This window comes from Gossypium hirsutum, chromosome A05 (assembly GCF_007990345.1).
Source record: "Gossypium hirsutum isolate 1008001.06 chromosome A05, Gossypium_hirsutum_v2.1, whole genome shotgun sequence".
In the NCBI taxonomy this organism is placed as follows: domain Eukaryota; kingdom Viridiplantae; phylum Streptophyta; class Magnoliopsida; order Malvales; family Malvaceae; genus Gossypium; species Gossypium hirsutum.
In genome coordinates this window covers 6,905,916-7,190,133 of record NC_053428.1, presented here as the reverse complement: position 1 = coordinate 7,190,133, position 284,218 = coordinate 6,905,916, and the positions used below count along the sequence as shown (strand labels likewise).

Genomic DNA, 284,218 nt, shown 5'->3' with positions numbered 1-284,218 from the left:
TATGCAGTTCAGGAAACCTTAGCCAGAAATTGATTAATCAGTTAAAATATTTTCATCTCTAATTGTGCAATGGTAACATGAAACAGACTGATGGTAAGACGAGGGGTGGAATTTGATTGACTTTGTTGTAAACCTTTTTACTGTTAGTCTTCACCTGAATGGTATACTTGTTTACCATGGGAATCCTAGAAATGTATTGGCTTTCAATGGTGGAAAAACCAAAATAATTGAGAAAAATGGCTATGTATTTTGGGAAAGAGATGTAAGTTGATTGAATTTACAGTGAGGGCCAAGAACAGCATGGTATCAAATTATTGAATTGACCTATATGTTGATGTTAATCTTTTACCTGTGTGATGATGTTACTTTCCACTCCTTCTTTCCTTTAAAAGCATTGAAGAAAACTACCCTAAGTTAGAAAAAAATTAGTTATTCTCATGCTCTCTGTTTTCTCTTAGGTTTTTTTGTTGATGTTAATTTGTTCAAAGCAAACAAGGAACGAGCTGCTGGAATTGCAAAAAGCAACAATGATATAGTAGGACATGTAAATAATGGAAGTAGCACATCCACAATAGATGGTTTAGCCAATGAAGATGCAAATCTAATGATTAAACTGAAGTTTCTTACATATAAGGTATACTTTATGAATCTCTTCATTAGATGAGCTTCCCTTTAATTATTAAAGGGATAGGGGGTTATGATTTGGCCTTCTGCAATGATCCTTTAGCCTTTTAAGCATTATGAAGTGTTCCTCTGTTCTAATTCTGTTTTTTTTTTTTTTTGCTCGCAACATAGTAATACTATGTAATGGTTATCAGAGCAAGGTGTTTCTGCTGTATTATTTGTATGAGAGATGAATTGCCAGGGGATGAACATTTGTTTCAAGAAAGTTCCATTTATTACTTGGTTTTAATTTTACAGTTCTCCCAATTAGTAATTTTCATGTGATATTCCTTGAGAGTCTGATTTTCATCCTGCTTTGCCCTTACCAGTTGAGAACATTTCTGATCCGCAATGGGTTGTCGATTCTTTTCAAGGATGGTCCAGCTGCTTACAGGGCTTACTATCTTAGGTAAGGTTTGAAAGGAAAGTTAAATAGTGTGATGCTATACTATTTACTGAAAGTAAGTGGCAAAAAATTGGGGGGGGGTGTGTTGTATAATGATACGTAGGAGGCATTGGTTCTTGGTTTTAGATGGTAATCATGCTCAGATGTTGAGGCATCTCTCTCTCACAGTCTCATTCTCCCATGTTAAGCATTAACTTTCTGGCCTCCTCTCTAATTTCTAACATGTTATGAACTGTTCGTTCTTTCTGGTGATATACATACACATATAAGCTACAAAGTTTTTCCTCTCATGATGTTTTCATTTTTGAATCCTCAAGTAAATCCATAAAATCTGTGTAGTGGACTTCAGTTAAGCTCATTTATGGAAAACTTATCCCTTTCTGGGATTTAGGCAAATGGAGATTTGGGGCACTTCAGCAGGAAAGCAGAGAGAACTCAGCAAGATGCTTGATGAATGGTAATGTGAAAGTATAATTTTGTGTTCTTGGATGTGATTTCATTTTTCATTCTCTAGTACGCCCCTTTGGCTTTTGTTTACATTTCCAGCCTTAATTCCAGGGCTGTGTACATTCGAAGGAAATGTGGAAACAGACAATTATCATCAGCAATATACCTTTCTGAAGCCGAGCCATTTCTTGAACAGTATGCAAAACGTAGTCCAGAGAATCAGGTTCTAATTGGATCTGCTGGGAACTTGGTAAAGACTGAAGATTTCTTGGCAGTTGTTGAAGGAGGCATGGATGAAGAGGGTGATCTTGCGACAGAACGGGAGGAAGCAGCAGCAAGTCTTAGCCCCTCAGTCAAGGACACTATTCAGAAAAAGGAGGGTTTGATTGTATTTTTCCCAGGTAATATGAATTTTCCAATTGGCTGTAGCCCCACTTCTCTTTCTTGTTGATAATTCTTCTACTGTTATTGATGCAGTTTGCATCCATCGAAGCTCACTAATTTGGTGCCTTAATATCTGAGTTTTATGATATTTCTCTTTTTGTTGCTAAAAGTTGGGACTTTATGTTGTTGAAGGCAAAAGGTTTCTTTTAGAATAGATCATAGGATCCTGGAATTCCTTAACACTCGTCAAAAAGGGCATTCTTAGACTCAACTTAGTGGCTCATGCTGTCCAGACGAACTTTTTAGAAAATAAACTATGATTGTCTTTTGTACCTTCCAGAGTCCTTTTGGTTTACTCAAGACTCTTTATTTTTTGGCGAACTTTTCTTTTTCCCCTGCTATAGACTGTGTGTGTGATCAATGATTTATTATAATTGTTTATTCAAAATAACATGCTAGTAAGAAAACTTATATAACATACAAACTTTTGTCCCTTTGTTACCAGAATTCAAGTTTAAAATGTAGAACATTCAATATATATTTTCTTGCATTTGTGTTGTAAAATAGGTTGAATATTTTCAAATTTTCCATTAATTACCAAGTTCGAAGAATGTGAGATTGAAAATTGTAAAAGGATTGAAAATGCTTGATACAAATGTATAAGGAACTGTTCTGACCAGTTTCCTATGTACATGGTTGAGTAGTTATTATTGATAGGTAATAGGTCGCTAAATATGTGGATTATTTAGTTCATGCGTGCAATAGTGTGATTTAGTTGCTATAGAGGAGGAAAAAACTCAAATTTTATCTGAGCTGCCACAAAGCAAGAAACTGCTTAGAAGCTCTCTTCAGTGTCCATAGGCATTTTAATTGACATAATATGTTATTTGAATAGAAGTCCTAAGAAGTTTTATTGAAGATTTATTGATTTTGTCATATGTGATTCAAGATTTCATATTTTATTCTTTTGACTATTTTCAATTTTTGTCTGTGCATTGATCTTAATATGATTACCATTGTCAGGAATACCCGGTTGTGCAAAGTCTGCATTTTGCAAAGAACTATTAAATACCCCAGGAGGACTTGGAGATGATCGACCAGTTCAGAGTTTGATGGGTGACCTTATCAAAGGTATATAATAAATGTGAAATTGACCCATAATGCTTTCTGTATTTGTAACCTTTGGTGGTTCGAAAACATTCCTCTTTAGTTAACATGAGTTTCTTACTTGAACATTTTATGCCTATGTCTATCTAGGACCTTTCTCTCTGTTCTTTCTTCTCTGATAATGCAGAAGTGGTTGGGGTGTTGGCAGCATTAACTTTTGTATGTCAATGGTTGTTCGGGATCAGTATATCAATTATTGGTTAAAGTAATAAGCAATTTGTTTTGTAGAGTCTATCAAAATGTTTCTTGAAAAAATTAGCTAAATTGTTAGAATTTTTTTTTTTCACATTGTTGATATATGCAAGGTATCTTGTTGGAATTTTTTTTGTCACATTTTACATTAGTGCTTCAAAAGGAAGGGAAGCTTTATTTGGGGGTTTGATCAAAGTAATGTGTGTTATTGATTTGCTAAGAATTACTTGACGTAATTGAGGTTATGCTTTTTTGTATTAACAGGAAAATATTGGCCCAAAATAGCTGATGAGCGCCGGAAAAAGCCATATTCTATAATTCTTGCAGATAAGAATGCACCAAATGAAGAAGTTTGGAAACAGGTAATTCTCATCTTTTGTGACATGTTCCGTGCACTGTTTCGATGAAGTTTACAAAAGATAAATAAGAAGAGGGTTTAGACTGACAGTAGCTGTATTGGTACACCAAATTGTCAACTTTTGGGAGCTGCACTCAAAAGTACTAAGTCGTCTACTTTTACTGAATATTCATACCCTATATGCAAGTGATGGTATATCTTGATTCTTATTTTAATGATCAAAAGGGTCATATGGATGAAGTTGACACATCGTTTGAAAGATTAAACCCCCCCCCCAAAAAAAAATATATATATACATATATGTTCTGTACATATGGCGAAAGTGATTACATGTTGATATGTCTTTTATTTGACAAAAGAACTATTAGTCATAAATGGATATATTGTAGATGGTATCCATGCCTTTTAATGGAAAAGATAGCCATTCAAATTATTTTAGACGGGATTTTGTACTTGTATAATGAGATGATAGATTTACATAGGGAAAAGGGGAATGAGAACTCGTGCATATAAGAGGAACGCCTTTAATAGTAAAGTAAGCCAATTCGACAGTTATGGTTGATTTTGCTTTCTTGCTTACTACTAGACGAATGTAAGGTTGGAACAGTATGATTACCTCTTAAGTAACTTAAGGTTAAATTGATTTGATCTGAGTCCAACTAGAAGTTCATGTCTGAAACCTCCTCTAGTAGTGAAATGAGAAAATGATCAAGTTTTTAGATTCTCAAAACCTAATTGGCTGCATGAATGTTATGGTTTGATTACAAAGTGTTTCATAGGAATTGTGTACTAGGTTGTGGATCTGACTACATATTTAAGCTAGTTCAGAAGTTCATTTAGTTTGGCACGAGGTATATTTTATAACAGTAGCGGACACAAATGTCCAATTCTTTTTGGGTTGTCATAGTCTGTATGCTTGACTCTGGAGATAGTAAGGATTTTCTTATTACTAGTATTGTATCACTCCCAAAAAGAGCAGGGATGTAAAGACCCGAAATGCCTGGAATTTGAAAAGTGTGAGCTTATTGGATATTTTGTTTTTTGATTTTGCTATAATTTCCCAGTGTTAGGTTTTTAGGATTCTACAAAAATTATTTTCATGGTCCTTTTTGTATGTGCAGATTGAGAACATGTGCCATAGCACCAGAGCTTCAGCTGTTCCAGTCATACCTGATTCTGAAGGTTATATATCTTTTGCCAATAATCCCCCCCCCCCTAATTTGTTGTGAAAGTTAAACCCTCCGGGTGCATTTCATCTTTTGGTTGCTAGTTTATTTTGTCTGCATATGGTTGTCTTAAAATTGTCCTTGTTTCTTTTGTTGGGGCCTAAAGGAAAACAAATGTGTTAGAGTTGGTCATTTTATCACTCAAGTTGTTTTGCATGGGTTGGGTCTTGGGTCATTCAACATATAAGCTAGTTTCCCCATCCTAGGAAAAGAACAAAGCTTCATTTTATGTTGTCTCTAAGTTTTTAGATTTGAGTCGTTTCTGTCACTTTTGAGCCATGTTGTTACATCTCGGTTGAATCCCCTTAAGAAAAATGCATGTAGAGGTCTGACTTAATATACTTGTACTAATGTATATTACTGATTGCGGTGCCCAAGATACTTGGCATATAAGATTAAGTAAACTAAAGGGTTTATGTAGGACAAGTAAATTAAAGTTCTAGAAGATTATTATATTCACTAGACTGACTATTTGGATTAGTTATAAGACGCCAAACCATTTTTGTTTTCCTTTTCAGTATCTGCATCTAAGTTGTTATAATTTTTGTCTAAATATTTGACACCTTTTGGAAAGTAAGTCATTTTTAAGTCTCACTCTATTTTTAGTTCTAAATTTGACTAATTTTTATGCCAAGATTCATTAGAGTTTTGACTTATAAGATTTCAACTTTTTTTTGCAATATTTGAAAGAATAAGCTTGAAAGGCATCCGTATCTCTCTTTTGTCCATTGGTATTTAGCTAAGGCTTAAGAATACTTGACAGCTTTCAAAAAGTAAGTCATTTTAAGTCTCATTCTAGTTTTAGTTCTAAATTCGGCTATTTTTGGTGCCAACTGGCATTTAGCTAAAGCTTAAGTAGAAGAAAAACAAAACCAAGTTATTGAAGTGAAGCAAATCCAAGATTGAACCAACATTGTGTTCGCAAGGTAGCTATTGCCTGTTTGATGATGTTGTAGAGGTTTCAGATATGCATTGCACACTGACAGCAAAAGATAACTCTGTATTTACTGTCCTTAGAAAAGTTGGGAGCCCAAGCAACTTATGTTTATTCATCAATTATCTCAGCCTTAGTTGAGTTTCTCTATCAACTTGCAGGGACCGACTCAAATCCATTTGCTCTTGATGCATTAGCTGTTTTCATGTTTCGTGTGCTTCAACGAGTCAATCATCCGGTACTCAATGGCCTTTCTTTAAACATCACATTCCCAATTGTTACCCTCTATCTTACACTAGCTCAATTCATTAAATTCTAGGGTAATCTTGACAAGTCATCTCCAAATGTTGGCTATGTGATGCTAATGTTTTATCACCTTTATGATGGAAAGGTACTTTATACTGTTCAAAATATGGTCTTGGTTCTCTTTCGCATAAAGCTTTTCTAACAACTGCTCAAATACTTAGAGTCGCAATTATTTTGAGGATGAATTGGTTGAACGTTTTGGCTCTCTTGTCAAGATACCATTGTTGAAACCTGACAGGTGAGAATATTGGCCCCTATACTAGTTGTCTATTTTAATAATTCGATGTATTTTATTCTAATAAATGAAGCTACCATTAAAAAGATTGAGGGAGATAGAAATAAAATGAATATTAATAACAAGGACATATATTTAAAGTTTAAGAGAAACTGATAAAAAGTCATCTAAAAAACAAAAAATAAGGCAATGGCAAAGTAAAGGTGGTGGCAACCAGCCTCTTTAACAATAAAAAGGGAAAAGAATAAAGTGTCCAGAAGACTCAAAGAAAGTGAACAGACACTTGAGGCTTGGTTGTGAGATTGTAACCTCATTCCATTCCACCTTGGACGGACCTATTGTAATTATCCAGCTATTTTTGAACTGTATGATTGTACTATTCTCTAGTATTGACTTTACAGTATTTTTTTTGTGATCCCTCCCTTCACCAAATATATGATAAAATTCTCTCATCTTATGAAATGAAACTGAATGACATTTATTTCTCACTTTCTTTATTTTACTAATGTTTTGTATATTCTTCCAACTGCAGGGGTCCCCTACCTGCTTCTTTGATATCAGTTCTGGAAGAGGGAATAAATCTATACAATCTTCACACTAAGAGACATGGAAGGTTGGTAAAAATGTCTATACAACTATACGGTTGCTCAAAATAGTTATGATTTTTTTAAAAACTTTAGGACGTATCGTCTCCTCCGACTAGTAGTCTTTTTCAACATGCCTGTGAATAAAACTAGTGGATCAAAAAAGACAAGATAAATGTAGGTTGCAAAAATTGTGCTTCCCGATAAGTGGGCCCTGAACCGATCATAGTAATGTCGATTTCTATTATAGGCTTTTTATTGGTGGCACTATTATTACTTGTTAGTGATGCATATATTTACATCCCCTTTTTTCTTCTTGTTTCCTTAGATTGGAGTCGAATAAGGGTTCATATGTACAGGAGTGGGCTAAATGGGAGAAGAAATTAAGGGACACTTTGTCTGCCAATGCTGAATATCTTAATTCTATTCAGGTCAAGATCATTATCATCATCTCTTCTTCTACTAGCATTCAGAAACAAAAAATAAGAAAGTAGGAGGCTTTCGCCACTTCTATTTTCTTAAAAGATTCTTAGTTTATGGCTCACCTCACAGCAATTTCTTGTCAGGTTCCATTCGAGTTTGCAGTTCAGCAAGTGTCGGAACAGCTGAGAAAGATAGCAAAGGGTGACTACACTATACCAAGTACTGAGAAGAGGAAGCTTGGAACTGTTGTTTTTGCTGCTGTCGACTTGCCTGCTGCAGAAATCCAGGGGCTTCTTAACAAGGTGATCAATTCTTTTCTTTTTCGTCCACAAAACTTCCCAGAGTTTCTTCAACAGAAATCTGAGTGACATAATTCCTTTAAATGGAACAGTTGTCTGGTATGAACTCCAATGCTGAAGCATTCCTCGAGGACAAACCTATGGACAACTTCCTCAGGAAGGCTCATGTGACTCTGGCTCACAAGAAAAGTCATGGTTTCTCAGCTGTGGCTGGTTATGGCCTCTACCTCCACCGTCAGGTTCCTGTGGAACTGAACGCTCTTCTGTTCACTGATAAAATGGCCGCACTTCAGGCCCAACTTGGTTCCATTGACGACGAAAAGATAGTGTCGAAAAATGAATGGCCCCATGTTACCATATGGACTGGGGAAGGAGTGGCGCCCAAGGAGGCCAACACATTACCTCAATTGCTCTCAGAAGGGAAGGCAACTGTTGTTGAAATCAACCCGCCACTCACCGTATCAGGTACGGTGGAATTTTACTGAGAACGCTGTATATGACCCTTTCTTCATTAGCTCATGAGAGTTGCTCATGAATCGGGTTGGAATTGGATCAAATTGGTATACAAAAAAGGAAATAGAATTGCCTACTCTTGAGTTTCCATTTCATGAGATTTTGCGGATATACAATAAAGGGGAATGGGCATAGTGCAGTGCCACATTTTTGTTCAATGAATTTTGGCTTCTAATAAACATATGTTCATAACACGAGAGTGTTTATGTTCATAACACGAGAGTGTTTATGTTCATAACAAGTAAATTCATGTACAAATTTGGCATAGGAAAAAAATGTTATGTTATCCTCACAAATATATATATTTTTATAAATTTTAATACGATAAATACTACTTACTTTAGATAAATATATGTTAATAATTTTTATTATATAGGTTGAGACGATCGTGTTTTCAAATGATGTTCGTGTTTAACTTTCTCGTGATCAATAAACATGCAATTATATTCTCGAATGATATTGCCATATGATGCCTATCGACGTTCACTTTCTGTTATTGACGGTAGATGGTTTCATCGTGGAAAATATTGGCTTGAAAATGATTGATTTACATACATACACGCATATATACCTACCTACATAATTTTATTGAAAAAGCTGTCCCAGTTACTTGATAGGCTTTAATTGACTCATTATTTATAAATGACAGGACATGTATGAAAATGGAAATTTATCATTGTCGTAGTTTTTAGTCATGGGAAGGAGGGAGGACCGTGGGAATATTTTTTTAAAATGTCGTTAATATATATATTTAAAGTTTATTTAAGGGTTTTATTGAGTTGATATCATAAATTAATTGGATTTCAATTTAATTGAGTAATTGTTGAATTTTTTTTTATATAATACTAAACATAAGTTTTGGGAATATTTGTCATTTAAATTCAATACATGTTATTGATTTATTTTATCTATATTTACATTATATTTTGAGGGGTTATTGTGTTGATATCACTTTTTACCTGAGTTTTAATTCAATTGAGCAATTATCAAATATTTTTTCTTTTATAAAAAATGAATATTATTGTAGGGATATTTTTATCATTTAAAATAATGCGAAACTTTAAAAAAAATGCTTTATAGGATTTGAACTAACAACATTATAATTTTTAATATTTTCATCATTTTTTTTTGGTCATAAAGAAGCTTTTCATTTCATCATAACAAGAAGATACAAAATATTCAAAGTGGGAAACATAAAACAAGAAGCCATCGTAGTGGCAAAAAGCTACACAGAGCATCCTTGAAATTAAAAAAATGATTGATTGTCCTTCGAAATTGGGAGAGGAATAATCACCATACAACAAGGTTTCAGTCATTTATCCGATTGCGACGAATAAATGGGTGTGATCTCACAAGGGTTTTCTAATTCATTGACCAGTTTAATCTAAGCCCAAAAATGAAAACATTAAGCCCCAATAGGATCAGATATACAATAACGCTCAAAAAAGGACAAAACAGTAAGCCCAAGGCTTAAATAAAATTATATGAAATATATTTATTATATAATTTTTCACTTAAATCGTGTGTACCTTATAATTTTGTGTATGTTAATGCATCTGGTTTTTGTGTATTATTCATCTCATTTTACATTGTATTTTTCTAAGTTGTTTTCATATAATATTTCAATTTATTTCATATTACGATTTTTCATGGTTTATAAACATAATTCAATTGGAAATGATTTTGTTTTTTGGTGTAAATTTTTTGTTGTATCTTTATAATGTCATATTTGCATATTTGTTAGAATACTTCAATTTACATAAAAATGATATAGGTTGACTTGTTATTGTTTGTGCTATATATTTTGTGTTCACAGGGCTATAAATTTATACAATTATTTATATGTTAGTAATCTATTTCATATAAATTTTTATATATTAATATATTCATGTCATGTTCATATTAATTTTTATCTCATATTCTGTCTCAATTATTTTTTTATATCGTGAATTCATCTTATATTTTACATGATTTGTATAGCAATAGAATTCTTTCAATTCTATAATAAGAATTAAAAAATTGTCACGCGTTTATTAATAAATTTTTGTTGGCTTTTCCTTTTAAAACTTATTGTATTTGTGATTCTCTTATAGAGAAATACAGAGAATTGGGGTTGGTAACTCGTATCACTGCATAGCATTGGAATAAGCAATTGAGTAAAATTGCAAAGGTGATTTTGTGGGTTTGATGTTTCGGATCTTTTGTAGCTCAACATTAATGGTGATAGGAGAGCATGTATGAAGCCAATGGTAACATACAAGAACCCTTTTCTTAGCTTATTGCCCTTATTTTTATGAACATTACTTTATCAACTTGTCACTTATGTTCTCTTTTAGAATTGATTAAAAGTAAAGTGTCGAATATAAATATATGTTCAAAACAATAATACATAATCTTTTTTATTTTTATTTTTTGTATTTACTTGAACAATTATATCTTTATATGTTCATTTTTAAATATGTATCATACATTAGGAATTAAAATAACATATTTTCATAGATATTAGACATAACAACAAAGACAAACAGCTAAGTACCAACTCTACAATTGATATACAAATATGTGTTCAAAATAAAAATGTATAGTCATTTTTTTCTCTAAATTTTTGCACATATTTGAACTGTCATATCTTTGTATGTTAATTTTTAAATATGTGTGATACATTTAGAATTATAATAACATTCAGTGAAAAAATTGTTAAAATATATCATATCTCTGTAATTAAAGTCACTTAATGTTAATCTATAAATATATATATATATTTTTTTTGAAATTGTTAAAATTTATTAAATCCACTGAGAATCGATTTATAAAAATTTAAAGGCAAACCGATCTAATGAATCAATGGCGGGCATAATTCATCGTCAATCAATTTTATTGGTAATGGATGCAAATGAGTGCAGGATTGGGTTTCTTCTTCGAGATGCCTACCAATATAAAAATAGGATAGTTTCATTAATGGTAGATTTATAACCAGAATCTAGGTTTCTTTTAAAAAAGTTGTTAGTATTTATTTTACATGAATTCTTGTTATTTATTTTCAAATATTCATGCCTATGTGAATAATATATATATAAGTATTTTAAAATAAAAACACATTCATGGATAATAACAATTTGTAAGCCATTGTTAAAAATATGGCTTCAGACTCCCTCGGGGAATATCTTAAATCGATTTTCCCAATCGTATGCCTTTTTTTTTCAAAAAAAAAAATTAAAATTATTTTCAAGTTATTTTACAACTTAAAACCAGCTTGAAAATGTATGATAAATAAGTTTTTGCTTGAACATAATATAAATACGACATGACAATGTAAATGAGAAGCACATCAACTTGATATGCACGTGGATTATCTCCAAATTTCTGGCATTCTGAAATGACCCATGAGCGACAATGCACGATTGAATTTTTGTGGCAGACATTGTTGATGAGTAGTAAAACACCACATTCATTTGTCAAACACCATATGGCCAAAGAGCCCACTTTTTAGCTTTCAATAATCATATATTAATTCGACTACACCAAATACTTGATATATAGTTTCAGGATTCAATAACACTAAAAGCAAGCACTGATCTTCATACCCCTCATTACAGTGGGAGAGGAATCTGGCTGCCCCACCGAGGACGACTTTGATGCTTCCATTATCACTGCTGCTTCTTCCAAACAGCTTTGAGTCTCATCACTACCCATTCCTATGGTCATCTTCTCCACTTCTTCTCCTGTGTATATGTGGATCTTGGATACCACATCACAAAATTCACTGCAAACAGCAAGTCAAACTCATCATAGGTAACATATTTTTCACACAGCACAAGCCCAGTAATAATTTCTATGTGCATTTGAAACTTTGTAAACATGATAAACGCTATCATGCAACAAACTTCATAGTTGATAGCAGGGAGGGAGAGTGAGACTTACTGCCACGGGTCGTCTCCAACTACCATTACATCATTGTCCCTGTCAGTGTACAAAACCCGCCACCCTTTATCAGGAGCACTTAAAAGACCTTCCATACCGAAAAGATGTTCTAGTTCAGTTATCAAGTCTTTATATCCATAGAGTCTTGAGAGATCAATGGCTCTTCCAACCAAGCTGCCTTGCTTGTGAACCTGTAGTCAGTCATGTTACAGTATCAGTAGGACAGAAGTAGGAAATGCAGTTACAATTCAACTTCGGCTGTAACATACTTACCTTTGTACAACTCCGCTTACCAGAATTTTGTGAGTTCAGAGTAGGTGATTCCGCAGTCAAGGAGAATCCAAAGAGTTTACATCCAGACACATTTCCTTTGTAGCACTCATCCTGTTGATTCCTCAATTTTTTTCCAAAACCGGGGCTAGGGATATTCTCCATTGGCTTATGGTCATTCGGAGGGTTTGGTTTCCTGATGTCGTCCACACTAACCCCCGGCTTAATTGAGGAAGCATTGAACAAAACATTGCCCCTTGGAAGTGTAGATGCATAAGAACACATTTTAGGTTCCTGGCCAGCTCTGTAAAACTCATTATAAGGAAAATACATATTTCGAAGTCCTTCTGGATAGAAGTTGGTGTTGGGTGCTTGATTCATGTTGAAAGAATTGCAACCATGATTGGTTTTTGCCCAAACACCAAGGTTGAGATCAGCCTTGTGTGTGAGGGACCTCAATGAGCAAATTTCTTGACCTTGCAAGACCTTCGGAAACCTATTTGTTTCCGCAAAGCCTGTGTGAGAAGAGGAGTGAGCCCTCATAAAATCACTAATGTTACTCTTTCCAAGTCCTGTCGATGCAAGACTTTGATGTGCCATAGATTGCATCTCGAAATGGAGGGGATGGTTCACTGTACCACATCCATATACAGGTGATATGAAACCTACATTTTCTTGACCTTGCAAGACCTTAGAGGATCTTGTCGATTCCTCAAAGTCCAAATATCCAACCCCTCCTGAAGAAAAGAACATTTGATGGACACGTGCATTTATCAAGTTTTGTTTTAAAAATAAACAATAATACGATTCTAACGGAAAGATTTATACCAGTGACAGGGGTGTCAAGTGCAGCAGTCTGCAGACCTGTCCGCAGTTTCTTTAACTTGAATGGAGATGGAATAATTAAGGGTGGGGGAAAAACAGAAGGATCAATTTCCCAAGGTGAAACTCTCTCTTGGTGATCACTTGCGATATCATCATCCCACCTAACCTGTTATATGTCATACTCAAGCGTGTGATACAAGATCCTCTCAGTAATATTTTTGCACATGTATAAATATTAAAAGTAAAGGCTTCAATGTCTGATGATATAGATATCCTGAAATGAACTCAAGTAAGAGAAGTTGGATATTAAAAAGAGGTTTTTGCTATGACAGGTAAAGGAACTCTCAGCATGAAGCTACTGAGTTATATTTTATTGAACAATTAGTTGACTCAGGGCACCTTCCTAGTTGTTTTGTTTCATCAACCATTTTTCATTTCATTCGGAAAAATAGTTTATCAACATTCATCATGTGAAGCACAAAAGTTTATGCACATATGTGAAGTACCTTGATGAAAATAACATGCATATTAACTTGCCTAGTTGTGAAACCTATGTCACTAGGACTCAGCTGTGTTTAACACAGGGTAAACATGGGTATGTTGAATTTTTTTCCAAGATTTCCATGTATTTGGAAAGCCCTTGGATGAATATCTCTATTCCCATGTTTGGATATGTGTCGGAGCAATATGTGACTACACGAGTTAAACTATAAAAGCAATAGTTACATGAGCCCAATATTAGGGGCTCACCATTAAGCATCTCCACTTTGAGTTAGGCCATTTATAAGGATCTGAGTCCCCTGTTCCTGTCACTACACCGTTGCACCTATAAAAGAGTAGCACTATATTATATTCTCAAAATTAAACCATTAAAAGGGAAAAGAAACAAAGAAAGCAATTGATCTTTGTCATGATCTGCGGTTTGATTAAACAAGACCTTCTCTCTGGCAAATCATCCATTTCAAACTTCATTCTGAATCTTGCCCCAGTGCATATTGGATTTGTGATGCTTTTAATATACTTTTGGAAGGGTATGACGAACTCGGCATGACTGGCCCTGCATTACAGCAATTTGAACAAACATACCATTTCATTTCACATCAAATGCATAACACTCGGAATTTTAAATAGACTAACAAGCTCTGCAACACAACAACTTAATTACATTCCAACATTCAGAATGCTCCTTGAATGCAACTTGCAAGAGCTACTTATAATCTAAAATCTAACATTAAAAGATGCTTTGCAATCAGTTTGAAAATGACCTTCATATGTTCAAATGAAACATTTACTTACTGTAAAGACCATTTGCATTAACATTTATAACCTAATAAAAAATACTATTAATTCTAGATTTTGTTAGGTGAATTTTACTTTTTTTTGTGGTTTACATCACTTACCAGCTTATTTCTTTTCTTTATTTTTTTTGGCTAAATACCAGCCGATACGTACCTTGGACAGTAGCAGACTTGAAACACGCTTTTGGTGGATAATGCATTAGCCACTGCAGAAAGAACCTTTGGATATGAATTATGTTGCGCAATAATTGAATCTGGAAGACCAGTTCTTGGTCGAACAGCTCTTCTAATTCCCAACCTCAGCTCCCCATCTTCGCCCCTACAATGTGGAGATAAATGAATAACTAGGCAATGGGAAGACATAGGTGCACTATTATGATTCTCAAGTAGGATAGAATATTCCAGTTTATGATCAATTTCTAATTACAAATATGAAGTTGTGCTCTCCAAAACTTTGTATATTGGTAAAAGCTATACACACCTCAGAAAGAGCACTGCATCCCCAGCAATAAGATTCTTTTGACTCACAAAAACACTCCAGCCGGTAGTAAGGAGATGTCGCCTTGGTTGACCTACACATAATAAAGATTAAGCTCTTATCACTGGTTCTTTCTAAACACTATCAGAAATGCCATACTCTCTACTAAGGTTACCCCTATATATATGGCGAAACCTCCACTCAACTCCATGGAGGTCTTTAGCAACAAGCTCCTGTGAGGGCCTTGTCTGTTTATAATCCTGAAATCAAGGCAAACACCATTATGTCTACAAGAGCGAGGTTCATGGTGAATATTACATCGAGGATTTATAAGTATAAATTTGCACCAGCCGAGGAAAACAGTCTTCAGCAGCTCTACGAGGAGCAGAGAACCCTCCATGGATGCTAGTGTCAGAAGCTGTTAGTGTCTTGCAAAACATGTGAGAGGTTGGTTTCGAAGGCGACCCATCGGCATGCTCATCCGCCTCTACCTCATCCAGCTGCTTGCTCCCCAAATTATGCCCTCTCAACTGATAACATTTTCAAAATATTTATAATCTTAGTTATAAGTGAAAAGTTATAGGTAATCCAAAAGTTAAGTCAATTAATTATTATTGAAGTCTTATGTCACTATTCATACTCATGAGTTATCTCTCTTGTTTCCGAAAAGTTATATCACTTAACAAAAGAGTCTTAATTATTCATTTATTTGATACACCAAAACTTTTTCAAACTTCTGTTGTTTTTAAATTTTTCTATAAAAAATTATTGTAGAAACAACATTGATCTTGTAAATTTATTTTTTATACCATGCAAAAATAGAAAATCCCAAACTGGAAATCACCAAAACCATAAATTTGAAGTGCCTCGTAATAGGAAAACTAGTGTATGGAGACAGGAATTCATTCATTCATTCATTAAAGTCACTAAATTCTAAACATTTGCACTGTGAAACTCCCATTTCCTCATCAAAATAATACCAAAGAAATCACAGATTTTTATACTAGTATATTCTAAACCAATGTAAAGGACTCAATCAGGTATGGTTTAAGTTAAGAATTATAATAATACCTCCGGTTGAGGAAGTAAAGTAACTTGCGTATAGACCTCATCATTCTCCTTATTGGCCTTAACGACAGAAAACAAAAGGAGACTTCAAATGAATCAATCTTTCTTTAGGAGAAAGCTAACTTATAGTACAAGTCAAATTAAAAAAGAAAAATTGAATTAGTTACCAGAAGCTGGACATTCATCACTTTGCAAAAGATTTGGGAAGGAAGATCAAAGGTGTCCAAGGGAGAGAAAGGAAAAGCAAGGGCAAGTTGTTCCAAGTGACCTTGAGGGAAGTATACAACCACATTTCCCTTCTTTGGAAGTGATGTGAGAGGACCAGCACAAGCATGCCAAAGCTCCAAGTCAATGGAAGATGAACAAGGAGGTGAACCTGAGTTTGAAGTACATGAAGTAGAAGAAGAAGAAGATGATGATGACGATGATGATGACGACGACGACGACAAACAGTAAACGCAAGCACTAGCTTTTTCACAGCTGCCATTGCAAAGTACAGTCTTCTCCACCTCGTTTAATGCATGGTTCAGATCAATTTCCATGAACACCCCCCAAGTTTTACTTTATTTTTTCTTCTCCACAGTGCAAGTTCAACCGAATTACCAACTACCTCCACCAAAGGAATAATAACAGGAAAATTTACGAAAAAAAAGAAAACTAGAATGAGAGTAAAAGGTACCCAAGAAAGCTGAATAACTAGAGGAAAAAAAACTAGGAAATGAAGTCAAAATCATTGGGAAGAAAATTCTGATATTCCTTTTAAGGGGTACCCGCAAAGCTATAAGATGAAGAATAGGAAAAGAACAAGACAGTCATGTTTTTGAAAATGGAGGGACAGAGAAGAAAGAAGAAAAGGCTATTTGAAATAAGAAGAAGAAGAAGGAATTCAAAGCATAATTCCTCCCTCCCATTAGCAGGTAGTGATAAGGGGGAGCAGCACAGCAAACATAGACAATTGCTTATAGTAGTAAGCACAGCAAAGAAAAGGCAAGAAAAAGGCAATATGGGGTAGTGGCTTTTGGCTTTCGGACTTAACAAGATATCCAATGAAAAGAGAAGGGAAAACTGTGTTTAGTGGAGGGGTTAACAAATAAAATATCTATCTATATTCCTCCAATGAAATATCTGTTTAGGTGGGCAGAGGGGTTCAATATTAATAATTACTGATGATTATTAATAACCTGTCTAGTAGTTATCATTCCTTCTTCTACATTTAACCCTTCTTTTTTAATTCTATATTTTCAATCAGAATAATAACTTTTTAAATAAATTTAGACAATTCACACCTTTAAATATAATAATATTCCAATATAAAATTTACTATCACTAATTCTAAATCTCCTTTCAAAATATCAACACATTATTACTAACTTGTATTCATATACATTGAGATACAATATTTTTACGTTTTTATTTTTTATTTTGTTTAAAAATAATTTTACATTATAAATTTACGTATAATTAATTTATATGTATGTGATGTTGAAACTAGGTTAACAAAATACACATAAGAATACATATAGAAAATCTGAAATATTGATAAATCCAAGACAATGTATTAGAATGTAGCATATGAATACTAAAGTAAAATCAATAGAGCGATTGATTTTGTTAATAAAAAGAAACTGTAAACTTCAAATTTTCAACTTGTTTTAAAAAAATATAAGTTCGTAGATTTTAGGGTGTGACGAGAATGAAATCATTACATATTTTTAGACTTAATTTAATATTATTTTTTAAAAGTATTTTTTTATTGAGTAAAAGTTCAAAAACTTTATTTCTTACTTTTATAAAATTCAAAAACATATTATTTAATAATACTTTTATTTAAAATATTTTTTAAAATAATACTAAATTGACTACAACTTATTAGTATCACCTTAATATAAAAGTATCTCTCTACACCGTTTAAGGTGTAGATGATAGTGTGAAAGCTAAAGTTACATTTTAAATATCTAAATCCAATTTATTTATTATATATTTTTATTTGTGAATCATATTTTTTTAGTGTTTGGGTTTGATTTTTTTATTTAAAAAAAAGTGTGAGACTAAAAATAATTAAATATGTAAAGTAGATATTAAAGTTGATTCTCATATAAACTAGAATTGAGGGGGAAAAAAGAAATATTATTAAAAATATACGAAATCCACAGTGACGAAGGCGATTCAAATAGGTTGAAGCTAAGCCCGAATAATTGTAAAATGGGTAATAAATAAGTAAAAATAAATAGAAAGAAAGGAGTAGCTGGAAGAGGAAAGAAACATGGGACCAAAGAAGGTGCTTTTGGCAGCAACTATCGTGGGCGTGTTGTTAGTTGTTAGGGCTCAGTGAGTCAGTCAGACAGACTGCAACTGCTGCTCCTTCACTTTTTTTTTGTTTTTGGGATTAATCTCTAGTCTTATCATCTATCTTTTTTTTTTGCCTCAATCCTGTCTTCTTATTTTCCCCACTACATTCTTCAGCGCGTGACCTTATTTTCTCGGTAAAGGTTAAGATTTAGCATGAGCAAATATCATTTTTTTTTGTATGTTATGATGTATTTTATTTTAATTTAATTTTTAAACTGTTATAATTTTGATTCATCAAATTGTAAATTATTTTGAAAATTTTATTTTTTTTAAATGGATTACATAAATCCTAACGACCATGTGAAGGTATATTAATGAAAGCGAATTCTGGCATAAAAGAATCTTATAGGTTTTTTTTTTCTCTGAAATAATTCCCATAATAATAAAATTGAGTGGAAAAGAAGAAGAAAAAGTAAAATGCACGCGAGAAGGGATGGAGGAAGTGAGAGTGATGGCATCACATAGCCTGCGCCTTTGGCGCTGCTTCATGGCCCCCACCACTGTCCACTCGCTCGCCTCAATTTTTCCTACCCAATCCATCCTTCTATTCCCACTTTATTTACCAATTTAAGCCATTCATATTATCTCATGTTTTTTAATCAATTATAATCCGCTCTTTCTCTATAAAAAATCATATGCTATATTAATATTTTGTTATAACAAAAAAAAATTAATCGACTTTTTATATTTTATTTAATATTTTATATTAAATTTTCACTTATAATTTATAATAATAACGATAATTATGAAGTATATTCTTTTTAAATCCTTATAATAACATATTGACTTGTATCTGAATATGTTAAATATAGATATTATTTTAGTTTTTATTTTAATATTTACATTTCTCTATGGGTTAATACAATAATATCTATAATTATTGAAAAAATTATAACTGTATCTAACATATTTAAAAAAATTAAAATATATGTCACTATATTATTTCTATTAATTTTTACACTTTAATATCTATATATAAAATATTATGTGTTACTATATGTGTAAGTTTGTCTTTCTTTTTTTATTGATCTTGTTCTATAACAATAATATTTGTATAAAAGTTTATAATGTTTTATTTTGTTAGAGTTTAATGTTGTATAAATGTTTGTCTTTAATTTTTAAAAATTAAGTGTAGCTTTTAATCTTATGTTGTTAGTTTAAAAAGTAGCTAATCTCACATTATCTAAGAACAAGCTACAAATGAATTATGAGTCTATATATACTCATATTTCACATTCCTAAAAATAAAAAAAAATGAGATTTGGGGTCTATATAAAGACATGTTTTGTAAATTTTATTTTCACAAGAAGTGGCACTAGAAAAAATTTAAAAAAATATATTGTGCAGAAAATAGGGCATTTTACAAGGAAAATCCCTTTTTTTCTAAAATTATGGAAATAGGCCGACTTTTTAATTATTTACCGGACTAGGCCCTTTTCCCCGAAATCGCGTCCACGTCAGCGCTACTTTATTGTCCACATCAGCAAAACGCTCTCCCAGGGAAGCATTTTGTCCATGTCAACAGAAATCGTGTCCTTCAGGGCGCGCTTTGCTGACGTGGACAAAACGCTTCCCTGGGGAGCATTTTTGCCCGTTCAACGGTCAGATAAAAAAAAACTATAAAATGGCCCTCCTAATTCATTTTTTCACACAAATCACTTTCAAATTCTCTAATTCTCTCAAATTTTCAATCCTCTCCTTTATTTTTCACACAATTCTTTGTTTAATCTCGATTTTCTTTCAATATTCCCTTAAAAAATATATCAATTTTTAGTGAAAATTTCTTAAAATTCCATCAAAATTTTACCAAATTTCTCTGTTTAAATTTTTTTGAATTTAATTTTTTTAAATTAAAAAAATACCATCGTGCTAGCAATGGCCAAAGAGCTAATCCGTATTGATAATAAGTACATCTCCGTTGAGCAAATGAAAATGGTGAGTGATACTTTAATTTATTTATTCAAATTTAATTTTCATTTATGCAAATTTAATTTTCAGTTATGATGTTTGCATTAATTAATTTATGCAATTTTAATTAATTTTTGTTTTATAATTTTTTACAATAGTCTGTAGATCGGGTGTTAGAATGTTACATTCGTAATATGCCTAATCCTCCATCGCTCTTGATCTAGAATTACTTGCCTGAAGCGAGATTCTGGCATGTGGCCACGATAGGCCGGGGGTGCAAGTTGGACCCGAAACTAATCAGTACGTTGATAGAGAGGTGGAGACCCGAGACGCATACTTTTCATCTTCCATGCGGAGAATGTACTATCACTCTGCAAGACGTGCATTTGCAATTGGGATTGCCGGTGGATGGGTACGCAGTCACCGGATCCGCATCATCTAGCGATTGGAGCGCCGTATGCTACGAGCTTTTGGGTGCTATACCGGATTATATTAACGGAGGTCGGATCCAGATGGGCTGGTTACGAGACACATTCCTGGAGCCGGATAATGATTCGACAGAACTCGAAAGAATACAATATGCTCGGGCATACATTGTAATACCCCATACCCGTACCTAAGATCGGGATAGGATACGAGGCATTATCGAGATTTTCAGAATAATTTCAATTAATTTATATTATTTAGTATTCATTTTCATGTTTCATGTAACATCCTTTTCATATATTCAATTCAAAATATCATATAAAATACGATACAATACTTACATTGTCATATTTATATGCTCATTCAGGATATACGAACCTACCTGACTAAATTGCAGAAATACCAAGATTTAAGGGCATATTGGTAATTTACCATTTTCCCAAATTTTACCCAATCTTAAATTGATAATTTCATTCAATTTATTAATTTAGATAATAAAACAATTCATTCCCTTCAATTTAGTCATTTTTGACATTTTTACAAAATTGTCTCCTAAAGTTTTACTTTTATTCAATTTAGTCCATGAGCTTAACACATGCAAATTAGCCATGCTAACTGAATATTTATATATATATTTCCTCCTCCTCCTATCCATTCCACATCCTTAATGTATATAACTCACTTGTAGGTAACATTATCTATAATTTTTATTATTTAATTTTATGGATATTTAAGCTGTTTATCTGTGTCATAGTCACTAAATTATTTATATCTGGAGTTATAAAACTCCAAATTAAGATCCACTAATTTTCCATAAAACTAGACTCATATATCTTCTTACTATAAAATTTTCAGAATTTTTGGTTTAGCCAATAAGTACAGTTTATTCTTTAAAGTTATCCCTGTTCTGCTGTCTGACAGTTTCAACCCTTCTTCACTAAAAATTAATTATCTTACAGTACAAAACTCGGATAATGTTTCCATTGATTTCTCCTGAAAATAGACTCATTATGGATTCTAAACATATAACTTTAAGCCTCTAATTATTTTTATCCAATTTTTGGTGATTTTTAAAATTCAGAATAGGGGAACCCGAATTCGTTCTGACCTTGTCTCACAAAATTCATTATATCTCATAATTTACAATTCAATTGCTTATACTGTTTCTTCTATAAGAAACTAGACTCAATAAGCTTTAATTCAATATTTTATTCATCCTATAATTCAATTTATAAAATATTTTGTGATTTTTCAAACTTAGACTACTGCTGCTGTCCAAAATAGTCTTAGTGCAAAATGTTGATTTTCTACTTTTAATTTCAATTTAATCCTAACTAAATTCACTTACATTTTTTATCTTAATTCATACTTTACTTCTACTCAATTTTTAACCAAACTTAGACATAATTATCTATTTTTCATCATAAAACCATAATTTCAAAATTCTTTCAATTTTGTCCTTAAAGCATAAAACTTATGAATCACTTTACAATTCAATCCTTATATCATTTCTAACTTGAATTTCTATCAATTTAGCCCTTAACTCATCATTTTATTTATCATGGATAATATCTAGAAATCTAATAACTTTCAAAATATCAACTTAATTTCATCAAAACTTTGTTCTGAAACTTCGAAAACATCAAAATTAAGTAAAAATGGCTTGATTGACTTACCTATTAAAGCTTAAAGCTTCAAACCTCAAATTTTCCCTTTTCTCCCTTTCTTTCTTTTCTTTCTTTCTTTTTCTCCCCTGCTCTCTGTTTCGTTTCATTCTGTTTATTTTCTATCTTCTTTTTTTTTCTTTTATTCCATTTGTTTTATATATATAATATAATAACAATAAAAATCTACTAAATAACTAAAATTTATTTAATATTTGTATCCACTTATATCCTTATATTTATATTTCTTTAATCTATTTATTATATAAATATCTTTTACTTAATACTAATATATAATTTAATAATATACTTATATGATAAGTAAATATACATATATTTTACAATTGTATATATATTAATATTACTCATGTCACCATATTCATATGCACCATACATTTGTCTTTTCTTAATTTATTTCAAAATATAATAATATAATTAATTTAATTTGTAATATAATAAAATAATAACCTTAATAATATATTTATAACTTAAACAACATAAAAAATCAAAGATTTTTATGTTTTGCCGCCTCATTCTTTAGAATAGGCTTAATTGCCTATTTAGTCTCCCTTATCTTCTTTAATTCTGTAATTAAACTTTTACACTTCATTCAACTTAATCCTTTTTCCTAATCACTCTTAATTAAGCTAAATTCACTTAATTAAACTCTAATTAACCACTCATTTTACTTCGTAAATATTTTTAATAAATATTTAGTAATCCATTTTTCATAAACAGAGATTCGAAATTACACTTTTTCAGTATCGGTAAAATTCGGGTCATTACATACATTCTTGAGATTATTGGGGGTTATCTGATGCCGGACTTGTCACAAAACCTTGTACATCTGAGATGGCTGTTGAAACTCGTAGATTTTAGAGCAGCCGGCAAATTGAGTTGGGGGTCTACCGTGTTGGCAAAGTTGTACAAGGAAATGTGCGGTGCGACGCTACCGAACAAAGCCAAAATAAGAGGTTGTCTATCACTACTGCAATCATGGGCACGGTTTCACTTTCCATTTTTACGTCCTCAAGTGGACCATCCATATACATTTCCACTAATAACGAGGTAAATTTTGTATTATATTTTACAATTATTACATAGATTTAGTATATAATTGTTGTATGCTAAAAAATTATTTAATTAGGTGGAACCGTTAGGCGAGTTATGTCGGAATACCCAACTCTCTCGAAGATATACGACTTCTATTAGATCAACGATCGGATACACAAGTAAGTATTAAATAAATTATATATAATTAATAAAATAGTCGTTTCATATTTAGTATTTAGTATTATGTATATAAGTAATATTTGTATCATGTTCATATAGTTTGAATGGACACCATACGACGATCCAACAATTCGGGCAGTAATTCCGGATGAATACGTTTAAAATTCGGACGCTTGGCATGTGAAGGTCCCATTGGTGAACTATGCTACGGTCGAGATCCACCAATCAGACAGAGTATTGCGACAATTTGGATTTTGACAACCGATTCCCGTGGCACCCGAGGTGTTTGATGAAGAGCATAAAGTCGACTTACGGCTATTGAATATGGATTGGCCAAGATACTGGTCAGCCTATATCGAAATGTGGGAAAATCGGTATGATTATATACCTACTAGGGAACTGATTATCGTTCCAAAGTTAGCATGCGTACCAGAATACATGCCATGGTTTAGGAGCCATGGCAAGCCAAATTTATTGTCGAAAGAGGAGAGGCGACGACAAATTCGTGTTCAAATGGAACGACGGGGCCCTTTAAATCCAAGAAGAATGGACGACGACGCAGGCCTATCAACAGCGCCCACACAATCAGAAGGCCCATCAACAGCGCCCATACAATCAGCAAGCTCATCAACAGCGCCGCTACAATCACCGGGCCCAACAGTTCAACAGACGACACCCATATCACAACCTTTTCCTAGTCCTATGCCAGGTACGTATCCTATCCCTTATATGTATCCTAACCCTTTTATGTTTCCTTTTCTTAATCCTATGGCAGGTTAGAATCCATGGCCCGGTTCATCTCCGGTCCCGATTAGTCCGAGTCAACTGCCAATCTATAGGCCGTCGTCGCATGAGGGATCGCAGGAGACGCCATCGGGGGGCTCTTCTTTCTACCAATCCCCATCACCTTACGGGGTTCAAACACCTCCTCCATGGGTGATGCAAACACCACCGCAGTCATTATTATATCAAGGTGGGTCAAGCTCTCAACACCCACAACCAGATCCCTTGCTGGATGAACCACAACTGCCATCGGAAGCCGAACCAAGGAGGAATCTAGCACGGACCCGTCAACGACCCCCGTGTGGTACTGATTCTAACCGCCACGGACATTGAATTTTTTTAATATATGTGTACAAACTTTTTATATTGTTTAATTTGAATAAAATAAAATTTCTTTTGAATAAGGCAATTGTAAATTATATGTCTTAAAAACCCAATTGTACAAACTTTTTATATTGTTTAATTTTTATTTTTATTTTTATTTTCTTTATTTGATTATATATGTCTTAAAAAACTATTTCTATATTTACCTCATTTGACCTCTCTCGTCAACCCTACATTAACCCTATTTTTTTATCTCAATAAAATCAAACAAAAATACTCGATTGAATGATAAACATCATATTTGTGAAGAAAAGAAGGATGATAAATTTTTTTTATCATTCATAAATGCTAACCTTGAAGGTTTACATATTTATCAATTTGATGAATTCCGTCATTCTTATAGATAATTAAAATATATATATAATTATACAAAATTAATAAAATTAATAAAAATATTTTTTTTTCAAAATTTTAAAAAAATCATAAATATTATAAAATATTCATAAAAAAATTCTAAATATATAACTAATAACTATAATCCATCAATACATGTATTCTAACAAAAATTGAGGGTAATCTTTGAGCTAATTAATTACGTCTCAGTCATGTCTCGATGTCTTACTTGTATTTGATCGACATAGTTATCACGTAAAATAAAATAAATTACTATATTTTTATTAAAATAGAAGGTATTGTTTCGTTTGATAGAATAAAAGTTTGATATATTCCAATAAAAGACTAAATTGAATAAAAGTAAAACTTTAGGGGCAATCCTGTAAAATAAAAGTAAAAGTTTGATACATTTCATTTAATAAAATATAAATAATACAACATAATTTTTTATGACAACTATCAACTATTTCGATTAGGACATGATCTACTAGTATGTCCTGGGTTCCTACAGTATCCGCATAATTTCTGTTGATCGGTTGTTTCTCGGATATCCATATCGGTACGTATTCTAGTCGAGCAAGGTCGACCCTTTGGTTTGCGACGTAATTCTCTATCTGGTAACAGCTTAAACGGAGCAAGCGATACAGGTGGCCACTTACGTTCATCCGGGACAGGTGGGAATACATGTCTCCACACGTTGTACATGGTTTGTATTCTGTACACTTCGTCGACGTATCTCATAGGATCTATACTCAGATTCTGACAAGCTGCAATTACATGACTGCATGGATAATGAAGTGCGTCAAACCTCCCACAGTCGCAAGTTCTATTTCTCAAGTGTACACGATATTGCCCGCCAATAATACCTTCCTGCGGTCTGTCAAACTCCGTCACACGAAACTATAGATTGTCTCGATCGTGACACACTATGTGCATGGTGTTCGCCCGTTCCTTCGCCTTGTTAATTTCTTACAATACCTTTGCTCACCATACATGTCCTCCTTCAATTTGGCCTGTATAACTTGCTACTCGTTTCGGGAATAGTGCCGCTAAACGAAAATATGTATCTCGAACAACTAATGTTATTGGTAAATGGCGTGTTCCTTTCAGAATAGAATTTATACATTCGGCCAGGTTTGAGGCCATATGACCATATCGTAGGCCGCCGTCGTATGCTTGTGTCCACTATTCGAAAGGTATATTACATAGGTAGTTTGCTCCTTCTTCGTTATCCGAACGCAGAATCGCCAACATTTCATGGAAATGATCCTTACTTATCTCATACCCTACCAATATAAGTTGATAGCGAAAATTACATACCACATTTCCAGTTAAAATAAATTCAGTATTACAAACGAAATTATATTAATAGATATTACATACCTATGTTGGTTACTTGTCATTTTTCAGTTGTAGAATGAAACCGTGGTAGTTGGACGCAACGTACCTTAGGCAATACCGATGGCGTGTGTGATGCCACATGCTTCCCTGTCGCGCAATTGCGGCTAGTATTTCGGTGCCTCGATCTGATATGACACAGATATTAGGTTGGGGGCAAACATGCCTCCTTAGCCTAGAAAGAAAGAAATCTCAGTCATCAGCTGACTCCCCTGGTGTTATTACAAACGCAATTGGAAGGATTCTTCCACTGCCATCCTGTGCCACAGATATTAGGTTGGGGGCAAACATGCCTCCTTAGCCTAGAAAGAAAGAAATCTCAGTCATCAGCTGACTCCCCTGGTGTTATTACAAACGCAATTGGAAGGATTCTTCCACTGCCATCCTGTGCTAGCAATAGCTGATGGGTATATCTACCGTACATAAAGGTACCGTCAATTTGTACCAACGGCTTACAATATGGAAATGCATCTCGGCATTGTTTAAAGCTCCAAAATAAACGCTTAAATACTTGGCATCCACAGAGCAATCGGTCGTTGTAATACGCAAGTTCGGTTTGAAGGTCTGTTATGCAACCTAGGACATATCTCTCCAGCACATGACACTACTGCTAGAGTTCGTTATATGAAGCGTCCCACCCACCATATATCTTTTCTAACGCCTTCTGCTTAGCTACCCAAGCCTTGCGGTAAGAGGGTGTGTACCTCAACTGGCTACGAATATTGGAAATTATGACAGGCACTGTAGTTCTAGGATCCGCTTTCACTGTCAGTAGTATTAAGGTAGCTATCATTTCTAAATTCATCTTGGGATGATCTCCCGAAACACCTGTCAACGAAGTAGGTTAAAAATATCAACAGTACACAATAATTGTAATGACCCGAATTTTAAGGTTATCGAAAAATGTATTTTCGGGTCTCTATTTTTAAAAAAAATTGATTAGTAAATATAAAATATATATATGAAGTTAGTAGAGTGGTTAATTAGAGTTTAATTAAGTGAATTTAGCTTAATTAAGAGTAATTAGGAAAATGACTAAATTGAATAAAGGATAAAAGTTGAATCGTAGATTAAAAGAAAATAAAAAGGACCAAAATGGAAAATAGACCATTTAGTATAGTTGAGGCGGCAAACAATGAAAAATCTAAAGATTTTTCTAGAATATTGTTGAATTATAAATTATAAATTATTATTAACTATTATTATTAAATAAATTTAAAAAAAGAAAAGAAAAGTGACAAATGTATGATTTTAAATAGATACACATGTATTAATAATATACACATGTATAAATAATAAATAAGTATTACTTATTATTTAAGTATAAATAATATTATATATATGTATATAAAACAAAAGAAAAAAAAGAGAAGAAGGGAAGAAACAGAATAGTAGAAACGAAACAGAGAGGGAAGGAAGGAAAGAAAGAAAAGAAATAAAAAAAGGGAAAATTTAAGGTTTGAAGCTTGAAGTTTAATTTGGTAAGTCAATTAAGTCATTTCCTCTTAAATTTGATGTTTTAGAAGCTTTAAAACAAGGTTTTATTAAAATTAAGTTGATATTTTGAGAGTTTATAGATTTTCAAGTATAGTTCATGTTGAATAAAATAGTGAATTAAGGGTTTAATTGAGTGAATTTCAAGCTAGAATTGATAATAGGATCAAATTGTAAAGTAAGTTATAAGTTTTATGTTATAGGGACTAAATTGATGAAATTTTGAAATTAGGAAAATATGCTGGAAATTTAATATTTAAATGAGAGTATGGATGAAAATTGAATAGAAATAGAATGTGAATTGAATTAGAAATGTAAGTGAAAATTAGTTAAGATTAAATTGAAATTAAAGTAGAAAATTGAATAGAAAATTCAATTAATTAGATATAAATTAGTAGTGAATTAATGAATATGAATTGTTTTAATTTCCGTAGCTAACGTTGTCTCGAGAAGTTTCGGCTAAGTAAGGAAATAGCAAAGTCGACGAGGAAAAGCTTCGAAAAGCTCGAAAAATACGGTTTGTATTTCTATGATCCGAACTCAGTCATTATTTGTTATATTTATATACATATGACAATTGTTAGTGTTAGAATTATGATGTTTTACAATTGAAATGGATTGATTTTGGTATGTGATGAATTTATCAAATTTATATTGATTGAAATCATTTTGATTGAATTTATATTGATTGAAATTATAATATATATATATGATCTATGTAAAAATTTGAATATTGAATGAATGTTATATTAAAAAATTATATTGATTGGAAATATGAGGGAATTGATATGAATATATGAGATTTGTGATAATTGAATGTTTGATATTGAAAAGTGAATTGAGTTGTATTGGATTATGAATTAATGTGAATAATTGAAATATATTTGTTGAATTGAATGAAAATGTATGAAATTGTGAAAATGTGTGAATATATGTGATTATTAGAATGGTATATTGATGAAAGATTTATTAAATTGAGAAAGTGAACCAAATATCCTATTAACAGTATCGGACCAGATTGGATACAAATGGCATGCCATTGGGTTTGTGATATGATGAGGAGATTTGTAGTTCGGCCGAGAAAATGTTTCTGTTATTATATACTTCGGTTTATCCGAAGAGGCATTTAATGCCTTATTGGTGTGTTTGGGAGGATATGACATACTGGTGTGTTATGGAGGATTTATAATATTCCGGGTGTGTTTGGGTTGGATATTCTGGTGTGTTTGGGAGGAATCCGCGTATCTATCAGAGTCCGAGTCTTGTTAATAGGGGTAAATAAGTGAAAAGATAAATCGAGTGAATTTGATTGACTGAGCTATTGGAATGAAATGAGAAATTGAATTGAGAATTGAAATTGAGATATGAGATTGAAAACATGAACCAAAAGGTTCATGAAATGAGTGAAGTTCAAATGGATGATAATTGATGTTAGAATGAATTAAATGGTATATTGTTAAGAAGTAAAGTGTGAATACAAATGAATTGTGAATATATTGTATAGAAATTATACGGTAAGTAAATGAAAAGAATTGAACAGATATGTTATTGTGTTTGTTATATGACTTGTATAGAATTTTTATGGTAAGTAAATGAAATTTATCTATAAAATAAATAAATAAATACTTATAATTGTTATTGTGATTTTAAGTTTAATTGTTATATTATTAAGTGTTCGGATTATGGAAATACCACTGAGTATTCCATACTCAGCGTACGGTTTGTTTCCGTGCGCAGGTTAAGTAAAGATAGAACGTTGAATCAGCATCCCAGGCTGATCTCAAATTCAATGAGGTAAAGTGTGTTAATTATGGGTAATGGCATGTACTTAGGATGTCTTATGTGCGTGTCATTTTGAAATTGTAAATGTAAGAATGAAATAAATAAATTTAGGGTTTGGTTATGGTATAAAATAGGATTTGAATAATTTGGTATGAATTTGAATTTTTATGAGACAATATCAGATTGATTTCGGAATTCCCTATTCTGAATTGGGAAAATCATTAAAAATTGTATAAAAATAATTATGGGCTATAATTTATATTCTTAGAATCCTTAATGAGTCTATTTTCAAGATAAATAAACAGGAACATCACCCGAGTCCTGTGCTATGAGATAATTAAATTTTAGTAAAAAAAGGTCGAAGCTGTCAAATAACAGACTAGGGGTAACTTTGAGGAATAAACTGTACTAATTGGCTAAACCAAAAATTCTGAAAATTTTATGGTAGAAAGGTATATGAGTCTAGTTTCAAGGAAAATTAACAGAACTTAATTTGGAGCTTCGTAGCTCCAGATATAAATAATTTAGTGACTATTGCTCAAGAAGACAACTTTGACATGAACATAAGAAAATAATGGAATTGTGTGTAATTATTTTGTAAACTCCGGTAATGCTCCATAACTCTCTTCCGGATATGGTTTAGGGTTAGGGAGTGTTACAATAATAGTACTATTAAAAAACCTTAAACAGTTAGTGGTACTATACTGGCAGTATATGTATGTGGACCTTTGTACTTTTTTATCTCCCACAAGCCTGTCCTTTTCCTCAATGAAGCCATGATTTTCCATGAACATTTACCATCTTGCACTGCACACTTAGCCTCAAACTTATCGGGTTTAGACTTGATCACATTGTAGTTAACCTCGTTCATAATGCTATGTTGTTTTAATGTACCAAGAAAACTATCTTTATTTGAAAACTCTTTACCAACTTCTAATTTACTCGAATCCAATGAGGAACTTGTACAATCACGCATTCTATGTGGCAGATCTGGAAACTCCAACGCATCATCTTGAGATAAATCGACATTATGCATGTGGACTGGAGGCGAGTACGCCTTGAATCGCACATCTTCTTCTTCATCATCTGAACCCCCTTCGACATCTTCAGGTATGGTTGGAACAGTCTCTGGTTCAGAAAATAATGCAATTTCTGCACCATCGGGGCCAGCCTCTCGAGGTGGATCCGCATCAGACTCATCATCTGACCGATCATCATGTGCAACGTACGAGGTCCCCTCACCGGTAGACGTCGTGGGGAGTAAATCATCCCTCCTTGTGGACGTTTCACAATGTCTCCAATCAGATGTGGATTGCCAACCACTTGAAGTTGACGTCATTCCCGAGTACGTATTTCCAGCATCAAACATCGACCCACTGAGGTGCATGTCCCATCCACTAACGGAATGTCGTGCAGGGGTCGGGTGTTATACTGCTACCAAATACAGGCACTTCCGTGTTTTGCCACCCACTAACGGAGTGCCGGGCAGGGGTCATGTATTCCTCTCCACCAGTAGTAAATGTTGAAGTTCCAAATTCATCATTTGGCGATGAAAATTGTACATATAACTCAAGATAGGGTGATCCACTATCGAGATGAGTCTGCACCATTGCCTCCAAGCTCCGAGCACCTTTGATGTCGAATGAGTCATGTGTCACCGGATCAACAGAAGCACAAAATCGATACTTAATACACAAAACTTTTATTGGCGTCGTTCCAAAGATTTTACGCTTAATTCTTTTACGAAGTTTTGTCAAATCTATGTTCTGGTTAAAAACCAGTCTCGCTGTGTTCTCCGATAAAAAACAACACCGTTCTCGGTGTTACAGACCTCACCATCATAGTAAATAACAACACTAATACGTTCACTCATCTTAGATTTCTATTCTTTTTTGTTTCTCAATTTTTTTTTGCTGTAAGTTATGCAACTTGAGAATAAAATTTGGCTCATTTATAGCCTCAGTTTTTCTACGAACTACTGTAGCAAAAGCGCGTCCATGTGGGAGCTTTTTTCTGAAATTTTGCTGACAGTGCATCCTGCTTAAAGCGTTTTTGACACTATTTGTTCAGAAACGTCTACTCAGAATTATTTTTCTACGAACTACTGTAGCAAAAGCGCGTTCACGTGGGAGCTTTTTTCCGAAATTTTGCTGATAGTGCATCCTGCTTGAAGCGTTTTTGACACTATTTGTTCAGAAACGTCTACTCAGAATTATTTTTCTACGAACTATTGTAGCAAAAGCGCGTCCACGTGGGAGCTTTTTTCCAAAATTTTGCTGACAGTGCATCCTGCTTGAAGCGTTTTTGACACTATTTGTTCAGAAACGTCTACTCAATTAACCTAAATTAACCCTAAATTAATCAATTAACGTTCATTTAATCAAATGATTAATCGAAACGCTAAAGTAATCGAATTATTTTTCTAATATTAAAATAGTATGTGTAAACCATTATGTATCAATTAACCCTAAATTAATCAATTGACGCTCATTTAATCGAATAACCCTAATTTAATTAACTAACCATAAACCCTAAACTCTAATTTAGCATTTAGTATTTAAAATTAATAGTTAATTTTATGAATTAACCCTAAAATCCTAAACCACTAACTATAAATCCTAAACCACTAACCGTAAACCCTAAAATAACTAATTGAAAAAACAGGCAAAAACGCTCCCTCGGGGAAGCATTTTGCTGACGTGGATAATAAAATCGCGCTGACGTGGACGTGATTTCGGGGAAAACGGCCTAGTCCGGTAAATAATTAAAAAGTCGGCCTATTTCTGTAATTTTAGAAAAAAAAGGAATTTCCCTTGTAAAATGCCCGTAGAAAATATTTCCAATTGTAAAATCGGCTAGTCCCGTCATTTTTCAAAAAAAAGCCTAATGCGGTGATTTTTTTTAAATGACATTTTTATAGTAATTTATTCCTTTGGTTTCTTAAGTATATAAAAAAAATTGAATAAATTCTTCATGAGGGTGGTCTTGAATTTTTTTTTTTTGAGATTTTATATTTATGTTTCCTAAAAAGTGAAGTTTATCATGTGAAAGAGATTATATAAGAAAAAAAGAGGAGGAACGAAATTTGTTGAATAAATTTTATGAGTTTTTTGGGTTGAATATGATGAGTAGACAATGGAGTAATTAATTTTTATTAAAGCTTCAATTAAACGAGACCATTGAAGGTTTTTTGGGAGTTAAAAAATAAATGTGGATTATTTAATCACAAGTCCTTAGTATATTTTGAAATTAAAATTTTTTTAAGTGCCTAATAGGTTAAAAACTAACAAAATAAGTATAAGAATAATTTTACCATTAAAGCAGTAATAATTTATTAAAACTGGCAGAAATATAAAGTAATTCAAATATAACATGAATAAGAATATGAATATGAATATGAATGCATTAATCAGAAATATAAATTTAAAACTAACAGAAGTGAAAATCATGATTTTTGATTTCATCACTCCTAGTATTACCATATGTCAATTTCACACTCAGAACCCAATGAGTTGCCTACAATGACTTTACAAATCCCATGCACTATTGTTTGTCGCACGTAATTGCTTCCACATACGCCAACTTTGTGTGTCGAAACTAGATGCCTTTTATTTACCCTTCGCTTTCAATTCGAAAATGGTGCACCTTTTTTTCCCTTCGTCTCATTTTACATGCAAACCCCATCAACTTTAAGTAAGATTCCTTTTTTTTTTTTTATATATTTCATAAATTTTTTATAACTGACATTTTTCATGACAAAAATTACGATAGGAAGAGAGCAAGATTCATTAAAATCGGGAAGGCCTAATCACTACCCCAGAAGAAAGAAGAAGAAAAATCTCAGATTCACAAGAAACGACAATAAGAGGGAAACTCTTTGTCAAAGTTGGAGGCCTAAAACATGTAAATATTTCGCAACATTTGATCTATATACAATAATATTATATTTTATGTTTATATATAATGGATCGTCTTATTTTATTTTATTTTTTATAAAATGTGTCAAAAAACACTTTAAAAAGGTAAAAGAGTGGAAATATGGCCAAAATATCTAAAATGTGTCGTTTAGTTCAATTATTAATGGGTTGAAATAATAATTGGGCCGAAGTGGGCACCAATATTTTCTCTCTGCCCCCCAAATCCTTTTCTTGTAAACCACCCCAAGCCCAATTGGATGGACCCACATGTTTTCCATTATTTAATCAAACCTAATTTTCATTTTGTTTTAATTTTTTTATATCATAAAATAAATATTTTATTTCTATTAATGAGAATTTTTAAAAATATATTACATATAATTTTTCAAATTAATTTTTTTTAAAAAATAACTGAGGAAACAAGCTGATATGATCCAAGCCAATGGATTTCAGTTCAGGCCGGTATTTTTTTTCTTTCTTTCTTTTATGAACCAAGCCAAATGGGCCTCTACTTCGTTTTTTCTTTTTCTGTTTCTGTCTCTGTCTCTGTCTCTGTCTCAACATGTCATGCTTACAGTTACTGTATGGATTAAATGGTTCTTACAATGTTAAATCTTTGTCATTCTAAATTGATAATCCATCTTAGCCCTACAAATGGATTCAATTGGCGAATGGAGCCACCCTAGCTCTTGATTGTGATTTTTCATGGATTAATAGATGGGGTAGGTAGGTAACTAGGTGGCATCAAACATGTTTTATGTTTCGATACCACATGTTGTAATAGAAATTCAATCATAGTTGCACGTCCCAACATTTGCTTTATTCGTACATAATTACTGCGATAGTTAAATTTAGCATGTTTTCATATCATTAAAGTAGTATCAAATTTTCATTTACCTCACAATCACTATCATAATTACAGTCACAAATCATAGTCTGTATCATATAAAAATGGTTTATTTTATATATTCTACAATTATTAATCTACAATTATTAAATAAATAATGTTTGAAATATGAGGTAAAAATTATATTTATTAAAAAAATTATAAAGAACTAAATGAAGCATGGGTTAAAATGGTAAAATGGAAAGTCTAAAAGTTAGTGTACTTCAAGTTCATGTTAATTTTTTATGATTTTATATAAAAAAAATATAGGTTAAAATATGCTATTAGTCCTTGTATCTTTGTGCAATTGTTATTGTCCTTAGTAATTTCTATCAAAATTTGTTAACTTAACATGTTTATTTTTTGTTAGTCATGTCTTCAACGTGCTAAATTGATAAATTTTGACGGGATATACTAAGAATTAATGATTGGATAGAGATTTTTAATTAGAAAAGTAAGAGGAATTAATTTTTAACTTTTTATATACAAGGATCAAATCTTAAATTTTATCAAAGTAGAGGGACTAATATCACAGTTTAACCAAAAACATAATAGACAAAAAAACCCTCAAATAATATAATTTAAAACACATGTTTATCAAACAAATTTATATTCAGTAATTACTTTTTTTTAAAGGTAAATTCATTAATCCATTCAATGAATAAAATTATATAATTCAAGAAATAATAATAATGAACACTTGTTGTAGATGAGGAAGGACAAGCTCCATCAACATAGCAAAGGCTTTAGCCTTAGCATCAGCATCAATAGAATATTCTAACATGTTGACAATTGACTTTGTTCTAACTCAAGCACAACATATCTGGAGTGATTGCAAGCACTTAAGATAATAAGAAAATCAACCCCGAATGGTTCAAAGCGGCGAGCAAAAATCGACAAAAGAATCGAGCATTCACCAAACTATGGAGAACGACAATAAAACCATCTCTAAAATCAATTGTAAAACTAATATTACATGCATAAACAAGACTAAAAACCATGCTACAAGAACAGACAAAAAAAAATTCTAAAACTGAAGACTTATTATCTATAACTAAAGACTTATTGAACAATGGAAAAACAAACAAAAAATATATAAAACTTAGACAACATGAGTCCAAATCGACTCATGAATTCATTTATTATTCTGAAATATTCTCAAAATAAAAATAAATTAAGAAACTGACGAAAAGTCACTCACTTTCCAAAAAAACTACTCGTGGCCAATGGAGTTTTTGCAAACAAAAAGCATCATCATCTATCCATCATAACTTGTAAAGACAAGAAAGTTACCTACAAAATAGATCTGCAAACTGAAAAAGAGAAAAGACATGTGGAGTGAATGAGAAAAAGAAAGAAAGAGAGAATTGATGGGAAGGGAAAAAAAAGCAGGTGATAGCTAGCCCGAAGGCTGGTACCGCCACTGAACAAAACAAAAGATAAGAAACAAATGGCTTAGAGAAAAAAACAGAAAAGTTTATTAGGGGTAGAGGTAAAATTGCTAGGGGTTAAACTCAAGTTATCATGTTATAACACAAATATTGTTATCCTGATTTTTCATTCTCAATATTATAATGATAAAAATAAATTATAAAAATCTATAAAGGAAATAATAAACTTAAATAAAAAAATTTCAATGCTCAGTCACCATGTCAAATTTTAACCTTGAACAAAAGTTAATAGAACCACCTAAATGTTATTTCCCTATTTTCTGATATGAACAAGTAGCTGGTATCTTAATTGAATCATGTTGCAAAGGATTATCTACTAATAATTCCTATACAGATTAAATAAACAAAAAAATAATAAAGAAGGCTTCGTAATTGGTCAGATAACCCGGTAACCTCTCTCTAATTTCTTCTCCATGGAAGCCATTTGTATTTCCACTGCCACGGAAGTAGGCATAGCAGGGCCAGCTTCTTGTATCTCCAGAGCGCTACCGATTTCGAAAGAAGCTAGTGTTGGAGGCTGATGAGACGATGAATCCACCGTGGAAATGGTGGTGCTGTTTTCCGGAAAATCATCGGCAGCAGCCTGCGAAGATAGGCGTTGTTTTTTCCGTTTCAGCTTCACACCGGCGTGCCATTGTTTTATTGCATTGGTTGTTTGCTCTTCCAACACAGCTTTCTTGAAATTTGATCCCATCTATGAATATATGAAAAAAATGAAATTAATCCACAGCTGATTTTGCTTTTATCATGATTATATCTGATTATAGGTAATATGAAGAATATGCATAAACCTTACTTGTGTCACAAGAGCATAGAGGGGAAGAGTAACGTAACTGCATATGACCTGAACCGTCACACTGTAAAATGACATATTTCAAATATTTAAACTCGTATGATTTTTATATCTGGATATTCAAAGAGTTTAGCTATTTATATTTTTTGGAATAAGGATAATTATTAGATACGATTATATTTTATTACAAAAAAAGAACCATTATATTTAATATTTAAATATGCTTAAGATACAAATGAAAAGTTTGAATAATATTTGTCTCTATTTAATTAACTTTTTTTATAATAAAAAATTTAAAAAAAAAATGAAAAGAACAAGGAATTGGAGCTTACGCTAACACCACCCTAATGGCGATTATTTCTCTGTTTTCATGGTAGCAGGACTTTATTCCATATTGTGTCTGCAAAGTAAGATAAATGTACATATACAGATGTAAACGTGGAGATTATTTCTTGAAAAAAAAAATGAAAGAGGTTAATAACAAATATTAAGTACCGTGACCCAGACGAAAAAGGCAACCTCAAATGCATTCTGAGAATTGGAAGTAATGGGAAAATCAGGTGTTAAATTCAATCAACAAATAGTATAATAAACAACAAATTTCAGATAAACTTGTACCATAAAGAGAGTGTAATGCAGAAGGGTCAAAACAAACTTGGGGTTATTAAACCAGAAGAAGTTGTCGTTGGGTTGCACCAAAGGGGCTCCTTGGATTACACTGTTCTGATCTTCCACTCTGTGTGCCATTTTTGCCAATATTACTTGCAGTTTGGTTCCCATAATCAGCACTATCTGAACCCATGTTGAGAAAATTGTCAAAATTGAGAATTGTTTAAGAACACTAAAAATCTTTTAATTAATGCTTTGCTTACTGTCAATGGCAGAAATGAAACCCATAGATACACATTCCAACCTGTTCAAATTCAAACATCGTTTGAAACAACACATTACTTAAAATAGAGATTAAGAAAATCAAGTCTGTCAGTCCTACACAGTAGAATCGGATATTTTTGCCAAACCCATGAATATTTAAACTCTAAATTGAAGTAAATAGGAAAACCTACTCACCGTGTACGTCGACCAGTAGGAAGATAACAACCAAGAACCACATAAAAGGGCTGCATTGCTCCATGAAATTAAACCACAAAATATTAATGGAATTAACATTCATTTATTTTTATATTAAACAATTTCAGTACCTGATGCCAACTATAATTTTGAAATCATCTTCCAGTGATCGTTGTATGTATTTTTGGAAATTGAAAGAACTACCTACTGATAAATGAGTCTGCAAATTGTATACAAACGTATTTATATGAACCCAATAATTTAACTAATAAATGTAATTAATGATACCAAATCCAGTGCAGTTTAGATGGGAGAAAGGATAGTACTAACAGCGACGAAACCATGGCGTAGAGTAAGGTAATCAACTTTCGCCACCGAATTAAAGAACTGTTGAAAGAAGCATTTCTGCACCAATATAACTTTTTATCACCATTATATATATATATATATCCCCAAATTGATGCATTTAAAAAGAAAATGAAACTTACAGTCCACAAAAGGATTGATGCGTCTGTACATTGATTTATATGGCGTTGTGCAAAAGTCGTTTGTCTTGTGATTCGAAAACGATTAGGATCTAATACATTTATGTTTGGTTATTAATGTAATAATATGGGAAAAAAATTATTTAACATAAAATAAAGAATATTAATACAAATCTAAACATGTAATTAAAAAGATGAGAATTTATGTTGGAAATTGAAGACAATGTCTCAATTATTTTGTTTACAGAAATATGCTGTAATTTTGTAACATAGAGGAAGATTTTAAATGTTGAAAATTAATTATTATTTTTTGGATATAATATCCATAATCCATCCTTTTAAAATAATTTTGTGCTTCTAAGTAGATATAAGACAACAACATGATCACTATTGAAATTAGGAAATTATTTAATTTTTAAAAATATATATTATATTGGAATTTTTAGCCCCGTGATTCTCAATGCTCGGTTCATTCCTTTTAATTATGAATCAAAATTTGACCCACAAGTTTTTTTCAATTTGAATATAAAATTGCTTTCCAAAAATAAATAATAATAATTTAATTCCGACAATAGGGAAAGGTGGTGTTAAAATGATTTTTATGGAAAAAATACACAAAAAATATATATAAATACTTATCTGGATAGCTAAAGCTAAATTATTTAGGTAATGAGGAAAATTTATAAAAATTTGAAAAATTGAAATATATTTTGTTAAAGAAATTAAGTATAAAGAGGAGTTGAAATTAAAATCATCAAATGCTTCGCCCAAAATACATCTACATTTATATAGCGTATATTATAAATTCTCAAATTTTATTATAGGCTATAAAAAAATTTCAGAATAAAAGCGTGTTAAATAATTTTCTATTGATAGAAATAAAACAGGAGAGAATTAATTTTTGATTTTGACTGCCCACTACAATATTACTACTTAAGGGAGCCACATAATTAAAAATCTTTTTTTTAATTAGGAAAAGAAAATATAAGCTTATACAATTCAATCATATAGATTCTACCTTCTTTTCCTTTTCTCGTAATTAATAGCTTCTAGTTTAAAATTAATTAATTTTGATATTTTTCTTATAATTTTATAGAATTTAGCAATATAATCAGTATACAAAAATTTAATCATAACAATTAAGAATATAATATCATAATTACGGGATAAAGGTGGGAAATAGTTTACCGTTGGCAGCTTGATATTCCACCGTTCGCGTCTCCTTCTCCCAGGTTTTCCAACGCCTCATCTAACATTAATTAACGAAAAATATTTAATTAATTAGGATAAGTTTAGAAGTAGGATTAATTAATTAAATATAATTTTGAAATAATGACCAACCTTAGCCCTTCCCAAAGCCATAGTGAGCACCGTATACACAATTTGCATTGCCGCTAACACAAAGATGAAGATGCTCAGCTGGTTCGCCCCCTCCTCTGATATTAGAGACGTCTTTCCCTGCCAATTCCATTTAATCTATTAAAACATCTAAATCAGTCAGAAAAATAACTATCTAATTTCAATATTAAAGAAGGAACCTTGGAATCACAGTACTCTGGAGAAACATTTTCATCATCATCCAATTTTCTTTCATGCAATCCATGGACGCTCCATATTTGGTCGTATCCCAAGTCTTGGGTAGTTCTAATAGAATCAAGGGTTTTCCGGCATGGAAGCATAGAATTTGCAACTTTATTGGGTATACAAATTTTGGAGATGAAGCTCCGACTCACTGTTAATATAAGTGACATGAAACCCAGCACCATGAGCACTGCAACCACAAACCAAGCCCACAAATATATATATATAAATATGAATCCAAGATGATCAATTTATCAAAATATATTTGTGTGGTTTTAGTTTACCGGATTTAAGCTTCTCGACGGCATCAAAGAGTGCAATTTTCCTACGTCGCTTGAGCCACTGCGAAACATGGTTTAAACAAGTGTATAATTACTATATATGTGGTACGGAGGAGGGTTTTGTTTTTTGATGTAGATGAAGAAGTTAATTTGCCTACATTTGAGATGCGATGAATCAAGTATTCGATGATAATGGAAAGGGAGATGAAGACGAAGCAAACGGTAGCGACGGCCCAAGTGGGAGTCTCTTGGAGAGAGCGAGAAGTGGAGGCTTCTTCCCCGGCAGCCATGGTACTCGTTGGTTTTTCACATCAACGATTCGATGAGCATCGAGGATAGTAGTAATAGAGAACAGATAGCACCATTAATTAACGCATTAGAAATAAGGGCACTATCTGTCAAGAGAAATAAATGACGACAACACCCATAATTAATTTCAAAGTAATTAAGTGGACCAGGACAATCGAAGAAGGAGAAAAAAAAATGTGCCATAAGTCCCTCTACTCTTAAAAATTAGGAATCTAGTCTTTTTATTTTTTAGATTTCAAATTCAGATCTAATTATTAAAATTATTTTGTTAAATTTTAAATTCATTGCAACCTTATCTTTTTACTTACATGGCTATTGAGAAAGTAATTTTTTTTTCAAAATGTCACGCTAACAAAATTAACGTAATAATTTTAGTAGTGTTAACGATTTGATCTAAAATTTGAAATCTAAATAGTTAGAGACTAGATTACTGAAAATAAAAATACAAAGATTGAATTCCAAATTTTGAACAAAAACAGGGACTGATGGCAGATTTTAACCCAAAAAGAATCAAGTATTCACTTTTCAACGCTACAAAGCTGGAGGAAACTGGCGGGTTTTGGGAGCAACCAAGTCAACGTTAGTTGTAGGTTGTGTTGTCCATATATATGCCTGGACTGGGCCAACTCCAATATTTAAACTTCTTTTATCAATTTAATTTATTTTAAAAATAATAAAAATTCTATATTACTTATATTTTATAATCAAATTTAGTATTAAAATAATAATCTAGATTTAATTTCGGACTGTAAAAATTCATCATCTTGAGTTGAAATTATCAAAAGCAAATATCTAAGTTCATCACTTCCAAGTCTTATTATATACTACTCCATATCTCAAGTATGTTATGTTGCATTTTGTCAAGATTGCCTATTCTATATTTTTTTGGTTTAATTTTCATTAATTAAGATATTTAAAATGTTGACTTGACCTAATTTGCATGTTTCCCTCTTTTAATTTAAAACCCATTTCATATTTCTATACAAACCTTCACCAGATAAACTCGTCCATTATGTTAGAGTTTTCAATTTTGAAGGGTATTCTAATATATATTAACAATAATCTAGAATAACGAGACGTGTAATTTTATTGAATAACAAATCATGCAAGTTCTGAATTAGTGTTATTGGTGGTTTTATATATTTTGCAGCAGCAGTCACCACCTCTGACCCATAATAAACAATAATTGCACCTTACTTAGATTTGTTCACACCTTGGAACATTAGGTAAAGTTAAATTTGATTTCAACTGCATTTCAAAAATCATTTTTATTTAAATTAATTATGAAATCATGTATATTAGATTATAATATATACTGAAAAATATTATATAATAAATTTATTCAAAAATGATACTGAATCTAAATACAACTTTGATTGAAAATGATACAGTTGAGAGGAGAGACAATAAAAAATATGATGTTTGAGGTTCAAAGTTTATGTATTTTTGTAGATTAAAAAAAATGCTTAAAATAATATGAGAAAAGTAATCTCAATTATGTATTTGTTTAAGCCATCAGTGTTTATATATAAACTATATTCAACTATAATTAGGTGCAATCAATTGTGAATCAGTAGATTCAACTGATATTGTTTTTGGTAAAGTAAAACAACCAAAGCAAACTAACTACATAATAACTCTTTGAGCAAGACTATCATTGGCTTGAGCACTAGGAGAAAGTGCGAACACCTCCCTTGGAATCTCCTAAAAAATCTTTAGTCCTTGGTTTGTATCAAAAGTCATTTTGGTTAAGCAGTTAGTAGTTTTATTGCAGTCCCTAGGAAAATGTTGAATGATCCAAAGTCCTAATTTTGCCAACAAGTGATAAATGTGTCTAATGGGGGTAGAGTTTGAGCTTGATAGCGAGGAGTTTTGAAAGGCCTTGATCACCTCCAAGCTATCTGTTTGCACCATCACACCATCAAAATTCTTGATTTGGATGAGAGCCAAACCATCGAAGGCTACCCTATAATTCAGCATTAAATATTGAGCATTTGTCCAAATATCTGTTATATTCTATGATCCACTGTCCATTTCCATTCCTTATGACACCCACCGCTGCAGCATTTCTAATGACAATTTGAACTGCTCCATCAGAACAGAGACTGATCCAGCTTTCCAGTACATCAGTTATTGAAATTTGTTCCTCCCCTCTAGTTATGTGCTCCCTGTAAAAAAGAAGAAATTGTTTTGCCCATATATATATATATATGAAATCTTAACCATCTTGTATTCCAGAAGACACCCTGAAAAAGAAATGTTATGATTTTTTCAAATTCACCAGGTTAGTGAGCAGCCTCTATTTTAAAACAAGTCATAAGAAGAATCTGACTCGTTGGTGTCCCTGAAACTTCCATGGTATACTCCACTACGTATCTTTTGGTTGCCACGACCTTTCCTGAATATATCAATAAGCACTTTTGAGAGAAAAGATACCATTTGAATAAATATGTAAAATGTTAGAATTTAATAATGTTATAAATTATTTGTAATCAATTTTGCATTAATTGTTTCAAAATTTCTTTATTTTAGCTGCGTTCTCTTGTCAACATTTCCAAAAGCAATTTAAAAAAAAAGTTAATTGTAAACTGTTACCGTCATTCTAAATTTGACTTTTAAATAATTCTAATTACATCATTAAACTGTCGAAGGTATGTTAATTAGCTCTTCTCATTATTAAAATTGTTAATTTAATTGTTAATTATTAAATGATACATTATATCTTATGTGGCATAAATTAAAATAAATATTATAAAAAAATATTTTAAAAATATTAATTTTAAGGTTTTTGAAGCTTTTAAAAAATTTTATCGTTCACTCTATTTTTTATTTTTAGTTTTTACTTTTAAATGTTATGCGACAATGTTCTATTTATTTAATTTTTTTCATTTTAAATTTAGCTATAAGATTTAGCATATCTTTTAACATTTTTAATAATAAAAAAACTTAATTGATATAATATAATTTAAAAAAATTTAAAGTTGAATAAAAGATAAAGTTTGAGATTTCTCACTTAAAAAAGGGAAGTCTCTTGGTTTATAGAAAAAGGAACACTCAACGAATGACCCAGACACAAAGCCGACCAAGGAAAAGGAGCAGCCCGAATATCAGTTAGACTGGTGATCCAGATTCCAATATCTCTGGGTCTGTGTGCTATGATCCGCTCATTTTTATATGCCGTTTACTTGCCAAATTTTAATTCTTTTGTTAATGAAAGAATATTTGATAAATCCATAGAATATGAAGGATACGTGAGGGATGGAATGGAGCATAAATAATCTTTCCAACTCCCTTCATTTATCATCTTCTTACTCCAATTTATTGCTTCTCCTTTTTCTCTTGCTTTGGTGTAATTATTATTTAAGCCCCTTTCATCTTTATTTTTTTTTATAATTAATTTTGTTTTATACTTTAAATGAAATTTTAATTATTGTTTAATATAACATATAATATATGTTTTGAGAAAAGTGCTCTTTTATCTCTAGACAAGTAAACATTGAAGTGTCTTGAGATACCTAAACATCGAGATTAGATGTCCGAAATAAGGGAGCTAAGTTTCAAGACCTATAACAAGATATTAAAGGTCAAGTCTCAAGACATCTGAATTTCAAAAAAAAAAAATACAAAAATAAGGGAAATATTTCTCAAGACATAGTCTTTCATGTCTCGAGGTACATTTCTAAATTTAGATTTAAATCTTAACTCAATACTTGACCTTTGTTTGAATCCAAAACACTTTAAATGAGATTGCTTAACATTGATTAATTATGTTTTATGCTTATATTCGAAAGAGTAGTGATTGATTGACAATTACTTGGTGAAATAATTTGAAGGGTTTGAGTTGCTCCGATAACATAATGTAATGTCATACACTTGGATCTCGCAACATTATTTTAACAGTTTATATATGTATTATTTAATTTAATTGATTTTCACTAACACAAGTAAAGTTTTAATTTAATATATTTGATGATCATATTTTTTTTATCACTTCAACATTATCGGTCAAATCATATATTTCACCATTAATTTTAATCTCACCACTATATTATCCAATCACACTACTACAATAAATAATTTTAGTCTGAAGAAACTAACCTTTCCAACTCATTCAAATATAAATGGTAGAGGAAAACAACACAATGCATTAATTAGAATGAAAGTTAGAATTTTCAACATCAAACCTTATAACGGTCTATTCATAGTATTGATCATATGCTAAGATGACCAAATATTTTAAATCTTGTTTCTCTTAATTTATAATTCAATGGAAGGGATAGATGTCTAAACTCACCTTCACTAGTTAACTGCTCATCTTCAACTTATTAAACCAGGACAGCGACCGAGCAAGAATAAGAAAATATAATTATGGATTAGACTTGTTCAGGGTTAAAATCCAGCTTACATTTCATATTAAATATGAAAGGAATACCTGTCCATTTCTTTTTATAACAATTGCACTTCTATTCTTTCTATTTTTAATTATTATATAAGAGTCGCTAATTTTTAATTTTCATCCTTATAATTTTTTTTAAATTTAATATTTAACTTGTATAATTTAATTTTGATATAATTTAGACATTTGTCCATTTTTTTCTTTTCTTTTAAATAATGACTAAATTACAGTTCTAATTCCTCTACTTTTTAAAGATTTTATAATAATAATTAAATATCAATTTTGATCCTATATTTCACTCAAAGATTTAATTTCTATACTTTAATTATGACATAATTTAGACATCTGGAGAGAGTATAACTGAAATTTAACCATTATTTTCTTGTGTTAAAAGAAAAGGAAAAATAAAATGGACAAGTGTCTAAATTATGTCAAAATTAAAACTTAATATAACATTTGGTACATGAACTTGACACTTTTTTCTTAATTTGATGCCCAAACTTTTTTGGGCCCAATTTAGTACCTGAACTTGGCATTTTTTCCTAACTTGGTAGTTAAGCTTTTTTTAGGTTCAAATTGGTACATAAAATTATTAAACGTTTTACAAATTATGCAAAACACTAGCAATGTTAATTTTTTTTGTTATGCTACAAATCTATTGCCAGTATTAGAGGAAATTCAAGTTAAAAAATAAGTATTGAGCTATGTTTAATGAATTAATATTAAATAAAAAAAAGATTTTTTAAAACCCCAAATTATAAGAAATTCATTATTTTTAATTAATTAATTAATTAATTAATTAGTTAATTAAATTGAACATATAAAATACAAAAAATATCATATCATTTATCACATGTCGATTATACATTGATTATTTTTGCTGCCTCATAAAAAAATAACATTGTTAATATATTGGAGTAATTTGTAAAACGTTTGACAAGTACCAAATCAAACAAAAAAAAGATTAGGTACCAAATTGGACAAAAAAAAGTTTAGGTACCAAATTAGGAAAAAAGTGTCAAGTTTGGATACCAAATTGGACAAAAAAAGTTTAGGTACCAAATTAGGAAAAAGTGTCAAGTTCAAGTATCAAATGTTATATTAAGCTCAAAATTAAAGTATAGAAATTAAATATCAAATTTGAACAAAATATAAGGATAGAAATTAAAATTTAACCATGTAACAGCTTAATTTTTAGTGGTATCGGGAATAGAGATTTGAGATCACCAAATCCGACGGGTGAGTTAAAAATTTAATAAATTAATACCTATGAGTCAAATGTGAATATAAAAGCATTTTTGAATTTGTAGAAGCCCAAATTGCCCGGACCCGATTATATCAAAACCCAACCAAACCTCTAAACCCACTAAAACCCTTAACCCATGACCCATTTACATCTACCCAAACCCATTACAAAACCCAAATATTAAACCCAATTCAAAAGCCCATTAAGCCCTCCCAAAAAAAACCTAACCCAAAAGAAAAAAGAAAAAAACCTAACCCAAAAAAAAAAAACCTAACCCCCCCAAAAAAAGAAAAACCTAACCCTCCAAAAAAATCAAGAAACCTTAGCCACCGAGCCACTTTCCCACTTACCCTATTTTTCCTCCCATTTTTGATATTCATTATCTACCACCACCACCTACAAAATAGAAAAAGAAATAATAGAAAATCATGTAAAAGATGGCTATAAAAAGCCATTCAAAAATCATGTAAGGGAGGGGGGATTTTTACAAAGATTGAAAAATGAGACAAACACAAAAATCTCTTCAAATTTTGAATACAAAAGAAACATCAATAAAAAGGTTGCATCTTTTTCTTTTTTCCTCTTCTTTCGAATCTTTTTTTCTTTTTTTTTTGTGCTGCTTTTTCTTTCTTTATATATACATATATTGTTAAAAAAAATTTACCTTTTCCACGGTGGCCGGCGACGGGCGGCGACCGACGATCGACCAGTGACCGGCCCCCCCTTGGCCGGATTTCCTTTCCCCCCTCCCTTCTCTCTTCTTTCCCCCTTATTTTTTTTAGGTATTTTATATATATTATGTATATATTTTTTTAATGCCATTAGTTATATATTTCTTATGTATATATTCTTAAATACTATTATATATACATATATATATTTTTAATACCATATTGTGTATATATTATTATTACAAATTATTACTATTGCTAGTATTATTATAACTATTATTATATTAGTGTATATTTTATGTACATATGTATATATATATTTTTGTACATATCATTATTTTATATTATTGTTGTAAATTTTTTATGTATATATTTTTTATGTACGTTTCCTAATATTTTCTTTTATTGTAGATATTATTATTATTGCATACTTTTATTATATGCATATATATATGTATTTTTATGTACATATTTTTATTTTATATTATTATTACCAAATATATCATTTTTCCTATTTTATTATTAGTACATGATTTGTTTTTATTTTGTAAATATCATTATTATTGTTATTCTAATATTCTAGTATTCCATGCTAATATTTTTCATTAATGATATCATTTTTTGCGTCATTTATCTATTTTTAATTTCTCACTTTAGGAATATTTTTTCTCATGTTTTAATTAATTTAAAAAATAAGGCAATGTACCGATTTAATATTAAGCTATCGATTTCATCGCTATGTTGGGTGAAATTCGTCGGCTTGTGTTAAAAAACGGGACACCCTTTCTAAAAAAATCGAAAACTAAAAATTCTCATTTTTCAATCGGATCACTATTAAATATTATATTGAACTCGTATTTTTGGAAAATCAAGCCAACACATGTTTATGAGATACCAATTTTAGGCGTCGCGAGGGTGCTAATACCTTCCTCGCGCGTAACTGACTCCCGAACCCCAATTTTTCTCTGGACTTTGACGTAGACCTAAATTCGGCCTTTATTTTTGTGCAAGAATAAGTTTTCTTTTCTAAAAAAGGATGATTTATTAGGTGTCCGGTCACACCTAAAAAAAAAGATCGGTGGCGACTCCCTTTTTAATAAAATCGAAAGTCAATTTTTAAATTTTCAAATAATCGCCTCAATTAGCGACCGAAAGAGAAATTTTTACGTCGCTACAGAATTAGTGAATTTGGTGATTTAAAAGAATTAATTAGGTAAATTGGGTTGCGAATGAGGTATCAAGACCTCGACTTCATAAATCGAGCCATAAATATTTTTAGAAATATTTATGGAAAAATTTAGTCAGAAAATTTTGACGTTTGGGTGGTTAATTAAATAAAAAGGACTAAATTGAAAAGGGTGTAAAAGTTGCTAAAAAGATTAAATAGCTCAATTGTCAAATGAGGAAGGACCTAAAGTGCAAATAAGCCTAAAGGAGATATTTTGGGCGGCAATAGCTGGGAAAAAACAGGAAATGGGTGAAATAAGGACAAAATTGGAAAATTGCCAAAATTGGCTAAATAAAAATGAGACTAAATTGGAATATCTAAAATTCTCTTCATTTCTCTTCATTCATCAGCTGAAAAACAACCATGGAGGAGGGTTCAAGCTGGTTTTCATACTCTAGCTTCATGTAAGTTTAATTCTTGCTTTCTCCTTGAAAATTTTATGTTTTTGGACTTTTACAATTGGGTCCAACTTACTATTTCATTAGTTTTTGATTCCATGTCTAATTTTTGAAGTTGTTATGGATGAGTGCTGAAAGTATATGATGATTTAGCATGGAATTAGAGCTTTAAATTGTTTATATTCTGATTTTATTGAAAGAATTGAATAGAAGGTGAATGTTTGAGACCTAATTGTAAAAGAGTTTGAAGTTAGAGTTTCATGTGGAAATTCTGAATATCAATAGTTATGAAATGACTTATAATGTCTAGAAAAAGTATTAATTGAGAAAATTATCTTAATTGAGGGGTTAATTGAGCAAGGACTGAATTGTATGAATTGTGAAATTTGGGAAAATAGTAAATTACCAATATGCCCCTAAATCTTGGTATTTCTGCAATTTAGTCAGGTAGGTTCGTATATCTTGAATGAGCATGTAAATATGACAATTTAAATATTGTATCGTATTTTATATGATGTTTGAATTGAATATTTGAAAAGAATGTTACATGAAACATGAAAATGAATACTAAATAATATAAATTAATTGAAATTATTCTGAAAATCTTAGTAATGCCTCGTATCATATTCCGGTCTCAGGTACGAGTATGGGGTATTACATTTAATGGTATCAGAGCTACGGTTTAGTCGGTTCTCGGACCAAAGGTAGTATATGTGAAGTCTAAAAACACATGTCGTTAAAATATGTGATAGTGTGATATCTCTCGACTCTAATTAAATTTGTTTTACTTATAGAAAGATATGTTTTTTTCAACCAAGCTAATTCTGAAAATGCTAAAAGCGAAACTCAAGTATACGAGTACAAAGTTGATTATGATGAATCGGTACCCAAAAAAAAAGTATGAATAAATGTTTTATAATACATGTCAATGATGAATATTATGTTATATGTATTATTAAAAGCAAATTATATTACTACATGAAATATTGTGTTGATGACTAAATTACAAAATATATAAAAGTAATATATAAAGTACATGATAAGGATTATTAGAGAATTATGAATGAATAGTGAATTTTGAAATATATTACATGTATTGAAGATACAGAAGATATAAGTATATGAATTATTGGTACAAGGATTAAAGTGTAAAGCATGTAAAAATATTATGCGAAAGGTGTAAAAGTGACATGCATGTATGAAATAATTTGCCCAAGTAGACAAGATTAGAACTACTAGGATGTTAAGGGACCTCAGCGTTCTCTCTAATTATTAGCACGCCAATGCTCTCTGAATATTAGCACGCCAGTGCTCTCTGAATATTAGCAAGCCAATGCTCTCTGATTATTAGCATGCCAATGCTCTCTGACTAGCACATTTGTGCTCTCTCTATAGCACTTCAGTGCTCTCTGTTCATTAGTGCATAATAATGCACCTCTGTATAAGTCCTGTATAGCCGAAGTGTTCTATCTAGTCTACTGAGCCTCTGTTAAGTAAAAAGTAAACAATTTTCGTTACAAGGTAAATGATTATCCCTGAGTAAAAATGTTAGTTATGATGAAGCAGAACTCGTAAAAGTACGAATAAATGTTTTATAGTACTTGAGAATGATAAATGTTATATGAGTAAATATATGAAAATTAAATTATGAGACTTAGCGATCTATACCCTTTTACTAGTACAGTTATATACAATGAAATTCATGAGATTTATATTGATTAAATTCAGAAGTGGAAAGTGAAAAGTTCAATGGTTGAACATGTAATGACCTGAAATTCACGGGCACCTGAAAAGTGAGTTATAGGGCCTCCGTCTTAGTGAAATAGGTTCGAAAATAATTATAAAAAAATATTTATGAGTCTAGTGGTGTGTCTAATTAGAATCTAATTAAGTGAATTTAGCTTAATTTAGAGTAAGTAATAAAAATGATTAAATTGAATAAAGGGTAAAAGTTTAATTATAAAGCAATAGAAAATAAAAAGGATTAAAATGGCAATTAAGCCATTGACTACAAATGAGGTGGCATATTGTTGAAATAAAATCAAAGATTTTTTTTAGGTTTTATATATTATAATGATTATTATTATGGTTTTATATTAAATTGCTATGATTATTTAATTGATAATATATTATAAATAAATTAAATAGAAGACAATTGTATGGTAATAAAATATACATGTGTAAGAATTGTATGGGTACATTTGTAATTTAAATATTTAAATACTTATAATTTAAGTATAAAAATATTTTATAATTATTAATTGTATTAATTAAATTATGATATTTTTATTTAATAAGCAAATTAGATAATGACATTTGTAATAATATAAATATGTACACTTGTTATATAATTATTAATTTACTTAATATTAAAGTAAAAGATATTTTAATATATTATATTAATATTATATTATGTTAATAAAATAATAAAGTATAAAAGAATTAAAGAAATAAAGAAACAAAAGGAAATAGAAACAGACTTGAAAACGGGAAGCAGGGGAGAAAAAGAGAAAGAAAAAGGGAAAGAAAAATAAAAGAGAAAACTAAGGATTTGAAGCTTGGAGTTAATTTGGTAAGTCAATTAAGTCATTTTTAGTTAATTTTGATGTTTTAGGAGCTTTGAAACAAGATTTTGATGAAATTAAGTTAATAGTTCAAGAGTTCATATGTTTCCAAGTAGGGTTCATGTTGGAAAAATTATGGAATTAGGGATTTAATTGAATGAATTCTAAGTTAGAATTTATTAAGGGATTAAATTGTAAACTAGGCTATAAGTTTTATGTTGTAGGGACTAAATTGAAGAAATTTCGAAATTAGGGAAATATGCTGGAAATTTTATAGTTAAATATAAGTTTAGACAAAATTTGAATAGAAAAAGAGAGTGAATTGGATTAAGAAAATAATTAAGTTTAGTTAGGATTAAATTGGGAATAAGGTAGGAGTTGTTTAGAAATTTAATTATTTATTATAATTAATGCTGTAAATAATAATGTAAATTACTATTATTTTCGTAGCCAACAAAGAACCGGAAGCATCAGCATCGAAAGGAAAGGAGAAAGTCATCGAGGACTAAAACGGGAGAATTGCGGTGTGTATTACTATAATTCAAATTTTAATTATTATTGATTGCTGAAATTTTAATTGTTATGTATGGTAAATAAGACTTGAGGTAAGTATGTGAAATCGATATGAATATTGAGTGAAAATGAAAGTGGTATAAATTGAATCAAATTGAATTGAATAAGTGAATTATGGAATATGTGATTATTTGAAAAGTGTATTGATTGAAAATAAATAAATTGTGACAAATGTATGGTGTTGATGGTATACACTTGTGTGAAAATTAATTTGTATATGAATTAAGATAATAGATATTTGAATTGAATGAGTATTGAATAATTTTTGTGTAAATTAAATTGAAATTAGAAAAAAAAATAATACCCTATTAACTTGTCGGACTAGATTCGATACAAATGGCATGCCATTGGATTTGTGATGTGATGAAGAGATTGTAGTTTGGCCGAGAGGATGTTTCTGTTATTATATACTTCGGTTTATCCGAATAGGCATTTAATGCCTTATTGGTGTGTTTGGGAGGATATATTATACCGGTGTGTTATGGAGGATTTACAATATTCCGGGTGTGTTTGGGTTGGACATTCTGGTGTGTTTGGATGGAATCCGCGTATCTGTCATAGTCCGAGCTTTGTTAATAGGGTAAATAATTGAAATGAAATTCTGAAAATGAGATTATTTGTTTTAGCACTATTGAAAAGTACGATAAAGAATGTATGAACTAAATTATGAATTGAGTTAGTATGAGAAAAATAAATTATGAATTTAAGATTTATGAAGTAAAATAATTTTATATAAAAGTAGTTTAAATAATTATAAAATTTATGGTTGATGTTTGTAATTTATTAATGTTAAATAGTCTTGATTTATAGTAATACCACTGAGTATATCCATACTCAGCGTACGGTTGTTTCCATGCGCAGGTTAGTAGAAGTCAAGTGTCCCGGCTCAGCATCCAGAACAATCCCGACTCCAACACAAACTTGGTGATGTATATTTTTCTTTTGGGTAAAGGTGGCATGTACATAGGTGTTATTTAGTCACTTGAATATGTATATTACTTTGGGTAGTGAAGGATGAATTATAAAATTTAGATGGTTAAATGAAATGGAAAGGAAAGTACATGATATTTTGATACATGAACATTAAGTTGTTAAATGAATGAAGTTTTTAATCAATTTTGAATGATGCTATGATAGTTATTAAATTAAAATTTTGTTAATAATATAAATATTAGTATATGAATGTGAAATATTGGTGTTGGTTGTTTTGGTTTGAATTTGCAGGAGGTTTAGGTAAAGATAAGCAGAAATGCTGCCGAAATTTTTATAAAAAAAAAATTGGAATACTCGAACAAGTCCCGTTCTACTTTTAATACGTGTTTGAACTTCGAGAGTTCAAGATAGGGACTTAATTATTATATTATACTATGAAAGTTATATTAATTGTAAATTATTCGTAAGTTGTCTGATATGTCCGGTAATGCCTCATAACCTCGTTCCGGTAACGGTTTGGGGTTAGGGGGTGTTACAGAACAATTAATAATACAGTCGGAACTGAGAGTGAGTTAATAGGTAAAAATGAGTTCTGAATAGAAACATCAAATTTTTTTTAAAACTAGCTGGGATATACAGTACCACTGTTAAATAAAGAAGTTATTTATAGGAAAATCGATTTGTACAAATATGGTTTTTACAGAATGGTTAACTAAAAATTCCTTCTGAATTAGTTTCTTGAGTGAACTGAATGATGTGAAATTATTGATGACTATACTAGTCAATAGATTGGTGAATAAATTGCAAAAATATTTGAATATAATAGTTATAATTGGGTATATTATAGTAAATTTTTGGGATATTATGTGGGTATCTTATATGTACTGATATTTTCAGAGGCATATGCAATTGTTAATGTTTGGATGCTATAATCAATATATGAAAAGGTTAGATAAATATGCTAATAGATAGAAATTATCGCAAGTCTGATTGATTCACAAGTGGTACTACTCTATCTTTCTTTGGTTTTCCAAGCTAATATATGTGATAAAAAACTTGATAATAAGATTCACATGATATTATCTTCTATTCCTGTTGGTAAAAACTCTGAGAGACAAATGTGAAATATTGAATTGAAAATAAAATATGAAATGAAAGGATAGAAAATGGATATAAATGATAAACTAGGTAAATATGTGCAGAAAGAAACTATAGAATTATAGAAATAATGAAATTCATGATCAAAATAAAATAGTGTAAAGTGTTTAGAGATACATGCCATATAAATCTGTGATAGAGTGATGTGTATAATCCGATCAAATTTTTATTTTACTTATAGACAGAAATACTTTTTAATCGAGTTATTTCAGAAAGTGTTGAAAGTGACACTAATGTGTCTGAGTAAGAATGTGTTTATGATGAGTTGAAACTTGGAAATGTATGAAAAGAGTTCATGATATGGATGTGATGATGTATGAAATGAAATAAAAGTTAATCTTGTGATGAACGCGCCTATGTTGTTTGGTATTTATATGATGTTATATTGTTGATAAATGATATGTTAGATGTGTGTATATATATAAGAGCTAAAAGTCGAGGCTTTACAATCTTCACCCTTATCATTATGGTATTATATAATAAAGTTTATGAAATTTATATTGAATAAGTTCACAAGTGTGAAACAAAAGAGTTCAAAAAGTGGAATAATTAATAATGTGGTTAGAGATAAGAATGGTTTAGCAAGTAAAAAACGGTTCTGGAAGAGATGATAGACTGTTTTGAAAATCATTCAAATTAAGTGATGCCACAGTTAAAGAAGAGGACAATCAACTTATCCAGGTATGATATCTAAAGAATGTGTTATCAGGAATTCTTCGAGTTTTCTTAAGAAGATTGGCATCGACAAAGTGTGGATTGTGACTATTCAAGCTAAAATTTTATATTGATTTTCTTTTATTAGGTAATATTGATTAAGGTCAATGACATAAATCGAGATGTGGTGTTTTGTTTGAACTAATGCCGTTAGTAAAGCTTTTTGAATAGCATGTTACGGAAATTGTGAAAGATTATGTGATTGAGTTGTTCTAACAACTTGAGAGGAAATTGTTTGAAAGGTTATTATTGTTTGACAGTTAAGATGGAATAAAATGTTTTAATCAGAACAAGTTATTCAGTTGGAAGGTAAATTGAGATATATGCATGTAAATCGATCCTCGAGTTTGGAAATGAATTTTATGTATTCATGAGTAAATAGATGGATAGTCTGGAAAAAAAAAATTGCTACATACTCCCTGATTCCAAGAGTTTAAAGTGTCGAATATTACAGAAAATTTTGAATTTAAGACAATAATGATGAATTGAGCTATTGAAAGATTGTGAGTAGCTATCGATTAACCTTTGAGAGGAGTAAAAGTAGATATGTATGCTCTGAGTAATGAAGTTTTGTTTACTTTGCGAGTGATGATTACTTAATTGATATTGTATAGTGACATTCAGAAAATTAAAAGTAATCGAGTACAGTGTAAGGTTCTTAGGCAACATTACAGGATGAAGGAATTATGCTGAAACCTTAACCTCTTTTCTGGTAAGATTTTCGGGGACGAAAATCCCTAAAGGGGGGAAGAGTTGTAACAGCCTAATTTTCAATGGTATCGGGAATAGAGATTTGAGATCACCAAATTCGACGGGTGAGTTAAAAATTTAATAAATTAATACCTATGAGTCAAATGTGAATATAAAAGCATTTTTGAGTTAGTGAATTTGCTGATTTAAAAGAAGTAATTAGGTAAATTGGGTTGCGAATGAGGTATCGAGACCTCGACTTTATAAATCGAGCCATAAATATTTTTAGAAATATTTATGGAGTGTTGGTGAGGTAGTAATAAAATTTAGTCAGAAAATTTTGACGTTTGGGTGGTTAATTAAATAAAAAGAACTAAATTGAAAAGGGTGTAAAAGTTGCTAAAAGGATTAAATAGCTCAATTGTCAAATGAGGAAGGACCTAAAATGAAAATAAGCCCAAAGGAGATATTTTGGGCAGCAATAGCTGAGAAAAAGTAGGAAATGGGTGAAATAAGGGCAAAATTGGAAAATTGCCAAAATTGGCTAAATAAAAATGGGACTAAATTGGAATATCTAGAATTCTCTTCATTTCTCTTCATATTCATCAACTGAAAAACAGCCATGGAGGAGGGTTCAAGCTGGTTTTCATACTCTAGCTTCATGTAAGTTTAATTCTTGCTTTCTCCTTGAAATTTTTATGTTTTTGAACTTTTACAATTGGGTCCAACTTACTATTTCATTAGTTTTTGATTCCATGTCTAATTTTTGAAGTTGTTATGGATGAGTGCTGGAAGTATATGATGATTTAGCATGGAATTAGAGCTTTAAATTGTTTATATTCTGATTTTATTGAAAGAATTGAATAGAAAGTGAATGTTTTGGACCTAATTGTAAAAGAGTTTGAAGTTAGAGTTTCATGTGGAAATTATGAATTTCAATAGTTATGAAATGACTTATAATGTCTAGAAAAAATATTAATTGAGAAAATTATCTTAATTGAGGGATTAATTGAGGAAGGACTGAATTGTATGAATTGTGAAATTTGGGGTAAAATAGAAGTCAACATTTTGCACTAAAACTGTTTTGGGTAGCAGCAGTAGTTAGCAGCAGTAGTTTAACTTTGAAAAATCACCAAAAATTGTATAAATCTAATTAGAGGATGAATAAAATATGAAATTAAAGCTTATTGAGTCTAGTTTCTTATAAAAGAAATTATGTAAGCAATGGAATTGTAAATCATGAGATACAATAACTTTTGTGAGACAAGGTCAGAATGATTTCGGGTTCCCCTGTTCTGACTTTGGAAAATAATTAAAAATTGGATAAAAATAATTAAGGGCTTAAATTTATATGTTTAGAATCCTTAATGAGTTTATTTTCAATAGAAATAAACAGGAACATCATTCAAATTCTGTACGAGGAGATAATTAATTTTTAGTGAAGAAGGGTCAGAACTGTTAGACAACAGATCAGAGGAAAATTTAAAGAATAAACTGTACTTATTGGGTAAACCAAAAAACTGTACTTATTGGGTAAACCAAAAATTCTGAAAATTTTATGGTAAGAATATATATGAGCCTAGTTTCAGGGAAAATTATCGGATCTTAATTTGGAGTTCCATAGCTCCAGATATAAATAATTTAGTGACTATGACACAGATGGATAGCTTTAAATATACATATAATTCAATAGTGAAATTATTGATAACGTTACTTGTAAGCATGATATGTACATTAAGGATGTGGAATGGAGAGGAGGAGGAGGAAAATATATATGAATATTCAATTAGCATGTTTTAAGCTTATGGACTAAATTGAATAAAAGTAAAACTTTAGGGGGCAATTTTGTAAAAATGTCAAAGATGACTAAATTGAAGGGAATGAATTGTTTTATTATCTAAATTAATAAATTGAATGAAATTATCAATTTAAGATTGGGTGAAATTTGGGAAAATAGTAAATTACCAATATGCCCCTAAATCTTGGTATTTCTGCAGTTTGGTCAGGTAGGTTCGTATATCTTGAATGAGCATGTAAGTATGACAATTTAAATATTGTATTGTATTTTATATGATGTTTGAATTGAATATTTGAAAAGGATGTTACATGAAACATGAAAATGAATACTAAATAATATAAATTAATTGAAATTATTCTAAAAATCTTGGTAATGCCTCGTATCCTATCCTAGTCTCAGGTACGGGTATGGGGTATTACAAACCATTCTTATATAATCATTAAAAAATAAATAGATTAGAATTAAATTTAACCATTATTTTTCCTTCTTAAAAAAAAATAGACATCTGTCTTTTAAGGAAAGCATAGGGACTTCCTTTTATATAATGGACTTCTAGAATAGATATAAGCATGGTTAAATTTCATTTTGATATTTATATTCCGTTTAAATTTGAGATTTAATTTATATATTTTAATTTTGATATAATTTGTACTTTAACTTAATTAGTTTAAATATTTTATTTTGATTAAAATGTTGAGGTGAATTTTTAAAATTCGTTAACATCGTTAAATTTTTTTATTGATTTCAAATCCATTATAATGTCATTTTTTATTACATTAATATCACGGGAGTGTTTTTTTTTTAATTTCAAAATGTTATATCAATAAATTTAACATAAAAATTTTAACGGTGTTAACGAATGAACTTAAATTTTAAAATTCTCAAAATAAAAAGATTAAATCCTTAAAAATAAAAAAAATAAATTCTAGATATATAAAGAATATAGAATTTATAAACATATTGTAATATTTAATTTTTTAATCTATAATTTAATCAAAACATAAAACCAGTTGTATATATAATGATTGTGGAGGGATGGATTTCATGAGTTGATTCCTCATTATTACTAATATTAGTAATATTAAAATCATCAATAGAACTAGTCCTAACAACATCTTTTTAACCTTTTATTAATGTTCCCATAAATATGGATGTGTCCTTCAAACAACTTCACACATTTAACATATATTTTTAGCCACCGAATGTTGGACACTATTCTCTTCCACGTTTTGAGATCAACATATTTAAATTAAAAGCAGGAAAAACTCTGCTCTTTTTGGTTTGTTTTAGAAAAGATCAGGTCTTGTCTCCACATTATTGATTCTATTTTTTGTCTTGTTTAGTTTACTTTATATTTTTTAAGATTTACGTTGTACTACACTTTAGACATCCTACTAAGTGGTTTCTGTCACAACTGTTTCAAGTGTTCAGTTCTGTTTGAAACCTGACTAAACTAATACCTCGGAGCTACCAAAAGTTCATCACATAATAATGAAAGTAAGGTAGGTTTCAGAAATAGAAAGCAAAATCTTAGTTTAATCCAATTTAATTTATACATCCATCAAAACGCAAACGTGATTAATTATGTAATCGAAAATTTAATCTTTGTTAATATTATTTATCTCTTTAAAAAACATTTATAGTAAAGAGATTAATTATTATTATCAATAAATTTCCTAATATTCCATTCCATCCCTGAGATTTTCTGTGGATTTAGCAAATATTCTTTTATTAATGAATTATATATGCAGCTTGCTTGAGCATCCTTCCAATATTTCATGGTTGACTAAGTTTTCTACCTAACTGAATTTTTTTCCCCATAAACTGGCAGTATATATATTATCCATAGCCTTCGGTTTTCACTTGCCGGTCTTTCCATACTCTTCAATTTTGTTTTCTTAGAGGGAACTTAATTTCCATTTACGCTGTGAATATGAGATTTAAGGTAAATTCAAATATTTTAATAATTTATCAAGTAATTAATATAAGTACAGAAAACCTATAATTACTAACCAACTTGCCAACATTTATGTATCCATGCAGCATATAGGTGTGATGATTAAAAGGAAAAAAAGGCTTTCTTAAAAAAATCTGGAAATGATCATGAGTTATGACCATGTCGCAGATAACATAGCAAATAAAATTTCATAATTGATCCATTCAAATAACAATCATGTTTGTATTAACAATAAATAATTGGTTATAATACCAAATTATCAATCATATTACATAATCGTCCGTTGAAATTGAAAATCAATACCCTGCCGGGGCATGCAAATGATCAGAAGGTCTAACTTTTGTTCAGGGAATATTTTTAACCTATTAAAATATTAGTTTTTGAATGTTTCGGTATTGTTTGGGCATCCAAACTTTTTTTTTTTGAAAGGTACAAATAAAGCTCTACCTCCCACGAAAGTTACACTGGTTGATTATGAATGTTCAGCTAATGGAGGCATTGCATTTACCACCACATGCAGCACCAAAACTCTGCTAGCACCCTACTAACTTCCCCTAGAGTTAAAGAACTGATACAATATGACAATTACCCTCAGAAGCAGCTTTTTCCAGAGAAGAGGCTTTTCAGTTTGTCGATCGGACATAAACCACTTATCTTTGAGTTCATGGTCCATAACAGGTGACAGGATATTAAAATCATGAATCATATTCTCCACCTGTCGGACCACGTTGATCTCGTCCAATTCAATGATCACTTTATTAGAATTAAACCACCTTGATGCCTTAAAAATGGTTAGAACCCTCTAACTGCATAAAAAAACCACCATTGCAGACTCCAGAGTCCCCAAGGTGTTAGGGAAATAAAGCAAAATCTGCCCTTTTGTGTCGAACATGACTCCTCCTATACCCCCACAACCCCGTCAATATTGAAATTGACGAAACCATTTGGAGGAGGTCGCCATTGAACCATCCCATGGCGTTAGGAGGAAAAAAAAATTGCAGGTGATAATGTATATTCCACTTTGCGCACCACCACCAAGCGATTCTACAATAAATGGGGCATCAAAACTTCAGATTGAGTTTTTCAGTGATAACTGATATTTGATCAAACTCTACCTGACCTATAGAAAACCTTTAGCTCCTTTGATTTAAAATAAATTGGTAGGAAAGATATAGGTACAAATAAATAAGACTTATTAAGTTAATTTTAAGGGCTAATATTAAAAAAAGAGAGAAATACTTCAGGTAGTATTTAGTTTTAGAAAATATAGGCTATTTTTGTTTTCATATTTTTGAAAAATAAAATATCCTAAAAAATCATGTTTAGGTTAATTCTTTTTAGATACTTAATTTTTAGAAATAAAAAGAATAAGTACAAATTCGTAAAAAAAATGCATTTTTATTATTTTACCAATATTGATTTGGAAGAAATGAAAAAAAAATTTAAGGATTAGTTTTTTTTTTGGGGTATTTTAACTCTAATTCAAGTAAATACATGCTAAGAAAACTTTCTGTGTTTAGATATGAAAAAAAAATGGAATATTAGTGTAGTAATTGCATAATTTTATAATTACAATGAATTCCAGTTCTCTAAACTTGTTTTGCTGTAATTACATCTTAAATGTCTTATTTAATTATAAAAATTATAATTAAACAATTATATAATTAAAAAATAAATTAAGATTTAAAAAAATTAAGTTCATCATGGTTATTTACTACATGCAAGTAATTAAGCGTTGTAATTGTACTCAATTCAATAAAATTTATTAATTAAAATGATTTTCTAAACATAACACACGTATAATTACAAATAATTATATTTAAATTTAATTATTGAATGATAGGTAACCTAAAAACTATATTTTACTTTAATTATTTAAAATTTAATTTTTATTTCTCGGTTGTTGAAGAAGTGGAAAAAATAAAAGTGAAAATAGATTTTTATGTTGATTTTCATTTACGAAGCGTAATTTTGTTTTACTTTTTTAGGAAAAATAAATGTAAATTTTTAAACCTGAGGGAAATATTGACTCGAGTGATAATGATATTTAAATGTGATTAAAATAATAAAGCTTTAATTTATTTTTAATTTAGTCCACGAAAACTGTTAGCTTAAATGCATGTATTCAATTGGATGAAGTCATAATCAATTATATATTTATCATGTTTTTTTTTGACTTTTTTCTATTTTGATCATGTTTCTTCTTTCCTCTCCTTCGCTTATAATTATGTTTACGCCGGCTGGATGTCAAAGTCATCAAGTACTTATCCCTTGTATTCTTCTTTCCTCTGCAACTTTCTTTGATTTCTTCTTCTCTTCTTTTTTATTCTCTTAACATTAAACAAATAAAATGACGGTCAATTTCATTTAAAACCTTGCATTTTATTCAAAGGTTACACCCGATTTAGTATTGACATTATATTATATATATTAGCTTCTTCAACATTGTTTCCAAAACTATATATATTTTCCTTGAGAAACAATTCATTCAATCAAGGTGACATATGAAGAACATTTGAGCTGGTTTTCAGAAAAAGAAGAAAAAGCAAAAACATGTCCGGAGAAGGTGAAGCTAGTAGTACAAGATCATTGGAAGAAACACCAACATGGGCTGTTGCCGTTGTTTGTTTTGGTTTGGTTTTGATTTCAATAATCATCGAACATATAATCCATATGATTGGAAAGGTATCAACCCTATATATATAAATTGCTTTTAAAGCTGATTTTCAGCTGGTTTTTTAATTAATCATTTGTTTGCTTTGGCAGTGGTTAAAGAAGAAACATAAACGAGCACTTTATGAAGCTCTGGAAAAGATTAAGTCAGGTAAAACTAGCATCCGTTTTTAGACACTAGTTTAAAGCTTAAGTTAAAGATGATCAAAAACTAATCATTTCATGGGTTTGGGTGATAGAGCTTATGTTGCTGGGATTTATATCATTACTCCTAACGGTAGGAGAAGGTTCAATAACAAGCATATGCGTATCTGAGAAAGTTGGATCTACTTGGCATCCATGCCATAATGATCGACAAGAGATCGCAGATGAACCACCTTCGGAAGAAGATACATCAGATAACAACGAACATCGCCGGAGACTTCTTATGATATCGGATTCTGTTCGAGTTTTCCGGCGTTCTTTGGCCGGAAAGTCAGAGGACAAATGCGCGGATAAGGTATACATGCATATCCATCCCAAATCTTTCTTCTTTAATTACGTCCCCATGACTATGAAGAGTTTGTTTCCCCCCCCCAAAAAAAAAGGGGGAAAAATCCACGTTATGGTATTGAATTTATACGTTATTTATTATTCATATACATCTATACATTATATTATTCAATCAAGTGATAACATAATCCGATTGAGTAATTAATGTATACAATAAAAAATCATAATATCGCCTGATTTGATAGTTAATTACATTTCTTGGTGCACAAGATGGGAAGTTCTCTGAATTTTCATGTTGAGATTCCCCTTTTTTTTTTTTCCCGAAAGTATCTAAGAATTATCAGAGGTTGGTAAACTACTTTAAGGGGTTTGAAATTTATGCAATAATATCAATCTTACGTTCTAACTCTTGATACAAAAGCGATGTGAATATTCTAGTTAATATCATACTAAAACTATCTTTAATTGATAAAAAGGAAAATAAGAAATAAAAGTTGTATGAAAAAGTAAATAAAAGTCATGTGTTAATATGTGTTAATTTGTATATATTGCAGGGAAAAGTACAATTCATTTCATATGAAGCTCTGGATCAACTCCATTATTTCATTTTTGTGCTGGCCGTTTTTCATGTCATTTACTGTATTCTTACGCTTTTGTTGGGCAGAGCTAAGGTATACTCAATTTATAATTTAATTGATTTCTGATAATAATTGAATCAAATATTTACTATATAAATTAATAATTTTTCCAAAATTTAAACATTGTAGCGTGAATATATATAGGATAGCAAATTTAAATTCTAAACTTAGGGATGAATTCTTTGTATATAAATTTTCTTTTTTGATACAGATGAGAAAGTGGAAGAGATGGGAAAGGGAAACTAGAACAATTGAATACCAGTACTCACATGGTTAGTATAAATTCTAATCCAGTGAAGTCTAAATTTTAATTAAGTATATTCTACTAGAACCTCATCCATCCATGCATTTCTGCATATACAGGAATTTGGTACAATGTGCATGACTTTATTGTTATTATCTGAAGAGATAAATTACGTAACCAGTATTTTTAAATTAAGTGGTTAGTTAGAGAGATAAATACCTTAAATTCGATAATAATAATAATATATATGTAAGAAATCAATAAGTAATATTTATTTAGAGTTTTCTTTTCATAAATAAGATGATAATCTAAAATGGATTATTATTTTGTTCATTCAAATTACTTTGTAATACCAATTAATTAGTGATGGTTTATTGAACAGATCCAGAGCGGTTCAGATTTGCAAGGGAAACACGTTTGGAAGAAGACATTTGAGTTTTTGGACCAAAAATCCCATTCTACTGTGGATTGTAAGCAACTTTTTTTTAATAAAAAAAATCTTATGTTATTTCATTTTTTTAAAAAAATCCGAATAAATTATTATTCTTTGAGTTGAATCTAAAAAAAAAAAATCAAATACAAGATTAACTAATAATTTACTGATAAGTTAAAGTTAACAACTTATTTAAATAAAAATAAGAAATGGATAAATTAAAAGTATAAAACATTATTTGAGAAAAATGTAAAAATATAATTAAAACATTTCCTATATATCGGAAACTAAGTTTGAATTATTAAACTGCCCAATTATGGTCAATAAAATTTCTGGAATTTCCTCCTCTCTGAATTCAATATTTGCTGCATCTGTTACAGCCACATACTGTGGATGGAATTTTTTATTGAAATAAAATTGTTTTAAAATAAAAAAATGACAGTTTTGAAAAATCATTTCATATTGATAAAATTTATTTTCGTTATTTCCAACTCATATTCTAACAGTAATTTATTACTTTCCTTTTTCAGGTTTGTTTCTTTAGACAATTTATTAGGTCAGTCCCTAAAGTTGATTACTTGACCCTCCGACATGGATTTATCATGGTATTTAATTCCTTCATTTCTTATATATAAATTATTTCCACTATTCAAAGTATTCCACACTAAAAAGCAATCTTCAAATTTATTTATGTTTTCACAGGCACACTTGGCACCCCAAAGCCAAAACCATTTTAATTTTCAAAAATACATCAATAGATCACTGGAAGAAGATTTCAGTGTTGTTGTTGGCATCAGGTAATTAATTTTATCCATATACTCCAATTGTTTTCTCTATTTTTACTTACTTAAATTGACTCCAATTTTTCAATCAATTGTCCAGTCCTCCAATATGGTTTTTAGCTGTACTCTTCCTACTCTTCAACACTCATGGTAAGTCTTATATATTTATATAAAAGAATATAATAAAGAAAAAGGGATTTCGGATTCTTTATTTTGATTGATTTATTCTATTTGTGGTACAGGATGGTATTCCTATCTGTGGCTTCCATTTCTCCCTTTGATCGTAAGCACCCATTAGTTAATTACTTATGTGTTATGATCAACATTTAAAGAGTGAGAGAGATGGATGAAGGGTTGTGACTTGGTGATAACCGTGCAGGTGGTCCTGTTAGTGGGGACAAAGCTGCAAGTGATAATAACAAAAATGGGGCTAAGAATTCAAGAGAGAGGAGAGGTGGTGAAAGGAGTGCCAGTGGTTGAATTGGGCGACCATCTTTTCTGGTTCAACCGCCCCAGCCTCATCCTCTTTCTCATCAACTTCGTTCTTTTTCAGGTATTATTTCTTTTTTAACACCAACCTATAATACTAGGATAATACAATACAATAATTTAAAAAAAAAATTAAAATGCTATGTAAATAGTGATATATCAAACATATATATATATATTAAATAGTGAGGTTATTATACCACTTTTCTTTCTTATGTAATTATTGAATAATTCTTTTAACTCCCACATTAATTTTCTGTTTACTGTTTTACAGAATGCCTTTCAACTTGCATTCTTTGTATATACCTGGGTACGTAATAATGTATTTTACTGTTTACTATATGAATGAGGATTGATTTTTCATATATATTATTATTTTTGTAATGAAATTTATTGTCTTAATTGCTGAATTTTACAGTATGAATTTGGGATACACTCTTGCTTTCACGAGCACGTGGAAGATTTAGTCATCTCAATTTCAATGGGGTAAAAAACAATATTATAAAAAATTTCTCATTCATTATTTAAAATTATTGGAATTAAAGCTCTAATGTATTTCTAACTTTTTTTTTCTTAAATAGGGTCATCGTTCAAATTCTTTGCAGCTATGTCACTCTTCCTCTTTATGCCCTTGTTACACAGGTAATAAACATATATTTACCATTACATACAAACATTATTTTCAACATTCCAAGTAATTTTTTTTTTTGGCTATGATCAGATGGGTTCGAACATGAAACCCACCATATTCAATGAAAGAGTAGCGACAGCTCTTAGAAATTGGCACCACACAGCTAGGAAACACGTTAGAAACAAGGGTTCGGTTATAGCGACCCCATTCTCTAGCATACCCAACACCCCATCGCACCACACGTCCCCAATTCACCTCTTGAAACACTACCGGGGCGAAATGGACAGCGTCCATACATCTCCAAGGAGGTCGAGTTTTGATATCGAGTCATCAGAAACGGATTCTCCATACACCTCCCACCACCCTTATTACGATGATGGTTCAACGTCTCACAACCCTAACATGGCGGAGCCAGTACAAGGAGGCACTGATAGAGATATAAATGAGGCGAGTTCAAGTGAAGAACATGAACCTGAACACCATGCCATCAACATTTTGCCCAAAGAATTCTCTTTTGATAGAAGAACCAATATATGACAATATCTACATTTTGAATCTTCATGTGTAGCATTTAATTTTATTTTAATTTTTTCAAGACTTTTTAACAAAATCTTCTTTTGTATAATTTGTTTTCTTGTGTATGAAGAGGCTTAGAGATTTAAATAATTTTAAATTTATTATGTTTAATAATAACATTATTATTAAATTTATTTGAATAATAACTTGAAATATGGATTATGCTTAAATTCACTCCTACTTATAAATGTTCAACCTAATTCTATTTAGATTTACTTAGTTATATTATTTTTTTATAATTTATTTTTAAATAAAAATTTAAATATAGATAAAGTAACATACTTTTTTTATTACTTACATCATATTATCACTAATTTATTTTTCATACAAAATAAACTACACAATATATTAAAAAATATATTATTAAATAAGAAAATAATCCGAATTGAGTAAGAGGTGAATTTAGGTGACTGGAAGGGCCCGACCCCCTTAAAATGGAAAATTGCTATTTAGGTCCTTTAGAATTTTTTAAAATTTTAAATTAGTAAAGGTAAAATTACACTTTACCCCCTAAAATTATAAACATTTGATTTAATCATTTAAAAATTATAAAGATATAGACTATTAAAAATTAAAATTTCATTTCGGCCCTCCTAATTTTTATTTTTTATTTTTGGCTTTGTCCCTGAATTGAGTCAAATTAAACCTTCAATGTTGAAACTTAAATTTAAATTTTTTAAATAAAATATAATTATTAAAAGTAACCATCAACAATAAGAATATAAAGACATGACATGTATTATAAACTATAAAAACACTATATAAATTAATGCACAGATACCATGCAGCAAAATAAATATCTCATCAAAAGAAAAGATAGATAAATTGACAATACTATTAGAAGAATTTAAAAACAAATAAAAGATGTATCGCTTTGATCAAATCATTTAAAATTGCATCCAAGTTCCACCATAATTAAACTATCATGACGATTAACTCCGATTAACTAAGGAATCACTTCCAAGAGATTGACCGCATCATTGATGCACAAAAGGTCAAGTCTCAAATGGCCTATCATTTTCATTATCATCTCAGATTCCAATTTTTCGAACACCATCCTTATGCTCTATCATGATAAGACCCTCAAAAAATAGTTCTCTATAAATCTAGTAATAGCCATAACTTGATAGATCTCATATATATGTCAGAACACGACTAAAAATCATGAACTAAAACTAAAGTTGAAACTAAACCAACTATTGCTTTCAGAAAAACAAAGTGAATAAAACAAGAATCATAAAAACATGAACAAAAATTACGATAATATAGACTGAAATTAAATATATATATATATATATATATAGTAGTGAAGAGGCCACGACTAGCAGTTATTGCCCGTGAGGTGCAATTACTGCTACCAACCTCACTGCACTGCTATTTGATAAAACATGAAAGTCCAGTGAGAATGCATTTCAACCACACTGGAAGGCTGAAAATTAGCTGGAGATTTCAACTCCAATGAAAAAAAGTAACCCCAATCAACATAGTTTTTTACAATTTTAACCTTTCATTTAATATATATTTGTATTGCTGATTTTTTTAAATAGTAGTTATATATATTACCATTATAAAATTAATATTGATGAATTAAAAATAAACATTTTAATAAACATATTTTATTAAATAAATTTATAAATTTACCTATTTTTTAATAATTTTGTAAAAGTAAAATAATTTAAAAAAAATTCTATTATATATCATTTCTAATTTAATATCCTTATTAGTCATTTTATATTTTCACATCACCGCTACAGCTGCGTTTAAATCTAAACAGACACTCCACCATTGTTTCTAATCTCACTGCTACAATATCCAATCTCACCGCTACAATAACTAATCTCACAGCCACCGCTGTTTTTAACCTCACCGGAAGTAAACACACCGCTCATCCAAACTAAGCCTATAATTTGGTTAGCAATTTTTTTAAGTTACAAGTACAAGTATAACTATAAATAATACATATTTGAATTACCTGTAATAAGCGAAATATATATCTAAAGCTAAACTAGAATATATTTGAAAAAGGACTTACATAATACGTGAATTAAATCAAAACAATCTAGAGATAATCTATCATTGTTTTTAAAATTGGACTAATGATTGAAATAGCCAGATTTAATTTACTTATTAGAATAAATAAATTAAAAAATTATTAAAAAAATTAAAAAATTAAAAATACATAATTCAAGTGTTGATTTCTTTGAACCTTATTGATTCGCGATTAAATTAATCTAATACAATTTTTTGAACTGATAATCCAATCAAGTCATCCAATCCCATTCAAATACTGTAATCGATACGTAACTTAAATTAAAGTTGAACTATGGTTCAAATTTATTTATTTTAAACCTATAAGAGCAAATTTCTATAAAAAGGCTGCAGGATGAGACTAAAATGCATAAATGTGCTAAAACCAGGCCCAGGTGCAGTCGGTTTTTAAAGTCTGGTAGCGCTTTAACAGTGAACATATTTTATCAGGGTGCCAGTAAACGACAATCCTCGCCTTAATAATTATCATCCCTCCCTCCCACAGTTTTACAACACTATATCCAATATCCAGCGGCTGATATACCCCATGTTTTCTTTAATTTTCCCTCTCTTACAAAACCAGCTATTCTTACTTGTGTATATTAGTATACATATATGCAGGGTAGAAAACATTTGCTGATATATTAATCAGAATCATTTGCTGCGCCATGGAGAAGATGGGGGAGAGATGGATCGGAAAGCTGGGTCGGCAGTGTTACGCGGTGTTGTGTTTGAGTGTCATAATTGTTTCCGTCACAATTGCTCACTTTGTTTATCCGCAGCCAGAGGATGCTCGTGAATGCACCAAGCGTCGCCTCCGCCCCTTGCATGGACGTCCTTTCTCTTAATTACTCTAAAGCTTTGTGTTTCTTGTTAATAACAACTACTTGTACATGCTTGCACTGTTTCTCGTGTTCTGTTTCTTTATGCTAGCTTTCACAGGTAGTAATTAACTACTACTTGCCTGACTTGGAAATACCAAAAATGAACATGCTAATTCACAAACTCACCAAGTACCCAGATGCATCATTTCCATTCCCAGGTGCACTGATGCCACGAGGAGCAAAAGAAGAAAAAATGTCGAGTTGGTTATCTTCAAATGAAGCAGCCATTGGATTAGGTGAATCAAACTGTAGTTCATTTGTCAATAACACGGACAACAGTTTAGGAACGATGCAAGCCAATAGACAAACAAGGCGGCCACGCTGTGTTTGTATACAAATTCAAACCTTAAACAGGGGTTTGCAAAGTTTGCTTCAACGGGTTTATAAAAATTTTTATAATTTATCATCATATTTATGGGCAAATTCACCAACAGTCCCTAAATTTTCTCAAAGTTTATCGTTTTCCCTTAGCTGGAAAAAAAATCAAGCTCAGAGTACCTTAATTCCTATGGTTCCAGCTACGAATCATCATGGTATGTATTCTGCTCTTGTTTCGTGTTTAAAAGGGAGACTGAGGAGACTTGCTCAGAATAGACAACAATGCAACTAATTTCACATTCTAAATGAAACAGCAGCAGCTTCATGCTTTTGTCAATGCTACAAACTTACATAACAAGGTCAAGGTTTCAAATTAAAAATAGTCTTTAATGTCGTTCTTGCACATATATATCTATAAAATTAAACCATTAATGTGCAGTATAGGATGATTAGTAGTATCATGCGAGAACAACGCAAGGTCAAGGTTCAAACTAAAATATACTCTTATATATTGGTTTCCAGTAGCAAGAGCAAAATGCCAACCGAAGCAGCTCTCCAAAGTTCAAATACCTATACACAACAAAATTAATAATAGAAACAACTACAATTAAGGCACCAACCTTTGACTTCTCCTTCCACATCTTCTCAAATCTTCATTTTCAGACTCTCTTCTGCAGCAAATATTTCAGCTCTCAATATCCATGACAGAGAGTTATTACAATTTAGTAATGAAAAGCATGAAAAACAAAAACGCGACTTACCTGTTCTTGCTTATTAAATATTAATTAGGGCTGAAAAATAAATAACCGGAACATAAAGCAGGGGGACAGAAATTAGATTGCTTGGAAAAACAAGGAAAATAAAGGAGAAATGGATGAGTTCGATGATGATGCCTTTGCATTGCTTAAACTTGGTATGTAATCTCTGGGCAAAATACCATTGGTTTGGGCTGCTACTGGGTAACTTAAGAAACAAGTTTACACATGTCCGGTTGTTCGTAAAGTTGGGCCATCAATGTTATCCTTTTCTACAATATTAATATCAACCCTCACCAAATTTGATCATCTTTCTTACATGGAAAACCCACTGTCATCACTAACCACCAATATATTGTTATTGAATCAAATTATGGCCCCCATTGTAGAATGCAAGGTCCCACCAATGTTGAGTTGTAGAGAAAGAAAATCCGAAAAATCTTAATCGTTGAAATATCTCTTTTAATCGTTTTTGTTGGTTTTTGAAGTGGACAAAAATATCAGACATAATCTTCGACAATTCACTTGGGTTCACATTGTTGCTAATCCTTAGTTGTCCTCGGACTTGAGTAAAAATATCGACAGATATTTATAACCCTTTGCATCGCATTGTATGCTTTGAGTATTAATCCATCGATTGCAATAAACGAAACAAGAGTAGCGCAGCCACCAACAAAACAACCCACAAGAAATTGTAATAAAGTAGGTAGTTAAATCAATCTTATATATAAATTAGCTCCATGATCAATTTATTGATATTAAAATTAATTAAATATCCTCTTTTTCTTCCCACTTTCCATTTTGGACTTTTTTCCTCTCCATTATTATTTTATACCAAACTTTACTTTTAAAAAAGAACATACATGCATTTTTTTTTCCTCTCCAAATTTGTTTCTTCGACAGTTGGAGCATTAACGTGGGAGATTCCAACAAGCATATTTGAATTAATTTTATCTTTTAGGTGTTGGATCCATCTTTCATAGTACCAAACTTGATCACTACTACATGCATAATATTTACCAACTTGCCACTGCTAATTATTTGATTCAAATATAATAGACACTTGCCAATATGAGTCAACTCAGTTGATTTAACACTATAACAAGAGTTGGAGTTTTTCATAATCCCATTTTACTTATATAGCAGCATACATACAAAGATGGATAATAAGTCAAAAAAATTATATCTTGATAATAAATAAAATGTTTTAGCTTCATCTTTATGTAACTAGAAAATTATATCCAATGAGCATCAGAAATGGCAACTTTCTCAGGCTGTTGACATTGGAGATGGAGTTGGGAATTTGATAACATAGTGGATGTACCAATTAGCATATATATATATATAAAAGTAAAAAGAATATTTAAGCAGTGGAGATGCACCGCCCCAAAAAGTCATTGGCAAGGATGGACCAAAAACCTAACCAAAAAGCAGTAGTAGCCAGCCAATGGTGGCCACCCTAGCACAGCAGGACCAGGCTGAAGGCAGAGGTCAACGACATTATACCGAGAATTTTGTCCAGCGTTCACATGGCGTGTTATAATTCATCCTTTCTCTCTCATCACCTCCTTTCAACACCTGCAAAACAAATATTTGAAAACCTGCGCTAGTTTTAGCTCTACTTATTTCTATGGTGTTGATTTGTCATTATATGACTGACTATCGCAAAAATAAAACTACTGTTTTTACTCTTTCTTTTTTTTCCCAATAACTATTGTTTTGTCTTCAACTTTTGACACTTGAGCTAACTACCATGTTGGTTATTAGTGATTTGGATTTTATTTATACGTATTGATTAACAATGGTTTAATTATTAATTATTAATTATTTTAAAAATAATAATATTTTTAATAAATTTAAGAAAATAATTTACTAGTTTATTACCAAAAAAAATCTTTTGCCCCTTTACTTTCTGTGCCTCATTTAGAATATTTCGATGTGTATCTTCTTTACATTTATATGTATATTCTGAAGAAATTCAGCAACCTAACACCAAATAAGAATTGTGTTTACGTGTGGTTAGCATCTTTAACTCTCCTATTAAGGTTTTAGGATATCTAGCATTAGCCAAAACTGTTTCATTATCATGTTCCTGGACCATGCTAGCATTACATTGCTTTGTTTTTGCTAATGTACTCTCCAAAAAAAACTCAATTTGTCACCTAGGTACCCTAAATTCTAATTGCTTTACCAAAGTCCAAAATGACTAATGCATTAAAATAATAATAAATGCAATTATAAATATTATCATAATTAAATCATTATAAAGTATGATTAATAAAATAAAATATATCCAAACAACAGAATAAATCCGAATAATAGTTGCACATAATAAAAAAAATGAAATTGGAATTTTATAAAATGTTGTAAATTAAGATGTAAAACCCGGGTTACTTTTTTCTTCATCTTGTGTACACGTGTTCATTTTATGGATGAAGATTTTTCTTCTCTCTAATATTTTTCCTATTGATCTTCATTCCATCTCTAGATTTTTACATTTCTAGGACGTAGGATTGAGAATGATATATATTTATGGATTTGGGAATCCAAGATACGTGCACGTAAAAATAATATGTAGTAATGTATATTAAAAATCTTACATTTAGGGTTTATGAATTTCATTAAAATTGTAGTGCATGTAATAAGTAATAGCAACTTCAAAAGCGAAAGAAAAAGACATTTGGAAAGGGATAATGGAGAAATCCATACTCTATATAGTGTTATCCCTTTGAAGTGTACGTTACTTAATTAATTCCATTTTCATTTATTAATATATATATATTATCTTAAACCATACTTATTTCTTTCTTAATATATTTTATCCTAACTCATAACTTTTCAATAGGTTGTAATGTAAATTTGACTAAACGGTAAATTCATAGTTAATATTGAAATATATACAATTAATGCAAACTTAAATTAATTATATAAATACAAGTGGATTTATATTCTAGTAATATAAAATTAATTTAGTTTTATGTAAGTGTGTAAAAATTGTCGTATACTACCCAAAAAAAATTATCAAATAATTTATTTGATGGCTATTATATACTAAAAAAAAATTTATTAGCAAATTAATAAAGATTTTGATGTTTATATTTTTATTATAAAATTAGTCATCGTCGTGAAGCTATATGTTTATTTCTTAATTTTTCTTTTTTACAAATAATCTAACAATTCTCGTATATTTTTCTCATTAAAAAATTCTTGCATATTTTCGTATCTCGTTTTTTTTTTCATAGTAACTAGTAAATTAAAGGCACAAATCAAGGGTTTGGTAATTGCATCAAAATTCTAAACAAAATATATTATTTTAATATAGTGTTTTCTTTTTACATATAAATATATAGTGTTAAATACATGTACTGAATTTATTATATTAATTTTATGTATATATAATTTTATATTAGAGTTGATTCTAACCACAATTCACGTGAAGTTCCCACAAAAGACGATGTTGAACCTAATTTGGAGTTTTTGCCTAATCCACAATAATCATATGAACCCCTTTGGTATCACGCCATGGTTATGGAAGAACAAAACAAAATGATTAGGCCTCCATAATTAATTAATTGAAATTAAGAATGAAATTTATACAAAGTCCAAAGTGGTCCTTTGCTTGCCCCGAGGGCACCGCCAACCCTGACCTCTGTCGTTCAAATTTTACTGAAATCGATATTACTTGAACGTAAATTCGATCATTTACGTAATAGTCAAATTTTATGTTTCTTATTATACTGCATAGTATATAGATAATCATAATGAATTTAAAAAATGACTGACTAATTATAATATTAAAATGTTATACGCGCAAGTTTCCAGTCCACATTTGCTTGCTAATTATAAATAAGTACTATTTTCTTCAAACTGCAAATTTATGTCAATTTTAGGTCGATGTAGAATTTTTTTCCCCCTTTAACTAATTTTATGATATTTTCCACTAACTCGGTTAGAATTACAATTTTTTTTATTAATTTTAATATATAGAACTCAAAATTAAAATTTAAACTCAAATGATTCTATATTTTATTTAAGGTGATTTAAAATTAAATTATTTTGACTTTAAAACTTAAGAATTTAGATTCAAAAAATTTAAATCCCAAGTCATATATAATAATCTAGATTTTATCGAATTTAAATTCAAAACAAATTTAAACCTAACAATCAAATTAAGACATGGAATGCAACAATATGTGGGAATACTACGTGATTAGGACCGCTGCGTGGTATTATCAATTATGAGTTAAATACTCACCCACCCATTACCTTACCAATTTAATGTCAAGAAACCTTCACCCAGTTTACTTTCGAGACGTCTTAGTCATAAATGATTGTATAAAATTATAATTTTAAGTTATTTTTTTTATCTTTTTTCAATAAAATAATAATAAATCAATTTTTTTTATTTTTAATTTTTTTCTTTTAAAAAAATAAAAATAACACGGAATTACAATTTTATACAATCTCTTCTCTATCTTAAGTTACATTAACTTCTTTTTAAAGAAGATAATTTTATTTTTAACATTATTATTCTATTTAATTGATGGTAATATGTCGATGCATAGCTAATTTTTATACATAATTATTAGAGGGCCTGTCTTTTTAATTAATTTTTTATTTGAAGACGTAATTACTAAAAAGAAATAATTTAGCTCACGTAAATTTTAATTACCAGTAAAAAAAAAAGTTTAATTTCCTTATGGAATACATGCATGAAGATGAAGCGGTGAACAATTTGAGGAGGAATCTTTGATTACGTAGGTAACCCTCAATCTCAAACTGTTGTGCTAACTTTGATTTTGTTCTCTTATAAAAAGAAAATAAACCTTTGATTTTGTACATATACGTGTCGGTATAAGAGTTCCAGTACGTGGTTCGAAGAGAAATGCAGGTGCATTATCCTTGCCATATGATGAAGCAGCACTTGATAATATCTTTCTCCAGTACTTCATTCACTTCTTCTTCACTGCCCGTAGCTACTGGCTGGCTTTTACTACTATTACTGCTCCCCACTGCAGCAAAAGGCTTATAAAAACGCCATTATTGTCATTTAAAAAACAAAACAACAAAAAAAGAGAGTATATTATTAATAATTAAACAACAACCAGAAGATGATGATGATAAAATGGTGAAATAGCAGTGACGTGCACTGCGGTTCTCTGGTAGCTTAAAGTGTTGATTTTGTTACACAAAGCGGCCAAGCAACAAATATTATCAGAAGAAAGGGAAGAAAAGTGGAAAAAGGCATCAACCCAAAGGCAAAAGCAATAGAATTGTTACAATCAAGAAGCTACATTTTTCTTTTGATAAAGAGAAAAAAAAGGGAGGAACTTTACGTGTGTGGCTCTGTTTTTGTAAGTTACCAGAAATGAGGAGAAGAACAGAGATTCTGGTGTTGCTTATTTGTTTGGTAATAGTAACGACGTCGTTTGCATCCACCGTCACGTACGATCACCGAGCGATTGTCATCGACGGGAAACGCCGCGTCTTGATCTCTGGCTCCATTCATTACCCTCGCAGCACCCCTGAAGTAAGCTTCAATTTTTTGTCATTTCTTTTTTCCCTTTCATTTCTCCTCCCCTGTTTTTAGGACAACTCTGTATAATTTATGGCTCATGTTTTTAATGTTGTCAGATGTGGCCAGACCTTATACAAAAATCCAAAGACGGAGGGTTAGATGTGATTGAAACTTACGTTTTCTGGAACTTGCACGAACCAGTCCGAAACCAGGTTCTGTCCCTCTCTTTTTTTCCTACTAAAATCTCATCTGAAGATTCTGAACTAAAAAAAAAACAAAAAAGAAAAGTAAAAATGAATCCCATTGATTTATTATTTTGGGTTTTGATTTTTGATATTTACAGTATAATTTCGAAGGAAGAAACGATTTGGTTAAATTTGTAAAGCTAGTTGCGGAAGCTGGTCTTTATGTTCATCTACGCATCGGTCCATACGTTTGCGCTGAATGGAATTATGGGTAAATTTTAATTAATTTATTCTTCTTTCTTTTTTGGGCATGTTTAATTTTTTTTATAATTTGTTGATAAAATATTTGCAGTGGATTTCCTCTTTGGTTACATTTTATACCCGGAATCAAGTTTCGAACTGATAATGAACCATTTAAGGTAATATCTAATAAGATAATAATGTAATTAATTAATCTAATAATTTTTAATTTCCTTTTCTTCTGTTGCTTAAAGTTCACTGAAATTGTTGGAAGGACTGTTAGCTGAAATGATTAAAAGTGACTATAATATTGTCGGTTTTTTCAGGCAGAAATGCAGAGGTTCACGGCTAAGATTGTGGAAATGATGAAGCAAGAGAAGTTGTATGCATCACAAGGAGGACCCATTATTTTGTCACAGGTCTACCATTTTTCCCCCGCTTTCTTATAAACAATCCTGTCCATTGTCGGTGCTATAATTTATTTATATTTTCTAATGGTTTTCCGGGGTTATTTTAGAAGACAAATTTATTATGTTTTTATTTTTTAAAATATCAGATTGAAAATGAGTATGGAAACATTGATTCAGCATATGGGGCTGCCGCAAAACCCTATATTAAATGGGCAGCTGGTATGGCTATTTCATTGGATACAGGAGTTCCCTGGGTTATGTGCCAGCAATCTGATGCTCCTGATCCCATTGTAAGTTTGGGTTTTCTTGATTGATAACAATTTCAATAGTAGTTAATCAATTCACTCAGACTTTCCATGTTTTAATTTAAAGGGGTTTCACATTGTTTCTTGTTTTTGTCAAGACATTGATGGGTTTTCATATATAATTTCTTCTTTTACCTTGGCATTGACAGATTAACACCTGCAATGGATTCTACTGTGACCAATTCACCCCAAATTCTAATAAGAAACCAAAAATGTGGACAGAGAATTGGTCTGGATGGTAGGATGTCTGACTTGCCAATATAACTTACTAATCTGGCTTTTACGTGGTAGCTGTTTTGGTTGTATGGATTACATGTCTCCATCAAAATGTTGATTGCTTGCTGAGTTGCGTCCCTCTTTCAAATTTTTATCAAAGCATTTCTTCCTCATTACTTCCCGTCATATTCCAAATGCTAGGTTCCTTTCATTTGGTGGCACCGTTCCCTACAGACCTGTAGAAGACCTCGCATTTGCTGTTGCGCGGTTTTTCCAAAGAGGTGGAACTTTCCAAAACTATTATATGGTAATGATAATTGGAGTTTAAAATGTGTTTGTGCATGGACAGTCCCATTTTGAACCAAACTTACGAGTCAAATTTGCTTGGTTGCTCTTAAAACAGTACCATGGTGGAACAAACTTTGACAGGACTCCAGGTGGACCCTTTATTGCTACTAGTTATGATTATGATGCTCCGATTGATGAGTATGGTATGCTTCCAATCAATCTAATGAAATTGTTAGTATTTCTAAGCATCTACTTGACCCTATAAGTGCCTGCAACATACTTGAGGCTATCATTTGTTTGCAACTTGACTCCTATTGGTAGTTGTTATTATGATGATGATGATGATAAGGTTGTGGAAGCACTTTAAAAGTGCTGGTTTGTTGTTAACGATAGTATGAGATAGGTTAATCCATGATTGTTCAGTTTACAGTTGACTAAACAGTGTCTTCTAAGTTACGCCTGTCTTCCGATTCACTACTTTCTCAGGACAAGTTAGACAACCAAAGTGGGGTCACCTAAGAGATGTCCATAAGGCTATAAAGCTTTGTGAAGAAGCATTGATAGCCACTGATCCTAAAATTTCCTCTTTGGGTCCAAACTTGGAGGTATGGCCTATCTTGATTGGCACTTACTTTAGCATTTTTAAGAGAACCTTACTTCTTTGCTTCTATGTGGGTTATGAACAAGAACTCAAAGGGGGCCTGCCTCTTCTTCTTTGTCTGATTTGTGAGGAGGGATCCTGTTGAATTCTTAACGATCATAATACTTTGTTCATATAAATGAAAACAAATAAATCACTTTTTCTGGTGATTCTTTTTTGACAGACTCTTAAACTGCACACTTTTTCTTAAATGCAAAATTTGATCAGATCTTATTGAAAGATAATAGTTGAAAATCAACTAATAGAGGTCCAACAGTTTCTTCTGTCAGAAATAACTAGTTCATCTATGTATTTCTTTTTTCTTCCCAGGCTGCTGTATATAAAACAGGATCGGGAGGATGTTCTGCTTTTCTTGCCAATATAGACACCAAATCTGATGCGACTGTTAATTTCAATGGCAATTCATACCATTTGCCTGCATGGTCTGTCAGCATCTTACCAGACTGCAAGAATGTAGTTATGAATACCGCCAAGGTATGTTGCATTAGCACATACACTTCCGACTTCGAGTTAGTGTTAGCTTCATCAATTATGGATTTGTCGAAATGATGGTACCATTAAATTGTTATGCTATAGCTTTCTCTTAACCACCTTGCTTGCTCTTTGAGATTTTTGTGCCATTAGTCAAGATTCTTGCTGAAAAGATTCTTTGAAACATTTGAATAAATAACTGAATTAAGTCAAGCTAATCTTTTTCTATCTTCTCTTACGAAAGGACCATAGTAGGAAATTCAAATTGTCATTAGTTTTGGGTTCAATGAACCTAACTCTGCAAAATAGGTCGTCTGAACCTCCCTTGCAGTTGTACAAAGTACAAACATGTATTTCTTCCCCGGATTAGGTCAGCTTTTTATGATACCAATGGGCTTTCACCTTAGAGTTAATGGAGTAGGGGGGATACATATCTAACAAACTAACTGCAATGAACTGTCGTATCGGTTTTTAAGTAAAATGTGCTGAGGTTATGATTATTCACTTCAGAACACTAGTTGGAATATTTCTATGGACTGTCTGCTTCATCCGGCTCTGCTATGAATTGCTTGCATTTATATTCGCTTAATTACGTTGAGTTGTTCTTCTTGTAAATTTGTAACCTGTATTGTTTTATTTTTAACATGACAGGTTAACTCTATGAGTGTGATTCCAAGCTTCATGCATGAATCATTGAATACAAATGCTGATTCAACTGACTCAATCGGGTCAGGCTGGAGTTGGATAAACGAACCCATTGGCATCTCTAAGGCTAGCGCATTTAACAAACTTGGATTGTTAGAGCAAATCAACACTACTGCTGATAAAAGTGACTACTTGTGGTATTCGTTAAGGTATGCTGGTGTTTTATTTTAAAAGTTGTTTCCTGAGGACATAATTGCTACCGTTTTCAAGTTTATTATATTCACAATGTTTTAAGGAATATTTATTGAATGCTTTTGGGCAGCATGAATATCAAGGGAGATGAGCCTTTCCTTCAAGATGGATCTCAAACTGTTCTTCATGTGGAATCACTTGGGCATGGCCTTCATGCTTTTATAAATGGGAAACTTGCAGGTAGCTGGAAACAAAATATATATTTATATATATATAAAGAAATTTCTTTTTTTCACTTGCCCTATAGTTCTGCTCTGATATATTATTAAGGAACTTATAGGGTTTCTATGGTGAAATGGGTTGAATGGAACTTATGAAAGGATTAGCATCTTGGGTAAAGATGATAGAACTAGGGACTGTTCTTTTGTATCTCCGATGAGTTTCTTGCTTGGCTTAGATTATATAATTATAATTGGTAGAATAGGAAAATGATGCAGACGATGATGAAAATCCAAATTGGTGTTCAAGTTTATGGATAAAAATACCAGAAAACTGCAATAGACTTGATAAAATTAACATTGAAGTCCTTGCAGTGTTGCTTATTTGGAAGTGAAATGCACAAGAATCCTTAACGTCTTGCAGTTGGGAGTTATACCAGGCTTGGTAGTTGAAACATTCTAGTATAGGATTTTGGGTGGGGTAGCTTCATCATTGTGATGTTCATGTACCACTATAACACTATTGCTTGTGCATGTCCTTTGAAACTTTCTGCAGGGAGCAGAACTGGTAATAGCGACAATGCTAAGGTTAAAGTGGATATCCCCATCACAGTTGTCCCTGGGAAGAACACGATTGATCTCCTTAGTTTGACCGTAGGGCTGCAGGTTTGGTTCTCCTCACTAGGGTCCACATGATCATTAACTAAAAAGTGGAAATATTTATCTGCAAAATGTAGTGTCGTTATGTTATCTACAATAGATATAATTCGGTATATGTATCATCTAACTGGAGACATATATGCCAGAACTATGGGGCCTTCTTTGACCTATCAGGGGCGGGGATAACTGGTCCAGTGAAACTAAATGGTTTAAGTAATGGTAGCAGTATTGATCTCTCCTCACAGCAGTGGACGTATCAGGTCAGTGTCTCCTTCACTCTGCTGTAAACATTATTCGATATTTGCATAAAAACACTAATTCTTTATAACCTACAAACTGAGAAAATGGGATATAAGAATTGGATTTGAATCGTATCCGTTGCAATGGTGAACACAATCTATTTATTTTCTGGATATCTTAGCATTTATCCATTATTAGTGGTGAGAAGGCACTTAATATATAGCATATAGACTCTTGTGGAAGATGAACCAAATCCCTAAGCTAAGGTGACTCCAAGATGAAAATTTTGCAATCATGAATTCAGGTTGGACTTAAAGGGGAAGATTCAGGTCTACCAAGTGGAAGTTCATCGGAATGGGTTTCACAACCCGCATTGCCAAAGAATCAACCCCTAATATGGTACAAGGTAATGCTTAACTTTAAATTAGATGCGAGTTTTGAATTTACTTATTGCAGTTAAAGGAAATTAAATATTCGATAAGGTATTTCAACTATGTTTCTTGCATTTACTTCTATATAATTAATTTTCCATTTTTGGCCTGAATGTATATATTTTTAAGGTTTAAACCTTCTATGGTCTTTTATTATTTGTAAAATTATTGTGGTGGATTTCACAATAGACTCAACTCTAAGCTACTACCGATCAATATTCTGTATGCAGACAAATTTTGATGCCCCTACTGGGAATGACCCTGTTGCTTTAGACTTCATGGGGATGGGAAAGGGTGAAGCATGGATCAATGGACAGAGCATTGGACGATATTGGCCTGCCTATATCGCTTCAAACAGTGGCTGTAGTGACTCTTGTGATTATAGAGGACCTTATAGTGCAAACAAATGCCGCAAGAATTGTGGGAAGCCATCTCAGCAATTGTGAGTACTGAAGAGCCTATGTTGGGAAAACTTGAAAATTGCTATGCCTTCAAATTTTCTTATGCCGGTATATCCGTCTCTCTCGCAGGTATCATGTACCTCGTTCATGGTTGAAACCAAGTGGCAACATTCTTGTATTGTTCGAGGAAATGGGTGGGGATCCGACACAGCTTGCTTTTGCAACCAGAAAGATGGGAAGTTTGTGCTCGCATGTATCTGACTCTCACCCATTACCCATGGATATGTGGGGTTTGGATTCAAAAACAAGAAGGGCTTCAAACCCTACGCTATCCCTCAGTTGCCCATCTCCGAATCAGGTTATTTCTGCAATCAAATTTGCCAGCTTTGGAACTCCTCTTGGCACTTGCGGCAGTTTTAGCCATGGGAGGTGTAGCGGTGCTAAAGCACATTCCATTGTACAGAAGGTGCGATCTTGCTGTAATATCTGTATGCAAAATTTTCGGTTTCAGCTAAACCATCCTTGTTCATTGTTGATGACAATTGTTATAACTGTCCAGGTTTGTGTTGGATCGACAAGTTGTAGTATCGATGTATCAACCAGGACTTTAGGTGACCCTTGCAAAGGTGTAAAGAAGAGCTTAGCTGTAGAAGTTTCTTGTGCATGAAGAAATATGATTAAGAACGGATTATTGGGTGCGAGAGAAGTGCAAGCGTTGGATCAAATAAGCTTTTCAACAATGAATTCTTCTGATAATGGGAAAAAGATGTCTCATACCAGAAACGTGTTCTTGCTAGTACTAGAGAAATAAACATTATAGTGTATCAGTTCAATGGTATTTCTGCATCAGTATATCTTTTAACACTGTACCAAGAAACGATATCAAAGAAAATTTTATCAATATATATCTATAATGATAAAAACTACATTGGCCTGCACCCCAATGGGAACGGAATTGGACCTCTAGAGGAGGGATAATTTTCCATTTACTCCCTTAATTTTTATTTATTTAATTATTTATTTAGTTAAATAATTACAAATTATTTAACTAATTAATTTGAAAGAAAACTACGCGACACTAACTTACAACCTCTAAGAAGCTTTAACAGCAATAACGTTGTGATCAACCGTCTTATAATTTAGAAGTATTGTGTAATTTATAAACTTAACCTTTTAATTATTAATAATATATATTGTACCAAAAAACTGTTAATACTCTAATCAAACATTATCAACGACAATTTTTTATCTTCGCCAATAATTTTAAACTGTCCACTCTTAACGAAATAAAAAACTCCAAAACCGAATTTACAATGCTGCCATTGTCAACCTTGCTGTTACAATAATTTCATCTTCCCGTCACCATTATTTTTATTTTCAAAACTCAGATTGTGGCTCAAACTTTTCAGAAATCCTTACCCCCAACCATTCCCCCACTTCTGTGAAGGTTAGGTAGCTTCATTATATTTTTAAGAAGATCGTATATTACACACAAGTATGTCCCCAACATGAATACCAAAAACATATGAAATATCAGGGTAACAATAGATTATAATTATATAGTGATATGTGCATAAATGCCACCTAAAAAGAACAAAAATTACTTGTCAAATAGAAACTTACCTTATGACAAAAAAGATTAAACATCTGCAAACATGGAGGAAACAAAAGGAAGAAAAAGAAAATAAAAGAGAAACTGAAAATACTTGAAAAGAATCTCATTGATGCCACTGATTATCGGAATATAGGAAGATCATATTTTGTTTGTCGGTCAGAACTTGAAGCCGCTTCACTGACTGCAACAGTGGTATTCGAGGTTCCCTCTCCGACATCTCTTACCATCTTTAGAAAGTAACTATGCCTGCACAAGCAACCATTTACAACCTTGACTTAGCAACAAAAAAAGAGAAACATTTAAAACCCCAGATCATGAGCAAAATTGAAGATTTTAAAGGATAGTTAACATCTCTTTATACCATCTCGTATCTGCAGTCAACTCAGGGTGGAAAGCAGTCCCCAGCAAGTTTCCTTGCTTTATGGCAACTATCACTTTCTTTTCAGGCACAGCAGACTCCTGAAATACCCAAAATTTTTAGATGACAAGAACCAACATAGCTGAAGTTAAAGACAATGAAATAAACGACGAAATAGGTCTGCAATGAGATATTTGGAAATGTATAGGCAAGCATGATCGTCAAATCTAGACTCATTTAGTTGAAGGAATGTCTATAAAATTTCATTGTTTTACTTTCGACCATTCCGATGAAGACGGATTCAATAGATGAGTGCCGGTATACCTCTTGAATTTCAACAGCTGAACTTGAATATAGAACTTTTTTTGATGGGATAGGATAATCAGCAAGCACTTCAACTTCTGGCCCCACTTCAAGGACAGCAGGAGCTCGGATGAAAACACCACGAAATGTCTCAGGGCCACCTTCTTGGGAGGCAAGTTCTGGCACTAAGAGCTCAGCCTCAAAGCTTTGGATCTAAAAAAAGTTGATTTGTTAAAAACAAACAATTTAGTTCAATGTTAGAAGCTTAAACCAAAAGGATAGGAGGAGTTGAAATCTTCTTCATAACTTGAAATTAATTTCAGTAAGTGGAAGAGGTTTCTACTTCCTAGATATAAAAACAGAAAAAGTGAAAAGCTAGGTATGTGAAACCTTCATGACAGAAGGTTTTCTTAAAGTCTGTATTTCAGTTCTTGAAACTGACAAGCCTATTTAAGTAAATTTATCAGCATAAATGGGAATGGAAAAAAAGTTGATATCTTCAAGTAATAACAACTCCACCAACATGCAAAGCCTTATGTCATGATATAGAATGTGACTCCATATCCTAGTGAAATCAGTGAAAGCAAGGTCATTTTTTAGACTGCTCTGATTCTTCCCCTACCCATTTGACATAAACATTTTTAATACATCCATACATCACTATAACATTATCATACCCATAGTCATTTAAGGTTTTGGACCCATTTTCTGTGAGCGGTCTTTCTTCAAAGAACATATTTGTATCTTAAAATGCTGATTAGCAAACATGGAAGTTCTGCAATTTCTCTTGGATTCCAATTTAACTAAATGCATGTCTTTTTATTCAATAACAACGATGCAATATATCACTCTATGCACTTTAAAAGCATCATATGTAGTAAAACAGAAGGCATATGTACTTACCTGACTCCCAAAGTAATTTCTATGGACAGTGCAATTCAGACCCCCAACTAATTCCTGTCCTCCTTCTTTCTGTCCTGAAAAAGTTGCACCACCAATTTCAAATTCAAAACTTTTTGAATGATCTCATTTTGAAAAACTGCTTGCTGCAAACTGTATACACTCTACAAATTTAATATGCAGAATCTAAAACTGGAGGAGGCTGAGGGGAGAACAGAAACATACCAACAGCTTTGTTTGCCAAAAATATAAGACCTGCACAAGTCCCCCAAACCGGCTTCCCCATTTGCACAAATTCCCGCAGAGCTGGAAACTGACCATAAATGAAAAAAGAAATTAACCATATAAATGCAAAGGAGACATTTATCAATGTTCTCAACTGAGAATGCTACGACAACTGCTGACTCATCTAAAATGTTTGGACCAGTGAGTGCATCGAAACTAAAAATCAAGATCAAGATGGGATTGGAAAGTCCAAATCTTTTTCATCTCCAGCAATAACACACGGGAAATAAACGCATTGATTTTGTCAGTCACTCTTTGCAAAGAACTCATTTGAACACTATAAACAACTCAAGTAAATTAGGTTTAGAAATTCTTTGTTAATGAGCAAAGTCTTCAGCTATATATATATATATCCTTTAAAAGATTTAACAGTGCCAAACTCATCCTCCATGCATCAACCCTTTTTCACAGATCAAAGAAGGTCAATCGTGAGTACCAAAGCACCTCAAAGTCCAAAATAGCCAAGATCAACACCACCAAAGTAGCCCTTATCTTATGCCGTTGCCACCTTTACCTTCTAATGACTAAAGCAAACAATAGAAACTAAATTTAACATTCATGATGATAAATTCCATGAATTTATATTACCATGGAAGATCTTTGTTTGAATTATAGCTTCGTTCTAATTATTAACTCATTTCTGATCAAAATGATCTCAAATCTTAGCAGTTATTTTTTGCTTTAACTACTAGCAAAAAGCAAGCAACAACAAAACAAGCGAAAACGGCGTCTTGGGTCATCCATGTTTTCTAAAACCAGGATAATGAGAAAACAAAAAGAATCCAATTTTCTCGAAATGAATCAGAATTGAATGGCTTATAGTATATGACTAAAGCTAAAACAAACAAATATATATATAAAAGATGAAAAAGAGAGCGAGAGAACATACAAGATTGTGGAACTCAGCAAGCTTAGCCATGGTGGTGCTTTCTCCACCAGGAATGATAAGAGAGCTGATACTTTGAAGCTGCTCTGGCTTCCTTATTTCCACTCCTTTCATTCCTAACCTCCTTAGCGCTGCAAAAAAAACATATAATATAATGTTTTCGGCCAAACATAAAAAACTGATGAACAAAACAATTAGAATATCAGTGAAAGATTATTGCCTGCTATGTGTTCGTTAAAAGATCCCTGTAAAGCCAATACTCCAACCACGGCCATGCTTATTTCTTTCACTCGACGAGAGAAGCAGAGGCGTCGAGTATTTGAATTCTTTTCTTTCTGTTTCTTTCTATGCTTGTATTTTATTTCTTCGGCAGCCGAAATGGTAACCAATCAAAATATAATTGAAAGTTAAAAGGAAAAAAAACAAAAAAAAAAAAAAACTGGAGGCTATTGCGCTGTTGGCGTATTCACCACCAAACCCACCGCCCACAGCTACATCAAAATATTTGGAAAAATGAAAAGGAAAAGGAAAAGTAATAGTAAAAGTAAAAAGTTTTTCACTTATTATTTATTAATTGTTATTTTCTTATCTTTGTTAATACTATTATCAAAATAATTTATATTAGAATAATCTTAAAATTTATAATTTTTAGACACCATTTAAATATTTTCACATCATCTATTTTTTAAAATAACAAAATATTATTATATACTCATCTAAATCTATTATCTTCTCTAACTTAATTTATTTTTAATTAAATTGTTTAAGATTTTTTAAATAATAAACAAATATATATTTTTTATTTTTGTACAATCAATTTGTTCAAAAAAAGATTAGTTTCTAAAGAGGTCGACTTTTTTTTCTTTTTTTAAATTGTTTTTATTTATTTTTTAATTTTTTAATTTCCATTTTTCTAACTTTTAATCAAATAACATGATTTATAATACAATTAATGATGGCTATAATTTTTCAATTTCCTACTAGTTTTTTTTTTAATTGTTGGTTTCAGTTTTTCTTTTATTTTTAATGGTTTCATTTTTTCTTTTCTTTTTAATTTTTCCCTCTCTATTATTTTAATTTTTAATTATTTATTTCAGGTTTTTCCATTTTTTTCTTATGATCTTTTTCACCTATAGTTCTAACATATTTTTTTTTCAAAATTAAAATTAAATTAAATTAGAATAAATACGATATATAAATAAGTGTATAATATTTTTTGCATATCTTTAAAATTTTATGGTATGGTACTGTTTTATTAATATCTAAAAACTACACTTGTTAAAATGATCTTAATTTAAGTTATTTCTTCAAATATTATAGTGTAAAAGTAAGTAAATTTTTTAAAAAAATTGAATTTGATTTAAAAGTAAGAGCTTTTTTAATATAAAAAAAGTAGTTGGTTTCTTATGCTCTACTTTATTGAAGCTTTTACAAATTTGAATTAAAATTTTGATACCATTCTTTAAATAAATTTTCTTGCTAAAGCATGGGTAATTGAATTCTTCTATTCAACTAAAAGGTTTTATTTATGTTGTATTTAAATATAAAAATCGTAAATTAATTTAATGCTCTTTTTAGGTAATTGAACAATACTATTAAAATATGTTGATGTGATTATGGTGATCAATAACATTATAAGTACAACACATAGTAATTTTATATTTTAACACATGAAAAAAATTAAAAATTTATAAAAAAAATCAAAATTTTTTCACAAATAGGGAATGAAGTTGGTTTCTAACATGTTTCCAGGCATTGGCACTGTCTTGCTAGTTGAATTGTGGGCGGTATCTGATGGAGTTGTTCCTAGCCCATTAGCCTTGTTTAGGAGCATCAGCGAGCTGGCTTCTTGGGATTTTTTTAAAGAAGCAAATGAAGTAGTGAATAAAATGTCGAAGATCATTGATGCTGGATTTTGTGGGATGAAATTAGTGGTTATGACTTATGAGTAGGGTGAAGTTTGGGTCGAATTCCAATAAAAAATTAGATTTATTTATAGGTTTAGGTTTGATTCAGTTCAAAAAATAAATTTAAAATTTTGTCTAAACTTTACTTGAATAAAAATATTAAAACCTAAACTTGATTTGATTTACTTGTATTAATTTTTTTATATTATTATTTTTATATAAAAATAAATTAAAAAAATATAATATATCAAACATATGAAAAATAATAAAATAAATATTTTTCAACAAATTAAAAATAAATTTAAAAAATTATTTATACTTAAATAAATATAATTCATCAAATAAATATTTTTAAAATAGTTGTAAAATTAACAATAAAATAATGGTAATATAATAATGAGACAATATCAAAATCATGACAAAACAGTAAGAAAAATAATGAAAACAACAATAAAAAGCAATAACTTTTTTTACAAATTCGTGCTAGGCCAGAGTCCAAAAAACTTACTTGAGGCCTGGTCTATTTAGAGAATGGGTATTATTATTTTTTATCTAAACTCATTTTTCTAACTCTATATTTTTACTCAAACTTTCTTACTTTTTTTATACGATAATCAAGTCTACTAAAACCATGAAAATCACCAATTGATGTTCTGTTAGCTGTCCAAGAGGATTCGGGGGACGCAATTGAAACTAGAGTTACTGAGATGTAATATAAAGGCTTTGCCCTCTTGTTTTATATATATAAAAGAAAACCATTAACTTATTGATGATATATAAAATATTTGGAATTAAAAGTAAGGAGAATAAATTTCAAAAATCTGAAAAGTACAAGGACGGGGGCATGATTAGACCTAAAACTTATAATCTAAAAAATTTACACTTTAAAATATAACAGCGAGTTTCTAAAATTACCCTACTGTAAACATAAGGCCTAAAAGAAATCGTTTTCCTGTTCTTTTATTTTTGTTTTTGTCGACACAAGTAGCCTTTCTCACTTTGTGAATTCAACCCCAAAAAGCAGAAGCAAGAAGAAATCGATAGGAATTCGAACTTTTGATTTCTCTGATTCGTGTTTTGATTTGGAAAAATAGAAACCAAAATCGTCCCTGGGTTTTTCATGATTCAAATTTCTCTGTAATAGGGTTAATCAAATTCCCCCTTATCTTCTTCTTCTTCGTAGTGGTTCATCTTTTACGATAGAAATCAAATTCAAACATAGGCTTTTTTCTTAATTATTTTTTAGGTATTTATTTGGGAAGAAAAAAGGTCCACGTAAAAAACTGGAGGTTTAGCGATGTTGTGTGACGATAGTAGTGGGTTTAATGTTGGAAGTTGTTCCTTTCATTTGGCTGAATGGCATCCTTTGGAATAGTAAAGCTGATCAGGGCTTCAAGCCCTCCTTCCTCCTTTTTTATTTAAATCAGGTACTTTTAACTGAATTATATTTTAGGTTTCCATTTTACTATTTCGAATTAATGATTCGATGTTATATTGTTATGAATATTGTTTTTATCAAATAATCAAATAAATTGAGCCTAAAGTGAAATGTGGTATCGTATGTGTTCATCTCAGTTCTAATGCTTATTTGTTGTTTCATGAAAAAAAAGGGTTATATACAAAAGCAAGTAGCAATGTAGTTTAGGCATTAAAATATTAAAAACGAGCTTTTCTGATTGAATATTTGAATAATTTTAGCTTTTAAATGAATCAATCACGTCTGATTGCATGTTGCAATTTAGTAATTTTCTCATTTTTAATCAAATACAGTATAGGGCTTTAGCAAATTCAACGAAGTTAAAAAAAGAAAGAAATAAAAGAAAAGAGAAAGTAGTAAATCTAGTGAACTAATGGAGCACAAGTGTAATGTAGTCAGTATGTTTAGTTAAGTTGGTTTTAATATTAATCTGAAATTTCTATGGGCAATTTCTAGATAGCGGGTCTATTAATCTGGGCTTATGCGCTCTTTGCAGGTTCAAGATTTGTTCTTCATTTGTAACTTACTACTTTCAAGGTTTCAAGTGTTCTAATGTTTAGTAACAGCTTTTCATTTGCTAGAGCAATGGGCTGCTTTGGTTGCTTCGGCTTCTCAACAAAGCCCAAACAAACCACTAGGCCCAATTGCAGGTCAAATTTTCCACTGTCCCAGGAATTTTTGTTAGACGAAGAAATAGAAGAAGATGATGATGATTGTTCATATAATGGTGAGGTTACTTGCACTGCTCATGGAGATGAGGTTGAGTCTCTGGGCCGTGGCAAGCGTTCTGAAGAGATTTTGAGGTTCAAACTGAACAATGGATTGGTTTGCAGGCAGGTTCCTGTCAAGGAAACCAACATGATCGTACGCACAGAGGTACGTGTTGAAATGAGTTATTTGACCTCATTGTCACTGAATGCTATCGTGCATGTTAATATTGTTGTCTTGCAGATGTATTTCCAGCATGTGAAAATTCTTTTTCACCTCTTTATATTGTAATTATACCCGTAAGTTTCATTTCATTGTTCCTGTCTCTTATGATTATGAAGTCATGAAATCTTGATTCATTTTCCAGGATGAAAATGGGAATAAGATGATTAATGAGTATGTGAGGGAGTATAAGATTGGTTCTGGTAGCTACGGAAAAGTGGTAAGGATGTTGCTGAAAGTCACTTTTTACATAATTTTTCATAAAGGATTTAAATTTTAATTTTGTTTGCTTTTGTGGCAGGTTCTATATCGAAACAGGGTTGATGGGAAACACTATGCTATTAAGGTTAGTAGCTTGTTTCAGCAGAGAAAAGTGTTTCCTTCGAGTGTAAAATGACAGTAACAATTGAGAAAGAGTGCTTTCAGGAAATTCAGTTACATTTATTTGTTTAGAACCAGAGTTTTTAAAATTTGAGAAAGATTTATTTATTATGTTCTTATAGGTTAAGTTTGCTTTTGCACTTGGTGGATCTAGTACAATTTATGACAAATTAAGGTTCAATTTTCAATAATGAGTTACTTCTACATTGAAATACAGGCCTTTCATAAGTCTCACTTATTGAAGTTGCGGGTTGCACCATCCGAGACTGCAATGACTGATGTTCTTCGTGAGGTATTGACTTGATATTTTGTGTGGAGAGAACTGCCTTAGTTATCTACTGTTGACATTTGAAGCACCTTTTTTAAATTACTTTTTGGGATAACCACATATTTATAATATCCATTTCCCTTACAGGTTCTAATTATGAAAATTTTGGAACATCCCAATATAGTTAATCTCATTGAGGTGATTGATGACCCAACAATGGATCAATTCTACATGGGTATTTATAGTTCCTTTTTCTTTTCTTTCTCTAGTGAGTGATGTGCTTAAAAGAGTATTTGACTTAGCCTTTCATTTTGTTCAGTTCTTGAATATGTTGAAGGCAAATGGATTTGTGAGGATTCTGGTCCTCCAAGAGGCCTTGGGGAAGATACTGCTAGGAAGTATGTGCGAGATATAGTATCTGGGCTTATGTACCTCCATGCTCATGTATGTTTACAAAACCAACTTTGTGCATCATTTCGGGTCTTTCATTTTTTTTTTCCTTGCATGCTGTTTTTCCTTGTTTGTGTAAACACAAACACAATAATTAAGGTGTCAGTTTGAAGCAACATCCTGAAGAAGAGAGTTGGCTAGTTGTGAATTGTGATATCTATGATATATGTTGCAGTATGTCCCTGCATGTCTGATAATTTGTAATTTGACATTTAGATGAGGAAATTTATCAATCCAGAAACCTTTTTATTTTCTGTGCGGTGTATATTTATTTTACATTTTTATATCCAGCATCTTGTTTTCTGTGATAGTCCTGTAGACAATACAATTATTTCTGTGCTTACTTGGGTCTTTTCTTTTAAAAACAGAATATTGTGCATGGCGATATTAAACCAGATAATTTGTTGATTACTAGCACGGGTACAGTGAAGATAGGAGATTTTAGTGTCAGCCAGGTGTTTGAGGTAATGATGGTACTTCACTCATAAATATCCTCATATTTTGACGTGTGAATTTGTTCTCTGTTTCTGCTAATTTTTTGTGTCATTTATGTTCTGTGCCATGTTTTAATTACTTTCCTCGTGTATCATATTTTTATCATGTAATTGGGTCATGTCCAGTATTGCCAGGCCTATTTAGTTTGATCTAAACTACAAATTTTGTGAATAGGCTCTTTTTCTTATAGAAGCTAGAATGCAGATGGGTCATGTTCGTGTTCTTGATAGGTTACATGCAATTGAATTGACTAGTTTAGTGCATAAGAAGTTAAAAACTTTAAAAGGTTCTTGTGTTTGATGCACATTTAAAAAGGTTTCGTTGAAAATTTTAACAGAATTTATACTTGTTATTCTGTTGGAGAGTAAGTTTTTACTGTTTTCAATCATTTTATTTTTATAGGATGATAATGATGAGCTTCGCCGATCTCCCGGGACTCCTGTTTTCACTGCGCCTGAGTGTTGTGTAGGTCAGTGTTCCCTCTGTTAGCCAAAACTATTCTCTAGCTTTTGGAGAAATAATTAGAGAACATATCATAAGCTTGATTTTACCATTTTGAAATCAATCAACAGGTTTAACATATCAAGGAAAAGCTGCAGACACGTGGGCTCTAGGAGTTACTTTGTATTGTATGATACTCGGAAGATATCCATTTCTTGGTGAAACGCTACAAGATACATATGACAAGGTATGGAATTTGATTGTTCCGTCTCTTGTGCACTTACTTAGCCATGCATGCATTCTCTCTGGTTGCTCTTTATTATGTCTCCCACAGCCAACAACATCCCTCATTTTCTTTCTGCAGATTGTTAATAACCCTCTAATTCTGCCAAGTGACATGAACCCAGAGTTGAGGATCTTACTCGAAGGCCTTCTTTGCAAAGGTTAGTGAAATCATTCTTTCTGAGCTCAGAGTCCTTCATACCCAACCATGGCTGTGCTATTCTTGATGGTTGTGAAAATGTTAACATTTGTTTTTTTTCAGACCCGAAACAGAGGATGACATTGAATGCTTTAGCAGAGCATTCTTGGGTTATTGGAGAAGATGGACCGATCCCCCAGTACTGGTGTTGGTGTTCGCGTAATAGCTATTTGAGGGAAGAATCTAATGGGAGAAGCGGTACTCGGTTGACAGAAACTGACTAGATTATCTTCTGGTGTCAACATTTCAGCTGAGAAAAAAGTGAGAATGAAGCTTTGGGTGATGATGGATTGCCTTTGCACATGTTTAATACTTATATACGGAGACACAATGGCAAAACCAGCGATGATTTGCATTCACATTATGAACAAAAAGTGGGCCTCAATGGGGACTATAAGAGACCATAGGATCTGACTTTTTTTTTTTAATATTCTTTTAGTTATGAAATTTTGTTTTGTGGCTTGACCTAATTTTTTTTGGGGGTTAATCTGTGTTTTCCCTAATAACTCACAGATCCTCCAGAGATTCAATTTAATTAGATTGTGATATCATGAAAGTAAATATCGAGTAAATTTGATGACTAGTTTGCTTTTACTAATGCAAATGTACCTTAATTACTTTCATAAGCAGAAAGTAAAACAAAACTGAGTTCTATTATGTACAGTGATCTGCTCAAATGATAATATTTAGGGTACGTTTGTCTACTAGGAAAATATTTTTCAGAAAATGTTTTTCTAATTTTTCAGTGTTTGTTTGCTTGAAAATAACTTACATTGATAAAACGTTTTCAGAAACACGAAAAAATGAGAAGGGATTTTAGGGAAAATGTCTTACAGATTTTTAATTGGTAAGACATTTTTCGGAAAATTTTTCTCCACTCTCATCATATTCTGTTAATACATACTTCATCCGGCTAAATTATGCATTTGAGTGAAAACTGTATAATTTAGTCAGATAAAGTATGTATTAACAAATATAGTTAAAATCTAGTTGGACTTAAAATCATTGCAATATATGTAAAAAAAATTAAAATATAAATTTATTTATATATATAATAAACTCAAATAAACAATGAAAAGATAATACATTCTTAAATATATATTTATTTAATTTAAAACGGTTTTTATAAAATATTTTCAGGAAATCTACCAAATAACGGAAAATATTTTACATAGATTCATCCAAACACCAAAAAAATAAATCATTTCTAGAAAAGTAAATCATTTTTCAGAAATTATTTTCTGAAAAATATTTTACTGGCAAACAAACGGAACCTTATTCTATCCTTCTTTTTCTTACAATAGAAATATGGTCCTTTCCAAATTAATACGGTTCTAGTTTGAATCACTATAAAATTAAGTCAAAAAATATAAATTAGAGCAGGAGGAGGTAATGGATTTCAAGTCAACATTGCAAATTAATCTACGATAATAGGATTGAAGAAGAAAAATTGAAAATTGACTCCGAGAGATATTTGAATGGTTTATTTTATGTAAGTTTGAAAACTACAGTTACACAGAATTTAATCGAATTTTTTTATTTAATATACTTTTAATTTTAATTTTTTATGATATAAAAATAAACATTAAAATAGTGAACTCGAAATTAAAGTTGAGCACCACCGCCCATTGGTTTCTTTAAACTGATTATAGATAATGCTCGAAATCCGAATTCAAGTCTTTCTTGGTTGGCAGTAGTGGATGTGGGGAATAGGAAGGAACATTGGGAGGTATAGTGTGCTACAAGTTGAGCTCTAGGCTATTTATGATGGACTCCAAGTAGCTTGGGAAGCTAATTGGGTAAATGTTATTATTGAGACTGATTGTGTTCTAGTTATCAAAGATGTTAATGGAGATTGTAGAGGACATTCAAACATGGATTTGATTTTGCGAATTCAAGAAATGTGCAACCGTGAGGGGAGAATGCTTTTTAAGCAAATACATAGAGACGCAAACTCTTTTGCGGACACTTTAGCTGATCTAATGAAAGGTTTTCCCATTGGCGTAAGAATTTTTCATGTTGCCCCTCCTTTGGTTGATGATAAGGCTATCCAACTTTGATCTACTATTAGCTCTTAATTGATACTTTTTATCTCTTCTTTACAATATATATATTTATGTAAAAAAATTTGAAATTTTCTTAAACAATATTCAAAAATTATAATACAAAACTTATGTTGTTAAAATAAGTGTAAAAATTCAAAATATAAAATTAATATGAAAAAACCAAAAATTAAATTGAATTATGATGGTAAATTTAAAAATCTAAAAAATCCAGTCCAACCAATTGATATCACCCTATAAAATAATACTAAGAATAGGGAAATACAATATCAAAATATGAAATATGTGTCATTAATTAAATCGTGACTTGGTTAATTATTGAAATAATATTAAGATTAGGCATGACTCAGTTAATTATTGGTCATATATATCGCGAAGCAAATGTAGAATTCCTAGGTCAGAAAGAAGTAGGTTTTAGCAAAGGACTTAACAATCCCTAAAAAAACAAAGGATAATTAAAAGTTACTTGTTAATCAAGCTTTCTTTAAATTTGAGTCAAGATACAATCTCCAAATCCTACCTCACTTGGGTTTGTCTTCTTCTGTAACTCTCTCTCCGTATCTATGTATATATATAGATACGCCCGACACAGTCAGTGTTTTCTTCTTATCCTCTGATATATTTACTGTGGTAATTTCATCTTCTTTCCACTTTTATTATTCTCTGATAATGTATGATAGTGAAGAGGAGTTGAGGCAAGTGATTGGAGCGATAAGAGAAGTGAGATGGTGCCTGCGGACTCTTGTTCCTTACCTTTCTTGGGTGGCAAGTATTTGAAAACCCAGGATGCGGAAACCCCTCATGATTCAAGAAATAGTTTCTTTTGTAGATACTGCGGCAAAGGGTTCATGTCGAAGAGGGCCATGGCTGGCCATCTTCGGATCCATAGTCACCATCACCCCACCTCAAAAACTGAGCTCCAACAACAACAACAAGATGTTGATGATGATGATGATGATGATTTCTTCAGTTGTTTGGTTTGCACTGAAAGTTTCTCATCGATGAAGTTGCTGTGCCAGCATACGAACATCCATCGTCATATGGATTCGTCTCAAGAAAGCAATGTTATTTCAAGCGGAGTTGACACCGTTGTCAAACAAGGGAATGGCCCCCACACCATCGATTCGATCAAAGACTTCAATTTCAAGTGGTCTCGAACTGGTAAAAGAGGCTCCAACAGAATCCCTAGCCAGGATGCACAGCCCTTGAAGTTGAGGGTGACACCCCCCCACATGGAGACAAGGAAAAACAAGAAGATGAAGACTGAAGATACCTCAATGGAGTTCGAACTAGGAGGTACAAAAAGTGCGAGCGGAGTGGACCCATGCCATGCAAGAAGATCAAGGAAGAATAAGGCGGTGAAAAGTGAGCACCAATGTGAGATATGTGGCAAGACTTTCGAAACGGGTCAGGCTCTTGGTGGCCACAAAACATATCATCGGGTGAAGAAGAACAAGGTGGAGTTATTGCAGCAGGGCAAAACCAAACAAGAACCCTGTATGATGACCCCAATGCTGTTGCCTCATCTATCTCAACAGCCTGATCTAAGTCATCCTAAGACCATGCTGGATTTTGATCTTAATATCCCTTACCAACAATAACTTTTTCTGCTTACACTATACCTTCCTTTTCGGATTTTCTTTATTCAATTTGTATAAATTATTCTTTATTCAATTTGTATAAATTACTATGTGGATTTCTTCTTATTATTATTTCTCAAATCTGCTCTCTAAACTTTTAAGTTTAAATTATTGTGAAAGAGGAATATTTGGCAACAAAATCAAAACGGACTTAAATTGTATGTGTTGTAAGAGATGTAACTCATCATTTGAATTATCAAGATGCTAATTATCAACTGATTTATTTGGTGATGTAAGATTAGGATGCAATAATCAACAACTGATTAAAACAATGCAACTTTAATTTATTTTTGAATCTTTTCAATATTATCAGTTTATATTTTTTTTCTTTTTTGATTACAATGTTCATAAAAAAATTAAGAAAATTAATAATCAAAACATATCAATATTGATTTTCAAGTTTAATTCATTCAATTACAATAAAGAAAAATGGCCCTTTGTTTTGTATTCTCATACTACCTCTTTATACCAAAAACAAATAAATAAAAAATCCATTAGGTTTAGAAATCCTCAAATCCCCGTCAAACTTAAAATTTAAAAAAGAAAAACCTTAGCCATGTCCTAAATATTATCGTATCCTCTCCCAATTTTTCTCTTGATTTTGAATGGGAAATTACAATGCATTTGTATTAATAATTTTTTTTATGTCTCGATATTAACAGATAATTCACGCCGCTTCTTGGTATGTGCTTCAGGGTTTCCTTTTCTCATCATTGCCACGAACTCATCATAGTTGATCCTTCCGTCCTATAAAAATGTGTCAAACGTCGTAAATACCATGTGTGAGTTAACCATGATTATTTTGAATGAAAAGGTTGATTCTAAAATGAAAAAGTTGCTTTGGCTTTACTTTCAAAATAGTAATATATATTGCTTACATTGTCAGAGTCAACTTCAGAAACGATTTCCTTAATGTTGGCGTCATGCATGCCATGTTCACGCAGAGCTTGCTCTAGTTCTTCGTTCGTGATGTACCTGAAAGTAGGCATATATACATATGCAGTTACATTCACCAGGTTAGAAAACAAAATTTCACAACGTAAAATGATTGGAACTAGATTTAGTGCTACTATATATCATTACCCGCTGTTGTCTTTATCAAAGTGTTGGAAGGCATGGTAGAGATGGTCTTCCCGGTCCATTCGGTTCATATGCACTGTGGCCGTGATGAACTCATCGTAGTCTATGGTTCCGTTTCCGTCTGCATCAGCCTATATAATATATATACATATTCATAGAAGTCAAGAAAATCAGTAGGTAAATATTTATCTTTTGTAATATTACGGAAAAAATAGAAATAGATGTTTGGAAATGACTTACAGCTTCCATTAGTTGTTGAACTTCATATTCAGTGAGCTTTGTTCCTTGTTTAGAAAGGCCTTGCTTTAATTCTTCGAGTGTTATGGTCCCGCTGTTGTCGGTATCCATGCCCTTGAACATCTCCTTCAATCCCATGATTTCTTCCTCTGATAAACATCCCGCAATGACCTACGCAAGATTTTCCAGGAAAATTTGTTACCATTGTTTTTGGCAAGTCTAATCACTGAGATGTTTGAACTTTGAAATAATATGGATTTAATGAAATACCCGCAAAGCAACTTTCTTGAAGTTGTTCATTGCTTTAAACTGTTTGAGCCTAGAAATAACTGCGTTGTCAAGAGGTGTATCAGGTGCTTCACCATCCTCTTTGATCCATGGATGGCCTGTTTGCCCATACGCATACATATCTCATTAGAATCATGCTGGCTGAATTTTTTACAGCACAAAACAAAACATTGAGCCATCTTACTTAGAACCTGCACTGCGGTTAACCTCTGCTTGGGATCCGAATTTAACATCTTCTTCACAAGTTCCTTCGCTTGAGGTGAAATTGAAGGCCATGGATCGCTCGAGAAATCAATGTGGCCGCGTAATATTGAATTGAATATCCCATTTTCGGATTCTATCAACAAAAGTTGTATATTTTAGCTGCTGGAATACATTTAAATTAATTACCTGCAGGAAATGAGAATGATAATATAACAACTTACCGGCCCAAAAGGGAGGAACACCAGATAGAAAAATATACAACATAACACCAATACTCCATATATCTGCTTCTGGTCCATATTTCCTCTTCAAGACCTCAGGTGCAATATAATATGCACTACCAACAATTTCTTTGAATTCTTCACCTGTTTGTTATAATATGCAAAATCAAATCAATAATGTTTGTTATAATCCATTAAATGTATCACGAGAGATGAAAGGAAGCATCTCCACAAAATAGGTACCAGGCTTGTAGAAGACTGATAGACCAAAATCTGTGGCCTTGAGAGGGGAATCTTCATCCTTATTCAACAAAAGGAAATTCTCGGGCTTGAGATCCCTATGGATGACCCCCATAGAATGGCAAGTGTGCACAATCTGGACAACCGTGCGAAGCAAAGAAGCAGCGGCACGCTCGGTGTAATGGCCCTTAGCAATGATCCTGTCGAACAGCTCTCCTCCGGCACATAGTTCCATCACCAAATGAACGGAATGCTTATCCTCGAAGGCTCCTTGAGCTCGACAATATTAGACTGACCTGTCAAATGGTGCATAATCTGAACCTCCCTTCTAACATCCTCAATATCCTCCTTGTTGGCAAGCTTCCTCTTGGCGATAGTCTTGCAGGCGAATTGTTCCCGGTGGACTTGTTGGTACACAAATGCGTAACCCCAAACTGACCCCTACCCAATTCTTTGCCAATGTTGTAGGTGGTTTTAATATCTTCCATAGGGCGGCCTAAGACGGGACCAATGGGGTTGGGCTTGTTGGAAGGCTTGGAGGAGATGCTTTGAGTAGGAGAAGCCTTGGGTGGAGAGTTGGGGGAGTCTTCATTCATGGAAGTGCTGGTATTCAATTCATTTTCAGGCCCGGGTTCTCCCTTTTCATCGGGGTTAGCGGCGGGGTCGCTGCGAGAGCATAGGTTCCCCATGGTGGAAGGGAGAGAGAGAGAGAAAGAGAGAGAGAGAGAGATGGAAGTTGAGGGGGATGGTGAAGGCCTTAAGCAAGGGGGAGATCAATTTTCAAGTTTAATCAAGGAATTAAGGTGTTGGTTGAAAGAATAGCGTAGACCAGCTTGGATTTTGGTGTAGAAATTGGAGGGACTGATGGTGCGGGGTTTTAGGATGAAACCTGTCTAACATTGTCTCGAAACAGTTATGGAGGATTGTCTTTCTAAATGTTGGAAATCCTTGTTTTCTAAACAATGGGATTTCTCAGCCTTATATTGGAAAACCGTTTTTTCTGTTTCTTGGGGACACCTCATTTCTTCTCATTTACGGGCTTTAATTTTCCATTTTCAACCCAATACCTCTCATCCACCACAATCCATATCAAGTAACCCACCCCCCTACCTTTGTTTACTAGGAATCAACACAACCTTTTCTTGTAATTATTATGATTAATATAAAATCATTTTATATCACACTCAACTATTTTTTTTATTAATAATCAAGAGTACATTTGGTATAATCAAAACTACTCACTTTTTTCAATAATAATCTTAATTTACATTCTAATTCAAATATATAATAAATATTTAAAAATTGTAATCTATTTTTTTTTGAACAATGGTATTCCATTCCATTTAACCATATATTAATTTATTTTTTTAATAATATTGAACATCATTAAACGTATTAAACTGATCATTTGTATTTTATTTGATTAAAATAATTTTGAAAATAATCACTACATCTCTATTAAACCAAAGGTGCAACTTTCTTATAAATTTTATTGGATTAATTTTCTTATTTATACCAAACTTTTCCCACAATTACATTCTTAATAACTTCATTCTCTAAAATTATATTTTATTGAAATGTGGGCATGAAAAGCCGCCTAAGTGCTCCTTTGGATTGAGGCAGTGAGGCACGTTTGAAAGAAAAAGATGGTGCCAAACTCACTGCATTTGTGTTTGGTTGGGGGTATCAGTGCAGTGAGGTTGCTTTTCAACCACACTGATCAGCTGATTTTCAGCTGGAGCAAATAGCAGCAGTTAGAGGCTTTCAGTGCAGTTGACATTATAACAGACCCAAATAGCCTTCCATCATCCTTCCTGTGAATTACACGTTTATCTATTTTATTATTATTCTTTTTCGGCATAATAACCTTTTTAGTCCTCCAACTTTAGAAGAAAATTTATTTGAGTATTTTAATTTATAGTTTTTGTCAAATCATTCTAAAATAGATAAAAAAATTAGCATTTGTTAATTTTATTTGACAGAAACATGAAGAAATTGTATTGTAGATAGATTTTTAAGCAATAAACGTGAACCAATGGTTCTTGCAGATTTTTTATTCTATTATATATCAATTCTAATCTGATGTCCTTAATAGTCATTTTTCATTCTCACCTCACCGCTACAGCTGCGTTTGAATCCAAACACACACTTCACCATTGTTTCTAATCTCACCGCTACAGTACCCAATCTCACCGCTACAGGAACTAATCTCACCGCCACCACTGTTTTTAACCTCACCGGAGGTAAACACACCGCTCATCCAAACTAACCCTAATACTACTAATCAATGAAGAATGGCGCCCTTAAAATTTGACCAAGCTTTAAACGAAATAAAATAATAAATAATAAATTTGACCTATTTGGACGAAAAGGGGGCCACTAAAACTTGGACTTGGCATAGCCACCAAACCCCAATCCATTTGGTTTAATTAGGTTCGTTCATATTACAAGTGCACTATGATGCACTGGGCTGCTTAACCTTTAGGAGACAAAGAATCAAAATTTTGATCACCCTATCAAATTCCTAATGATAACCAAAACCCCCAAAAATTAAACCCGACACTTAATTAATATACTCTATTTATAATTATCTTTTTTTTAATTCAACATTTTTTAATTTAAAATATTTTTGCTACAAATTGCTCCATAATGTATGGAAAAGGACAGAAAAAAAAAAGAGATTGGAATGGAAAGAAATAATCGCAATGTAGGACCTTAGATAAACCGAGAATTGCTCGTCATGGCATTTCTAGTCCTTAGGGAAGAACTATGTAGTAGAGTTGGATTTTATGGATAAAATAATGAGATTTAATAAATTTGATTGATTTACTGCTTAAGTTTATAATCGATTCTGAATTAATTTAACTTATGTCATTAATAATTTTAAAAATTATTAATGATATGATATGAGTTAGTAAAGATAATATATTAAATTTCATCAAATTTAAGTTTAATATGAAATTTATAAATTTAATGTATATGTTTCGTTCGCTTATTTTGAGTATTTAATTATCTTAAGAAAAAACAATATTAATCCAATTCACATGTAACATTAACAATTAAGTTTTATAAATTTTCTTAAATTAAATCAATTAATCTCTAAATTTTAAAAATATATGTTCAAAGTAATGATTAAAGGTATTATTACAATAAATTGACATGTTATGTTTTTCAATTTAATTTTCTTTAGGTTAGGGAATTATATTTAATTAAACATTATAAATAATTTAAATAAATAAAGGCAATACAAACCGAATACTTAATTTCATCGGTGGCATTGAATGATATGATAATTGACAAATTAATGGCATTCTCCTTTACCTTTTTAATGTCTCCACCCATCCATACTTCCAAATCCCAAATATTATTATGTCAATCCAACCAAGAATGACCAAATTTTAATAATTACATGACTATTTTTCAAGCATAATTTAGAGGGTAGTGACGATTGCTAATGGGTAATAAGAAGAGTCTTTGCTTTTCCTTTTGAGACACGTTGCCCCGACAAGGCGAAGCAATTCCAAGTGTGATTAGAAATGAAAGAGGGATTAGCCATGGGGAAAGAGTTGAAAACCTTATCCACTGGCCTTGATGAAACCTCCATATACTTTTCAACCCACCATTATTATTAACCTTTTTCAAAAACAGCACAACTTATATTAATAATCAATGTTCCATTTAATATTCGAGATCTAAAATCATTGTTTTAGCCGAAAATGTGTAACTTAATAAATTTGTAATCCATTTCTTTATGATGTAATGGACCCAAAGCAAATGTTAGCCGTGGCTAGAATGTTATGCCATTATTATGAAATATTAAAGAGCTTTTAAGTTTTATTATCTCGTTTAGATATTTTTGTGCATTTAAATAATTAATTAATTTTTCGTTAGTAATTGTACAATCAAATGTGATTAATATATCATATACGTTGATGTGCTTTAATAAAAAAAATTTTGTTTTAATTCTTACATCTCTTTAAAGATGTTGAGTAATGATTTTATAAATTAATTCGCGTTGAATACCATTGAAGCAATGAAATAGAGTTTTTATAAAAGTCTAATCCTTAAAGATATTTAATTATTTAATTTCACATGGAAGATTTATTTCAAACATAATTCAAGAAAGTAAACATTCACACTGAATAAATGATTGCAACCCTATAATGCTTATCTAAAGATTAATGATAAATTACTGAAAAATAGCACATATATGCTTATTCTTAGTAACTTATTGTTAGTGCAATTATTTTGTATACAAACTATTTTCATGTTCAAATTGTAGCTAACTCTTTAAGAGGAAAATTTTATTAAAAAAGATATTTTAACCGATAAGTTGAACTTAAAATTACATTTTATATTTCAGATTAATGGTAGATTATGTTTGGTAAAATCCTATAGATGTAGGAAATTTCCTGTGTAACCAAATTTTATGTACTTAACAAGTGATTTAATCATTTTCACATTTTTTTAACACCTTTTAAAAAGCATCAAATCAAAATTTAACATAAATGTTAATTAAAATAATATATATTTTTAACGATGTTGGCATGACAATCCGCATAATAATTATGTTGATATGATATTATTTATCTTATATGTCATGTTGCATAAAAAAAATTAAAATAATAAATATGTTTTTTTAGAATAAAGAAACACAAATATGTTAAACTATACTTTCTTTCTTTTTTTTATTCATTTCGCAGCAGAGGCGTATCTTAACATTAATTAGCTTTGGGGCATTTAAAATACTAAATTCTCAAGAAAAATATTTCAATTCCATATGAAGTGATGGAACATATTATTGCTATAACCTTTTCAACTGAATTCCTCGTAAACCATTCTATTTTGTTATTATTCAGGTGCTCACATATATACTTACAATATATTAATTTTCTATTTTAATTGTTATTTGATAAATTAAAAAATTAATTTCTAAATTTATATTAGAAAATTATTACCCTTAATCTCCTCTTAATTTGACTTCAACAATTTCTTTTAAGTTTCTTATCCTATAATATATCAAAATAATTTTTTTTAAACAAACTAACATATGTGTTGAAAGCAAAAATATATCCAAATTTCAAAAGAGATTGGAATTTAAAAGATAAGAAAATATTAAAAATATAAGTATAAAGGCAACAAAAATATTAAAGTTTGATATTCTTAGATAAACTTGAAGTCTTGTACATAAGTTGACTATTAAAAAATAATTGAAGTTGACCTAATTATAACTGATAATCCAATTAATTGGAAACGTTTAAATATAGAAAACATAAATAACAATAGAGTTTTAATTTGTTTTCTTAATTTATAACCCGTTGAATTCAATTATCAACAAACCGTTTTTTGAGCGGGGGTTTCGCAAATCTTGAGGTGGGGATAGGAACCCTTTAGCTCCTTAGAGGCTCCGCTTCTGTTTGACTTTAATATAATAAATTTTATTATTCAATTGACCCAAGTTAAGTATATTTTTTTTAAAAATTCTAAACTATTTAATTGCTAGTTTGCTCTTAATAAATAGTACATAAGTAAAAATCATTTGCAAAATAACGTTTTAAGGGATAATTTTAATTAAAAAAAATTATGAGACAGTGATCAATAATGTTGATCAAGCTGTTAATTATTAAACTCTGTGTGTTAATCTGATATAGTGTGAAGTCCCTGAACAAATAATTTAAAAAATAAATGAAATTGTGTTGTTTTATTGTACTGAGTACTCGATCTTTTAAGTTTTATCAAATAAGTCCTTTGCTCAACAATTGATGGTTACAGCATGTCCTTTATTTGCTTAATTAGCAACACATGCATATGATTTTGTTGATGTAATTCTATTTTATTTTATATGTGACATATATAATTTATAATTTTTTTAGTTTACAAAAAAATAAAAAAGTGAAAAAACTATAATTTTAATATTTTCACATAATACACCTTTTATCCCTAAAATAAAAATACTGTATAATATTATTAAAAATATAAAAGAATAGCTTATAAATTGGAACTCCATTTCAATTGGACCAAGACGAAGGAGATAAAATTTTTTTAAGTAAAAGAAAAGCATCAAGCACGTGAAAGTCACGTGTTAAAAGCTAGTGGCTCAACTGCCCTTTCCCTTCTTTCAGAAAAAAAATAAAACTGTCCTTTCCCAGTTCCACCATAACTTTTATTATCATTTTTTTTTCTTTTTTAGGTAGAGAAGGAACATAACTTGTATAGATAAACTAGTTCACAGTACGTGTATTTATCAATGAAAAGAAATTAAAAGCGGAAATATTTTCATGACAATAATTGCATCAAAGCTTCTATCTATCTCTAGGCCAGCTTGAAGGGTCCATAATTAATTAGGCTTCTACCCCTAATTTTTATTATCAGTTCCGACATTTTGGCGTCCAATTTTAAACTAAATTTTTATGTGATAAATATGTTCAAGTGTGATTATTAAATGCTGATATTATTATAAAGTTTCATATTGAATTTAGTGTTTAGAATTATCTAGATTATTAACTTATTTGTGTTTAATAATGGTTTGATTTTACTTTATTATAAAATTTCTAATTGAATGTGATTTGTAGTTGTTAGAATAATCATGAATCAAATTGGATGTTAAGTGGCAAAATATTTCGATAGAAACATGGATTTGGTTGAATTAGCATTTTCTAAGGAGAGTCTCATTCATATATATTCTGCAAGTCGTAGGCCTAAATATACATGTGTAGTTTCTGCTCCTTCCAATTATGTTCCCACAAAAAATCCGGAATTATTTTATTAATTCTATAGGTGACGGTATTAAGAGCCTTAACACATGAGAAGGTATATTGTCACCACCCTGAGATAACCATTAAGATTTTCACCCAACTAATTTCCTTTAGATACGATCAATAATTGACTGAAAGATGGCGGAGATTGCAGCTTAGTTAATTTGGCTGATGGATTTACTTTTTTAATACCCAAAATACCAGCTATCCAACGCTTTCTATTGGCTTCACCATCTCCAATACTCAATGCCAGGTGGTGAAACCTGAATGGTCCAAAGCGCTAAAATAACAGGTGGGCAGGCCACTTGAACTCATCCCAAGCCTTTTTAATATCCAAGATTCCTTCTACATCCGTTATCCCAACGGTTGCTTTGTATGGCTAAAACGGATTTTCCTCCCACATTTCATTAACTCATAAAAACGAAGACTAAATCAGAGAATATCAGATAAATATAATAACTTTTCTCACTTCACTGCCTCTCTTTATTAATATCCACATAAATTTAATTACTCCTTTTAACCTTAACCGCCCATTCCTTGTCTTCCTCTAACTGTCCCCCATCCCTACCCATATTTTCTTTTTCCAATAACCAAAAAAAAAAAAAAAGAGAGAGAATTTGATGAACAAGGCCAAAATTGGTGAGGAAAGGTGAGTTCATCTACTTGTTCATCAAATTGCTCAATCTCTTTCTTTCTTTCTGTTTTCGGCGTCTTTCTTTCAATTCCGAACTAACCCAGATTTATTGTTTTGAAGTTTTTTCCCTTCACCTTATTATATTCAAAAAGAAAAGAAATTTATGTTTTTTCGTTATCTTTTCTGAGCAAAAGGGTACTGTTTTTCAGAGATTTTATGGATATGGGTCTTTGTATCTAGACGTATTAATCATAGATAAATATTATTTTGGGGGCATAATTTTCCAGGTGTCAGAAACCCATATCAGATCTCAATAACCCCACCACCACCATCTTCCTTCATTCACCTGTTTCTGGGTGCATCCACTAGATCTTTTCTCATTACATGACAGCTATTTAGGTTGTCTGTACGACCGAGTTATTTTTTTCTCTCCCATTAAAAAAAAAAAAGGGAAGGAGCTCTTTGTTACACTGCTACTTGGTAAGCTTTGTATTGGAGGGGTTTTAGATTGGTTCTGAGGTAACTTTTGTGTTACCAAACAAAATTTTCTTGTCATATTAATTACAAATCCTTGTTCTGATTAGTCATTGACAAGGGAGGCCCACCTTTGGGGGGTTTGGTGGGCTTTGATTATTTACCAATAAAACCCCTTTTTTTATTTTGATTTTGATTTTTCATCAAAGTTAGGTCTTTGCTGTTATTATTTTGAAGATCCCACTTCTATTTTTTGAAGGTTAAGTAGGGTGAGAGAAAACAGGAGAGACAACTGAGTTCTTCCATTATTATTATTATATTGTTTTGCCATACATCATTGTATTTGGACCCATAAAAGAATTCACCTTTTATTTCTTTTTTTCTCCTATATCTTGGAATGCTACTTTACCTCTTCATCAGTTGTTTCTCCATCATCTTCTTTATAAAGTCCTTAACTTTGAAACCACTCCCACCATGGGCAACTGAGATGAGACTATTGTCTCCCTGGTTTAGGAAAGACGTTTCCTTTTTTCTCAGTTCCAGATTGATCAAAAACATTCTTGGTCTTGGTTATTTTACCACAGTCGTTTCCAAAATGTCTCTCAAAAAGATGTCTTTCACTTCAAAAGTTGATAACTTTGAGGAGGTTGAAGAAAGTGCCATGTCAATTTTGGACCTACCAGATTTGGTCTTGGAATGCATTCTTGAAAGGCTACCACCTGCTGCTCTTTGTAGTATGGCTGGTGTTTGCAGCTCTTTGAGGAGTAGGTGTATTAGTGACCATTTCTGGGAAAAACACATGAAAAAAAAGTGGGGTAGAATTATTGGTCCTGCTGCTTATAGAGAGTGGCAATGGCATATAGCTTTAAGAACAAGAAAGGATTCAAGCCATTTGAAGCAGGGGAAGCCAAAAGGTCTGATGAGGGTCTTGTCAATTGTTAGGCCATCTTGGTGGATTAAATCAAAGGTTGATGATAGTAGTAAGCAGTGTTCTTTGCCAGATGATTCAATCATGTCTTGGTTTCTTGCTCTTGAAACTGGCAGATTCTGGTTCCCAGCTCAGGTTTATAACCGTGAGGTACTTATGAAACTCCAAATCCCATATGCTAAATCCAATTTAACCAGCAAACTATATGCTGTTTTTTGTTTCCTTTTTTTATTCTAAAAATTCTATGTTCTGCTCTTCTGTAGAATGGCCATGTTGGGTTTATGTTGTCATGTTATGATGCAGAACTGAGTTATGATCCCCGTACTGACACCTTCCAGGCCAGGTAATTAGGGAGTTGAACATAATTAACATACTTTTGATTTTGGTATGTTGGTTGTAAATAATTTTGTTCTGCTTCAGAGGATCAAGAGGCCTAATACTTGGAAATTAATCTTAGATTGGTTTGGTAATTTTAGGTACCCTCCTCATGGAAGGAGGGCGGTGGCCATAGAGAACTATGTGCCATGGGAAAGGCTACGAGCACCGCCTTTCGACACTTCACCACATGATCTTCACATTTCTGATTGCTTGAATGAGCTACGCCCTGGTGATAACATCGAGATTCAATGGAGAAGAAACAAAGAATTCCCTTATGGTTAGTTCTTCTTCATACAATTCGCTTGCAGTATTTCACAAGTTCTGTTTCCTTTTTCTCCAAAACTTTCCTCACAGTTTCTGTTGGTTTAAGATGGAGAGGATTGAGAGTTGTGTTCATGAAAGAACTACTGCAGTGTTAAAAAACATGACTTGCATATATGGAACTTTCCATTGAAGAAGAAACTGTGTTATTCACTTTCAGAAAACACCAGTGGCCCCCTATATCATCTTTAATTGCTCTGATGATTAGAGGAAAGCTTTTAACCATAGAACAAAAATATACTCTGCTAAGAATTAAGCAGCAGACTACTTTGTTATATAATAAGAATTCTTACCCTAGCATTGTGGAAATCATCCTTCTACAAATACTTCTAATGCGATTTGTATGCCAATAAATTCTTTTAAATAATCCATATTAATGATTTTACAGCTGATATGGTAGCCATATATGTTGCAGGTTGGTGGTATGGTGTAGTCGGTCACTTGGAATCGTGTGATGGGAATGATAATTATTGCCGATGCCATAATAGTGGTAACTTTATCTCATCTTTTATTCTTTCAAATGGCAGTCTATTATATTCCTTAGGGATTTCCTTTAAAATGTGAATCTATCCACCAATTTCGTCTTGAAAGATTACTTTCCTAGTGTAAACATCCTGTTTTATCTGCCTTCGAAGATAGACTAAGGGACATATCTTCTGCATATTAGATGAGGATACAAAGTGGAATGGTTTAAACTTGTTTTAAAGAAATTAACTGTACGAGAGAAAGAGAGAGAGAGAGAGAGTAAAGGAGTTGTTTAGATATTTGCTTTAGTTATGCTTAATATTCATGAAAGAAGGCGTTAGGAAATTGTGGATGAGATAAATATGAAGTTAACTTTCATGGAGGACACACAAAGTTAGGGCAGGTCACTTTCATGAATCTTATATTTGCAATACTTGGTTCATGAGTTGCGCTGTTGTGTTGGTCCCAAAAAATGAATCGTTTTCATTATGTCATAATTTCCACCAGCATGTTGATAACTTCTATATCAGCAGAATATTTATGGCCAACCACACTGCAAAGAACCCAATGTCTCCTGTGGACTCTGTTTGTTTGCTTATTTGGAATCTTTCAGCTGTGTGGGGCTGGAATGGTTGTTCTACACTTGTAAAATTTTGATTCATTTTCACTAGTTTTTTATACCAACGGAGCTCAAATGCCCCACTAGTCGACTTACATCAGCACTAATTTCCCATCCTTTCTCCATCAACATAAAAAAGAAAGAAAAGGGTCTCTTTTGGTCATCATTTTCAACTTGAAAAGGATAAATATACTTTAAGCAGACAAGAATTCCTGGGTGCATAATTGCTAAAGCTTCATGCTTTTATGATTGTCCACCTGTTAGGAGAAGTTGATTAATTCAGTTTTGGGATTTTTTCCGATGTGGTTCTTAGAGTTGCCGGAATCAAATTATAATGGTGCTGGGTTTCTTGTATTGAATTGAATGTGCAGTGCAGCATAATTAATTATTGATGTTCGAGTTACTGTGTGGTTTCTAACAGATACAGTGGTGTTAGAATTCAACCAGTACACCGCAGGCTCAAGGTGGAGGCGTGCCACAATCAATCGGAAAGAACACCGAGAGGAAGGAAACGAGGCAGATGGATTTTATGGAGGAATCAGAAAACTTTGCAGTGAGGAGGAGATTTCCACATGGAAGTGCCTTTGGCCATCTGAAATCCTGGAATAGGCAGCCTGCATGCGAAAAAGTCACCATCCTTTCTCTGCAAAAATTATCAAGTTTTTGCTCTACAAATTGATGCTCTTGGAAACTGAAGATCAAGTTGAAAGTTGCATGAATGTGGAGTGCGCAGTGAATGTAAAATTCCCATATTTACATGCCAATATAGTATATCCCACTACCAAGGTTTTGTTGAAAACCATTTGGAATTGGAAACCCCATTGATTATGGAAGAAATATATATAACCTTCTAGAGCTCTGAAATTGTAAATTATTTTTTCTTTTCCACCCATTGAGATTGGGTTATTTAAGGAATGTGCATTTTAACAAGAAAGCAATGCCTCAACTATTTAAGGAAAAAGATGCAACTGTATTTGTGTTACGTGTCTCAAGTTCCATCATAAGAGGTAACAGTATCTTCTTTTTTAAGGAATCTTGAGCTGAGCATCACTTTTCCTATTAAAACCAAACATTCATACATTATGAGGAGCCTCTTTTCTAATTTAGTCCATCATATTATCCCAGCTTAATCGATTTCAATTTATTGTAAGTTTATATAAATTTGGAAGGCTATTCTTGTACACAATTAATATTTAAAAAAAAGTGAATTTTAATTCGGGTTGGTTTGAATTGGCCCAAATTACAATTAATTATTTTTATTCCAATTCAATCATTAGATATATAAGATAATATCTTTATTTTTATAGAATATAACTTGTATTTCTACAGTATAAATAAGTGAATGAGTTTAGCTAGGTGGCCTATGTAGGAAGATCTGGCCTTGAACTTGTATTTGGGCTCAGTGATCTGGCAATTTCTCATGGATGGGAAGCAACTCCTTTGGATTCTGGCAGGCTATTATTGGGCATTTCTAGACGACGACAACGATACCATTTGCCTGTCTTGGTCTTTGAATAGGCCTCTCCGTTGAAATGGAAGGGGGGAAAAATCCCAAACAAAAGCTCAGTTTTGATATTTAAAGCCGTTGGATAGGCTGCCGTATATAATATTATCCAAGTAAAACAGCCGCTGCTGTGCTCCAATATTTTCCCCGGTTGACGTTGATACATAATGCAATGAATTGAATGAATGTTCCATGGAAATCCAGCTTCTTCCTTGGACCCATTGCATGACTTCACTCTCTTCCAAGCTTTATAAACCCCTCCTCTTTTCTTCTTCTTCGAAACTTGTACCTTTCTCCTCATCCTCTCTTTCATCTTCAAGTACAAGGGTTTCTTCAAGCAACAGCCTCAAGCTCTGTGCTGCTCCTCTCGAGGCCGGCTGGTTGGATTCTTTGTCTTGCCCTTCCCCTCACGCCGCTGCTGACGATCCCACCCGGCCCAATGCCGATTCCACTTGGGTTATCGGTATTGACCCTGACCTCTCTGGTGCCTTGGCCCTCTTGAAAAGTGACTCGTCTGGTTCCTCTGCTCAGGTACTTTTTGCTAGCACTTCAAATATCACTTTTTTTCTTGTCAGCTTATTGCTAAAATAAAATTCTCGAATTACCTGTTAATTGGTGCAATGGGTTAGGTTAGGACATGGCTTTTCTTATGTTAAATTGTTTGATATTAGGTATTTGATTCGCCGCACTTGCCTGTTCAAGTTGGCAACAGAGTTCGAAAACGTTTAGATGCACGGTCTATTGTTCGGTTGCTTCAAAGTTTGGAGGCTCCTATTGGTATCCCTCTCTAAATCTCTCTCTTTGTGTGTCGATTCAGCTCCACTTTTGCTTGTGCATTGATTGAGCTAGTCTTACTCCAGGTACTGCTGCATATATAGAGCAATCTGTTCCCTTTCCAAAAGATGGGAAACAGGTTAGCATTGTTACCATAACTGAATTTTGTTGGACTCTTTCCAATCATTTTCTTATTATTCCTGTTTGTCATCGTCGTCATCATCATCATTGCTACCATTATTTGTCTCTCTTTCTTGCAACTCTAATTTGCTTTCTTTATTGGTGTTATCACACTTGTGTTACCTCTTGCAAAGTCTGTTGCCTTAAATGTTTTCCAAGTTATTTTACATTCTGTACTTATGGAAGCCTACTAGCCTTGAACTGCAAAAAGGAGAGGTAGTCCTTTCCCATCCTGCAAAATTCAACCTCCCCTTTCCCGAAGTCCAGACCTGAGACCTTCGAGTGGAATTCTCAAGCTTTAATAACTATTTGGCACCTCTTTGTGGACTTTTTTAGCACCTTTCCTTCTGTATTCTTATACATTCATCTGTTGGAAAAGAAATGTTGGATCAATTGTTCCAAGATTTCAATAGTTTGTGCTGATATAATTTTCTTATTTCTTAATCTAGGGTTGGTGGAGCGGAGGATTTGGGTATGGATTATGGATCGGGATACTAGTTGCCTCAGGGTTTTCTGTAGTTCCAGTGTCATCTTTGTCGTGGAAGAGAGAGTTTGAACTCGCTGGAGCTGGCTCTACAAAGGTTGGTATAATAGTGTTATTGTCTAATAACTAGTTCATGCCTATTGACCAATTGCTAATTTGAGATAAACAAGGTAAAAACTGTTATACTTTTGTCTTTAAGTTTTTCTTCCCATAGGTATCAGTCTCAATCATTGCATGCCTGAATGTGTCTTAAGTTTCAAAGCGACGGTTTAAGCTATCTTACCGCCTCAATTGTGATTTTTCTAAGTGTATTTGTTATCATTCTGGTTTTTGACAGGATGATAGTCGGAGACTTGCATCAACTTTGTTTCCCTCATTAAGTGATATGTTGAAAAGGAAAAAGGATCATGGTACGTCTTCTGGTTTCCAAATATATGGCATTCTAATCTCTATTTGTTATTGTTAATACTTAAACTGTAAAGAATCACCATTTGCATTACGTAAAATTTCCTGTCATCTGCTATAATGTAGCAGTTACACTCCATATTCTTAATTTTCTTTCCCCCTTATTTCCAAATAGACATTTATCTCATTTTGTTATCAGACAACTGCTTATAAGCTCCTAATTGCTAAAGCTATGTGACTCTTGTTCTCTGCCTTGTTCCTGATAAACTCGCTATAACAAAAGTGTCACTTATCGACTTCTTGGTTGATGCTATTAAGCAAGCCCTTTGCACCTCTGCTACCTTTGAACCTTGGCAAATAAGCATGCTCATCATTATTCACTACTCTTAGCAAATGATCTGTCTAGTCGTATATTTTAGTTTTGAGCCAAGATTGGAAGATAAAGTTTGATTTAAGCAAGGCCTCCCTAATTGTATTTGTAGATATTCTCTTCTCGACATATTGAACTTGATTATTCTATTCTCATTGGCTTCTGTTTTATTTGAGCTTTTTAAGGAAGGGCTGAGGCTCTTCTCATCGCCACATATGGAAAAGGCCTGAGAATGAAGGTAGACCCATCACTTCTTGTGGAAAACTCGGTTCAATAATGCGGGCTGTTCGTACATCTTTGCATTGCTGCACTTTTGACTGCTAACCATCCTCTTAAGGCTGGCTGATTTGAATGGTATGAAAATAGGAAATTATAGACTGCAGATTGAATATTCCATTTGGAAAGCTTTAATTAATGTCTTATGCTCGGTGAGAGGAAGCTCGCTTGACTGGAGTTGTGTATTATCATTGTGGAAGTGATATCCATTATTGTTATATGTAATTTAGCTTTTAGACTGTTAGCATTAGTTTTCAACCTAGTTTCATGTTCCATCCTTTAGATACAAGTGAGTAATTTTTTTCTGTGGATGTTGGTTTTAATGTTAAATGTAGTTCTAAGGCACTCTGAATTCCATGATTACTTGCATTTGGCATTTGAGAGAAAAGTAACTCTTATCATTGTCAAATCTTGGTATCTGGTTAATCAACTGCATTTTTTTAGGCAATACGCCTGATTGAACTTTATCTTAAATCAAGCTCAAATTTTAAAATTAATATTCAATAAGGGTCGACTCTAAGGAGGTGACTTTTTTCCCATCAAGCATAGTAAGTATTGAGCCTTGACGAACGTGTACAAAATGCAAATCAAACACAATACTACAAAGGCTGAAGATATCATGGTCTTAAATCTTGACAAACAATAATTACAAAATCTTCATGTCAGCTTGAACTTCTAAGGTACTCACCACGCGTTGCTAAAAGCTAAAAATCAACTGATTGAGAATGGAAGGCTCACAAAGGTTAAATCATATAACTGCTTGCTGGTCCGTTCACCATTTTGTAAGAAGGACGTACATGAAGCTTTGACATTCAAGAAAAAGAAAGCACGTGGAGTAAAGGGAATGCAAGAAACACCAGAAATCTACACCTTCTGGCAAGAAGACCTGACAATAGTAGCTTCTCTGGTTAGCCATTGCATACTTTCAAGAATAGATTGAAATGCATACTCTATTCGTTTCTTGTGTTCGTGCTCCCGAACTCTAATAAGTCTATATAGCATGAAAAACACGGATTAGATAATAACAGTTCTGACTCTTGGAAAAATGAGAATGCAATATCCTCAGTGAGCTTTTCATGACGATAGGTTCACTACTCTGTTTCAGAAAAATTACATGGCATTCTCAAATCTCCAGGTCAAGCCTTCAGAAACATTTCAGCGATGTTTTGAAACTTTGAGCCCCTACCTAACATATTCTTTAACAAGTTGGCTAAAAAATTCAACCACATCGAATAAGAAAAGAAAAACGGAGAACTCTATCTTTGTGTAAAGAAAGAGAAACTACAACATATATAGGCCAGCAGGTGAGGTTGGTTAGGTACTAACAGCAATAATAATTTACCCAACCTATAACAAATGTGCTTGGAATATATCCTACACTAAATTGCTAATACCTTGTGACCACAGAATCTTATGCTACTATAGATTACTGTTCCAAAAACTCAAAAAAATGGAATAGTTTAACCAATTTGTCACTGTCTACATAAGAACTAGTTAACTAAAGTTTGGAAACTCACTCCAAGATAAATCAATCAAACTTTTTCCACAGCATTAACATTATTGAAGGCTGAAAGAGGTTCAGACAATAGACAAATCAAGTTGTCTTATTACATAATTTCATTTATTTCAATTCAGAAGAACAAACAAATTTGAAGAATGTAAAACACCATATATTTTGGTTCAATATTCTCTTATTAATGATTGAAATAGTTAACAGTCAGATCTCCAAGAAATCATTTTAAAGTTGATTACTAGAGTACAATGGGTGCCAGTTTAAAAGTTATGATATGAACTTGATAAAGAAGAAAAGGGAAGAAAAAGAAGATACCGATAAAATCATTAGAACAGACCAATAGCGTACAGCCAATGTTGATGTTGTCAGGAACCTTCTGTGGCAGTCTTCTCTGAGATTGCATCTCAATTTGTCAGACAGAACTCATAAGCACAACAGAGCAGCAGAAAGAAGTTAAATTAAAATGGAGAGACAAATCTCTAAATAGACAAACACACATATATATATATCTTTGAACTAGGAAATACTACTCAATCAAATAACAAGTTTTCCAAGCTACCTGCTGTTTTAACAAGAGAATGACCCGTAATAGCAAGATAATCAAACAATATTAAAAATAATGATCATAAAACCATCTCCTTATGAGGTTATGATCCTCGTATACCTATGCTAGGCACATATTTGGACCAAGGTATGAGGTTATGATCCTCGTATCTGACACTCACTTCTGAGGGTCACATAGGGTCTTCTTGCTTTCCCAGTTGATTGAGATGGCACCTCTAGTTATGACTAGTTCAACCTTTCACTTAAATGATATGATAACTTTCTCAGTTTGCATATTAACACGGCTTGCTTATAAAGCCAGAGCAAAGACCACAATTGAAACTACGGATAAAGGATAACTAGCATGGTTGCCAAAGTGAGAGACGAATATACACAACTAATTCCAAAACCCTCTACTATGGGACCATTTCCCTATCTCGCTAATTATAACCATTCCTCAAATTTTCAAAAAAATGGAACTGATCAGACTATTGGAGAGCATAAAAGGGTTTAAATGAACCAAAAGTAGAGTGCGGTGTAAACGTTAGTTACCATGTTGCAATCCCATTGATAGCATTCGGTCGATATTATCGACACGCCGCTGAATTGATTTCAAAAGCAAATTCAACGACAAAACTCTCTTTCTGACATTAGAAAACTTGACAGCATGCTGCATTATGAATGGTGACGGAGCATCTTCGAGTAATTGATCAAGCTCTATTCATAAACTAACATTAGAAACAGTTTTATCTTACACCAATATTCAATTTAATCCAGAAAAAAGGGGAGGGATTAACCTCGGGTAAGACGATCAATTGAGGAGCTAAGGAGGTCTTGACTGGCGAGAGTATCGAGGGCTTTAGAGTCGAAGTCTTTGATGAGCGAAGTAAGCATGGATGATAAAGCTTTGGCTAAAGCTTCGGTGCTGAGATCATTGTTGGATTCAGATTCTGGGTTTGGGGGTGGATTGATTGAAGAATTGGAAGGAGTTACCTGCTCTGAAACGCCGCCAATAGCGGCGTTGTGATTTGAAACCTGGTTTTCCATTTCCATTTCCTTTTCGTTTTCCATTTTCTGAGTTTTTGTTTGTAAAAATCAAGACTACTCTGGAGCCTGGACTTGGAAAATATGAGCAACTTCTTAAAATTGAAACGTTTTGGGAAAAGGCGAGACGCAATTAAGTGATAAAAAAATGTAAACAAAAAGAATGAGTCTACAAAATTAAATAAAATATGTTAATTTTATTATTAATTAAGTAATAATATATTAATAAGATAATAAAATATTAAAATATTTAGTCATAATAATTTATTTGTCCCTTAAACTTTTTAAAAAATAATTTTAGTTCTATATTTATTTTTTTATCATTTTTAGCCTTTAAACTTGTATTGTTTGTCAAAATTACTAAAAAATAGATAAAAAATTAACATTTATTAATTTTACTGATCACATTAACAATTAATTAATTTTAAAAATTTAAAAAAACTAAAGAAATTATAAAATTATTTTAAAAGTATAAAAAATTTATATTTTTAATTTTTAAAAATTTAATTAATTGCTAAAGTGACAATCTTTGTGTATGTGACGTTAACAAAGTTAACAAACATTAATTTTTCTAATTGACAAACAATACAAATTCAATAACTAAAAAAAGTGAAAATTTAAATAAAAGGTTAAAATAACATTTTTTGTAAAGTTGGAGAGTTAAAATATCATTATATCAAATATTTAATGAAAGTATAATTTTACCATATATTTAAATAATTATATAATATATAAAATTTAACATTTGACATTTAAAATGATTTTAATAACTTAGTAATTCCATTAGAATGAACTAAACTTAAAGAGTGAATTTGGGTTTAGCTTGTTGTAAGCTGTTGATTCAAAGATTATAAAAAAGAAATAGAAAATAGAACCTCAAATTGGGTATTCGATAACGTCCCCAATGGCCGGGTTCCGTATTGGAGGTAGGCCGCTCAACCCCGAATGAGGGGCTTAAAATTAGTACATCTAATCCGTAATAGGGCCTCCAAAGGCAAAAAATGAACCAAAAATATTTATAGGGCTAAGAAAAACCCCGAAAATTGGATATCAATATCAATTGTAGTGTTGAATTTCGTTGGGTTTCAATTTGACTGATAATTAAAATAAAAATACTACTATTTATTAATCTTAATTTTGTTAAAGAAAATTCGTAAGGAACCGTGATCATGCTTCATCAATGACTTTGGCATCAAAACAAAGCACATGGATTGAAGGAAGAGGCGATTGAGTTGAGCTAAATTCCTATGAAACTTTGGAATTTTAAATTAATTTTACTACTACTCTATCTGGGAAATTCTACAGAAAGTTCTTACAAAAAGCTTATCATAAGCTTCAAAAAGTAGGAGCCTTTAGATTGAAAAAAAAGGATAAAAGCAAAACCGGGATTTACCGGTTATAGGTAATCAAAGAAATTCACTAAAGTAAAAAAAATCTTCTTTAGGTTAAAAAAACATTTCCTCCCCAAGCCGCCGTTCCCCATTCCTCCTCCAGACCCATTCCGGTCGACGCCGCCGCCGTGTTTGCCACTCTCCGACGCCGGTCGAAAAATCCCGCTACATCATCAATGCCGTAGGTTCTGTTCAAGGCAACATTTTATGCCATCCCATGCTTTCCTCTTCTTCACTGCGGTTCTGACCGATCCCGCTGGACATCGTCGCCGTGTCGGTCATTTTCCGATGACTAACGAAGGCCAGTGTCTCGTCAGTGCCGTAGGTTCCAATTGGTGCATTTTGGTCGTTCCTCTTCTTCGCCGTGGGACGGGCTTACTGCTCTCGACGTTCCCGCCCTCTTTTGACAATGGGTAATCTTTCAATTCCTTGTCTCTTTTCTTTTTCATTTTGAGCTCCCTTTTTGTCAGTGGTTAAAGAATATATAATCTCTTTAAAATGCAACAAAAAATTGAAAGATTTTTTTTTTCAGATTGCTATGACGTTACTTATTAGGGTAATTAAATAAAATTGTTTGGAATGGATGAAATTACAAAAGGGTTTTCTTAGATTTTGGTGCTTTGAGCTTACAATGATTTTTTGGAAGTTGGAATCTTTAGTGATTAGCAGAATAAGCTTTATAGGTTTTACATTAACTCAATAATTATTCAAAGTTTAAGTCTTTGCTCCATTCCATTGATAATTCATCGCCATTTAATAGCTCCCTTTTCCTTAGTAGTTGAATTCATGCTTTTTTCACATCTCCATTCAAAGCATTAGGTTCCTCTTATTTGTTTGTATGAAATTATTATAACTTTAGAGTTGAGGGCATTGAGGAGTACATTGCACTTGTTTTCTTTAATGATTATGATGAACTATAGGGCGATGCGTGTTTAATTTTTATTTTTTTTATAGTGAACACATGAATGCTTGCATGGGGATTGGCATTAGCCCATTAGTGGTTTAATGATATCCTTTAATTTTGTTTTCTCGTCTTGGGTAATGGAACTATATCTATAATGCATATATTATTGACCATTATTGATGGAATTAATTGTGTTTTTTGCATTGTTTAGGGTACGTGGTATGTATTGATGATAATATGTCATTTTATTTTGTTTTTAGCTAAATGGCATCTGGATGGGTGGAATCCCATCTAGATGGCTTTGTGAACTGTTTTTGATGTATATATTCTGATATGTTGCTTTGTTTTGTTGATATTTATACCATGATTTTATGCGTAATTAGTATAGTGATATCAATAACGGTTCTAATGGCAAGTGGGTTCCCAAACAAACAACAAATCCTAGCCTCTAAACACTATGTTGGTATCGTAATCGAAGGAGAAGAACGAGTGAGCGGTCAAGATGTTCGGGGCCAAAATAGTTGTACCATCACCAATGTGCATGCCTTCAGCAACGAGACCATGACACAACAAGGCCCAAAAAAAGAAACAAACATCTAAACTGCCGTGAAAATTTGCCGAAACCATCAGAAGGAGTGGAGCCACGACCATCATAAGTGGCCTCAGCCCCCAAATAACAGAATTAGTGCAGTGAGTCCAAAGCCCAACGAAATTCAATCGATAGAAAGCCTAGCAACGACGGCATCTTACCTATGCTCATAAAGGACCAAGCCTAAGTGAACAGAAACAAGCACAAGACATAGAGAGAGCCATGCTCTAAGCAAAAGCATACAGAAACCCACACAATGGCAGGGGTCGGCCCAAATCACAGCAGCAAAATGTGGAAAACGATTATGGGGTGAGATCGCAAGGTTATTAAGCCGAAAACGCTGACACAAAGGTCCGCCGTGCTGACAGTGAAGAAGAAGGGAAAACCTAACTCTTTTAGCAGAAAATAAAAATCAAGAGCATGATTCATTTCTCTTGAATTGTACAATGTATATTGTTCCACACCATAAAAAGTAACTATTATTTTAGTAATAGATGATTTATTAAATTAAGTATTATCTAGTAGTAGAACAAGTTTATATCTCTAATTAATTGGCATTATGACATTTTAAAATCGGTTCGACCCATCTCCAATCATAAATAAAATATTTAAATTTAATTCCATCATGTGAAAGTATTATCAACCCTACTTGACTATTTCCACTTAAACTTGAACATAGAAAGATCAATCCCTCTTTAAAAGGAATTTTCTTCTTCCTACAAAAATATTCACTCTCCCTAATCCTTTTTCTTTTTTTTGTACGTAGAAAAAATCTTCATTGGGAAGTTATACACTTGTATTCTACTAAAAAAAGCAGCCTTTTTGTTAAGCTAATCATAGTTATTGAGATATCCAAATGATGGTGGAGCACCATGGTGACTTTGACCAGTAAAAATAAAAATATATATATAAAAAAGAGAGAACAAAAAGAACAAAAAAGTGAAAAATAATTAAAGAGTTGAAACCTTTCTCCTCCTTTCTCTTTGCTTGCCCACCAATTTATATGTTTCTCAGCCTTAATGATGCCTGTGGTACCCCTAACCTCATTGTCCATTATTTAGATGAATATTCAACCTATATATATATATATTATGCAAATATCTTTTTCATTTTTAATTCATATTAAAATATAAACCCAACATAAATAATTAAATAATTTTTTTAATAAAACATGAAGACTGTAATTAAGATAATAAATTTTTGGCAATCATTCCCAATATTTGTCATAGTTGTTCCCAGTACCCAAAATCAAAGCACTATCAAGAGTGGAGGTGAGTGTAACTAGTTATGAGAAAATTTCAAGAGGTGAGACACTTTACTTTTCTAGTGCATGGGGCTGAAATCTGTGTTAGATATATCAATTAGCTCCAAATCCAATAGATATCATACATGGTGTGCAAGGCAAGAGCAAATGAAACATGTAGCTAGCCAAGCTAGGAGGCTTTGAATGGTAGGAACCGAAAGTATCCAACCAAAGCAACTACTTTGATGCTAAAGGTGAGGATGGTTACTGCCCTTTTTATACTCCACGTCTACATACTTTTTACCACTGCCTGCCCCAACAATAGCTTGCAATTATGATTAGCTTATCAGATTCTGGATTCAGATAGATTTATATATATTAAACATAAATATCAAATACAATTGTTTTATTTAAAAGATGAAAAAATTTTAAATAATGAAAGACACACACATTTATATATGCTACAATGTAATTTGAATGATATTTTTCTTGGGATGAAAAAAATCAACAACAATTAATTGATAAGAAAGGTAAAATAAGTTCAATTCAGAAAATTTTCCAAAATCTCACCTTATCTGTATGGAATGTAATTCATAAATGGTATACTTGTTATATATAATTAATTACATTAAATATCAGAAACAAATAATAATAAGTTGGAAGTTCAAAAAGAAATGATGGTGTTAAAGAAGATTTTCCATATATTCTACCTAGTTTTTCAGGGAATTGGGCCCCTAACTGCTAAAATCGATCCACCATTGTCGACTGACTTTCATGTTGTTCTAGGGTTAATTATTATTTTTCCTGAATTATATATTAAGGGGGGAAAAAAGTGAGTGAAGACAACATCATGTTTTCCTTGGAATAAAATTATCATTCCAGCCCATCTGTCAATTCCTATTTTCTACCTGTTTGACTATTTTGATATGACTAATTGTTTTTTCTTCACTAAAACTTTGGTATTTATAATTATATATGATGATGAAATTTCAAACCCCAAACTTTTATTTTCTTCATCTTAGGTGATAATTTGGTTAGTTGGGTAATTTTTTCTTTTTTTCTTTTTAATAGATTTGGACAAAAAAATATCAGGAACCCATTCTATGGAGGAATTAAATAATAATTATTGTATCTTTTTTTTTTTTTGAAAAACATAATATCATTTTTTTCTCATCTCTTTAAGGCTTTTATATTTTAATCCATAAAAAAATCAAATAAAGTGGCTGAACAGATGAAATTAAGACAGAAAGGAAATAGACAAATAAGGTAATGAATATGCATAAAATGAATGCAAATTTGGAACACACTTCTTTTTAGTCCAATGTCAAGTGTATAGCAAGCTTCTTCCTGAAGCCAAAAATTTAAAGTGCTTGTTTGATGGAGAGAAAAAAAATCGAGGTGAAAAAGGGAGTGGAATCATGAGGTTGGAAGAAATTTAGATTATATGTATAACGTACATGCTTACAAAATTCAATCATTCCACCCAAATATATGAACGAATTATAATTATTTATAAACTTCACCTTTTTTTTCCCCTCCTTTTCACTGTATTTGTACTTATTAGGGATTCTATAAATCTTTATTATTGATTTTTTTAAAGATACTTTCTCCAACCTTTACACTATTTTATTAAAGACGAAGAAGATAAAATTGTAAAATTTGATAAAATGGGCTTATTGCAGCTTAATCTATGAATAGTTTATGGCTATATATAAGTTGAAATTTTAATCTATTGCCAATTAATTTAAAATTAATCGATGCTTAACATGGAATCTAAATTCACAATTTACATTTTTAAGTCCAGCATGCTCCTCCTTAGCTTTTGGAGTTTGTTGTAGCTGTAATTATGAATTTTTATCTTTCTATTTTACAAAAATTTTAAAAATTTTAATTTGTCAGAATTTATTTATTTTTTCAAATATTAAAAAATTAATTCAATTGAGTAATATTGTCAGACCTTGCTATTAGTTGTTGATATGGTAATTAACAATTCTACGATTTATATGTAATGAATTAATAAAATAAAATAACAATTCAACAATTTATATATAATAATTTAATAAAAATTAACAATTTAAGCTCATATTTTTACTAATAATTAAGTTAACTTATTTTTTATAAATTAAAATAAAAAATAATATTTTAATTTTTATAAAGTGAAGAGATGAAATTTATAATTAAACGATAAACCTAACTCCTACAGCTATCCTACAATTATAAATCCTGAAGTGCTTATAACTTTATATTGAAGTTTGAGCCTAAACTAATTTTAGGTAAGAGTTATTTTGTTGACTTCTTTTCCCTTTCTAATTCTAGTTTTTTATAGGTAAAAAGAATTTTTGTTATCTTAATTTTGATATTAAGTAAATTATTTTATTTTAAAAAGTTAGAGTAATTTAATTTCTATTAATTTCAAAATGATCAATTAAAGATAATTAATTATAATATTAATATCTTTAGTCAATTGTACATATTGTTTATTATTTAATAAATTTAATTCTCAAAATTTATATATTTTGTCAATTTGATCTTAATTTAATAAATTTAATTTACAATATTTACATTTTTGTCAATATTTACATAAGATATATAAATATTAAATATTAAATTTATTATTAGATCAATTAAAATTATGTACAATTATTAATTTTTAAAGAAAGATATTGCAAATATCGAAATTGAGGGAGTTCAAAGTTACTGTTTTTTTTTTTTGGGTATTTCTAGTTTTTAGTTTTTTCCTTTATAGCTCCTAGCAACTCTTTAATATACGGAGTACTTATATAGTACTAGTGTTGCTTTAACCATATACGCATTGATGGTAGACCGAAGTAAAAACAAAACAGCAGCTCATCTTTTTCTCTCTGCCTATTTCCCATGTAAAACATATCAAAGGTTCAAACTGCAAACTCAAACTCCTTCTCCATCCATTTTATTCCAACTTACTAGGCACCAAAACCTATGCATTTTGACTCATCTTCTTAATATATTACTATCAGTTCAGGGTTCACACTCCTAGGTTTGCTCATCAGGAAGAAAAAAAGAAAAAAAGAAGGGAAGCCATTAATAGAGTCTTCGTTTTTCGACCAGTTTCTTCCAGGGAGCCAGCTTTGACTTGAGTGTATCAGATTTCAAAGAGAGTTTCTTTCCTTTTTTGCTGTCTAGGTTTTTGGGTTAAAAGGGAGTAGTAATCCATGCATGGTTTGTAGGTGTTTGGATTGTGAAGAATATTATTGAAGCAGCAAATGGGTTTAAGCAAAAAGTTCATTTGCTTTTGTCTCCTCTTCCCACTGCTTTTGTTCTTGCTGTTTCAGTTAGAATCTTCAAGTTCAAGTTCAAGCCATGGAAGCAGCTTCAAACCAGCTATTTCAGCTTCTTCTCAACAGTTTAAGCCGCCTGTTCTTCAATCCCATGGTAGCTTTGAAGCTGGGAATCATGACCATCATAAAGGTAAAGATGGTGGTGGTGATGATAATCAAGTTTTTGATGATGAAAAGAGAAAAGTTCATACAGGTCCAAATCCTTTACACAATAGATGATTCACAAAAAAAAGAAAAAGAAAAAAAAAAGAGAACATATTAATCCTACTTCTTTCCTTAAAGCTATGAATTTTTTTCTCTTTTATTTTTTTTTAAATTACTATATTGGAAAGATCATTGGACATGATCGTTTTTGCATGTTTTGTTCATAAGGATTAATTAATGTAATATGAATCCAAACAATCTTAACGCTGCATTTGATTTCTGTTCAAGGTTTTTTGTTTCCTTTAAAAATGAAGCATGGGAAAGAGAATGAGAATAAAGAAGGCAATGAATGTTGTATTGTTGGCGTTGATGGATTTGTTGGTCTATAATGACTGTCAGATGCAATGTTTGTTACGTTAGGTGGGTGTTTTTATCATTTCTTTCATGGCTGTAAAAATTAATTAGTTAGCAATTATGACGATTACGATGGCGTTTTTCTTCTTCAGTCATGGATTTATTCATCAATACTTCCTCCTAACTATACCCTTTTTTTTTTGTCTATTCTCCTCCTCCTAATTTTAATTTAATTTTATCATTCTTCTTTTCTTTAAAAAAAAAAAACCTTCTTTCATAAAATCAAATTGAAACTATAAATTCAACTTTGAATATATACATCTTTTAGAAGAAAAATACAAGTTGATTTCCTTTTTTTTAAGGTAAGAAAGTAAAACATATTGGTTTTGAAGAATAAAAGAACCAATGGCAATGGATTCGCTCTGCCGGTTCTAGCGACGGCCGACGGCAACATATCGACCAAAGTGAAACAGCTTTTTTCTCTGGCCGAAATTTAGCGCCGACTTTGCATATTTTTAATCTGAGTTTAAGTCTCCTATATAATCTATTTAAGCATCTTTCTGGTGATATTAAGTGTCAGAAAAGCAGCGCATAATAATCTTAAACAAAATTATCTCAACCATTGTCAAAAGAATAAAAGTGCCCTATCAAATTAGATTACAAATATTATTTTAATTTATTAACACATCCAATTAAAAATAAATTATTATTTATATAGGATTAATATACTAATAATATAAAACTGTTAATTTTGATTTAAACTTAAAAGTTTCACTCGATCAACCAGATTTTATCACGAGAAGTCAACAATTTAAACCCGTTTAATTTGAACTTGAAATAATCAAAATAAATAATTTAAAAGTGACACGAACTTAAATTAAATCTTTTGTTTCAAAAAATTTAATAGAAAGAATTCTTATAAACTAAATTATTATTTTGTTTTGATTATAACTTGTAAATGTAATTCTCATGGTCTATTATCATAAAATATGCAAGTTTGACTTATATCATATATCTTGATAGCAAATGGCAAAACAATAAATACTTAATTGAAAGTTATATTTTATCTATTTATTCTCTAAGTAAAATTATCAAAATACAATACGATGCAAAATTTCAAAAATAATTATATAAAAATTGAAATTGTATTTAAATTTAATTTTTTATTATACTTTATTTAAAAATCCTAAAGAGAAAACCTCCCGCTTATATCTAAAACTAAAACTAATATGTTCACTTTACTCTAAGGGGTACATTCCTCTTTCTCTTAACACTCTTTAATCCTTCAATTTCCTTCTTTCATTTACTCCTTCATTCAGACTACCTTTATCATCTCATGGTTCTCCTTTCGATTTTTTTTTTCATTGAAAATTCAACTTCCATCTTTCAGGAAAAAAAAACAATTAATTAGAAAGTTTAAATAATGTAATATTCATGCATGTTAGAAGAAAAACTACCTTTGCTTTTTGGCTTCCTTTTCCAAGAATTGCTGTTACAAATAATATTAGAAACGGAAGCGATAAATGATACAAAGAAACTCCACAAAACTCAGAATGCTGCGTTTCTCGAAAAATGATTTTTAATTCCTGAAACAGTAACATTAACTTGCTTGCTCGGTCACTATAAAAAAATGAATGAAGCCCTGAGGTTACTTTACTAGCAGGCAAATACAAGCCCAAAATGACTACAATTATTTGGCCGAAGCAATTCTCTCCTGTTGAAGATGCAGAAAATATCAAGAAGGCTTGTCAAGGTTTCCATATCTATTAATTCAAATTCCAAATTAGTAAGACATGTAATTTAATTAAATTACGTGTGTATGATTTGTTTTCAGGATGGGGAACGGATAAGAAAGCCATAATTTCGATACTTGGACATCGAAATCTGTTCCAAAGGAAGCTTGTTAGACTAGCTTTTCAAGAGATATACCATCAAGATCTCCTCCAGCAACTCAAATGCGAGCTCTCTGGAAACTTAGAGGTTCATGTTCCATTTCAAAAAAAAAAAAATCTTTTTACGATTTAAATTGCAGTCGCAGATGATGAGTTTTTAATTTTATTTTGAATACAGAGAGCTATAAGTTTATGGACTCTGGATCCTGCAGACCGAGATGCTGTTTTAGCCAATGAAACATTGCAGAAGAGTGATCCTGATTATAGAGTCATTATTGAAATTGCATGTATCAGATCCCCTGAAGATCTCCTGGCTGTGAAACGTGCTTATAAATTTCGCTACAAGCATTCCCTCGAAGAAGACCTCGCTTCTTTCACCACTGCTGATATTCGAAAAGTATGTTTCAAAACTCTGCTACGGCCTTACGCCTCGTATTCCAATATAATTGGTTTTTAGGTTGTCATATTGCAGCTTTTGGTTGGCGTAACAAGTGCATATAGATATGATGGCGATGAATTTGATGAGACAGTGGCACAATCTGAGGCTAGTACTCTCCATCAAGAAATCCATGGAAAGGCTTTTAACAACGAGGAAGTGATTAGGATATTGAGTACTAGGAGTCAAGCACAGCTCAATGCTACATTCAACATCTACAAAGACATCTATGGTCATTCCATCACTAAGGTACCAATACACTTATCATCGATTCAGCAACTACACAAGGCATGTAATTTGCATTGGAACTTGGTCCATTGCAGGGTTTTCCAGGCGGTGATTATTTTTCTACATTGCGTACTGTGATACGTTGCATTCGAGATCCTAAAAAGTATTTTGCAAAGGTAAGAATGCAAAAAAGTTGAGGGATGCTATCATAAATATCAATATGGTGGCTAATTAAATCCTTAAATCAATATTGAAAATTGATTGGTGAAGCAGGTGTTACGATCAGCCATTAATCTGGAAGAGACAAATGAAGATGCTCTGAGTCGCGTGATCGTAACTCGCGCAGAAAAAGACTTGAAGGATATAAAGGAATTGTACCTGAAGAGAAACAACATTTCAGTTGATGAAGCAGTTGCGAGAGAATGGTCCGGGGACTAAAAGACCTTTATTCTAGCCTTATTAGGGGCAGACCAAAATTAACATCAACCTCTATCCTACTTTGGTTCTAAAATTATAGAGTGGGTTAGTTTATAGACTCATTTACTTAGAAAGTGAATAAGGAAATCTTTGCAATAAAGTTTGGACAAGTTAAAAGGAGTAAAGGGAGATAATGAATACACTAAACAAAATGTTTATTTTATATTAGTAAGTAAAATTATTGAAGAGTTTGTCAACTTAACTTCATAATTTTTTTCTCGAAAAAATAGAAAATTCTTTAAAACAAAATTAAAATTAAAGATTATTGATAAATATTTTGATGCAAATAATAGTTAAATAAGTTTTATATTTAATGGATTCATTGGTATATATATTTTGCATTAGTGCATCCACGATATTACTTCATTAATGTTATGAATAAAAAAATATTATTTATTTGTTTGTTAATAAGGTGGTATGATGAAATTTATTGATTCACTTTATGATTCTCTAAAACCCAACCTATCCAAATATAGACAGAAAATAATTGATCTCTTAGAAAATATCATCGGTTTAGAAATAAGTTAAACTTTGTGAATAATTTTATCCATCTATTTTTAAGTTTACGATATATTATTTTTATGTATATTATATGAAAATTAAATCTTAAAAATATTATAAGTAAATATTAAAAAATATTTTTTTATGTTTAAAATTTTAATTACAATATATGAAATTAATAAATATTAAAAAATAATATATATTTTAAAAAAATGTAAAACAAGATTATGAAAAAACTTTAACAAAATTTAATATGCATATTTGGAATAATGTTAATATTATTAAGGGTGAGCAAAATTTAATTTGACTAGAAAAAATTAAAATCTTTTTCGAATTTTAAGTTAATCAAATTGAGTTATTCGAGTTATTCAGTTTTTTCGAGTAAACTCAAATAAATAATTTAAGTTTTGAGTTTGAGTAAGTTGAATTTTAGAATTAAGATAATTCAAATAATTGATTGGTGTAATTATCCCTTTGGTATCTATTAATTTTGAAAAATAGCAAATTAGTTTCTCTCAACAAAAATTACAAAAATAATTAAAATAAATTTTAAAATTTAAATATTTATAAAAAAATTCCAAATTATATTTTAAAATATATTTATAAATTAAAAAACTAAATTTTCTAAAAAAATTCTAAACAATATATAAAAAATATAAAAAAATTTTAAAATAATAAATTTGGAGATCTAAATAAGTAAATTAACAATTCAAATTTATCATATTTTTATTTTTTATAATGAGATTAATGTTTAAAAAATTATATTCACTTAATTTAATTTAAATTTTATTTTTTATTCAATTAGAAAATTTTAAAATAAAAATAAAATAATAAAATAAAACTTATGAATAGATTAATTCAAAATTATTTTACTCATTCCATCATTTCCATTTCATTACGGATAATGAAACTTAACTTCCCCCCTATAAATATAAAAACCTCGATCAGCTTAATCCTCTCTGGCACACCCACGAAAATTTACACATTCTAAAAGGGAAACAAACAAATATACGCGCGTACAGATCACCGGATGGCGAGCGGTGACGTGGAGGCCGTGGATTTTGAACCGGAGGACGATGACCTCATGGACGAGGACGCCGCCGGCGATGCCTCCCCTCAAGCTCCCTTGCCTAAGCTCAAGTCCGCCATCACTGGCGCCGCTTCCACCTCTCTTTCTGCTCATAAGAAGACCAAGGGTCGTGGCTTCCGTGAGGACGATGCTGACCGCCACTCCCGTCTCGCCTCCCGCGACTTCGAGTCCCTCGGCACTGACGGCGGCCCCGGTCCCCAGAGATGTTAGTCCCTTCATTAAACCCTAATTTTTCTCTCCCTGCTCACTTATATTGTTTCATTTTGTTTGATTTTCTAGGGTTTTATTCTTATTTTTTTGCCCTACAAAACAAGATGATTACGAAATTGCTTTCATTTTTGCTGTATGGAAGTTACTCTTAATTTCATAACAAAATTGGGTTTGAAATTAGTTGGGAATTTGATAGTTTTCGCTTAATGCTGAACCTTGAGCGGGTTTCTGATTTTTTTCTGGGTTATATGAAATATCTTCACTCTCGGAATATAATGTTAATTTTTCTACTAATTATTTATTCACTACCGGTTGCTAATAACACGAATTCAGAAGCTCTCCAGTTCATGATTTATTAGGTTATTCCAGAATCAGACTTTAAAAATGATTCGTTTTATGGACTGTTTAAACTTCCTAACCTTTTGAATGTTGGATTTCTAACCGCAACTACCTTGACTTATTCAATGTGGATAGTTTCTAACTACGTTGTACTTTATACGAACCCTTAATTAAGGAGAAATGCTTTATTATTTTTATATCGAAGATCTTTAATGATGAGTTTGATATGTTCATCTCGTTCAAGAGACTAGAACAAAGTATAGTGGACGATTCTTAATGAATTTTATGGCCCACAGTTTACGTGTGTCCCACAATACTAAGGTGTATTTGTTTGTCAGATGGTTAATATATCTAAAGCGGCGCATTTCTAGGCTTGGATATTAGACATAATCAGTTTGTAATTTCCAAGAAAATTAGACATAAGTCGTTTGTAATTTTTGGGCTTGGTTATTAGACATAATCCGTTTTTAATTGTTTTCCAAAGTACAATAGGAATTTGTATTAAGAATTAGAGAAAATTAAATAAAAAGTATTTAGCATCTTATAGAAATTCCTCTTGATTTCAGAGGATTTTTAAAACGTGGATGTATATATATTCTTGGTTGATCGTTGAGGTTCATTTTGCTCCATTACCAAAAGCATGGTACATTTTCTAAAACCAAACCATACTCCATTAGATCTATCTGGCAATTTTAAAGTTTGTGGGCACCCTTTCGTTTCTTGCTTGATGCCAATGTAACTCAACTTGTAGAACATAGTAGATAAAAGCAATCATTGCAAGAATAAAAAAAATATTTTCCTTTATGTTTGTGAAATCTTGTACTCTTCTTCTCAATGATAATATTCGTTTATTCTCATTAATAAATGTGCAGCTATTGAAGGATGGATTATTTTGGTCAGTGGTGTACATGAGGAAGCACAAGAGGATGATTTGCACAATGCATTTGGTGAATTTGGTGAGATCAAGAATTTGCATTTAAATCTTGATCGTCGCACTGGATTTGTCAAGGTAATCAACTTAATAAATTTTTGCTCACTTTATGACCATTATTTTGTGCAATGATGTACTTTTTAACTTTTGTTTTTGGTGGTCGAACTTTTCACATTGCTTATTTTTCTTATGTATTCATGAGTATGCTTCTGCATGTATATATTGTATTGTATATATTTTGTCTATTTATATCTGTATGTTCAATGTTTATCATATTGCTTTGCCCATAGAGAACGTTGATTCAGTTATACCGCAAGACATCAAGCAATTCAGTGCTTCTAACCATTTTTTATTGTTACTTAAAACTAGCTCGACACATTTTAATGTCTTTATTTCATAGCATTGGACTATTGGTTGAAGATAAAAGAGACAAATGACTATTCTTTGACAAACTTTTGAATTCTTTTAATGTCTTTTCATAATATTGTGTATTTTTGTTCAAGTAGAATTAATGCGAGTGTTTCTAAATTAGGGATATGCATTGATTGAGTATGAAAAGTTTGAAGAAGCGAAGAATGCCATATCCACGATGGATGGAACAGAACTTCTTACGCAGACTATCAATGTCAATTGGGCCTTTAGCAATGGGCCCAGTACTGGAGCCTTCAAAAGAAAAAATTTACGGTTTGTCTCTATTAATATGCTGCTGAGTTTGGGTTGATACTTAAATATATAAATTATAAATGGTGAAAGGATGATCTTCGTTCAACCCGCCTGAACTTTTTAAGTTAGATGGATTGAACCATTTAATTCTTGGAATTGAAGCAACCGAAATTTGAATGACTTGAGTCTAAGATGACCTGAAGCAAGAAGCAATCTACCCTACCTAAGCACAACCCAGCTTAACTCAAACCTAGATGCCAAGTGCCAATCATGCCCGAATCTTGAAACCATTTTTACTGCTGCTTTCCTTAGGTGCAAAATGAGTATACGAGGGGACCTAACAATACCTTTTTACCTTGTAAAATTTTGCAGATCTGGGCGATCACATCGCTCGAGGAGTCCCAGGAGAAGATACTAACTTGTTTAGCTCTATATTGAGGGCGGATTATAACAAGAGAAGATGGTGTTGAAATTTAATTTACTGAAAACCCGGATTTGTATTTGTTTTCGGCTGATGAGTGATGTCTTATTCCTCTTATGGTGGCTCAAATCTGAGCGGTGATTGCGCTTGGTTTTACGGTGCGGCTTTTTGGCGTTTGACGTTTGACAATTTGAAGTAATGCTTCTTGCTAATTGTAATTTTTTTTATTGTTTCTATGATATACTGAGACATCTTTTTGTTGGTAACCTATATACATTTGGAATTATGTAAGGTTTTTTTTTTTAAATTCTGACGTAGTGTTTGGCCATAAGAGCTGATTCTATGACCAGATAAAATTCTACCAATGAAAGCCGCGAGACGGTGAGTTGACATAGGCTCAGCCACTTCGTATGCATGTTAGCAGTCTCTAATGATAATACAAAATAGCGCTCAAAATGGGAAAAACGTTTTATCTTCAAAGATATTCGTTCAGATACATACATACATGCATACCTCCTAAGCTCCATATGCTATCCACAATGTTACTGGTTTTCTTTACAATGTCCCATAAAAAATTTAAAACATTCTGATTACAACTCCGATCACCTTCACAAACCAAAGGGAAAAAAAGAGAGTAAAAGATAAGAAATGAGATTACATGCAACAAATTAGGATGTACAACAACACGAGACAACATTGCTCCTCCAGATTCACTGGTTAGTTCCAAGGGGGTGATGATGATGGTTTGTATAAAAATTCCTGAGAGGATGTTCCATAGTTCAGATCAAGATTGTGAAGCTGTTCTATCAGTTGGGAACGCCTTTCCTTGAAAAAGTCGAGACGTGTTGTTAATTCTACCAGAGCCGATGAAGCTGCTGACGGATGTCTTGTATAATCAATCACCTGCAAATCATAGCAGATTCAGTATCTACTAACTATTCTATACAATAGTTGATCAGGTATAAGCCAGATTGTTCGTATGATTAGATTCTGATACTAGTTTTCCAATGGTCAAATTTTAAAAGTAGGCAAAAATATGTCACCTACAGAATAGAAACAAGCAAACAGTCAGTGTTACCTCTGCTGCTCTTGAAGTGGATGGGACAGAGGCAGAAGTAACCTCATCCATAGACATATTTACGGACAGCTCAGTACTTTTTGAGTCACTCAAGCTTGTCAACTCCATAAATTGCTTTCGTGTAGGCTGCTTGCTGCTGTTTCCAACTGCCAATTCCTGTCCTTTTACATTCCTCCAGTCTGGCCCTAGCAAACTCTCCTGCAAACAGTTTTTAAAATGCACATTTAGAGTGGATAAAATGAGGACCGAACATCAATATATATTTAAAGTGATAGAAGTAGAACGACCAAGAAGACATGGAGATAGAAAAACATAGCAAGTTCAAAGGAAATCATAGCACAGGTACTGATGCGGAAAAATTAAAAGTACTAACACCGTTCTGTGCTCATCATCAGTTAACTTTCATTGTCATCACCAATAAAACTCCTTAATCCATGGCAAACATAAGTTGGACAAGCATCAGTCAATTTTACATGCAGAGAAAACATCTCCAGAGCAAAGGGCTTACTACTTGAAAATAAGTATAACCTTAATGAAACAAAGTTTGGTCAAGGGGGAAAAATAGCACAAGAAATTTTTACACTAAAAAGCTTAATTCGAGCACGAGCATGTAAATTGAGTAATCAAGCAAGCTTGAATATTTTGATTTATCCCAAGCTTGAGCTAAGTTTCATGTTGAGCTCAAGCTTCACGTTATTAGAGCTCAGGTTTGCTGATTACAGCCCTAACTATATTCTCCTACAAAAAGGTATCCTCTGTAAGGTGAAACACAGGTACTCATGAACAAACACATATATAATTCAGCAGTATTGGCTCATCAACATTCCAACAATAATGACAAACAAACATTATGATCGTTTTCATGTCCAAGAAGAATATAAAAGGACAAACAGCCTTCAATGTCCCAATTAAACTAGGTCAAACGGCTGGGCTAGGCTGATTTATATTAATACTACGAGAAACAAAATAGTAAAATGATGAAAGCCAGCATGATCTAATTCTTAGAATTTATCCTCAATGAAATTTCATTTCAATCAACCAAGACGCATAGGTTTTTTCCAAAAACATAATGAAGACGTACCTCTGTTCTTTGTTTCCGTTCATGATTAACAAAAGCAAGGGTTGTATCAAAATCTTGCTGAAGAAATCTCCTACAAAAATATACACATTTTAAGCACAAGGAAAAGAACTCAATAATAAAATTATTGAGTTTCAACTCTGTTCTTTGTTTCCTTTCATGATTAACAAAAGCAAGGGTTGTATCAAAATCTTGCTGAAGAAACCTCCTACAGAAATATACACATTTTAAGCACAAGGAAAAGAACTCATACTAAGATTATTGAGTTTCAACTCTTCAGCAGACAAATATTATAAGCATATACTGTTTACCATTTTGGGTAGTTCTACAGTGCCTAGTAAAAAGTTCATAAAAAATGATAAAAACAATATCTAAATCATCAATCAGTAGAAACCCTTCAAAATCACCATATTAGATGTAATAACTACCACTTCAAAACAAAAAACAAAAAAAACCATTCATACCCATCCAGTAAAAGATTTCTTCCTCTCCGAGATTTGGTTGTTTTTTTCTAAAAACATCTGGTAGTAACCCACATCCCTTCCAAACATCAAACCAAGCCTAATCAGTAATTAGCTAGTATAAAGATGGCTCTCCTCCCACACTACACTCAACAAGATCTGCCTATAAGAAAGTCTATTTTTCAAGATACATAAGAAGTCCATCTTCTTAAGGGCTTGAATTCACCTTGACAGCCAAAGAACTTCAAAAAGACCTTGACTAAAATTATATGTTGGGTTTCAGATCCTCAAGAGGTAGCTCGAAAGATAACTCCTAATGCAAGGAACTAACATTTGGAAACAAGTCAGGTGATAGGAAATTTGAAATCTTAATCCAGTACTGAAATATGTACTTCAATTGGTTCCTAGATATCAATCATTATAACCTCATGAATCTGCCATGCAATGCTAGTAAGTTTAGGCAGAGAAAGCTTAGGAATCAAATGAACAGAAAGATTCCAATAACTCACTGTTGAGAATTATGATTTTGGACATGTTGGTAATGGTCACATGCATCAGATATGGAACCATAATGATGCTGCCGTTGCTGATTCAGCTGCTGGTGGAGTTCTGCAACTTTCTGCTTCAATCTAGCCACATCAGCTTCGGCAAGAGCAATCTCCTCAAGCTCAGCCCTCGTCTTTACATCAATTTAAGTTATAAGAATGAGGAATGCTAAATTTATAAAAAAGAACAATTCTCTTGAAATCAGTACCAACCTTGGAATCTATTCCGCGGGAGTTAGGAAATTGTCCTGCTGACATGCTCAATCCAACTTCAAGGGCAGCTCTAAGATCCCTTTCAGCTTGCAGCTGCTCTTGCAATCTACAGACCTACATAGTAATTTACAGGTAAGTAGGAACACAAATTTAGGAACATAATTTTCAAGAAAAATCATTTCTTGGAAAGAAAGAAGATTGATGTTTGTTCACAGTTACAGATTCTGCACAATACTTTTAGTTCAAACAGTATCCAAACTATTACCCTCATAATTGTTCTGTGCATGCATAGTTGCAGAAAATAAATTCAAAGTATAACTATTTTTAGGTAAATGCAAGCCACAAAACCACCTAGCATGACCATCTGCAGAGTGATTTTCATCCAATCTTCTAAGCAGCTTTTATCAGTTCAAAAACCCTCACTTGCCAAAGGCATTTTTTATTGGATGTATGTAAGGAACAACTGAAGAAATTTGCAACTTCATGAGCCTGTTGTGTTGTTAGTATCCAGAAAATTTTAAGACCTCCTCCAATAGAATAATTAGAATAAGGCAAAATATATAGAACTAATTCCTCACTAAAGCAAACAAGAAATATATAGAAATGGGCCTAAGTAAAGCACATAGTACTAATCCAAAATGATCACAAACAAGAAATTTCTAAGACTCAATTCCTTGCCGAACATGTAATACTAATATCTAAGGAATAAAAATAGGTAAGAAAGAAATACATCTTGCTCAAGTGCCAAGCGACGTTCATGCAATGCTTGTTTTCTTCTTTCCAAGCTAGCTTGTAAGATTGCATTTCCTCTAGCCTACAAAAATAATAAGCAATCTGTCAGTGGAGACAAAATCTATTTCTCTGGTCAAGCATATTATGATTTCAAAAAGGTAGTGCTTACCTCTTTTGCAATACGATGTTGAAGATCATTCTTAGTGATTTCAAGCCTCTGTATAGCAAGCCTAGAAGAAAAAACACCAAATACATCAGATGTAAGATATTTTTAGACAATTTCAATATAAGAACTCAACTGCACACTGTTTTAACAAAATGGCATCATGCAACACTATCAAGTTAAAAGTAGTAGGCAGATTTTAAGATGGACTAAGATTCATGCTTGTGCTAAGCAAGAATTGCAAAAACACAAAGCCTGAGTAAGTTTTCAAATGCAGAGATACTAGTTAAAAGAAATCCAAATAATAAAGCAGAAAGCTATAAATGTAATGAGTAACTTACTCTTCTTCACCAGAAGAATCAACAGATTCCATTGATGGTGTCTTTCTGGCCTGTATGACAAAGCAAATGAAGATTCAAGTGAGTATGGTCTTCCTCTGTCAACAGAAACTGTAAAAATAAGTAAAGCATCTCATTGCATTTCCGCATGAAACCAGAGCACATATACATCCACCAGCAAAATAAGGTACAACATTCAAGATGCACATATGCTTTACCGAGAAGCACAGTAATAGTTTGTAGAAATAGGCTTGTTCTGTTATATAGTCCAAATAAAAGATTGCAAATTATCAAAACCAAGTCATATATGTAAATTATAAATTTCTAAGAGAGGATTTTCATTAACATTTCTTTGCTAGTTGATGCAGCAGTAATATTTGCTATTTGAGTGAATGAAAATGAGCAGCCTTCCAAATAAGTCCAGACCCAAAAGAGTCAGATATGCAAGTCATTCAAATACAATTTCTAAGAAAAGAGAGGATTTTCATTAACATTTCTTTGCTAGCTGATGCAGCAATCATTTATGCTATTTGATTCCATGAAAACGAGCAGCCTTCCAAATAAGTCCAGGGCCCAAAGAATCCGCTAAGAGCACATTTTTACATGAAAGAAACCAGTGAACAACATTAAACGAGAACAATAAACGCAATGTCTGGATGGTTTGGAGCTTTATCTATTGAATGATGGAATAATTATGGCCTCGACATTGTAAGCGCTATGTTTGTTTGTTAAGCTTTGCATGCAGGGTTTGTCAAAAACAATAAAAGAAAAAGAAAGAAAATAAATTGTGTGTCATGTGATGGAAATCCTAGAATGTGGCACTGAAACACAAAGCAATGAAACTAGAACAATAAAACACTACTTCAAAAATAAGTTTTTCTTGTCTCCTTCATTATGTGTTGAAGCTAAATGACCCACACATTCTGAGACAATAAATGCAATGTCTGGATAGTTTGGAGCTTTATCTATTGAATGATGGAATACTTATGGCCTTGAAGTTGTAGGTGCATGTTTGTTTGTTAACCTCTGTAAGCAGGGTTTATAAAAAACGATAAAAGAAAATGAAAGAAACTAAACCATGACTTGTGTGATGGAAAATCCTAGAATGCAGCAATGGAGCACAAAGCAATGATACAAGAACAATAAAGCGTTTTTCTTAAGACTGCTTCAAAGAAAATTTTTTCTCATCTCCTTCGTAGGAAAGTTTATGAAGACATAGATCTTACCTACGTTAATCAACCATATTAGAATCAATTCAGAAAGTGCTTGAATAAACGTGACATGTCTAGTGCATGTAATTGAGAGATCCTTGCAATTACATAATGCATCATAAAACGGTAACTCACATTGCTTCTTCCCCAAAATGTAGATCTCTTTGCGTTAATACTGGAGCCTCTAGCTTTACCAACTGGCTTCTCAGTAGAAGATTCAAGTCCAGGCACTGATACAGGATGGCTAGGATGCATTGAAGACAGAATCTCACCCATTGATCGGTAAGATTCACCAGTAGGTAACACACTTGGAACATCTATCTCATTAATTGGATTTTCATTTCCTTTATCTTGCCTGCCATGTTCCTCAAGTTGAGGGTCAGGATCTCTCATCTGCAATGGATCTGCAGATAAGCTTGAACTCTCAGCCTGAGTATTATTGTTTCTAGGGGACACAACATCTGAACCATCATCCCCAAATGCCTGTACACAGAAAATGGATTAGTTAAGGGATTAACACTCAAGTTCTCCAACAACCTATAACACAAAAACGGAAAGGCTTTCCGATACATAAGATTTTACAAACTCTTTTTCCTTCTTAAGGCAACAAAACATGATTAATACAGTTTACGTTATGAAATTATTTACGCTGAAGTTCTACTAATTAAACCTCACTGTTTTTCATGACATAGAGATGATAAAGCCATTTAAAAACTACACACTCCAGCTGAAATCACTCGAATTCTATGAATAGTAAGCCCTTCCATATCTTCATGGATTTTCAATTTATCCTCTTTGAAATTATCATCAAATGAAGCCATCTAAAAACTACACACTCCAGATGAAATCACTCAAATTCTATGAATAGAAGCACTTCCACATCTTCATGGATAATCACAAGCCCAGATACTTCTTGCTTGTATGGCATGAAAGAGAATCTCAAAAGAATCAATATTTGCGTATGAAACCCATCAACTTCCCAAGTCCAACACATCAAATAATTCTTAACTACTTTCCGCATCCAAGATATCCAGATATCATTTCTTAACATTGATCATTGCAACATCATAATAGTTCTCCTGTAAGTCATTGCATGTTTGTGCAAAGGTTTCCATGGGATGGGTCAAGCTGACATAATGAAAACTTGAGCTAAACCTTAGCAAGGTCTGACATGGCCCAGCAACCAGCCATTCGTATTTTAAATTAAAGAACTTCATTTGTTAATATAAAAAAATAACAATATCCTCAGGCCAGAATTGGGACTAAAGAGTCATTTCCATGCCCAGCGGGCCAGGCCCCTAACCGGTTGACAATTCAAGTGTGCAGCCATTGATGTATAATCCTTATGTTTTTATTTTAGAGAAAGGGGATAAAAGGAACCTTGCAGTCATAGAGATCACTGCCCACATAACCACTGCTTTCACTTAATTTCCCACTGAGAACACGTGAAGGATCTTCATCTGTGTCCGGACTGGCTTCATTTTCTGCATCATGGTAGCCATTGTCTTTCATATCTGGATTTTCATCATCACTCGAATCTTCACTACCACTATTGTCAACCCGAGAATCAGCTGATATAGAACATCTTTGTAGATTTTCATCCTGAAACAACAAAAATAATCACACAAATAGGCCATATGAAAGGAGCTCTAGTGTACAGGTTTATTGCAAAGGTTAACAATATTTAAAACTATAATGATGAGAAAGAAATTTTAGCAATCATAAGAAACAAGGATCACACAAGTTTGGATCAAATAATAATTCATGAAATGACATTGCCATCACATTTACTGCGGTTGTACTAGCTTGTTACTATTACTAAACTCATTCAAATCGTATAATTTCACTCAGCATAAGAAATCATAAAGCATTTAGATTGATATCCCATATTAAACAACAATGAAGCTGGTAGCATCTTACATCAAAAATATTCTCATACTCCTCCAAAAGGGTTGCAATGATGGCTTGAGCATTATTAGCAGCATTTGCAGCAGCAAGAAGCTGCGCAGAATTATCACCAGTAGCATCAAAGTCATCCTCCAACTCACATTCACCAGCTAATAAAGGGCGTAAAAGCAAGGGGGCCATGCAAGCAGCTACAGCAGATGGAGTCATTCGATTCTCATTAGAATGGGATGAGATTGTATGCATCATCTTCAGAATCCTACAAAATGATGCATATCAAGTTAACAACTTCAGAAATATAAATATATTACTAAAATGTTGGGGAAACTGAAAATACTTCAATCAATCCACTGCCACCGTAAATGCCATACTTTCTTATCAAAGAAAGTGAGATCAGGAAAATAATCTTTTCTGCATTCATCTCTCATGTCTCATGTCAACAAGATGACTACAATTCATGCAGTGTTCACATTATCAAATAAATAAATAACAAAAACAAATATTTATTTTATAAAATGCATAGTTTTCAAAAAAATTAAAAACTCAATCATAAGAACTTTTAATCACAGGAACACCATAAAGCTCAACAGAAGCAAATATGTGGGAAAAAGTAATAACATGTAATGTTAGAAAGTGACAGGGAGATGTACCTTTGTAACAGGCGACGGTTTGGTTCAGGAAATGTCTCAAATATCGCAGAGCACATTGCACTTATCCGAGCTTCCTTCCGATCAATTTCTTATCCAATGAAAACAGAAAGTAACAGTATTAATTATTACAGAGATGTTTCCTCTAATACAATTATGAAGAAACAAAAGAATCAAAGAACTATGGGGACAGAACTTTATGCTTAACATAATGAATATGATATATTATACAGTATAGCAGCTGCACAAGTGCACCCCGAAAAGATGTACCAGTTGCACCAGACTGGAATCAAACAGAAACCATAAAAAGCTGATGAAAAATTATATTTCTTAAAGTTCAAAAGCATAGAAGCTTGTTCATTCAAGTCCAATCATTTCATGCACAAAAAAAGAATTAGAGAGTGACAGTGTGAATGCTATTCACTCTAGGCTAGCATGTCAATATATCAACTCAGCACGCAATAACTCATAGGTACAGGGTAAAGCGAGCACGTGAAGCATCATAACTTCATAAGCCAAGATTGTACTTTTTGCTTTAACTATACATATAATGCACCAAATTTTGCCCCAAGAATACACACATCTTAAGAAGGTATTTATAAAATTTGTTTTAAAAAAAGCCCACATTCAGAGAAAACGTGGAAATAAGAAAGCAAAGAGTTCAACATACTGTAAGCCTCCAACAATGCAGTACAGCAGGATGCAGGAACTGGGGATGAGGGTAGCTCCCTTAGAACATGCTGTGGATCAAACAACTTTCATGACTAAGGAATATGAACATGAATCTGATAATAAATGATATAATGACTGACAATGCTACCTTTACACAGTCTCCCACAACATGAGCATCCTCATCAGAACCAAATTCAGTCTTGCCTATGTTATGAAAAGATGACATGTAAGACAGCATTTGAATAATTGAGACCCAGATATACAAATATGCAGATGTGCTAAAACAACAATCAATTTGAAATGAAGAGATACCCTGTTCATATTCTTGAACTCTGCGATCAACCTCCTCAACATCTGCAGACTGACGCAGAATTCCCTCAACTTTAGTTCCTGTTGCAGAAACAATATTATAAGTGAAAAGAAAATAGTAATAAAGAAGCAAGAAATTTCCCAGTTTGTTCTTCCGCTAGTACTAAGTTTAACAAGCTCAACCAGCTCATGAAGTTTAAATACAAATCCTGACTACTCTAACTTGAAGGAAAAAATGCAACTTGTTTCAGAAATTTCCCAGTTTGTTCTTCCAAGATGACAGCTCAGAAAATCTAACATAGAATGAGGTAAAAATTAATAAATTATCAAAAGGATGTTTGTGCATAACTTTCCCCTAAGTTCATCAAAATTTCGCATTACAACTGAAAAAGCAAACTGCTAAAGGATCTTAATTTTCAACGCACGGGGAGGCCTAGGACCCCATGTTACACAAAATAAAAAATCAGCAGCCAAGTGGGAAAAGAAAAAGGAGTAAAAAGGATTTATATTGCCAGTTTCATTTTACTCCTAAGTAATTTCGCTTAAAGCAACACCGATTTTACAGGAATTGCAATCTGATTATTTGTGCATGCATGGGTGACAGCCCAAAGCCACACAACCACTTCTTTCAGACTATTTGCAATCTAATAGCATGCAAAGAGAAAACATAAATAACACAAATACTTACAGAAGCATACAGTTTTACTACATAAAGCTTGTACTCCTAAGCGCTAACAAAATGGATGGTCAGGCAGCTTCCCTAATGTTAAGATCACAAGAATATAACCTCTGGATGCTTAAAAAAACCAATTCCAAAGATTAAGAATACACTTTTCTAGACAACTGTCCATGAGAAAAACTTCACTTTCCATCAGTGGAAAAAACAGCTCAAGTAACAAAAGTAATAATCAATTTAAAATCATCATTTACCAAACTTCTCAAGAAATCGCAGAGCTTTCTCTAGGAATGATGGGGTCCCGTCAATATCTTCAAGCGCAAGCAAAATTGGTCTTCCAACAACCAATGATTTAGCAGTGCGTTTGTCTCTCCCTAAGAAGAATGCAAAAATCTAACAAAAATAAGTAAAAGAAATGCAGAAGAATAGGTCAAAAAGGAATGATGAACATCAAATAAATTTAAGAAGAAACTACGGGGAACAAACATTGATGGAATGACCCTTCAATTGTATCAGTTGTGTCACTTCGGAAAATCCCATTGTGTCCCATGACAAGTGCAGCACTTGGTGCTTGTGTAAGGGCATGTTCTAGAGCTGTCTTCCACTCATACAAATCCTCTGATGTCTCTGCCTGAATTTAGCAAGTAACAAGGTATTAGCATCTTGAATTCAAATATGTCCAGAGAAACAAATACCTAAAATAATAGCCGAAACAATAGTCAATTACACATGATACACCTTAAGAGTGAAAGCCCGTCCATCACGCCCATCAGGAAACAACACAGTCAGCAACTTTTTATCTTCTCTAACAACAACACTGCAAACAAGAGGAACTATAAGCAAGACATTTGTGACAAACCATAATAGAAAATATACAATGATTATCCACACCTTCCGGAATTGTTCAGGTCAATACCCCCCAAAGTCAAATTAACTTCACCACCTCTTTGTGGTAGGGCACTCTGCAAGAAAATTAAAGCAATAAGCATTTGTTTCAATTAACTCATGATTTGTTTCAATTAACTCATGAAAGCAAACTTTTAATGAACATTCGAAACATTAGAAGGCAATGATCAGATTGTCCTTCTCTCTTTTATAGCATAGCACATCAAGAAGTGAGAAAATCTAAAATAACTGTATCGCACGGTGTTACATACAATCAATCATATCCAAATCTCCGTATTACATGTACAAAATCCTGAATGATTTAAAATATGCCATTAAACCATTCCAACAGGTGAAACATTGAAAAGACATGATGTGTGCATATGCATAAAAAGTGAGGGAAAGAAACAACTAAAATATTGAATATGATACAGCACCAATAAACATCACACAACTATGAACTTAATGATCAGACAACAGATCCTTAACACTAGCATGTATTGGCAGTATGTAGAAATTAAAAATCAGTAGAACAGAAAATTAGGGAAATTATAAGCCATATTATAATTTACTAAAATTATGGAAACAGTGGTAAGCACTAACAGGATCACTTTTGAAGAACACCAGGGAAGTGCGTGTAAGGATAAACCATCTCTTCTTCCAAGACTTCCAACCGATCCCTGCAGAAGTTCAACACAAACTTATAAAATAATTTTAGACAAACTATTTTGATATCTGAATCAAAGAATAAACATAATCATAAAAGCAGGACCCAGACATCAGAATAGGCGGTTAAAAGTGTATCGGAAAAAATTAATGCAGATCTCAATTTTAACAAATATTAATATGAAAGATGGATGTCCTCCGAAATTTAAAGATAATGGAGTAAAAACAAGATTCTTCACTTCAAGAATGCATTGTGCAAAATTAATACTGATACTACCACTAAAGAAGAACAAACACTCGAACATGGTTTACCAAGAAGACAGACATACAAATATGTGCGTCCCAAATAAACAACTTGCTTTTCCTTATCTTTATAAATAAAGACAATTATTCCTTCAATAATTAAAATAAATAGATATAACTATTACTTATACATGTACAAGATATGGACATGGTAAACTTTTGATGCAAGTTATAATCATGAAAAGAATTTAAAGATGGTGAAGGAGACAGCGATGAAAAACTTTACAAACCTTTTGAGGATATGAAAAGAGGGCCACTCTTGAAAACCTGTGAAACTTCACATGTCAATCACCAAAAACAAAAACCAAATGTCTATTATAAAACTAATTATACTCTTGCAGAAAGAGATTTTAATCAATTCAAGGGAGCAGATACAACACGTGCAGCATTGGAGGTAAGTCTAAAACTCAAAATTTTAATGTTACACTATCAGCTAATCCTATGCTAATCTCTCAAAAATGAGAAACTACAGATTGAATTGATTAGACAATGATTATTGCTAATGGACAAGGTTGTTTTTCTCAAGAATTATAAACTACCTTATAGTTGTGCCAACACATGGATTTACCAGCTGATATTAAGATGTGACTACAGAAAGGAAATCAATTCAATGTCATACAAAGCAGCTTGGAAAATATATTACATTGTGGACAATAATTTGAGGCATTCAAAATCCGTAAGACACTGATATCTCTAAGACACAGTGGAAGAAGATATTACACTTTACATCTCTCAAAAGAAATGTAGCAGTGGGAATGGAATGAAGTGCAAATTCATATATTTCAAAAACATATATTGGCCAAATTTCCTATCTTCCTCCACAATTTTTTTTTCCTTATCTCATGTGATCTACCCATCTTGATTTCATTTAATTTTACACCATGCTTTTTAAGTCACTAAATATATACTCAATAGTATGACAAATTCTCTTTGTAACACAACAAAAAGCTGATGTTGCATGATCGTCCAAGCCCAATTAAGGAGATGGGAAGAAAGGATTTGAGTCATGCATGCCGTTATAATTTTTGTAAGGGTACAAAATTCGTAAGCTAAAAAAAAGTTATATATTGAAACAAGGAAAACACAAATTTTAGTTTAGCTATTTACATAGAAATTTCACAATTAAAATCTCTAGTAAAATTTTAAATGCTTCCAGTGACCTCTCATATGATCAGAACAACGTTATTAACCTATGTATTTCAAGTTTTCGAAATTCTGGCTACAGCAATTCTCTTAAACGCGTTTCCTTCTTTCAAATTGAATGATATTAATATTACTAAAAAACAGCTGAACTGAAGTTCAATTTAAAAATCTGAAAAAATAAAATAACTTCTACCAAAAATAGTAATGTAAACCCTTAATCAAAAGTTCATTACCTATAACATCATTATCAATCCAAAAAAAAAAGCACAAAACAATAGAGATCCCCAAAACTTCCTTTTTATTCACATTCCATTTTCGCAGAAACAAAAACAAAAAATAAACTAAAAAATAAAAGAAAAAAGAGTAGAAAATATGTTACCGTGTTTGAGGCTCCCCCTCTGGGCCGCTCGAATGCCGCTAACGAAGCCGACATTTTCGCAGATTAACATTGAAATATACAATCAACCAAAAAACAAAGTACCCAAAAAAAATTCCTCCGCATTTCAACTTCTCAGCGATTCACTCGATGTTGGACATTGAGTCAACACAATAGATCGAGAAGTTAACTCGAATCGAGGCAAGATCCAAAAGCTTAGGGCAAATAATAAACCAGCCTTTAGGCTTAGGGTTTTTCCCTTTTCAAAAAGGAAAAAAAAAGATTAATGGAACAATAAAGAACAATCAATCACCAACCAGAAGAACTACCACACTCCATAAATTTAAAAATTATTTATTCACCTAAATAATACCTTTCACCTCTATTATTTTTTTTATTTTTCTGTCAATTTTTTTAAAATTTAATAGTTTATAAGTATATAACAATATATTTTTAAATTTTATTTATTTTGGATTAGATAGAAAGCAATAGTGGTTGTCGTAGTAATATGGAAATCTGAGAGAAGGTTTGCTTTCCACTTACTTCACTGGTTTTGGAGAGATAAAATAGTGAAGGGCTACGGTTGTCTACACTCGGTTTTAGACTTATTCCAAACTAAATATATTTTGTATTGTTTTTGTTACATTTAACATTTAATTGCGATTAATTCAATTGATACGATATCGCAATTTTCAACTAAATTGTAAAAATTAAATAAAAATATTATTTAGTATAAAATTTAATATTTTAAATAAATTTTAAAAAGTTTAATGATGTAAAAAACCCTCAAACTTTTTTAAAAAATATTTTTAAATCTCTACTTTTTTTTTACACTTATTTAGAAACTTTCAAAATACATTAAAATGTCTCTTAAACCTTTTCAAAAAAAAGTAATTAAACCTCTACTCTTTTTTCATTCAATTGGGTACTTGAACTTTCAAAATGCATTAAAAAAACTCTCTAACTTTTTCAAAAGTAATTAAACCACTACTTTTATTAAAAATTTTAAAAAATTAAAATCAATAAAAACTACAACTCTTATTAAATTTTAATAAAAATTCAAATAGAAAAAATATATATGTAAATTGTAAAATTTTATAAAAATCATAAAAAATTATAAAATATATAGAAATATAAAAAAATTATAAAATTTTATAAAGTTGTAAGAAAATTATACAAAATATAAAGAAATATAAATTTTGTAAAAAATTATAAAAAAATATCGTACAAAAGAAGTATTTTATAATTTTTTTATAATTTTTTTTTCATTTTTTGCCACATCATCTTATATAGCGACACGTGATGACTTTAATTGAAAAAAATTAAGGGTTGTTAATTTTTTATTATTTTTTAAAATTTTACTCTCTTTTTTTCACGCTTTTTATAAAAAATTCTATTTTTAATAAATTGTAATTTTTTATATTTTATTAAATTTTAATAATTTTTCTAAAATTTATTGTTTTTTTATAATTTTTAATAAGAGCATAGGCTTAATTGTTTTTTTTTTAATTTTAAGGATCTTTTTGTTGCATTTTGAAAGTTCAAGTATCAAATTGAGTGAAAAATAAAAGCAGGGATTTTTTGAGAGCCTTTTTGATGCATTTTGAAAGTTCAAGTACTCAATTGAGCACAAAAAAAAAGACAAGCTTAATTAATTTTTTTGAAAAAATTTGAAGACTTTTTACATTCTTAATATTTTAAAGAACGATTATTAAATTAGTATATAAATAATAAGATGTGAACATGTTTCAAACTAATAAGAGAAATCACGGGATGAGTAAAATTTTAATTTCAAAAAAAAAATATTTATTTCAAGATAAAAATAATTAGAAATCATATTTAAATATATTTCAAATAAACATTTATTTGAGAAGTTTGATTTTTTAATAAGACGATAATAGACTCGTTTTCATTTTCTTTAGGTAGCTCAAAAATTAAAATGCATTTATTTTTTGCAACACCTAATTTATGACAATCGAGCAGAAAATAAATTAGCAATACATTGTTATTAATTGAGTCCAACCAATGAGATTAAGAACTTTAAATATTATATACATATTTATACAGCACTAAAATATAAAAAAAATTAATGAAGAGTAAAACAGATAAAAATATGAAAATAATATTAATTTAAAAATATACATGTCATGAATTATTCTCAATTTTATGTTAATTATATTTTTTTTCTCTACATTAATATAATAATGCCTATACGTAAATGAAGATTTTTATCCCATTATTGTAAAAAAAATAAATTATAATTTCCCTCTAAAGTCTACTGAAAATTTTTCATCTCCCCTCAAAATTTTAACAATGTTTGAATAAAAAAATCATAAATTATTATTAAAACTATTTATGGGTTAAATTAAATCAGATGATAATTTGAATTTTTTATAAGTCCGTTCATCTATTGAAATAGCTTTTCTTTTTCTTTTTAGTAAATTTCATTATATTATCCAAACAACCAGGCTAGCTGCTGCAACATTACGAAGTACGCATGCTTACAATGGAGTGAAATAATAGAATTCACCTTCCAGTTTTAACTAAGAACTAGACTGTAATAAGTCATCTGGATATCTATAAGGTTATGCAATCTAAAAAAAACACACCTCTCATTTTCAAATTGCTACCTATTAAATATATGGAATTTGGACCAAAATACTAGATGCTACTGCACTTTATCAGTCCTGGTCTAAGTTTATTCCACACAGCTGTAATTGAATATTTGTTCAACGAAAAGGCCAACTAATCCCCTTATTTTTCAAATGTTACGACTCCAAGTGCTGTTGATATCAGCTTCGTGAGTTTCCTCCTATTCCAATTGCATCCTATTATTCATAGTGATTTTTTGAGGTTCAATGAAATATTATTCACAGTGTCTTCAACTAACCGAAATTAAAGTTCACATAATTTAACTTCATATAAGATCCAAATAGAAACATTCGTAAGCTAGGCGACTTGTTTGGCCCATATTTTAGTTTTAGTTTTAGGTTTTTTTTTTTTTTCAGGCCGGCTTACCCAATTCACTGTTAAGAAATACATAAATATTTTTTTTATATTTTAATATTTGTACAGCTTTATAATTAAATTTTAACAAACGAATTACGCCGAATCCAAATTTAAATTTTTTTAAATTCGGATCTGACCAACTGACAAACATCTCTGCATCCAAAAGCTGACTTCTTTTTTAGACTAATACAGTTCTCATATTCATCAAACACTTATTTTTGTTGGTCACGTGCCTGGAATGTAGGAAGGAAAAGGGCGGGAAATTTTGTACTGCTGTTTTACCGAAGAAAGCGGTAACCGGTCAGGTGATGCCCTGTACTTTTGTCCCCTTATGTCAATGGATTTTATCGGAATAAGGTTGTGTCTGACAACCTTTGTCTGTGACTGTTAGGGACCGTATATTACCGGTCACATCTGTCTAACGAGTTTTCCTGATCCAGCAGCTCCTTGATCCATGCTTACGGTAATTGAGTCAAACTGTAGTCGAATTGAATTTTTCATTTGTATCTTTTTACTTTGCTAAGTTAGTCTAACAGTCATTAATCTTTTTACTATTTCTATTTTAATCATCACTTTATAAAAATTTTCAATTTAATCTTCAAATTATCTGAATTTATTATTTTCATTATGCCATTAAAGCAATGGATTTTTAAAATATTTTATTTAAAACGATAGGTCCTATCATTTTTCTTTTTTTCTTTCATTCCTTTTTTCTTATTTGTTTGTACTAAACCTACTCGTTTTCATTTTCATTCGGTATGTTGTTGGCAGGCATCCTCCCAATACTAAATCAACAATTTCAACTGCAAATTTTGGGTTTCAATAGTTTAATATCTCGGTTGCCAATGAGATTATGAAATCCATCAGTAAGCCTATGAAAAATGTACATATTGGTTAACTTGGTAATAATGCCATGCGACTAAAATTTTATTTTGGCAAACAATCTGGGTTTAGTTAATTCTTTTCTTTTAAATTCACTTAAACTAAGAATTTTCAAGGAAAATTCTCCTAAACACTAAAATAAAATGAAAGTAAACTCTAAAATGAATAAGCAAAATATGTACTTGAACCATAACATTGTTATACAAAATTTATCAAATTAGAATCTATCATGTAAAATCATCGATAATAAAACTAAATGCAAAAGGGTACTTAAACCTATTGGTTTATTGAAATCTTTGATTCTATAGTTTTGATTTTTCAAATTAGCACACGAGTAATTCAGAAAAGTAACTCACTCGTTTATAAAGATGGGATATTAGAAAAGTTATATATGTAATTTGGAGACTATAATAACTTTTGCATATTAACCCTAATTTTTAATCCACTCATTATCAATTATAAATAGTTACTAGAGTATTTACACATATTTGGCCCACACATTATTTAATAACTAAAGCTCCATAAACCTTAACCAAATTAAATTACTTTTATTTTGGGCTAATATTTTATAATAGTAAATAATAACATGTAATTACTATTATTAATTATATATGTGGTTAGACCTGCTCATGGGTTGGGTCACCCGCCCCACCCGAAGCCCTATCCGGAAAATGGGAGGATTTGAGCAATAGTATAGGCTCAAAAAATAAGCTTGGGCAAAAAATAAGGTTCGTTTAAAAAGTGAGTCAAGCCTCGAGTAAAATTTGTATAGCTCGGGCCCAACCCGAATTAGCAAGTGGACAAAAAAAAAACTGTTATTTTCTTGTTGTTTTCTCACTATTTTGCTACCATTTCACTATTATGCTTTTATTGCTTTGTTGTTATTATTTGGATATTGTATAATTCTTATTTTATTGTTACTTTTGTTACTATTTTAGATGCATTTGTTTGTTACGTTACATCAACCTAATTTGTTGGGAAATTTTTATTTTAATGTTTTAGTATTTTTTTTATGTATTATATTTTTAAATTTTTTATATAAAAAATTTAATTCGGGTAGGCCAGGTCAGGCTCGGGTTTTAACTTTTTTATTTGAGTCGAGTTAGATTCGGGCCTAACAAACAAGCTTAAAATTTTAGCAAGGCCTAATCCATTGACAACTCTATAAGTGACGTCTATATTTTCCAACAAAAAAACCACGAAAAAGCAATAACATGTCAAATGTTTGAGTAGATGCTCTCAAATTATTTTATAACATTGAATGGAATGATTATAATTAATGGAAAGACCTCTGTTTATAGTTGAATTTCCCTAAACCTAATAGTACAGTTAAAATTACATCGACAATTGATATCAAAGCTTGTTTATAATATGAAAGTCTTAAAAGATTTAAACTCTATACAATTAAGGCTTCAAGTAGATTTCATGAATTGGACTAATATAAATGAGTAAAATGAACTCCATTTAATGCTGTAAAAAAAAGGCTATTGATAATTGTCTAAGGCCATGAACGTATTGGCTCAACAAGGTTTTACATCGATCTAGAATAAAAAAATGGTTGTTCCCTATGTTGATGCTGCTCCTACTGCTACCGTTGCTCCTAGATTACAAAGGTGTAGAGAGAGGCCTAAGAGCACGGCTCAAGCCACCAGCATGACGATCTCCGATAGGCAGAGAGGTCTACTGCCCAAAGTTGGCAAGTTCAATTCAAACAAGATAGGAAGAACGAATGAAGGAGAAAAAGTAAAGGAAAAAAAAAGAAAGAGAGAAACGGGGGGAAATAAAGAAAAATAAGAAGATAAGAATGTCGTGGGTCCACTGCTTTAATTTGTGATCGTTAACTTTACTGTAAAACCAAAATTTTACATTTCATTTTATCATTTATAAGTATGAAATATAATATTTATTAAACCAGTTATATAAAGTAATTTATTATCTCAGATTTAAAATAAAACTTACGGAAATCATAAAATAAATGAAAATAATATTTAATAAGCGAAATTATATTTATTAAAGATATCCATTCAAAAAATTATTTATGTGACGAAAACATTGATAAACACATGAGATTGCAATAAAGAGAATTTTGCATACTTATAATATCATTTATATTTGTTATAGATCTTAAATTCTATTGACATACATTTATAGTAAATAAACAAATAAAATATATTTACATTAGCTTATATTATCTATATTTACAAAAATTAACAAACATGTTATCTATATTTAATTTCAGATAATTTTACATATTACTATTAAGTACTTTTCAAACATAAATCGTTTAACAGGACATTTAATATTTTTTTCTATAATATTATATAACTGGCTTTTTATAATACGAATTATATACAATATACAAAAACAAATAAAAAGAATTGATAGAAAAAGTTTCATTATTAGACCAGCTAGTTTTCTTACCCTCGATGCATAAATGTATTAATTGAATTTATTACATAATTTATTTAACTTTTATTTTAATCAATGTAAGTACAAGTAAATAAAGGTAATCATGGGTTGGGCAAGGTCGGGCTTAACTAAAAATTTAGGCTTATTTATTAGACTTAGACCAAGCCCGGCTTAAAAATGGTCTAAAATTTTGCCCAAGCCCGATCTAAATAAAAATGCTAAAATCCGAGCTGACCCGGTCCACCCATATTAATTTTTTATATTATTTTAAAATAATTTTTAAATATATATAATACATCAAAAATACTAAAAACTTCAAAATAAATTTTAAAAAATATGTAGACTTAAATAACATTAAGATAAATGCAACTTAACAAGCAAATACGTATAAAAATAATAATAAAATTAACAAATACCTTTAAAATAATAACAAAATTAGCAATAAAATAAGTTTTATACAATATTTAAAAAATAACAATAAAATAGTTGCAACATAAAAATAAAATAAGGAGAAAACAACAAGAAAATAACATTCAAAAACAAAAAAAGCAGATTTTTTATCCTTTAGTAAATTCGGGCCAAGTCGAGTCAGGCCCGAACAAAAAAATATTTTACATGCAGCCTGATTCATTTTTAAATAGACTTTATTTTTTATCTAAACTTATTTTTCGAACTAATATTTTTACTCAAATCTTTTTACATTTTAGGCGGGCCTTCAGGCCGGCCATAATTATGTCTACAATTAAACCGGGAGACGGTTCTAGAGTCTAGATCGACTTGGACAATTAAACCGGGAGACAGTTCTACCGTGCGTTGACATAAAACAAAAGAAGATAGGTCAGAAAAGTACGAGCTCACGAAAATTTGAACCTCAATCGAAAATTTTGCCGGTTACCCGCCCCCTCTCTTTTTTTTTTTTTTGTTTTCCCTGTAACTTTTTTTCTCTAGGGTTTTTGCTCTTCAACGTTTAGCAAAACATGAAGAGGAAACTTGATACTCGTTTCCCAGCCGTAAGTTCTTCCTTTTTCTTGTTTCTCTTCAGAATATTTTCGAATAACATGTTATATATGTATATACATCTTTTAGTCAATCTCATCACATAGATAAGTTGTTGCTTTTATTTTGTTTTGTTTTTTATATGTTTTTCTGTCAATTAGTACCAATAAATAGAAAGCTATTTTTTGGAGCATTATTTAATTTGTACAAGTTTCTTATGAAACTCGTTTTAATTTTAATCGATGTTTATTTTTTTTGCTTTTATAGGCTCGAATAAAGAAGATTATGCAAGCTGATGAAGATATTGGAAAAATTGCCATGGCTGTTCCTCTGCTTGTTTGTAAGTACTTTTGATTTTCCCCTTTCAAATTCATTCATTGCAAGGACAAATATGTTGACGAATTTAATTATTGTTTTGTTCCTAAAAGGAACATCCCAACGGTTAGAACTTGAAATTTCCAGTTTTGAATCTGAGGTCCTATTAGGGTTTTCGGGGGGGGGGTGTTGAGAAAGTGCTATTTCCTGCTATTTAATTGACCTTTAATGGACTTTCTATTAAATTTATGGTAATCAATGTTTGCAGCTAAAGCATTGGAGTTATTTCTTCAAGATTTATGTGATCGAACATATGAAATAACTACGATGAAGGGTGCCAAGACTATAAATTCTTCGCATCTGTAAGCAAAAATTGCCCTTAATCCTGTTCTCTTTAGTAATTAGATCTTTCACTTGACATTGGGCTTTAAACATATTGAGATTAACTTTGGTTTTGATATTGCAGAAAGCAGTGTGTACAGGGCTTTAATGTTTTTGATTTTCTTAGAGAAATTGTTGGTAAGGTTCCCGACCTAGGTGGTCTGGATGCTGCTGCCGAGGATTGTCATGTTCCCAAAAAAAGGTTTCAACAGTTTGATATTTATCAGTGAATATATGAAGCAAGTTGGTTATCTATACTGTTGCTAATGTATACATATTTATTTACAGGAAAGTAGCTGATGATGATGAGTCAAAGAAGAGCAGAATGGTAAGTTGATTCATTTTCTTTGGTATTTATCATGGATATGCCCTTTCTACTGTCCAACCTGAAAGCAGTTCGGGTTGGAGGACTCGGAGTTATAAGAAGAATGCACTTGCAAGTTTGAAATTTTAATTTGCTGCCTTTAGTGACCAGTTTAAGTCTTGGTAGCAATTATAATTCATGCCACGAGTCGCTGACTACCTGAAATTGTGTTCACTCTGGCTTTTTCTTTTTTGTAGCATGAGAGTTGCCATGTTACTAGCTCAAGCAGAGGACGGGGTAGGGGCAGAGGTAGAGGTCAAGGTAGAGGGAGACAAACAGCAGGGAGAGAGACTGCTGCACATTGTGGAAAGTTCGAAGATGACCCCGACATTTCTTATTTTGAAGAAAAGCATGATTTAAGCTTGGAAAGGCACGTGCCTGATGATGTGGTAGAGTCTGATGAGTCAAAGAAACATAATCATGCAGGGAAGAACATCAAAACTCCAGTTCGGAACATTGACCTCAATGCAGACTTGGATGAGAATGGGGACTTGATCACATCCATTGCTGCTGCTAGTCCAAGAACAGATGACATGCCTGAAAATAGTGAAAATAGAGAAGAATACCCTGGTTGGTCACTTTGTGAAATCGAGAAGATGGCTATTGATCCTATTAAACTTGCTGATTCGAATGGGGGAATAGATGACGAAGACTATGATGAAGAAGTATCAGCGAGATTGCTACTTTAATGTGTGTATTATTAGTTCAGAAATGTGCAGTTCTTTGCTGATGTAGATTACAGTGTAGATCTTGAAGAAAAACAATGGTAGGAAGCTTAGAAAAAAAAAAGGAATCACTGACAGATACATTGTAGATCAGTCTATTGGTTTTAGCATTTGTTTTTCATTTCTGTGGGAACTTTGTAATATAGTTTTACACCAAATGGAACTGACGCTGGTTTTCAATTCTTTGATGATCAAGGAACATTGTTGATGCAACTATTCATGTCAAATATAAGTTATTCCAATTTTTTAATATGTTTGGATTTTCAGGGTATATCGTTTTGTGTGTTAAATTAGCCTTTATTTTAAGTTGAAAAGTAGGTTTTGATGCAATACAAGGATCTTTTACTGATGTAATACTGCTGTTCAAGAATGAAGAAGAAGCTGCCCTGTTCTGTTGCAAGCTAAAATAATGTCTATTGTACTCTTGTTTTAAGTTGGAAATGACTGAAGGCTGGTTCAGGTACAGCCCATTATTCCCTTTCTAAGCCGATTGATCTTTCTTGGACCGGATGTGATTTCATAGGCTTTTACATTTTCAAGCATCTTTCCATTGCTCACCCATAGTTTAATTTACTTTACATGTTTTATTTTTATTTATTATTTCAAACAAAGAAAAGAAAACTAAACTGGTGACTGATAACCATCAAATGTCAAATTTCACCCAATATATATTTAAAAATATTTTTAAAAGCATAATTTTATAATAATTAGAGTGCTTATCAACCTTATCTTCTTCCACCAGAACTGGTCGTCCAAATAGCAAGATGTTCTTTTGTGGATATGATATTAGTGATACAATTCATTTTTATTTTCATGAAATTTAGCATCGATATTCACATGATAGGATTCATTTTATTTTTAGGAAATAATATCATTGATATTGACTGATACAAGTTGATATGTCGAAATGATAAGATGCTGATTTTTTTTCCCTTTTCTCCGGTGAATTTTAGTCAACAGTAAAATTTTTCATCTCTATTTTGATAATTTCAGACATAAATAAAAAAAATTAATAAAATATAAAATGATATCTTTTTTAAAAAATAACAAAATAAAGACAAGCACTTAAGAAATCAATTGGGGGAATTGTATTGTATTAATTATTATTACATGAATGATGTTAATCTATAAGTATCATATAATTTTTAAATCAACCGGTGTTACAGAATCAATTTAGTTAAAAAAAAGTTTAATGTATAGATTTTTAAAATGAATTAAGATTATTAGGATGAGATTTTTGTTATGTCTTATTTTTATATAATATTTAAACATATTCAATGACTATCGATTGAAGTGAGTATTGTTATCAATATAGGAGAATGTGAGTTTGAATGCGTTAAAATGTATTATTCTCTTATTTATAAATTAAAGAGGGACTATGAGTAATTCTAAATATTGTGTCAAAAAAACAAATACGATCAAAACCCTGTAAAAGATTATTAAAAAATATATATATCCAATGATTAACACGTGTACAAATTCTTTATCACTGAATATTTTCTGTCATTCATATAGTAAGTATAACCTGATCTAAATTAAAACCATAATAATTCGGGTATGGATGGATTTTGATTTCAGGGTTGAGTCACTCTCATGCCGAGTCAGGTTTGGCAACTCTTTCCTGGACCATCTTGTCTTTTGACTTTTCACTACAATAGTGACAAAATCACAAATATTCATTTCTTTACTCTTTTTTTTTTTAATTTAAAAATTATTTTTATCTTCAGGCTCAAACTTTAAAACCGTAAAACCATAAGGTATAGCAACAAACAAAAGGAAATATTGCTTCATCATAATCTTATTCAATGTTAAAAGGGTTGGACCACAACAATAGATAGACTGTTCAATATCAAAGTCTTCATTTATTTATAATAAAATAGAAAGAAAAGATTGAAACTAGAAAATACAAGCAAACGAAAAGCCAGGAAACACAGAAAATAATAATTTCATTATTCATTATAACAGAAAATAATATTTACGTATATCTACCACATCTCATCCACGCAAAACCTTATTATTAATAGACATGGTTTTGCTCTCTAATTTCTAAAACGTAAAATTAAATACACATAATGATGATCCTATCTTTTAATTATTTAGAATTTCAAAACTTTCCCGAAATTCAATTTATCTAAAGATTGCTTTTGTTTGACTGTAAACATGGGTAGTTGGAAGCTATAAAATCAAACAACTAATTAAATTTAACTTTTGTTTGAATGGTATTCAAAGTGTAATAATTGGTTTAAAACATTAAAATGGGTTTTTCAACTTTTAACTTCTTTTACTTTTTTCCTCAATATTTAACTTCTTATATTTTGATTTGTTTTTAAGCAAATCCCTATTTTAATGATTTAGGTTAAGGGTTTATTTTGGTAAAGGTATTTATTTACGTGTAAAATAAAAGTTAAAAGGGTTTAGGTAAACATTAACAGCTTATTTAGGTATACTTTTTCTTTTCTTATGAAAATAAAAACAATAAAATGTAACCTAAATGATGCCGGCGAAAACGTGCAAAGATTGATTCTAGGGCATATATAATATAAAACTGATTTTTATAAATATAATAACATTACAGATTTTGTTTTAATAGTAAAATTGAAACCTTAAAATTAAGGGTAGACTCCATTTAAGGTGATTTAATTATTAATACTAATTTGATTATTCAATTTTAAAATTTATAAATTAATTATTAAATTAATTGAAAGATTTTATTTAAGTTATTGAACTGTTAAAATCGTTGTTGTATGTCTTTTTCCTTCTCACCTTTAACACCAATCGGAAGCGTAAATTTTCCTTCCTCTTTTTCAATTTAATTTTTTTTATGAAATATCTTTAAATGTTATAAATGAGAGAATCAAAATATTTAAAAAAATATTTAGTTACTCAACTTTAAATATCGCCAATAAAAAAAACTTAACAATTCAATAATTTAAATAAAAACATTTGAATAGTAAAATAAGTATTTTGTAATAATATATTAATAGCTTATACACCTTGGGTCCTAAAATTAATTGTAAAAAGAAGGGCCTACTTGAGTGTTATAATCCCTGCACAGTGTGAATTCCTTTCCATGACAGCCACGTGTGCAGTAAAATATTAGCACTAACCGCTCGCTTTTTGAATAAGTTGAAGAAGCAGCCAAACATTAGAATTTATTAATAATAAAGATTGGAGGAGATGGCTCACTTTATTGCTAGATTTTATATAATATCATCATCATCTCTTTTTCTTGTCTAATCATCAGTAGTTTGTCTATCAACTCAGCTACTAAATAATACATACCCGCACTTTCACTTTAATTATCTAAATACAGCTAACTAACATTAAGATTAACAATTATGTTGTGCCGATGTAGATCAAACCCCACAAATTTCAGACATCAAAAATCTATGAATTCATCCATATCCTTATGAAGATATGAAACAGTTAAACCTGCATGACTCCCCTCATGCCATGTAAAAAGGCAGCCAACCGTGCTTGACAAAGCTTCTTAGATGGCATTCAGGGAGCCAGGCAGATTCACCAACCAATCCACATGGAAAACAAATAAAAAAGTAATCATCTTAGTTATCGATGAAAATAGGAGATACTCACCTGCACTTGAATTACGAGAAAAAGAAAGAGCTACCTCTGATGTTCTTCTCTCGTGTATTTCCATGGAAGCTGAGAAATTAAGGGAATTTAAAGAAGAAAACTGAGGAAAAAGGAAGCAAAGGCAAAGGCAAAAACAAAGTCCCTGGAGTTTATTATGGGGTAAAGGAGGAGGTTAAGGAAGGAGCAAAAGCGGCAACCAACTTCACTTCTTTTTTTTATCGGTCAATACAAAGACTATTTGTAACAAATAGTTAATTCCATGCATAAAAGCCAAAGCGTTCTTGGGTTTTGCAGGTCCCCTACCTTGGATTTTCTGCCCTCCCTTCACTTCATTTTATATCTCGCATTCCCTCTATTTCTCCTAATCCCGTTTAATCATTTATACGAGATTTGTATGGAAGAATGTTTTTTTTTTTACTCTTATTCGTAACCTTAAATCTTTAAATTTAAAAATAAATATATAAATTCACCCATTTCAATTATAATATCCGTCTCATTTAATCATATTTATTCTTTTCGATACAATGCTCTTTAGTGCATGTGAACTCATGTCCTCCTACACCAACACTAATACCAATACTAATCAAGTTAAACCCAATCATCTAGTATCCATTGAATTAAAACCTTATTTCACTTAAAACTTAAATATTTTTAAAAAATTATTATGACAAATAAAATTAATATCTTATCTCAAAAGTAAGTTACAAATTAATTTTTTAATTAATTCATACAATTATTTAAATTTAAATTTAAGTTGAAACTTAAATATCAGTGTTTACAATTTTTTTTTTACTTTATTGCGGATCTCTTTCATTAAAAGTTACTTTTTTAAAATAAGCAACCAGATTATGCATTAATCAATTAGTAAAAAAAAAACCTAATTCTCACAGTAATTCAATTTTTAACCGTATCTAAAGCAGACTTTCAAGTTAAACAATTGGTTGCATATAATAAAAAGACAAAGATATTTTATAATTTGAGTGCTAGCAGAGTAGAGACAGAAGGATTAACGGCAATTACGATGGGTTGGAAGAGGGTCAAAAAATAAATAAATACATAAGACAAAGGCAAAGGCAGGCATGGCTTGTTCCATTCTTCTTTAATGACTGAATACGACTCTTCACTTCACTATTTATTTCTTCTAACAATCCCTATTTACTACGCTTTATTTATTTCCTTCATTCTAAATAGCTAAAAACTCAGAAATATGTCCCTGGTTTCTTGCTGATTATATATATAGATATCAAGTTATTCATATATTGTCATATTTCATCTTCAACCCCGGCAAATATTCTAGAAAAAAAACAGGAACTTAGGGTTAATTTAGGAAAAGAATGAATTAGAAAAAGTGCAATAAAAAGAAAATGGTATTTTTTTTACATTAATGAGAAATATTATGGTAAAAAATTACAATCTTAAAAAAGAATAAAATAATAAAAGCTTTAAAGAAAATGGTTCGAGAAGTTATATATATATATATATTTGTTGAGAGGCTTTTGGTTCTATGAATTAGGTTTTCAAGATAGCCATTCATGATACTCTAGTTCTTAGCAAAGTATGTGACACAAAATCTTTTCTAAGGACAATATTTTGGTTTGGTTGATTGCTTTTCAAATGGTAATTCAAAGATTTTTTTCGTAAAAAGTCAATTCCTCAATAGATATTAAGAGATTTTAATGTAATACATGATTTTGTTTACCTAAGTTATTGTGGAAAAAAAAAGTCAAATAAAAAATATTGAAATTAGATATTTTAATTCATAAAAAAAAGAGATATTTTAAATCACTACCATCCTTAAAAAAAATTAAAAACACATTGCCATGCTTAAAAAAATCAAGAGATCACATATAGAATATACATAATGTTATATGTATATAGATTTAGACGACCTATTATACTCAAGTGATACATGTTATCTCCTAATTGGTAATTAATGATCAAAGATATGTATGATCATACTATATATTCATACCAATATAGTTGACCCTTAACATGTAATCCATTTTAAAAATTTGTCCCAACAACACCAACAGTCATATCTAAATTGCCTGATAAAAATGATCGACAAACCTCAAACTTCAAAGTTACAATTTTCAGGAATCATAATTAAAAACGTAGCATATAATAACAGAAAAAATTACAAAAATTCCTTCGTTAGCTTTTTTTTTTCTTTTTTGTGAATCACCATCGTTAGGTTTATTTAATCAAGGTTTGGACACTTCCAAAATGATAACCTACGCATAATTCGTCTCTTTAGGTAAGAAAGACCAAAAAGCAATGTTTTCAAAGCTGATTTAACAATATATAAAATTGTAACAATTGTAGTGTTATCTTCAGAAAAAAAATGTGTTGCACCAATGAGTTGAAGGAAGATGGCTGGATTCATTAATTGTCCCACCAATTCCCATACCTCTTACAGATAACTGAGCAAAAATGCTTTCAGCATTTTTTGTTTTTGGTCGACTTGGGCAAGTGAGCTACCATCCTCTATATAAACAAGTAAACTTATTATTATACATATTATGCATTTGAATTTGGAAGGATCTTCAGCACCGTACTTTGTAAACATTTTCATGTTTACTGCACAATCGTACTTACAATCATCCATATGGATTATATGTCCACTTCTCAATGCACTGGAATTTTTTCTTTTACTGTGAGCGAAAACAGTTTATTTGTATGTGGCTACCATATATGCCCATGCACTACGCTTTCCTTTTGTATTACATATTCATATTTTACATTTTTAATTTAAAATTTTAAAATAATTTTGTTAATTTATTATATAATAATAATATTATTATCAAATTTCAACTATATATATTTCTTTTTTAATTATTTATTATTTTGATATAAAGGTTTTCTACATTTTTCATGCATTTTAATTTTTATTTATATATTAAACAAAAATATTTAAATATATAAAATAATGTATCAATGTTTTATTAATTTTTATATTGTAAGTTTCATTCCGTACGGTTTCTAACAATAATTTTTTTCCTCATTATAATTATTAACCTTACTAATGTAAAATTAGAATACAAAAACAAGAAATTAAACCATAATCGGGCTTCTATAGCTATACATAGTCAATGAAAATACATAGGGTTGGATTGAGTTTAGTCCACAAATGCAGGCAAAACATCTATTCAAAAACCTGCTAAACATCCCTTTTTCATTTAAAATATGGAATTGGAGTCATACATTTCACACATGACTAATTCAACAAATATAAACATATATATCTGTATAGAGATATAGATATCTCCAGAAACCCTCCAAATGTGAAGTCTGAAATTGTTACATTAATACAAAAGGCAAACAAAAAACAATGCCTTGGTGTTGATTCCACAGGAAATTAAAGGAAAATGGGGGAATCAAGAATGGTGGAAAACCTAACTCAGAATCAAACCATGTCATTTCCTAATATTACAAACTTTATGATACAATGATAACATAATTACAATTAGCAAACCATGATTTTAAGGAGATCTATTTGGTTCCTATAGAAGATCCACCATCTGGTCCGGCTAGCATTATCTGGCATTTTCAAAAATATAAATATAAAAATAATAATAAAAAAACCATTCTCACAGTGAAAGAAATTGAACAGACTGAATTTGCCACTTACATTACAGTCGAAAGCGAATCTCCTGGCAAGCATGATGGCTGCATTTCTTTCTCTCTCTGATTCGAATGCTAGTACAACTGAAAACCCTTTCTTTGCTTGCCAAAACAATGCTTGGGCAGCTGCATTTCCGCCCCCTCTGACTCCACACAGCTAAAAGAACAGCACAAAGAGTTTTTTTTTTTCAAAAAAAAAAAAGACAGTATGCATATAGGATACGAATATCAGAAGTATAATGTTTAGCACGTTTCTTAGAACTATGGGAAAGATAGATCATATCATATGTTTGCATGTATTTCTCATTCTATGTAATGTATAATTTCTTCTGAATAATAACACCCAAAAGAAACGGAAAAGGAACAATGTGAAGGAATTAAGCAAAAGAATCCTCGAACCACATAATTTCTCTTTTACTCCCTTTAGTGATAGACAAAATATTGAAACATCTTTAATCGATGAGAAATACACGACTTAATATACCTGCATTGAGCTGGAATAATATTCTTTGACAATTGTCGTCTTTCCTTTACATAGTTTCATCCTCATCTTTCCAACATGTAGTACATGAATAGATTCAGATGGATGATCTGCACCATTCATTTGGCTAACAACTACCTATAAAATAATGAAACAGTAATGATATGATATTAGAAGCCAAAAGAAAGAAATTATTGGTCAAAATCTTTACAAAAGATAAGAAAAATATTCATTATCCATTCGTTTAGGGCTACAGTAAGTGGTCTGCAGTTGTAATTTCTACTTTGATTGTTGGATTTCGTTTGTATTTTGGTGTTCTTTGTCCTGAGGTTTTTTTAATGTCATTTTGATGTAGGTTGGGTTTGTATTTGTTTTGGTTCTTGCAGGAGTTTCTAGGCCGCTGTTTTATGGTTTCTTTTGTTTTTTTTTTTTTTTGAAGATCTGTTTTATGGTTTCTAAACTGCTTTTGTTTTCTATTATGTCTAGGTGTTCCTTACAGAGGTATTAAGACGTGGATTAAGTATGTATATATGTTGCAGTTTCTTAACCTTTGGTTAGTTCCACCCTTTGGGTTTAATAAAATTTTATTTTGACTGAAAAATAAATAAATAAATAAATAAATAAAATTAGAAGCAAAAACAAAATAGTAAATAGTCTTTTTTTCTCCCCAGCAGATACGAGTAACACATTTTCATGCATCCAGCTGCACCTCAAACCAGTGAAAAACAGATGAGATGAAAAATAAGTTGCAAGACGCTGATGAACGAGTGCTAGAAAGATCGTGGAGCCTATTGGGTCAATGATGGGTGGAGGTCAACAAGCGAATTCTGGTTTATTGGTAACCAAGCAACCGCCACTAGCATCAAAGAAGGTTGCTGTACAGGAAGTACTGCTTGGTGCAGGAACACTGAATTAAGCATTTTTTTTAACAATTTTAAGGCTTTAAGTTCTAAGGGATTGTTAATGGTTTAAAATTCTAGAAAGGATAGATCTTCAATGCTCTGATGAGCAGAAGCAGCATGTTAGACCTATTCATATAACAATCCAGTATCTGGTACAGGAACTAAACAGAGAAGAGATCATTTCCCTAGGAACCACGGTTAACAAGATATCAATCACATTGCACCTTAAATAGAATAAAAAGTCAATTCAAAGTGTATTTTCTTTTTTGGTCAGTAAAAAGCCGGTTCAAGGTGGAAACTCTTATTACTATCTGCTCTAAACAAATTTTTTTAGCAAAACTAAAACAATGAGTAATATAGAAAGAGTCGATGAAATCATAATTGAAGTACCAAAACCAATAAGTACTAGTTTAGCCATATAAGGGGGGATTTTTAAGTAGGATCACATACATTGAATTCAATATCATGTTTCCGCACAAGTGCCTCCACATAGTTTCCCAAACCAGCAGCTGCTCTCACAAACAAGGAAACAAAAGTTTTAAAATTTAATAAATAATAAGAAATAAAAATTATAAGTAGGCACTATAAAAAACACAGCAAACCTGGATCAATAGCACCGGCAGTTGTCAATACAATTAGCTGGCCATCATAAATAATCTCAACCTGCAGGATTCGACCAACATCAAAAGGCTCTGGAGCATAAACTGATTTGCTAGCACCTGGATTAACCAAGATAGATGAACAAAATCAGATCTGAATAGGAACAAGATCATTCTGTCACCCACAAGAGTCAGATATTAGCATCTTGATCTAAATAATTCTTATGTCATGATTTCCAAGTAGCTTACAGGAATTATTTGATATGATAAAGTACTCTTAAGCAAAAACAGCCTGCCCCAATCACTTTCCACATCAATATTGTAAGTACTGAACCAGTTAGACCACCGTTTCAACAATAATTACATAAAAGAATTCATAAAACAATAATAAAAAATAACCAGGACAAAAAACCCGGCAGGTCAACTGGTTATTTTTATTTTTTTTAAAAAAAGGAGATTATCTAAATAATGACTTTATAGTCAATTTCTCTATATGTCAGTCCTTAACCTAAACTCTAGAAGTTAGAAAGAATGAATACCAAAATTGATCTACAAATACATCAAGAAATAGAAAACCAGTACCCAAATCAATTGAATTAAAGAGTAGCACACATGGGCAATACTACTTTTCATGATTTACCTCCAACCTTGATAAAATAAATCACAAAAATTTATTTCCAGCCGCGATGGTGTTCAGCTATAAGGAATAGAAAGTATTGAAACAATGATTGGCTGAAGAGATGACAAAATACAGCACGACGAGCAACAAGATATCGGCATATTTACTGATAATAATTAACAGAAGAAAGCAAATGAAGACACTATGAAATGCATTATGACATTAGTTTCTTTCATTTAGAAAAACAGTCTCCCTGCATTAAACACCACCCGTTCAGTAAACATAAAGAGTAAAGAAGATTGCCATCATTACCTAATATAAGCTCCTTTTTGCTAGTTTCAGATGAAATACGATACCACTGAATTGAGCATTCGGAAAGTTCGGGAGCAATATCAGAGCAAGGTTTAATCCGCAAATATGAACCTAAAGTTTCAGTGCCGCCTAATTCATATATATGAGATATAGTTTTCTCCATTCTCTTGCTTCTTGCTAGCTGCAAAAACAGTAAAGCAAAGCAGAAGGTTAAAGAAGTCAACGAGTAAAGAAAAAGAATGGAGTAGATGAACCACTATTCCACACAAATGCCTACAAGAAATTAGAAAATGAATGAATCAGAAGAGTTCAATTGAAAATCCCGAACTAAATGGTAAAAGGCAAACCTCTTTTTGAAGTAGTAAGGAATGCTTAGACTTCTCTGCAAGTTGAATCCTTAATGCATGAAGCTCATGTTCCATATCCATAACCTGCAAATTGCTGTTAGTAACTCATCCACTATTTCAACTAAAATGAATTGAAATAAGATCTTGCATCATGTTGTCAATTTGATATGCCATGCCACCAAGCATACATATAAGAGGATGCTTCTACAAATATTAATATAATATTAGCTTTTCGTGCAAACATTAAACAAGTCCATCCATAGCTTTATTCATTTTGCCACTGAAGACAAGCCATCTTTCAATTACAGAGTTCTATGAAACAGACCAGACAGAGAACTTAATAATGCAACATTTTAACAAAATTTCTAATCGAGATGGACCTGAAGGTTACCCTCAGCATCTGTTTTGTCCCCATAAGTCAAACTCCAATATTCACGTCCAAGTCAAATTCCAGCATTTAACACTATACATCCCACTTCATTTTCATTGTTTCCTCACCCTATCTGTGGAGGAATGCCACAGAATAAATGTCTAAGCAGATATTCATGCTCTAACAATGATTTTTATGTTCAAGAAGAGAGGTATTCATCACTAGAAAGTGCATTTCCCTTTTTCCTGTAAATTCTGTTTGAAAAGCGAAGAAGGGGCCGTGGCAATAATAAGACTATAAGACTTGCCATTTGGTAATATATCTTTAAAAACCATACTTGCTTCATTTATTTTCTTAAGAATGGAGTTACCAAACAAGTCCTTTTCTTTTATTTCTTCAATTGAAAAGCAACAGCAACAGAAAAAAAAACCCTCAAATAATAGGTACCTTACCTCAGCCTATACCAGCCAATTATATTTAAAATATACATACATATATATGCAAAAACAGTGCACATGGTCCCGCACAACTTCTTTGTCGCTTTTGAATATTTAAGAATTATGATGTGGGTGACCTAAATAATTTAAAAGAAAGTTTTAAATACCTACGAATTATGATGTAAAGAAAAAAAGAAAAAAAAACAGTTACAGATCTGAGATAAACCTTGCTTGGTTGGTGCAGCATTTTGATCCGTCTAGCCTCTTGCACCTCCTTCATTAACTCTTCCAGATCCTGAAATTCATGCAAAATCTCTGTTCTAAAAAATATGCAAAAATATAGAAAGAACTTCCACAATAAGAAAGCACAAAGTAGAAACTTCTATGGAGAACATGAGAGGCTCACAAGAAAACAGTATAAAATTAGTACTAATTGATAGTAAAATTAAGAAATGTCTAAGCAATAGATATTTCATAGTCAACAATGTGGAAAGAGGGCAGTAGTATTAGCAAAATCTTGATGCATTTACCAGGTAGGCTTTAACAATGGATATTCCCATAACCAAACTTCAAAAGTCAATACACAGAACATTTTTAAAATAAGATAACCTGTTTGCCTGAAGCTCGAGATATTTGTTCTTGCTCCTGAACGGCCTCTTCCACTCTCTGAACTGCTGCTCTTGCACTCTCAATTTCAGCTCGAGCATGAGCTCTTTCCTCGTCAACAAGTTTCTTAGCATCTTCAGAAGCCTATATGGAGACACAAGCATGCAAAAGTAAAGCAGTAAAGGAAAATTTATTGTGTTCTATGCATTGAAGTTGAAAAAAAAAAAAAAGGAATTAAGCAAATAATTTATGGACCCTGACCCAGTTAGACTACTCACAGACACTGTGAAAACAGCCTTTTTCTATTAGAAGTGAGCAAGGACAATAAAAGTGTACCAGTATAATCAGAAAGCATCAAACTAAGCATTTCTACTGCCACTGAATCAGTAACTGTTCAACAACAGCAATCATAACAAGGCAAAACCAACTAAACAAATCAAAAAAGATGAGGGAAAAAGATTAAAGTTAAGGCAGGTCTCAAAAAGAATAGCTGCATTAAGTGCTCTAGGATAATAGCACTGTTTAACTTGAAGTAGCAAGCACAAAATTTCCTAAACTATTTTCTTAATTCAAATTTCAATAGGATATCCTCACACTCCAATCCCAAAATATACGTAAGTGAACTTTAGAGAACCATAACCTAAACTACATCGCCGCAGCCAAAAAAACAAGCACTTCAATAAAGAAGTCATTCTTCCACTAAACTAAAATATCTAACCAAAAGATGTCATACCTATTAACCATTCAGTTCAGGAAAAGACTGTTACAAATCATTGCTTACTCATGATGATACATTTAGACTGTATAAATGTGGAGCAAAATAGCATAAAAGCTATTACAGTATCTCTCATACAAAAAAAAAAAGAACACTTAAAGAAGCACTGCATGTATATGTAACAAAAATAATACATTTAATTTCTTCAGCATTTCCAGATATATTCATTATCTAAATATGCATCCTAAATAAATAAAATTAACTTATTATGAAATCCAAAAAGAGGGATGGCACATCATCCAGGATTTATCATATTCATAGGTTATATTACCTGCTTAAGGAAATTTGCTAGTTTCTTCACTTCTGTCTTCTCTTGAAGCAACTCCCCTTCTCTTTGAGTCAGCTGAACTGCAAGAGCTTCCACCTGGGATTCCACAATTAAAGGTCATTATCGCCTCATTTGAAGTTAGCAAGCAAAATATATTAACAAGAATACATGTTGACATGTTCAGGCGAACCACACAAAGGGGGAAAGATACAACCAGGGATTAAAAGAGAACATTTCAAACATTGGAAGTTTTAACACTAATATACTTTTACAAATATAATGATGCCCATATTGCATTTTTATTTTTATTTTTTAATACCATTATTCTTCTTTATAATTATTTGTTATCTCATAAAATTCCAATAATTTAAATTTTCTTCTAAAAGTATTTATCCAAACAAAACAATTACAACTACCATTTTGAAATGACACGTTTTAATATACCTTAAATTCGAATTTCTTTAAAATTTTAAAATTCTCCATCCAGATGCACTGTAAAGTTACACCATATTCTTTTCTTCACAACTTTCACCCTTAACATTATTTCTCTATGCATCAAGATAATAGCAAAGTTTTATTAAACAAAACATAGCACTGCAATTTAAATACTAGCATTTAACTTTCAAAACTATGATAAATACATCTGGCATATCACTCATATATCCAATTGTAGAAAAGCAAACTAGAAGACTAACCATGGCAATTGCTTCCTCTACATCGTCCTTGTTTCTTCCAGCTACACGCCCTTTCAAAGATTCCAGAGCATCTCTAAGCTTCTTCAAAAGGACATGTTTCTCCAATGAAGCTGCCTCTCTGAGTCGAGCCTGAATCCATTAAAGAAATAGCTTACAAAATTGTTCAAATGAAAATCCATAGTAGTCAAGAATTAATAACAGTCTTAATGCTTCTAGACTTCGAACAGAAAAAAACAGAAAGTGAGAAAGGAATCACTCACTCGAATGGACTATTTTAAATTACTACAAAATAGTTGAGAAAGGAAAATCATGACCAAAAATAGCTTAAAACAAAATGTTGATTAGTATTAACCAACTTAATTATTATACTCAGATAGAAGACTCATTTCCTCAATCCAGTGACATTCCAAGATGCATAAAAAACGATAAACAACCCATAAAACAAAATTTACTATTGTACTGATCTTAGTGCCATTCATTTACAAAACTAAGATAACTTATACGAAGTTCCCACCAACCTATCTACAATTCCTAGAACTCTTCATAATGATAAAATAAGTCAATCTAATATTAGGCAATTTAATCAAATATCTATATCAGTCTTATCTAAAATAATTCCACAATGCATAAGTAAACGAACATAAAATGAAGTTGACCTCTTCAGACAACTTAGCAGCAGCAGCTAACCCCTTCTCGAATTTACTAGCAAGGTCACGAACAGAGAGGCGTTTCTGCTGCTCCAGTAACAAGGCGGTCTCACGTGCAACGACCTCCTTCATGGTCAAAACTTTAGGGTCTTCTTTGGCATCCACAATCTGATTATTTGCCCCAATTTTGTAATTGGGAAAACGACTCGAAGCAAATATCACATCAGCTGATACAGCTGAAACTGCTTCCTTTTGCATGGTATTGCCAAACTCACGACTTACCCTCGTCATTGTTCCAAACTGAAACTCTGTTAGATCATCAAAAATAAATAAATTTCTGGCTTCTGAAGAAGGATTTGAAATTACTACAAAGTAATTGAGAAAGGAAAATTATGACCAAAAGCAGCTTAAAACAAAATGTTGAGTAGTATTAACCAACTTAATTAGTATAATATTAGCAGCGGCAGTTAAATCATGGCCAAATGCAAACCAGAAAAAGAGAAAGAAAAAATAAAATTACAGATAACTGTTTGTTTTAAATCACAAAAAAGAAAATCTCCAAGCTCTAACCAAAACAGAACACCACTTTAAACACGTGCAAATAAGAGAGAAAATGAAGAAATGATTTTTTTAAAGAGAGAATATTTGGTTATCTGAATTCAAAACCCCTAATTCAACACAAAAAAAAGGAAAAAGAAAAAGAATTGGAACTTACAGATCAAGAAAATTTGTGAAAACAAAAGGAAATTAAATAACCGAAATAGATTGCAGGGTCAGATAGAATGAGATGGAAGAGAAGTTTAAGGATTACGTTAGAAAATTCAAAATAAACAGTAGAAGATGAAAAGAAAAATAAAGAGAGAAAGAGAATATGCAATGAATTTTTTTTCAGTGGCGTTTGGTTGTTCAACTTTTTGAAAAAGAGAGTGCGGAAAGAAGAAGAAGAAAAAGGCCGCCCTCCTTCGGATTTACTTCTTATTTTATTTTATTTTTTTAAATTTTATTGCTTTATATATTAATTCTTTTACTTCTTTTATTTCGTCGAGGCCAACCAACGCCAAAGGAAATGGTAAGAAATACGACAATATCTGCTGTCTGGTTGTCGACTAACTTTTAATTTTACTGTTGCAGTTGCTTTAGGTTAATAAACCATTGATTTTGTTTGCAATGGTTTTAGTTTTTACTAACGCCTTTGATTTATTATTTTCAAATTTCTTAACCATCTAACAATTCACAATTTAGCTTATCTAACTTTATATAATCTAATTTGATATATTATCTTTTTATTTAAAATTTGAAAGTGTGTTATGCATAATTTTAAATTTTTTACAAAAAAAAAATTGATATAATAAATTTTTTTAATTTTAAAAAAATTCAAATTATTTCAGAACATGATAAATTAACCTTTTTTAACGTTCAAACTTATTACCATTTGTAGTTTTGCTTACTTGCTTCATTAAATGTACTTGTAATGCGAAAATACCAAATTGCCATTTAGCCTATAGTACAAGAATTTGTCATTAACCTTTTCTATTTTCTTTTTCATCGCACAAAGCTCAGAAGAAAAGAATAACAATTAATAATATTGGACACACATGATTATAAGATAACGCGAATGTTTTAAGATTTATATAACATGAATATTAGCATATTGAAATTTATATAAATATCAACCTTTTTGCTTATTAAGTTGTTACATTTTTAAAAATATATAAATACAAAATATTTTAAACACAACTATAACACAATCAAATACATGAATTATCAAATTAAAAACACAAACTTTTAAAAGAAAAAATTAGAGTTTTCAACATAAATGATATGCTTCGCTATACTTCAAAATATTATATTAAAGTTTTTTATTTATTTATTTTCTAGCATAACGATTTGTAAGTTTTTATATATATATATATATATGTATATAGAATGTTTAGAATTATCTATAATTCCTCTCCAATTGTTAAATAAAATGATAATGCACTTTAATATACTCGAAGTCACGTCCCCCTACACTAACAACAATACCTATGTCAATTGAGTTAAAACTCAATTCTAAAACAAAGATTTTAAAATTAAAACTTACAATAAATTATACAAAATTGCATATAAATTGAGACATAAATGAATATAGTATAAACATGATATAAATATAACAAAATCCATATAAGGCATAACATAAAAATAACATAAACGTGATATAAATATATAATTGTGTAAAAATCTATTTAAGTTAAATTATCAAATTATAATTTTTCTATAACCAAAATTCATATTTTTATTAGATAAATAATTTAATAAAACAAATTTGAGTACATTACATTGAAAATATATTACCGTAAAACAAATTGTTGTTAGTACTGATAGAAAATAATAAATTGTACGTAAATAAATGAAATGATTACTGTGCCATGGAAGAATTATTGTCTTAGAAGTATATTCCTCTTGATCGGTGTAATCGCAAAATAGACGTCGCTCCCCAAAATTAACATAAAACTTCATATTTATATATTTAAATAAAAAAAATGAAATTCGATTGGTATTGCTTTTCTCGAAAAAGAACCTGAGAAAATAAGTCAAGAAACAAGATTAAAAACTTGATCGGAATAAGTGTCTAGAAAAAAATTTCAGAAACGAGAACAGAGAAGCTTTGAGAAAAAGTGATTTATGTATTGTTATGTGTTTAACAAGGAGAATGACCCCAACTGTTTATAGGATTTTCTAAAAGGTAAAATAGTAAATTTGAAGAGGTAAAACAGTAAAAAAACACAACATATTTTGTAACAATTTAGAAACGGAAATGATAATAATTTTGTAAAAGAAATAACTAAAAATTTATAATAAAAAAAACATGCACGTACGGTATATATAATAAACACAGACTTGAACCAAGTGGGCAGCAACAATAGCACTCATGTGTTGACCCTTAATTTTAATTACTCAATAAAAATAAGAAATAAAGCTACCTTTGGAAAATGTTATTGACATTACCTTCGATTAAATTTTAAAATTGACATGAAAACTTTTAATTAGACTCAAAGTTTTAATATTTAAATGTGGCTTAAATCAATTTTACAGAACAAAAAGAAAAAAAGTTTGGGCGGTGGAAATGTTGAGGATGATTATTGCCTGGTTGTCTGATCTAAATTTCAAACTAACGAAAAGTATTTTTGAATATTGTATAAATGTGTAATAATTAATATGAATTAATATATGAACATAATAATTACTAGAGTATTCGTATTTTCTTTTTTCTGAAAATGACCGTTTGAAGACGTTTTTTGTTATTTATGGATATAAAAAGTTATAGTGTTAAAAAAATTAATTATTAGCATATAAACTACAATTTTTATGCTTTTTTTTAAATTCATTTTCATATAAGAAAATAAAGCACCGACCGGTCCTAATTAAAGAATTCAAATTTCTTATCATTTCAGTTTTTAGACTTTGAAAAGTTTATTTATTTTCAATTAACGGGTGGTTAACAAAATTTATAGCATAATTTAGATTGGAAGTTGGTCAAAACGAAGCGTGGACACATCATTGGTGTGGTTTTATTTGTTTATTTATTTTGGCTGTTTGTTTACCTCTGATTTCAAATTATTAAAGAGTTTACAAAAATAATAATAAAGAAATGAGTAAAGGTTATCTTATTTTAGGTTATCTTGCCTCCCAATAATTGAATTTGTTTAAAGGTTAAGTTATGATTTTGATGAAAGGAAAATAAATATTTGATTTATTATTAGTAAAAAAATAGATTTTATAAGTAGAATTTAACAGAATATAGTAAATATTAAGGATTAAAAAGACAAGGCAGGGGAAGAATTTAAATCCTATTTGTAGGATTAAATTGTTTAATTGAACTGTATCAACTACTAAATTTTGATAAAAATATTTAATTTAAAAATAGACTTGGCTCTAATAAGCTTGAATATAAATATATTCAGTTTGTTTTTCAAATTTTGTAATATATTATTTTAAATTTATATATTGAAAATTAAATATATATTTATATATATATGTAACAAATTAAATTCTTAAATTTATGTTTGTATAAGGTTTTTTGGTGTAGAAAATAAATGTTACAAATAAGTGAACGAGATACATAAAAATAAGGCGAAGAAGAAAATTGGAGTAAATCGATAACATTTAGCACAACAACAAGTGATAGTTGGCAAGATAGAAAAAGATAGTGTATGATTAAAGATAAGACTGAGCAAATGAATAAGTTGAAAGAGGGTTTTTTTAAAATTAGTTTTTGAGAGTTTGAATGTCATAAGTTCTAAAAGTTCTTTCACCGGTCGTGAATCTATTTATAATGTCTCAGTAATGAGAATTATAAAGTTGACAATTAATAGAGTAGTTAAATTAATTTGCAATTACAATGACATTAATGATCAATAGGAGATGATAGAGGGTTATGTTGATGATGGTGATAATAAATTGTGAAATAGAGTTCATTAAACTTTGTTTCTGAATGAAATGAAAAGCACTCAAGGTTATCAAAAATGTTAAGAGTAAAGCTCTAAATAACTTCATATTTAATTCACCAAGTCAAGTTCTCCGGAATATTCCAAAAGTAAAGATAACGCAAAAACCCTTAGAGATTACTTCCATTTCTTTTACTTTGGTGAAATAGTATTATGTGAAATATGTTCTAAAGAAGACTTGTTCTCAATGTAGAAATTGTTTATAACAAAAGTTGTTCCGTGGTAATATTTTTTTGGAAGAAATTATTTTAAATAATGACTCTTTCAAAAAAAAAACACAATTGTTCTAAATGAAGCTATTCCAAAAACCCGTTATTTTAAATATAATTGTTCTTAAAATGTCATTATTCTAAATTGGAGTTATTTTGAATTTTAGTTGTTCTCAACAGGAATTGTTCTCAAATGATAGTTACACTGGATGACAATTATTCTTAATTAAAACCTTAATTTGAATTTAGTTGTTTCGAACAACTATACTCAAAGGACCGCTATACTAAATGACAATTGTTCTTAACTAAAGCCTTAATTTGAACATAATTATTTACAAATAACGATGATTTTAAATAACAATTGTTTCAAATAATTATAGTTATTATGAAAAAGATGTTAAGTAACTTATTTCGAGCTTAACAATACAATATCTTGAAATGATAATTACAACCAAATATCTACTAAATTTAAAAATTGAACTAAAGAAAAAATAATTCTAATAAAACACAACATAATTAAAAAAATAATTGTATAAGTGAACCTAAGTTTACTATTTACAAATATATTTAAATAAGTTGAAATCCAACAGATATTGATACTGTAAGAAATCCGGTTTATGTTGATTAACACCTATACTGCAGATGAATTATTCTTATTTCATGTAAATGGTTAATCTTTTTATTGTTTTATATTGGATTTATAAATAGATTTAACTTATAAGAAATTATCCACTCACATATAAATCTAGCAGACTTGCTGGTAAAAACATACATCAATCAGATCTCAACATTTGAGTTTTTGAGCACTCAAATTATTTGCAATTGTTACGTGTTAAAAAAAAAAAAAGAACTACAGTAATAACAGAAAATGCATTTAAATGGAAAATGAGTTTATTAGTTTATTATTATTTGTAATGTATTATATTTTTTTGACGAATCTATTATTTTTTATTTTATAAAAATAATTATGGAATATAAATTTTAGTAATAAAAAAGAACTCAAAAGGAACTTAAATTCTACGAAGCAACTAAAATAATAAATCACTTGTATTACTATATAGGGTGAGAATTTTCGCCATCGCCGTAAAAAGAAGCCGCGGAGGAAGAAAAAGAACTAACTCAATTGCAGGTAATTTGACAAGGCTTCTATCTTCTCTTTTAATTTACTTTAATTAAAACATTTTACAGAGAGCTTAAAATTGTACACTTTATGGTTAATTATAGTTTAATAATAATAGAAATTTCACTATTTAGATCGTATTAATTGGTGATGGCGACTTTATAAAATTAGGAATTTTCGAATTTACCTTTGATTTTCATTTGCCCAAACTCCCTCTTTTTCTCTGTCTTGTTTATACTTCGTATTTATTTGTAGGAATTCTAAGTTTGTTCAATTATTTATGTGTTTGCCAGTGTGAAGTAATGTAAACGAATAATGTGATGATTATTATTTTTAAATAATTCATGTAAAACTTCAAACTGAAAAAATTGGCTCGAGGCCTTGAACATGTGTTTGTGTTCATAGTTTAACTTTATGCTACCCAGACACGAGTACACTTTTTTTTTCTTGGTTTCTAAAATTTTCTATATATTTGGATATCATCTCATGGTATCTATGTTCGAATATGCATCAGACATAGGTGTTGTACACGTTACATGAGTACTTTAAAGGAAATGAAGAGCTTAGATGACATAGGTTGATATAGGGTTGTAAACAAGTTGAGTCATAGATGACTCTTTCGTTGGTAAGTCTCTGGTAGTATATGGAAGTGAGCTCAAGAATTTCAGCATCGGGGTGCTTGTTGGTTCTCAAGTCAAGTTGAGGCATAAAATGGATAATGCCTTACCATGAGAGGCATATGGCACTGTTCTGTCAACCTTAAATGAGAGAGTTCGGTTTGAATTGACGAAAGATCACATTAGGAATCGGCTTAAAACTTGGAAGAAGCAGTATGGCACTTTAAGGGATCTGTTGTCTCATCCTGGTTTCAAATGGGACAGAACATGGAAGATGATCATTGCAGATGACTCAGTATGGACCAACTATGTCAAGGTATGTCCACTTTAAGTAGAACTTTTACATGTATTAGATACCTTTGTCCTATTACAAGCACATATTCTTCCAAAGCTTCAATGTCAGTCGGAAAACAAAAGATTTTGTATAGTATATTCCATCTTAAATCTTTTAAGAAGTTAAGTAGTAGGTGATTCCAGGTTATAAAGCCTACCTGCTTCAAATGCATTATAAATCCTGATATATGGTTTTTGCAGATACAGTAAAATGCTTTTATTTACTAGTCACATTACAATTTACATGCATGTTAACACTGCCTTTCTTTTTTAATTACTAACCTTTGAAAAGTCTTAGAAGAAGTAAAAAAGAGAAGGAAACATTTACACACTGTTTCAAATTGCCCTTGACTTTAGGTCAATGCCCCATCACGAACTTATAATAATGTGAACGACGAGACCCAACTAAGGGTTTTATGTTATTGAGAATGTCATGTGGTTTAGGCCTGAAAGTAGTTTGGTGGTGGTGTCTTGGGGGATTACACTAAGATAAGAGGTGAGTTGAGAAGATAACTTGTTGATAAATATTTCAATAACAGTTTTTAAATAATTTATTGGTAAGTTGAGGGTTTTAGGCTGATCATTGTAGAAATTAATACTAGATTTGATTAATCATGATCTATTTGTGTTCAATCTAACATATAAATTTTAAGGCATGGAAGAAAGGAAAGAGCATAGCATTTGATGACATTGACAATAAAGGAGTTAGTTCTCTGGTCAATGCAAGCACCTTAACTCAAGAGGAGAATGCCAAGACTCTTTGCATTAGGCTTCATGTCTTCTTGCGCAAGCTTCTTATTGCTATTCAAGAAACATTCCCTGTCCTCTTCCTCTGCCAATTTGTTCTCCACTTTTGGATATCGTTCTATTCCTACTAGTTATTGTGAAGAACATAATTCGCTTGAATTGTGTTTTTTTAGGCATAGTTTATGTTATTGTTAGGTCTGACATTGAATATTTCTGTCAAAAAATCAAAGATTTATTGGACCTTTAATATTGGAAAATTAAATATTTGGTGTTAATATTTATCTTATATGATAAATAACAAAGCATGGACTGATATAGACATAATAGATATGCATATAGATATTATTAGTCTATCTTACTCCTACTTCATGCATCCCAGCGTTGCCTTGTGATGATGTGCATGCTTGGTATTTAATGTGCATGAGTGTATACTTGTAGTTTTGTGTGCTTGTGCGTGTTAATCCATGTGATGTTTTCTGAAAAAGAAATTAATGTGCCTTCTTTGAGTTGTATTGTTAAACTCTTAAGTTCATCTTCTTTCGTCCTTAAAATCTGGCTAGTTTCCTGCTTTGTTTACAGGCTCACCCTGAAGCAACGACTTTCCGTGGAAGAGTTATTGAGAACTATGATAACTTGTGCACAATCTTTGCCAACGATAATGACGTTGCAGAGGCTGTTGATATCTTCCCTGTTCAGAACAGCATGAAGGTCAAAGATCAAGTGAAGAACATGCGGTGGACATATGAGATGGACCAATGTCTCAGCAAGGTTCTCGCAGAGCAAGCCAAACTTAGAAATAAGAGTAAATCAGACAACAAACTAAGACCTGCTGCATATGCAGTAGCAGTTTCAGCTTGACTTGACAAAAGATCATATAAGGAATCGTCTGAAGACATGGAAGAAACAGTACGAGATTCTGAAGGGGCTCTTGCATCATGGTGACTTTGAATGGGATAAAACACAAACCATGGTCATAGCAAATGTCTCTGCATGGAATCGATATATTAAGGTAAAAGATGTTTTGCAGATCTGAATGAAGAAATCTTCTCTTCAATATACTGTTTGAGCCTTTCTTGAATTTTTTCTTTCTTTTCTGGAAAAGAGAAATCCAGATGCCAGGTCTTTTCGACGATGGATCATAAGAAACTACAAGGAGCTATGTGCTATCTTTGGTAGTGAAGATCTGCCTGAAAGTTCTCTAAATAGTAGTAATGATGATGTAAATTTGGTCGCAAATAATGAAGCTGCAGATACAGAGGAGTTGTTTTACAATCAGAGTGATGCTGCAAAAGAAAGAGGGAAGTAGATATTATGGACTAATTAACCGAACAGCTGGTGGAGCAAGTGACTCTTGGAAATAAGCTTCAAAAAAGTTTTAAGCAAGTGGCGCTTAAAGCTGCTGTTTCCATTATAAACAAAAAGTTCCCATTTGACTTGACAACTGAAAATATTAGAAACCGGCTCGGGACCTGGAAGAAAAAATACAGACTTGTGAAAGATCTCCTCTCTCAACATGGATTTGAATGGGATGAGAGACAAAAGACGGTTATTGCAAATGACTCTGAATGGCGACAGTGCATCAAGGTAACTTTTAACCAAACTGATTTAAGAGTACTTATTAAAATTGAATGGTTCCCGATAGAAAGGAAAAATTCTATGCATATGCATGAATTTTGAATGACTAAATAACAACTCGTGTGGCTGACTTGCTTTTATGCATTTGCTGTTTTCATCTGTATATCTTTCAGAGAAACCCTGATGTGAGCCACATACAAGGACGAGCTATTGATAATTTCAACGAGTTACATGTTATCGTTGGCAATGAGCAGGCGGGCAGACACTTGTCCAAAGCAGGTGATAGAGTTGTAAATAATATTCAAAACGGCAAAGAGGCTATAGAAGTACCAGTGCAGGTCATGGTTGATGAGGACACGTGCGACAATAATACTGATGATGACGTACAAGTTTCATCTCAGCGGACAATATCTAGATCTTCACCATCACGTTCAAAAGAGGCATTAAAGAGGAGGCATAGCAGTTGTTGCGCGGAAGCATGTGAAAGAGTAAAATTATTGTACTGAAAAATCACACTAAGTTCAATTCCCAGGAAAGAGAGGTGGATCACGAGGATCGCTTACATACCAGATCTTTCCTAGCCAGAATATCCCTCTATCGTAATTTAATAGCACAATAAATCACTACAATGACACTTGCAAAATATGCAAAACAAAAAAATAAAGAACACTAGAATTTTAACGAGGTTCAGCAAATTTTGCCTACGTCCTCGGGCACTACCAAATATATTTCACTCCAAAAATACAAGTGAAAGTTTACAAATAGGGAGAGAGAACAATTGCCTTAAGTAGAGAATGGCAAGTGTGGGATGAAGAAAGTAAGAAATGGTTAGGCCTATTTATAGTTGAGGTTCAAGGATCAACTTGCAATGTCCCTATACAATTAGGGACCAAAATTGCAATTATCCCATGCCAACTTTTAACCCAACTTGCCAACCAATTTTACTTTCTACTTTCGGTGCCCACCCTTTTTGACTTTTCAAACAATGGGTGGGTTCCAATAATCTCCACCTTGAAGATTTGATTAGGATAATCTTATCTTCACACAATTCTTTCTGCCTTTGACAACAATACTTGATAGTGCCTTCTTCAACTGTTAAACTTGCAGGATATTAATCAAGTTCAAACAATGTTCGAACTTGGTTGCTGTTACCACCTTGGTCATCATATCTGCGGGATTATTTGCAGTTTTGATCTTCTGAAGACAAATTTTCCCCTCTTCAATAATTTTCCGCACAAAATGGAATCGTACGTCGATATGTTTTGTACGTGCATGATAGACTTGATTCTTTGCTAAATGAATAGCACTTTGACTATCACAATACACGTTAATATGCTCCTGAACCAACCCCAAGGTTTTAGCCATACCTTGTAACCAAATAGCCTCCTTTACAGCCTCTGTTACAGCCATGTACTCGGCTTCTGTGGTTGACAATGCAACTGTAGACTGTAGTGTAGACTTCCAACTTATTGGTCCTCCAGCAAGTGTAAACACATAACCGGTGGTTGATCTTCGCTTGTCCAAATCACCGGCATAGTCAGAATCAACGTACCCAATAACACCTTTACCAAGTGTATTATCCTGCTTGAACAGTAATCCAACATCCACGGTCTTCTGAATATACCGTAGAATCCATTTCACAGCTTGCCAATGTCCTTTTCCAGGATTATGCATATACCTGCTCACTATACTAACTGCCTGTGAAATGTCGGGTCTTGTACACACCATTGCATACATCAAGCTACCCACTGCATTAGAATACGGAACTTGCAACATGTATTCTCGTTCCGTATTCGTCGAAGGAGATAGTTGTGCAGAAAGCTTGAAATGAGAAGCCAACGGGGTACTTACAGGTTTGGTCTGCTCGTTCATGCCAAACTGCTGTAGTACTTTCTTCAAATACTGCTTCTGAGACAAGCTAACTCTGCCATGAGCTCTATCTCTACATATTTCCATGCCAAGAATCTTCTTAGCTTCACCTAGATCTTTCATCTCAAACTCGAGATTGAGTTGAGTCTTCAATCTCTCAATCTCAACTTTGCTCTTAGATGCTATCAGCATATCATCAACATATAAGAGCAAGTATATGAAAGTTCCTTCTTGTAGCTTCTGAAAATATACGCAATGATCAAATTTACTTCTTGTGTACCTTTGCCCTTTCATGAACTGATCAAATCGCTTGTACCACTGCCTCGGAGATTGTTTCAATCCATAAAGCGACTTTGTCAGTTTACAAACCCAATTTTCTTTATCAGCAACATTGAATCCATCAGGCTGAGTCATATAGATTTCCTCTTCCAAATCACCATGTAAAAATGCTGTCTTCACATCAAGCTGAACTAGTTCAAGATCGTATTGCGCAACCAAGGCTAGCAAAATTCGAATAGACGAATGCTTCACAACTGGAGAAAACACTTCATTGTAGTCTATTCCTTCTTTCTGAGCGTAACCCTTTGCTACCAATCTAGCCTTGTATCGAATTTCATTTTTACCAGGAAATCCTTCCTTCTTTGCATATACCCATTTGCATCCAATTGCCTTCTTTCCCTTGGGCAGTCTCACCAACTCCCAAGTCCTATTTTTATGAAGAGACTGCATTTCTTCATTCATAGCTTGCTTCCACTTTACACCATCAGAGTTACTTATTGCTTCTGTGTAAGTGGAAGGAACATCATCATCTGCAATTGGAAGTGCATAGGCCACCATATCGTCAAAGCGAGCAGGCTTACGAATCTCTCTTCTTGGCCTCCTATATGCAATTGAATCTTGTTGCTGTAGAAGTTCTTGGGTCGAAACTTCTTCATCATTTGTTCTTTCAATATTAGCTGGATCATCATTAACCTTTTCAAACTCCACCTGCTGCAAAGTACTACTGGTTTTGTCGTCCTTTTGTGAATCCTCGTTCTTCATCATGGTTGATTCATCAAAAGTTACATCTCTACTGAAAACAATCTTCCTTGTATCAGGACACCAGAGACGGTATCCTTTTACACCACCAGTTATACCCATGAATAATGCTTTCTTTGCTCTTGGGTCTAACTTAGATTCTTTTACATGATAATATGCAGTGGAACCAAAAACATGTAAAGAATCATAATCAGTAGCAGGTTTACCAGTCCACATCTCCATAGGAGTTTTTCCATTTATTGCAGCTGATGGCAATCGGTTAATTAGATGGCACGCATATGTAACTGCCTCAGCCCAAAATTCCTTGCCCAATCCAGCATTGGACAACATACATTGAACTTTCTCCAGTATAGTCCGATTCATGCGTTCTGCCACCCCATTCTGCTGTGGTGTATCTCGAACAGTGAAGTGTCGCACAATGCCCTCATCTTGACATACTTGTAGAAATGGATCATTTTTGTACTCAGTACCATTATCTGATCGAAGTCGTTTGACCTTTCGACCTGTCTGAGTCTCCACCATCTTCTTCCACTTCAGAAATGCATCCAAAACTTCATTTTTTCTTTTCATTAGATACACCCATACTTTTCTTGAATAATCATCAAGAAAAGTGACAAAATAGTGCATACCTCCCAAAGAAGCCACTTTGGTAGGTCCCCACACATCACTGTGAACATAGTCCAGAATTCCTTTCGTATTGTGAATTGCTGAACCAAATTTTACCCTCGTCTGCTTGCCCAGAACACAATGTTCACAAAATTCCAATTTGCAAGAATTTGCACCTTTCAACAAGCCTTGCTTCGCCAAAGTCTGCAAAGCTTTTTCACCAGCATGTCCCAATCGCCTATGCCATAACCTGGTAGCCTCTGAATCTGCATCTTCCGCAGAAGCTGTTGATGTTGATCCAATAACTGTACTTCCATTTAAATAGTACAAGTTATTTCTTCTAGTGCCTTTCATCACCGTCAATACCCCAGCTACTACCTTTAGTAATCCATCTCTCAAAGTGATTGTGAGCCCTTTAGATTCTAGGGCCCCTAATGAGATGAGATTTTTCTTCAAGCTGGGTACATAGCGAACATCTGTCAGAACTTGGATTGAGCCGTCATGGTTCTTCAATTTGATTGTACCTACACCCATTGTCTTACAGGCACTATCATTGCCCATAAAAACAACTCCACCTTCTAGTTCTTCAAGACTAGAAAACCAGTCCTTATTAGGACACATATGGTAAGTACATCCCGAATCCAATATCCACTCATCCGTTTGACATGCCATTGCCATGCCAACCAAGCTAAAGTCTGACTCCTCATCATGTTCCGCTACACATGCATTAGAAATAGACTTGCCCTTTTGTAACTTAGGACAATTCTTTTTCCAATGCCCTTTCTCACGACAAAAGGCACATTCATCTTTGGCGGGTCTCCCTTTGGACTTACCCCTTCTACCAGGTTTGCTGCTGTGTGAACGACCTCTTACTGTTAAGACTTCTGCAGTTGTATCTCTGTGATCTCTTTTATCTTTCTTTCGAGTCTCAGATCTATACAACGCACTACAGACTGCATCAAATGTGATTGAATCTTTCCCATGAAGCAATGTGGTGGTAAGATGATCATATTCATCAGGAAGGGAATTCAACAACAATAATGCCTTGTCTTCATCTTCAAATTTCTCATCCAAATTTAGCAAGTCTGCTAAAATTTTATTAAATGAGTTCACATGGTCATTCATCGACATACCGGGTGCATACGTGAACCGAAAAAGTTTCTTTTTCATATAAAGCCTATTTTCAAGACTTTTCGTTAGAAACTTTTCTTCCAATGTATCCCACAGCTTCTTCGCTGATGTCTCCCTCATGACGGAGTACTTCTGCTCTTTGGCCAAACATAGGCGGATTGTACCACACGCCTGTCTATTAATCTTGGCCCACTCCTTGTCATCCATCTTGTCAGGTTTTTCTTCAAGGGCTATATCCAGCTCTTGTTGACATAAGACATCCAGGATCTCACACTGCCACATACCAAAATTATTGGTACCGTCAAATTTCTCTACTTCAAATTTTGCATTTGTCACAGTAGTCCTTGCTGATGACGATGCTGCTGCCATTTTTCTCCTCAGTCCCAACTACTGTATACGTGAACAGTCCCGTATACGTGAATAGTGCTGTATACGTGAATAGTACTATATACGTGAATAGTGCCATATACGTGAATAGTACCGTAAACGGTCGTATTCCCCAAGTACGAACCTGGCTCTGGTACCAATTGTTGCGCGGAAGCGTGTGAAAGAGTAAAATTATTGTACTGAAAAATCACACTAAGTTCAATTCCCAGGAAAGAGAGGTGGATCACGAGGATCGCTTACATACCAGATCTTTCCTAGCCAGAATATCCCTCTATCTTAATTTAATAGCACAATAAATCACTACAATGACACTTGCAAAATATGCAGAACAAAAAAATAAAGAACACTAGAATTTTAACGAGGTTCAGCAAATTTTGCCTACGTCCTCGGGCACTACCAAATATATTTCACTCCAAAAATACAAGTGAAAGTTTACAAATAGGGAGAGAGAACAATTGCCTTAAGTAGAGAATGGCAAGTGTGGGATGAAGAAAGTAAGAAATGGTTAGGCCTATTTATAGTTGAGGTTCAAGGATCAACTTGCAATGTCCCTATACAATTAGGGACCAAAATTGCAATTATCCCATGCCAACTTTTAACCCAACTTGCCAACCAATTTTACTTTCTACTTTCGGTGCCCACCCTTTTTGACTTTTCAAACAATGGGTGGGTTCCAATAGCAGTGATATAATGTTAGACGTGATGGGTGCTATGGCAGAAAACATCGGGAGGATTGCTGATACATTGACAGAAAGCAAGGGGGTGAGCTTGGATGAACTGTTTCAAATGGTACAATCTATTCCGGCATTTGATGATGATCTTATAGTTGATGCATGTGAGTATCTTTCCTTTGATGAGAAGAGGGCCAGGATGTTTATGAAACTGGATGAGAGGTTAAGAATAAAGTGGTTACTGAAACGGCTAAGGGGTTAAGGTAGTTGATCTTAAATGCTTATTATTATTATTATTGTTATTATTTTGGTTTCAAACAATCAATCTTAAATGCTTAATCTTTTGGTTTCAAGCCATGCAAGGGGTAGTATTTGGGTTAGGAAACATGTATAGAAAATATTTACACTATGGAGAGTCTACAACAGTGGGGACTAATATTCTTTTCACTACCAATGCAGGTTTTTTTACTCCACAAACTGTTCTTATATTATAAAAAACCTTAAACGTGACAATTTCTTCTATTACACAGAATAACTTCTAATTGTGGTTTTATTATATATTATCAATTAATAATAAAGTAATTCACATTTATTTAGAGATTAATGTATAAGAAAAATATTTATGAAATTATAATATTTACTAACTTTTCTGCTTACATAAATATATTATTATTTAAGAGTTTAATTAAGTTGATATTATTCATCAATCAATTTCAATTCAATTATGTAACATTGAAATCTAATCAACTTTATAAATAATTTAACTTAAAATTTTTACCATCTCAACTTTACCATTATAATTTTTATTAACTTAATTTCAATCTATGATTGTATATGAGTCATGTTTCATTAAATTGAATTATGCACTTTAGTAATTATTATAATACTACATATATAAAATATAAACTCTTTAAATAGTCTAAAAAAAACATAATCTGAACGGTGTCTGCCTTTGATAAAGCAGGGGAATTTTGCATGTCATTTCAATACCAGCATGCACGTAAAGGCATGTAATTACAGTAATCTAACCAAAATTCTCCTCTCCCTCTGCTCCAAGTCCAAATCTTTTCTCCAAACCAAACAAACTCACGCCTTTGCCATCCTCCATGGCCTCCTCCCCACTGATATTTCCATCTCCGCCTCTCTCATTCTCCGCTACGCTGCTTTCAGTTCCCCTTCAACTTGTCACCTTCTGTTCCAACAAGCTCTTCCCTATTCTCGAACACCTTTCTTATGGAACACCTTCATCCGTGCTTTATCCATTGCTAGAGTTAAGCACGACGGATTTCAGTTTCATGTTTACAATACAATGCTTCGAACCGGAATAAAACCCGACGTCCATACTTTTCCTTTCCTTCTCAAGGCATGTGCCGATGTTTTTTGTTTTAAAAAAGGTGTGGAGATTCATGGAAGTGTTATTAAAACTGGGTTTGGTGAAGATGTTTCAGTAGGGAATACCCTTCTGCTTTTTTATGGCAATTGCGGGGGTTTGAGGGAAACGAGGAAAGTGTTTGATGAAATGCGTGAGAGAGACGTTGTGTCGTGGAATACGGTTCTTGGGGTTTTTTCGGTTAATGGATTTTACTTGGAGGCTCTTAATTTTTTCTCCCTGATGAATTTTAGTTCTGGGATGAAGCCCAATATCGTTACTTTTGTCACTCTGTTGCCTGTTTGTGGAAGGATTGGAGATAAAAGGTTGGTAGCGCAGATTCATGGGAGTGTTGTTAAGGTTGGATTTAATTTTGAAGTTAGCATTGGGAATGCATTGGTTGATACATATGGGAAATGTTGGAATTCAGATGATTCAAAACGAGTTTTTGATGAAATGGTGGATAAAAATGGGGTTTCTTGGAATGCAATAATTACTAGTCTAGCTTACATGGGGCTCAAGAGGGATGCATTGGATATGTTTAGGTTGATGATGGATGTTGGGCTGAAACCTGATTCCTTCACTATATCAAGTATGATAGCATTGCTGGTTGAATTAGAATTTTTCAATTTAGCAAAGGAGATTCATGGTTTTAGTTTGAGATTTGGTATCGAACATGATGTTTTCATTTCAAACACATTGATTGATATGTATGCAAAATCAGGTCACCCCAGTGCAGCTTCAAATGTGTTTCACCACATGAATGTTAGAAGAAATGTTGTTTCATGGAATGCCATGGTTGCCAATTTTGCTCAAAATAGGCTTGAATTAGCGGCTATAGAACTACTAAGAGAAATGCAGGCTCATGGCGAGGTTCCAGATTCTATCACCTTAACAAATGTTCTGCCAGCTTGTGGACAGGTAGGGTTTCTTCGAAATGGAAAAGAAATTCATGGTAGAACAATACGTCTCGGGTCCAACCATGATCTGTTCGTTTCTAATGCTCTGACAGACATGTATGCAAAATGTGGATACCTAAATCTTGCTCAAAATGTCTTTAACAACTCAGTTAAGGATGAAATCTCTTACAATATTTTGATTGTAGGCTATTCTCAAACTAGTGAATGGACAAAATCTGTGGGTTTATTCTCAGAAATGGGGCTCATTGGCTTGAAGCATGATGTAGTTTCATTCATGGGTGTTGTATCAGCCTGTGCAAACCAAGCCGCATTCAAGCAAGGCAAAGAGATCCATGGACTGGCAGTGAGAAAGCATTTTCACACTCATCTCTTTGTTGCTAATTCCCTATTGGATTTCTACATTACATGTGGAGAAATTGACACGGCTAGGAAGCTCTTTGACCAGATTCAACACAAGGACGTTGCCTCATGGAATACTATGATTTTAGGTTACGGAATGCTAGGTGAATTAAACCTCGCCATCAGTTTTTTTGAAGCAATGAAGGAAGCAGGCATTGAGTATGATTCAGTTTCATATATTGCAATACTATCAGCTTGTAGTCATGGAGGATTACTTGATGAAGGGAGGAAATACTTCGAAGCAATGAAAGCTCAGAAATTTAAGCCAACAGAGATGCATTATGCGTGTATGGTTGATCTTCTTGGCAGGGCTGGCCTACTGGAAGAAGCAGAACAACTTATTAAAAGCTTGCCAATTACCCCAGATGCTAATATTTGGGGTGCTTTACTTGGAGCATGCAGAATTTTCGGAAATGTTGGGTTAGGATGTTGGGCTGCTGAGAATTTGTTTAAGTTAAAGCCCCAGCATGCCGGATACTATACTGTGCTTTCAAACATGTTTGCCGAAGCAGGGAAATGGGATGAGGCAAATAGGGTTAAGGAAATGATGAAATTGAGGGGCGCAAGGAAGAAACCTGGCTGTAGTTGGGTTCATATCCAAGAACAAGTTCATGCTTTTGTTGTTGGAGAGAGAATGGAGAGATTGAATCCAACCTTATGGCTTGCTTGATATAGTATAATTTTGTTATGGCCATTTTTTATACATTGGCAGTTCATTTGATGAGATTGTTTTGGCGTATTTGTCAAGGATAGGAATGTGAAAATGGGGAAGTGAGAGGGAGTAGGGTCAGCATGGACACACTCATTTGGCCCTATACAGTGAGCAAAGGATGTTTCAGCACTCCATGGCACCCATCTGAGGCAGGGAAGGAACAATGGCGTGCTGGTGCCCATATTGATCAAAAACCGGTGCCTGAATCTGATCATGATTACTGTCAACCAAGCCTGGCGGGACTACCCCTTGGACAGTATTTGATGCTGAAGGAGCTCCTATCTGCCCAGTTTTAGCCTGCAACTGTCAAGATGGAAGAGAAAAAGAACGAGAAAATCAGAATTTACATGTTCACTCACCTGCCTTTGCATCAACACCAACTTCCTATCGCTTCAAAATTCTTTAAAATCAATATTTATTCTTTTTGTAGCCTTGAAACAGATGTAGTTCTGGGGCTTCTCTGAGACGAGAGCAATGCATTTTAAGTTCCAATTGATGGGTCTAATTTTCAAGATAGTAAAATGAATGTAAGTCAATAATAAAATTTGCATGTCAATTATATGGGGCAAGAAGGAAGGGACTAGGAAATGAAGAGCTAACACTAAAAGAGAAAAAAACTTAAAAAGAACTCAAAAGAACAATAAATATATGAACATATTTCTTTATAGAGAATAAACAGAAAATTTATTACTTTATCTAAAACAGATTGAACCAAATTGCCTCTAAAGAATTTGAGGAGACTCACAAATCAATTCCAAAAAAATTCCAAAGCTTTGCCCTCCTGAAACTCAACTTGCACAGTTTAAAAGATTCATACATATTCCAATCTAGTGTTTATGTTGCTTAACATGTTTAGATCCATCAACTTCTTTTGCCAATACATGAATCTCTAAAAAATCTCTTGGAACTCATTTTGCATAATCATATTCATTCCAAGCACATATATCAAAAGTGATCAAATGTGTTGTCATGCTTAAACTACTAACTGATTGCTGTGACTGTTATGAGTTGTGACAAACTACAGCTCTGCAGGAAGAGTCATTATCTATGACCCATAGATTCATTTCTTGAAGATGCTTCTGAATGGAATTCATATCTAACTCTCTGAACCAGTAAACCACCTTTTTATTAGTTTCCAATGCTTGATTGAGATTTTGGTTACCAATTTTCATGCCAAAGCTTTTCTCATCAATGCGCTTAAATCTGATTCCTTTCTGTCCCACCAGTTTTGCCATTACAGATGCAAAATTTACGGTATCACTTGGAAGTGCAATCTTATCCCCCATAGCTGCAACATCATGTAGAAAATCATGAGTCCAAATTTTGTGAGCAGAAGGTGAGTTCTTGACATAGAAGAGGTCCAAGCTCTCCCCTGCATAAAAGTTGTCCATGGGATCAAGAAAAATTTCATTATCAACAAAAACCATGTTTCCATCCACCACCCAAGTATTATAACCCAATTCTAAACCTTTTTTGACAACATAAGCCTTCAACAGAATTTCTTTGATAAGCCTAGCATTTGACTCTTGAATTCTCAGTGATTTGAATGATTTGATATCTTCAAGAAATCCATCTGCATCAATCACAGGATGTCCACTTTGAGCAAGATGAAACAGAAAGTCAGTTGCAGGACCGATGAAAATGTAATTCCAAATATTTAGCCTCTCAAAATGGCAAAGAAGGTTTCTAGTAACTGTCTCCGACACCCCAAATAGGCTGACAAGCAAAACAGCTTCCTTTTTCTGCACAGAGGGAAGAATAGATCCAAGATCATTCAAGGACCATACAATTCTTCCAGCAACTACTTCCCTGAAACAGAAATCATACTTCTTCATAGTACTCAAAGATTTCATTTCCGGAAAATCAAAATCAAGAGAATTTTCATCTAATAGTTGAGAATCTGGCCCAGCTGTCTTTCCATAGTTAACACCAGCATCCCTGTGGGAGACGCTAAGTGATTTCTCATCTGGAAATTTTGTGTAGATATTAAAATAGCCACGAGAATGAATGAATTTAATGAACCAAGGACTCCATATTCTTTCTCCCATCTTCTTGTACCAACCCGTGGAAATCTGTGTATAGCTTCTAGATTTTAATAGATTGAAAATAAACACCAAATATCTGAACAAGGTAAAACAAAGGAAAGAGCTAAAAAACTAAAAAGTTACCATCCCATCAAGAAATGGCTTGATGCCTTTTGCCCTGTGATCATCATACCACAACCTAAACTCTTTCCAAGGCTTTGGAAAGAGAAGCTGGCCCCAGGTTCCAACCAGTTGGTACAAGAAAAGACCAGAGGTCTTCTCCAGTAGCATCTTGTTTCCATGTTTACCTGGAGATGCAAGCAAAAATAAGGGAGGGAATGTTGAAAGTTCTAAAAGAGAAAACAGAAATTACGATCATGTATTAGTGGTAGTTGGGGTGACATTCTTGCCATGGATGGTAACAAAATAAGAAGCAAACATATGCCTCGCACAATTTGCATCAGCATGAATTACAAAAACCCACTACGGATATGATTAAAACTCAAGCGGGCAAAACCAATTAAGAATCCAACGATAATACAGAAGACAAGTCACAACTATATCATTAAAGAGATCTTCAAGGGTAAGATCTCAGCCATCAAACCAAACAGGGAAAAATGAATTACATATGCATGAATGAGATGTGCTTTTATATGAAAATTAATGTAGTTTTCATAACAGTTTCTTCTTATTAAATCACTTGGTAGTCACATAGTTGACCATGACGACACAGACAAACACCAGAAGCAAACACACTTTACAAGAAGTGGATTAGTCCTCTCTACTAGATCGTTACTTGCATGTTATTACTATTTTCTTTTTACATTTTGAAAAAGAAACCGTGAAGCAAAAGCATAGTCTTTTAAAACTGAACAGAAAACTAAATGTAATATTAATTTATGGTATAATTATTCATTATAAAATAAAATGGTGTAATTTGTTACCTAAGAGGATTACATCTTTTTCCCTTTAATATCGTTTGCTTATAATATGAGATGTCCAAACTTCAAATGAAAATTTCACTTTGGAAGCCCCAGTTATGACAAAGCAAGTTTAAATTATGGGGTCGAATTTATCTTCTTTTCCAATTCATATAAATCCAGTCATTACTACCCAAAATTCAGATAATTCAAATAAATAGGAACTTCAAAATTGTTCATCAAACTGTAACAATAATTTATTTCTAATTAAGGAAAAAAATTCACATAAACTATCAAAAGAGAAAAAAAACTCTAGCAGAAGAAAATGGTACCTGGAACAAACCTTGGGCGCTGAAGGGAAGCTCCATAAACAAAAGGACTAAAATTGGAAGCATTGTAATAATAATTCAAGATCAAAGCCCTCAAATACTTAAAAAACAGTGGTGAAAGCTCCAAATCATCTTCCACAACAAAGGCGAACTCATCATCAGAAGTAGGCCACCAGGCTTCTAACCATTGAGCCTGAAGACCCACATTGGTGGTTCTGTAATGAACGACCTTTTGACCCCACTTCCACTGGAACCCATCGACAAACCGCAGAATTCCAAGCGACTCCTGAAGTTTGAGGTCGATGTTGGATTGGGTTTGGTTCGGGAAATGGTCGACGAAGATGTGGAGGTGGACTGGGTGATCGGGGTGGTAGTGGGCTTTTGAAAGGGAGGTGAGGCAGCGGGTGAGGGAGTTGAGACGGTTAAAAGTAAGGACTTTGATAGTAAGGGAAAAGGTTGAGGAGGCGGAGGCAGAGGTGGCAGTACTGGTGGCGATAGAGTGGGGATTTAGAGGGAATTGGGTAGAGATGGAATTTGGGCGAGGCGAGTAAAGGAGGAGGAGGATGCAGAAGGCAAGGAGGAGGAGGAAAGGGACGAAGTGTTTCTTCGGAGGGCCCATTTTCTTTTGGGGTTAGAATTTAGGGAACTGATTTGGAGAATTCATAGATCTCTCTCTTCGTACAACAGTAGCAAAAGCTCCGTGTGAGGTGGCAATGGCGGAGTTTGGTTGAATGTGAAGATCTAGGATCTAACACTTATAGCAAAACTAATAGTGTCTAACAGTCGAAAAAGAAGAGTGAAGCAGTGCGAGATTTCAAAAAATCGAGAGGCGACGCCCAGTTGAAGAGATTGCAGCTGCGACGGCTGAGATTGGTGGTGAAGTTGCTTGCTCGTCGGAGTTCCACTAAATGTTCCTGGACTACTACAAAAATGGTTTTTTTTTTTTTTTAGAGTTACAAATGTTAAAAATATATAATTACTAGATGTGTTTGGAAGTGTAATAATAATACTAATAAATTGCTGTGAGATTGAGAAGGAAAACAACTTTAAGAAACCTACTTTCAGTCTTAGCAGCCTTCTTTGACGCCATAGCCCAAAATAGATGCAGTCCAAATCCAAAAAAATTAAAAATATATCCATTATCGGGAGATTGAACCCGACGTGAATCGAACACGCAACCTTCTGATCTGGAGTCAGACGCGCTACCATTGCGCCACGGATCCCGTTGAAAGATGCATTCAAGTTATCCTTTTTAGCTTTATGTTGTAGTTCTAATTTCTTTATTCCTCAGAAAATGGAAAAAATTGCTATTATTTTATAAGAGATGTTTTTTTCTGTTGAACATTTTTTTATCTTAGAGACGGTTAATAAGACAAGAATACCTGCTTGCAAAACTCTAAAGTATTGTCTCTTTCTGCATGAAAAAAAAAAAAAAAAAACAGACGCAACAATGGAGACTTGGGTTTTCGATTACCAATAATATAATTTTGATGGAAATCCCGACAGGCAGATATTACCATAGTTGTACATTTCTTTCATTGTCTGCGTGTTAAGCAAATCAATAATATATAGATATAGTATGTATTCCACACATATGTATTGTTTATTCTTTTATAAACTCTTTTATGTATTTAAACAATCATTTTTCATTTTCATATTCCTACATTGAATATGCATCCTACGTAAAAATAATTATATATAAACAGCAAAATTTAAATTGTGGAATAAATAGTAGAAATAATCACAGGTACAGGGGAACAATTGGTATTGTTTCCAAAATGAGGAATATAACTGTCCATGGAGTATTCGGCTTCAACAATAAAGCTGGGGTCTAGAATTTCTTGCCATTTCTATTATAAAGACCAGTCTCCATGCCTTGTCTTCATCAAAACAACATTGATCCACTTCATTCCAACCTCTCAAGCTTCAAAAATGGTGATTCCTACTCTATTTCACTTGCTTCTTGTTCCATCATCATTCACTACGCACTAAGCCTAGTCTCTTTTTTTTTTTTTCTGTTTCTTTTTCTGTTTTTAATTCAGGATGGAAAGAAAGGTGGATTCAGAGCTTGCTGTTTTGTTTTTGGTAATAAATAATCTTAAAACTCATATCCCAAACTAGGGTTTACAACATTAACTTGATGAAGAAGTAATTAAATGATTAACTCATACATGTTCTTTTTTTTTTTTTTTTCCTTTTGACTTTGTAGCTCTTGGGGCCCTTGAGAATATCGGGTTTGTTGCTAACATGGTTAGCATGGTTATCTATTTTCATTACTTATTGAAATTTGATCTTCCAACTTCTTCAAATACTCTCACAAACTTCTTGGGATCAGTATGCTTGCTTTCACTGTTAGGAGGCTTCATTTCGGACACTTACTTGAACCGACTGTATACGATTTTGATATTTGGATCACTGGAAGTAATAGTAAGTTTTCACTGACAATTCAAGCATTTGCTGTGCTCAGCTTATTTCCTCAAATCTAATTCAATTATCAATTCTGCTTTCTAATTTTATTGCAGGGTTTGTCAATGGTGACCATCCAGGCTTATTCAAAAGACCTGCGTCCGGATATTACTTGCGAGAAAAGTTGTATCAAAGGTGGCATAGCGTTGATGTTCTACGGCTCACTTTCGATATTGGCTATCGGTACAGGTGGAGTCAAGGGTGCTCTTCCGGCTCTTGGTGCTGACCAGTTTGATTCCAAGGATCCAAAGGGAGCAAAGCAGCTTGGAAGTTATTTCAATTGGTACATGTTAAGCACCACTTTTGGAGCAATGATCGGCGTCTCATTCGTCGTTTGGGTCAGCATAAACAAGGATTGGTACTGGGGTTTCTTCATGGGAACTATGGCTGCCATTGTTGGATTCATTGCCATTGCCCTCGGAAAGCCATTTTATCACTATCCACCTCTTCGGAGCAGCCCTCTACTGAGAATAGCACAGGTTTCCTTCCTCTCCCTTGTTCTTATATATTGTATATATTTGTATATGCCACTCTGATATAAGAATCAATTGTTTGATTCTTCAGGTTATAGTGGTTGCATTCAAGAACAGAAGATTAATATTACCGGAAAATCCCGTCGAACTTTTCGAGATGAATGATAAAGACAAATATCAGTATGATGAAAAACTCCCTCATACTAATCAGTTCAGGTGAAATACCATGAACTAGTTAATCTCACTTCATAGAAACTCATCTAGTACTCTTCTTGACAATAATTTAATACATTTCTTGTAATTAATAACCAAACCAGGTTACTAGACAAGGCTGCCATTGTCCCTCTAGAGACTTTTCCACAGCCATGGAAAGTTTGCACAGTGACACAAGTGGAGGAAGTCAAGGTTTTAACAAGGATGTTGCCCATCTTAGCCAGTACCATTATAATGAACACATGTTTGGCACAATTGCAGACATTCTCGGTGCTCCAAGGGGTCTTCATGGATCAACATATTTTCGGAAAAAAATTCCCTCCGGCATCGATACCAATCATTCCTCTAGTTTTCATGACATTCTTAATACCAATCTACGAGTTTGTTGTTGTCCCTTTTGCTCTAAAAATCACTGGACATCCATCCGGAATTACACAGCTTCAACGAGTAGGTGTCGGACTTATTCTCTCAATCATATCAATGGGTGTGGCCGGCATAATCGAAGTTAAGAGGAGGGATCAGTCCATAAAAGATCCATTCAACCCTATTAGTCTATTCTGGTTATCTTTCCAATACGGAATATTTGGACTAGCAGACATGTTCACCATTGTAGGACTAATGGAGTTCTTCTACAAGGAAGCTCCCTCGGGGATGAAATCGCTGGCTACATCATTCGCATGGCTGTCGCTATCATTCGGCTACTTCTTGAGCTCCGCCTTCGTCGACATTATGAACGCAGTCACCAAGAAGATCGCCCCAAGCAAGAAAGGGTGGATAGAGGGTGATGACTTGAACGAGAGTAATCTGAATCTCTTCTATTGGTTCCTAGCAGTTCTCAGCACACTTAACTTCGTTGTCTATCTGCTTTGTGCTTCATGGTACAAGTACAAAGAAGACACCGCAGAATCCGAAACAGAGAGCAGAAATGAAACAGAGAGCAGAAATGATCAATAAGTTACTCAAAAACATATGAATGCTTGAATTTTTCTTGGATGAAAGCAGTGATCAGTACAGCAATAAGTATCACATAATTTATTGTGTTTAGTGATTTCTTGTCAGATTTCATGTGTATTGGTTAAGTTCACATGTATATATTGCAGTTCTCTGCAAATGGAATTGCCATAAATAAAACTTTTCTGCATTATTCTTGAATCAGTGACTCAAAGAGTTTCGCATTTGACTCAATGACCCAACGAAGCCATTTTGACCGATCCCTCAAAAGCCATCCATATTGCCATCACTTCAGCCCATTAAAAAAACAAAAACAATTAACCCTGATAATATTGGTAAGATGTCACAATAGCCATTTCTTAAACACCTCCACAACTACCAAATTTCAAAATAATACTCGAAACGGCCGTACTGTAGATTTTTTATATTCCACCCTACACATCACCACCTCAAAAATAAGTGTGTTAGTAATCTCATCTTGCTAATAAATATACATTATAAAGAATTTAATTAAATAATTAAGTTGAATGTTTAACTCACTCAATAAGTGGATTTATTGGACTTGAGTATGGTGGTACAAATAACTTTATACATAATAATTATTTTTATTTTTAAAATAATTCTATTAATTATTATTTGCATCTAAAGTAATTTATTCCAATAACATTACTTTAAAAAAAGTTTGGAAGTGAAGAAAAATAATTTTATGTAATGTTGTTATAACATAACTTATGTTTCTTCACTAAATGATACTTTGATGAAACATAATTTACATAGACACTAAATGAAGAAACATAGACATTAAGCGACAGTTTGAAGAAAAAAATATACAATATTTATAAAATATTCAATAATGTTATTTTCATAACCTTATTTTTTTTCGTCGTTCATGATTTTTTGTATCTTAAAAATAAATTTAAAATTTTTAAGAAAATGTTTCACCACTCAAATTTTTATCTAAATCTTTTTTATTTTATCACTGCACAAATTTTCTTATAATAAGATAATAAAATGCCAAGACAATGAAGTTTGGTGTATATATTTTAATATAACAAGTTATATAAAGTGTTGGGCAGATAATAGTGATGGTTCTCATTGTAAGATTTACAGGTGGAGTTTTAGTAGAATGAGGGCTATATAGATGGTTTCTTGTGTGTCCTTTTATGCTCCTTTTATGTTAGTGTTGAAATGAGGTATTTATAGAAGTTGATTCCGCATGGGTTTGAGTCATTAGGTGGCTTATTTTATAGGTGTGTTGGTAGGGAAGATATCGATTCGGTTAAGTTCGATTTTTTAGATTTTTTGAATCGTCTATCATAATTTAGTTCGATCATCAATTTTTTCATATTAATTTTTATTTTTATTTTTTATAATTATTTTAATAAAATGACCTTCGTTTTATAGCTTTTTAATATTATTTGACAAAAATTTATGGTTTTTTCATAAATCTTTAAAAAAAAAACAATAATTTTTTAAGAATTTTTAATATTTTCATTATTTTAAATATAAAAAAATTTTGGTTCGGTTTTGGGTCACTGTAGTTTTTGACATTGCATTCCACCCGTCCAAATACCTCGATTTGGATCGATTTTCGATTTGGTCAATTTTTTTACTCAACCCTAGGTGTAGGTGGTAGAACGATGGATTGCCGGCTAAAAGCACTATTGGTACCGATGTGAAAGGACTATTTGAGGTGATTGGTCAGTGTAACACTCTTTATCCGAGTTTACCCGATAACCCAAGCAACGATTTTCACATTTAAGCATTGAATCACTTAATTATTGAGATTACTTTTTACATTTAATTCCAATCATATTGAACTCATTTAAGACTTCTCAAAACATTTCCAAACATTCATTATAACTTGGTTTCGATTGGAGGTTATTCGGAACCCTTTCGTGGTTATGACAATGAAAATACGAAGACCTGAAGCAGAGGTATTGGTAGTTATGAAGTTCAATACTAGTCTACATGGGCATTCCACGATACCAAATTCACAATAATTAATCATGAATACTTTATTTCACGATTCTATTATTCTTTTACATTTCTTTCATTCTAGTCCACTATTTAATATTATATGAAGATATAAATTTGAACATCAAGATTTTCAATAGCTTAATCTTTCTTCTACAATTTCTTGACTAACTAGGATCTTTATTCACATTGGTATTTATCTCACGATTTTCATATTTTAACATACTTTTGTTTCATTTACAATTTAGTCTATAAATCTTAAAAATTCAAAATAGTACCGTCCACTATGCAACTATCACATTTTTATTTATATCTCATTCATTGAAATTGATAATTAAGTTTTGATTGAAATTTTTGAAACTGACATCTTGTCCTTAAAATAAAAATTGTGATAGAAATTTTAAATCAAGCCAATTAATACAATTTTTTATTCAAATCTTCTATTGTTCTGCTGCTAGGCAGCTTTGACTCATCTCCACTAAAAATTATATATCTCATAGTATTGATATCGTATAATGTTGTGGTTTGTTACTATTGAAGATAGATTCTTTAATCTTTTTATGCATACATATATTTGCTCCTAATTATTTTTTGACAGATTTTAATACTTTTTCAAAATCAAAATAGGGACACTCGAAATCAGTCTGACATTGTCTCACTTAAATTTATTTATTTCATAATATTAAATTTTATTTATTACACCGTTTCTTTTATATAGAACTAGACTCAACATATTTTAATTTCATGCTTGGTTAAATATTTAACTTAATTTTTATAATTTTTGATAAATTTTCAAAGTTGCTGTACAAAATTGTTTCATTGAAAAGTTAATTTCATAGGAAATTAATTTAATTTTTGATAAAATGTATTTATTGAATTTACGGATATAATAATAAGTGTTATTATAGTTATTTATTGTAGATAGTATTTTTCCTTTTAAATCGAATCGGGTTAATCTCAGGTTTTTTTTTTCTCGAAAATTTGTAATTATCTAGTGTCTCGAGAGCAAATAATTTATTTAAAAGAAATTAAAAAAAATTTACATGGCAGTTCATGTTGTATTTTACGTATACTTCACTATTAACATGAATAAATTTTTTTTAAAAAATTACTAATTTTTTTTAATTTTATGAATTATACGTGAATTGTCACACGAGTGGCCACATCAATGTGTTTAAAATTTTAACAGTTCAATTAATTTTTATTCCAAAATTAAACAAAATTAAATTTTAAAGGTTGACACTCAAAATAACCAAAAAAAATAAGGACCAAAATAACAAATGAATAAATATTAAAAGAGAAATTTATTATTATATCAATAAATAAACACTTACACTTTTTTTTTTATTTGAATTGATTTTTACCACCTTCGTGCGCTAAGTGACATCAAATTTCAATTTGACATGTATTTAAAGTACGAAAAAATAATATTAAAATAATGTTAAAATAATTGAAAGTGAAATTTGATAAAAGTACTAACAATATGAGGCATAAAAAATTATTTTTTTGTTAAAATTTAATTATTAAAAATATATGAATATTTTTTAAATAAAATATATTTAGAACATTTTTAAAATTTCCTTTCAAAAACTAAATCACAATATGTTAACATACAGTGCTATAAATCAATATTATAACATTATCATTTTTTATAAGTGATCAGGAGAAATTTTCAAATGAAAGATTGGATTTTTTTTAAAAGTGATTTTTTAAAGTTTTTTATATTATAAAATTATTATTTAAAATTTGGCTTATTTGATTTATTACTATTAGGGTATTTTAATAATTTAATTACTGAGCTCCGTCTAGAATTTTATTATAGCAAAGATAGAAATAATACAAATAGATATTAAAATTTAACTTTGGACTAAAAATGAAAATAATTCCCTAAAAAATGAAAATAATAGAATAAATTTGATAATTAAAATTTCTATTTTATAAAAGTTATTTTAATTATAATTTCGTTATCTAATTTTAGTATTAATTTAAGTTATTTCAGATTTATGATATCAATCTCGAGTTGCATTGATTTCAAGTTCGAATAATTTAAAACTCCGGACATTGAAATTAAAGCTTTTAGTCCTTTTCTTTTTTGGCCTAATATATGGATTCACCCTTAAATTTAGTAATTTTTTTCAAATTGGTTTTTAAACTTTTTTTAGACCAAATTGGTCCCTAAGGTTAGCATACATTACATAAATCAGTCCTTATGGTTAACACTACTAGTTCTTTTAAAGCTTAATATATAGATTGGGCCCTGAACTTGACAACTTTTTTCATATTTACCCCTAAAATCTTTTTTGGATCATATTAGTCTCTAAAGTTGACATCCATTACACAAATTGATCTTTATACTAACATAATTTGTTTTGAAGATTTTGCTGATATGAACAAGTATGGGGGCGAAACGTGGAGAAATAAGGGGACAACACGGTGGCAATTTTTTTTAAAAAAATTGTAAGTGATATTAATAAATTATAAAATTCAAAAAATTGAATATACAAAAATGTAAAAAAAAAACCAATTTTTGTAGAAATTTACAAAAAATGAGAAAACAAAAAATAATGAAAAATTGATCGGGTGTTGATCAAATTTAACTTAGCTTGACTAGCATTGTCCAACACTAACAGAAAGTTGACCAACGTTAACCGATCATGTAACACCCCTTAACCCTAAACCGTTACCGGATCAGGGTTACAGAGCATTATCGGACATATTGGATAACTTAGAAATAATTCATAAATAAATAACATTCATAGCATAGTTTAACTTTTAAATCTTTATAATAGACCCTCGAGGCCCAAAATACGAATTAGGAGTGGAACGATTTTTTTTTTCAAAATTTCGGCAGCATTTCTGCTTATTTTGTATAAAACCCCCTGCAAGTTCAAACCAAAAACAACCAATACCATATATACTATATAAACTTTTGTACCATTTCATTAGTATAAACATTAAAAGACTAATTTCCATTTTTATTTACAACAAAAGTCTTGTAACATTCCGATGTGATCAAAATAACATCTATATACATGCCACTTTTAATTTCAAAACATGGTACCTACTTATGAAGCTCTTAAAGATGTGATGAGATGAGAGATCTTCTAGCCGACTCTACCTCTTCGAGTCTAACTGTACCTACGCGTTAAAATTAAACGCGTTAAGCCAGTGAAGACTTAGTAAGCACTACAAGAATAAATAGGCAAATAAATCCTATTAAAATATTATAATCCCATTTGATCAATATATATTTATATGCATATAAATTTCTTTAGCTGTATCTTATATTAACAAAATTTAATTTATTATTATATAAGTTATAAAACTTACCTTAGTACATTGATAATTCGCTTTGGTTTACAACTTATAACTTTAGCCCAAAGTAGACTTAATAGAACACGCTGGATATACGGAACAAATACAGAAGTGCATTATTATGCACAAATGAACAGAGAGCACTTAACGTGCTAATAATAGAACGGAGAGCACTAATGTGCTATGTAACGACCCAAAATCCGTGAGCACCGGAAAAGTGTATTATCGGGCCTCCGTCTTAGTGAAATAAGTTCGAAAATAATTATTAAAAATATTTATGAGTCTAGTAGTGTGTTTAATTAGGTTTTAATTAAGTAAATTTAGCTTAATTTAGAGTAATTAGTAAAAAGGATTAAATTGAATAAGGGTAAAAGTTTAATTATAGATTAAAGAAAAACTAGAAAGACTTAAGAGGAAATTAAACCATTTCCTACAACTGAGGCGGTTTAACGTGGAAAAATATCAAAGATTTTATTGATTAAAATATATATATTTATTTAATAATTAAATATATTATATTATATTATATTCTTATATTATTATTATATTATATTATATTATATTATATAAAAGAAACAAATAAGTTAAAAGAAACAGAAATGAAAACGAAAACAGAGAAGAAACAGGGGAGAAAGAAGAAAAAAAGGAAAATTTAGGTTTCAAGGTTCAAAATTAAATTGGTAAGTTTAATCAAGTCCTTTTCTTATAAATTTGATGTTTTTAGAATCTTAGAGTGAAATACTCTTGAATTTAAGTTGAAATTTCGAAAGTTAATAGATTTTTGGGTAGGGTTTATGTTGAACAAATGATGGAATTGGGGGTTTATTTGATAGAAATTTTGATTACAGTTGAATAAATGATTGAATTGTAAACTAAGGTATAAGTTTTGAGTTTTAGGGATTAAATTGAAATAAATTCGAAATCATGAAAATATGATAAAAATTAAGTAGTTAGATGTGAGTTTGGTAAGAAATTGAGTAGTAAAAAGGTATGAATTGAGAAAGAAAAATATATAGGTTTAGTTGGGATTAAATTGGAATTAAAGTAAAAGTTAGATGAAAATTTCAGCATTTAAATTGTGTTATGCTAATAATTGTGAAATTATTTTAATTGTTCGTAGCTAATATCGAGCCTGAAGTATCGGCCCAAAAAGGAAAAGGAAATATCGTCGAGGATTAAATCCGAAAAGAATTCTGGTTTGTATCATTATAACTCAAGCTTTATAATTAATATGTGTTTAATTTAATATGAATATGTGGTAAGTATTTTAAGGTAAGTATTTAATGAAATAATAAAATTTGTGATTGGGTATTAAAATTGAGATTGATACTGAACTGAATTATTGGATTCTGAATATTGTATTGAATACCGAATTGAACTGTGAAATTACTGAATAATGTTACGTATATTGCATTGAACTGTAAATTTTCTAATGAAGTAAATTACTGTATTACTATGAAAATTGATCAAAATAATAAATTATAATTAATATTGAATCGAAATGGAAATTACACTGAAAAATGATTTAAATACCCTATTAACTAGTCGGGCTAGTCGGATATAGTTGGCATGCCATAGGATATGGAAGAGTACGGGTTTTTGCCGGCTTACTGATCAGGCACTTATGTGCAGACTACTGTTACTGTTACCATTACTGTTACCGATTCGACACTTTGTGTGTCGAATACTGTTACTGTTACTGTTTCGGATTTGTTCCGATGAGGTACTCTGTGTACCGTACTGTTACTGTTACTGTTCCGGCTTCGGCCGATGAGGCACTATGTGCCGTACTGGTGTGTTGGTTGGAATCCGTGTATCCGCCGAGTCCGAATCAAGTTAATAGGGATAAATGAAATAAATCTATTGATAAAACTATATTTGAATAATATGTCCTATGTGAAAGTTGAGAATTGAAATAAAGAAATAAGAATGGTATATATATAATTGAATGATAACATGAAAGATTGAATTGTTCATTAAGTGATGATAATTGTAATGTAAAAGTATGTGTGTGATTTAATATATTTAATTATAAACTGAATTATAGTGATACCACTGAGTATATGCATACTCAGCGTACGGTTGCTTCCGTGCGCAGGTTGTAGAAGTCAAGTACTGAACCAGCATCCAAAGCCAAACCCGACTTCAGCAAACTTTTTGGTGATGTATATTTTCTTTCGGTAATGTGGCATGTACATAGGATGTGTATAAAAGTTATTATGTTTTGAATCTAAATGTTTTAAAATATTAGAATCACAGGTCTAAGAATTATAATGAAAAAAGTTTATCTATTTCAATTTAATCAGTACAATGATAAATTTAAATTGATATTATGTTGAGTAAGTTGATTAGAGGTATTTAGAATAGAAAATGAATGTGTGAAATAATTTGGTTGAATTAGTTATGCTTGAAATGGATATGGTTTTAATTGCAGGGGGATTTATGTAAAAATAAGCAGAAATGCTGTCGAAATTCATAAAAAAAAATGGAATACTTCAACGAGTCTCGTTTCACTTAAATGTAAGATTTAGATTTGAATAGTTCAATATAGGGATTTAGTAATTAAATTATGTTATGAATGTTATTTTATTAGTGAATTATTCATAAGTTGTCTGATACGTCCGGTAATGTCTCGTAACTCTGTTCCGGTGACGGTTCGGGGTTAGGGGATGTTACATGCTAATAATCAGAGAGCGCGCTAGAGTTCCTTAATGGCATGCCACTAATATCCTAGTAGTTCTAAATTCATCTACTTGGGCATTAAAACTGAATTTCATACATTTAAATACTTTACATAAATATCTCAAAAAAGATTTCTCATTTATTCATCATTACAATTTAGTGCATATTACACAATTCACAAATATCACATCTTTTTCACACATATATTTTTGTCACAACATTATTACTTAATGTTCAAACAATATAACTTCTTATATTCTCCAATTATAATTTTCTTTTCAAATTTCTTAATTCCATAATTTATTATTATTATTATTTATTTACTTATAAATTTAAATATATACATATATATTACATTTTTATTTCTAAATAATTCTATACTACAATATAAACATCTAAATAAAATTAATTTTAAAAAAAATCTTGTAGTACTTACAACAAAAAGATTGAGATGATGTATTCCTTCACTCCTTAGCCTTCTCTTTTCCTTTTTCTTCAATTAGGTCCTCTCCTTTCTTTTCTTTCTCTTCAATTTCATATAAAACATATAACATTTATATGTTAGAGAAAAATAATTAAATGACTTTCCTATGCTATTAAAAAAAAATAAACATGTATGATATAATAAATTCATCATTTCTTACATTAACTTACATTTCAATTTATTCCATAACTAAAATTATTTCTATTTCTATTACAATTTATACTTTATTTTTATTTAAATTCTACTTATAACTTAGTTTAACTCCCAAATTTTCACTAATAAACCCCAATTTCAAACTTCTTATAATCTACTCCTTATTGCAATCTATTTCACAATTCAATCTTTTTTTTCAATTCTAATTTGAATTTTTCATAAGTTCAATCTCTAATTTATCAATAAATTCAACATAAACTATATAAAAAAAATCTACTAACTCTCAAAATTTCAACATATACCTAATAGTATTTTGTTCTAGGATCATAAAAACTCAATAATTACAAGAAAATGAATTAAATTGACTTACCAAATTGAATTTGAACCCTTGAAATCCTAAATTTTCTTTTTTTTCTTTTTCTTTCTCCCTTTTTCTCTATTTCGTCCCTGCTTTTTTTTTTCTTTCTATTCTGTTTTTTTACTTTACTTATGTTTTATATAATATAATATAATATAATATAATATATAATATATATTTTTATATAAAAAATATCTTAGATTTTTTTTTCTTTCAACATTAAACCGCCTCATTTTATAATAATGGCATATTTACCTATTTAGTCATTTCTATTTTCTTTAATCTATAATTAAACTTTCACACTTATTTCAATCTAATCCTTTTTTTCCTAATTACTTCTAATTAAGTCAAATTCACCTAATCAAAACCTAATTAGACACACAACTAGCTTCGTAAATATTTGTAATAAATATTTACGAATCCGATTTATCGGAACGGAGTCCCAAGAATGCATTTTTTTCTTTCTTTTCTCTTTTTTATCAATTTAACTATATAATCAATAAAATTTTCCTATCAAAATTTTCATGCAGTATTCCTATCGTAATATAGACTATGCCACAATATTAAAATAATTTTTCCTTTTAGATCGAATTTGTGGTCACGAAACTACTATTCCGATTTTACTGAAAATGAGTCATTACAAATCAATTTTTGTTTCATTAATTTTTAAAATATTTTTTTTATTTTTTTATATTTTTACAATTTCTTGTAACTTTCTAAAAGTTTAACCAAATTTATCTATTTTTTAAACATATTTAAAATTTTTGAATTTGTTGAAATTTAACTAAATTTTTTATTTTATTTTCAACTTATATTATATTATTTTTTTGAAGTTTTATGAGTTGTATATTTCTTATATTTTTTACAATGTTTTAAATTTTTTTCAATTTTTTATGAATAGTTAAAGATTAATTCACGTATCATCTTTTTATTCTCCAGCCTCATGTTTACCCACATTAATAAATTCTTAAAAGAAAAACAAATAGTGTTAATATAGGGATCAATTTGTATAATGAATGTCAACTTTAAGGATGATATGATCCAAAAAATGTTTAGGGATCAATGTGAAGAAAATTATCAAGTTCAGGGTTAATTTGTATATTTAGTCCTTTTGAATATATTCTTAAAAATTAAAATTCATTTTATCACTTCGAAGAATAAAAAATAAAAGAGGGAATGCACGTGGCAATCCGTGGACGTAAGCACATGAATCAAAAGATTAGGTGGCAAAGGCACAAACAAAAAACATGCACTGTTTCGAATAAGCCACCGACGCTTAGTTAATTTCGATAACATTCACATGATCTCCACTGGTCCAGTTGTCTACATCATTTTTTTTTAAATATTAGTAAATTAATAATAATTTTGTACCCCGAAGTGTTCGATTTTTTTGGGACTCTTACCAAAAATAATTAATTTTATTTTACGTTAATATTTATATATTTTATAAAAATAATTATTCTTTTAGACTAATCATAGAATTAAAAAATTTCGCAAGTTAATATCAAGAAGCTATTTGTTATATATTAAGAAGTTATAAGTATTCTTAAATTATATTAATAATTAATAAATAAAATATACATAGCAATTTCTTAAATATTCTTCGTAAGTTTTTTTTTATTTCACTCCTAATATCTGATAGTATTTTTTATAATTAGTTTAAACATAAATAATTAATAAATATAAATCTATGTCAACCAAATTCACTGAAAAAATAATTCGAAAGCCGTCGGTACGGACGGCACTACCCCCTCTTTTTCCTGCCTCTTGGATTTGAGCTGCTTCCCACTTCCACTAATGATGATAAGTCCAATATCTTACCTATTTTCATGTGCCGGCGAGAGAATTATGTTTTATTTATTTGTATTATTTTTTTTACATTTTTTATGAATTATTATTCTGTTAACTATTTATTATGGAATTAAAAAAAATGACACATTCAAGAGGAAGCTAAAATTTTTGTTTAGATAGATTGAAATTGAATTATAAATATTTTAAGGGATATATATATAATTTTATTATTTTTAAAAAGATTAAATAGATTTTTTTTATATTTAAGAGGACAAATATGAATTATTATTATTTGGTACGGCATCTATGAGAGGTTAACCTTAAAATATACTTAAAAAGACTACAAAATAAATGTCAGCATCTTAATGTTGTTTATGAATTTCTTTTTCCTCTTCTGACAATGTAGCTAATAATAATACTTAATGTGTTTGTATTGATGAAAATAAACTAAACCCTAAAGCTTAGAGAATTTAATTTAAAACCTTAAATATTTGTATTCAAAAATTTTTGATTTGATATATTAAAAATAAAAATAAAGACGAAATAATTTAAATGTTATTATATATAATTATTCTATCTTGATACCCCATCAAATCAATTATTTTGATAGTAGAGGGTTTGATTCGAGAAGAACTCACCTAACCAAAGACTCCTGAATATTTATCATATAGCTCGTTATTAGAACATATCAAGATTCATTCGGAAACTCTTTCTATTACCAAGGGCGAAACGATAAAATATTTTATTTACCTGAATTATAACTTATAATTTCATCAAACAACATTTTTTTTCTCATTTACATTCTGACATTGCTTATGCCTATAACATTTCCATCCAAGTCCACGTGTGATAAATTTTCTAATAACTCCACTACCAATTGAGTGTGTTTGGAAGAGGAAATTCATTTATAGCAATATTTTTAAAATTTTAAAAGTGAATTTACTTGTTGAATAAAAAATTTGGAGAATTTCAAAATTCATGAGTAATTTTTAGAGAATATTTTAGTAACTGAATTTCTCTTTCCAAAATTTACCTAAATAAGTGGGTTTTCAAAATTCCTTATGTTTTTATTTCATTAAATACATGTGATCTTATTATAAGATAAATACTAAAATTTCAAAACATAATTTTATTTAATTCTAATATATATATTTAACATTTTTTACTATAAATATTTATGAAATTTTACAAATACAATTATACACATATTGAATTTTCATATTATTTATTTTTAATATAACTATTATTTTATAATTATTTTATAATTCGTTAAAGTTGAATAACCTGTTTTTTAAAAGATTATTTATCCAAACAAAATTTTTCAAATTTTCAGAAGTTTTTATCCATTCATGACTCTACCATTAACCTTATCACATAAGAGACCTAACTAAAATATAAATTTCCTTCACTACTTGTGTAAAATCCAAACTATCACCCTATTAGCTAGCTATTACTACAACTCTCCCCATTCCATATGAACTAACTCTTAACTACCAATTTTATATCAACATTTAGAAAAACACAAATCAAACACGATAAAACGCTTAATTAGGTGAGTAAAATTTGATTAGAAAAAAAAAAAAAATTTAAGTTAATTGAATAAGTTATTCGAATTATTCGAGTAAACTCGAATAACTCAATTTGAGTTTCGAGTTCAAGACGAGTTGAATTTCACAATTCGAATAATTCAAATAATAAATTGATGTAAATACCATTTTGGTCTCTGGCAGCTTTAAAAATAAGCAAATTTATCTCTATCTCAACAAAAATTACAAAATAAATTCAAAATTATTTTTAAAATTCAAAATATTTATAAAAATTTCAAATTTTAAATTTTTAAAAATAAAAAAATTAAAATTTTAAAATTTTTCTAAAATAATAATTTTAGGACCTATTTAATGATCCAAATTTACCATATTCAAGTATTTATTATTATTTTGTTTTGAAAAAAATTCAAATATATACGGTTTTTGTTCCAACATAAAATTAGTTATACTTAATAATATTTTTATTTGACATGTTTAATTTTTTAATTAAACTAGAACAATTTCATTCAATTCGGCTCAAAATTTATTTACTCGATTTGACTTAAATTTCATTTTACTCAACTCGGTTCGAAAAAATTCAAATTAATTTAGAATAATAAAATAAGTCTTATAAACTTGATTAACTCAAAAAAATTTTACTTAATTCAACCCGACGCTCACCCTACGTCTAATAAAACAATCAAAACTAGAACTCAAGCTTCAAATCTTTGTTTGAAACCGGCCTGTCACTCTAAACAAAATTGTTATCAAGTATGAATTAGATATAACCGTGGGTTTAACCTTAGTATGCCAACCATATCGAATTCAATTTAAACTTTGAATAACATTTTTAAAATTCAAAATAAACCCAAGTTTTTTTTAATGAAACTTTTTATTTAATTTGAATTATTAAATACATTAAAATATTAAAAATCTTATCACACATGTATACACGTATAAACCATCTATTTGGTATAATATTAAAATGAAAAATTTTAATTAAAATTGTTTATCATGATATTGTCATCAATCTCGAGTCGATATTGAGTTAACTTGTGACACTAACTCGATCAAATACATTAAAAGAAATTGTTTAGTACACTGCTAGTAGAGGTTTTAGACTCCATGCAGGGTCAAGAGGATTGACAAATATCCTATAGGGGTATAGTAAAAAATTTTAAAAAATAAATATTTAAAAATAATACATGTCAAATTTTTAAGGCTGCTTATGGAATAGAAAAAAAACACACTGTTAGTGTATCAAATATTCACCTTTACATTAATATATATATGCAATTGATGGAGGTAATAAATTACCTTTGAATAATATAATTTATTTTAATTTTAAAAATATATTTTTATAATTTTTCTAATCGAGTTGGTGACTTGATTAAATATGATACCAACTCAATAAAACATTTAATAATCGATATATGTAAATTATAAAAATATATTTTGAACTTTAAAAGATAAACACAAACCTCAATAAACTCGGGAATTGGATCTTGGTTAAGCAAATATTTTTATTATCAAAGCTTGATGGAACTTATGGACATCTGAATCAAATAATAATAATTTATTATTATTATTATTATTATTATTATTATTATATAATGTTTAAACAATTAATCCTAACAAACTTCGACAGAAAAAGAAGAATATGAATTATTTGGCGATGGATAAATTACATAGGGAAATCTGCTCTTTTATTCTAAATACAAAGTTAATCACAATGGCAAATATAAATATAAATATAAATAATATAAATTTAAATAATTATTTATTATCAAAATTAATTATTATAACCTATGATTAGACTGAAAATTAATATGTATTTAAATACATGTCGAAATAAAACTGAAAAATGTCCTACACGAGGTGAGATATGATATTTAAACTAAAGTAAAATTTGGAGTCAAAACTCAAATATAAGTGAAATTTACACTTAAAAATTCAAAAATCCTAAAATTTCAACCTTACATTAAATAAGGAAAATATTTAAACTATTACTATTGAAATTTTTAAACTCCAAAACTACAAACATAACTCTAAAATAACACGTATCCTATTTATAAGTATAATTTAAAAAATTGTGAGGATATGTGGTACTTACAAAATTAAAAAATCTAACTAATAATATACCAAATATTAATCTTGAAATATTTTTTTTGAACATAGGAATATGTTATTTGTTTGTTGGGTGGTGGTTTGATTGAATTTTCAAATGACAACCCAATCTTTCTTCAGCCTAATCAACAAATCACCTAACTTCTCAATCAATTGGTTGTTATTTATGTCCTTTTGTGATTCATTTTAGATGACTTCTTAACTACTATATAAGACAAATACATTAAGATCTTTGAGATTTCCTCTTTTTTTTTTTTCTTTTTTTTTGAGTATGACTTGGTGACTCAAAATTCTCAAGAAAGTTATTCTAAACTCAGAATAAAAACATACATTTACGAAAGTTATATGGTTTTTTTTATAAATTAAAAATTGAAAGTAAATATTTTTAGAAACTATGTATATCTATTTTTTATTATTAATAACAACCATATTTTGTCCCATTCAGACAGCAATTAGATCAATTGTAGCAGTAATTATTTCAGTGGTGTAACAGATGGGAATCAAAGTGGTTGCATCTAGTTGATAAGAGTTAATTGGATCATATGCTATGGAATATGGAAATGAAATGTGATTGTCTACGTGTTAAAATAATAATGATGTAGTAAAAGAATTTTAATGCCACGGATGGTATATCTGCCCCTTTCAATTTTCATATGCTCATGCATTCACATTTATAGAAGCCTCCTCCCAATCCCATCCCCCATGGATTAAACTTGAAACTAACCTAATTCATTGCAGATTATTTAAAATGGATTTTTATATATTTAATCTGTTTTTCATTTGAGAAGGATTAAAGTCGGGATAAAAAAAAAACACTAAAATTTTTAGTTCTTTTCATGCTTCTAAAGTTAAAAATTTTAAAAATATTAATGTTGGTTGGCCTGATGATTAAGATGTTCATCGTCCTAAGTATGATTTGAGTTCGAATTGCGTTAATCAAATTATTGTTAGGATTTTACTCTTTTATTATAATTCACCAATAAATAATATAAAAAGAATATAAGAATAAGTTTTAAAAGTAAATTATCTGAACATTTACAATTCTTTTAATATACCAAATACGAAGTGTGAATTCTTTTGTTAAGAATTTATATAAAGTAATAGTTTGAGTTTTTTTTTAATTTATTAGATGACACAAATTTAAATATTGTTATTCTTTAAATTTTTTAATATTGTAATAATAAAAAAATAACTTTTATGTAAATAATAATTTTAAAGTTGAGATCAACATTTTTTTTATGAGATATTAGTCCTACCATATTTCAATGAAAAAGATACGTCACTAAACTCAAAGGTCAACCCGTAATTTAACTTCAAGCAGTGACTTTTGGATCAATCATGAATTATTGAAATTTGACTAATTAAGCTGTTGAGTTAACCCGCCGGCATTTTAGTTTCCATATGTCCTACAATATTAATTTTTTATAATAGTGATTTGAATTTAGATTATTTTAAGGTAAATAAATACTTGATTAATAGATTATAATTTTGAGTTTAAAAATTTACGTATGATGAGAAAAAAAAAACATTTATACTATGTTGTTGCGACCTTGTAAATTGGAAGGACTCGTTTATATTATTTTGTATATTTTTATATAATTAATATTTTAACTCTTTAATTGTTGAATTTATTAATATAATTATACTAATTATATTTATAAATTTTTAATTGATTCGATATTCTTATCATATCGTTCTAAAATATTGTATATATTAATATTTCTTAAAAAATATTGAAAATACATCAAATTTAACTTACATAATTTAATGAATAAAATATAAAATATTATCATTAAATATATCTTAAATCATTTTTATTGAATGACCTGTTACTCAGATTCAGAAGGTAATAGTGAGTGGATTAGTCAAGTTTGAGGTAATTAATAACTTATTAGGAGATTATTATTTATTCCTTTCTTAGCATTTACTCAGTTGTTTTAGGGAAAAAAGTTGAATGTGACTGTGGGACCATCAAAAAAAGATAAGAGACACCAATCTAGTAATTCCATGCAAAAGGCAAGGCTACATATATAAATCACAACTTTAGCTATTCCATTGCTTTAAAGTCGCCTACTTCTATACAGTCCACAAAAACCCATTACAGAAACTCAAGAAACATGGGACAAAGTTCTGGTTATAACAGTACTTCAGTTCTGCAACTCATCACCATTGTTTCTTGTCTCGTGGTGCTCTCCTGTTCAGGATCCGTCAGTGCTTACAAGAACTACACAGTCGGTGGTTCCCTTGGTTGGTTTGATGCCCTCGAAAAGCCTGATGTTAATTACCAGAAATGGGCTGATTCCAAGAACTTCAGCTTGGGAGATTTCCTCAGTAAGTCCTTTTTATATATTTGTTTAGTTTCCTCTTTGAATCATATGTGATGAAAATCTATGGATTTTTAGTAAATATCCATTAATAGAAGAAAATCTTGTCGACCCCAAAGTAAGTAAATGTTTTAAAAACTTTTTTAAGTAGGGAGATCTTTAAGTTAATGAAAAGCTCCATTACTTGATCTGTTGTGCAGTTTTTTTAACAACATTCCCCTTTTTTTTTGGCTGAATTTCTTTTTGTAAAAGATGAAACAGAGACTACTCCAAATTTGGATGATCCCTTGATTTCTTCTTAAATTTGCTCTCAGTCATGCCTCATCTCAGCTATAGATTTCATTTTACTGTCTTAAATATATACTTACATATGAGATTTTCACATCTATCCTAGACAGTTGGCCTAATATAAATCTCAACCTTTCTTCAAATTTGGTTTGTGTTTTTGAGTTTTAGCGGTTAATCTGCCATGGAGTTGATAGAAATCGGTAAATGGGAAGGGATAAAAGAGATGGATTGTGTTGCAAGAAGCCTCCTATCCCATGTGCAAATTCCATTGTCAGAATATTTTTGCTGACTGACATACTAAAAGTTGAGGGCATTAGATTCTTGGACTTTGAACATAACATGCATCTTCTCAACACCCCCTTTTCCAACCTGGCTGATAATGATTATTTACATGTCACATTGACTTAAATCGATGTATTTTAGCCGAATTAATAGGTTTATAATGTTAGATTATGTTAAAGCTTGTTAGAGTATGGCTTTGAATTAAATATGCATCATTTGATTTAGAGTTTTGTCTACATAATTTAATTTATTCTTTGTTTTTTTTTAATGCAAAAACTGGTGTTATATTACAATTGTTGGTTTTCACGACATCGTTTTGATTTCGTTCAACGCACAGTCTTCAACACGGATAACAACCATTCAGTAATCCAAACATACAATTTCACCACATACAAGTTCTGCGATTACGACGACGCTCTTCAAAACGACACGATCGAATGGTCAGCTGCAGATCCTTCTTCCACGGCGCCTCATTCAATCTCAGTAGCGGTTCCTCTACTGAAAGAAGGGATGAACTATTTCTTTTCCAGTGACTACGATGGGGAGCAATGCAACAATGGTCAGCATTTCAAGATAAACGTCACCCACGGCCAAGGGCTGCCGAAGAGCTTAGATCAGTCGGATGATGCGCCGGCGCCCAACAGCCCTGATTACAGGGGCGATGACTCCGCCCCTGAAACCATCGTGCCTGCCAACTTCAATCACCCCATTGAAGAGGAAAGCGATAAGGATGAAGCTTCTGGCTCGGGATCGGTTTATTTTAACACCCAATTCTATGGGTTTTTAATATTCTTACAAATTGTTTGCATATTTTTCAAAATTTGATGCTCCAGAATTATTATTTTTATTACTATATTACTATATTCTTTTTCTCCTTATACTTTAGGATTTGCGAGCGTGTGTTTAGGATTATATATCTGGTTTTTGTAAAATAACAAAAGTAGTAATATAATATAATAATTTAAAATCATGATTTATTTATTAATTTCTTGTTCGGCATGATTGTGGTCCAAAATGTTTTTTTTTCTAGTTACATTTAGGCTGAATTTAGATGAGCGGTAAGATACAGTATGATATGTTTAACTTATTTTTAATCTCATTTTATAGTGTCAAATTTTATTATTAGCATTATTTTTACATTAATTATAGATGAATTTACCGTCCATTTAAACCCACCATTATAATTATAAGTATGTTTTAAAAAAATCGTAAATCTAAATAAATTTAAATATTTATAATCAAAATTAATTATCACAATGATAAAATCAATAATTAAAATAAATTTAATAGAACTCACTCTTAAATCAAAATAAAATTTGAATTGAAACCTTTTTTCCTAAGAAAATCTAATATTCATTTTATTTATCTAGGTAAATTATATTATTAGTTATTAATAATTTTTTAATGATACAACTATAAAAAGTTACAAAATGATCATCTAACAAATTAATTTTGTCTTTTTCAGTCACCAACTTGCTAAAGGTGATAGCTTTTAAAATTAGCATAATAACAAATTTAATCCTTAATATTTGTATATTGTGTAATTTATTTTTTTTACAATTTTATTTTACTTTAACCCTTTCACCTAAAAAGTTAAAAATATAAATTCATCAACTAAATTTAATTAAAAATATACAAAAAAATAAAATAATAATTTTTATTTTTTTCTTATTTTTATAATTAACATTCAATGTCACAAAAAAATAAATATGCAAAAAAAAACTATACAATATATAAATATTAAAGATTAGTTTAAAAAAAATCAAAACTAAATTAATATAATTCAATTTATCACATTTTTAATATTTTTTTACTTACCGATTTCGGTATAATGATAATTTGTGCATCATATCTCATATTAGTAATATAAATATAAACATTAAAATTATCAACATCATATCTTAATAAATTAATATTTTAACAAATCAATGATTAAATTTAATAAGCACGATAATAAATTTAGGACTTAAGATTTATTTATTGCTGTTGATTATTTTAACTATTTTGAAAGGATTATTTTTACCCTCAACCTTAAAAATTAGTTATTTTTTATTTTAAATTAAATAATTTAATTAAACTGATAAAAATTTAATAGCTTTAGCGTGATAGGACATGTGACCATTTACATGTAATTCATTATTGACATAGCTTTATTCTTTTCTAATTTATAAACCTTATTAAAATTTGTTGAATCTTTTAACTATTTTTATTACTTTTTAAAAAAAAATTATAAAGGCAATGCAAATTGATAGTAAATTGTCACCCAATCAAATTTTCCACCTACAAAATATACAATTTGACTCAATTTTTAAAGTCGAGAGTCAAAACAATCTATAAAAAAAAATAATATTCAATCATGTTTATCGAGAGCATTGTTTTTACACAGTTAAATGTTTATTAAAAAAATTATTTAATTATTATTTTTATTTTTCGTGTTCATTTTACCACTTAACAAAGTAATTTCTAAAGTCGGATGAAACAAAAGATTATTACCCTTCACACAGGGTTTTTTCACTACACAAATAGAAGTAAAAAATTTTTCAATTTTAATTTTTAAAATAAAATTTGAAGACATTTATCTATATTCTGCTTGTGGAATTAATTCATATAAAAGAATAGCATAGGATAATATTTAGTGGAGGAAACAAAATCAAAACATAAGAATACCTTTTTTTTTTTTTGGCAAATATCATGAAACATTTAATCATCATTAACATTTTAAAGGGTAAATACAACCACCGCATTCCATGGGAATTATCCATGCTTTCCAACAACTAATAACATGGAAAACAACTGGAACCACCATGGCTGTTTAATCCTAGAAAAGAATGAAGAAATATTGGGCCAAAAACAACGACATTCAACATTCAACAAACAACAACAAAACCATCCACAATTTTCATTCAACTTGGAAACATGGGTCAACTCAAACGTGCACTTCTTTCATGTCCTCCTCCGTTTTCCAGACAACATCTTCCAGACAGGTCGAAAGGCTTTTGTAGAACTGCAAAAGAAAAACCCCAAACCTTTTAATCGCCAGCAAATTAATAATCTCGGTAACGACAGAGTGAGTTTAGAAACACAAGAGAAATCAACTGCAACTCATGTATGTTGTCTATTTAAAGACCAGCAGACAGGTTTGATACTTGGTTTGAGTAAGCAGATAAGCTAGAGCACGTGTGTTTAACATTGGAGAATTTCAGTCTCACGATCGGACAACAAATTTTAGACATTATCGAGATGTAAGATGCTTTGTGATGCGCAATAATGGTCTAACTCGTATAATATAATAGTGACAATATAAGGACTAATCCAAAACTATGACAGGAATCGAAGTCATTTGGAACTTTCCATTTGCATTTAACCAACTTCTTTCTACCGGCAAAAACGTTCTTCCATTTCCATCAGCTATAACCAATTATATGCCGTTACAGAACTCTAACAATAAGATACATTTAGAAAATGTAATGAAATTGTAATAAGAGAATCATGGGGTACCGTATTGAATTCCAATGTGTCCCCCTTTGCTTTTCGGACCTCAACCATATGTAAACTAGGTGCCACTTGAAATATCTGATCAACAAAATAAACAGTTTAATTAAATACAAAACGTCAGCCAAGATTTAAAATAAAATGTTGCTTTAACTGTAAGTTACCTCAGTGGCGACATTAAGGTTTCCTTTTCTTCCTGCTTTCAAATTCTGGAGTCTCATCTACATAAAAGCAATACAAAATAAATATACTTTATATATAGATTTCGATAATTACCTTTATTATATTGTGTATAAGATTTACTCACCTTGTAGTTTTTCTTGTGGACATCAAACCCGAGAGGCTTTGCAGCTTCTTCGATCTTATGGATGATCTCATTAGCAGGACATTTAGATGTAAACCTTGTTTCTCTCTTAAATCCCTGCAGAAAATGGAACAAGCAACGGTTCAAATTTAGATGTAAATAGCCAGTATAATATTATTAGTCATCTTTCTCAAGCAAATAGACACTATATGTCTGCTTTCTTAATTGGCTTTGATAGCCTATTGATATCAGATAATGTCCTATTTGGCATTGGACATACTGCGGATTTGATGTTTCCATTCTAGTGACAATGAAATCGTGCAAAGGAAAGGTAACGACCAGGGTTTGACAGTTGATATACAAAAACGAAAAGCCTTTTAACATACAAACCTCTTCTGCATCGAACAGGTTCCCAAGGTTTAACCCTTTTGACATAGAAATTAACTCGAAAGCGTTCATAGCTGTTGGTTGTTCTTCTCTCTGTTCTGTTACATGGTGCTCCTGTCATGTTAACCAACATATTGAAATTATTAAGATAAAAAGTCAAAGAAGCACCAAATGTAACAGCAGTTGTCCAATATGCGGATGTCAACTTAGAGAAAGACTGCATCAACTTACTTCATAATCTTTAAAAACAGCTTCTACATCGTCTAAATTCGTATCGTCTTTCTCCTCGAACACAGGAGGCTTGTAACCCTTTTTAAACCATTCATCTTTCAAAATTTCAGGAATAGTAATGCGCTGCAACATGAGAAAAATATATGTACACATTAACCTTATGCTAAGTCCATCTGATTAGATAAAAGCAAAACAAAATCTTGTGAAGGCAAATGATTCCCAAACATTTAAGTCCAACATAAAAATGCATATGAATACAAGCAGAATATGAACCTTGAAGCCGAAACGAACTGTCTTTTATGCACTTGTAGTTGAAATTTTCATAAATTCATAACATAGTAAGAGGTCATCAACTTCAAATTCAGAATACATGATCGATAAATTCATGGGTGGCTTTGATGAAAAATGAACCCAGAAAAGGATAAGGAGTTATAAGGTGTGGTTATCTTTCCTTAGAAATTATATTCAGACTGCAAGTTGAAATCTTTGAGAGATGAAAAGAGGAAAAAGAGAAAGAGCAGATAGAATTATACATTTTTAATATCTATCTGGCAGATTTCTCGGACTCCATCTCCCACGCTTATGTCCGCTAACAAGGAAAATGTGTTAGACAATATTTATTGAAGATGGAGGGGCAAAAGACAAATGAATAAAAACACAGTAAAATACAATATTATTTCTATTGTTTCAGACTATAATTATTGCACATCCAACAAGAATTTAACCAAGCGATTTTTTTATAGGACATTCTTTTTTTCTATCATGAGTATAGCTTTGTTTTATCTAGTTTTAGAAGCTTTACTTAGCATAGCAATATACAATGTTACTTCACTTGCCACCACCATACAAAGAATAGAAATCTTTTTGCCCCTCTTCCTATTCAATGCACACAGAATTTAATATCCAATCTTGAAACACATCCAGGTAAGGAGAGTTAGGCATAGTTACTTACAGTCATCGGGTTTGGATCCAGGATTTGAGTTATCAATTTCATTGCACTAAAAGATAACCAAGGGGGGCAAGTGAATTCAGCTGCTGAAATCTGTATATTCGAAAAATAGAGTGAAAAACAGGCAACGAGTGACAATGGATAACTGCAACATTCAATTACAAAACACAGACCTTTTTGTACAGGTTCATAAGATTAGAATCATCGAAAGGCAAGTAACCTGCAAGCAACACAAAGAGTATCACTCCACACGACCACAGGTCTGCAGTAGCTCCATCATAGCCTCCATCATCAAGGACCTATGTATAGGAAGAGAGAAGCCGGGGTTTCTAAGGGGTTATACAATTACAAATGATGGAAGGAAAATTTAGTGTGATTGAACTAGTGTCTGCACCTCAGGAGCAACGTAATTTGGTGTTCCACAGGTAGTGTGAAGGAGACCGTCATCCTATAAATTCAACTTCAGATTAGAAATATTTCTGAATGTTATAAAGCCATCAAAGGCACACAGAGACAGAACCAATCTTACAAGATTACGGAATCAATCAGTTACATCAAGACTCAGGACCTTAAAATATTCACATGAATGTTTAAATAAGTAGGATAAATAACACAGACAACAAAGAAGTTAAAGACTAGACAAAGCTTAATAATGTATCATGTAGAAGGAAAAAGAGGATGTCATAATTACCCTGACTTGCTTAGATAGTGCACTCAACCCAAAGTCAGAAACTTTGAGGTTACCATATGCATCCAACAGCAAATTTTCAGGCTGCAAGAAAATCAAGAGGAACTTCATTTCCTGATAGCATAAGATGCATGCATGCATGCACATATATGCATAAGTATAAACATATTCTCCTTAAAGGGTGCCAAATTTAAATACCTTAAGATCCCTATGGTAGACGCCTCTGCTATGGCAGTAATCAACAGCATTAATGAGCTGGTGGAAATATCTTCGTGCCTCATCTTCTCTCATCCTTCCGTTGTTTACCTTCAGAATTAAGAAATGGTTTAAATATATACAAGATCTAAAGTTAGCTTCTCTTAAAACAAGGTACAAATATTAAATCAGTACTGAAACTAGGAAACATATTAGTGCAGCTCCACCAACACAAATGAGAATCTAACATAATATGCAAATATCCCAGATATCATCAACTTACAATTTTGTCAAAGAGCTCTCCCCCGGTGACATACTCCAAAACAATAAATATCTTTGTCTTGCTTCCCATTACCTGAATAAAAGCAAACAAAATAATTTGATACAAACATCCAAAGCTCTACTAAAATGATAGACGAATGTAAATGCTAACGGATGGTTTTCTCTTAGATGCTTAACTGCTATAGGTGAAAAGCATTAGATCAGAAGGCAAGATGAAACAGAAAACTAGTTCTTAGGTTTGTTTTAAACAGGCATTGCAAGAGATTGGTCATTAAAAAAAGCTTGGATGTTGCTCTTTCATCTTTGATCATATACTCAGTTCAAATATGAATATTATAAGGATCAATAAAGATGGTAGTAAACAAAAGCCAAAATTTTTATATAATGTTGAAGCTTGGAGTAATCATGCCACCATTTCAGTGCTAATGCTACAGATAGAAATGAAGAAGGGAGGCTTTGTTTCAGAATACAAGATTCTTGAAAATGGCCCAAATCTGCAACTCATTATTGAGGAATATGCATTTTACCGCATAAATCATAATCATACTCTAGAGAAAAAGAAGAATGAGTAGATGGTGCATATATCAGGCCCCCACCCTCCCCTGGAACCCAACCGGTCAACCAGAACACACAGAGAGAGATAGAGATAGAAACCTCGTATAAACGGACAACATTTGGATGCTTTATCAACTTCATTGTTGCTATTTCCCTCTTGATCTGCAAAAGCAAGCAAGAAAACAACTTTAGATGCAATATCTGAAAAGTAGAATTTCGTTTCTCAAAATGTGGGTAATAATAGCTTTGACAAACTATGAAAATAGATATAGAGAAGAGATAAGGAAGCATGCAGAAGAAAAGAAACCTGTTCAGCCATCTTGTGCTTGAGAACCTTCTCTTTATCAAGGATCTTAAGTGCCACAGGTTCTCCAGTCTCTGTATTTCTTGCAAACTTCACTTTAGCAAATGTTCCTTCCCCAATTGTCCTTCCCATCTCATATTTACCCACGCGCCGCTTAATTTTAGGTTGACTCATTTCTCTTATATCTTTACTTCACTTTTGCAAGCTCTTAAAACCTGTTCCTGAGACGAGCATCTTTATCACTCAATTTTGCAGTATCACACAGCATCAAATCATAAAAAGAAGGGCTTAAAACACCAAATTATGAAGCAAAAGGAACGTTGAAAAGTGAATATTCAATCTTTAAAAACTCCTCATTAACATATAGCACAAGAACATTATCTGGAATATGCGAATCTTAGTTCAAGTAGAAAACTTGGTGGAAATTCAATTTGAAGCAATAAAACTGATCTAATCCCTAGAATGAAAGGTAATTGTCATTGAAATGGCATCAGACATAAAAAAAATAAACATATGAACAAAACGAGAAAAAAAGGTAAAATCTCGGCAAAATAAAACAGCCAAATGGAGTAAACTACTCACAATTAACACTCAATAGATTTTTTTGCTAAGAACCTCAAAAGTACAGAGGCATGTCCTTTAAATTATTTTTTTTTCAAATGATGCAGAAATCTGGAAAATTCAGCTTAAATAAGAGAGAGAGAAGAGTAAAAAAGTACTTTGTATCAACCTCATCATAGATAATAAAATAATCAACAGCTAACAAATTGACATAAACAAATGAATTACTACATAAAATATTACCCCCTAGATCTTTTCCCCTTGCTTACAACCACGAATTCTTTGTTGGTATTAAAAAATACATCATAATAAAAACAATTAAATTTTTTAAAGCGAGAAATGCATGCATTACGCCCCCAAAGCCATGAAATTTAAACTAATCGTCCACACTAGGGACAAAATCAAGTGTAAAGCTTTTGCTGGTTTAAGGAACTCGAGAATTACCCAGAAAAGCAAAATAAATTTGGGGGTTGAATTGATATCAGAAAAGGCTGAGCTAAGGCCTATAAGGGTCAAGAAACATCAACCAACAGTAAAAAATCCAATCTCTTTTGTACGAAAATGTACAAGCTTCGAAGCAAATTCGATAACGGCACTACAAACTAGAAAGTATAGAATTCTAAGTAGTATATATAGCAATTAAATAATAAAAGAATAATTATTTATTCGTATATGATTGGAAGAATGATCATTATTGGAGGAGAAAAAAGAAAAAGGGATATACTCGAGAAGAGAAGTGGATAAGAAAGGAAGAATTATGAGCTTTTTGAGGCAGAGCGGCAAAAGGAAAAATGGCTTTTGGGTTAGCTCAAGAGGCGGACATAAATAAGAAAAGCCAAAATAAAAGACTCAGCTGAGACTATAACCAGACAAGCTTTTGCCACCTGCTACTTTTTTCTTGTTTGTTTTAAATTATATAAACGAAAAGGTGGGTTCACTGGGTTGATTAATAATTCAACAAACCTGAATTTTCTTAGCCATTAATAGCTACCTAAAATAAATGTTAGTAGTAAACATTGATATGGATGATACTGATGGAAAAGGTATTGTGGATGGTGGTGAAAAAGGATATTGTAAAAACATAAATGAATGATGACTGTAAGAAAAAGTGGAATTCCTGTGGTCCACGACACGGTCCCCCATCTGGTCTTAATCAACATATTTCTGTCTGAAAGTGACCCCACTGGTTACCGCAGCAATCAATTTCTTTTTTCTAATTTAAATTACACATTCAATTTGTAAATATAATTAATTATAGATATCAAACTTTGGAATTTGATTTATGAATGAATTTATAAAATTAAATAAATATTTTTTTGTTTTTATTTATATAATTATATGTATCTATAAATTAATAATAAAACGACGTAGTGTAATTTATGGAAATTAATTTAAAATAATAAATTATGTATATAATTATATAAAATTAGAATTTATGTACTAAATTAATTTTTAAATTAAGGATTTTTGTATATTTTTGTATGGATATTCCTTTACTTGAACATTCACCATGATACAATAGTGTAAAAAATATTATTCAAATCGTATTTTTGAAATATTAATCTCATTTGTTTCTAGTTTTACCGTAATATAATAATTTTAGTGTTATTGTTATCGGCTAAATTGTGCATATATGTTGTTTTTTTTGTTAATTGGCTAAATAGGTTTTTTTTCAAAATTTAAGGAAATAGGTCAATTTTGGAGAAAATGTGTAAAGCGTGAAAGTGTTTTCTGAAAATTCCAAATAAAATATGCCTAATTGAACGCGTTTTTCCTGACATGTCAGGAAAAGTGCGTCCAACTGGACATGCTTTTCTGCCAACTATTCAAAAAGCTCGCCCAGCTAAATGAACTTTTCTGTCAACTGTGCAGAAAATGCGCCCAACTGGACGAGCTTTTCATACTTTCTCTCCTAAATTAATCTATTTTCTTAAATCTTCAAAAAAAACGATTTATTTAACCAATTTAAAAAAGGGGACACATATAGTTAATTTACTCGTTTTTTTATCATTATTATCAATCATTTACCCCTTTTTTAAATGTAAAAAACCCAATTGCTTAATTAAATGAAAGAATAATCCTTCATTAAAATTTGTTTATTAAAAAAAAACTTTGGTCATGAAATATGTGTGTGGTTGGAACAATTTCCTGCACATGCGCTTACACAAAGCTGAATTTCCCTTTCAAATGAAGTTAATAAATTAGCTTATTATAATAATATGAAGCACAATTAAATCGTTTTTTTAACATTTGTTATCTAAATGGTTCTTTTTAAAAAGTGAGATTAAATATCAATTAAACGAAGTAAAAAAAAATGATGATAACTTAAAACCAAATTAAAAATGATTAAATTTATGGAGAGTCCGATTAAGAGGGTGCATGAGTAGGATCAAAATTAAGACAGAAAAGAAAAATACAAGTAAAAATATGAAAAAGAAAATCACTTAGGGGCTTTCTTTGATAATTTATAAGAATGGTAACGGTTTAAATACTTGTCCTGCTTTATTATTCTTGTAGTTTTTTCCATAATATTTAATACATTTTTATTTGATTTAATATTTTACTTCAAATCCTATAACAATAAAGGTTAAATACTCGAATCAGTTAAATTAAATTCTTTTATTAAGATAACATGAATAATTAAATAAGAATAAATATAAAATTCAAATTCACTAATCTTAATAAAATTAAGAAAACACGAATAATTATATAATAAAAGAAGAAAGAAAACATGAATAATAAAATAGGAAAAACATATAAAATTTAAAAATTTTAACGTTTAATGTTGGATTTCATATTTTTTTCTTATTTTATTTGGTACTATTTTTCTAGATTTGAATATTTTCAATTTTGAGAATTCTTTTAAAATTTTATATATGTTTTTTGAAGCTTGAGTTATATATATATATTTAATTTTTCAATAAATTTTTTAAAATTACTAGTAAATTGATAACATGCGAAAATATTACTAAGTTTATTAAATTAAAACTAAATTAAAATATATATATAAAATTTAAAGACTATAACTATTATCATACCAGTTAAATGTTAGAAACATTAATCTGTGATTAATTATTTTTAATTATTTATTTTTGAAAGTTACCTCAAAATTTTTTAAAACGGACAAATTTACTCAGAACTGACAAGAGAGATCTTTTTAAAGCTTATTCTCAATAAATACAGTGAGGGGAGCCCGTTTGAGTAGTTAGAAATTTGGACCACTTGGTTTTTCCCTCCGCGTTAAATTCACATCACAGTCTGTGTCTCCAGTGAGTGATTGTTAATTGCGTTGTCCTTCCCATCCAGTTACCAAAGTAATTGGCCTACATTTTTCATCAATGTGGTGGGTATGTACTGTACTCGCATTTCAACCACATTGATTCGATGCGCTACGTATCAATTTTAAGATCTCAACTTCGCCTGTGGTACGTTGAACAAGAAAGAAAAAAAAAAAAAACTTAGGCTTTGGTAGCTATCCGTACAGGTGGTATTGACACCTACAGTATTAATAAAAATATTCTGACATTTTTAAATCAATTCTTTTTTGTGTTTTTTTCCAATTTTCTCATAGTTACATTATATTTGATTGTTATTTAGCCCAATTAATCATTTTTTAATATTTATATTTTCATATGAACATATTTATATTAAATCCCCGTGCACAGTTGATGCCTTAACAAAGGCAGTTACGCATTTCGTAGTTGTTCGAAATCGAAGGCCCTAATAAAAAAGCCGGCAGATCTTCTTGATGAAATAATACAAGGAAACATGTTTAACCAGTCAATGACTTAGATCATAAATCAAACATCAAGTTTATGACAGATGAGAAATTAGTGAAGATCAAAATACCATTGCAACAGTATTCTGGCTCCACTCATGTTTAATCGGCATCCATCTCTTCTAGGGCAATCCTAGCCGCAGCCTTAGCCTCCTCCAAAAGGTCATCGGGAACCTGAAATCCAACCATCGACATTTTTTATGAATACAAACATGTAAACATATGGGAATAGTGCAATAAATTATCCGTGAAAGGAATTTAATGACATCGAAACAAAGAGTCATTAATCATTCATTGCACCGAAGTCTCGCTAATGATTTAGTTAAGCAAGCTAACATTCCTAATTTTTACTTTCTTTAGGCAACTAAGCGACAGTATCTGAAAAACAAAATGGGTCTGCCATGCTAAAGTAATTGTTTGAGCATACAAGCAAATAGAGGATAAAATGTAAAAGCATTCAAAAAAAAGTGCAGGTAAACCCAATTGAAGATAAAGCAGGAGAAAGATTTCAAGTTGGTTCTTGAAATGTTTGGTGAAGGCCCACAAATGTCTCCTGGATGCACAAAGCTAAGAAGCTAATCACGGATTTGTTTACTTGAGACTTTATTTTGTTAATCTTGTTATATTTACGGAGCTTAAAATTGTAATATTTTATAAGTTCAGGGTTATATTTAGTATTTAAAATAATATAGGTTTCATCTTAGAGTTGCCTTCGTTACGCTATTAGGTTTTTGTTTTCTAGTCCAGTTTGTTTAAGTTATCTATTTTCAATTAAAAAAAAGTTGTGTCCCTATTTTCTTGAGTTTCAAGCATGTTAGCTCAGAGCTATATTATGCATCTGACATAGATATGTTCAATTTTTTCTGTGTTTTTTCATCTGGGTCTTTGAAGAATCATATATCTGTACTAACATTCAAATATGCATCTGACATGAGTGATGGGCCTGGGTACTCTTAAGGAAAAACGTAGGCTTAGAGTCCAAGTTAAGGGTCTATAGAAACTAACGTACTTTCTATTAAGGGGTAGACATGCAATTAATTCAAGCTTATTGCTTTTCTGGTTATTGCACTTTAAACCCTAGTCCCTAAGATATCCTGAATCACTTCCATCATGTCATTCAATGGGAGATTCTTGTGTCAAAAGTGGCCAGAAAGACGTGGGTAAAAGAATAAAAATACCCTACTTTTTCAAATCCTAGTATATGGTCTTAAATGAGCAAAATGGCAAGGTCAATTTCATGCAACCAACATTGTCTAGGACAAGAAGGGCGTCATTTTGTTGTTCTAACTAGTTAGAAAGTTGAAACAAATACCATAGTAAGAGACGGTAAAAATTACCTTTTGATGTTGTTGCTTGGACTCGTCACAGACCCAACTCATCTCAAGTTCAAAGGCCTTATCCTTTGCTTCGTCATGTAACTTATATATGCTGTTCACAAATGACGCGCATGGTTAACATCTAGTACTAGCATTGAAAACTTGCATTCAGAGAGAAAAGGAAGAAAATACCACGTATGGCAATGCATGATGAATATGAAAATTTAACATTAAAAGAAGGTACTCCTCTTGCACCTCCATCTTATAAGTTTACAGTTCTCTTGCTCACTTCAAATTTTGTTTTGAATTTTATGCACTGCAAGAAAATGGCAACACTACTGGTATTTATTGCCAACTCAGTGGAAGGGTAATTAAACTATTCCCTAACTGTTGCCGATAAGATAGATTTCAGTTTGTTGTAATACGTAGGGTCATATTGTGGAAGGCACTCAAACAACGACCAATAATCCAAACACTTTATCATAAACTATTACTATTGCCAGAGAACTGAGGTTGCTTTTAGTTGGTGTTTGGATAAGAGAGAAATAAGGCTTTTCTTTGGCAAGTAGGATCATAGAGTAGGGCACCATACACACACAAATCCATAATCCAAACAAGGTTTATATAGTTAGTTCTTACTTAATGTCATAGGTAAATGTTTCCACCGCAGGTCCAAGGCCGAATTCTGACATATAGGTGTTAAATCAGATTTGCCACAGGATTAAACTATTTTATATACTCTGTGTTACAGTTTCAGTAGCCAACAGCTTTAGCGATATGAAAGAGGAAATGAATTAAATTTAAGACAATCTTTTAGAACATCTTTGTAAAATGTTCTCTTTTGAGGTAAAACAAAAGCTTAAAGTTACGTTAAACTCTAGGCAGCTAATTTCTACCAAGTTTTAGCATGCATGTACCCTAGTTCATCAGGGAAAACATAAATCTTACCCCCCATTGAGAGTCATAGATTGTGGTAAGCTAGAGACATCTCAAAGAATAGACAAATAAACAGAGAATAAGAAAACCAATTTGATGTTGTTGCCTAATGCAAAGACAACAAAGAACAGCATTTAAAATGACGGTTCAAGCAAGAATCTTCAAAAGTGAAAATTAAGAAAAAAAAAAAGTGCACATAAAATTTTAGAACCAACAATTAACGTCCCCAGAATCAAAATAAGCATATTAGAACAAAAACAGGAAGAATTAATATAGCCAAAACTCACATTTTGGCTACTTCAATGACCCCTTCTCTGCATGTCATTTCAGACAGCTTCAACTTTTCAATTTCCCTGTCCACAATCGATTCAACCATTAAATTATCAGATGCTCAGAAGATGAATGCAGAGAGAAAGAGATAACCAAAGATTACAAAGGTTGTGATAATAAGAAAGATTTTAACTTTTTTATATCCATCGGAGCACAAAGCCCCAAAACAAACAGAATGGATAGAACCATTTCATGTAGCTAGGACCAACCAGTTTGATGTAAAGGCTACATTAAGTCGTGTTGATGAATCATAGGCAAATATGGCAAGTAGTGAAACAGCAGATAGTGCACAACTCGTACATCATTTTCCTTAATCCACCTTGCTTCATCCACTCCACATTTTTGTACCTTTTTCTTATATCTGATTAATTCAAACTTGGATTAGGACTCTCTTGCTCTCCATTGAGAGTTTTTTATTTCAAACTTTAAAGGTTTCTCTATGATGCATCCAATTTTACTCTATTAGAAAAAAAGGGGCAGATCACATTATTGAAGGAAAGCATAACTGGGGGATTAATCTTAACAATTCGAGAGAATGACAGGAGTATATCCTTTGCTGATTGGTTTTCATAAAAGAGAATATATAAGAAGGGGAAAATGATCTCATTAGAAGGCCCTTCAACAGGATGACCATTGCATCCAAATTCTATACTAGATTTCACTGGTTGAGATGGAAACAAATAAAAGTACAGAATATATAATGCTCCAATCATTGATCTCATCTAACTAGCTAGCATGACAAAATGACTTCCATTAAAAGTCATATTCTAAGTTCCACATGAAAGAAATAGTTTGAATCTTACGTTTTGGCAGCTTGTTTTCCCTTCCCAACTGCAGCACCAAAGTATCTCTATACAGAAAGAAATACATTATTGACTGGAAAAGAAGATAAATATACCGATAGATCTAGCGTGAAGCCCCATTCGCAAGAAATGAACTTACATAGGAGATGCCAGACGGTTCAACCATGTATAATTGGGGTCCATCTCTATCATAACCTCCTAGAATTACCCCACAGCCAAAAGGCCTGAGCCACCAGTAAAGAGTGCATAAATGGACATAACTTGCAAGGCGTTCAGCAAGTTCTTTGACAGGAATGGGTTCACCATACACACTAAACCACGAGGTCCACCACCAACAAAATACAATTACAATTAGATGAACACATAACAACATAATTAAAGCTGAATTTAAGTAATTGATGTACAGGAGAAAAATAAATAAAGACCTTTGATAACTAGTAGCTTCAGATTTAGCACGGGCCACAATTTGTCTGCCGTCAGCTGCTAATCCAGCTACTGCCTAAATTCGAGCATCCAATATCAGGGGAAAGAGAGAGCGAGAGACTAAGAATCCAAAGCTAGCATTGACAAATAACAATGTGGCTAAAGATGCAATAAATTGAAGTTAAAAGCTGAAAAAACGGGGGAGGAAACTAGGGAATACCATGCCGGAATGACGATGAACGGAATGGATTCTACGATTAGAGCCAGGTAACATCATTTTTGATGCTATCAGCTTCTCCACTCCCTTGAAAAAGCAATATCCATTCTAACGAAACTATTTTATATTCAAAAAAAGCAATCAAAGTAAAAGAAAAAGAAGCATACCATAACGATCCCATCTTTGCATTTTATTCCAATTACAGTTCTGAAAAATAAAGATAATTGAGAACCTAACAATAGCAGAATGTGCATATAATTATTAGTGAAAAAAGAAGAAGAACGAACCCACTGTTATCGACGGCCTTGGAGGCGTACTCGATCTGAAAAACGCGGCCGTCGGGAGAGAAAGTGGTGACTGAGAGATCGTAACCAGTTCCAATGCTGCTCATCTTTCTTCTCTTCTCTGCACTTGCTTTTCCTACTTCTCACACTTGGTTGTTATTCTTCCTTTCTGTTTCTTCTTCTTCTATATTGCTCGGCCTTAGTTAAATATAATTTTCTCTGTGTTGTGTCATAATTTTCTCTGTGTTGTGTTCCCAGTTTTCTTTCTTCTCAAGTCAAGACCTTTCACCCTGATGGGCCTTTTACGGCCGATGAAGTTCCGACTCCATTTCAGTATTTTGCCGAACCAGCCCAACGCTAATTACTCCTAGCTTCAGGCCCTTAGTGCCGGCCTCACAACTCGCAATGCTAAGGGTACAAAAATGTAGTCCAACACTGTTGAGCTAATAATCATCTTTTGTTGTATAAATAGAAAATCCTACTCGACTACAAAAATTGAAGATGTAGTAAAATAGACATGAAATATGCTTTTATTATAATAAAACAGTATCCTAATCGAATGATCACTGTTGATGTCTTCTCCAATTTTTAATGTACCAAAAAAATATATATAACGTTATACTCAAATTTTATTTTTAAATTTCAATCAGAAATAGCACGACCCTCAAACTTATTAATACATTCAATTTTAGATTTTTAAAAAATGGATTGGTTTTTTAGAAAAATTAATTTTTTTTATATTAGGATGATTTTAGTAGAATATTTTTTATTATTTAATACATTTTTTGAACTTGTTTTTTTTTAAATATTCTACTGATGTTATTAAAATAATGAAGAACCGAACAGGCCACAAATCCAAGGCAAAGCCAGCTGTTCACCAACAAATGGGCCACCAAACGGTGCACCCGAAAAAAACAAAATAAACCCTAATTCAAACAAAAGCAGAAAACCTAAAGAGAAAGCAGAAAAACAGGCTCTGTTCGTCTCCCTCAATCCATTCAAACGCCATTTTCGCGTCAGTAGCAGAGGTAAGTGCTTCTCACCCTTCACAGGGAAAATAATCATCAGAATATCCAAGCCCTCTGCTTAAAAATGAGTTCTTCGGAACCAAACCAACGAATTTCCGGTCTCAGCCCTTGCCTTTCAAAATCATTCATTTTCGATCCCAGTCCTATCTTTATTAACAATATCATCAACTGAAGCCGGAGCCTCTTTTTGAACTTATTTTTAAAAATTATTTTCAGTAAAACAAATACATTATAAATTATATTTATTGCGAAATATTATAGAAGCATTTGATTAAGTAAAGCTTAATTTGGAATATTATATATATGGAAGTGGATAGTAACATGTTGGAGGTAGAAGAACTCATTGAAGTTTGGAAAGGATAAATAATGTTAAGAATAATTTAAACAAATATTTTCTTTTTAAAGTTACAGAGACTCATTTATATTATTAGAATATTTTATTAGTAAATATTCATTAATTGTAATATATATTTATTATTAAAATATTAATAGAATTTTGGAATACAATATTAAAAAATCATTTAAAATTAAAATTTGTAACATTAAGTATTTTTTTCAAAATAATAAATAAAAATTTATTATTAATTATAAATATGTATGCTTGAAAACAATAATATAAGAAAACCAATATTTTAATATTTCAAAAATAGAAACTAAAAATTTGTTATTAATAACTTGTGTTTGATTAAATTTAATTTTTATAAAAAAATCAGGAGAGATTTTTTTTTAAAAAAATTACCCTTTTCAAAAAGGGAATTGGATTTAAAAAAGAATTGACTTAAATAAGGTTTTTTTCATAAAATAAATATAAAAAATATTTTCTATAAATTATTTTTTTAGAAAATAAATATACCCTCAGTTAGGTGTTAAAGAAGGCTATGATTGAAGGTGGGATTTATATTTTAATATATTTCGGATGATTTATTAACTTTAGAGAAAAAGTATAACATATGTTCTTTAGAAAATTGTTGTTTTCGCCAATCAAATATTTTCCTATGAATCAACGTTAAAAATACAAAAAGAAGGAGGTTTTTTTTTTACAAAATAACCAAACCCAAAATCAAATAATAAAAATTAGCCGCCAGGCTTGCTACGCACTATACGTATATTGTATAAAACATTATCATACTTTATCAACTGAATCTATCATCTGACGTGGACGTTTGTTTAGAATGAATCAAATACTGTTGTTTTTAGAGCGAAGCAGAATTAGAGAGGAAAGGGTCAACTGTTTCGTATTCAAAAGGGTAAAACTAACTTATATTTGCATTTGACCTTTTTATTAAAAAGGAATAAATTATTACATTAATTATATTTTACCTTTTATAAATTATTACATTAATTATATTTTATCTTTTATGTTAAAATTTTAATTATTTATACTGTTAAAAAATAATATAGTTATCAAACAATAACACGTGATATGTTGTATATATCTCATATTGATGTATAATACTAATTTTCAATGATAATAAAAATTTAACAAAAAAATAATTTGTTTTTGAATTTAATTTATGATGATTAATTTATTATTTTTTGGAAAAAAATAATAAAATGTAATCATAGTTGTAATAAAATTGCTCTAATGATACTTTTAAGACTTTTTTATCTAAATAATACAAAAAATAAAATTAATAATTGAAATGGTATACCCATGAGATTATTTATCAAAATTGTATGATTTTACTAGTGTTGCTTGTCAAATTGACAGTATCGAATTGAAATGTAATAATCTAAATATTTAAGGACTTAATAGGTAAATTTTCATTTTGAGTGGCTGCTAGAAAAAAAAAATGAAAGGGTGTTGCGACACCAAACCTTAAATGTGGCTAATTGCCTTGTAAACCCTCATTATAAATATATATATATATTCTCCTTTAACTCACTACATTATGTTTAAATAAGCCCTCAATCTATTTTTGTAGTTCTTAACATATGATTTGTACTCATGAAAGCCCTTTATTTTAATATCAAAATAAATATATTTTGAATTTTAAGTTCTTATCTTAATTTCTTGTTGATGCAATAAAAATTATATACACTTTAACATCAACATAAAATCTAAAAAAGTAATAAAAAATTTCAAATGAGTAGTTAAAAATGTCATGTATATAAGCACTCTCAAGAAATTTTAAAATTTTATTTTTTTATTTAATAAACTATTCTTATTAAATTTACATCAACATAAAATGCGAATTAGTTTATATTTTTTTTAAATAGTTTCACTTTAATATTAAAATTTAAGAACTTTCATGGGTAAAATTTATAGTTTGAGGGTCTATTTAACTACAAAAATAGTATAAAAGCTTGTTTAAACAAATTATAATAGTTTAATTAGCCTTCTATCTATGTTTTCATCTGTTCTTAAGCATTGAAAATAATTAAACAATTTCTGCAATGCAGGTGCCAGGTTCAACAACATACAATCTAGTAGAGCTAATATACTAAAAATCCCTTTAATATTGGTAAAATATATTTACTTTAATATTAAAATAAATAGATTTTATGAGTGAAAATCATAAGTTAAGAGTTTATTTAACTATAAAAATAAGTTAAAGATTTGTTTAAATACAATGTAGTGAGTTGAATGGGAAATAAAAAAAACAATAAATAAGAAGGGTTTAAAAGAGAATTAGCCAAATTTAAGGTTTGGTGCCGCCAGCTCATTTCACTTCTTTTTTCCAGCAGCCACTCAAAATGGAAATTTTGCATATTAGATCATTGAATAATTTAAATCATTATATTTTAATATGGTATCACCAAATTAATAAGCGGTACGAGTAAAGTTATACCATTTTGATAAATAATCTCATGGGCCATATCAATTATTAATTTTATTTTTTATATTATTTAGGTAAAAAAGCACACTTTTACCTATTCAACGCGGTAGGGCACATGGAGTTAGTTTAAAGTCAATAGTCAAAATATCATCGCTTATTATGTAGGGTACACAATTCAGCAATGGGTTTCCATAATAAATTTTATTTAATATGTAAACAGCGTAGATATTTTACATCCAGTTCAGCCTAGGCTTTGCTTTGGTTTGGGTCACCATCTTCCATTGACTACTTGTTCATTCAGATGCCTCTCTTTCAATGGGAAATTGGACTTTTGGCTTATTTTCTTCTCTTACCATATTTTTTTCTTCGACCCTTTAAATGGTTCATCATTTTCGTTGAGGAGTACAACTTAATTACCTTCCTCATGATTTGACCATTTCTTTCTTCTTGTTATCTCATCCACTCCCATGGGAATTTGTTGGCCTAAACCTGCTAAGTGCGGTCATGCTTCTTCCACTAACTTTTCAGGTCTGTTCATTTAATTCCTCTTATTTTCTTTGTCTAAATTAAGATTTTCATACGTATACACTATACATCATGGATTGTGTAGCTTGGGTTCTTTACGTGTTGCCCCCAGCAAAGATCTTGCAAAATTCACTTGGTTTATAATGGATTAATCCCCATTCAATTTCTTGATGGAATCCTCAATTCTCTGTATTTGATCTGAATCTTACAAAGGGGTCCAGTAGATGTGTGTTTTAAGCAACTAAAGACGATGAATTCTGAGCCTAATTCACATATTCATCAACAAAAAAGTGCAGCTTTCATATGGTTTAGAGGGCAATACATTTATAGCTTCTGCTATTTGTTATTTTAGGTGGTTCAAAGACTCATACACCAGTTTCCAGCAATCTCAATGTTGATACATCTGTTTCTAGCAATCTCAAGGCTTTTAGCTATTCTGATCTTAAAACTGCCGCCAAAAGCTTCCGGTCGGAGACTCTTCTCGGAGAGGGAGGATTCGGATGCGTTTTCAAAGGTTGGCTTGATGAGAACACTTTGGCTCCTACCAAGCCCGGAACTGGAATTGTTGTAGCTATCAAAAGACTTGCGGCAGAAAGCTTTCAAGGCCACAAGGAATGGCTTGTATGTACTCCAATTTACAAGTTTTATTTCCTCTTCTTCGTTTGATTTTGTTTTCTTTTCAACTTCATATGTGTACCTGATTTCCTCTCTGACAAACCTTGTAGGCAGAAGTTAACTATTTGGGTCAGCTTCACCATGAAAATCTTGTGAAGCTCATTGGCTATTGTGCAGAGGATGAGAATAGGCTTTTGGTTTATGAGTTTATGCCAAAGGGAAGTTTGGAGAATCATTTATTTAGAAGTAAGCATCTCATTTTCTACAGATTTTGCTCATTTTTTCCATTTATCTATCTTAAACCCTATAGTCTGTTCCATCGCGGCATTGCCGCATAAAAGTACGGAGTTAAACCGTATGGATACGGTTGGCTCCCATTCGTGGAAGCCTTGTTCAGGGACGCTATAGTGTTAAGGTTTAGCTAACCATTAATGTTTTTCTTCTTTCAGAAAGTGTTCAACCGATTTCCTGGGCTACGCGGATGCACATTGCTAGGGGTGTCGCACGGGGATTGTCCTTTTTACATAGTTTAAATGCTAATGTGATCTACCGTGATTTAAAGGCTTCCAACATTCTTCTCGATTCGGTATGCTGATGCCTGGGAAAGTTCTGACTTGTGATTGACTTGTATAGCGGAGATCTTCCTATTGATCAAGCGTTTAATTGAATGACTAATGCTGCTGCTGTATAAATTCATGTAGGACTACAATGCAAAGCTTTCAGATTTCGGCTTGGCAAGAGATGGTCCAACTGGCGATAACACTCATGTCTCAACCAGAGTTGTAGGCACTCAAGGTTATGCAGCCCCTGAATATGTAGCAACAGGTGTCCATCATCTTTCTTTTGAATACTACTCTTGAGTCCTCTTTTACGAATAAGTTCAGGAAACGGATCACATTTAGCAGTGAGTTGGGAAATGAACTGAGCAATGTAATTCAACCTTCTTAAACTTTAGGGCCTTTGGGACGCCTAGATTCCAATAAACAGCATGCTTTTTGGCCCACGGGGGCTATATATTTTTCTGCTTCTTCCTACGTATTTTCCAGAGGGTAGGAGTTGTTGAACATGAAACGTTTAATACACATGATCATACCAGCTACCGTTTTGTTTCACTGTTGGGGGAATTAAATTAAAAGAGAAACTTTGAGAGGTGAAACTAACTGCAGTCTGCATTACAGGCAACTATAGCTATAGTAGACACAAAAAGGATTTCGGGTTGGAAGTTATAAAGATCATGAAAGAGATGATATTGGGAAACATTACCATCTTGGTGCATTGATATAATCATTGATATGATCATCTTGGTACATTGATATAATCATTGATATGATCTTTGTTTTCTCAAACTTGTTTTCTTAGCATGTGGTTTTCGACTTAGGGGTATTGATCCAACTAACGGACTAGTTTAAACATTGCAGGTCGTCTGACCCCAAAGAGTGACGTGTACAGCTTCGGTGTTGTACTATTAGAATTACTTTCGGGACGACGGGTAATGTATGATGACCGAGCTGGTTTGTCGGAAGAAACACTGGTGGAGTGGGCAAAACCCTTCCTAAGTGACAATAGGAAAATGCTAAGGATTATGGATACAAGGTTGGGGGGACAGTACTCTAAGAAAGGAGCACAAGTAGCGGCTGCTCTCGCATTGCAGTGCTTACATACGGATCCGAAGAACAGGCCTTCCATGGCCGATGTTCGGGTTTCGTTAGAACGAATCCATACAACAATGGATACACCAAGAACACCACCTCAACAGTCACCAGCAAGGCTGCATTCTCAAGGGATTAAGCATATGAATAGCCCTCACAAGGCAAGAGTTCCAACTGCAAATTCACGTTGAGAAATATTGTGTTCTTTTTTTATCTCGGACGAATTCACTTATTTTATCTTAAGTTTGTCAGACAGGTGTTGAATACGTGATAATTATTGTAACGTCAAAATCCCTATGTACATGAACCATTTTTGTTGTACCAAATATTGTAGAAAGATATTGAAAGAGAAATAATGAATTTTCACCACTGGTTTGATGATCTCTGTGATTTTCACCATTGTGTTTATGGTTAAACAGATGAACGTATTTTGACCGCAAAAATGGTCATCAACAATATTAAATGAGTTCTTTTAAAGGTTTCAAATTTTATACTCTTATCTTTGTATTTTCTTATTTATAAATTTTGGCTTCTCAATTTAATTTTATCATTAAAATTAAAAATGCAAAAGGTAAAATAATTTTTATAATTTTTTATCAATTTGACAAAAATTTTATACTTGTTAAATTTTCCATGTTTCTTATTTTTATTTCATCGTATCTAGAGGCTATAGTCAAAATAATGGGATGAATATGTGATGGAGCAGGGAATAATATAATCCAGGGATATTGGACGCGTGGAACAAACGTGTACACCCGAAGAAGCCCGACATCTAACTCCCTCCAACCATTCAATATCCAGAACCCCACAGATTCTAACTTGAAAGAACAAAATACTAGTTGATGAGTTGCATTAATTATTTTTAGAGTTCATGAGACATGGATGCCGCAAAATTAAATCTGGTTTTTAACTTCTTCTTCATTTTTCAGTTAAAATTTGTAGTTTTTGCAGCTGTGGGTGGTGGTGGATATAGCAGAAGTGACTTCCCACCGGGCTTTGTTTTCGGTGCATCAACTTCAGCCTATCAGGTGAGGCCTGTCTGTTTCTGTATTCCATTTTATAATATATATGGAATTTTTTAAACTAATATTAATGCACTTGAACTATTTGCTGCCAAATGACAAATGAAAAAGTATGAAGGTGCGGCTGATAAAGATGGTAGGACGCCTGGCATATGGGATACTTTTGTCCATGCTGAAGGTTTGAATGATTTTTACTTTCTAAATTTCCTTCACATTGCTTTGTTTATGTCTTTTATTTTCTCTGTGTATGTATAGTTCAAAAGGTTGTATCTATAGGGAAGCAATTCCAATCTCAAATCGTTGCTCATAGCCTCATAGAGCAAACACAAACAGATTTCTCATATGCATATGCTGTGGGAACTTTTCTCAATATTTCTTCCCTCCCCCCTGCTTGAAACCAGCGAGGTCTTGGGATATCTAGGAAATCCTTTTATTCTCCATGGACTAAGACTCAAATTACAAACCTATTAAATACCAACGATCCTTTTATCAATCATCATTTAACTAAGGGGATAAATTTGAGATATTATATGATGATATGAGACTTAACTATGTCCGATTAATTGCCTCAGGGAATTTTAACGAAGGCAATGGAGACGTAGCTTGTGATGGGTATCACAAGTACAAGGTACACATGGTTATTGAATTATCCTATTGCATACTTTCCTTTTTCACTTTCTTTTTTGATACAAAGGAGATCATAGTGGAAAAAGTTGCAAATGTTGGGATTTGAATCCCATATCAGCCTGCATGAACTAACTGGGTTAAGCCATGAGTTCGTAAACCTTCCTCTTTCTTTTGAATTAGTTTTGGAGTTTGTTAAGTCACGTAGAGCTCCTCTATCCATGAACAACTATCGTGGGAACTGCAGGACAGATTTGATTAACAAGAAAATGATGAACGATGAAGTTAATTACAAGTCGATCTCTTGCAGGAAGATGTTAGACTCATGGTAGATACAGGCTTGGAAGCCTACAGATTTTCCATTTCATGGTCAAGGCTCATCCCTAGTATGAAATGTCATCTATGCTCCATTTTAACCACTTGAAGGCTATTTATGTTTTACTTTTTCCCCAACTGAAACGCTAATTTTTCTTTTTCCTCTTCAGATGGAAGAGGACCTGTCAATGTAAAGGGCTTGCAATATTACAACAATCTTATTAATGAACTAATCAAAAATGGTTAGAGCTAATGGCTAATACCAATTTGTTTGTTATTTGTTTAAACAAAGGACAAACTTCGTTTCTTCTGTTGATATATGTATGGTTGTTGGCTACTTGCAGGAATCGAACCACATGCTACGTTACATCATTACGATCTGCCACAGACACTCGAAGATGAGTATGGAGGATGGCTTAATCGGGGAATTGTGTAAAGTTTCCATCGTTATGTTGTAACTAATGAATATATTTTTCTTTTCCATAATACATCTTTCTTTAATAAAGAGAAGGTTTAATGTATTTGTACAGGAAAGATTTTACAGCATATGCAGACATATGCTTCAGAGAGTTTGGAGATAGGGTTTTGTATTGGACTACCGTAAACGAGGCCAATGTGTTCGTTTTAGGAGGCTATGACCTTGGATTTGTGCCTCCTCAGCGATGCTCTGCCCCTTCTCCGTTCAATTGTTCCAAAGGCAACTCATCAACCGAGCCATATCTGGCAGCTCATAATATCTTATTAGCACATGCAGCCGTGGCAAATTTATACAAGAAAAAATACCAGGTAAGGATCTGAAAAGCAAGAACCCCAGCTCCTTCCTTGGCTGGTTGAGATATCAAGTTTTAGTTGATCATTTGGAAGAAAAAATTAATGCAGGAAAAGCAACATGGACTTGTAGGGTTTAACCTCTTCAATTATTGGTTTGTTCCTTTAACAAACACAACTGAAGATATAATTGCTGTTCAAAGGGCCAATGATTTCTATTTTGGTTGGTAAGATGCAGCTCTAGTAAGAATTTGCCTTGGATCATCTTTAAAATCCCCCATTACATTGTTCTTGGCATACTTTATTGTAGTAATTAATTCCCCCTCTATATTTCAGGTTTATGCATCCCCTGGTATATGGGGACTATCCTAGGTCAATGAAGGAGAATGCCGGTTCAAGGTTGCCTGCCTTCACCAGTTCTGAATCCAAGCAGGTCAAAGGGTCATTTGATTTCATTGGGCTTAACTTTTACAACGCGATGTCTGTTAAGGACCAGCCTAGCAGTTTAGAAATGGAGCACAGAGACCCTGCAGCGGATATGGCGATAGAACTAATTCGTATGTCATCCTGCAAAATGAATCCAGAGTAGATGTCTTGACTCTGGGCAGCCTTTTTCCTTTTATGGGCTTTAATCTTTCAATTGTTGTGAACTTACATTCTCATTCTTGCAGCTTTCCCACATAATGAATCAAAATTCGAGGTGGGTTAGACACCATTACACCAAAGCTTTTAAGGATCTTAGTTTTTAGTGTTACTTTAAATGTATCGCTAACCTGCTACTGTTTGACTCAGTTCTCTGTTACACCTTGGGCCCTCAAAGGGTTACTAGAGTATGTCAAGGAAGCTTATGGAAACACTCCTATCTATATCCATGAAAATGGTCTCTCTCTCATTTTTGGTGATCTTTTTCCCTTTTATATTGTTTACTAAGGCTAAACCTAAATGATATATATGTATATGTATATGTATATGTATATGTATACATGTGAACATGTGTTAGGTCAAAGGACGCGACAGAATTCTACATTGGAAGACTGGCCAAGGGTGAAGTCTTTGAATGCATATATTGGAAGTGTGCTTGATGCCATAAGGTATATATGTCTCTGTTTCTATTTTGTTTTTCTTCTCTACCTTCAAAATTCTCCCCCACACCTCATAGCTAAATTGGCAATAATTAGGATATTCTTTTGCAGTTGTACAAAAATAAGGTTAAAAAAAAGAAGAAGCTCGTTTTCTGGACATTTCATTTTACTCGAGCCTTATCAATTTACTATTACTAATATAGATTTAGAAGAGATTGATCCATTTTTGTGTGTAAATTCAGGTTCACTCATGCCGACTTGAGAAATGTCTTTTTATGGTTTGAGCACGGATAGAATTTCATGTTCCTATACTTTGAGACGGATTAAATTGACCTAACCTATGAACATATCTAATTAGATAAAATTTCTTTTAAAGAAAAAAGAAAATATTTTAGATTCAATTTCTATACAAATAGATATCTTGATTTCCTTTTAAAAATGTTTTTCTTCTCTCTTTTTTTTCCACTTATACGAGAGGATATTTCACATGGTCCTTCATGGATCTATTTGAATTATTGGATGGCTATGATTCAAGTTATGGTCTATATTATGTAGACTTGGAGGACCCAAGTTTGAGAAGGGTCCCTAAGCTTTCTGCTAAATGGAATTCTGAGTTTTTGAAGGGTAAATACGTGGATTTTAGTGAAGTGATTCAGCTTCAAGATGCATCTTTTTCTGATGCTCAACTCACAGATTAATTTGTAATTTGTATCTCTTTACATTAACTGCTTCTTGTTTAGTTTTGTATTATGCTTGCTTTACGGCTCTGTAATTTCTGCCTTTTTTTGTGAACAAAAACACAACTTCATGAGGCTACCATTTTATGCATCCCTAAAGGTGTCTTTATCTATAAAAAATATTGTCTTTGATTGGGTTCGGACTTGGAAATTTTAGTTTCCATGTCTAAACATGGTAGGTAGGCATAAAAAGACATTTAAATCCAGAGTTAATATACTATGAGTGTTGTTTGAATGTTTAATTTCATAATTGAGTTTTTCTTAAATTTAATATCTAAATTTGATTTTAATTTTTAATTTAACACTAAAATTTTTTAAAGTGATGTTAATAAAAAGTATTAAAAAGTAATTATTTTGTTGAGAATTATATATATATTTGAGTTCAATTCCTCACAACAATAATAAATAATTAAAATATATTTATAGCTTAATTTATATTTTAATTGAATATTAAAATATAATTATTTAAATAAATGATTCGAAGAGAAGGTATTTATGAGATAATTCAAATTTATTTATGATATTAATATCATACATAATTATTTAAATTTAATCAAGTTTGAAACACAAATCTAACTCAAGACTATTTAAACTAACTTTTATATTAATATAATATATGTATAGAAAATATGTACAATACGATACATAAAATAAAAAATATATATTATAAACTTAAAAAAATTAGACTATTCAAATATTGATTAGTAGAGACTAAGTCAGACTATTTTTTAAGCGAACCTTTTTTTTTAATTTATTTCTCTATATTATATGAATATTTAAATTCGATTAAATACATTAACCATTATATATGATTAACTCAACAAAATGATCTTACATTTAATTAAGAAGTAATAAAATATTTAGTTATTAAATTCAATAATTTTTTCAACTTGGTGCTTAAATTTCTTTTGTCTATGTTATTATCTGATTATAGACCAAAACTGAAAAAAATTGTCGAGTTCAAGGATTAATGCGAATAAAAAAATTGAGGAACTAATTTGAAAAAATTATTAACCTTGAGGACTAAAAAATACTTTATCCCTTTAATTTAAACATTTTAAAAATATTATTTTAATTAAAATTGGAATATGCCATTGCACTTGCGATATCTAGGGTTTTAGTAGCCTCACAATGTGACTCCGCCATATATATATCACTCAATTATCGTTCTCAACTCGTCTCTCCGGCTTCATTTCCTTTTTGCTCAGATCTCCTCATCTCCACTTTTTTTCCTTCTTCAAATACCCAATGGCCGTCACTTTCTCAAATCTCCACACCGAGTCTGGTCTTAAAGCTCTTAATGACTTCCTCTCTGGAAAATCTTACATCTCTGGGTAAGTTCCCTATTTATCTTCTTCCTATTTTCCCCAAACTCAACCTTTTTTACTTTTTTTTGAATATTTTTAGTATTAGTAATGAAATATTTATGGGAATTTTGTTGTTTTCGTTTTCTTTTATTTTATTTCAGGAATAAGCTGACCAAGGATGACATAAAAGTTTATGCCGCTGTTCTGAAGAACCCTGGTGATTCTTTCCCCAATGTTAGCCAGTGGTATAATTCTGTTTCTTCTCAACTTGCCGCCAGGTAATGTTTCTTATTCATTTTGTTGTTTTCATGATACCCTGTTTTAGGATAATAGTTTTTCTTTGCTTGGCATGATCCGTATTTGCAAAATTTATTGAATCTGAAGATTATGTCTTAGAAAACTTATAATTGTTTTCAATTTGCTTTTAGCTTCCCTGGTAAAGCTGTTGGCGTTGGGTTTGGTGGCAAAGCTGCTCCAGCTGAGTCTGCTAAAGCTGAGGTGTGTTTCAAGTTGACTTATTGGACCCAATTTTATAGTTATGTTAAGTTTTTGTTCGATCGGCTCTTATTAATGGAGGGTTGAGAATGTCATAGCTTAATTTGTAGTTATCAAATGTAAGACTTTGGTAGAGTGAAATTTCACCTTTAAACTATAGTTAAATATTATAGCCTACAGAGTATATCAGCAATATACTAAGTAGTTAACTGAATAGATTATTTATTGAAAGATTGAATATTTAGTTGATGAGCAGTAGGATTTTTCCTAATACTCAGTTAAATCACTTCTTGAATAAAACATACTGAATTTTGCTCTCTTTGTTTTTAGAGGAAAAAGAAATTCCTGGATGTGTAATCTATTCAACAAGCTCTGAAAATCAGTCTGTTTTGCTATTAGTTTTAATTGTAATTTGATTGTATGAATTTGAAACTTTATAAATATATAGGTCTTGTCCTGATTTGTCTCCTCTCCTCGAGTTTAAGTTTCAAAATTTGATTTCTCTTTTCCCTTTGCTTCCTCAAATATACCCAAAGAAAAGAAAAGCAATTGCCTTTAGAAAAGTGCTAGTAACTTTGAATCTTATTCACAACAAAATGTTAATGTTGGGGAGTGGCATTCTTCCTCTGATTATCAGTTTTGTTGTTTCAATTGCTTTGTTAGTTGTTTTACCTGTTTTATTCTGACAGGCTGCTGATGATGAGGACGACTTGGATCTATTTGGTGATGAGACGGAGGAGGATAAGAAGGCTGCAGAGGAGAGGGAAGCTGCAAAGAAGTCAGCTAAGAAGAAAGAAAGTAAGTAGTTTGTTGATTAAAGTAATTTGACCCTTCCATTTTTGTTTCATACAGAGGATGCATTGTTTTGCTGCTTTGATTATTGTAGTCTTTTGACATTATTGATTCTTGCAGGTGGAAAGTCCTCTGTTCTTATGGATGTTAAACCATGGGATGATGAGACTGATATGAAGAAGTTGGAAGAAGCTGTTCGATCCGTTGAGATGCCTGGACTTTTGTGGGGAGCATGTATGGTTTGGTTTTACTTTCTTTTTATCTTAGATATGTGTCAAAAACAATTTGCACCTTGGGCTCAAAAGGTAAGTTTTGGATACATGTATATGTCCGACACAAGTATATTTATATCTTTATATTCATGTCTGTATATGTACAAGACATGGGTATTTTATAGAAAATGAAGAGTCCAAGTAGCGTAGTTGGTGCACATGTTGTATACAGCGACTATCCTAATGATTATATATGTTTTTAATTCAATATTTGCAGCAAAGCTGGTTGCTGTTGGTTATGGCATCAAGAAGCTACAGATCATGCTTACCATAGTGGATGATCTTGTTTCGGTTGATACTCTTATAGAGGAGTACCTCACGACAGAGCCACGCAACGAATACATTCAAAGCTGTGACATTGTTGCATTCAACAAGATTTAGAGGACTCAGTTTTTTTCTACAGCAGTTGAGAGTGCCATTGGCCATGTTATCACCTTTTGCCCCTTGCTTTCCCCTCGAATATATATATTTTTGCTTGAACCGTGCTTTGCTAGCGCTTCTGCTCTATAGTGAGCATAGATGAAAAGGATTTTCAAGTATTTAAGGATGTTCTATGTTTTTTATTTACTTAAAGCTTGCCCAAAGTAGTTTTAGTGACATTGCAGATTGCATAAGCGGAAATGGAAGTCATGACTGTTTTGAATATTATATTAAATGATTTGATGCAAGTTTTAGTAACTTAATTATCAATATGGATCACGCTTGTGGTTATTGATAGTTCATTAATAAGAAAAGTATTTCAGGAAACATGTAATGACTACAGTGGCTAAAGTATTAGTCGGTAAGTGGTAGCAACAGCGACCTACCCTAAACCATTGTACTTGCACTAATGGGGTTTGAAGGTTCCGGTGGGAATCGTCCTAAAAAATGAAATTGGATAAAAAAACAACTTAATGGATCAAGGTTTGAGTAGGATTTTTTGGCTTCTTTTGGTCTTTAAACGGTTTAATTTTTCTTCATTGCTGTTGTTTTATTGTCATTTGACTCTATTATTATTGTTTGGATATTATTTAATTCTTATTTTATTGTTAATTTTGTTAATATTTTAGAGATATTTGTTTATAATGTTGTAATTATTTTAGTGTTACTTAAGTATAAATATTTTTTATTGTATTTTTAATTTATTTTGAAATATTTATTTTAATATTTTTAATATATTTGATGTATTATATTTTTTAAATTTATTTTTATATAAAAATAATTTTAAAAATTTAATATAGGCGAATCGAGTTAGATTTAGGTTTAGTGTTTTCAATTTTGGTTGGGTTTAAATAGAAGTTTAAGTTTATTTTTCAAATTGAGTTAGGGATATATCTGAAAAATAGGTCTAAAATATTGTATTAACTTGATTCAATTTAATCCATGATCAAATCTACATTAATCTTATAATCAATTTTATTTGAATATAAATTTTTTTTATGAACAGAAATCTTGTGTCAGTGTATAGAAGGTAATTAAGCATTTAAATTAGTTCCTAAAAAAAATTCACTTGTCTTTGTTATTTTTATGTTCCCTGGTCACTGGACAACCTGAAAATGTAGTTAAATACTTAATCAACAGTTCAAGGACGTATCATTACACATTCAAATACAAATTTATTACTTAGAATTATTAAAATATTAAGATGAATATTTTTATTAAATATGTATATGCTTTTTAGGTTAAGTTTAAATAAGAACTTGTTATTATCTATTTAATCTAAGAATGTGAATAAATTTAAATTCAATTAACCGGAAAAAATTTTAACAACATGTAACATAAAACTGTGAATTATTTAAACTATCAATATAATTATAAGATATGGAAATAATATGAGAATTAAACAATTAAAACGCAACGCAAGGCAGCAGGTTTTAATAAAGAAACTTATAATTAGGCACCCGTAAAATGGGTAGAGAATTATTATATTATGAACGCCATAATACATATATAATTTAATTTACTTATACTAATTCATACAAATTGAGTAAAACCTTAACCAGATGTTTACATGTAGAAGATGAGTTCAAAACAGTAACAAATTATTCTTTATACGGGATATTAAAATCAAAATCCAGCATCCTCTTAGTAGGATTTTTATCGTCTTCTTCGGGCGCTAACCCTGGCAATACCATTCCGGTCACCATCTTAACCTCACCGCACGATTGTTGTTCGGTTTTTCGCTGCTTCAATGGATCCTTCACCCGATGATAGCTTTTGTGGCCGCCAAGTGCCTGACCCGTTTCGTATGTCTTGTCGCATATCTCACATCGGTGCACACTTTTCACCGCCTTAGTCTGCTTCACTGACCTTCTTCCACGGCAGGACCTGGACTTGGACTTGTTAGGACTATCGCGAGTTTTAACAGGATTGCCTGATAGCTCCACTGTACTCTCATTATCAGCGGCTCCCAATTCAGATTCCATTGAGGTCTCTTCAGTCTTCATCCGTCCGTAATAGACCCTGAAGGGCTCGGCATCGTAAACTATATCGTGCTCACTAGCAGTTCTCTTCGACCCTCTTTTCTCGGTTCGAGACCAGTTGTCATTAATGTCTTTCAGCAAATCTATGTTGTGGTGATCATCCCTTGGAGAGACCGTACTCCCTGTCCCTTGTTTGAAAGTGGTCGCAGCTTCACTTAAAGAATTGCTTTCTTCAGGCATTGCAGGCTGGTGAACACCATTGGAATCGGTGTCGCGGTGGAGTCTCATATGCTGGCATAGCAACTTCATTGATGAGAAACTTGCCATGAATGTTCCCTTCAGTTTTTGACATGGGAGGATGCTGACTATGGATTCGAAGATGGCCGGCCAAGGCCTTGTTCGATTTGAACCCTTTGCAACAGTATGTACAGAAAAACCTATTTCTTGAATCTGGAGGGGTTTTCGTTTCCTGGGTGTTCAAGTACTTGCCACCCAAGAAAGCTAAGAAAGAAGATCCGGCAGGCACCATCACAGCGCTCTTAATATCACTATCCTAAGAAGTAAGAATGTTTAAACCCATTATGTTCTATATGTATATAAAGAAGGTAATAATAACGTTTAGTTAATTTTTTTTCATATTTTTACGTCTCTTTCTTTTTATATAAAAATTTGGTTTTTGATGATTATTTAAAAAAAAATTGACAATTCAATATAAGAATTAAAAAAATACTAAAGATATATTCACTAGAGCAAATCTAATGTTTAATTTTTCAGTTCGATAAACTCATTATGAAAGTAAACACTATTCACGAGTTTAAAAATAAAAAATAATTATTTTATTTAATTAACAGTGTTGACTTGAAATCCCATAGCTCATCTCTTTCACTTTATTTTATTTATTTATCTTTTAAAGTTTTTAACATTGCATGACTTATTTTTATTGTGATTTGAAAGAGCAAGCATAAACTGTTCACTGTAACAATAGTAATATGGAAAGAAATGTGGTTGAATTTTCGTGAGATTAGAAGTGGAAGGGTGAATATGGGGAATGTTATTTTTTTTTTAAAGAAAAAGAAACTACTAAAACTATAATAAAAATAGCAAACAGATACTATGGTCTCTTATAGTCCTAATTGACACCAATCCTTGCTAATTCTTACCTTGGGTGGCTGTTATGCTTACACCAACACAAGTACTGGGGATGGATCTAGGACTATCTTTTCCAATAACCCAACAATGCTCTGCTAAACCATTCAATGTCATCATCTTCTGTTTCAGGTATGAAAAAACAAATGTTCTACATTTTCACAACCACCAAGAACAGCACAACCATGTTAGACATAGAGGGTTGGGTTGAAGACCCCTGAGCTTAGAAAGAATGATTTCACTAACCTTTGCAAAGAAGAACTTGAAGTAAGTTCCTCAACCCGGGTTCATGTCATTTAACAGAACTAGAGGGTTTTTAACAATCTGCAAAAATACACATGAACTTTTTAAATGTGCATCAGCTACTTGAACTTTTTATGCACAAAATTTATCAATTCAATTGCATGTAACCTATTAAGTTCGTCTACATGACCCTTTTGCGCTCTAGCTCGTATAAAAAAAGAAAAGAAAAGGCAAAGCCTATTCACAAAATTTGTTGTTTAGATTACATTACATAGACTTAACGATACTGATCATGATAAAACTATATGATATAAATACGATATGAGAAAATAATTAAAACATGATACGAAACATAATATGTTATAACACTAAACAAGATCATCTAATATTATATTTAAAATGATAAATAATAAAACTGGACAAGATAAACAATACTGAGGAATGTCATTGAGATTCTATTTCGTAGCAAATCTAGTAAATATGATGATATATATGGACATAATTTACAAAATCAAGGTTTAATTATTTATATATGTTTAATTATTTATGATTGCTTTGTATAACTTTTAATTAAATGTGTTTAAGCATAAACATGTATTGAGTGTAGTGGTATATCATATTGTACTCTTTAAATTTTGGAAACGATAGTGTTGGGAAGGACAATCTCAAATCCTAAATATGGACCGAAAAATGGACATGGAAGGTAACCAAAACAATTGTTGAAGTATTTATTTGGAAATTTATATGTATATATATAAACAAATATTCACGCATTCATGTTTTATGTAATGTTAATATCATATTTTAGTTGGGTTTTTTTTTGGGGGGGGGGGTGCAATAGTCGAAATCTGAATTTTAGGACGGTAGTTTTAGATTAAAATAGATTTACGCAGAGGAGAAGAGAAGACGGTACAAACTTTTTGTTTATGTAATGTTTATGGTGGATTGATGGAAATAGAAACAAAACATGGTAGTTTACAGATGCATGCACCATTTATGAGCGCATTGATTAGCAGTGAAGGCAATCGAGTGCTTCAAATATCCACAACTAATTCATTAATTAGACTAAAATTAATGATCCTTGATCTCCGGCTTGAGCTTGCGGGGGATCATCATATTCATGGCTTGATACAACGGTTAATGTAGCTCAAGATCTTGCATTTCTTCTGCATAAACATTTTGGACACATTTGAAATCAGAAAATATATATATGTATATATGCAATACAGTTTGTTTTAGAATGAAAATGAAAGCATATATATATACCGGGGCTGAACATTCAGGGTTGTCTTGTTTGGGAGGTAAGGAAGAAGAAGAAGAAGAAGAAGAAGAAGAAGAAGAAGAAGAAGAAGAAGAAGAAGAAGAAGCAGGAGGAGTAGGAGGAGGAGCAGCATCAGCATCAACAGGAGGAGGATTGGAGTCGTGGTCGCCCCCAATGCTATGTGTAATATCAGACTTATTTTGCTTCCTGTTGTGACGAGCTCGCGAGAACACCATTGAATAATTGGTAGCTCCCGAATCCCACCCTCCAAATCGTGGAATCGACATCCCTCCTTTCTGAATTTTTCAACACACATTTCTAACATTATTAACATTTGATGCAAATTTCAAAATGTTTTACCCCACAATACAAGCTAAGAAGAAAACAATGCATGAGGGTAGTTATTTGGAGGGTTTATAGATTACCTCTGTCGGATGAGACATGGTGGCAAAAGTACTTGAGATTAAATATTTAGGAGACTAATTTTGTTTTTGTGTTGAAGATAAAGAGACTGCTTGATGAATTGAGTATGGAGTATTGAAATTAATAGGCAATTATGTTATTGTTATGAGAATTGAAGAGAGAGTTTGTTTGGATTCATTGATTGTGTTTTCCAACCATGCAACCAAGTTGAGTTGTATGAACTATTAATTAAATCATTTTCAGTTGGAAACTTGTGGTAGCAACTACATACTGTTTTAAAGGCCTACTACCTAAGAATACATTTTCAGTATCCATTTCTCTTTTTAGGAAAAAAAATATATTACTTTAAATTGCTAGTGATGAAGGTTCTTCGTTAAAGGGATAAGAATTTCTTAAAACCCATTTTCTTTATGCACTTAACATTCATTAATTTCAATTTTGTGTTTGGTTCCTACTGTATTTTTAGTTTCGATTCACTTATCATCCAAATCAGACATAATTATATTTTATTTAATTAATAATTAATTCTATCCTTTTATTTTATAAAATAAATATTTTTCTATTTAAATTAGTGAAAATAGTTTATGTTAGGATTTTTAAAAAATAAAAATAAATAAATTTGAACTAGAGGTGCTCATAGGCCGGGTCACATGGTATCGATATATTTTATGCTTGTCTAAGCTCGACCTGAAATATGGATCTAAAATTTTACCCAATCCCATCCATATTTACAAAAGACTAATCCAAGCTCATTTTAGTCTCGCCCGTATTATTTTTAATTTTTTTTAAAAAATAATTTTAATTTTATATTTAATAATTTTATTAAAATTTTTATATAGTTACCTTAATATTATTTTAATGTTTACACTATTGTAATATTATATATTTAGTATAAGTTTATTTTTCATTGTGTTTTAAATTACATAATATATAAAAATAATATAATATAATATATTATAAACTTAAAAATTAGTCAGGCCGAGCTGAACTCAAGTCTTGAAAGTTCAAGCTCAAGCTTTGCCTATATTTGAAACGGGCCCAATTTTTTTACCCAAACCCGTTTTTCAAGTCTAATAGTTTTATCCAAACCCTCTTAATTTTCAGGCAGGCCGTTGGGCCTAAACAGATAACCCGACATATGAACAAGTTTAATTTAAACTGATAAAATTTTGTATGGTTTGATTTATATTAATACTTTATAGAATTATATTTGATACATCGTCAATTTATGAATTTCATGCACCATTAATGAATCATAATTGTCCATCGTATCAATGAGTTATATATATATTTGAAAGACTTATGAATAAATATTATTAAATTTATTTAAATATAATTAAAAAATTAATTTCGATTATTATTTTTCCATCCCTCTGACCAATCTAAACTTTAAGGTTCTGCAAAATCCTAGGGAAGAAATGAAACCATTGGCCTTCTTTTCTCAAGGTGGGGATGAGAATGAAGGCATCAATGTAAAATTAGTTATAAAATTAGGCATCTATGGAAAAATATTATTACATTAAATTTATGGTCAATGTTTGATGTTTATAGTTATCTCTCTCAATAATGTTATATCTAAAGTTTAAACTTGTATTTTCTTTTAAAAATATCTTGTATCTTATTATTACATTCATTAATTTATGCAATAAGAATTGATTTACCAAACCTTTTGCTACTAGTGCATAATTTTTTCATCAATTGATAGCCATATAAACTCTTTTGATGGACAGTAAAATTCACTTCAGTGTAAACTTTCAAAAATGGACCTTGATATTAATAATTTTTTTCACCGTCATAAAACATATAACTGAAACCAACATGATCTTTTTCGCTAGTGATTTCTATTGGTGAAATCATCACACCTGTATTCATTTTAAGAATATTATCTTGTATGATTTTTTTTGACAAATCAATACCGCATTTCTCTTGTTTTTAAGTCACTAATATGTTACGCTGTTTAAAAGTAATATAACGTTCATAGAATCCAATAAAAAGTGTCAAAAGTTTAAAGCTGCATTTACCGTCATCAATACCTACATCTATTTTCATATCCACGACATTAATTCAAACAAATACATATGAAATTATTTCTTCTTCTCTTCTAAGGGTAGGAAATTATTTATAAGTTGAAATGAGGTTTTACTTTCTAAAAATAAAAAATAAATACTTCGAATATTTGGGATGTGGACTTTGCAACAAAGTCTAACAAATTGTTGAGTTGGGAATACGATCTTAAGTTGAGATGGTGCTCTCCATGGATGAGGGTTAATCTTTATGAATACATGTGTGCTCGGTATTCAAATTGTAACAAACCCATAAAATTTATGTTTTTAAATAATAAATTTAAAAATTGTTGTAATTTATTTTTTTTTATTTTGTTTACTATCTTAAAAATAAAATCTTCATGACCGAGTTTATTTTTAAATAATAAATATTTTTAAATGGAAATAAATCAGGGTAAAGCTTTAATTTCAAAAAGATTCTCCAATATCCATATAGATTTTATTTGCAAGTTTAGACCAATGTTGAAAGATTGCCACTAGGCTCATCCATCTAACACATTAAACTTTCCGAAAAGCAAGGACTTGGAAAGAAAAATCAGCAAATTTTTTTTAATATTTTTTTAAAAAGTGAAATGTGCTTTTGGATCAATATCAGCTCGACTTAATTCTTTTTTCTAAATTGAGTTTTATTATTTATTATTTAAAATTTATTTTTTTAACAATTTATAATATAAAATAATTAAAATCAAAATAAATCATTATAAAGTAGAATGAATAATTAGAATATATTCAGAAATAGGTTGACCTTAAAATTTTAAATAAATTAATTTTACCAATATCTAATCATCCGTTAATTCTGAATTTTTAAAAAGGCTACCAAAATATGAGAAATAAAAATTACTAGTAGTAAATATACTGATAAATAAAAAAATAAAAAATTATAATCCATAATATTTTTTTATTTATAAAAATAAAAATGTATGTAATAATAATATAATAAAATGGATATAATATTAAAAAAATAAAATGGGAAAAAGAAAAGAACGAAAAAGAGGGGGAGAAGGAGGGGCAAGGTATAAATGGGGTTCCGTTATAAACGAGTGAATTTTGGTTATTATGAAATCTCATATTTCTCTTTTTCTGTTGTAAATAAATCAAAAATCACAAAACAAAACCCTAATTCTATCAATTCAGTTTGGGCCTCGAAATACATCTCTCTTCTTTTATCTCTTCGCATCTAACTCTCTCAACCTTCGATCCTTCAATCTCGATCGTTGGATCCATATTTTTCCTTCCATTCAACCCAGGTATCTCGATTCTTCTTATTTCTCTCTTTGATTTCTTCCCTTCGTTTTTTTTTCATCTTCATTTTTATTTTTTGGATTTCATTATTCCTTTTTAGGATTTCTTTTGTTTGATTGATCATGTCGGTGAATCCTTCTGTATATGTTTAGAGTTTCTACTGAATCTGCATTGTTCTGTTGAAAGAATCGTGAATTTCTTCTATCAGGGGTATTATGATCGTTTATCGATCGAATTGGCTTCTTGAAATCTTGTTCTTGTCTTGAGGAAAAATACTCGGTTGAAATATGACTTCCAGATGTATGCGTTACTATTCAGGGGAATGGAAATCCAAAATCTTCTCTATTCTTTTTTAGCCCCAAATTTGGGCTTTTTAGATTTTTTTTCTTCTTTTTTTGCAAAGATGGAGGCTTGTGTTATAGTCCCTTGTAAATTTGGCTGTGGCGGAATGGATTTCTTCGTGATCGAAATTCAGAAAACACGGGGTGCTAGCCTGCAATCGATCTTATCTTTGAACTCCTTGTTTGGGTGAAATTTAACTTTTCTGTTCTCCCCGTTGAATTTTTTTTTCTTTTTGTCCCCATTTTTGGATTAGAGAATTAGTCATCAGTAGGAAGGCTTTGTGATGTTATCTGATTCATATCTCTGGATTCTGTTATTTGCTTTAAAGAATTGTGAATGCAAGAATCTTGGGAAACTGTGTTTGGAGAGTGTTATATGGGTTAGGATTTAGTTAGTTTTCTCAAAAATAGTCTGGCTATCATTAAATATTTGCGAGGATAAAATTTATTTGCTTCCTTTTTGTATAATATATTAGAAAGTGGAAGAAAAAGAGCCTCCAGAAGCTAGATTTGCCTACCAAAGTTTTTTTCTCCTGTTTCTTGGTTCTTACTATTAATGTTTTTACCTGCATTCATTATGGTTTAAAATTTTTATAACTTTTTTTCTGAATGGAGAGTTGATATGCAAGAGAAGAATATGTCAATTTTTTTCATTCTATTGTAAAATCCAGTTAGATTCTGTCTGGAAAGTTCAAGCATGGTGAGGAAGCTTTATACGGAGAATATTTTCAGTGTTATTGGTAAGCACAAGATGGACAAATATGGAAGCTGTCAACTTCGAAAATTAGACCAATAGAAGTTTTCATTAATTTTTTGTATCATGTATTGGTCTTGATATGCAAGAGTGACGCACTAACTGTAACATTTATGGTGGTGGAATGAACTTGGCTATCAGTTCACTAAATTTTATTTTTTCTGCCAAACAATGAAGTTAAAGTTTCCTATTGAAGACCTAGGATAAAAAATTCCTATATATATATATGGCTGGAACTTTGTGTTATGGTCAGAGGAGTAACTTATTGCATAAGCTCGAGCATTCCCTGAATGCATCTGTAAGAAGAAACCACGTTTTGAAGGGTTTTTGAAAAGTCTTTTCCATTGTTATTTTTCGTTCTTTTAATTGCTTTTTAAATTGATTATAAAATTGTAACTATTTTCATGTTCTGAGAAGGGAATTTGTCTTGAGACTGTCTTGGGAGATTGGTACTCTGTTAATATGGTGTACTTTCATTGATACTCTGTTATGTTCTGTGAAGGGAATTTTGCACATTCAGGAAACATGTTCACTCAGTGTGTAGTTCTCGAGGTTTATTTCGATTTGCTTTCTTGAACTGAATACCAGTTATACACTTGTGGTTCAGGCACGATATTGTAAATTTTGGTCACAGCTGACTAGCATCCTTGAGTCAATTTTTCACTTGGAGCTTTTGGATCTCAGCACATATTTTTTATTGTGAAAAGCATCTGGGTTTGTTTATTTTGTAAAAAATAATTGCGAGAATTAAACTGTTATTTTACTTTTCATTGACCATTTTGGTAACATGCCAGAAAAATGAGATGACCACTGCTCTTACTGTTTGGAGTATTGACTGCTTAACTCTTTCTGTGCATCATTGATTTTGGAAAGTATTGTCTTAAATCTTTCAGGACTATATTTGGTGACAACGATGTCTCCTGCATCCAAGTCGAAGTCCAAAGATAAAAAATCCAGCAAGGACTCTCAGAAGGCTTTTGCAAGGCCTTCTGGACCTGCTAATGCAGCTAGTGGTGTTCCAGCTAGTGCTTACAATCCACTTTTGGGAACATTCCATACCATTGAAACAGCACCATCATCATCTGCTTCACCTCTTCAGAGCAATGGTCGTTTCCGAAACATAGACGACACAGATGAGCATTTGGGAGGCTCACTTGGAGCTGGGGTTGACTTTGATTCAATATCTAATAATGGTAGCTGGTCAGGTGAATCAGAAGAGCACAAAGAGAAAACTTCAAATCTTCCCGTCCGGCCGGAAATAATACCAGGAGCTGACAATGATAAGCGAGAAAAAATTCGTCAAAAGAATGAGAGGAAACATCAGCGTCAGAAGGAGAGGCGAGCTCAGGAGTTGCACGAGCGGTGCAATGGCTATCTTATGTCAAGAAAGCTTGAAGCACTTGCTCAGCAGCTTGTAGCAATGGGATTTTCTCATGATCGGGCTACAATGGCTCTTATTTTCAATGAAGGCAAAGTGGAGGAATCTGTGGCATGGCTTTTGGAAGGAAGTGAAGAAGAAGCAGTTAAGCATAAGGAATCAACTATTGGTGGTGGGAACTTGAAAATTGACATATCAGAAGAGCTTGCACGAATTGCTGACATGGAAATCAGATACAAGTGCACAAAGCAGGAGGTTGAAAGAGCAGTTGTTGCTGCTGAAGGAGATCTTGAGAAAGCAGTAGAATCCTTAAGATCTTCAAAGCAGGACCCACCTGCTCCACCAAAGCCAGAAGAAACTTGTGATCCTGCTGGTACCAACAAGTTATCAGTGGCAGGTAGTCAGAACATATCTGGAAGACCACAACCAAAACCAAACCTTTCTCCTGCAACACAGCAAAGAAGGGATGAGAAGGATTTTAACTATGTAAAATCCACAGTTCCGGTGGGAGTTTCTTCAGAAATAGTGAGCAAAAGTTTCCAGCCATTGAAGAGAATACAGCCGAGGTTGGAATGGGCAAAACCCCAACAAAGTGCAGTGCCAGCTGAGAAAAGGTGGCCAAGTTCTGGATCGAATCCTTCAGTTTCTTATTCCCTGGCATCGCCTTTGCAGGCCTCACCTCCGCTAGCAAAGACAGAAAGTCGTAATGTGGCTGTTGGAAGTGATTATAAGAAACTTCAGCCGTCAATTAGGGAACCAGTTATAATGATGCAGCGGCCTCAATCTGTAAATACAAAGCAGGTTCCAGCTACTAGTATAAGCTCATCTCCTCCTGGAACGACCCCCTTTTTGTATCCAAGCAGTAGTGTTGAAATTACAAAGTCTAATGGCTTTATGCCCCATATTGCAAGTGCTAGAAGCCTTAGTTCCAACAGCTTGAGTTCAAATCCGATGCATCATCAGCTTTACTATCCACAGCAGCAACAGTTCTCAAGCAGCAGTAGTCCAGGAGATTCACCTGGAACTAGCAGAGGAAATGGTCTATGGAGTAGAACAGGTGGATCACCAACACTCGCGGCTGCATCTTCACTTGGACTTTTCACTGGTTCAGGTTCTACCAATTCATCAGAAGCCTCTTCTCCAGTTGACTGGAGCAGTGGTAGCTCAATGGCTCAGTTGGATTATACCAATATTGATTGGAGCTTGGATCGCACATCTCCGAGACCTGGTGGGATATGGCTAGGACCAACATCTCCAATGAAGAGCAGTCACCTTTATTATCCTAATACAAATGGACTGAGTGTTAAACCAGGAATGAGATTGACGCCTAATGTGAGTGGTGTAGCGATTGCGGGTTTACAGGATGGTGGAATGGCTGCAACAGAAGCTTCTTCAACTTCGGTCTCCCATGAGTGGACTTCACCATTTGAAGGGAAAGATCTTTTTAGCTTACCCAGGCAGTATGTTTCTTCTCCCACTCTCTAGGGTGGGTGGGGAAAAGATTTTATGAAATAAAAATGAAAGAATGAAAAAGACAAAATGTGTTTGGATTTGATGTTAGTGTTGGTTCTTGTGATGCTAATGTGTTGATGATTACTGGTGAATATCATTTTAGTTAAAACAAAATAAGAAAAAGAAAGAAAACGTCACGGTGTACTCTCTGTTCTGCACTACTTCAACCACTATCATTGCTTATTTTGCTCATTGGGTGGCAAAATCTACCTTTGATTCTACTCCTTTTGTTGAATGCCTCCAGGGACCCACAAACAATAGTTGAAATAAGTTAATGGTTTTCTTCGTTTAGGTGAAAAAACCCATTCAAATAAAGATACCAAACAATTACCCTAGTGGTATTTAATTTCATCAAATCATTTGAATGCCATGTCCAAAACAACATTGAGTTTTCACTTTGCAGCTTATCGAATCAAATAGGTGTCTTACAACCAAAATAAAAGACTCAAAATAATTTGAAACTGAGCATGTTATTCTTTATAAAATAGTATTCAAATTACACGAAACACCAAATCTAAAGGATTGTCTGTATATTTTCCCTTTACATGCAAAACATCGCGATGATTTTCAGCAAATGCACATAAAAAATTGAAAGACGTGCTGTACAATATTGTACCTCCGAGACATCAAAACCGCAGTGTGTTGTCCACAGCCAGCTGCAGTTACTTGCTGCTTTAGCTGTTTCAGAGATGGCATACTTAAAAGGCAGCAGATTCTGCAAATAATACATAAGAGAGATGTAAGGCAACCCATCTCTCATTCTGCAGTCAGCATACCCCATTTTCACTTCCACTGCGAATAAGCATATTCAAACTCACTTTATACCAAGTAAATTCCGAATTTGGAGTAAGCAGCAAGGATATTTTGGCGTACAAACAGTAATTTGTACTAATATTTAACCAAAAATCATCCTCCTACAAAGTCAGGTCAGTTCATCATCCTAAATATACGTCTCCTACAAAGTCAAAGATGCAGAGCAACCAGAACCACTCTTCGCTATAAGCTACTGCAACCAATAAAACCAGAACATATTCTTTTCACCAGTACCCTAATACATTACCTTGTAATATCAGCTTTGGAACGTGCCTTGGTCTCCTCAAGCTTTATAAGAACCGCTGGAAGGTGAAGGTTCAATGGAATAGGAAGGCATACAATTGAGCAACCTGGGTATGTGTGTTAAAAAATCAACCAAATAATACTATGTCATCAATTGAAATAATAGGAATACAAGGAATGGAAGGCAGATACATGATACATATCCCACAAAAGAAAATACTCTTACATATATAGAAATAAAATCCTTTAACATAAAACCAAATTATTCTCCAATTTTTAGTATAGCAAAAGAATTGATTATGGATATTATTCAATCTTAATTTTAGAAAGGTAAAACCCAAAAACATATAAATACTAAATATACATCCTAGTTTGAAGCGAATAACCACTATTTTAATAACAAACAGTAAACATATTCCTTTTATTAGTATTTTCTTGACAATTGTATTGAATAGAGAGGATAATTAAATTATTACACATGTACAATAAAGTATTAGGGTTAGCAACATATATGTAGGCATAAATGTACAATAATAACACAATTGTATAAATTAAACATACCCATGAATGAACATTATATACCATTTTATAACAAAAATTGCTACCCGAATTTATTAGGATCTCACACGATACTAGCATTAATGTCATATTATAAGATCTACCTTTCAGATCTGCTGCAACATAATGGCTTGCATATTCAGCTTCCATCATGCTGATTTTCCACTCCAAATTAATGCCAATATTTTGGGAAGCGGATGCAGGAACAGGGTGCATTCATGGCGCAAATTTTCCATCTTGGCATCCTTAACTACTGGGATATAAGTTGCTAAGTATGTTGGAGACATTTATCCCTTGTGCATTATAATAGTTCAACAGCCACAAAATGGTAGATTGGTTGATCTCAGTCTCAGTTGAATTAAAGAAAGTCGAGCCTGTGTTTTTACTTTTCAGTTTCTCTGCAAACTCGGTTATGCTGTCAAATAGCATAGAGGCATTGGACGCAGCCCATGTAGCCAAAGCAGCTGCAGCAAAGTCCTGGAAGAAATTATTAGGCAATGACATGATTGTGCCGACAAGGGCTGATGTGGGTGCACAAGAACTGCAGAGAGTTAGAAGGCCTCCAGCTGCTATAGCACTAAGGTTTACATCTATTTTCCCGGAGCAAAAAAATTCTAAAATGATCTTCTCAACCTGAACCTCAGACACTGGAAGCTCGGATCTGATCAAGCCCCAGAGTTTATGCTGCTCCACAGAGTTCCAATTGAGAGAGTTCTTAATTAAATGGAAAACAAGTTTATGATTGTCTCCAAATAAAGAAAACTTCTTCAAGCCAATTTGAAACTGCATTTCTGTAAGATCTACATAATCCAATTTTTCTACGAGCAATCTGATAATGTCTTCCTCACAGATGGATAAATCTGAAAGATAGCAAAAGATGTTGCAGAATAAGTTTTTCATTCTTATTCTTTTCCAACCAGAACAGTCCTTTAAGTCAGAAAATAGGAGCTTTGATAGAGAGGTATCTGATTCTTTCTGTGAGATAACTCTTGAGGATGAAAGGAAATGCCTGTAAGCGGTAAAGGCACTATCAACCAAGTTAGCAATCGCCTTCTCATCCATTTCAGAAACAGAAACAAAGTTTTCAGAGGAATCTCCTTTTCTTTTGTTCAGAAAATTAAAATATCCATCAAAATGATATTCCAACAATGGCATCCTTGACTCCCTCACTTTAGCCACAGCAACTGAATTTTCCAAACAACCTGCTGCATATGCCTCATGTGCTAGTCTTAAAGCATATGACAGTAAACGTGCTCCTACCGGAAAACCATTCCTTGCCCAGAGCAAAAGCATTTCTTGTATTCTTTCATTCTGAGAAAAGATAAAGGTGCGGATAATTACTGCAGTGGCAGAACAAATTTCATCATCGCACTCAACAACACCTGCAAGACTACCAAGCGAAGTAAAGAGTCGGTATCCATTTGACTCAAATTCCTTTGTGATCTTAGATAATAGATCCTCCGAGCAAATCGAATTACTAGTGTTTCTTTGATTACATTGATTCACAATTGAAAAAAGAATTGCCTCCAAAGTTTGTAACCCCCTCGCATATGATTCCTTGATAATATCTCCAATACTTTCAACTAATCTCTCAATAGAATCTACTTCATTGCCACCAGGAACAACCACAACTCTGGTGCTTAATCCATCATCCCCTTCACTTGTAAATTGCTCTTGTGTGGACTGGGTAGAGTTTCCCATACATGACATGTCAGGCAATCTCAAGGATTGAATGGAGTGGCCAGGAAGATCAACTGGAAGCAAATCTCTAGGAACTTTACCTTGATCATTTAACAATAAATTTTGAAGCCTTTCTCTTATAAAAGGAGAAAGTACATCGCAACGGGTCAAAACATCCAATGAGTGTACCACTCCTTTTTGAACAAGTGAGTTAAAAGCTGATGAAACACCCCTGAGAATAATGGTTTTACGGTCCAAATCATAATTATCTACAAGAAGAAGTAAAAATTCAAGAAGGGAGTGAGTGAAGTTAACATATTTAGGCAAGGAGCAGACCATCAATAGCATTGCAGGCTCAATATTCATAATATTATCCACCTTTTCATTGAAAAAAAGCCAGTCAAAAAACAATGCCAACCTCCCATTAGCTTCAATATATTTCTTCTTACAACATGCTAGTAGCCAACCAATAACAGCCCATCTAGGAATAATGTTTGACTGAATAATTTCATTCGAAGGGTGGTGTGCACAACATATGAACCGCACAATATCAACAATAAGACTCTCTCTCTCTGGCCCTAAAAGAAATTTATTCTCAAACCATATCTGATATCGTTTCTGGTTGCCGAGCATCACATGTGTAAGTAAAAACCGCAATTGTGTTTCCATTTCAGGTGTGATTCGCAGTAAAAAGTAACGAGTCGAAGTCCTTATGCAATACAACTGTGAAATATCCAAATACTCAGCAGTTCTAAACTCACTTGGACTCAAAACCAGATCCTTCCATATAGATTTAAACTCATGTACATGAAACAAATCTTGTAATAACCGAACAAGATCCCTTCCTATCTTCAAACAAAGTTGAAACTGATCCCTCAACATTTTGACACAAAACTCAATCTCCATCTGCCTCAACATCTCTAGTTTCAGATTATTCGATACCCTACAATGATCAGCTAATAAACGAAGAAATATATACAGTGCACTGGTCAAAACTACAGGCTTTTCTTGTAACAAACAATCCCATTTACTTAAACAAAGACTCGCTAACTCGAAACATAACCAAAGATTACCATCACTAAAATCACCACCAACAATTTGCCTCATCAAAGACACTAACAAACTATCAATTCCTGTAGCGGAAACATCAATCATTTCTTTAGTAACCCAAATTAATTGTTCCTTTACCGAATCAACAAGCTTCCCATACAATTCATTAACGATTCCAACAAGTAAACTTAAAAACAGCTTATACCCATCAATGACAATAGCATGTAAGTGCTTAATATGAATTTTGGCGAAATGGGGTTCGATTAAAACACCATAGAGAATAGCTTGATTAAGTAGAGTGTATTCTTGGGGATCTGGGATAGTTAACGAAAATGGGGGTCTTAATTTCGATTGAAGAAGGTCAAAAGCTTGGCTTAGAGAGAGTTCTAGCTGATTGTGAGCTTCATAGGATGAGACTCTAATCAGTTGCGAAGCCATTAAGAGTAGTTTTCATTACCTTATGGGGCTGCCACAGGGATACTCTGTTAAATCCCTAAGTGGGCTTTTTGCCGCTGCTTAAAAGCTACACCAGGAAAAGGAAGTTCTGATAGAATATTAAATAAAAAAATACAGGAGAGAGATAGAGGGAAAGAGAGAGACGGTGAGAAAGTAGTGCAAGGGACACGCTTGACAGCTATGAAACAGGTACACTTCCTCCTTGTACCGATGTCCAACACTGACACGTGGCGAATCCGATATCTGAAGCTTCAGCACTGCTACTGGATATGATTCTCAAACTCCAGAAGAAGGGGAAAAAAAGGGAGTCGAAGAAGAACTGAAGTAGCGGCAGCAGAAAAAGGGAAATAGTGCCGGCAAAAAATACGAAAGAACAAGAACGGCTAAAGTAGGGTATCTGGGCTTTGTCCCTCTACCTACAAATGCAAATGCAAGTATAATAATAACAAATAATATTTCAGAAAATTTAACCAAAATCATTTATCAGATTGAAAACTCTAAATTTACGATGACACTGGTCATTAGAATTTATTAAAATTTAAAATTAATATTATTTGAATCTAATTTTTTTATAAAAATACATCAACATTGAATATTCATTGTGTCAATAATTTTTATTATAATTGATTTAGTTATAAATTCCAAATATATACACGGTTCAATTTTTTTAATATTAAATTATTATATACGGTTTTTAATAACCAATATTAAAAAATATAAATATGTGCTTCAAATTTCATGCATTCAATCTATTAATTATTAATAATTAAATTTCATATATAATATATATCAAATATTTTTTTAATAGATAAATGAGAAATATATTAAAGATATTAATGAAACCATACCAATTAATTTATTAATTTAGTTACTAATTATATCTTCTTCTTTTTCATTTTGTAGGAGCCTTATTTTTTATACAACTTTTCTTTACATTATCTTTTGTTTAGTAACTTTAACTTTCATTTTTTTTCTTTTTTAATCTTTAAATGTATTGTAGCTTCTTTTTTAGAGTAAAGCTAAATTCATAATTAGAGTAATATCAAATTATTCAAGTTTATTTTAACTATCAATTTTTTGTCTTAATTTATATCGATTATAATTTAAACTATTATCATTATAAAAATTTAAATATTTATATTATTTTTACTTATGAAATGTTAGAAATTTTCTATCAATTTTTAATATTTTAATTAATATATACAACCAAGAAAAAAAATATAATATTTTGATAAAATTAAATAAAGTTTTAATTATTTTTTATTTTAATGAATGACACAAGCAATATTAACAGATGGATAAAAAATTTAACAGATGGATAAAAAATTTATAGGGGATAGTAAAACTAAAAAGATAAATAATTAAAAAATATTTGTTAAAATTTGAAAACAACTTATGGAATAAAACAAAAAATATATTATCAATGTACCAAATATTCACATTTAACTTAATTGAAATCGATAATAAAAATTGTATAAAAAATATTTATATCAACCAATAAAAATTTGCAATCTTTCAGAAAATAAGACTGAACTTACGGATAATGCTATCAAACTTTAAATAGTTAATTATATATATATTTTTTTTGCCTCTGACTACATCATGAAAAGAGTAACCTCCGTTTCCAATGCAAATTTCGCAGAAGCTTTTATAATTCCAAGTTTTTTTCCCTTTCATTGTTTACATTACATTTAAGTTTCAATTAATTTGCTGGTGAAAATATTCCAACCTTTAGAGTAAAAGTTAGAAAGCATTCATGAAGCCTATAAACAAATTCAACAGCTTTAGGAAAACAAAGATGAGAAAAGCATATGATCCAATTTTTAATAGCTATGAAAAAATGGAGGAAAAAAGAAAAGAGAAAAATAATTAATTTCTAAAAGCAATGTTTATAGTTCCAAAAACATTGTGATTTGTGTAAAATGAAAGTAGTTTTGTTTAAGAGGTTAAGTATTATTATTTCTTGATTAATTCCAAAACCTGATACAAAGGTTTAGTAGTAGAACAAAAAGTTAGCCAAGATTGACATTAAAAGTGAACACTATATCCTTCTCAAAGCTAAAATAAAATGGTTTCAGTGTAAGGGTTTCTGCTTCTAACTCATTCAACCTTCTTGCTGGATTTGTCATCACTACCATCTTCAGACGTAACCGCAGTCTTCAACTCGTCAAACTCCAATAACTGCACATCATGTTAGCTCCTATTAACCATATTGTAATCCAAATACAGACCATAATCATTTCATTGATCACATTCAAAGCTGAATAGTGAAATTTATCATATACCATAACCAAACTATAATCATTATTTAGGATCACAATTAATCCAACATTCTCCAGGTTTTTGTTTGTATCAAGCATAAGGTCCTCCTGTACCTCCATGGGCATTGAGTTCATTTTCTTAATTTTTACCAAGACTTGGACATGATTCCTTTCATAAACATTAAACCCGATTCTCAAACGCAAAATCCTACATGTTGCTAGTCCTTGGAAAACGGGATAATGTAACAAACAGATTTTAACAAGGATCCATTTCTTATATAGAATTTTATGTAAAATGACAATCGCAAAAGAAATTGAATTAAAAATTCCATGCCAAGCAAATAATGCTAGAGAGAATCAAACAAGGGTGGAGAACAAACCGGTTTGACATCTCCATTCCATATACAGTGAGCAGCCAAGAATCCAATAACAGCCGGTACAATATACAAAAGTGCAGGCTGAAAGCACAATATACACAGAAGATTATCCAAATGATAAACCTTTCACCCAATACAGCCGTGCATGCATTAGCAGGACAAGATAAAACAGAGGATCAATGAATAGTTTACCTGTGCAGCTTGAAACCAGTTCATGACAACAATTGTAAGGACCAATCCTACTGTGTATCCCAAAAATGCACTCTTAAAATATTGGCTCCCTTTCCCTCTAGATACATCAAATCTCAATGCTAGGGCTACAAAAATGCCTGCAACGGAGAAATAAACCAATATAAAAATCCAGAATATTGATCATACCATACTCTGTTTCTCATAAAAACGTACATAATACTATGAGAACAAAGTTTTTAACGTTAAAAGGAATAATGATCAATCAAATTGGAATTAAAAGGGAAAATAATTATTTTTAACCAAGTCCTAAGTACGTGGCCAAATCATATTTCACTCAAGAATCAATAGCATGAGAAAAACACCATCAGCCGATAATATCACTGCACAGGAATCTTTGTCATCTGTCCTAACAGCCATGATGATAGAGCTATTGTTTTTTTTTTTTTTAAACTCCACAATCAAACAAAATAAGTCAAATCAGCTTACAGAAGTAAATGAGATCATACTCTAGAAACAGAATGCTGTGTTAAATAGAAATCAAGCATATATGTGAAATTTTTTTAAAGGTAATTTAACAGGCTCTGCCCGAGGTTAAACGATAGTAATCTTTAAAATTTCAATGCATATCAAATGAAATATAGAGTTGTCAAAGACAAACGCGTCACAACGAAATACAATTAGGAAAGGAATCGGTCACTTAGATGTTTCCTGTTTCAAAATTCAAGATCTTAGAATACTTCTTTATTTAGTAAGAATAACTGCATAATAAAACAAGAAACACATAACCGCAGCCCAGGTCATAAAAACAGCATGCATTAGACCTCCCAACTAAAACCAGATTTAAAACATACCAGGAATTACAATGTCACCAAGTCCAAGCATGGAAAATGGTCGTGCAGAGTCTGCTGTTGGGAACAAAAGCTGCAGAAAGGTATTAAAGAAATCAGATCACCGCAGCTAACAAATTTAATAATAAATTGAAAAATGAAGTACATATGTTGAAAAAAAGCTAACCAGGCTAAGTACTTTTAAATAAATAAAAGAACAGACCTTTATAGGAGCATCAAAAGACTTCGCCACACTGACCATCACAGGAGTGAAAAAAACCCAGAAAATATCATATACAAAAAGCCCAGCCTGCACAGCATAAAGAATGAAAAATTTATACCAAACAAAACATAGCTGAACATAAGGAGGCAAGTAAATAAGTAGTCAAATATAGCTTTGCAATTTGGCTAATCAGCAAAAGATAGCATTAAAGTTTGGCTAACCAGAGCAAATTAATAATACACTCAAAACACTCAAAGAAAGAAATTGTCAGCTTTAAATGTGAAATAGAAGCTGCAAGGAACAATTCAAATCTCCATCAGAACAGTTTGCTAAGAAAGGAAAGTGGGTCTACGGATCAAAACCTTAAGAATAAACTATAAAAGAGTAGTTTTTATTCAAAAGTCAAGATCAGCTAAAAAGTGCAAGCTGTTTTTCTTTTCAAATTATCAAGCTAACTTATATTACTAACATGGAATAAATACATCCCATGAATAATCAACTAAAACCGCAAATCCACTTCTTACCAAGAGAATGGCACCAGTCTTAAATGATCCAAGAGAAAGCATTTCAATTCCCTGCAAAAACCAACAATAGAAACCTTCAGACAGAGCCTAGCTAATATGTGTATTCCACTTGACAAAAACAGCCATAAACCACAATAAACGGGAGGAAAAACGCAACAAGGTGGTGAAATATAGACAAATGAGAAATCATAGTGTCTTCATAAAATTATTAGAAGATTAAGAAAAAGAATACTTTCATAATGTTAGAACCGCTTAACTAAAACCCTAGCCACAAATTTGACGGCATCAACAATATACTGATGTAAACTATTTCATAGGCAAAATCTAAAGAGATTTGACAGACCGAAGCAAATGATGAATCGAAATCTGTTAGACAATTTAAAACGCAACGGAAAAGGAACAGATTTTTCCTTTTTGTAATATGCTGATGCTCATACAGACGAACTTTTTGGCTAACAGAAATATGAACCTCCTATTTCAGCGTATGATTTGTGACACAAAATATACCTAAAAATATTGTTTTGTCTGGGTCTCATGGCAAAATCATAGAAAAGGAATTAGATATCAAGCACCAAATTAACTTATTGGCTAATAGTGTAGTCAATAAAATAGGAATTTCAGTCAAACCTGAATGCAGAAAGCAAGACCCAGAATATTATTAGCCAGCCAATGCTTCTGCGAGGCATACCATGCACAGAAAAAGGTTCCAGGGATTGCAGCTATGATCTGAGATCTTGTGAACTCAATCTCAAAAGCTGTTTAAGAATGTTTAAGAAAGGTGTAAGGAAATATATCACTCTGCAGTCTGCATAATGCAATCAAGGTATTATCAACTAGATCAAATAAGAATTTTAAGGAGTCAATCATGGACATAACCAGATATTGATGAACTAAACTTTAAACAGGAAAAATAACACCTTAAACTCAGAAATCTTCCGAAGAAGTTAGCATTCAACATATTCCAGTGAGCAGACCTGCCAACTTTATGCATCAAAAAAATCAGAGTGCTCAAAAACCTGACAATCAGAGAATTAATTCCATTTTGGATCTATGGAAATTCCAAGAGCCAATCCTTGGACAAAATTGAGCCAGAGCTTAAAAAGGCTGGATAACTTAAATGCACCAAGCAATCCTTTCTAATCAAATATCAAAGATGCATGCCTTGATAAAAGATGCCATAGTATGCCATAAGGAGATGTGGTTAAAGCAACAGTTATAACAAAAGTATGAATCAGAAGAAAGGAAGGTTACATACATTTCAAAACTCAAACAAATCCTCTAACAATTAAAATTGAATATATAAACTTCAAAAATTAATAAAAGAAAGGACCTACAGCGGAAGAATGGAAAACGCCAAATGATATGGTCCTCATTCCACTGCTTTGGCAAGAAGTGTTTTAATGCAGGCAATATTGTTGCCCTGAAAACAATGGCAGAAAGAATATATAAGATGATAACACAAACAAATATGACATCAGGTGAATTAATTGTATTAAGGTAAAATTTAGTATCAAATCTGTATGGAAAGAACATACGAAAGAGCAATGATTCCAAGCACAAAGAAATAGCATGTCAAGACAGCATTAACCAAGTCTTTCGATAAGAACTTGAACAGCAAGAAAAGTGATAACAACATTGCACTCCCAACAAATGGAAAACGCATAGCATGCTCCTTAGACATTGTCTCCTGTATGACAGACACATTGTCAGCCAATTTTAATCTACAGAACTTAATGACAGACAAGAAGGCGAAGAGTTAATTTAAATGCTATCATACTCACTGATGGGGGAGTTGGCTTTACAGAACGATAGCAGCCCACATATACTGCAAGGCATGCAGTCAAAATAACATTCAAATTAGGATCTACCTTCACAACAAGTGGTGCCAATGTCAACCCTGCATTTAGCAAATCAAGGATGCTACATTAGAAAGAGTCCAGCGTCTTAAGCACACATGTGGCACCTTAGAGATCTCACATCTAACAGTGACTCATAATAAGAGCATCCTAGTTCCACATATTCTCTAAACAAATCAGCCATATGCCCGGTGCATTCACTGATTGCTGCTTTTGCCTATTAGTTTTTGGTTCATAAAAAGTTGCTGAAAGGAAATGAAAGTGTAAAGAAAAATATCCTATTTGATTAAAAAAAAGCAGATGATAAAATGTAACACAAGTTATAACATGATTGTTTCATTATAAAATCAAACACAACAATTTTGTTAATTACTAATTATTAAAAACAAACAGATTTTGTGTCCAAGGCAGCAATCAAACAGAACATAAGATTTCAATTCTTTTTAAAGTTTTTCTTTTCCTTTTTTCAGAACTTCAAAGATTTGGGTGAAACGAAATGTAATCCCTTTAAATTCTCCACATAAAATACATAACTTTATAAATAAAGCAACGATCATTCATGCCTTAAATAACAAAGCTACCCCGTCCTACCATTACACATTCCCAAATTTCACCCTCAAATCATTCTTTCCTATAAGTTCTCATTTTTTCTTTGCAACTAGAACCAGAAGATACATTAACTAACTAAATCCTCCCAGCTAGTACAAAACAAAATTAAACAACTGAATAAACTGAGCAGATATTATCCTAAAAAGACAAGAATTCTTTCAAATGCAAACCCAAAATGTAAATAATAAACTAAAATTAATCAAGAGTACATCAAAAACAGGCAAACCTGCTAAAGCCAAATTGGCGAGTCTTTCAGTGTTCTTCATCGTCGTCGTTTATTTTTAAATATAACAGCAACGAAGAATCCACCCTCTTTCTACCTACAACAAGAAGGAAAAAACTTATAATAAAATAAATCGAAACAATTTAATCAAGTAACAGGGATTGGAAATCAAAATTCAAATGGATTTCCTAGTAAAATTAGGGATTAGAACCTTTGATCTTATTCTCCTTTCTTTCTCTCTCAAACGGTCGATGGAGTTTTGCAGATCGGAGAAAAAAATATATTTGTCTGAATTCTTTCTCTCAGATGAAATCTTTATAGATTTTTTTTCTTTTTTCTTTTATAAAGATAGTCTTATTATATTTCACTCAAAGCTGGAGTAAATTTGTTGCTAAACTCCATGGTGCTGTCATTTTGAATGTTGTGACAGCCAATAGAAATTGAAGATGTGGCTTGAAATTTTGAAAAACGGGATTTTGCGGGTATTAGATCCACTCGTGGCGCAAGATGATTGGATTTGGTAGTGCATTGGTGCATTGCTGTTACAGTCAATGCTTGTTAATTAACATTGGAGGGTGAAAAAACTGAAATGCACCGCATCAAGTCATAAGGAAGTTGACATTCGAATGAGGTGCCATCACCAATAAGATTTTGCCAAGTCAACTTACAAAATATCTGTCTTTCCACGTTTTACTTTTTGATCTCCAAGGCGAAGCAGGCTAGCGGCAATTTTTTTTTTTTCTTTTCAAAACTTCAAAATGAAAATCACATTAAATCCAATCTGGTGATAGTTTTACTTGTATGTAATTTGATAAAATAAGTTTAATTTTGTGTAATTAATTTTATTAGTTTTTATCTAAATCCAAAATATCACTTTGCTTTACACTAATTCTCATTTCAATTTCACTAACAAATTTAATAATGCGGGTTTTCCTTTAATCATCAATATTTGAAATAAACTGGATAATTAATTTGAAACCATTTGAGTTTAAACTGAATGTCTTTTAAAATATTAATTTAATTAAATATTGCCTATTAATATTAAAAAATAATGCCCACAACATGAAATTACAAGTGAACTACAAACATAATTTAACAAAGTGAAACTCAGAATGACAGGGATTGATCCCCTAAAATATAAATTTTTTTTATTTAGGTCTCTTTATAATTTATAAAATTTCAAATTTATAATGATAAAAATTACATTTTAATCTTAAAAATAATAAAAATTTAATTTAATCTTTTAAAAATTATAAAAATATAAGTTAAAATGGTAAAATTATAATTTTATTATCATAAAAATATATTTTTTTAAGTCTAACCCACTTAAAAAGAATTTCTGGCTTTCCCTACACCCAAATTGTTTTGATATTATAACTTGTTATTGTATCTAGGATCATGATAAAGTATACAATTACCTTTTGCTATATAAATATTTATCATATTCTTATATTTGTTTTCTAATTTGTGTGTGAAACACTTGTAATAATTTTACCATCTAAGATATATAATTATATTACCGTGATAGTTTTATTTTAATATTTTTAGTTTAAATTTGATAAAAATGTCATTGTGATAATTCAATTTATATGTTTTCAATATCAATGTACTTTCAATACAAAATATATCACACTAACATATTCACCTTCCGATTATAATCTTTTAAAGAATTAGAGTTAATAATTAAAACACTCTAAACACATTAAATATCAATGAGGTTAACCCAGGCTCGAATTTAGTAATAGTTCTTGTTTTAAGATGTAAACTTTTTTAGTTCAAGTTAGTTAATAAACTTGGCAGTTATTCTTATATTGAAGCATGAGTTGGGTAATTATTTTCACGTAAGGGTCTAAACAATGACTAAACTGGAAAATTTTCAAGCATTAATATGGAAAAAAATTACCAAATTTAAGCAATGATTACCAAATTTAGAAACTAACTTAGACCTAAGAAAAACTTCAAACCCTAACATGAAAATATTTCCTAAGTTTAAACCTCAAATAATACATTAACCCATGTAAATATATTGATGTGTCTTTCAAAATCACTTCATGATAAAAAAAAAAAAAGGAAAGAAACTAATGTCACTTGTGCAAGGGACTGTAACTCGTGTTTCTCCCTCCAACTCTCCTCTTCCTTTTTTTCCTTTTCTCTCCATGTTTTCTGAAAATGTAAGTGCCACAGTTTTGGAGTGGCCGTCATAGAGTTTTGGGTAAGCTTAATTGGTGGAATTGTCAAATTCCCCCTCATGAAGGGGTTCACTATGCCTTCTTATGGGACCCTTTTCTCCCCTGTATCTTGGGCACACTTGCTCTAATGCTTATCGCAATTGTTGGTAGCCTTTGTGATAAATGGGTTGTGGGCCTATGTTGACCCGCATCACGAATCTAAATCCACTTGTTGAATTACAAAATTAAGATATAAAATTTTATATAGTTAAGATTAAAAAAATGTAGTTCAAACATTTAAATAATTAATTGAGTTAAATAAATTTTTAAAGTATTATAATTATAAATAAAGTACACTCATAAGTGCAATGTAAATATAAATACACAACTATAATATAAAATTAAATTAGTACAAGCAATACAAATAAAATCAAAATAAAATTTGAAAATAAGTCATTTTAATCTTACTAACACAGCCAAAGCCTTACTATTAGCTACGTACCTTCAATAATGGGAGAAAGAAAATATGGATGTGTTTATGTGTTGGGTTTTAAATCGGCATTTATTTTTATTTTAAAGTTATTATACAACATACCAATAAACAACATAAGATAAACTTAATTAATATACCAATACTAAAATAGACAATCATAATATTAGGTAGATTATTATTTTATGAAACGTGACTTTCGTTTGTAGAAAAATAAATAAAATATTATTTTTAAAGGTTATTTTAAAATATTTTCGTTTACATTGAGTGGAATTATTTAAATAGAGTGGAGAAAATAACATTATTTTATTAACTTATTCAGATTATATTAATCCAACAAATATTTCATTGATTGAAGCTGTGTTTTGTAACATACGTAATCATGCCATAAAAAAGTTTCATTGTCTCATATAATTACATTATTAAACTAACCATTTGTTGACCAAAACATCTATAAAAAGATTTAATCACTTTAATTATAGTCTAATACAGTAAAGCTCCTATATATTATAATATATGGTTAGCAATGGTCCAAAAAAGAAAAAAGAGTACAGTAAAAGTGAATGATTGATGGAGAGGCAACCACGCCTTTGGTTTCAGATATTCAACCGTCCGTATTTAGGTAGGTTTGATTGATTAAGATTCATGCAACCGGTGCTGGGACAAGACAAAGTATCTTTTTATCATTCCACGACACTGCAGCAGCTGCTGCTTATTTATTTATTTTCTTGACTCTAAGCATTATAATGATACTTATTCCACCTCTGTTTTCTTGGCATATTTTCCATTGCATTTATATGAAATAGATTATAGCATGTCATCCAATTTTATGGTTATTAGAAATTAAGTAAATTTTTTTCTGAAAACGAAAAAAAGAGAGTAATATTTAATTAGAAATTTGATTATTCAAATTAAAAATTCGATAGAGTTGTTTTTTCTTTAAAATAGTATTTTGTATATTGATATATTTTTTTAATTTTCATAAATAAAGTTGAAAAATTGTCATGTGTTATTTTTTTATATATTTATTTAAAAAAATTAGTGTATATTTATCATTATTCTAATTTTATTTGAGAAGTTATTTAAAAGTATAAAATGAAATTTTAAAAATTTGGACCACGAATTTTCTATTACCCAAATACCTTACTAAAATAACTATTTTAATAATACGTAAGTAAAAGGAAATAATTCATTTGCACATGTCAAGAAATGATCATGTTATTGGTTGCCCCAATTCAAGGCAAAACCTTAACATTGTCATGATTGTTTATTAAAATTGACTTCTAACGAACGTAAAGTATCAAAATTGATTAAAATTGGAAAATAAAGTCGGTAGTGGGCCGTATTCAACGTTCAAACACATAAGCAGGTAAAAGGTTTATCCATACTACCACGTAATTGCATATCTGTATTTCATGTCTCCATGCATATTGTGGAAACCATAATTATACATATACATTCCTTAGCTACATTAACGTTACAACAAACCACATTTAACTTAAAACACATACAATTTTATTACTGACAACTACATTATTTTATGAATTATAAAAGTAATAAATTATTAATATTGTTGGTAAAAACTATGAGTATTTAATTTAAAATTTATTCTGCATGTGTGGGATTTAATTTAGTATATTAAATTTTAATTATTAATTTGTTTATGTTATACGTTAATTATTTTTACTTGATAATAATTACTCATTTGTAAGAGATTTAAAATTCAAAGATTATTGTGATGTCTTTTAATATAAATATGATTGCAATGTTAAAAGCGGGTTTTTGTGTTTTTGTGCTCTTTTTGAAGGGCGAGGGTTTTTGTGTTAAAAACGTGATTTCCTTTTGGCGTTAAAAACATGATTTGACCACCAAAATAGAACATCAGCAAAAATGATGTTTTTACGAACAATTTTATTATTCCCAATTTTGTACAATGTTAAATACATATTTATTTTTAATGTCGAACCAAAAATGCTATGTTTCATATATATGTATTTTTCGTTTTCGTTTTAACAGGTGTTTATAAAATTCAAATCTGCATTATTTTTAAAAAATATATAAAATTATCTAAATTTCATTGAACATAATGCTAGACATGACATTAAAAAAAAAGGTGACTTTTGGATTAGTTGAAATAATAAATGTTTTAAAGAGACAGAAATAACCCCACACGATGTAGAGAGGTGAAAAGAGAAGGTTTAGTCAAAAGCCGGCATTGTTGACCGCCAACTAATCCCTCCCCATCAAACACTGCGACAGAACAAAAATGGACTTTCTCCAAGTCAATTCTTCACCCTTCTTTTCTGACATATACTATGAAACCCTTCTTCTTGTTTGCTTTCTCTTATTAGTATAAATACACGCATCAATCCTTAACCTTCTCTCTTTGTCTCTATTTCTTTCATCGTTTTCTCCCACATTACCTCATCTATATATACTAATGGGCAATTCAGTAGCTCCATGTTTCCAGCCAAATCAAAGCTCGAGGTCTTCTTCTTCTTCTTCAGTGAAGCTCATCTTCTGGGAAGGAAATACAAGAACCCTAGCCGGAAACCACATCGCCGGCGAGGTCATGTTTGAGTTTCCGGACATGATGGTTTGCCATGCAGACTCCTTCTTTATCGGTCACCCCATCCCAGCTCTATCCATGGACGATCGTCTCATGCCTGGCCAAACTTACTTTGTTCTCCCTCTCGATCGCTTTGCATGCAAAGTGTTGTCAGCTTCATCTCTTGCAGCTTTGAACTCTAAGTCCAGCCCTAAACCTACTCCCATCAACTTCGGTGCTTGCCCTTTCGAGCACGTTAAAGGCGCCAACGGTAGGGTTTTGATCAAGGTAGTGCCTGAGTTTATAACAAGCTTGATTGTTAAAAGCAAGGAAGAAGATAGTGAAATTGGGAGCAGTGGGAATAGTTTCCTCTGCAGCACACCGGAGCTGAAGAAGCATTACCAGAATTTGGTGGGGTCTAAACAACAAGATTGGTCGCCTAAACTGGAGACAATTTCAGAGTATAAGATCAGGTTTTCACCTTGCAGGTTCATAGGGTTGGAATGGAAACAAAGGGAGAATCAATTCTGATTTAATTATACTTCCTTATTTCCATTAAAGGTAGAAGGCCATATAATATATATATATAAGGATTATTCTTCTTTTTGATTTAATGTTCCAATTTTGTTGGAAGATTTTGTGCCCTTTTTAACTGTAAGATACATGAAATTTTATATCAGAGATAGCTCTTAATCTAATATACTTGTAAATTAATCCATTAAATTCTTGAATTTCCCATCAATGTTCTTGTAGATTTACTTGTCACTAACAACAATCGGTGGAATTTGAGTGAAAATCATGTGGATTAACCATGCATGTTGCAGGAGCCAGGTGGTGGTTGCATATATTTGCTGCTGCAATTTTAAGGGGGCTAGCTTTTTGTTAGGATGCTTTGCATACTGTAAGGAAAAGCTAATTAGATCAAACGTATGAACGATGATTGCGCAAAATTAAGAAAATGGAAAACTAATTCTGCCTGTAAAATTAAGAAACAGGATTGCATGCCCTAAATGTTTTATTAGAAGCTGAAATTAAATGCTAAATTCTTAGCACATTTTGAGTGTTTGAAGAAACCGACTGTACCGATACCTTATCCACACATCGGACTGGTCCCTAGTTGTTGACAATTACAAATAATTAAGAAGCAAATTAGAGGGGAAGAAAAAAAAATGATAACATAAAGAGGCTAATTGCGACACATTCTTGTGTCTGTGAAATTTACATACTTAGTAAAAGAAATATATACTATATATGAAATATGTACATAAGTTTTTATGTACACTCTACTGTTTTTTTTAGCTCACATTAAAATATAAGTTTTTATATGAAATATATACTTAATAAAATTTTTACTTAAAATACAGTGGTTGAGCCTTAGCTTAATAATTGTTCTCGTTGTCGTTGCAATAACGAGAGAAAAAATATAGAATTTAATATGTTTAAACACATATCATCTACTTTTTTAAGGATTTTGTAGGGAGAATGAATAATAATAGGATTTGTATGACAATTAAACAATATAAATACGGAATTTATAAATAAATTTGGTTATAATCAATTAGCATCACAACCACATTTATCTAAGTATGTGCACGTTTTTGCAGTTTTTACGCAGCAATAACTGCAACTTAGACTTATTCAAAGTTGATATATCTATTTGATTTGATGCATTTAATATGTACAAATCAAGTTTTAATCCAGCTTTTGATATTGTTGGTTAAGTTTAAAGTTTTGAATCTTTAATTATTTAGATTTGAGTGTTATTATACATAATTTTGATGTGTAAGTGTTGAATCTCATTGTATGGATTTAACTACTTGTAAATTTAATCTATTTATAATAATAGAAATAATTTATATTAGGGTCATTTTGAAAAATTTAGATTCTTGACACAAATAAACTAGTGTCACGTCATTAAATTTTAAAAACATATAAAAATTATTACATATACACTCATCTATATTTAAATTACTTGAAAATATTTAAAATTTTGGAAAAAAATGAAGATAAGTTGAAATTATATGAAAAAATAAAACATAAGCAAAAAGGAAATTTTAAAATGTTGAAATCAATAAATAAAAATTAAAAATATGAATAAAAATCGTAAAATTTAGAATCTACTATAAAATCAGTTTAATTCTATTATATTGATACTTAAACATTATGTATTTTAATATTTAAATAAATTTTATAAATATTGAACACACATAATTTTAAAACTGAATTATAATTTAACTCAATTCATAAATAAATAAATAAATAAAAAGTCTTATAATGTTGTTTAAAGAAAAAGTCCATTATAACTCTACAAGTCATTTGATGGTCTTTAGGTTTTTAAAAAATAAACTATACTATTAGTCACTAAATTATAGATAAGTTTTTGTTTTGATTAGTTAACTAAAAAATATTACAATTTGGTTACTAAATTATTCAAAATATTTTATTTTAAGTCACTGGAATGTTAAAGTCGATGTTATACGACTTTCTCTATTTACATTGTTTACATCAATCGAGAACTCTTTTTTCTCTTCTTTTCTACAATTTAATTTGTTTTTCATGAAATAGTTTTGGACGTCACAAAATTGGAAACCAAAATTATAACAAAATTTTTCTCTAATCTCGGACATTGATTATCATAATGATATAAATTTAAGACATGTTATTCTACTAATTGATAAGTATTATTCCACCGTACCGGTTATTGAATTATCATTTAGAATTTGCTAGTGAAACTTAAAAATGTTTTAATAACCTAGTGATTTAAATAAAAATTTATAAATAAATTAATAACTTAAATAAAAAATTTTAAATAGTTTAATGATAAAACAAAAATTGATTCTGATGATGTAATTTAGAAAAAAGTAAAATGAAATTGTTAAGGCAAACCGACATATAGAAAGTTGGAACATTAAATACATGGTGGCAGATATGGAAAGCTGTTGTTGAAACTTCCCTTGGGCGTTAAATTGTGACGGTCAACGCTATTTGACGGAAAACAAAATAATCATAAACGGCAGGCAATTCTGGCATTGTCTGTACGTCTCCCGCAACCCCAACTCCTACTTGAAAAGTAATCACACTCTTAAATACAAAAGTGCCGAGTGTTGACCTATTTACTTGTTAAAAATTATTTAAACCTTCTTTTGTTTCAAAAAATACATTAATGGATTTAGTTTTATTAAATTCAAGGTGCCTTACATTTTTTGAATATTTAATTCCTTCCTCCTCTCATCTTGTTCAATGAAAACTATTATCTTGCTATTGTCTAATGAATAATGTATATATTCAGATTTCATGATTATTTCTAAATAATATCAATTTTAAGATTTTAAACTCATATTTAAAAAAAAACAATATATTCTTAATTGATTAGTGCGATATCATTGACTAACCTTTAAATTTTATATCGGCCTCACCTTAGACCGCATTCGTTATGGCTCTTCCTTTGCCATGACTTGACCCATTCTAATTTCCAAGGCCTAAGCCCAACCTAGCACATCGTTGTGGGTCCTTCCTAATACCCTTTTTGCTAGCCCGCCACGTTATTACCGTGGAGGAAGAGATTAGCTGTTTCGTAATTTACCTTAAGATGAGAAAACCAACTCTGTGACTTCTCTTCCGTATCATAATTTACCTTAAGGTGAGAAAATAAATATCGTTGGTGTCGCGGGACACCCTTCAAACCAATTCACATGGGTGGTTTAGCATATACAGCTTTTGAACATTTCTTACTTAGCTCCTTCAATTTTAAACTTTATTTTAATTTTAACATTGCTTGGTAGTTTGAAGATTTTTTTTTATTTTATTTAGTCATTACTTTTAATATTTTTTAATTTAGTTTGCTTCTTATATGGTTCTTTTAATTATTAAAGCCTTTGTATGTATATGACGAATATTCAATTTGATTAATTAATCAAAAGTAAAATTATTGTACAATTAAATTAATCTATATTAAAAGAGACATGTAAATAGACCTAACTTAATATATAAATATATATATTGAATATTCACCATATACGTACAAAGCCTTTAAAAATTAAAAGGACCATATAAGATGCAAACTCATTTCAAAATTATTAAAGCAATGACTAAATCAAAAAAAAGTTTAAACTAAAAATTAATGTTAGAATTAAAGTAAAATTTAAAACTGAATGACCTAAATGAGAAATATCTCAAAACTCTATATGCTAAACTCACCTACATAAATTGGTTTGGAGTAGATTTATTCATGGGCCGGATCAATCCGTCCAAAAAGTGGGAGGGTTTGGATAAAAATATAGTTTAAAAAATGAACTTAGACAAAAAAATAAGGCTCGTTTAGAAAATGAGTTAGACCTCGGGTAAGGCCTTTTTTGTCTTGGCCCGGCTCGAATATGCAAAAAAAAAAAATTACTTTTCCTACTATTTTATTTTTTGCTATTTTCTTGGTATTTTTTCACTATTATGTTGGTACTATTATGATGTTATTGTTTGGATATTGTATAACTCTTGTTTTATTATTAATTTTGTTACTATTTTAAAGACGCTTACTTGTTAAATTGTACCTATCTTAGTATTATTTAAGTATACATATATATTTATTTTCAATTTGTTGATAAATATTTATTAACGTTTTTAATATTTTTAATTTATTATATATATATTTTTTAAAATTATATAATAATTAATATAAAAAAATACATGCGGACTGGGTCAAGCCTGAGTTTTAACATTTTTATTTGAACTGAGATTAAACAAAATTTTGAATCTATTTTTTGAGTTAGGCCGAACAAATAAGCTTAATATTTTATTTGAACCCGATCGACCCATGAACACCTCTAATTTGGAGGGCGCCACTATGTGACACGAACAATTATTATTTATTTTATTATTTTAATAATGTTTAGTTTTTATTTTGGGTGGTGCCGGGATTAGCCACACCTTTTTTTTATTGTAACAAATAAATTTTATTTATTTATTTAGAATTGATATTATTTTCGAAACTATTTTTTAATACTTTTTGGATAAATTCCCCCTTAAATATTTATAATTTGATAGTATAAATTAATTATAAATTATGAAAAGAAAAGTAAAGAGAGAAAGTAAGAAGGAAAGGCTCCCGGAGAGAAGATGCAGAGAAACAAATCAAATACTAATCGTTTTATTTGAATTAAAAAATAAAAACAAGTAATGACAGAGAAACAAAACTAGACTAGGTCCCTTCCCTACCTACCTTAATTTAGGGCGGTAGTGTGTTCCACTGTTTCATTGTCTGTCTCATCCATTTCAAATTTCAACTTCACAATTATGATGTTAAATAAAATATTTCACCTGTATTTTTAATATATTTTATGATATACATTGTCAGGATAAAAAGATATTTAATAAGTCTATTTATTAAAAATAAATAAAGTTTTAGTTTGAATAGTAATATTTTGTGTGGGAATCTCATAAATATGTATTTTTAGATTTTATATATATATAAAAAATAAAACCATTATGGTATATTTTTTATTTTATAAAAAAACTGAATATTTGATATTTTAGTAATTGAATCGGGATTCAATTGATGAATCACACTAATAATCGATGAATCATTTAATATATAGTATGAATTAATTATATGTTTAATATATTAATTGGTATATGAGTTTTGACACTTTTTTGAATGTGTTAGTTGTGTTATTTTGGTCCAATATTTGATAAAAAAATTATATATTTTGATATTTAAAAAATAAAAATATTAATTTTTTAATATTTAATACAAATTTTATGATAAGTTTGATAAAAGTTAATTATTAGTAATTATAAAATTTCATTTCCAATAAAATGTAAAAAAAAAAAAGAAAAAAAGATTGATAGCTCATGTGTCAACATAAAAAGGTCTTACTTTTATATACAGGGTATATAGATGAGTGGATATATAATTTCAGCTTGACCATTTGATTCTTCTTAGTGGCACAAACTATGATAGATATAGTTTAACGGTGATTAACGTAAATCAAATAATAAATAAATTTAATAATTATAGGAAAACAATTTGAAATAAAAAAAAAAGTAGTCTTAGAGACGGTATAAGTCATGTAGTAAACTTCATTTTTTATATTATTTTATTTTATAGGAATATTAAGCTTACAAGTTAATGTTCTACTTTGTGGTGTAGTGTTTAGATGCATGAACTCGAATAATTAGGACGTGCTAATTAATTGATCCCAAATAGTAAAAGTGGAAAAGAGAAAGCGGCGGACGTGGAATATTGTAGTAATATGTGGGGACATGCTCTAAATGTAATTATTATTTATTAGTTCATGCATTTAGACGAGTTCATTGCCCAAGCTCGGATTTAGTCAGGTTTTCTAACATTTTTAAATTCCTATTGGTTCGATGGAAAATTAAACAATCTTATGTAAATAGTAATAAAAATTCCAATAATATTGTTTTTAATTATTTGAAGAGTTAAACGAGCTCATATGGCCATGGTTCGAAACTGGACACAATACCCTGCTCCAGAGGATTCTTCATGAATTATGTTTAAGTAATATATCACCATACAAATGGGATATCTTAGTTTCAACCGTTGTTGTTGTGGCAGAAGTGAATCAAAGCTAAAGTGTTCAAATGTAGTGGTTGAAATTAATCGCATGGATGGAATTGAATATGTTGGAGTTGATAATGATTTTTTTAATAATGTTGTGTTTTCAAAGTTGAAACAATGTTATTGCACCCACAATTGTTGATATATTTATGGTTGTATTTGAATTATATAGTAAATATTTACGTTATATTTTAAGAGTAGGTTAAAAGAAGTGACGAGGGATACAACTAGAGGGAGGAGAGAAGAAAAGTGTTGATAGCGTGTTGGCTATTCCTTGCTTACTTTCTCTCATCTTTCGTTGTTTGATGTGTGATATTATTGGAGAGAGAAAAAGGAAGCCGTCCTTAGTCCATCTCTAGGGAGGGGAAAAGTAAAGGACACCATAGACACTAGTAATTTAGAGAGGGTAGGTTTGCACTTGCACTACAAACAACCGGTGTGTAGAAACAAATAAAGGGTCGTTATTCATTGGCTTAGCACCAAAATTGCCTTTGATGACAGTCTGCCTGCCTGCTGCCCTGCTTTAACCAGAACCAAACTATGTCATCTCAGACCCCCCATCACATACGATAGTGTTCTTCCCATATAAAACCCAATGTGACAGTAGCTAACACAAGACGAGAACACTCGCTTTCTCAGCCGGCACCAAATTTCCAGAACAAGGTAATGAAGAAACTGGTGTTTATGAGTTTGTAAACCACTCACCCACCAACCAACCAACAAAACCCGACCCCTTTCTCTCTCTCTCTTTTTTATTTTTATTTTTTATTTTTTTATTTTTATCCTGCTACAATTTCAGAGATTTTGACCCCACCCTTCTCATTTAACCCTCGCATACATACATCTTCTTAGATTTCTCCTTTGCTTCTTTTTTTTTTTCCTAATATAAAAAAAGGTTCATTTTTCTATATGTTTAATGTGTGTAAAGATTGAGTTTTTTGCAATCAAAGGAGACATCTTTATACATATATAATTTTGTTATTATCATTGTCATTGTGGCTACCACAACAAGGCAACAGCCATCAGACGCTGGAGCCACTGCTGATTGGGCAACATCGTCGTCCACAACTATCCTAGCTGGCCCCGATGACCTTTCCCTTGGCTTCAACGCTAACGCTGCCGCCTTGGCTGCTGTTGCTCCCTCTGGATCCACCAACGCCCAATGGCAACCCTCTTCTCGTCCACTCAACTACGGCTTTCCACCTGATATGGGGATGGTTGGTCTCCGAGATTTCGTCCTTGTTACTCCTGCGTCATTTAACCATCACCATCGCCACCATCATACTCAAGATTCCATCATGGCAAACGATCAAGTCAACGGTCCAAATGATCCCACGGCACTTGGTGTTGGTGTTATCCCACTTCTTACAACAGCTCCATGTTTAGCTCCACATCACGCGGAAGACACTGATTTGTTGAATAACAATGATCGCAGCAAATTCACCGGGATGCAGTTATGGCAGAACCCAAATTTTTCTCATTATCTTAAAAAATCGTCTTCAAACCCTAATAACCACAATTCCTCTTCTATGAATTTGATACAAAGCAGCGGTGGTATCGGTGGGACGGAGAGCGGGAGTGGTGGTTCGGGTTCAAGCTCAGGGGCCACGTGTCAAGACTGTGGGAACCAAGCTAAGAAAGATTGTAGATATAGGAGATGTAGAACATGTTGTAAAAGTCGAAGTTTTGATTGCCCTACTCACGTGAAGAGCACGTGGGTGCCAGCTGCTAGAAGGAGAGATCGTCAGCTCATGACGGTTGGAGCTACTGCTGCTGGTGCTGGTGCTGGTTTGTCAGGCTCGACTGCAGGGCCTAAGAAGCCTAGACTTAGAACATCACAGACTACAACCGCTTCTCATACATCGACTTCCAACGCTACAACTCCTCCTAGAAGCTTGGACACTTGCTCAAGTCCCCAAAGTTTGTATTTGTTCCTCTTTCGATGCTTACCCCCTTTTTTTGCTGTGTTTTTTCTAGATATTTGGAGGGTGGAATTTGAGCAGGGTTTTCTTTACGCTGAACTTATGTTTGCAGATGCGGAGTTTAAAGAGCCATTTCCGGCGCAAGTTCGTGCAACGGCGGTATTTAAGTGTGTAAGAGTGACGGCAATCGAGGAGGGGGAGGATGAGTTTGCATATGAAGCAGTTGTTAAGATTGGTGGACATGTGTTCAAAGGGTTGCTCTATGATCAAGGAGTTGATGGGTTTCCTAATATATCCCAACTGCATTTAAGTGGGAGAAATGGCGAGTCATCCTCATCTCCCGTTCTCGATCCTTCTCAAGTTTATGAAGCGACCACTGGAGGCGGCTTGCTTCGTGGTTCGAATTATGGTAGTGCAAGGAACTGATATCATCTTTCAGAGTTAAAAATAGGCTCGGGGGGATCCACTATAGTGAAATTCGGTTTTTTTGCTGCCTAATAAGTCTTCATAGGGTTTTGGTAAATTCTTCTTTTGTAGACTTGTACCCATATTAGCATATAAAATTTTCCTTTTTCTTTTGATTCCAACTGTTTTTTGTCATTTGGATTTTTTCATGTTTTTCCCTGTCTGTTCGCCTTTGAAGTTGCTCAAAGAGGGTGATGATCATCATTTGTCAGCGAGCCTACATTTCCTTACACTATCCAGATATGTTTTGTACTGATTTACAAATCATAGAAAATACAAGGTAAGAACAAGAGATCCTGCACTAGCAGTGAGGACAATATTTGTTCCTTGAAAATTTGCTTTCTTAAAGTAGGTGCTTTTATTTCCTTCCTTTACTCCTTTGTTCATTTGAATTGTGTAAAGGTAAAAATCTATAGTGTAAGTGCTTTTCGCCATCTAACGACAATGACATTGTGTTATGAACCTTTTATGTGTATGAGAACACTGTTTAGCTCGTGCAAGGCTTGAGTGACAAATATCTTATGTGACATTGCTCCAAAAAATCATTTATTTGTCTGTTTCCCTTCTCACACACACACTCTCTCTTGTATCATTCTTACTATAGGATTCATTATGAGATCTAACCTGATATTACAGTAGCAGGAGATATTGATGCACTGTAGGGTTGATTAATCAAGTGAAATTGCCAATTATATATTTGTTTGCATTTGTTGTGAATTAGCAGTGTGCAATGTATTGAATATTATATTCTATTGTATGTGGGTTTTATATGAGTCACTTGTGAGAACAATGGATGTCGGAGATGTTTGCTTTATTCCCTAAGTTGTTGGGAATATTTGTAACTGATCTTTCTGGTGTATAAATATTGACTGATGTAGATCAAAATAAGATTTGAAATTGCTTTTTGCAATGCTTTCGGTTCAATGGCATGTTATATCTGCAATTTTAATAATAGGTGGATTGGATTGCATTATCTTTCTTTTTATATTTATGCTACTAAACTAAAATGTCACATGCAGCATCTATGAGCTAGTCTCTTTGTTGTTCAAACATTTCATACCTTTATCACACACTAATCTAAACTGCTTTCGGCTCATTTATTTTGTTTTTTTGCTTTTTTTTGAAAACGTGGGGCATATAACTATATATATATATTATTACCATGTCTAGAATTCACATATCACACATGTTTGGTCCTTGTTACTTTGTCTGTACATAATGACTCTCTAGCCGATTTATCCAGGGCGTGAAAAATTTTGCAAGTTAGATGATTTATTGATTGGTTTTGCACACTATATATGTACATGTTTCTTCAGCTAGATATCCTCCTAGGTATTATATACAATGGATTTACTCCCGCTTCCATCTTTTAAAGTTTCATGACTTCCCCACTGTGATAGAGATTAGAATCAAGCTTATCAGCTTGTTTATATGGTTAAAAGTCATAATACTCGGACTTAGGTATGAGTGCTGGATATAAGTTTATGTCTAACATAAATATATTCAGATTTTTTTTTATATTTAAGAGATCTTTGAAGGGTTATGTGTTGAAACACTGGTATTAGAAAAAAGAATAAAAGAGTCCGGAGCAATATTGATATAGGAAGTGTACCCTTGTTTTAACTATTTCCGTCGTGTTCTCTATTGCCGATGAAGCATTGTGTACGCATTAGCCATTAACATTCCTCTCACATTTATGCATTTGTGCAAAATCTTTTGGCATTCATGCTACCGCACCTAGTAAATAATTGTAATTGGCTATGAGAAGGATTTTCATTTTATCTTCCTCAAGGTTTATATGGTTTTTGTTAATTCATCTTTAATCTCATTACTGTAAAAAGAAAATGGCTTAGGAGACTTAAACTAAAGCTTTTACTTGTTACTTAAACACGGTTTATCATTTATATATTCATCATCATTTGGAGTTATCCACCTCCGATAACATCAGTAAAAACTTTGGGAGGATTTCATCTTCCTTTTTATACCTTTGAATGCATGAAACCGAAGCGTATGGCGTATGGCGTATGAGAATGTATATCCTTGTATCATTGACATTATTATTATTGGGTGGAATTAATTGATCTTGAGATTTTGTGTGATCTAAATGAATCGTGCATGAAAAAAACAGCAAGCAACACCATGACTCTGGGATTATCTGCTTTTTAAAAAGGTTTGGTGATTTGAAATTTAATCGTTTGCTTATTTCACAAGCAAACAGTCTTTATTGTCCACTCATTAAAATAAAGTTATAATTGTCGGAATCTGCCATGTTTTTTTATTTTCTTGAGAATAAAATATATGGTACTGATCAACATGTGCTCTGCAATGGCATTGAATCTCCCATGTCTCTAGTTGCATTGTATCTTAATAGTGGCATTTATGCTAACAGCTTCTCTGATAGCCAAAATTTCAGCCAAATTTGGATCCATCAAACCAATGTGCTTCGAAAAGAACAACAGATTAAATTTTTAGTTCCTAATTCATGTACTAAACATATTTAACATGTTTGATAAACTGCTTGTTACTGATTTGGGTCATTTCCAAAAAGTACATATTAAATTACTGTTTGCTAAGCTGATGCAGCTTATTCTTTCACGGAGGCCGAGAACTGAAGTGGAATGGTGAATAATTTGCAGCCGTATTTGATTTCAAGCATGGTTGAGTGCAGTTTATATTTGGTTAAAATAATGGGGATGAATGTTTAGCCAGGACCTAAGAACATGCCGATGCATAATTACCTGTGGATTACCCCCATAATGAATAGGATTAAAGAAATAATTATTTTCTATGGCAATTGCATGGAATAGCTTGTCTTTGAAGTTGATAAACTTATAAAAGTAGATAATTAAATGAAATGGAGGGTGCCTACGCTTGCAATTTGCAGCTTGTTTAAATAATGAGTTCAAAGTTTAATTAATAAAACCCTTGCTAATTGATTCATTCCATTCCATGCCAATGTATTAGTGTTTGGAAGAGACAGAGACAGTTGCCACAAACAGATGTGAACTTCATTTATGCAATTTAGGATTGGGATGGAAATTAGTGCGCAAGGCCTTCTGATGTAACCTACCAAACAAACGAATGTGCCCTAAATTTTCCCAAAATGAGAATCTATACAAATTTGATGTGGTTGTGGTTGTAGGGTTGGATTTTTTACTTGGCCGAACCAGAATGCAACCTATCAACTTCCTTCTTTCTCTCTCTTTCTGACTCGTATGCAGTCAACTATGTTAAAATTTCTTAATGTATATAACATAAATACAGAAAACAACTTTACCCTAACCCATACCCCTCCCAATTAACACAAATATGTTTGCAGCAGCAGTAGCAGTGGAAGTTTCTTTAGGTGATTTCGTAGGCATTTTTCAGTTATACTTGGTGTGAGACATGTATATGCCAACTTTTCATCACACTTGCACTACCAACATTAAATTAATTCTTAGAAAATTCATCATCAACTCACTTATTTTCCACTTAAGCAAAGGGTTATCTTTAATTTGTCTACTCTCCTTTGGGTATCCCAATTTTTAATTACAATGCTCTTAGAATAAATAACTCACATGACTTTGTTCATAAATAATAACTCAAAACTTGTGTAAGTTAAAAGCCCAATTAGAAGAAGTAGGTGGATCTGTTTGAAAGCCCATACTCTGTAATAAAAGTGCGGCAGAAATGAGAAACTTAAATGAAAGAGAGAAGCAGTAGAGCTGACCAAAGAATGGTTAATTGGTTTGTTTCTCTCTTCACCTAACTGTACAACCCAATCTACTTGAATTTTTCAAAAAAAAAAATTTGAAGGAAGCAAGCATGAGTGAGGAATTTTTCCCATTTGCTAGTCCACCATCCATTTAATAAATTTCATTCTGAAATTTTGATGTTGGAGTTGTTGAATTTAACGAGTAATAAACGTGAAAATGAAACAAAAATAAATTATTCTTCCGAAAAGAGTATTCATGGTGCCGGCATTACTCAACCCTGCCTTGTCGCTGAATGCCGAAATTATGTCTCACTCGCTTTTTAAATATTTGGATCCAAATTCAAAAAAATAATTTGGAGCTTATGTTGTTTGTTTTCCCATTCTTAAATATTTGGGCTAAAACAAATAAATTCGTTGTTGCTGCCTTTTTTCTCTTCCATTTCAATCATGGATTTATCTTATTTTTCAACATTTTGGCATGGCACTATGGAGACATTTCTTCTTTTAATGTCTTCCCAAATATCATTCATGAAACCATCCTTCAACCAGTCAAGTATTTGACATTCTTTTGTTATATATTATGAAATCACCTTTTTTTTATATTGAAATTTACATATTTAAGTTAATGATTTTTCATTTTTTAATATTTGAATTTATTTTAATTAAATAAATTTCCAATATTTATTTTTTATATGTATTTTATTAATCATAATAAATTTTATTTAATTCAATTTAAAAAATTGAATAAAATAAATAGGTAACTTGGCAAATAGAAAGAAAATTGTAAAATTAAAATTTAATGAGTTAATAATAACCTTAAAAAATATTTTTTTCTTTTTATATGTGTGCTTGATAGAAAATATAAAAAATGAAAGAAAAAACATTATTGTCTTTTGCTGTTCCAATATGAAATGATTTGTTTTTATGTGTTACAACAAGGAATGGTTATCTTTTCTATTTTTCTCTCCTTCTACTTTTCTTTCTTACCAAACAATTTATTTTTTCTTTCATTTTTTCATTTTCTCCTTCTATCTTTCCACTTTTCTACTTAACCGAACGCATTATTAGGTTTTACTTAGTAAAGTGGAAAAAATTAAAATGATGAAAAATATAAATTTTCTTTTCATAGGTGTGTTTGGTAAGAAATATGAAAATTTTAAATTAAGAAATATTTTTCTTTTTATCTATTGCTTAATAGAGT

General features: G+C 31.5%; 31 protein-coding genes, 3 long non-coding RNA genes, 1 other non-coding gene and 2 pseudogenes across 61 annotated transcripts in view; 21 read left to right on the top strand and 16 right to left on the bottom strand.

Moving 5' to 3' along the window:
• The window catches only part of LOC121229271 (tRNA ligase 1), a 15,544-nt gene extending 7,215 nt beyond the window's left edge, over positions 1–8,329 (top strand). For both annotated transcript variants that reach the window (XM_041113083.1, XM_041113084.1), the window contains 14 exons: positions 459–634; positions 993–1,072; positions 1,461–1,526; positions 1,628–1,917; positions 2,924–3,031; positions 3,524–3,621; positions 4,739–4,799; positions 5,939–6,015; positions 6,097–6,168; positions 6,245–6,321; positions 6,851–6,931; positions 7,231–7,333; positions 7,469–7,627; positions 7,717–8,329. In XM_041113083.1, coding sequence (XP_040969017.1) covers positions 459–634; positions 993–1,072; positions 1,461–1,526; positions 1,628–1,917; positions 2,924–3,031; positions 3,524–3,621; positions 4,739–4,799; positions 5,939–6,015; positions 6,097–6,168; positions 6,245–6,321; positions 6,851–6,931; positions 7,231–7,333; positions 7,469–7,627; positions 7,717–8,109 — 1,841 coding nt within the window. In that variant the 3' untranslated portion in view covers positions 8,110–8,329. The remainder of the gene's footprint in view (positions 1–458; positions 635–992; positions 1,073–1,460; positions 1,527–1,627; positions 1,918–2,923; positions 3,032–3,523; positions 3,622–4,738; positions 4,800–5,938; positions 6,016–6,096; positions 6,169–6,244; positions 6,322–6,850; positions 6,932–7,230; positions 7,334–7,468; positions 7,628–7,716) is intronic.
• Positions 8,330–11,604: 3,275 nt separating this feature from the next.
• Positions 11,605–17,070, bottom strand: LOC107959261 (auxin response factor 4). Of its 3 annotated transcripts, XM_016895267.2 has the most exons (12): positions 16,165–17,070; positions 16,001–16,057; positions 15,277–15,459; positions 15,105–15,189; positions 14,933–15,023; positions 14,606–14,770; positions 14,091–14,210; positions 13,904–13,979; positions 13,157–13,319; positions 12,332–13,065; positions 12,059–12,249; positions 11,605–11,900 (listed from the first exon to the last, which is right to left on the bottom strand). In XM_016895267.2, exons 1-12 carry the CDS (start codon positions 16,537–16,539, stop codon positions 11,696–11,698), a joined length of 2,445 nt encoding a protein of 814 aa, XP_016750756.2. In that variant the 5' UTR covers positions 16,540–17,070; the 3' UTR covers positions 11,605–11,695. The 3 variants fall into 3 exon arrangements, with proteins under 3 accessions (XP_016750756.2, XP_016750757.2, XP_040969016.1); XM_016895268.2 differs by lacking the exon at positions 16,001–16,057 and having other exon boundaries at positions 16,165–17,065; XM_041113082.1 differs by lacking the exon at positions 11,605–11,900 and having other exon boundaries at positions 12,065–12,249; positions 12,352–13,065; positions 16,165–17,068.
• Positions 17,071–36,155: 19,085 nt separating this feature from the next.
• Positions 36,156–40,613, bottom strand: LOC107959262 (MLO-like protein 3). The gene is made up of 15 exons (XM_041113081.1): positions 40,372–40,613; positions 40,217–40,274; positions 39,890–40,122; positions 39,693–39,809; positions 39,540–39,600; positions 38,355–38,443; positions 38,197–38,271; positions 37,998–38,086; positions 37,867–37,916; positions 37,671–37,711; positions 37,417–37,590; positions 37,294–37,329; positions 37,131–37,198; positions 36,802–36,862; positions 36,156–36,699 (listed from the first exon to the last, which is right to left on the bottom strand). Exons 1-15 carry the CDS (start codon positions 40,501–40,503, stop codon positions 36,382–36,384), a joined length of 1,602 nt encoding a protein of 533 aa, XP_040969015.1. The 5' UTR covers positions 40,504–40,613; the 3' UTR covers positions 36,156–36,381.
• Positions 40,614–61,240: 20,627 nt separating this feature from the next.
• LOC107959263 (MLO-like protein 6) lies at positions 61,241–65,787 on the top strand (annotated as a pseudogene).
• Positions 65,788–68,059: 2,272 nt separating this feature from the next.
• On the bottom strand, positions 68,060–70,487 carry LOC107959264 (uncharacterized). Its single transcript, XR_001700793.2, has 3 exons — positions 69,798–70,487; positions 69,657–69,707; positions 68,060–68,964 (listed from the first exon to the last, which is right to left on the bottom strand). It is a non-coding gene; the product is annotated as an uncharacterized lncRNA (long non-coding RNA).
• A 4,029-nt stretch (positions 70,488–74,516) lies between these two features.
• Positions 74,517–81,798, top strand: LOC107959265 (beta-galactosidase 8). Its single transcript, XM_016895270.2, has 19 exons — positions 74,517–75,321; positions 75,426–75,521; positions 75,653–75,765; positions 75,847–75,913; positions 76,061–76,153; positions 76,291–76,434; positions 76,599–76,687; positions 76,867–76,972; positions 77,069–77,156; positions 77,440–77,558; positions 77,924–78,088; positions 78,737–78,939; positions 79,053–79,162; positions 79,697–79,806; positions 79,947–80,060; positions 80,345–80,446; positions 80,702–80,913; positions 81,002–81,338; positions 81,432–81,798. The coding sequence occupies exons 1-19, from the start codon at positions 75,160–75,162 to the stop codon at positions 81,537–81,539; spliced, it is 2,538 nt and encodes an 845-aa protein (XP_016750759.2). The 5' UTR covers positions 74,517–75,159; the 3' UTR covers positions 81,540–81,798.
• Positions 81,799–82,405: 607 nt separating this feature from the next.
• LOC107959267 (probable pyridoxal 5'-phosphate synthase subunit PDX2) lies at positions 82,406–85,729 on the bottom strand. The gene is made up of 7 exons (XM_016895273.2): positions 85,440–85,729; positions 85,223–85,350; positions 84,274–84,361; positions 84,052–84,125; positions 83,170–83,361; positions 82,849–82,946; positions 82,406–82,733 (listed from the first exon to the last, which is right to left on the bottom strand). The coding sequence occupies exons 1-7, from the start codon at positions 85,492–85,494 to the stop codon at positions 82,607–82,609; spliced, it is 762 nt and encodes a 253-aa protein (XP_016750762.1). The 5' UTR covers positions 85,495–85,729; the 3' UTR covers positions 82,406–82,606.
• Positions 85,730–88,035: 2,306 nt separating this feature from the next.
• Positions 88,036–92,647, top strand: LOC107959266 (serine/threonine-protein kinase GRIK1). Of its 2 annotated transcripts, none has more exons than XM_016895272.2 (12): positions 88,036–88,553; positions 89,185–89,479; positions 89,679–89,753; positions 89,835–89,879; positions 90,132–90,206; positions 90,330–90,417; positions 90,502–90,626; positions 91,001–91,096; positions 91,530–91,596; positions 91,700–91,815; positions 91,933–92,011; positions 92,113–92,647. In XM_016895272.2, the coding sequence occupies exons 2-12, from the start codon at positions 89,189–89,191 to the stop codon at positions 92,271–92,273; spliced, it is 1,218 nt and encodes a 405-aa protein (XP_016750761.1). In that variant the 5' UTR covers positions 88,036–88,553; positions 89,185–89,188; the 3' UTR covers positions 92,274–92,647. The 2 variants fall into 2 exon arrangements, with proteins under 2 accessions (XP_016750761.1, XP_016750760.1); XM_016895271.2 differs by having other exon boundaries at positions 89,100–89,479.
• Positions 92,648–94,837: 2,190 nt separating this feature from the next.
• LOC121229543 (zinc finger protein ZAT4) lies at positions 94,838–95,713 on the top strand. The gene has a single exon (XM_041114146.1). It carries the CDS (start codon positions 94,838–94,840, stop codon positions 95,711–95,713), a length of 876 nt encoding a protein of 291 aa, XP_040970080.1.
• Positions 95,714–96,121: 408 nt separating this feature from the next.
• Positions 96,122–98,922, bottom strand: LOC107959268 (calcium-dependent protein kinase 34-like; annotated as a pseudogene).
• A 6,213-nt stretch (positions 98,923–105,135) lies between these two features.
• On the top strand, positions 105,136–109,451 carry LOC107959269 (F-box protein At2g26850). The gene is made up of 5 exons (XM_016895275.2): positions 105,136–106,963; positions 107,077–107,156; positions 107,290–107,468; positions 107,928–108,002; positions 109,018–109,451. The coding sequence occupies exons 1-5, from the start codon at positions 106,283–106,285 to the stop codon at positions 109,203–109,205; spliced, it is 1,203 nt and encodes a 400-aa protein (XP_016750764.1). The 5' UTR covers positions 105,136–106,282; the 3' UTR covers positions 109,206–109,451.
• A 473-nt stretch (positions 109,452–109,924) lies between these two features.
• Positions 109,925–113,037, top strand: LOC107959270 (Holliday junction resolvase MOC1, chloroplastic). The gene is made up of 6 exons (XM_016895276.2): positions 109,925–110,631; positions 110,772–110,877; positions 110,961–111,013; positions 111,504–111,635; positions 111,876–111,948; positions 112,499–113,037. The coding sequence occupies exons 1-6, from the start codon at positions 110,293–110,295 to the stop codon at positions 112,588–112,590; spliced, it is 795 nt and encodes a 264-aa protein (XP_016750765.1). The 5' UTR covers positions 109,925–110,292; the 3' UTR covers positions 112,591–113,037.
• Positions 113,007–115,845, bottom strand: LOC107959271 (uncharacterized). 3 transcript variants are annotated; one of them, XR_001700795.2, is made up of 4 exons: positions 115,443–115,845; positions 115,198–115,362; positions 114,418–114,493; positions 113,007–113,475 (listed from the first exon to the last, which is right to left on the bottom strand). XR_001700795.2 is itself a non-coding variant. In XM_016895277.2 (4 exons), exons 1-3 carry the CDS (start codon positions 115,714–115,716, stop codon positions 114,468–114,470), a joined length of 465 nt encoding a protein of 154 aa, XP_016750766.2. In that variant the 5' UTR covers positions 115,717–115,815; the 3' UTR covers positions 113,007–113,475; positions 114,440–114,467. The 3 variants fall into 3 exon arrangements, 1 of the variants encoding a protein (XP_016750766.2); XR_005926998.1 differs by having other exon boundaries at positions 113,007–113,580; positions 115,443–115,815; XM_016895277.2 differs by having other exon boundaries at positions 114,440–114,493; positions 115,443–115,815.
• A 1,141-nt stretch (positions 115,846–116,986) lies between these two features.
• LOC107959272 (uncharacterized) lies at positions 116,987–119,090 on the top strand. The gene is made up of 2 exons (XM_041113078.1): positions 116,987–117,493; positions 118,368–119,090. The coding sequence occupies exons 1-2, from the start codon at positions 117,288–117,290 to the stop codon at positions 118,582–118,584; spliced, it is 423 nt and encodes a 140-aa protein (XP_040969012.1). The 5' UTR covers positions 116,987–117,287; the 3' UTR covers positions 118,585–119,090.
• Positions 119,091–123,058: 3,968 nt separating this feature from the next.
• On the top strand, positions 123,059–125,980 carry LOC107961384 (annexin D8). The gene is made up of 4 exons (XM_041114145.1): positions 123,059–123,326; positions 125,295–125,384; positions 125,466–125,611; positions 125,702–125,980. Exons 1-4 carry the CDS (start codon positions 123,059–123,061, stop codon positions 125,978–125,980), a joined length of 783 nt encoding a protein of 260 aa, XP_040970079.1.
• Positions 125,981–128,031: 2,051 nt separating this feature from the next.
• Positions 128,032–131,105, top strand: LOC107959274 (RNA-binding protein Y14). The gene is made up of 4 exons (XM_016895280.2): positions 128,032–128,460; positions 129,677–129,813; positions 130,268–130,419; positions 130,771–131,105. Exons 1-4 carry the CDS (start codon positions 128,196–128,198, stop codon positions 130,814–130,816), a joined length of 600 nt encoding a protein of 199 aa, XP_016750769.2. The 5' UTR covers positions 128,032–128,195; the 3' UTR covers positions 130,817–131,105.
• A 170-nt stretch (positions 131,106–131,275) lies between these two features.
• Positions 131,276–144,764, bottom strand: LOC107959273 (rho GTPase-activating protein 7). 2 transcript variants are annotated; one of them, XM_016895278.2, is made up of 22 exons: positions 144,224–144,764; positions 142,932–142,968; positions 142,336–142,412; positions 141,739–141,809; positions 141,586–141,664; positions 141,334–141,478; positions 141,102–141,221; positions 140,175–140,252; positions 140,011–140,066; positions 139,861–139,930; positions 139,194–139,281; positions 138,559–138,802; positions 138,019–138,240; positions 136,774–137,121; positions 135,431–135,480; positions 135,096–135,156; positions 134,925–135,008; positions 134,195–134,308; positions 133,946–134,115; positions 132,979–133,048; positions 131,898–132,095; positions 131,276–131,722 (listed from the first exon to the last, which is right to left on the bottom strand). In XM_016895278.2, the coding sequence occupies exons 1-22, from the start codon at positions 144,275–144,277 to the stop codon at positions 131,537–131,539; spliced, it is 2,622 nt and encodes an 873-aa protein (XP_016750767.2). In that variant the 5' UTR covers positions 144,278–144,764; the 3' UTR covers positions 131,276–131,536. The 2 variants fall into 2 exon arrangements, with proteins under 2 accessions (XP_016750767.2, XP_016750768.2); XM_016895279.2 differs by lacking the exon at positions 132,979–133,048 and adding an exon at positions 133,114–133,183 and having other exon boundaries at positions 144,224–144,753.
• Positions 144,765–151,294: 6,530 nt separating this feature from the next.
• On the top strand, positions 151,295–153,514 carry LOC107959275 (dr1-associated corepressor). Its single transcript, XM_041113077.1, has 6 exons — positions 151,295–151,530; positions 151,784–151,856; positions 152,100–152,193; positions 152,298–152,414; positions 152,501–152,540; positions 152,774–153,514. Exons 1-6 carry the CDS (start codon positions 151,498–151,500, stop codon positions 153,263–153,265), a joined length of 849 nt encoding a protein of 282 aa, XP_040969011.1. The 5' UTR covers positions 151,295–151,497; the 3' UTR covers positions 153,266–153,514.
• Positions 153,515–154,714: 1,200 nt separating this feature from the next.
• On the bottom strand, positions 154,715–157,359 carry LOC107959276 (uncharacterized). Its single transcript, XR_001700797.2, has 2 exons — positions 156,896–157,359; positions 154,715–154,950 (listed from the first exon to the last, which is right to left on the bottom strand). It is a non-coding gene; the product is annotated as an uncharacterized lncRNA (long non-coding RNA).
• A 2,682-nt stretch (positions 157,360–160,041) lies between these two features.
• Positions 160,042–168,582, bottom strand: LOC107959277 (stomatal closure-related actin-binding protein 1). The gene is made up of 13 exons (XM_016895282.2): positions 168,293–168,582; positions 167,587–167,885; positions 166,931–167,059; positions 166,239–166,331; positions 165,196–165,336; positions 164,813–164,881; positions 163,780–163,863; positions 163,433–163,613; positions 162,505–162,621; positions 162,353–162,411; positions 161,004–161,138; positions 160,527–160,676; positions 160,042–160,435 (listed from the first exon to the last, which is right to left on the bottom strand). The coding sequence occupies exons 2-13, from the start codon at positions 167,866–167,868 to the stop codon at positions 160,388–160,390; spliced, it is 1,488 nt and encodes a 495-aa protein (XP_016750771.2). The 5' UTR covers positions 167,869–167,885; positions 168,293–168,582; the 3' UTR covers positions 160,042–160,387.
• Positions 168,583–173,312: 4,730 nt separating this feature from the next.
• LOC107961385 (uncharacterized) lies at positions 173,313–177,364 on the top strand. Its single transcript, XR_001701279.2, has 5 exons — positions 173,313–173,402; positions 173,908–174,326; positions 175,670–176,099; positions 176,193–176,674; positions 176,839–177,364. It is a non-coding gene; the product is annotated as an uncharacterized lncRNA (long non-coding RNA).
• A 5,951-nt stretch (positions 177,365–183,315) lies between these two features.
• Positions 183,316–186,268, top strand: LOC107959278 (pentatricopeptide repeat-containing protein DOT4, chloroplastic). The gene has a single exon (XM_016895283.2). The coding sequence runs from the start codon at positions 183,362–183,364 to the stop codon at positions 185,723–185,725; it is 2,364 nt and encodes a 787-aa protein (XP_016750772.2). The 5' UTR covers positions 183,316–183,361; the 3' UTR covers positions 185,726–186,268.
• Positions 186,269–186,392: 124 nt separating this feature from the next.
• On the bottom strand, positions 186,393–190,057 carry LOC107959279 (uncharacterized). The gene is made up of 3 exons (XM_016895284.2): positions 189,044–190,057; positions 187,936–188,099; positions 186,393–187,839 (listed from the first exon to the last, which is right to left on the bottom strand). The coding sequence occupies exons 1-3, from the start codon at positions 189,657–189,659 to the stop codon at positions 186,769–186,771; spliced, it is 1,851 nt and encodes a 616-aa protein (XP_016750773.2). The 5' UTR covers positions 189,660–190,057; the 3' UTR covers positions 186,393–186,768.
• Positions 190,058–190,191: 134 nt separating this feature from the next.
• TRNAW-CCA (transfer RNA tryptophan (anticodon CCA)) lies at positions 190,192–190,263 on the bottom strand. Its single transcript has one exon. It is a non-coding gene; the product is annotated as a tRNA-Trp (tRNA).
• A 574-nt stretch (positions 190,264–190,837) lies between these two features.
• Positions 190,838–193,147, top strand: LOC107960847 (protein NRT1/ PTR FAMILY 4.5). The gene is made up of 6 exons (XM_016897111.2): positions 190,838–190,975; positions 191,083–191,125; positions 191,250–191,467; positions 191,563–191,985; positions 192,071–192,195; positions 192,297–193,147. Exons 1-6 carry the CDS (start codon positions 190,838–190,840, stop codon positions 193,144–193,146), a joined length of 1,797 nt encoding a protein of 598 aa, XP_016752600.1. The 3' UTR covers position 193,147.
• Positions 193,148–209,571: 16,424 nt separating this feature from the next.
• LOC107959281 (blue copper protein) lies at positions 209,572–211,435 on the top strand. The gene is made up of 2 exons (XM_016895291.2): positions 209,572–209,887; positions 210,788–211,435. The coding sequence occupies exons 1-2, from the start codon at positions 209,674–209,676 to the stop codon at positions 211,273–211,275; spliced, it is 702 nt and encodes a 233-aa protein (XP_016750780.2). The 5' UTR covers positions 209,572–209,673; the 3' UTR covers positions 211,276–211,435.
• Positions 211,436–213,139: 1,704 nt separating this feature from the next.
• Positions 213,140–219,287, bottom strand: LOC107959280 (CBL-interacting protein kinase 32). Of its 12 annotated transcripts, none has more exons than XM_016895285.2 (15): positions 218,843–219,287; positions 217,841–218,058; positions 217,633–217,695; positions 216,980–217,051; positions 216,700–216,807; positions 216,505–216,585; positions 216,208–216,261; positions 215,987–216,112; positions 215,817–215,906; positions 214,865–214,987; positions 214,637–214,747; positions 214,250–214,363; positions 214,107–214,163; positions 213,949–214,023; positions 213,140–213,454 (listed from the first exon to the last, which is right to left on the bottom strand). In XM_016895285.2, exons 2-15 carry the CDS (start codon positions 218,009–218,011, stop codon positions 213,377–213,379), a joined length of 1,323 nt encoding a protein of 440 aa, XP_016750774.2. In that variant the 5' UTR covers positions 218,012–218,058; positions 218,843–219,287; the 3' UTR covers positions 213,140–213,376. The 12 variants fall into 12 exon arrangements, 10 of the variants coding, with proteins under 10 accessions (XP_016750774.2, XP_016750775.2, XP_016750777.2 ...); XM_016895286.2 differs by having other exon boundaries at positions 217,841–218,052; positions 218,843–219,284; XM_016895288.2 differs by having other exon boundaries at positions 219,123–219,208.
• A 2,835-nt stretch (positions 219,288–222,122) lies between these two features.
• On the bottom strand, positions 222,123–226,932 carry LOC107959282 (proteasome subunit alpha type-3). Its single transcript, XM_016895292.2, has 9 exons — positions 226,489–226,932; positions 226,369–226,408; positions 226,205–226,288; positions 225,987–226,060; positions 225,701–225,872; positions 225,562–225,608; positions 224,716–224,781; positions 223,514–223,604; positions 222,123–222,350 (listed from the first exon to the last, which is right to left on the bottom strand). Exons 1-9 carry the CDS (start codon positions 226,590–226,592, stop codon positions 222,279–222,281), a joined length of 750 nt encoding a protein of 249 aa, XP_016750781.2. The 5' UTR covers positions 226,593–226,932; the 3' UTR covers positions 222,123–222,278.
• A 3,549-nt stretch (positions 226,933–230,481) lies between these two features.
• Positions 230,482–233,463, top strand: LOC107959283 (probable serine/threonine-protein kinase PBL2). Its single transcript, XM_016895293.2, has 6 exons — positions 230,482–230,821; positions 231,171–231,439; positions 231,544–231,679; positions 231,883–232,019; positions 232,135–232,258; positions 232,852–233,463. Exons 1-6 carry the CDS (start codon positions 230,761–230,763, stop codon positions 233,271–233,273), a joined length of 1,149 nt encoding a protein of 382 aa, XP_016750782.2. The 5' UTR covers positions 230,482–230,760; the 3' UTR covers positions 233,274–233,463.
• A 294-nt stretch (positions 233,464–233,757) lies between these two features.
• Positions 233,758–237,721, top strand: LOC121229270 (beta-glucosidase 11). 5 transcript variants are annotated; one of them, XM_041113071.1, is made up of 13 exons: positions 233,809–234,110; positions 234,216–234,282; positions 234,677–234,732; positions 235,039–235,114; positions 235,214–235,285; positions 235,388–235,475; positions 235,574–235,829; positions 235,923–236,038; positions 236,148–236,368; positions 236,483–236,511; positions 236,604–236,691; positions 236,812–236,902; positions 237,136–237,721. In XM_041113071.1, the coding sequence occupies exons 1-13, from the start codon at positions 233,961–233,963 to the stop codon at positions 237,185–237,187; spliced, it is 1,362 nt and encodes a 453-aa protein (XP_040969005.1). In that variant the 5' UTR covers positions 233,809–233,960; the 3' UTR covers positions 237,188–237,721. The 5 variants fall into 5 exon arrangements, with proteins under 5 accessions (XP_040969003.1, XP_040969002.1, XP_040969005.1 ...); XM_041113070.1 differs by having other exon boundaries at positions 233,810–234,110; positions 237,005–237,721; XM_041113069.1 differs by having other exon boundaries at positions 233,758–234,110; positions 236,812–237,721.
• A 68-nt stretch (positions 237,722–237,789) lies between these two features.
• On the top strand, positions 237,790–241,144 carry LOC107959285 (elongation factor 1-beta 2). 2 transcript variants are annotated; one of them, XM_016895297.2, is made up of 6 exons: positions 237,790–238,964; positions 239,099–239,215; positions 239,366–239,435; positions 240,122–240,230; positions 240,345–240,458; positions 240,714–241,144. In XM_016895297.2, exons 1-6 carry the CDS (start codon positions 238,879–238,881, stop codon positions 240,875–240,877), a joined length of 660 nt encoding a protein of 219 aa, XP_016750786.1. In that variant the 5' UTR covers positions 237,790–238,878; the 3' UTR covers positions 240,878–241,144. The 2 variants fall into 2 exon arrangements, with proteins under 2 accessions (XP_016750786.1, XP_016750787.1); XM_016895298.2 differs by having other exon boundaries at positions 240,345–240,529.
• Positions 241,145–242,517: 1,373 nt separating this feature from the next.
• On the bottom strand, positions 242,518–243,225 carry LOC107960848 (zinc finger protein ZAT1-like). Its single transcript, XM_016897112.2, has one exon. The coding sequence runs from the start codon at positions 243,223–243,225 to the stop codon at positions 242,518–242,520; it is 708 nt and encodes a 235-aa protein (XP_016752601.2).
• A 5,847-nt stretch (positions 243,226–249,072) lies between these two features.
• On the top strand, positions 249,073–253,302 carry LOC107959287 (uncharacterized). 2 transcript variants are annotated; one of them, XM_016895303.2, is made up of 3 exons: positions 249,088–249,281; positions 250,289–250,357; positions 251,265–253,302. In XM_016895303.2, exons 2-3 carry the CDS (start codon positions 250,315–250,317, stop codon positions 253,232–253,234), a joined length of 2,013 nt encoding a protein of 670 aa, XP_016750792.2. In that variant the 5' UTR covers positions 249,088–249,281; positions 250,289–250,314; the 3' UTR covers positions 253,235–253,302. The 2 variants fall into 2 exon arrangements, with proteins under 2 accessions (XP_016750793.2, XP_016750792.2); XM_016895304.2 differs by lacking the exon at positions 250,289–250,357 and having other exon boundaries at positions 249,073–249,281.
• A 410-nt stretch (positions 253,303–253,712) lies between these two features.
• Positions 253,713–258,485, bottom strand: LOC107959286 (integrator complex subunit 3). Its single transcript, XM_016895300.2, has 3 exons — positions 254,980–258,485; positions 254,322–254,424; positions 253,713–253,976 (listed from the first exon to the last, which is right to left on the bottom strand). Exon 1 carries the CDS (start codon positions 258,041–258,043, stop codon positions 255,122–255,124), a length of 2,922 nt encoding a protein of 973 aa, XP_016750789.2. The 5' UTR covers positions 258,044–258,485; the 3' UTR covers positions 253,713–253,976; positions 254,322–254,424; positions 254,980–255,121.
• Positions 258,486–259,993: 1,508 nt separating this feature from the next.
• Positions 259,994–265,539, bottom strand: LOC121229269 (signal peptide peptidase). Its single transcript, XM_041113067.1, has 12 exons — positions 265,365–265,539; positions 265,157–265,250; positions 264,247–264,362; positions 264,001–264,152; positions 263,800–263,885; positions 263,093–263,220; positions 262,466–262,516; positions 261,942–262,028; positions 261,743–261,812; positions 260,892–261,028; positions 260,703–260,780; positions 259,994–260,242 (listed from the first exon to the last, which is right to left on the bottom strand). Exons 2-12 carry the CDS (start codon positions 265,194–265,196, stop codon positions 260,162–260,164), a joined length of 1,026 nt encoding a protein of 341 aa, XP_040969001.1. The 5' UTR covers positions 265,197–265,250; positions 265,365–265,539; the 3' UTR covers positions 259,994–260,161.
• Positions 265,540–270,165: 4,626 nt separating this feature from the next.
• LOC121229268 (uncharacterized) lies at positions 270,166–271,277 on the top strand. Its single transcript, XM_041113066.1, has one exon. The coding sequence runs from the start codon at positions 270,252–270,254 to the stop codon at positions 270,888–270,890; it is 639 nt and encodes a 212-aa protein (XP_040969000.1). The 5' UTR covers positions 270,166–270,251; the 3' UTR covers positions 270,891–271,277.
• A 5,937-nt stretch (positions 271,278–277,214) lies between these two features.
• On the top strand, positions 277,215–279,759 carry LOC107959290 (protein LATERAL ROOT PRIMORDIUM 1). 3 transcript variants are annotated; one of them, XR_001700798.2, is made up of 3 exons: positions 277,285–278,853; positions 278,968–279,373; positions 279,499–279,759. XR_001700798.2 is itself a non-coding variant. In XM_016895308.2 (3 exons), the coding sequence occupies exons 2-3, from the start codon at positions 278,142–278,144 to the stop codon at positions 279,279–279,281; spliced, it is 1,026 nt and encodes a 341-aa protein (XP_016750797.2). In that variant the 5' UTR covers positions 277,285–277,596; positions 277,946–278,141; the 3' UTR covers positions 279,282–279,759. The 3 variants fall into 3 exon arrangements, 2 of the variants coding, with proteins under 2 accessions (XP_016750796.2, XP_016750797.2); XM_016895308.2 differs by having other exon boundaries at positions 277,285–277,596; positions 277,946–278,853; positions 278,968–279,759; XM_016895307.2 differs by having other exon boundaries at positions 277,215–278,853; positions 278,968–279,759.
• The last annotated feature ends 4,459 nt before the right edge of the window (positions 279,760–284,218 follow it).

Excerpts from the sequence above, each read along its gene's own strand:
- LOC107959269 (XM_016895275.2), top strand. The coding sequence starts at position 106,283 with ATGCTACTTTACCTCTTCATCAGTTGTTTCTCCATCATCTTCTTTATA. Across the intron at positions 107,469-107,927 it reads AAACAAAGAATTCCCTTATG|GTTGGTGGTATGGTGTAGTC; the intron begins GTTAGTTCTTCT and ends TATATGTTGCAG. Across the intron at positions 108,003-109,017 it reads TTGCCGATGCCATAATAGTG|ATACAGTGGTGTTAGAATTC; the intron begins GTAACTTTATCT and ends GGTTTCTAACAG.
- LOC107959285 (XM_016895297.2), top strand. The coding sequence starts at position 238,879 with ATGGCCGTCACTTTCTCAAATCTCCACACCGAGTCTGGTCTTAAAGCT. Across the intron at positions 239,436-240,121 it reads CTGAGTCTGCTAAAGCTGAG|GCTGCTGATGATGAGGACGA; the intron begins GTGTGTTTCAAG and ends TTATTCTGACAG. Across the intron at positions 240,459-240,713 it reads TGGACTTTTGTGGGGAGCAT|CAAAGCTGGTTGCTGTTGGT; the intron begins GTATGGTTTGGT and ends CAATATTTGCAG.
- LOC107959283 (XM_016895293.2), top strand. The coding sequence starts at position 230,761 with ATGGGAATTTGTTGGCCTAAACCTGCTAAGTGCGGTCATGCTTCTTCC. Across the intron at positions 230,822-231,170 it reads TTCTTCCACTAACTTTTCAG|GTGGTTCAAAGACTCATACA; the intron begins GTCTGTTCATTT and ends TTGTTATTTTAG. Across the intron at positions 232,259-232,851 it reads CCCTGAATATGTAGCAACAG|GTCGTCTGACCCCAAAGAGT; the intron begins GTGTCCATCATC and ends TAAACATTGCAG.
- LOC107959274 (XM_016895280.2), top strand. The coding sequence starts at position 128,196 with ATGGCGAGCGGTGACGTGGAGGCCGTGGATTTTGAACCGGAGGACGAT. Across the intron at positions 128,461-129,676 it reads CGGCCCCGGTCCCCAGAGAT|CTATTGAAGGATGGATTATT; the intron begins GTTAGTCCCTTC and ends ATAAATGTGCAG. Across the intron at positions 130,420-130,770 it reads TTCAAAAGAAAAAATTTACG|ATCTGGGCGATCACATCGCT; the intron begins GTTTGTCTCTAT and ends AAAATTTTGCAG.
- LOC121229270 (XM_041113068.1), top strand. The coding sequence starts at position 233,961 with ATGGATGCCGCAAAATTAAATCTGGTTTTTAACTTCTTCTTCATTTTT. Across the intron at positions 234,111-234,215 it reads CATCAACTTCAGCCTATCAG|TATGAAGGTGCGGCTGATAA; the intron begins GTGAGGCCTGTC and ends CAAATGAAAAAG. Across the intron at positions 236,692-236,811 it reads TATCTATATCCATGAAAATG|GTCAAAGGACGCGACAGAAT; the intron begins GTCTCTCTCTCA and ends AACATGTGTTAG.
- LOC107959277 (XM_016895282.2), bottom strand. The coding sequence starts at position 167,868 with ATGACGAGGGTAAGTCGTGAGTTTGGCAATACCATGCAAAAGGAAGCA. Across the intron at positions 167,060-167,586 it reads CTGCTAAGTTGTCTGAAGAG|GCTCGACTCAGAGAGGCAGC; the intron begins GTCAACTTCATT and ends TAATGGATTCAG. Across the intron at positions 162,412-162,504 it reads TGCCGGTGCTATTGATCCAG|CTGCTGGTTTGGGAAACTAT; the intron begins GTTTGCTGTGTT and ends TTGTGAGAGCAG.
- LOC107959266 (XM_016895271.2), top strand. The coding sequence starts at position 89,156 with ATGTTTAGTAACAGCTTTTCATTTGCTAGAGCAATGGGCTGCTTTGGT. Across the intron at positions 91,097-91,529 it reads GTGTCAGCCAGGTGTTTGAG|GATGATAATGATGAGCTTCG; the intron begins GTAATGATGGTA and ends TTATTTTTATAG. Across the intron at positions 91,816-91,932 it reads TACAAGATACATATGACAAG|ATTGTTAATAACCCTCTAAT; the intron begins GTATGGAATTTG and ends TTCTTTCTGCAG.
- LOC107959280 (XM_016895285.2), bottom strand. The coding sequence starts at position 218,011 with ATGAGTCAACCTAAAATTAAGCGGCGCGTGGGTAAATATGAGATGGGA. Across the intron at positions 217,052-217,632 it reads ATGTTGTCCGTTTATACGAG|GTAATGGGAAGCAAGACAAA; the intron begins GTTTCTATCTCT and ends GCTTTTATTCAG. Across the intron at positions 214,164-214,249 it reads TCCACAAGAAAAACTACAAG|ATGAGACTCCAGAATTTGAA; the intron begins GTGAGTAAATCT and ends GCTTTTATGTAG.
- LOC107959265 (XM_016895270.2), top strand. The coding sequence starts at position 75,160 with ATGAGGAGAAGAACAGAGATTCTGGTGTTGCTTATTTGTTTGGTAATA. Across the intron at positions 75,766-75,846 it reads TGCGCTGAATGGAATTATGG|TGGATTTCCTCTTTGGTTAC; the intron begins GTAAATTTTAAT and ends AAATATTTGCAG. Across the intron at positions 75,914-76,060 it reads CTGATAATGAACCATTTAAG|GCAGAAATGCAGAGGTTCAC; the intron begins GTAATATCTAAT and ends CGGTTTTTTCAG.
- LOC107959261 (XM_016895267.2), bottom strand. The coding sequence starts at position 16,539 with ATGGAAATTGATCTGAACCATGCATTAAACGAGGTGGAGAAGACTGTA. Across the intron at positions 16,058-16,164 it reads TGATGAATGTCCAGCTTCTG|GCCAATAAGGAGAATGATGA; the intron begins GTAACTAATTCA and ends TCTGTCGTTAAG. Across the intron at positions 14,211-14,605 it reads CAAGTCTGCTACTGTCCAAG|GGCCAGTCATGCCGAGTTCG; the intron begins GTACGTATCGGC and ends GCTGTAATGCAG.
- LOC107959275 (XM_041113077.1), top strand. The coding sequence starts at position 151,498 with ATGAAGAGGAAACTTGATACTCGTTTCCCAGCC. Across the intron at positions 151,531-151,783 it reads TTGATACTCGTTTCCCAGCC|GCTCGAATAAAGAAGATTAT; the intron begins GTAAGTTCTTCC and ends TTGCTTTTATAG. Across the intron at positions 151,857-152,099 it reads GGCTGTTCCTCTGCTTGTTT|CTAAAGCATTGGAGTTATTT; the intron begins GTAAGTACTTTT and ends CAATGTTTGCAG.
- LOC107959281 (XM_016895291.2), top strand. The coding sequence starts at position 209,674 with ATGGGACAAAGTTCTGGTTATAACAGTACTTCAGTTCTGCAACTCATC. Across the intron at positions 209,888-210,787 it reads CAGCTTGGGAGATTTCCTCA|TCTTCAACACGGATAACAAC; the intron begins GTAAGTCCTTTT and ends TTCAACGCACAG.
- LOC107960848 (XM_016897112.2), bottom strand. The coding sequence starts at position 243,225 with ATGGCAAGTTTCTCATCAATGAAGTTGCTATGCCAGCATATGAGACTC.
- LOC107959267 (XM_016895273.2), bottom strand. The coding sequence starts at position 85,494 with ATGGCCGTGGTTGGAGTATTGGCTTTACAGGGATCTTTTAACGAACAC. Across the intron at positions 85,351-85,439 it reads TTTTAACGAACACATAGCAG|CGCTAAGGAGGTTAGGAATG; the intron begins GCAATAATCTTT and ends TTTTTTTTGCAG. Across the intron at positions 84,362-85,222 it reads TTGCTGAGTTCCACAATCTT|TTTCCAGCTCTGCGGGAATT; the intron begins GTATGTTCTCTC and ends ATTTATGGTCAG.
- LOC107959279 (XM_016895284.2), bottom strand. The coding sequence starts at position 189,659 with ATGGGCCCTCCGAAGAAACACTTCGTCCCTTTCCTCCTCCTCCTTGCC. Across the intron at positions 188,100-189,043 it reads GCGCCCAAGGTTTGTTCCAG|GTAAACATGGAAACAAGATG; the intron begins GTACCATTTTCT and ends TTGCATCTCCAG. Across the intron at positions 187,840-187,935 it reads AGCCATTTCTTGATGGGATG|ATTTCCACGGGTTGGTACAA; the intron begins GTAACTTTTTAG and ends AGCTATACACAG.
- LOC121229543 (XM_041114146.1), top strand. The coding sequence starts at position 94,838 with ATGGTGCCTGCGGACTCTTGTTCCTTACCTTTCTTGGGTGGCAAGTAT.
- LOC107960847 (XM_016897111.2), top strand. The coding sequence starts at position 190,838 with ATGGAGTATTCGGCTTCAACAATAAAGCTGGGGTCTAGAATTTCTTGC. Across the intron at positions 190,976-191,082 it reads CCTCTCAAGCTTCAAAAATG|GATGGAAAGAAAGGTGGATT; the intron begins GTGATTCCTACT and ends TTTTTAATTCAG. Across the intron at positions 191,126-191,249 it reads AGCTTGCTGTTTTGTTTTTG|CTCTTGGGGCCCTTGAGAAT; the intron begins GTAATAAATAAT and ends TTGACTTTGTAG.
- LOC107959273 (XM_016895278.2), bottom strand. The coding sequence starts at position 144,277 with ATGTCGGCTTCGTTAGCGGCATTCGAGCGGCCCAGAGGGGGAGCCTCA. Across the intron at positions 139,282-139,860 it reads TGCATTGTTGGAGGCTTACA|AAATTGATCGGAAGGAAGCT; the intron begins GTATGTTGAACT and ends TCATTGGATAAG. Across the intron at positions 134,309-134,924 it reads GCTTGGCACTTGAGCAAGAT|GTCTGTAGATTGCAAGAGCA; the intron begins GTATTTCTTTCT and ends ATTACTATGTAG.
- LOC107959290 (XM_016895307.2), top strand. The coding sequence starts at position 278,142 with ATGGGGATGGTTGGTCTCCGAGATTTCGTCCTTGTTACTCCTGCGTCA. Across the intron at positions 278,854-278,967 it reads CACTTGCTCAAGTCCCCAAA|ATGCGGAGTTTAAAGAGCCA; the intron begins GTTTGTATTTGT and ends TTATGTTTGCAG.
- LOC107959262 (XM_041113081.1), bottom strand. The coding sequence starts at position 40,503 with ATGGCTGCCGGGGAAGAAGCCTCCACTTCTCGCTCTCTCCAAGAGACT. Across the intron at positions 39,810-39,889 it reads CAGAGTACTGTGATTCCAAG|GGAAAGACGTCTCTAATATC; the intron begins GTTCCTTCTTTA and ends TGGAATTGGCAG. Across the intron at positions 38,087-38,196 it reads TACGCCATGGTTTCGTCGCT|ACTCATTTATCAGTAGGTAG; the intron begins GTTAGTACTATC and ends TACAATTTGCAG.
- LOC107959272 (XM_041113078.1), top strand. The coding sequence starts at position 117,288 with ATGCCATCCCATGCTTTCCTCTTCTTCACTGCGGTTCTGACCGATCCC. Across the intron at positions 117,494-118,367 it reads CCGCCCTCTTTTGACAATGG|TATAGTGATATCAATAACGG; the intron begins GTAATCTTTCAA and ends ATGCGTAATTAG.
- LOC107959271 (XM_016895277.2), bottom strand. The coding sequence starts at position 115,716 with ATGGAAAACGAAAAGGAAATGGAAATGGAAAACCAGGTTTCAAATCAC. Across the intron at positions 115,363-115,442 it reads AATTGATCGTCTTACCCGAG|AGCTTGATCAATTACTCGAA; the intron begins GTTAATCCCTCC and ends GTTTATGAATAG. Across the intron at positions 114,494-115,197 it reads ATCAATGGGATTGCAACATG|AGAAGACTGCCACAGAAGGT; the intron begins GTAACTAACGTT and ends ATGCAATCTCAG.
- LOC121229268 (XM_041113066.1), top strand. The coding sequence starts at position 270,252 with ATGGGCAATTCAGTAGCTCCATGTTTCCAGCCAAATCAAAGCTCGAGG.
- LOC107959270 (XM_016895276.2), top strand. The coding sequence starts at position 110,293 with ATGGAAATCCAGCTTCTTCCTTGGACCCATTGCATGACTTCACTCTCT. Across the intron at positions 111,636-111,875 it reads CTGGAGCTGGCTCTACAAAG|GATGATAGTCGGAGACTTGC; the intron begins GTTGGTATAATA and ends GGTTTTTGACAG. Across the intron at positions 111,949-112,498 it reads GAAAAGGAAAAAGGATCATG|GAAGGGCTGAGGCTCTTCTC; the intron begins GTACGTCTTCTG and ends GAGCTTTTTAAG.
- LOC107959282 (XM_016895292.2), bottom strand. The coding sequence starts at position 226,592 with ATGAGCAGCATTGGAACTGGTTACGATCTCTCAGTCACCACTTTCTCT. Across the intron at positions 225,609-225,700 it reads AACCGTCTGGCATCTCCTAT|AGATACTTTGGTGCTGCAGT; the intron begins GTAAGTTCATTT and ends CTTTCTGTATAG. Across the intron at positions 224,782-225,561 it reads GGAAAACAAGCTGCCAAAAC|GGAAATTGAAAAGTTGAAGC; the intron begins GTAAGATTCAAA and ends GATTGTGGACAG.
- LOC121229269 (XM_041113067.1), bottom strand. The coding sequence starts at position 265,196 with ATGAAGAACACTGAAAGACTCGCCAATTTGGCTTTAGCAG. Across the intron at positions 264,363-265,156 it reads CGCCAATTTGGCTTTAGCAG|GGTTGACATTGGCACCACTT; the intron begins GTTTGCCTGTTT and ends TGCTAAATGCAG. Across the intron at positions 263,886-264,000 it reads CTTGGAATCATTGCTCTTTC|GGCAACAATATTGCCTGCAT; the intron begins GTATGTTCTTTC and ends CATTGTTTTCAG.
- LOC107959287 (XM_016895303.2), top strand. The coding sequence starts at position 250,315 with ATGGTGAGGAAGCTTTATACGGAGAATATTTTCAGTGTTATTG. Across the intron at positions 250,358-251,264 it reads GAATATTTTCAGTGTTATTG|GACTATATTTGGTGACAACG; the intron begins GTAAGCACAAGA and ends TAAATCTTTCAG.
- LOC107959286 (XM_016895300.2), bottom strand. The coding sequence starts at position 258,043 with ATGGCTTCGCAACTGATTAGAGTCTCATCCTATGAAGCTCACAATCAG.
- LOC107961384 (XM_041114145.1), top strand. The coding sequence starts at position 123,059 with ATGGGTTTAAGCAAAAAGTTCATTTGCTTTTGTCTCCTCTTCCCACTG. Across the intron at positions 123,327-125,294 it reads AAAGAGAAAAGTTCATACAG|GCAAATACAAGCCCAAAATG; the intron begins GTCCAAATCCTT and ends CTTTACTAGCAG. Across the intron at positions 125,612-125,701 it reads AGCTCTCTGGAAACTTAGAG|AGAGCTATAAGTTTATGGAC; the intron begins GTTCATGTTCCA and ends TTTTGAATACAG.
- LOC107959278 (XM_016895283.2), top strand. The coding sequence starts at position 183,362 with ATGCACGTAAAGGCATGTAATTACAGTAATCTAACCAAAATTCTCCTC.